The sequence below is a fragment of the Heterocephalus glaber genome, unplaced genomic scaffold, assembly GCF_053883595.1.
Source record: "Heterocephalus glaber isolate CG9 unplaced genomic scaffold, H.glaber_assembly_v1.0 deba00001707, whole genome shotgun sequence".
Taxonomy (NCBI): Eukaryota; Metazoa; Chordata; class Mammalia; order Rodentia; family Bathyergidae; genus Heterocephalus; species Heterocephalus glaber.
Window position 1 is genome coordinate 352,127 of NW_028258427.1, and position 278,910 is coordinate 631,036.

The 278,910-nt window shown below is 40.4% G+C and overlaps 3 protein-coding genes and 3 pseudogenes across 9 annotated transcripts; 3 read left to right on the forward strand and 3 right to left on the reverse strand.

Annotated features, from left to right (window-relative positions):
- Positions 1 to 1,068: 1,068 nt before the first annotated feature.
- On the reverse strand, positions 1,069 to 1,671 carry LOC101702922 (large ribosomal subunit protein uL6 pseudogene; annotated as a pseudogene).
- Positions 1,672 to 5,443: 3,772 nt separating this feature from the next.
- Siah1 (siah E3 ubiquitin protein ligase 1) lies at positions 5,444 to 43,593 on the forward strand. 5 transcript variants are annotated; one of them, XM_087199360.1, is made up of 2 exons: positions 5,444 to 5,466; positions 33,119 to 43,593. In XM_087199360.1, exon 2 carries the CDS (start codon positions 33,121 to 33,123, stop codon positions 33,967 to 33,969), a length of 849 nt encoding a protein of 282 aa, XP_087055486.1. In that variant the 5' UTR covers positions 5,444 to 5,466; positions 33,119 to 33,120; the 3' UTR covers positions 33,970 to 43,593. The 5 variants fall into 5 exon arrangements, with proteins under 5 accessions (XP_087055486.1, XP_004873957.1, XP_021107124.1 ...); XM_004873900.3 differs by lacking the exon at positions 5,444 to 5,466 and adding an exon at positions 8,618 to 8,757; XM_021251465.2 differs by lacking the exon at positions 5,444 to 5,466 and adding an exon at positions 9,260 to 9,448.
- A 2,717-nt stretch (positions 43,594 to 46,310) lies between these two features.
- Positions 46,311 to 158,366, reverse strand: Lonp2 (lon peptidase 2, peroxisomal). Of its 3 annotated transcripts, XM_004873897.4 has the most exons (15): positions 158,006 to 158,366; positions 151,129 to 151,363; positions 147,480 to 147,611; positions 145,905 to 146,027; positions 143,381 to 143,544; positions 142,270 to 142,364; positions 127,847 to 128,105; positions 117,839 to 117,980; positions 100,010 to 100,160; positions 98,067 to 98,193; positions 92,884 to 93,017; positions 59,111 to 59,253; positions 51,393 to 51,600; positions 50,816 to 51,006; positions 46,311 to 46,727 (listed from the first exon to the last, which is right to left on the reverse strand). In XM_004873897.4, exons 1-15 carry the CDS (start codon positions 158,236 to 158,238, stop codon positions 46,506 to 46,508), a joined length of 2,559 nt encoding a protein of 852 aa, XP_004873954.1. In that variant the 5' UTR covers positions 158,239 to 158,366; the 3' UTR covers positions 46,311 to 46,505. The 3 variants fall into 3 exon arrangements, with proteins under 3 accessions (XP_004873954.1, XP_087055484.1, XP_087055483.1); XM_087199358.1 differs by lacking the exon at positions 127,847 to 128,105 and having other exon boundaries at positions 158,006 to 158,349; XM_087199357.1 differs by lacking the exons at positions 127,847 to 128,105; positions 142,270 to 142,364; positions 143,381 to 143,544; ... (1 more) ...; positions 147,480 to 147,611; positions 151,129 to 151,363 and having other exon boundaries at positions 158,006 to 158,363.
- Positions 156,598 to 156,708, forward strand: LOC147821752 (U2 spliceosomal RNA; annotated as a pseudogene).
- Positions 158,367 to 158,508: 142 nt separating the features above from the next.
- LOC147821753 (ATP-binding cassette sub-family C member 11-like) lies at positions 158,509 to 218,588 on the forward strand. Its single transcript, XM_087199375.1, has 12 exons — positions 158,509 to 158,577; positions 191,898 to 192,131; positions 197,115 to 197,252; positions 199,600 to 199,707; positions 204,811 to 204,882; positions 207,035 to 207,159; positions 208,774 to 208,846; positions 210,638 to 210,841; positions 213,444 to 213,540; positions 215,002 to 215,091; positions 217,304 to 217,404; positions 218,385 to 218,588. Exons 1-12 carry the CDS (start codon positions 158,509 to 158,511, stop codon positions 218,586 to 218,588), a joined length of 1,515 nt encoding a protein of 504 aa, XP_087055501.1.
- Positions 218,589 to 219,198: 610 nt separating this feature from the next.
- On the reverse strand, positions 219,199 to 234,480 carry LOC147821754 (uncharacterized; annotated as a pseudogene).
- Between the last annotated feature and the right edge of the window lie 44,430 nt (positions 234,481 to 278,910).

Consider the following 278,910-nt stretch of genomic DNA (forward strand, 5'->3'; position numbering starts at 1 on the left):
CAGCTTTTGTTTCTGTCCACTCAAGCCATACCCTGTTGTAAATGTTTTACAGGCATTAACTCCTTTCATCTTCATGATCACTCTGGAAGAGGGGTTTGTTATTACAGATCAGGAAACTGAGGCCAAAAGATTAAACACTGCTTGCCTGGGGCCACTAATTTAGTTTTCAAGCCTAGGCAGAATGGCATCTGAGCCACACAAGATCAGACTTTGTCCTTGAAAATGTTTACTGTCTTTTTTATTTTTAATTATAAAAGTAACACAATGTACAGATGTCCATCTGCATCCTTGGTATCCAGGGGAGATTATTTCAGGGACCACCAGCAGGTATCAAAATCCGTAGATGCTCAATATAGACAGAGACATATTTGCATATAACCTATCTATATATCCTGTGTACTTTAATTAGATTTATTTATCTTTACAGTGTTGAGGATAAAAACCTAGGGCCTGGGGCATGCTAGGTAAGTGCTCTACCACTGGGCTACACCTCTAGCCCCTCATGTATCTATATATTTTTTGTTCATTTGTTTTGTTTTGTTTTTTCTGTTTTGAGACAGGGTCTTATTATGTAGTCCTGGCTGGCCTTGAATTCAGTATGTATCCCAGGCTGGCCTTAAATTCTCACTGATTCTCCTGCCTCAGCCTGCTTCCTCCCATACATTTAAGTCATTTTTAGACTACTTAAAATTCTTCTTTTCTTAAAATTCTTAATACAACCTAGGCATGGTGGCACATGCCTACGATCCCAGCACTTGGAAGGCTGAGGCAGGAGGATTTCTGTGAGTTCAAGGCCCCCCCAATTCCTAATACAATATAAATGCTATATTAGCAGTTACTGCTAATATAGAATAGTGCTTTGTTTTGGGTTTTTTTTTTTTCATTCTTCAAGCTGTTTATTTGCCAAATAGTTGGAAAGGATTAAGAACAAGTCTCAAATCAATAGAGATCTTTTATTGCCATCATTAAAATATCACAGATTTATCTTCCAATCTACAAGCTTGTTTGTGTAGCTGGATAATGGTTCATAGTAAAATGTCAATTCTCTTACTCTGCAAAATCTCTTGGATCTTATTCATCAGGCTACTGAACTGTTCCCTTTTCAGAAACATAGATGCCGTCCAAAAATTTTCTGAAATCTTTGTTTTTGACTGTGGTTGCTTGCTGAATCAAAGCAGCTGAATTTGAAACAAGCTCAATGTCATGTCGTTCAAGGAATAGTTCATCTTTCTGGGCTCGAGATACTGAGCAAGCAACACCTGCCCTCATATGAACCCGGCGGATGTATTTTTCACCCAAGAAATTCTGGATTTCAACAAGAGACCTATTCTCCTGAATAACGACGTTGATGGGGAAGTGAGCATACACAGACCTCATCTTGTAACGGAAGCCCAGTGTAACACCTTTGATCATGTTCTGTACGTGACTACAGATTGTGCGAACAGTAGCCAGTTCCTTTCTGTTTCCCCACCATTTGTCAACCTGGAGCCTCTTCTTTTTCTTTCCAAGGAGACTGAGTTCTACATTAATGTGGTTGAAGTCCCTCCGCAGGGTTCCTCTGGGGCCCTTCACAATAACTGTGCGTCCCTTCAGAGTGATGTCAACATTTTTTTGGAATGTCGACAGTCTGATTGCTGAGAATGGTCTTCATTCTCGAAAGAGATGCGGCAAAAAGAGCTTTTTTTTTTTTTTTTTTTTTTAAAGGCAGGGTCTCACTTTGTAGTTCAGGCTGAACTTGATTTTTTTTTTTTTTGGTACCAGGGATCAAACTTGGGACCTTGCACTTGTGAGGCAGGCACTGGAACCACTGAGCTAAATCCCTGGCCCTAACTTGATTTTTAAAAAGCTAAATTCTGACAGTTATCAAGAAAAGATCCAGATCCATGGACATGAGTATGTGTGTTGAGGGATGGGCAAGGATTGTATCGTGTGCACCAACAAACACTAACTGCATTCCAAGTGACTTCAGACTAATGTTTGGAAAGTAATTGTCAGTTCCACCACAAGAACCTAAAAGGAGCTGGGCGTGGTAGTCCAGGCTGGTAACCTAGCACTCTGGGGGCTGAGGCAGGAGAATCACAAATTCAAGCCCAGCCTAGGCTGCATAATTTAGCCAGACCCTGTCTCAAAATAAAAATAAATTTAAAATGAAAAGGGCTGGGGATGTAGCTTAGTGTGAAGGTCCTGGGTTCAATCTCCAGTTCTGCAAAAAACAAAACAAAACAAAACAAAAAAACCCTAAGTCATTTTCTAGCTTCTTACAAAATGTAGTGTCCAGTACATGACGTATTTCCTGAAGAAACATGATTATATTAAGGGGAAACTGCAGTTAGGACTCAATGCTTGTCTCAACTATTAGGGCCTTTGGGAACTTGGGTGCAGCTAGTTCCGATTTCCTTCATGGATGCTTACATTTACATCCAACTTCACCATGTTTGAGAGGATTTGTTTTGCCATTTGCCAACTCTAGACAACCAATGGCTGGCAACAGTTGTGTCTGATAAAGGAAACATTATTTCTGCTCTGCTGTAGGCATATGTGACATGCTGCAGGACCTGCTCCCTTTGCAAAGCCAATACACATCTATCTGGGTGGAGGTTCTCCTCTCAGTTTCAGGCCCAGAAGGTCTCTCTTGACTAACAGCAGAGCCGAGCTTCGAAGGGAATGCCAAAGTCTCCAGAGCCATCCACCTAAGCTGCACACTACGTGGTTGTCCATGGTCTTCCATGGAAGGAAATAGCAATACTTCCCAGGGCACAGACATCTATGATTGCCTGGAAACAAACATAGCCCATCGGTGATCAACTAGATGGGTTAATGTTGTGAAGTGCTCTGCTGAAAAATGAATGCACTGACATTGAGATGCTTGGAAATCATCAGTAGAGTCCCAGTGCTGACAGTGTTGCAGGGAGCTGTTTTTTAATCTGTGCAGAGGACAACTTGCTTTGACCACATAGAAAACAGCCAGTGTGCTCTGACCTGCAGTAACAGACTCACTGTCCTTCAAACTCAAGTTGAGTCTGTGAATTAGCAGAAGTTGGAGAGGCAGGCTTCCCAAAATGTTGGGGATTGCAGAGACCCACACAGAAAGCTACAGATTAGAGCAGCAGTGAGACAGGAATTTAACAAAGGCACAATTTGTGCTTTGGGAAATGAGGAAGAGAGGCGGGCTTGTTTTTGGGAAACATTTGGAAAGTTACATTGCAATGTACTGGAGGAATCATGTGGACTTTACAATTTTATTTATCTGGGATGTTCACATATAAACTTCGAATTCCTATATATATTTCTTCCTCCTCCTCCTCCTCTTCTTCTTCATCTTCTTTTGCTATGTAGTTTAGGTTGGCCTTGAACTCACTATATAGCCCAGGTTGGCCTCAAACTCTTGGCCATGCTCCTGCCTCAGCCTCCCTAGTGCAGGGATTTCTGGGATTGCTGGGTTTATAGGCATTTACCACCACACCCGCTTTTTTGTGTTGTGGGTTTACCCTTGTGACCTTCCTGCTCTAGCTTCCCAGAGAATTGGAATTACAGGTACATGCCACCACACCTGGCTAAATCCATGTTTCTTAACTGAGGTACTCTGGAGTACCTCAAACCTGGCTAGGTAGGTGCATCTAGCATTCTCAATTTATGGAGAAGTATGAACACAGCCATATAAGAGAATGTAGGGGAAGGAGGGAGAGAGAGAGAGAGAGAGAGAGAGAGTGTGTGTGTGTGTGTGTGTGTGTGTGTGTGTGTGTGTGTGCCTTTCTAGGAAACCATCATGTGAAAGACACTGTTATCTAATTTTTTTTTGAGGCAGGGTCTCTCCCTTTGTAGTTCAGGCTGGCCCTGAACTCACTATGTAGCCTAGGCTGGCCTCGAACTCACAGCGATCCTCCTGCCTCAGCCTCCAGAGTGCTGGGATTACAGGGCGTGTGCCACCATGCCTGGCTGTTATCTAATTTTGAAAGCATTGTTCAACTGGTAAAAATTATGGACTAATGCCAAATATTTTCTATTTATTCCATTTGCTTACTTTACCTCCTAATGAAATCGTACTAGGCAACATAGAAAGAAGAATTGTTTTTGAGGAAATGACACTGACTTAATGTCTAATCTATATTTTTTGTTTTGTTTTGTTTCTTTGTTTTTTGGAGATGTCTTGCCTTGTAGTTTAGGCTGGCCTTGAACTCACTAGTAGTCCAGGTTGGCCTTGAACTTGCAGCAATACTCCTCCCTCAGCCTCTTATCTGTATAAATATCAAGTTAATGTGAATCCACATAAAACCTCAAAATAAAGATAAATCGTCAGTGCCTGCTTCAGTCAAAGGAGGAAAGCCAGGTCATTTACTATCACAGGGCTTCTACTAGGGGTTAGTTATAGGACCAGCACTTTTTGTTCTAGGGGAGTAGATGGAATTGCCATTTGATATGATTTAAGGGCAGCAGAAAGTTTTCTTACCCTGAAATATTTTTCCCAAGTGACCTAAAAAGATTTGTTATCCATCCTGAAATCCCATCATCTTGGGTATTACTTACCATTTACAAAATCCTTTGCCAGGCATGGTGGTGCATGCCTGTTATCCCAGAACTCGGGAGGCTGGGGCAGGAGGATTGCCTCGAGTTTGAGGCCAGCCTGGGCTACATGGTGAGCTCATGTAGCGGAACTACTTGGCAAGACCTTGCCTCAAAAAAAAGCTTTTCAAGGGCTGAGGATTTAGCTCAGTGGTTCTGCCCCTGCTTCAAAAGCGAAAGGGCCTGAGTTTGATTCCCAGTACCAAGAAAACAACAAAAAAAGTCTTTTCTATTAAGGCTGGGGCTGTAGCTCTGGGGTAAGATTTCTCCCCTAACAAGGGGTGGGGGTGGATCCCCACCACTGAGCTGCAGCAGAGAAACCATTGATACGATGCTCACATCCCACCCATTCCTACCAGCCAGAACAAACTCAATTGCTTTCCCCCTGCTAAATTTCATTAAGATTTGATGAGATGAGACTAATCTGATGAAAGAAGCAGGAGAAATGATTTTGTTTTGTTTTGGTTTTGGTCCCAAGGATCAAACTTGGGTTCTTGCACTTTCAGGGCAGGCAGTGGAACCACTGAGCTAAATCCCCAGCCCTTTTGTTTTGTCTTTTTTGAGACAGGGTCTCGCTAGTTAGTACAGGCTGGCCTTGAACTCACTATGTAGCTCAGGCTGGCCTCAAATTCGAGGCAATCCTCCTGCCTCATGCTCCCCAAGTGCTGGGATTACAGGTGTGCATCACCATGCCCAGCAGGAAGAAGTAATTTTGACTTGTCTGGAGGAGAAAAGGCAAGAACCAAGCCAAGAAAAGCCAGCACAAGGATTCCAGAGGCAGAAGTTGCTTCTCCGTGGCTGATGTAAGCGCTCAACACTCAGAGTCCAGCTTCAGTGTCTCCACAGGGGAACACTGTCCTGGCCGCCTGCAGCTCCAAAGAGTCGGCTAGTTGCTTCACAAAGTAGGTGAGTATCCAGCTGCCTGTGAGCAGTGGGCCAGAGAGACAGCATCAGATGCTGTGCTGCTGAGTAAGAGACAGGGCTGGTTGGGGGCAGAATCTGGTTTTGGTAGAGCAGGGTGTTTAGGGTTTCATTTGCCACACTGGGCAGCTCCCTTCAGTCTCTGTTACTCTGAGCACAGGCCAAGAGGTTCTGGGGGAGCAGCATATGCTCTACCACTGAGCTACATCCTAGACTATCCTCCCCGACTCCCCTCACTAGGCACTGAACCCAGAGCCTTTGCACTGAGCTGTATCTCTAGGCTTTTTTTGTAAAATTTTTAATTTTGAGACAGAGTTTCACTAAGTCACTAAATTGCCTCAGAACTTGTGACTTTCCTGCCTAACCCTCCCTGGCGGCTAGGATTATAGCTTCACACCACCACACTTGCTTAAGCAAATTTCTTTTAAGAGACAGACTCTCACTGCGTTGGCCAGGCTGGCCCCAAACCCCTGGGCTCAAGTGATTCTCCTGCCTCAGCTTCCCAGGAAGCTGGGACTACAAGTGTGATTCTCCACTGCCCCTGGCTTGTCAACTCCCCCCCCCCCCCCCAGGTTGGGGATTGAATCCAGGACCTTGCAAGTGCTCTACCACTGTCACTGGCTCTTCGCCCACTGAGATCGAAGTTTCAGTTTTCAAAAAATATGTCCCAGGGGCTGGGGATTTAGCTCAGTGGTTCTGCCACCTGTCTTGCAAGCACAAGGTCCTGAGTTCGATCCCTGGTACCAAAAAAAAGTCCCATGATTCCACTGTGTAATACCCAATTTTGCCATAACTGAAATCAACAAACCTCAAAATGCCCCTCTTAGTTTTCCAGCAGTTATGCATTAGTTCACCCAGTGAGTACCTACTCTCCCTGTGATCCCTGAAAACCTGCCTGTGTGGAACCCACTGCCAGCCCTCCAAAGTGAAGAGAATGGAGATTGGCTTACTAAATTCTGGGTCTGATTCCAGCTGCTTTCTGCTGGTGCCCCAAGCACTTCATACCAAATCAATCCTTCCCAAACTGGAATTTATCTTGCCTCTTGCCAGGGTCCAGTCCATCCCCTCACTACAACTATCAGCTCAGGCTCAGAGCAGAAAATGAAGTTGCCTGGGTTTGAATCTCCCCTCTGCCTCTTAGCACCTGTATGACCTTAGGCAAGTCAGTAACCTCTCCTAGCACAAACAGGAATGCTTGTGAGGACAAAGAAGTATTGTGTACATCCGGGGTGCAGCGCCTGCTTTAGAACGTCGGCTAATGTCAGCTGCATTCTGTCATCACCCACCCCTTTTCTTTGGCCTCTTCTTGTGTTTACTCCTTAGTTTCTTGTCTGGGCAGAAGTGTCCTCCCTGGCCTGCTCCTCATCAGTGTGTCTGTCCTCGCTGCATCCCTGTTCACTCTTGGACACAGCTTAACGCAGACCCAGTCCTCAGCGAATCCTTTCTCAGCTTCCCCACCTGAGGACTGTCCATTGGGAAAGTAGGGTAACCTGGCCTCTAAAGCCCGCCCCCTCTGGGCCCTGCAGGATCCTTCAGCACTGCTGTCTGCCCCCTGCCCACCCCCCTTTAACTCACCCCTAAGAGACCTCCCACCGTGGGGTATTTTTCAGTTCCCATACAGCGCTTTCCTTTGAAATGCTTTTGCCCTTTATCAGTCCTCTACTTCCCACTTTCCTTAACTTGGTTAATTCCTCTAGTCCTCCAGGTCTTACCCAGACACCTGTCCTATTATACGACCAACTTAGTATATGCTCTTTTGGTACCCGGCAGTTTCCCCCCTTCTGCCGTTTTTTTCAGTTGTAATGATGTTTCTGAGATTGACCGACGTTTGTGTCCCCCCACAAGACTGTGTACACTAGACTACGAGTGCAAAAGGGTGGCAGCCACATTTGCTGAGTGAATAAAGGAATGAATAAGTTCTTTTCTTGGTAAGCCCGGTGACCAAGCACAATGTATATCAGAGCATCTCAGAATCTCTCTAAATACTTGTTATTGGAGCAATGGATGAGAACACTGTTAATAAGTGTCTGGGCCTGTATAACAGAAATCCATTCTTCAACTGACTTTTGGGCTTTGGGGACCAACACGTAAGTAGCCTGTGATGCTTGCGCCCAGGAACATGTTTTTTTACTTTCCCAACCTCAAGAAACACGGTTCGGATGTGCTAATGGCCCCAGAGGAAGATAGGAGCCACAACAAGCAAAATATTAAATCGAGAACAGAAGTAGAATCATCAACACAGGCACAGACTGCTAATGTGATGAGGGGGCTAAACTCAGCGGCTTGTAGTAGGACCTAGGGTAACTTGACTCTCTGGCTGCCCTGCAGCGCCTAGTGCAGAAACTTGGGTTCTCAGGAGAGGCCTCGCAATAAGCGAAGGAGATCTGCGGGCGGTGGAGAAGCTGGGAATGAAGGGGAGGAGAGTATGTGTTCCCAAAATCCCACATAAAAAAAGCACCATTTTTAATTTCCACACGTAGATCTCACACAGAAACGCAGCCAGGACTTGCGAATGTCTGACACTGGCGCGTGCTGCTCTCGGCCATCAAAGCCTTGCACGTGAGGCTGCACATTTGGGGAAGGCGCTCTCCAGGTGCCGAGGCCGCTTCTCTACTCCTCCGCAGCGCGAGGCCTATGGAAGAGACTTGCTTCGCGCAAGGCGTCTCGGCCCGGCAGGCGCGGCCGCTCCCGGCCGAGGGGAAGCCACGCAGCCGGTTTTCTTCGGGAATGCGTGGAGTTGGGAAGGGCTCCGCCCACAGGACAGGAGGGGTGGCCCACAGCAGCCCGAGGCTTCGCGTGGGCGCGGGACGACCCTCCGGGCGGGCAGGAAGACACCTGAGGGAAACAAAGCCCCACGGACAGGGAAAGAGCCACCGCGAGCCGGCAGCCAGGACTACCGGCGCCGCCTGGGACCGGCCCCGCTCCTCTGCGCCTGCGCGCCCTCGGAAGCCCCGCCCAGGAAAGGGCCCGCACGTTTGGAGCCCCGCCCCTTGAGCGCCAGCGCGCGGCCGCGCCTCCTCATGGCGGCCGCCGCAGTGTGTGGTATTTAGCGGGCGCGCGCGGCGGGCTCGAGGACGCGCGAAACGGCGGCGGCGGCGGCCAGGGGGGAGCCGGGCGGCCGTGGCGGGGCGCGCTCTCGAGCAGCGGCGGCGGCGGACCAGCGAGTCCGGCGGTCTCGGCACGGGCAGAGGTGGCGGCGCGGCCCGCGGTGGCGGGGCCTGGAGACGGAGCGCGTGTGAGCCGGACCGGGGTCCGAGGCGCGCTCTCCGCCCACAGGTAAGCGGGGCCCGGCCGGAGGGAGGAGCCGGCGGGCTTGGAGGAGGGCCGGGCCCGCCATGGCGGCGGCGGCGGCCCAGCCGGCCGGGACGCTCCGCGGGGCCGGGCGCCTTTGTCTCGCCGCGCTCGCCCCCCTCGCCCCCCCCGCTGGATCCCCGCGACTCCGTGGGGTCGTGGGCCGGGCCGGGCGGCGCCCGCGTGCCGCCTTTGTTGCGGGCCGGGTGCGTGGCCAACATGGCGGAGGTCAGCGCGCGGCCCGCCCGCCTCGGCCTCCGCGCCCGCCGCCCGGCCGCGCGTGCAGCCGCCTCCCTTGTTGATGTCGTTGAGCCGGGCGCGTGCACGCCGGCCGGCCGGGCGACTGCAGGCGGTGCTGCCCGCCGCTGCTGGCGCCAGTGCTCGCAGTGCGGGGCTCCCGCCCCGGGGCAACCGAGTGGGTTGGTGACCACCCGGCCACGCCGTGCAGCCTAGGCCTTGACATCGCATCCGTACCCCCCAAGGGGGACCGTGCCTGACGTTCAGGGGCAAAGCTCATCTGCCCGGGTCACCGGGGCCTTGGACGCGGACGCAGGGGGGTGATCGCACTCCCGAACCTTTCCCATTCTTGACGAGCAGCTGTCACGGATACAGGGCTAACTCTTGGGGGCGGGACCTCGGGACCACGGCCTCCTCCAACTCCAGTCCCTCCTCACGGGTGTGTGACCTTGAGGGAGAGCCCCAACCTCCGCGTGCTCATGTTGCTTATCTGCAAAATGGGTGTCCTGACAGTACTTAGCTCCAGCGTTGTTGAGAGAGCTGGTGCGATGGAAAGAGCCCAAGTGTTCAGAGCCCAGGCAGCTCCATAGTAAGTGCTCAATAAACGCTTAGTGCTATTGCCTGGTTAGTAGCTTGAGAGGTTGTCTTGGTTTGAAATGTTGGAAGTGCTTAGCTCCGAGTTTGTGAAATCACATTCTAAATCATAATTGCTTGGTTTTTCTGTCAGTTCTTTTTGTTGTTGAAAAGGAAAAGGAGATTTAGATGCTCAGTTGGGATGCCTTCTGAGATGCCAGCAGTTTGGAACTTGTGATGAGATTTGAGTGAGTAGATCTTATATGGTCTGGATTTAGAAAATCAAGTTGATTAAAATTGAAGTTTTCTTTTAGCAGTTGTAGGTTATGGATCAGTTTGCTTTCAAAGACTTTAGTTAACTAACTTAGAAAAGTGTCCTTAAATTGAGTGTTAGGTATCTGTGGTGTCACATCTCTTACAAGTTACTGGAGAGCAAAGTGTAATGTGACAAATATACTGGTTTGAATTATGGTGGAAAGGATTTTGGTTACCGCTGTTAGAACTTTGAGACTGGTTCGTTGGTGGTTTTTTGGGAGAGTCCAGCTTTGTAGACCAGGCTAACCTGGAACTCTCCTGCCACAGCCTCCCAAGAGTGCTGGGATTACACCCTTATGCCACCATAGCCAGCTCTGATTGGTAGCTTTTGAGACTTAAAGTAGATTACATAAATTCTGTACTTTTTCATTCTGGAAGTTAAATAATGATACAACTATCTGTTATTTGGAAAGGTTAGCTGCAATTTTTCCAGAATTTTTTTCCTTAACGTTTGCTTTGGCCAAAAATTTCATTTAGGTATACAGTATGTGCAACTTGAATGACAACTTTTGACATCTTTCCAGTGTAGTTTAGTAACAATCAGTAATATTGTCAGCTGAAATACAGTATAGCATATATATGGAACTGTTAACTATTTACATTTATTCCACAAAGTACACATTCAGAAACAAATGTAATTCAGTTTACATCTGTTCATTTACATCTTAATGTTTGTTCCCTCAGAGCTTCAGGAAATTCTTGGAAAATTACTGTAGAACTGTATTTGCTTAATATCTGTAATTAAAAGGAATATTATAATTAAGTTAAAATTAATAGAAGTTACAAAGGAAATATTTAGTTGTATCGATAATAGAATAGGGTTTTATTTTCAGTAAGATGTTTTGAAAGCTAATCTTACATAATAAGGGTAACAAAGTAAGCTTAGTAACTTTGTAAAGTTGTAGGTGACTACACTGTATTTAAAACTTTTAATTTTAGGTAAGTTTTATTTTTTTCTTTTTGAGATAGGGTCTCACTGTAGTTCAGGGTGGCCTTGAACTCATTATGTAGTCTACGGTGACCTCAAACTCAAGGCAGCCCTCCTGCCTCACTGTCCTAAGTGGTTGGGAGTATAGGTGTGGGCCACCATGCCTGGTTAATGTACATAATTTTTAAAGATGGGAGGTTTTATTTGCTTAAGGAGGTCTATTACAAATTTATTTTTGGTTATAAATTATGGAATTTTTTTCCTTTTTTTTTGGTACCGGGGATTGAACTCGGGTCCTTGTGCTTGCAAGGCAGGGGGCGGAACCACTGAGCTAAATCCCCAGCCCACATTATGGAATTTCTGTTTACACCTCATAAAATGGTCATGCTTGTAGACATTTTGGTACAAGCTTCTCAACAAAATCAGTATGAAAAGTTAGCCTCCCCCACAAAAAAATCCAGGGGGTGGAATTTTCTCTTTACAATAAATATACTTAGTGATGGTCTTTTTTTGTTTATTTTTGTTTTCTGAGACAGGGTCTCTATGTATAGTTCATCCTGGCCTTGAACTCACTGTGTAGCCCAGGCTGGCCAAACTCAAGGCAGTCCTCTTACCTCAGTCTTCCAGTGTTGGGATTACAGGGGTGTGCCATCACGCCCAGTTTAAATAGATGATTTCTAATGCATTTTAAATGATTTGTTTTTCATGGCTCTAGTTACCAGAGCATCTGTATGAGGGCAGGAAATGTGTGTTTTTAATTGCTACATCCTTTTTCTTTTTTTCTGAGACAAAGTCTCTGTGTATTTCAGGCTGACCTTGAAGTCATTGTAGCCCAGGCTGCCTCAGCTTCTGAAGTGCTGGAATTACAGGTGTGCACTACCACACTTGGCAATTGCTATCTCCATAGTGTTTAATACTCTATACGGGACATGCTTGTTTCCTGATCTGCTATCTACATGCCAGTGACAGTCAGATCTCTTTGTTTGTTGTGCTGTAGACCCCTACATTTTCTTATGCAGTGTTTTATTTTTTGAGACACGGTCTCGCTATGTAGCTCAGGCTGGCCTTGAACTAGCCCAGGCTGGCCTCAAACTCAGAAGTCGGCCTGCCTCAGCCTCTGGAGCTCTAGAGCTAGAGGTGTGCATCATCACACCCAGCTCACATCTGTTAACGAATGCACGTTGGTTATACAGATTGCCCGGTTGCGTTTTGGCAGATACCTACATGCACAGGACACACTTCATTATTTTCACTCTCACCTACATCCCCTTTGACCTCCATGCCTCCCTAAGTTTCTCATTTTGTGGGGGACTTTCACATATTTTGATCTTATCTATCCTGTCACTAGATTCCTACTGAGTTTTGAGAGTTCTTTGTATATTTTGGAAAACACTCCTTTATCAGATAAGTCTTTGGCAGATACTTTCCTTTTTCTGCTAATTATCTCAAAATTAGTATTGCTTCTCCCTGTCACATTTACCTTCAGTCCTCTTGTACCTTTAAGTGGTTTGCCTGTTTTTGGTCCCAATGCTTTCAATCAGTTGTGTTGTGTTGTGTTGTGTTGTGTTGTTTTCTTTTGCAGTACTGGGAATTGAATTTACCATCCTTCTGCCTGCCCCCTAAAGTTCTGGGATTAGAGGTGTGTACCACCACACCTGGCTTTCTTGCCCTATCTTTTCAAATTTCATTCTTTTGTTCCTTAAACACTGTACATCTCTGTGCATCACTTCTGGTTGTATTTAATCCCTGAAGTTTCTGTCTGCTACTTTGGGCAGATTACTTAATTACTAAGCTCCAGTTCCCATTAGCACATGTATATTGTATGTACAGTCTCTGTATGCGTATATAGTATATTCCTGCTCTACACCCCCAGCCCAGTGTCCTAATGTATCACCTTTCATGTTTATGACTTTAAGATCCCAGAGGAACGCTGCCTACTTTTGCAATGAAAAACCACATTACCTAACACATAGAAAATAATTTTAAAGCTCAGTTGTAACTAAGTTACATCTCTAAATATTACCACTTACATTCTATCTAGAAAAGAAAGAAAATGACAATTTGTGATAGTACTATGCAGGAGTCATAGCTGCTGAAGCAGAGGATGGGGCGGCAGAGAGACTGCTGTCTGAGGTATCCTTGAAGGGTGATAAAGGACGGCCCTCTGAGGGAGGAGGGGAGATCTCAGACTGAAAGAAAGGAGCTCTGAGGGGAGTGTTGCAGAGGGAATGGATCAGCAGGGTTCAGATCCTGCAGTGTGGAAGCTAGGAGTGTGAAATTTAAAGAGTACTGGGTAACTGTCAGAAGTATTTAATTAAAGGGCAATATAATTCACTGGGTTTTTAATTTTTAAAAATTATTTATTTATTTTTTTGAGACAGGGTCTTGCTATGTAGTGTAGACTGGCCTTGAACTCCCTGTGTAGCCCAGGCTGGCTCGAACTCTCAGTGATCCTCCTGCTTCAGCCTCCTGAGTGCTGGGATCACCAGGTGTGCGCCACCATGCCCAGCCAGTCCACTTTAAAGATTGCTCTAGCTGATAGGATACTTCGTTGCTTAGAAGGCTGTTTTTTTAGTGAGGTGATAGTTGATCATGACCTGGATTAAAGTGTGGCAGTGAAGATGAAGAGAAGTGAATGGATTTGAGCGGCCTGATATATGAATAACTTGGGTTAATTAGGTTAACGAATTTAATTCTGCCTCTTGTTATCCATAGCATGTACCCAGGTAAACATCCAGATCTCAGCTCTATTGACTTACAACCAACTTGAGTTACACCCAGCCCTCGGGAACTGATCAAGTTTGTAAGTCAAGGGTCCACTGTATTCTGAATTCAGAATTAGCAGGACTTTGGATGGATTAGACATGAGGGTGAGGGAAGGAAAGAATTAAGTTTTTGGCTGGAACAACTGTGGATCCTGTTGTAGCTTACCAAGATGAAGAAGACTGAATTCAAAGTTCTGTTATGTTGGATTTGAGATGTCTGAGGTATTTGAGATAATCCAGTGAGGTATAAAGAAAATGGGGGCCCAAGAAATCATAGAAGCCAGATGGAAGAAGAAAGAAAAATCTTTGGAGGACTAATCTGTATTTATAAAACATATTGTCAATGAGAAATAATTTCATAAAAAGTTGTAAGAATTTAATTCCAGTCTTGAATTTTACAAGAAGTATTACATTGTGTTTTTATATTTGTTATTCTCATTGACAAGCTTAGTGAAAGGAGGTGGTATCATGAAGTGCTGTGAATAAGTGTGTACCAGGTCCTCTGCAAAGATCAGCTTGGAAAGACTACTTGAATCATTGCTTTAACTAAATAATTTGTTAGGAACTTGCTTGTTTCCCTCCTATGTATTTGAACCTTTGCCCCTTTGCACTTGGCTAACGGTCTGATTTGGTACAGAATTTAAATGCTAATTTATTTATTTATTTAATTTTTTGGTACCAGGGATCAAACTTGGGTCCTTGTGCTTGCAAGGCAAGCGGCAGAACCACTGAGCTAAATCCGTGGCCCTTTTTTTGGTTTGAGACAGGGTCTCTCTGTAGTCCAGGCTTGTCTTGAACTCACTATGTAGCCCAGGCTAGCCTCAAACTTGAGGCAATCCTCCTTTCTCAGCCTCTAGAGAGCTGGGATTACAGGCATGTGCCACCATGCTGGGTTTAAGTGCTAAATTTATCACTTTTAAAACAAGTATAAACTACCGTATCTGTATGAAATAAGCTTTTTGTGAATAGGCTGATTTTTAATATTTTCTCTATTACTATCCATCAATTTGAAGCACTTTAAGAAAAATAGAAGAAAAAAGGCCAATTTCTGTGTTTCATTTGAGATAAGGAACTCAGTATGTAGTTTAGGCTGATCTTGAACTCACTATTTAGCACAGACTGCCCTCAAACTCTGGGCTATCCTCCTGCCTCAGCCTCCAGAGTGCTGGCATTACAGTTGTAATCCTTGGTTTACATTAAATTTTAAATTAATTTTTTAAATTATCAGAATAACTCCTTGAATCATTTGAGAAATAAAGAAATGTTCTCCCCTCTTCCTCATGATGACTCAAAATTTGATTTTTGAAAAGTAGCCATTGTAGACATTTGTTCTTTCTGGGGTTTTTTTGGTAGGATCGAACTCGGGTCCTTGCACTTGCAAGGCAGGCAGTGGAACCACTGAGCTAAATCCCTGGCCTGATTGTAGACATTTGTATAACCTGTGTTTTTAAAAGTCAGTCATAGATATTTTAAGGTTAATTTCTTTGATCTGACTTAGTCTGTATAGATATTTTCCCCATTAAATGATTGCCATCCATTAATCACTATGTTAGACTGTAGTTCCAAATGGAGACGTTTGTGCTTACAGTCTGGGTAACTTACAGAGCTTAACACTTCGTGTGTGTGTAGTTCAGTGGTCTTACCTGGGTGGCTTCTGTTTCTAAACTTGATCTTATTTCTTTCTCTCATCTAGCACTCTAAACCTTTAAACACATTCTGAAATTTGGATGCCTGTTCACTTTCTTTTCTATCTCACTGTGTGGGACATAGGTGTGTAGGTATATAAATATATCCGTGAGCATATCTGCTTATCTTTCTCTTTTACTATAGATGAGGTTGTAATATATAGATTCTGTGGCTTGCATTTTTTCTCTTCCCTCTCTCTTTCCTTCCCTGCCTTCCTCCTCTTCCTTCCCTTGAGATCAAATACAGTGCCTTACACATAGGCAGATGCTCTATTCCTGAGCTACAGCCCTGTCCCTTCCACCCATTTAAACTGTTGGTTCTTATACGTTAATAGCTATGGGCCCTCCTCATTACAAAACAAGGTATAGATAGCATTCTGTTGTATGAACCGTAATTTAACCATTCTCTTAGGCAGAGCTGTTTTCAGTCTGCCATTTTATGCAGAGTTGCTGTAAGGCACTTATTCATGTGTATGTCTTTGCCAACATATGTGAATTAGAAGAAAGATACTTGGAAGAAATACTGCTGGGTCAAAGGATGGGTATACTCTTTTGATGCGCACTGCCAAATCCTGTGACCAGGCGTTCACCATGGACACCCCCACAGGTATAGGAGAATCTCTTTCCACACATCTCTGAAAACAAATTTATGTATGTCATTTCTTTACCAAGGCATGCAATCTGTGATATTTCTCATATGAAGATTATGAACTTTTTCTGAAGAGTTTTATATATCGTTTAGAATTTGGATAGTTCTATAAATTTTTTTTTTTTTTTTTTTTTTTTTTTGGTACTGGGGATCGAACTCCCGACCTTGGGCTTTTGAGGCAGGCGGTGGAACCACTGAGCTAAATCCCTGGCCCTCTACAAAATTTTTCAAAAGAGAATCTCCCCTCTCCTGTTTCTTTCCAGAAGTCTTTTTCAGAGACAACTACTTTTACCTCTTTCGTTGATTATTTTTGCATTTACCTTCTTTGCCTCTAAATAACGTGCTACTGTTAATAAATCTAGATTTCAGTTCTAGGTTTTCTCTGTTGATTTCCTGTTGTGGATTTAACTTTCTGCACTTCAGTATGCTTGTCCCCATTCCTGTAGTCTCTTAATTTAGTAACATCACAATTTTGTTTGCATTTTTATGAGTAAAAGTTATTAATAATTCGAGCCATGTAGTAAAAGCAGTACCCTTTTATCCAAACTACTTAATATGTTTCTTATAGCTAACAGCTTGCTTTTTTTATCTTCTTCCTTCCTCCCTCATTCTCTTCCTGTCCCCTTATTCCTTATCCTCCCCTCCTTTCCCTCCCTTCATTTCCATTTCCTTTCTCTCCCTTCCCTCCATCCCCTCCATTTCCCTTTCCCGCTTTCTCTTCCTTCCTTTTCTATGTGCTTGCTGTTAATGCTATCCTGTATTCTTTGCCACCATCTAAATGTTAAGTGAAGTTGCTTGTAGGTCATAGGCTGTTTTCTAGCATGAAGTTATCATTTATCCTCAGTATTTTCTTTACCTTTCTCTTGAGTTTATTAGTCTTCTGTTTCTTGCAACCTCTATTCTCTTTCTTGGTCCATTCTCTTGTATTTGAAGAGCCAGTTCACTAGGAGCTTCATAAGACCATTTCTACAGGGGGTAATGTTTTGAAACTGTGCATCATTATTCTCTGTCCTTTTAGGTTACTTTGATTGGGTGTAGGCTTTTATTTTTTCCTATTTTTGTGCTATACACACACACACATTTTGGGGGCGGGGGTTAGAATTTTAGAATGACAATCATTTTCTTTGAGATTTTTTTTTTTTTGGTTCCGGGAATCGAACTCGGGACCTTGGCGCTTGCGAGGCAGCTGGCAGAACCACTGAGCTAAATTCTTGGCCCTTTGAGAATTTTAAAAAGTATTGCTATATTGTTTTATAAGTTTGAATATTGATGTTCAGAAGTTCAAAGCTTTTTGCTTTCTATTTACTTATCCAACAAATATTTATTGAGCTTGTACCAGGCATGAAGTGTTTGGAATACATCACTGAACCAGACAAAAACCCATTCTTTGCCTCTAAATAACATGTAGGGGAAATCTACAACAAGAAACATAAATAATAGTAAGTAAATTATAACCTGTGAGCAGGTAATAAAAGGGAAACAGTAGCGATGGCTGTGCAGTAGGGGAGAGGGAAGGGAAGAAGAGGAGGGTAGGATGTGCAGAAATTTAGGAGTGCATACTGAAGGGGTCACAAGGCAGGGCACAGATTGTATTTTAAATACAGGAACAAGGTAACGTGCACATATTTGAAGGAAGAGAGGGAATTAGGCCTGTTGATATCCAGGAGAAAAGTACCTTAAGGCCCACAGTGCAACCTAGCATTGTCCTGGAACAAGAAGGACAATAGTGTTGGGTGAGGAATGAAGTGGGAGAGGAAGTCAGAGCATTGGGAACACATGGCCATATTGTGTAGGCCCTTAGAGGCAGTTTGTAGAATTTGAGTTTTGCTCTGCTACTGTGTAGCCAGTGGAGGATATAGAGCAAAAGAGTGACATAATCTGATAAATTGGAATTTAATCTAATTGCTGCACTCAGAGCATATTAGGGAGTGTGGGCAGGAGACAAAAGGGAAATGGAGCTTGGTTAGGAGGACATGTCATAAGATGTCCTGGTGGGGTTTTTTTTTTGTGGTACCAGGGATTGAACTCGGGACATTAAGCTTGCAAGGCAGGCAGGGAACCACTGAATAAATCCCTGGCCCAGTCCTGGTGTTTTACATATGCGATAGGAAAGAGAAGGGTCTAGGATGAGTTGGGATCTTTGACCTGAATAAGGGAAGGATGGAGTTGCTGTCTATTGAAAAGGGGATGGCTAGGACAGAGTTCTTGGTAGGTGATAAAGAATTCGCCTTGGCCAAACCCATTAGGGATATCCAGGAAACAATTGAATGTACAAGTCTGAGGTTGAGGACAGAACTGCAGCAGTGTGTGTGTGTGTGTGTGTGTGTGTGAGACAGACAGGGACAGAGTATGTTTTAATCTGAGCTGGAGATACACATTTTAAGTTCTTGGTATATTGGGAGAATTTAAAACTGTAAGACTTCTGTGGCATCATTAGTATCACCAGTGTAGGTAAGAAAAGAGGACCATGGGCAACTCCCAGTTTCAAGAGTTTGGCTACAAAAGCAGGAAGGAGGAAGCTGAGGAGCACTGATGAGATAGGAAACCAGCAGTATGCAAAGTTAGTGAACAAAGTTTATCAGGCTGAGTCATTACCTTTGTGAGATGCTGTCATATAGTCAGAAACTTGCAGTTTGTCGGCGGGAGGTTGTGGAATCAGCTGTTAGCATGAAGGTTCTTTTGGAGTTAAGCACACCTAGATTGCCCTGTTTTGTGTAGACGACCCTTCACTGACATAGTGTAAGTGCTTCAGTGAAAACAGGTCACTTGGCTTTGCTTCACACACATTTACATATTTGGTCCATCTTAGCTCTTCTTTTTAGTCTGCCATAATTAGAGTATTTAAAAGGCCTGTGAGGGCGCCTCATAGGCCTAAGGTCCTGAGTTTGATCCCTACTACCAGAAAAAGCCCCCCAAAACATAATTAGAGTACTTAAGTACCAGCCTGGAACCAGTGTGACCATAAATTGTGAATAAGTGTGTTTAGTGTACTAACAGGTAGCTTTAGATGATTCAAAATGTGCTAATATTGTTTTAAAGATTAAAACAGATAAAACTTTGCATTTTAAAAAAATTTATTTTAAACATTAAATTATTATATAGGAATGTGAACTCCTTGAATAGAATCTTAAGTTTGAGGAAAATTATATGTTTATACTGTTATGAAATGATACACTAAGTTAAGTTATATACATAATTATTTATTTTTGAGAAAGGGTTTTGCTGTGTAGTCCAGGCTGACCTTGAATTTGCTATGTAGCTTAGGCTGGCGTTGGACTTGCAGTGATCCTCCTGCCTCAGCCTCCTGAGAGTTTGAATTACAGGCGTGTGCCACCATGCCTGGCTAGTTACATACTAATTTAACATTAAGTTGTTAATCCTTAGTTGAAATAACTAAAATGGTTTGGTTAGAGTTTCAGATGTAATACTTTTGTAGAGAGAGTTTCTCGCTTTCAGCTGAATATAATTTAATTTTAATAAAGCCCAACTTTTTTTTTTATCAAAACATTTATTGGTACATTTTAGACAGACATAATGATAACATTCATCATGGGGAATTTGTACCAGTACATGATAGATCTTGCTTCTTTTTTTCCCCACTCTTCCCCCTTCGACTTCTCTTCACAGAAACTTTGTTTCCGTTTTTTTCCTTTGATTTCTCTCTTCTTGTTACTCCCCCCCCCTTCCTTCTCATTTGAACATTTTCTTCCCATTAAGGCCAGTGAACTTTAAATGTCTTTTCTTTCCCATAAATTCCATTGCTTTTCTTCCATTTTACTAGCAAAGAACTGTCATTCATAAAATGTATTAACTTCTCTAATGTATGTGTATATGTACCTTTTACTCTGTTTCTTTAGTTTCTTCTGTCTCTGAAGCGTCATGCTGTTCAGTGCTTAAGTTTGTGTCACTAATGTACAGGTTAGTGCTGATTTTGATGTGCTGGAGAGTTTTTGTACCAACTGTATGGCTGTATTTTGTGTATGCTTGTGTGTATCTATCAGACCTGTCAGATGGAATGCAGAGTTGTGTGAGTCCTCTATTATATATAGTACTAGGTGCAGTGAGTGTACTTTATAAGTAAGATTTACCAAGGATAGCCTTATGCCAGGATGGAGAAGAAGAATAATCATATAGTGGGATGTTTGATAATTTTGCGTTTTGAGAGACTGAAACATAATCAGAGCAGTAAACATTTGTATCCAAGCTTGGATACAAATTTTATAGTTAGTATTTGGGTTCTGTTTATATTGCAGTCCAGTTGTATTGTGTTGTAATCATGACTGATGTACAGTAGTTTCAATAATTTAATTTCAAGTGTTGCCCCCAAATTTTAAAATTACTTTAAAAATTTTACTAATGTGTAGTATGAAATGAAAAGGTCAAAAAGCCTGTCTGGTCATCCACCTGCTTCTGTACTCTTATTCCTCTGCTCTTACCTTTTTGATACTTTGATTTAATGTCTAATGGTTTAACAATAACCTGAAATTGGTGTCAGATTCTACCACTTTGATTAAAAAAGGTTTAATTTGCCAAGTTCGATCCCTGGTACCAAAAAAAAAAAAAAAGGTTTAATTTGAATTTAGAGTTTTATTGGGGCAAATTTTTGTAGATGTTGAAAAGATGTGTGCGATGCTAAGTTAAATATTGTATACCAAGATAATAAAGAAAATGCATTCTGATTTTAGTGTTATTTTTAAAAAGATGAGATTTAGAGACAAAGCAGACAACTTGGCTCTGTTTTAAATTTTTCCTGGTCTTCAGTTACTTTTATTTGTAAAGTGAGGATAAAATTTATCTTATGAGGATTTTATTTGTTTGTTTTTGTTTTGTGAGACAGGGTCCTGTTATGTGGTTCAGGCTGGCCTTGAACTCACTATGTAGCCCTGGCTGGCCTCAAACCCACAGTGATCCTCCTGCCTCAGCCTTCTGAGTGCTGAGATTACAGGCATGCACCACTACACCTGCCCACTATTTGAGGATTAAATATGACAGTGGTGGCGAACCTATGGCATGAGTTCCGAAGTTCTCTGTTATCATTGAACGCTCTAAAAGGTTCACAGTCATTACCCTCTGAGCTTTTAACAGTTTTCAGAGCCAGTCCCAGATTGAGATCATCTTAAAGTGTAGGAACTGTTTTGTTAGTAGACTGAAATAACAGTTCTAAGTGCAACCCTCTAATCCCAGGACTTTGAGATACTGAGGCAGGTTGATCACAAGTTTAAGCCTACCCTGGGATCTTAGTGACATAGACACTGTGTCAAAAGAAAAAATAAAAAGGAAGTGGGGATGTAGTTCAGTGCAGAGGCCTTGAATTCAATCCCTAGTACTACAAACACACACAAACCCAGTTTTCTGTAAAAGCCTGCCATATACAGCCCACGTGTTCTTGCTCAGTGATTGACTGTGGTGTGTTGATTGCGGCTGTATGGCATTGCTTGTTAGTTGTATTGAATGTTTCCATGTACTTGATTTCATTTAATGTCCAAAAAATCTATTGGTGGTAGTTTTATTATTTCACAACTGAGAAACTTGAGATCCAAGATTATAATTTTGCCTAATATAAAGAGAATTAAGAAGAGCTAAAGTTGAATTCAGATTTGAGTTTCTGTTTTTTGGTTTCTGTTATTTTTTTACTGTACTGGGGATCGAGCTCAGGACCTCATGCTTGCCAGGCAGGCACTGTGCCACTGAGCTAAATCCCTGGCAGGTTTGAGTTTCTCATTCTAATCAAATCAATATATGCAGCTGCATTCTTGAAGTATGTTCCTAAAAATGAAATTACTACCCTAGGAGTTGGTTGGGTCTTCACAAACATAAAAGATACTTTGAAAACTTAATTTTTTTTTGAGACAGAATCTTGCTATATAGTTCAGGCTGGCCTTGAATTACTACGTAGTTCATGCTGGCTTCGAATTTGCAGCAGTCCTCCTGCCTCAGCCTGTAATCCTTGTGGTGGGATTACAAATGTGTGCCACCTTGCCTGGCTTGGAAACTTAATTGATACGTAAATATATCAAGTTTTTAAAATTATTTTTATGGTGACAAAATGATTTACTTTGATTCTTTTTTTTTCTTTGGTACCGGGGATTGAATTCAGGACCTTGTGCTTAGGAGGCAGGTGCGGTGCCACTCAGCTAAATCCCCAGCCCAAAATGATTTACTTTGTTTTTGGTACCAGGCATCGAACTCAGGTCCTTGTGCACTTTTAAAGTATTGTTTAGTATTTGTTGTTAAAGTGTTATTTTTTTAAATTTATTTTTTGCAGTACTTAGGATTAAACTCAGGGTCCTGCACATACTAGTTAAGTACTTCCTCTGAGCTACATCCTTAGCCCTAAAATGTTTTGTTTGTTTTAGTTTTTGGTTTTTTTGGGATAAGATCTCACTATGGAGTTCAAGCTGGCCTTGAACTCACTATGTAGCCCAGGCTGCCCTCAAACTCCAGGCAGCCCTCCTGGGACCTGCCTCAGCCTCCCAAGTATTGGGATTACAGGTGTGCGCCACCATGCCTGGTTTAAAATGTCATTTTTAAAGTAAATTTTAAATTAGTTGTGAATTCTTTTTAAGGTTCTATCTAGCAATGTATCCTACTTATAGAGGGTTACCAGCGCTGAGTGAGTTCTAGTTCCTTCTACTTCGAATCCTTCATGCTGTTGTACTTCATTTATGCATTCTTTCCTAAAATGTTTTTGTGCCTGGTCTGGGTTAGGTATTGTCCTAGGTGCAGGAGATGGTAGTGTGAGTGAAACAAAGTTTAGACTTGTGAAGCTTATGTTCATTCTAGTGCAGCAGTTCTCTAAGAGTGGTTGAGGGATTCTGGGAGTTCTCAAGACCCATTTGAGGGTGCAAACTTTTCACTGGGGGCAGTGAGTACAGTGCTTTTTCTCAAGGATACATGTTGGAATACAGATCAGATACAGAAGCAGTTAATGAGAATCTTAACTGTATTTTACTTAAGTCATACATTAAAGAGATTTGCAAAAATGTCAGACATCAACACTTGCTATTATAGGAAGCAGTTATTTCTCATAAACACTTCTGTGTTATATAAAATGTCATGGTACTAAAAAATTTTGTTTATTGGCTTAAATTTCTAATATCAGTACATCTGAATTACATAAGCAAAAGATCTGTGGGGCCTTCAGTACTTTTTAAAAGTTAATTAACAAAGGAAAATCAAGATAGTTTTAGTAATATAGATTCATGAATTTAGAAGTTAGTGAATTTCCCTTAGAATGTAATGCAAAACATAGATTAAATTATGAGAACAAAAGTATAAGAGACTGGAACAAGGACAGTCATATTTAGCATTATAGATGAAAAAGGAAGAACAATTCAAAGAAAAATCTGAGGTGAAATGCTTGATCCTTTAGGTTGAGGAGACTCATCTAGTGTTTGGCAAGTCTTTAAAGAAGACATATACAGGTTAATTCTTCCTGCTCCAAAATGCCTGAGTCCAGTAGTTTTTCTGATTTTGGAGTTTTCCTGGATTTTGGGATATTTGTATAGACTTTACTGGTTAAACATTCTTCTTCTTCTTCTTTTTTTTTTTTTTTTGCTACTGGGGATCGAACTCGTGACTCTTGGCCTGCAAGGCAGGCTGTGGAACCACTGAGCTAAATCCCTGGCCCGAGGTTAAACATTCTTAATCTAGAAATCAGAAATGTTCCAAAATCTAAATTTTTTTTGTTTTATTTTGTGTTTTTGAGAACAGGGTCTTACTATGTAGCCCAGGCTGGCCTTGAATTCATGCCAGTCCTCCTACCTCAGCTTTTTGAGTACTGGGATCATAGGCATGTGTCACCATGCCTGGCTCCGAAATCTGAAAATTTGAACATCATGTCAGTACTTAAGTTTTTAGATTTCGAAGCATTTCAGATTGAGGGGTGCTTAACATGTACCTGGATGATCTATTGAAAAATTCTTCCAGAGATAAAGAAAAGAGTTTTACAAGCAGTCTGCCAGCTGGGGGGGAAAAGATTACCTAAAAAGCAGAATGAAAATGGCAGTAGGCTTGTCAGCTGTATCACTAAATGGCAGAATCCTTATATTCAGTTTACATAGTTCTAAGGGAAAAGGTTGTGACTAGAACACTAACTTTGAGCAGATTATTCAAGAATTTAGAGACTCTGTGAAAGTTTGCTGAAGGTACTATGGTAGTACCAAAAATGACACAATCTTTATCCTGGCAGGTGGGAAAGGGAAAATTTTATTGTAGTGGTTTTGCCTTATCTGTGGTTTTAATTTCTGAAGTTTCAGTTACCTGTCGTCAGTCAGCTGTGGTCTGAAAATATTAAATGGAAAATTCTAGAAATCATATATTTTAAATTGTACATGATGAAAAATTTCTTGCCATACAGCTTGGGTCCGGAATCATCCTTGTCTCACATGTCCATCTTGTACATGTGCTACCTGCCCATTAGTAGCCATTTCAGTTATCAGGTGAATGTGACCAGATAGATTGTCCTGGTATTACAGTGCTTGTATTCCAGTACTCTTTGTGTAACTTAACAATGGCTCCAAAGTACAAGAATATAACTGATAGCAGTTCACATATCTAAGAAAGGCCATAAAGGGAAACTTGTTTTGGTAGTACTGGGGATTGAACGAACCCAGACTCTTTACACTGAACTACATCCCTGGCACTTTTTGAGAGAAGGTCTTGCAAAGTTGCCCAGGCTGGGTTTGAATTTGAGATTTTCCTGCTCCTGCCAGAGGCTGGGATTATAGGTGTGTACAGCCATGCCTGGTGAAAGTTCTTAATAAGGAAAGAAAAAAGTTGTATGCTGAGATAGTTAAGATATGGTACAATGCCTAACTTATATTTATGTATAGAAAGCAGAGTTATGTGTAGGATTGTGTAGTATCTGTTGTTGCAGGGATTCACTGGTTTGTGGAATGTAAGAATGTATCACCTATGGGTAAGGGGGGACTATTGGCATGTAAAAGGGCTTTAATTGTTTTGGGGGAATGTTAGTACTTTTTTGGGGGTACTGGAGATTGAACCCTGGACCTTGTGCTTTTGAGGCAGGCGGCAGAACCACTGAGCTAAATTCCTGGCCCAGTGCTTTCATTCTTGATGTTATTATAGATTCAATATGTACTAAAAATAAGGAGAGTAACTAGTAAATTAGAAGTAGAATCCAGAAACAGTGCTAACTGGTGGAACTCACTGCTGCCATGGCAATGTAGTTGTGCCACTTTGCATTTGTGCCAGCCTGGTATGAGAGTTTGAGGGTTCCACATGCTCACCAGCACTGGATACTGCCTGTTAAATTCAGCCATTTCGAGGTTTTAGAATTCTAGTACATACTAAGGTTTGAAGAACATATTAGATTGATGGGGTTCTCTTTTGACTTAAGAAAGGCAGTAGTAGGTGACTTTGGGGATCTAAGATGATTTTACATTTGATTCTGACTTCTCTGTTCTCACTATGGGGAAGTTACTCTTCTAACACAGTCCAGTCCTGAGCTTTGAAAATCCTCCCTCACCCTACCAAGAATTCTATCACATTGCTCTGTTTCTTGGGTAATTTTGGTCTTCCTTGTTTATAGGAGTCTATTAACATTCACTGTGTTGTAGTCTCTTGTTTGAAGAAATAGAGCAAGCAAAAAGCAATCTCTGAGCTTTCCAGTTATCACCTAGTCGCTTCTCCACTGCTTCGGCCTTCTTCAGCTTGACTTCTGACTCAGTTGAATCTTAAAGGTTGCTTTTGTGGTGTCATCTGTCACCCCATATTGCCTAGATTGGGACCATGACAGTACTTTTACTACTTCCCTGTTTCATATTTTGTTGTTGTTGTTATTTATGTAGTTATTTGTACCTAGCTGTGTATGGTACAGAAAAACTGTTTTCTCCAGTTCTTCTTCGGAGCACTTAGACTCAGCTGTGTGGAGGCTTTCCCACACTAGCCCCTCTCTAGCGAACACCAGATGGGTAGTCAGTTCTGTCTTTGTCTTTCAGGTTACTGCACTTTTGACCAACCATAAATTGAGGTTCACAGGACTCCCTCCAGTTTGTTAATTTGCTAGGATGGCTCACAGAATTCAGGGATATACTTTACCCACTCATTTAAAACTATATTAAATTATATAAAATATCTATTAAGTTATATAAAATTATATTACAAAGGGTACAGGTGAAGAGGCAAGATATGTGGAAGGGTGTGAAGCATTGCTGCCCTCCCCAGGTACAGCACCTTCCAGACACTTGTACATAGCCAGAAACCTGAAGCTCTGAACCCTGTCCTGGGTTTTATGGAGGCTTCATTACGTAAGTACGATTGATTAAATCATTGGCCTTTGGTGACTAGCCTTACTTTCAGCCACTTTCCCCTTTCTGGAAGTCAGGATGAGGGAGTAGGCTAAAAGTTCGAACTTTTGAGTGGGTCCCCAGGCAGTGAGCTCCCTACCAGCAGTCATCTCATTAGAATACAAAAGACTTAGCACTTCAGAGATTGCAGGACTTCAAGGGCTGTATGCCAGAAAAGGGGTGAAGACCAAAAAAATAGTGTTTATTATAAATCACAATAGCACACTTGCCAAGGCTTAGCATATTTACGTTCTAATTTGTAATTATAATCTCCACAGTTCAGTATTAGTTCTGTATTAAAATGGCATCTCCAGCTTTAATCCTTTTACCCCAATACTTGACTTTGATTAATCATTTGAATGGTTTGACTTCATCAGGCAGTTTTCTTGAGAGTTCCTGGGTACTCTGTGGTTGAGCCCTTGATGTGTAGGTAGGTCTCGTGTCTTTTCTGTAATTACAGGAACAATCAAAGTTTCCTGAAGCATATATTAAGTGTAATTCCGCCTGTTGTGTGTGTGTGTGTGTGTGTGTGCGCGTGCACACGCGCGCTCATGAACCCCTTGCCTTCTGAGGTCCTCCTTGCCTGCTTGGTTTTCTCTGCCCCCCTTGGTTCTTCTTACTTAAGCCTTGTTGCTCAGTGTGAGCCTCCCTGTGACCAGCAGCCTCAGCCTTCCCTGGGCTCGGTAAAGATGCAGGCAGATACCATGCAGCTTCAGACTTGAAGCGATAAGACTTCACTGGAAGATAGAAAGCACAATGATGTTTGAGAACTCTTGCTGTTCAGGGGTTTCAAACACTTCCTTTAATGAAGAATCTCTAAAGGTCAGGACTTGGCTTTTATTTTAGGAAGGCTCCTTTTCTGTGTGACTCCAAATACTACCCAGATCTCCAGTCCTGACTCTTGGATATCATCTGCATTTTTTATGGCTCCTTGGACTTCTCACAGATATTTCATTCCTATTTTGTATTTTATTTATTAATCATGACTTATTATCTAGCATAGTGCCTAATAAGTTTTGATTCAGTATGTCCTATTTTTTCGTAGGAGTGGAAGCTTCACATGTAATGATTTTTGAAAGCAAAAGTGTGTTTGCTTTTGGACATTTGAGTAAGGGTTTGCATTTTCCCTCCCTCTACTGTGTCACCCCTTTGTTCAGATTTTGACAGTTTTCTATCCAGCCCTTTGCCCAGGTTTCCCCCATCAGGTCATCAGTCTTACTAGACCCATTGTCCATAGCTACAAAGTTTTTAGTTTATCTTCAGGAAAAATGATTTTAGGGAAAATACACAGTTTTCAAAAATTCTTATTACTATGACTTTACTGTGTTTTGGGAAACTGAAAACACGTTTTATAGCAGTGTTTTGTGGTTTTTTTGGCTTAAGCAACATTGGTTTATTTCTGTTTCTGTTTCGGAGGCTGCAGTCCCACTGTCCGACTGCTAGCCCACTGAGTTCCTGTGAGGTCTCTTTCTGGCTTGCAGATAGCTAGCTGCCTGCCTTCGCACCGTGCTTCGCATGATGCGGACAGTGTTTGGTTTTTAACTTTTGCATGTAAGCTATTGAAATTTTATAGTTTTTTATTAGTACCTGTTTACTGTACATAATGATTACATATATTTTGGGGAAATGGCCCAACATACTAACACATCTTAATCCTTTTTGACTTCTTCTCCCCTCCTGCTGCCTCCCATCAACAAGCTGTTGAATTTTTGAGGAGACTTGCTTTAATTTTGTCAGTGTGAGAGAAGCTAGTAAATCTTAATGTAGAAGCAGTGTTTAACATTATAACCTAAATACTATCTACATAGTACCCACCACAATGTCAAATAAATGTAGAAAGCTCTTTTTTCAGCAAAAGGCATTCTAGGGAGGAAGAAGGACCTAAATGTTTTGAATGGAGCTTTATTTAACTCAGATTACTAATGCAAAGTGCAAATTTGTAATCTTATACTTGCAATTTTATTGACACCCTCCCCCAGTCAAATTCAGGGCTTTGCACATGTTAGGCACATGTTCTGCTACTGAGCATACCACCAGCCCTATAACTTTAATTTTGATATGTTACGTTATTTCTAAAGTTATTTGGGGGGAAATAAAGGAGGGGTAGCAATATTTACTTCCTTTTTTAGTAAATGAAGAATGCAACTTTTATCTTTTTCTAAGTTTGACTGTTTTCACACATCATGCTGATGAGTTTTTTCTTTTTGGAGATTGAACCCAGGGCCTTGCACATGCCATAAGCCCCAGCCCCAAGGTTATAAAGTGATTTTTCAGTTGTCTCTTTTAAAGGGAAGTATAGCTAAAAAATCATCAGTATCCTTTCACAGGTAACTAATTCATTGGTCTTTTTCCTTTTTCCCTTTTCCCTTTCCTGTCCTGCCCTGTGTATAGTCTTCCTGATTTGCCCTCCCCCAGGTCCTTTTTGAAACTTGCTTTGCAATAAATGGTGATTCTTTTTCCATGCCTGACTACATTTCCCATTTAAAACTTTTATTTTGTAAGTATTTATAAGGGGAAACAAATGTTGCCACACAGAATTGAGAATAAAAGTTAATTTCTATCTGTCTCCACTGTAAAGATGTTAATGTCACAAAGCAATAGTTGGATGCTCTGAAATGACTAAGACAACATTAAAGGCTGATTCTGAAATGTTGATTTAGGTAACAACTATTTAAACTTTATACCAAACTAGGCTTGAGGTATAGGGTAGGTAATAGAGTATTCTTGCTCAATTTTGAGTTTTTACTAATTCTGAATTTTGTAGATTTGTTTTAGTGAAATACGGTTTTTGTGAAATTTTCAGCTCTTTGTAAAGCCAATGTAAATAAATATTTTGCCCAGTTTAGGAGTTTAGATTTATTGTGCTAAAGTTAAATGGTGGTTGATCCCTGGCAGACATGTTGGGTCACCTTTATAAGCTTAAAGCATCTTTGAGAGTGTGTATTCAGAGCCCAGAAGTTCTAGGTCTCTAGTCGATGATATGGGGCAATAAACTCAGGATTTAGGTAAATACTTAAATTATCTTGGAATATATACCACCTGTGACATACATGAATTAAATCATTAATCTCAATCCAGACAAGCCAGCTGACCAGGTGATGGAGCCGGGCTCTTTTTCCAGAACTCTTCCATTTTTACTGTTTTGATTTGTTGAAGGATTAGTGCATGGATTTGTGGTTTTCAGACTGTGCTGTAAGACTTTATATACTCTTGGGGGCGTTGACAGTGAACTCTCTGTGGCTTGTGGATAATCAGCCATTTCCTGTACTTGTTTTATGCATTTGGGTTCTTGGTTACATTTGCAAGAGTTTCTCTGCCTGAAGTATTTGAAGCCTCCTGCTCTGTGTACCCAAGACCTATCTAGAATTTAAAAATACAAGTGATGATAATGTTACATTTGTGTGGCAGACTATTTTTAGTTGTATTTCTGTTTCCACAGATATTTTGTGTAGACTAATATTAAAATGAAGTTGAGGTGACCGAGCACATTATTAGGTGGGAAAGTGATGGTGCAATTTGGTCACGAAAGTGATTAATCTGCACCTGCCGGCTTCCCTTCCCTCACGGCCACTCCTTGCTGTGTTTGAAGCTGCCTTGACCATGATGTAATGACAGGTTAGCCTCTGAACGCTCCCACTGATGCAACGTAGAGCTGAGGCCCATAGGACTTTATGGGGCAAGGGTTATGCTTGTTTAAAAACAAAACAAGCCGCTCCGAAAGGAGGCCATTTAAGATGGCTTTCCCAGAGTGGGAAGAGAATACAGTCCCAGTTTGGAGGTTGAAATACGAGTTTTTGTGCCCTGAGTGTATTTACTATTCTCACTGCGTTCTGTTCGCAGAGGGAGGAGAGTTTAAAATATGCTGCCAATAGGGGAAGAAGTGGAGAAGTGAGAACCCAGGAGGTACTGCAGCTGTAGGATGAATTAGGCGGAATCCTTTTACTCCAAAAACGTGGGAATTCACACATTAACTGGACAGTGTAATCCATGTTGGGAGGAGCGCTTGACTGCCCACACATTTTCCATATACCCAGTGTAGCATTTAGATCGAAGTAAGAAACTGACCTACAGGGCCTTGGTTCCACCTAAACTTACACAAGTGCCAGGGCCCAGCGTTCGGCCATGGGTGGGTGGGGCTTTGGGCCCACACCTCTCAGGCTCCGCCCCGCCCTGCGCCCCGCCCTGCCAGTTGGGGGCCCCGCCCTGGGTGCGGCGGCGGGGAGCCGGGCTGGCCGAGTCTCAGCGGGCAGTGGCCACTCCCTTAGGGCTCTCGCGGGCTAGAGATCTCGCAGGGCTCCCAGCCACCCCCATTTGGCAGTTTGGCGGGAACCTGGCCAGTGAAGCTGGGGAAGACAAACTTTTTAGGCTGACTTAGGCTAGCTCAGCTATGCCTCCCATTTTTGGAAAAGCAGGCGAATTTGAGCTCAGGGAGGTGTGGTCACCGGCAGGGGACCGAGGCTGCCTTTTCTCAGCATCTGTAGCCCTGCGGTGAGTGAGGAGGGAATGGATGAAAGGACCCTGACCTCGGACACTGACACGGATTTGGACGTCTTAAGCACAGGAGGTGGCCAGGAGGGGCCTGTGTTGCAGATTGTCTTTGCTGCGGGGAACGCCATGCACAGCCTGACTTCACATGCCTGGGAAGCCTGCCCTGCCCTTTCCGTACTCCTGGAGGGGAGTCTTGTTCACGTGCTTACCTACGACTAGGAGGAGAAAGAGAAAAGGTACTGACATGGAAAGATTGGGCTCAGGAAACTGAGATTTGAAAGCAGTAAATCCCAGAGCCTGGTGTGGGGAATGGCTGCAGCCTGAGTGAGCACTTTCCAAGGCTGACAGTGCGGTTTCATTTGTGCTGCTGTACTTCTTTGTAAATCAGACTTCAGCGTAAGTTGTGACTTCCGCAGGGCTGTGCTTGGTTCTTCCTGCAGGCCCGCCTGAGGTTGGGATTCCTTTTCTGGTTCAGCACGGAGCTGGGTTCCACCTTTGGAGCTATAGAAGGTTTTAGCAGTTGATATCCTGGTGCTGCATTTGTTGTTCACACTTCCAGTAGAAATTACAATGTGCTCTTTACATGAAAGTAGTAAAGATAAAGATACAATACAAACAAGAACTATTGATAAATGTTAGGCCTATTTTGCTAGGTCAAGAAATTGGACCACAGTGTTATCCTCTATTTTATGTTAAATGTGAACTGAGCTTACTCCCCTTTGATAATGAATGCAATTTGGTTTAATAATTTGAAAGGCATTGGGGACTTAGACTGTTTTGTGCCCAGAAAAACCATTTTCCATTTACTGTGTTGCTCACTTAAGTGAGCAGCATAGGATAGGCCACAAAATAGGCACAGAGTTTACAAACAGGTTGACATGAATAAGCCCATTGTTTTACAGATGACATAAAATGGATGAATAATCCTATACCCAAAGAATTTACTTGGAGGGAAACCGGGATTACAGGAGAGCTCCTTCATAGTCCTTTTGTCAGGACCCCCTGGGTTGCACAGGGCCGAATTTCTAAGCTGTTGTTAAGCAGTGTTGTGATGGAATTTAGTTACATTTCTAGGGATGTGTGTGTGGCCATGGGGATCAAACCCACGGCCTCACACATGCTAAATAACTTAACATTTCTCTTTCCCTTTGAGCTTTAGAATATTCCTTTAGTCATAAAGGAATTAATTTTTTTGCACCCTCAGCCCCTCCCATTTACAGTTTCTATTGGTAACCACTTGAGTAATCTAGAACCCAGATTGTATTTACTTTTGTCTCTTTGTTTCTTAAACATTAAGTTCCTTCCAACAGAAAAATGATTCTAATAGAGAGGACACATTAAGCTTGAGGCTGTAATTTTTGAAAACAGGGCTTACTGTTGTTTCTGGAAGTGCCCTCTTAGGATATCAGCAGCCTTATTGATCTTTGTGACTTGCCATAGCCCAGCAAAGATAGATTCCTGGGGAAAAGTTGCTTGTTTTATTTCTATTTGATTCATCCTCACTAGTTACCTGGTAGATTGATTCTTCCAAAAATCATTTATCTGATAAGCGATGCTGTTCATCCTGTTGATGATTGTTTCTGCAGCACTAAGGAACCCCAGGGGTGCAGGGAATTCTTTACCTGTGGACTCTTCCGCCATCCCCAGTATGCATCTGTGTGCATCTGTGTGCATTGATGTGCATCTGTGGTGGTTTTATCCTTACTCTTTTGTACTTTCTGACTCCTGTCTCCTTGTGTATCATCTGATTTATATAATGGAATGGAAATAGAATAGAGTAAGGTAGTTTCTCTAAACACTAGATTAATCTAACAACTTTAAGGGTGGCTATTTATACCGTGTCTTCCCTAACTTTTGAGATGGGCATTGATCAGTAGGGAACAAAATAAATACCTTGCTGATAATATTTTGGGGGAAGATTAAAGATGGATAATGGAATGTGGTAGCAGGTCCTTTCCCTATGACTCCCTATACCCCATTCCCAAAATATATATCTAGAGAAGATACTCTTCACTAGCAGAACTACATAGGACCTATAACTCCCTGAAGCAGTCAGCAGCTGACTGAGAATTGCAAAGAAATAGAGTTAGAGACTCAGGGAGAACAGTGTCCAGTTGAAACAGATCTGATTGTATTTATGATACAGTGTCTTGTAACTTGTGGTTCAGTCTGTTTTAGCATTTATTGGTACGTAGTTTATCCAGAGATGCTTTATAGTACTTTTTTTTAAGGGGGCAAATTTTAAATATGATCTGGGACAGTTTGAAAAGCAGTCTTTATCCAATGTATAACACCTAATTACAAAATGCATTTTTAGTATAAATTACATTTTTGTCTGTGATATTTACAGTTGTAATTTCTTCTGCATCTTTAATTTAAAAAATTTTTTATTACAGAAATGAGCCGTCAGACTGCTACAGCATTACCTACTGGTACCTCCAAGTGTCCACCATCCCAGAGGGTGCCTGCCCTGACTGGCACAACTGCATCCAACAATGACTTGGCGAGTCTTTTTGAGTGTCCCGTCTGCTTTGACTATGTGTTACCACCCATTCTTCAGTGTCAGAGTGGCCATCTTGTCTGTAGCAACTGTCGTCCGAAGCTCACATGTTGTCCAACTTGCCGGGGCCCGTTGGGATCCATTCGCAACTTGGCTATGGAGAAAGTGGCCAATTCAGTACTTTTCCCTTGTAAATATGCCTCTTCTGGATGTGAAATAACTTTACCACACACAGAAAAAGCAGACCACGAGGAGCTGTGTGAGTTCAGGCCTTACTCCTGCCCATGCCCTGGTGCTTCCTGTAAGTGGCAAGGCTCTCTGGATGCTGTCATGCCTCACTTGATGCACCAGCATAAGTCCATTACCACCCTGCAAGGGGAGGACATCGTTTTCCTCGCGACAGACATTAACCTTCCTGGCGCTGTTGACTGGGTGATGATGCAGTCCTGTTTTGGCTTTCACTTCATGTTGGTCTTAGAGAAGCAGGAGAAGTACGATGGTCACCAGCAGTTCTTCGCAATTGTACAGCTGATAGGAACACGCAAGCAAGCTGAAAATTTTGCTTACCGACTAGAGCTAAATGGTCATAGGCGGCGATTGACTTGGGAAGCGACTCCCCGATCTATTCACGAGGGAATTGCTACAGCCATTATGAATAGTGACTGCCTAGTCTTTGACACCAGCATCGCACAGCTTTTTGCAGAAAATGGCAATTTAGGCATCAATGTAACTATTTCCATGTGTTGAAATGGCAGTCAAACATTTTTGGACCAGTGTTTAAAACTTGCATTTCACAGAGAACAAGGCACCCATCTGCCTGCCAATCTGAAACTCTTGGTAGGTGGAAGCTAGACACATGAAGGTAAATAAAAGAAAGGCTTTAAATACAGGAAACAGTTGCATGTAGTAACACTAATATATTTAAAAATAAGTCAACAGTAAACCACTGAAAAAGTATATATATATACACACCCAGGATGGGCATCTTTTGTATTAAAGGAAGCATTGTAAAATAATTCTGAATTTTGTGTTTGTTGTAGATTGATTGTATTGTTGACAAATAATTGATTTTTGTTTTGTTTTATTTTGTTTTGTTTTCTGCGCGTGTTTTTTTTTCTTTAACTGACAAGCCATCAGGTGGTCCTGGGCCACTGCTTCTCCCTTTATGAGTCAACACACAGTGCTGCTCTTTTTCTCCCCTCTTGTGTGTGAGTGTATTTGCTAATTTTTATTAATTCTAGGTTTTCATTAAATTACCTTTTTTTCTGTAATTCAGGTTTTTCCTCACTTTTTTGTACCTTTTAAAGTTAGTGTCTTTTGATATGCATAATTGTTTATGGTAAACTTTATATGTTCAGTACATTCTTTTCTCTTATTATCAGTTCATTAGAAAGTTTTTAAATTAAGCTGTTTTTTGAAGATATGGATCCCTGAAAGGAAACCTCAGAAAAACTATCAAAAGCTACTTAAGACAGCTTGACGATGTCTCTTTCTCATTCTCTCTCACGCTCTTCCATTCACATGATACCTTCAGGCTTACTCTTTGAAAGGTTAGGGAATAAATTCTGAGTTACTTAAATATTTAAAAACCAGGCTCTTTATTTTTCCTTTTTCAAATATCTTGGACAAATCACATGTTTAAAATTTGTTCTTGTGTTTATTGGTTTTACAAAAGAAAGCATCATCATACACAGTATTTGTAATTAAAAACAAAAATCATTTGTTTAAAAACAGTTTGCAAAAAAATGTTTTTGGTCTTTTATAATTCTCATTAAAAGATTATCTGGCAAATTAAAAAGTTGTGTCGGCTTTATATGTGAGTTTGATAAAATATAGCCCTTCACAGCATAGAGCACTGCGCTGTGACTAAAGCGCTGCAGAGGCGGGTGTGGCCTCTGAACTGTACCACCCCAGCCCTCCCTCTGATCTCACAAGGACACCCACAGAGTGCTGGTAACTTCCCCTGCTTAAAAATGCTAAGACGGAGTTATGATTGCATAGCCCCAGTGGTGAAGAGTCTTGTTCTGTTGCCAGACTTCCAGGTATCTAGGTGCCAATTTTGACTTTTAACTCCTTACCAGGTGTGTGACCCTGGGCCTGTTTCCTAACGTGTAGGAATGGGGTTAAATTGTGATAGTTACTCAGGGTTAAATGACTTGTAAATGAACCCAGAATAATGCTTTTCACATAATAGGCACCCCACAAAATGTTATGCTATTATACTACTATGCCTCTTGTGCCATGCCATTAATTGTTGTAAATTACCTTCAGGTGCAGGGCAAGATTTTAAATTGTCATCTGAATGGCCAAAGATAATTGTGTGTGGCTTTCATTGGTGCTGCAGGTATAGAAAGTCAGTGAAAAATTCTGGGCAGCTCTGGATAACAATGTTTACTTCTGTATTTATTTTTTATTTTTTGAGACAGGGTCTCACTGTGTAGCCCAGGCTGGCCTTGAACTCATGGACATCCTCCTGCCTCAGCCTCCTGAGTGCTGGGATTACAGGTGTGTGCCACCACACAGAAGGTGGTGCAGGAAAGATTGCTTAATCTCTTCTCTAATAGAAAGTATTTTGAAATTGGTTATAACATGTGCCTATGTAGTCATAAATACAGTTCAACCACAGATTCATATCCAGGTTTTGTTAGCATGTGTGTTTAGCAGAACAGTTTTTGTATCATCTAATAGGTATATTTGAGGAGGTATATTACTTGGTAGTACTGAGGATTGAACCTTGGACCTTTGTGCTGAGCTATATCCCTAGCCCTTCTTACATTATTTTAAAATTTAAGCCAGAGTCTTGCTATGTCACCCAGGCTGCGCTTGGATTTCTAGTCCTGCCTCAGCCTTCAAGAGTGGTAGGGTTACAGGTGAGTGCCACCAGGTTTGGCAGTTTTCTTACAAAAGTCAGTGTGTAGATTTTGAAATCACAAAATGGCACACACAAAAACCTGTAACCTTACCATCTGTGCAGATGACTTAACATTTTTTTCTCCTTTATGTACATATTCTTGTACATGTTCATTTTGCAAAATATTAGTGTCACATGATTATGTAACCCTCTCACCATACATCATCATCTGAGCATTTCATCTCTTTTATATTCTTGGGAAACCACCATTTCTTTTGACTTGTGAGGATTCACTATAGTTTTAGCTCTTTTCTTCCTTTTTTTCTTTTTTTTCTTTTTGGTGCGGGGGATCAAACTCGTGACCTTGCGCTTTCGAGGCAGGCACCAGAACCACTGAGCTAAATTCCGGCCCTATTTTCCACCTTTTGGATACTGATCTTATTAAGTTTCTTTTTTGTAGCTCTTTAACCTGTGAACATTTCTATATTTTTTCTGATTATATTCTTGGGATTCAGTAACAATTTTTACCCCTTTGGTATTGAGGATTAGACCCAGGGCCTTTCCAGTGAGCTATATATCCTTTTTCCTTTTTATTTTGACATAGGAACTCACTAAGGCACTAAATTGCCCAGGCTGGGCTTGAACTTTGAATTCTTTTGCCTCAGCTTCCCAGGTGCTGGGATTACAGGTGGGGGCCACTGCACCTGGTGGGATTATTTTTTAAAGTCATGAATTACTGCTTTTTAGTGGACCCATAGAGTGAAAATAGAGTTTGTTTCATTGTAACCTCAGATTTTGCTAATTTGAACAAAGTAAGGTAAATCCTGTGTATGTTTGACAATATTCATTAGCTTATCTTTCTTTGAAGTCTTTTTCATATTCTTGGCCTACAGGGATGACATCTATAGCCACATCTCTTGGTTCATTTGAGATTTGATTTATGAGGTCTAACCTTTATTTTTAAATTGCTTCCGTTATAATGGTTTCTATTAATGCTCCTATTCCTTGTTTTGGTGGTATCTTTCAGGAGGTTCTATGGGATAAGCATAGGTGATACTTGCCCCACATTTCTGTAAAGTAACATGAGTGACTATAAATTATTAGCTCACACAAACATCTCCCACCCTACAAGCTCAAGAGCGCTTTACATTCAGGACTATCTACAGTGATGCTAATGGTGGAGTTTTACTTCAGATTTCTGACTGAAGATTGCTAAGTAATCCAAAGTAAAACACTGGGTTAAACTAAACCTCCTTGGGTCATTCTGGCTGCTGCGTGAGAGTGGATGAAGTGGGCTTGGCACGTAGGCAGCTGAGAAGAGGATGTACACTTAGCAGCAGCTAGCACTGGAGCTGCTGGTCTAGATTACAGAAAAGGGCAGGCAGAGTGTTAGAGGACACACCGCTGTGGCTGCTCCAAACACAGAGGCTTCCTTGAGGACTTCCTGCTTCTGATCTAAAGCTAGGTGGATTATTTACCAAAAGAAATACACATTTATCCAAATATGACATCCAAACAAAAATCATCTCATACTTACAAGCACCTACTAAGATTTGGTGGCAAGCTTTGTGGACTGGACAGTAAGTGGCTGGGATAGCTACTAATGTGTACTTTCCCTCTTTGCCTGACCGTCCTCTATCACAGAGTCTGGGTATCTACTGTGTCAGGGACTGAAGAGGGCTCACTGCCAGAAAGGGCTTGACTACACCTGGCACTGTGTCCTCTGGGCTCACTGAACCCAATTTTTCCTATCCATGTGCAGCTTTAAGCAGTTGCTTTGACGAAGTAAATTTTATTATACATGTAATTTCCCTTAGGCTATTCTGAATATTAATTTAGATATTAATGCAAGCTGTTGAAAGAATCCTTGACTTTGTGAAGTCACACTTTGACAGACTTGGACTGTTAGGTAAAGATGAAAGTTTTAATCTGAAGGGTTTCATTTCCCATTGCCTAGAAGTGTTATGATGAGTTAAATTATTTAAATTAGGGTGGAGAATTTGGCTCACTGCCCGGTACCACAAAAAAAAATCATTTAAATTATTTTAATACTATTAAAGACTGGATGTCACTCTTAAGTTCATTAAGTATAAACTATAGTATGTTCAAATAAGTGAATTTTTATTGCTATTAAAGCTTTTTCTAAAATTAAAACCTTAAACATTTTAACAGCCACTGACTGCCTTCGGCTGTTGCATTTATTCAGATTCTTGTAACACTTTGTTTCTGTTTTGTTGCAGTTTTTTAAAAATAGTACTTTTCATTGTAGGATACATTAAGTGTTAGTAAAACAAAAGAAAAACTAGCACTGGTGTTGGACCATGAATCATCAAGTGGCATAGTGACTGTATTCCTGGTGTTTCTTTAAAACTGCTCAAGTTTCCGTGGAGGAGCTCTGGTGCCGATCGTTTTGACCAAAGTAATGTGAGCTAGAACATGTTACTTCATTAAAACGAAACAGAACTACTTTATGTTTACATCTGATAATCACAGTTAAGATAAACTTTGGATTTGGAAAGGGAATTGGCAAAATTATCTTTCTGGTTTTCTTCTAAGTCCCCGACTTACGAACGAGTTCTGTTGCAGAACTGTTGCTAAGTTGGATTCATTTGTAAGCTGACAGTGAGTCTTAACACAATACACCTGTGAAAGTTTGCAACTCGAATGTTTCTAAGTACTGGGAATTGAACAGAGACCCTTACACTGAGCTATATCCTCAGCCCCTGTTTTGTTTTTTTTCTTTGAGACAGGGTCTTACTAAGCTGGTAAGTTTCTTGGGCTTTTGTGATACTCCTGCCCCAGCCTCCCAGGTGTGTGCCTGACACTTTTTGTGGCTCAGAGTCAAGACCTTTAGTATACTGTACTTTCATACATGGGTTGATTGTGCTAAGGGCCTATGTGCTAAGGGTCACTGGCCGTAGAACACTGCCCATGTAGGAATCAGAGTCCTCTGTCTCTCACGCAGCCATCACTTGTCCTTGGAGATGGCACTGGAAAGGAAACTCAGTTGTGTCCCCACACCTAGGAAGGAAGAATGGGAAGAATGCACATTTAGGTGCTGGGGGTTCCTGGGGCCTCAGGAATGCCAAGCATACATCATCAACCACGTGGTGGATGCCACTGAGCTACATCTCCAGCCCAGAAGCCAAAACCTGATCAGTGTCAGGAAAATAGGAAGGATAGTATGTGACATTTCAGCATGTACACTGTAAACTCCCTGCCTTTTTAAAGTTACTTTTCTCGCTGAGACAAAATACTCAACACCTGAAGTTAAAGAAGAAAAGATTTATTTGGCTCACAATTTGTAGAAGTTTCAGTCCAGTCAGTGGCTCCAAGGCAGGTTGGCAAGGCAGAGGAGAAATAGTCCATGACAGGCAGAAGACAGCAAAAACAAGCAAGCAAAATAGAGAACCATCAAGCGGACAAGAGCAGCTTCTTCCTGCCCCTTTTATATTCTATCTAAGCTACCTGGCTTAGGGTGGGTGCCAAACCTATCAGTGGGCTAATTTAGTAATTACAAACCCTTAATCCCAGCAGCATTCACCCCAGATCCAGCCACCTCTGAAAAAGCCTCACTTATGACTGCATGAGGCTTTAGGGGAACATCTAGACACAAGCCATCACATTCTGCCCCTGCCTCCCCGAAGACTCATGCCTATTCTTTCATGCAAAATGCATTTCGTCCATTTTCAAGAGTTGCCAAAGTCCTAACAGTTTCAGCATTGCTGAAAAGTCCAAGTCCCAAGTCTTCTCTCAGATTTAATGCACAACTCTTAGCCTCGAGCCCTGGTACAAATGAAAATTAAACACTTCCAACATACAATAGCACAAGATAGACATTTCCATTCAAAAAAGTACAAAGAGGAAGATAGGAAGGAATGGGAACAAAGCAAGTCCAAAGTCCATCAGGGCAGACAATCCCATAGTTCCATGTCCAGCATCCAAGGCAATCTGGCAAAATTGCAAACTCCAAAGGGCTTGGGTGGCTCCACCCCTACGACACTGTGGGTGGTTGTAGCTCCCATGACTTCTCTGGGGTGGGCTCTGCTCCCGGCAGTTTTACTCAGACAATGTAAGTTGCTGGCTTCTCCAAGCATCTGGGGTCTCCAACGATCCTTGAGCTTCACACAGCTTCACACACTGCCCTTCTCAGGGCCACACTGCCCAGCCTCCAGGACTTCTTCTGAAATCTGGGTGGAAGCCTTCCTGACCCCACAACTCTTGCATTCTGCACGCACCTAAAACCAGCACCATGTGGATGATGATGCCAGGGTCTGCCACCAGCTAAAGCAGTAGCCAGGCTTCCCTCTATTGGCTGGGAGGTCGAGTGGCTAGATCGCTGAGCACTGAACCTAATTCTGAGGAACAAATTCCCTAGGCCACACAACTCTGGAACACGGTGCTCCAGGGTACTCTTCTCAAAGAAAGCAGTCTTTCACTTTTTTGATTTTGAGGCTGCAAAGTCTGGAGTCCTACTCCTTATGATGCCCTCAGGCCATCTTTCCCATTCTCCTGTTCCTTCTCAGTAATCAAGATCTCCTCTGCTTTATCTTTGCAGTCCATGGCTTTACTGGAGCTTCCTTTCTGGCCAAACTCATGTTTTAAATCATTCTGCCGTGCTCTTTGCTCTTGATTTTCAAAATAAATCTGGCTGGATGCCCTAACAGTAGCTATGCCATCGCCTCAACATTAGACTGTCTTGAAATGTCTTCTGCAAGATTAGTCTGCCACCATTAATCTCAGTCTCAGGCAAAGTCTCTGGACATGAGCAAAAGGCAGACAAACTTTCTGCCACGGGATAACACACCTGTTCTGGAGTCCAGTATCAATGCAGTCCTTCTTCCCAGCAGAAATCTCCCAATCCTGGTCTTTACTGGCAGCACTGGTAACAGCACTCCGCTATTCTGGGCGCTGACCAGAATCTCCCATCAAGTACAGCCTCAGCCATTCCAGGGCTGCTTTTTCAGCCAGCATTTCTGAACCTTTCCAAACTTGCCACAAGCCAGTCCCAAAGGCTCCTGAACCACATGGTGAGGTACAGTTACAGTTAAGACCCCATTTTTCTGGTACCAAATTCTGTATCGGTCGGTGTTTACTAGAGAAACAGATATAATACAAGATATACAAATATATAAGAATTGGGCCAGGGATGTAGCTCAGTGATGCAGTGCCTGCTTGGCAAGTATGAGGCCCTGAGTTTGGTTCCTGGATTTAAAAACAACAACAACCCAAAACAAGTATGTAAGAATTTACAGATTGGCTTACAATGGCTGCCTAGAGTTGGGAAGAGAGCGTGGAAGAGTGCAAAAGGTCTGCACACTGGAGATCCAAAGACTCCAGTCAAAGTCCTGGAGCTCCGTGTAGTGTCCTGTGTGAGTCCGTATCAGAAGGCCAAAGGGTCTCGCTGGAAGCCAGGAGAAGACATCGAAGGTGAAAGCAAAGACCAGAGCTACCCCTAATGACAGAGGGAATCCTTCCTTCCTTCAATTCCCTTCTAGGGTGGGCCTTCCACACCCAAAACTATGCTGAGCCCATTTAGTTGGGTGTTTCTTACCCAAGTTGCCACAATCACGATCACACTCCCACTCGGTTCAAAGAACATTTCAGGAATGTTTAATATTCACAATTACCTAGGGTCACAGTTTTTCCAACTGGTACTAAACATTTGAGGAACAATTACTTCAACAGGTGATGTTGGTCACGGAATTTACATGTAGGTAATCAAGTCCCTTAAGGATTTCTGTCTCTGATGAGAGGTTTGTTGTGATCATTAAGTGGGTAGAGCCAAGTAAAAAATCTATAGACCTCAATTAGACAAAACAGAAGCGATAACGAAAGCAATTCAAACTTTATGGAATTGTAATACTTGAAGAGGTTCTAAAGCCCATGCATAAGCAAGTGGAGTCCAGGTTAAATACACAAGTCCTAAGACCTTACCTCCAGGTGTATCGAAGGTACAGAGAGGAGAGAGACCACCTGAGGCTTTGTGTGAGCAACAAGGCTATATATTTCACCCGGGTGAGAGTGGGCGGAGCCTGCAAAGAGCCCTGAGCAAGAGGGGAGCAAAGGTTTTGAAGAGGGAGGTGGTTGCTGGGCGTTGGTCTGAGGAGTCAGTCACTGCCTTGAAGAGTTTGCGGGCAGAGATAGGGCAGATGTCTTGAAGACTCCCTGGAGCTGAGGGTGGTGTAGCTGTACTTGAACTTCCTGGAACTTAAGGTTTGGGACATGGTGCTCTGCAATGGCCTCATCTGCCAAGTGTGACACTAGGCCAGTGATGGTGGACCTTTTAGAGCTTTCAATGATATGAAACAGCCCGCTGTGGCACCGGACAAAGAATTAAAATTTCTGGTGTTAATTAGTATTTTCAATAGAAAAATCTAGCTGTGATACAAGGAGGTCTTAGGGTAACAGAATAGAGAAAGAATGCTAGAGAAATGTTACCATGATTTATCATTAGGGAAATGTGGATCAAAGTACTATGTCACATGTTTAGGAGGGCAATTATCAAAACACTGTTGGAGGCAAGGGTTGAAAAATCGGGACACTGCCGACAAGATGGAAAGGAGTGGTCACAAAGGGAGATGGAATCCCATTGTCTCGGTCATTTGTGCAGTTGTAACAAAACACTTGAGACCGGTGAGTTTATTTCTCCCAGACCTGGAGGGTCCAAGATCAAGGCTGTGCCTGAGGGCCTCGTCTCTGCTGAGATGGTGCCCTGTTGCTGCTGCCTCAATAGTAGAAGGAACAAAAGGGCGAAAAGGAGTGGCCGGGCCCCTGTAGAAGGGCACTAAGTCCACTCACAAGGGTGAGCCCTTAGGACTCATTTCCTAATGGCACTTACATTTTTTTTTCGCTTTAAAAATCTGTCTTAAAGGTCTGCTATCTAGAATATATAAAGAATTGAAAAAAATCAGACCCCCCAAATTCAAAGACCCAATTCAAAAATGGGCATCCGCAATGAACAGACATTTCTCAAATAAATATATGAAAAAATGTTCACCATCACTGGTCAGTCGAGAGATGCAGATGAAAACAACACTGAGATTCCACCTCACCCCAGAAAGAATGGCTGCTATCAAGAAATGCTGGCAGAGGTGTGGGGAGAAAGGAACCCTTCTCCGTTGTTGGTGGGAGTGCAGACTGTTGCAACCACTGTGGAAATCCGTATGGAGATACCTCAAAGAACTAGGACTAGAAGTCCCATTTGACCCAGCTACTCCCCTACTGGGTATCTTCCCCAAAGAATTAAAAGAATCCTACCACAGTGATACATGTGCACCTATGTTTATGGCAGCACAGTTTGTAATAGCTAAGGTTTGGAAACAGCCCAAGTGCCCATCCACTGGAAACTGGATAAAGAAGATGTGGGTTTTTAAAATAAAATGGAGTACTACTCAGCCATAAAGAACAAGGAGGAACTAGTCATTTATAGCTAAATGGATGCATATTGAGGCCATTCTCTTAAGTGAAATAAATAGAACACATGTGTAAATACCGAATAGTATCTCTAGTGTGAGAAACTGAAAGTGTAAATAAGGATGAAAATGATTAAAACGAATAACTGATAATTTGAAGTAGGAAAAGGTCCAAAGGTGGAGAGGTGGCGGGAGGGGAAGGGAAAAGGGAAGAAAGGAAAGGAACAATTATGTGAAAGAAAAAAAAAAGGAAACAAATCTATGTAAATAGGGAAGGGTGGTGGGGGTGAAGGGCGCACAGGTAATGGGGAAAAAAATAAGAACCAAGATACATCATGTACAGGTACAAACACCTAATGATAAATGTAAATGTACTGTATACCCAAAATGTATCAATTAATATAAAAAAAGTAATAAAGTGATGTTCAAAGAAGAAAAAAAAATCTGTCTTTATTTGTTGTACAGGTTATGGGATAAAAGGTGGTTTTTTTTGTTTTTTTGTAACAGAGATTGAACTCGGGACCTTCCGCTTGCGCAGCAGGCGGCGAAACCACTGAGCTAAATCCCCGGCCCTAAAATGTTTTGATACATGTGTATATTGTGTAATGTTCAAATCAAGCTAATTAGTATAGCGATCACCTCCCATGCTTTTTTGTACCTCTCTCTTCATAGTATTATGGTGACTGAGATCAGCACATCAATTTCAGGGACTTTCAGATCACAGTTATGTATCACTCAGCAATGTCATATTTGCATAAACATGAACTGAAAAAGAACTCGGAATAGGTATTTATATCCTCATGTTCATAGGAGCATATTCACAAAAGCAAACAGGAGAGGAATGAAGAAAATGTAGCATGGAATATTATTCAGCCATAAAGAGAAATGAAATTCTAATACATGTACAGGGATAAACTTTTGACAAGTTGCTGAATGAGCTAGACCAGACAGAAAAGGATGACTTTTTTGACTCCACTTATATGAAACATTTGGAATAGGCACATTCCTAAGGGTCAGAAAGTAGTACAGTGGTTACTGGGGCCTGGGGGTGGGAGGATGGGAAGTCATTCTTTTTGTGGATACAGAGGAAACAAATTTTGTGATGGCAAAAATAGGTGTGGACAGTGGCCACACTGTGAATGTTATTGATGCTCCTGGATGTGCACTTAGACATTTAAAAATGGTTAAAATGGTAAATTTATGTATATTTTGCCCAGTTAAAGAGGTGAAAAATCAAGAGCTCAGAATTCAAACATCCTGTTTCCCACCCACAAACCAAAAACAATGCTAGAGAGGGCCGGGGATTTAGCTCAGTGGTTACTGTGTCTGCCTCACAACTGCAAGGTCCCAAGTTCAATCCCCCGTACCAAAAAAAACAATGCTAGAGAAATGAAGGTCATACTGCTGAATGTCACACCCAGGGAGGGAAGATTACACAGTGATTTTCTCAGAATGGTCCTTGAAAAAGGGAAGACATGCTTAAAACAAGGGCACAGAGGATTCCCTAGTGCTGCTTTATAGACAAGCACAAAGAGAGAATACAGAGAACCCCAAATTTAAAAAAAATGTTTTTTGCAACCGGGTATGGTGGTGCATGCCTGCAATCCCAGCACTCGGGTGGCTGAGGCAGGAGGATCTCTGTGACTCAAGGCCAGCCTGGGCTACACTGTGACTCTAAAGCCAGCACAGGGAGAACCTGCCTCTAAAAACAATGAACAAAAATGTTCTCTGTGGCCATTCCGCTGAGTGGAACACGGCAGAGCAACTGGGTGGATTAGCCCCTCTGGTTGCTGAAGGCGAGTTAATAGTCCTCCTTTATGTCTTTCACTCCTAAGTAAGGGTGACTGAATAGAAATGGTAAATCCTAATAGTTGGGAAGAGATAACGAAATGTTTTGAATGTTCTGAGTTTTTTCTTTCCCACTGTCCCATAACTAGTTCTCTGGACTTTTCATGCAGAGCACATTCAAGGATTTTCCTAGCAGGCCCAAACCCAGTGTGCTGGGTAACTTGTAGACCTCCTTCTCACCCAAGAAACTCTCCAGTATCTTTCTGTTCTGCCGTTCTTTTGTTTGTAATACTGTACAGATTCTGACTCTGGAAGTCATTACTGGCTGGAATAATTAGTTGCTTAATGTTATTTTACATAGAATCTCAGCTTAATCTTCATGTAGGTGCAACTTGATTTCCCAAATTAAGAAAATGGAGTTATAGAAAGTTCACACAGCTAGTGAGCAGGAGAAGCTTTTGCAGCCATCCTAACACTTGGATGAATGACAGGAGGGGGAGGTGAGGGCAGAAACAGATGGGAAGGAAGCAGGAATCAGGCTTTCAGATCAGGGACCATCCCAGGACAGACATTGCCACTCTGTGAACAGGACTTCTGAGGTCTCGGGCACCCAGGGCCAGTCTGATGGCACCAGTCATGTTCGTGTTACTTTGCTGTGCACTGGGAGGTGCAGCCCTCACACAGAAGGTTCACTTAGACACTGTACTCTCCACAAGGATAGTGGCTTTATTTCCATATTTGACTACTTCCCCTTCTGACTGACTGGTTTCAGGTCCAATAAAGTCTACTGCAGTTTGCAAAGTAATGATCCCTATCAGGTGGTTCTTGAGGCTGACTTTGCATTGGAATTACCTGAGGGCTTCTTAAAGCAGGCTGCGCTGTGCCCCAACGTCTGAGCCAGGCCTGCAGCACCTGAGGATGTATATTCCTACAAGTTTTCACGTGTTCCAGATGCTTCTATTCCACAGACCACACTGAGAACTACCGTTCTTTAGCTTTCCCTGGACACTAATGATTTCACTGAAGACAAGAACTGTTTGTATCAATTTATTAAATGAGCATCTCAAATTTATGTAATAAACACCAGCCACTACTTGAGTAAGATTCATTACGGTTGTGATTATGTTCACAAATTAGGGACATTTTATTTGCAATGGTGTGAATAAAATCAATCTCACTAGTACTTTCAGTACTTCATACCTCAAAATTCCAACAGGTTAAGATTAAGCCTATAGCTTGCTGTTCACGAGACCAGGTCGGGTCTTAACAGAGAAGCCACCATCAAAAGCTGCATTAAGAACTTCATCTAGGCAGCTTGCTGTGACAAAATTTAAATCCTGTCGTACATTGCTTGGGATTTCTTCAAGGTTCTTTTCATTCCTCTGAGGAATAATGATCTGCTTCAGTCCTGCTCTGTGTGCTGCCAGCACTTTGTCTTTGATTCCACCCACCTGTAAGGACCGAGAATGGTTTTAGAGTTTATAATCACCCTGAGGCTGTGCAGAAACCCCAGCTCCTCTCCTGAAGTAAGAATTAAAAACATCTTCCATTCTGTTGCAGCACGAGCCAGGAAAGCCATTCAACTGAGGTTACTACACAGTAACCTAAAATTTTGTAAAGTGTCGTAACTTTTAATAGGAGAGGAGAAAATTCCAAGTTTTGATAGGCACAGAGATCTCTTCTGTCAACGACTTTTTATTATCTAGGTTAACCCATTCGATTCTTTTTTGGTACAGGGGATCGAACTTGGGACCTTTCGCTTGCAAGGCAGGCAGCGGAACCACTGTGCTAAATCCCCGGCCCTCCCATTCCATTCTTTAATCATAACAGTTTTGTCTTTAGGGTGAAAAAAGGCATTACATTATTTTGACCATAAATACTATTCCTAGATAGAAGAATTTAGAAAGTTTTCACCATAAAGAAACGATAAATGAGGAGATAAAGTAGGTTTAACTTGGTTTAAACATTATACAATGTATATATACATGTACTGAACATTACACTGTACCCCATTAATATAATTTGTGTATTTATGTATCAGTTAAAAAATTTAAAAATTAAAGTAAGAGTGGTTGCCAATAAAACAAACAAACAAAAACTGTTCTACAGAGCTTAGTTGTATGCCAGGAATGTATCTTCTCACTGCATTCCTTAGTGAAAATGCACCTCAGAATTATCTGGGCTCCTATGGTGGCTTCAATATATATCCACAGTGTCCTCTTCCCTAAGGTGGAGCCTCCCTCCCTCCCCCTGAAGGTGGGCCAGGCTTGTAAAGGGATTGTGAGAAATTACGTGGTGGGGGGATGTTATGAGGCTTTCAAGGCTATGTCAGAAAACACAAGAGCTTTCCTGGGTGGGTCCCTCTTGGATCACTCGCCCTGTGCTTGAGATCACCACCCACAGAGCCTGCAGAATGGCCCAGAAGAGGAAGTGGGCTTCCTGCCCTCAAGCAGCAGTGATTCACCAGTGGACTCGTGAGCAGCACCAGACCCAGCTCCTCCAGCCTCAGTCAGCTTCTGGATGACTGTGACCTGGCTGGGAGCTTGGGAGTAAAAGGAGAGATCCTGAGCCAGAAGGCAGGCAAGTTGCTCCTGAATGCTCAAGCTATAAAAACTTTGAGAATAATTATTACTATTTGGGGCAACAGAGAACAAATGCAGGTCTCAGTCACACCACCTAGAACATGTGATCCTGCGGCAGCCCCCAGCCACCTGCTCCAGTTGGGGTGGCTGGTGTCAGGCCTTCCACACAGCTGCTACCCACGCCACTGGCTTCCAGGAATCTTTCAGAACTTTCATTATGCCCCTGAGCACACCTCCAATGTGCCTTCTTCATGAAGGGTGTACAATACTAGCTCCTTTGGCATGCACGAAGTGTCTATTCTGTTTTCATACTTGCTTGATAGTAAGGCCTTGAATACAAGATTGCATCTAACATCACTTTCACTCAAGTTTTGAAGTTGCCACACCTCTAGGTCACATAAGAAAACTTTGGTGCTATGGCTTAGATCTGGATGTCCCCACAAAGCCTCATGCACTCATAACCTCATGCTCCTCATACACGGGGCTTTTTTTTGCGGGGGGGGTGTGCGTGTGTTGAATCACGGGTGTGTGATACTGGATTAGTCCACTGATTGGTTTAGCATAATTCAGGGTGCAGATGATGGACTTACTGAAGAGAGAAGCCCTAGTTTTGTGTACATGGCATCAACCAATAGGAAAGAAGGAAGGCAGGCTCACTGCTGGCTGCTTCCTGCCTCCCCTGCCATGGACTGTTTCTCTTCTGCCATGCCCCTGTGTCGTGCTGCCTGCCTTGGAGCCAGCCAACTATGGACTGAAACCTCTACAAACTGTGAGCCAAATAAACCTTCCTCCTTCAACTTGTGGGTGTCGAGTATTTTGTCCAGCAATGTTTAATACAACTCCTCTTAGATGCTGGACCGAGACTGTTTTTACTGTAAGTTTTTTCTGAGTACTTTAACCAATTCTAAAACCACACTTTTAATCCAAAGCTTTGTCTTATCTTTGTTCTTCAACTATTTTCTTCAGTCTTACCAGGTCTTTCTTTTAAAATACCATGGCTTGGGCCAGGGATTTAGCTCAGTGGTTTTGCCGCCTGCTGTGCAAGCGCAAGGACCCGAGTTTGATCCCCGGTACCAAAAATAAATAAATAAAATAAAATAAAATAAAATAAAATACCATGGCTTTCCTTCACTTGTTTTGTAGTAATTTAAAACTGAAGCCTGTCAGGTGTGGGGGCACATGCCTGTGATCCCAGCACTCTGGGAGGCTGTGGCAGGAGGATCACAATTTGAGTCCAGCCTGGACAACTGAAGTGACTTAGCCCTGCCTCAAAGTAAAAACTGAAAAAAGGCTGAGGATGTAGCTCAGTGTGAAGGACCTAGGCTCAGTCCCCAGTACTGCAAAACAAAAAAACTGCCACTTAGCTAGGGGAAGGGAGGGCTCTCTATGGGCTGTTATTTGTCCTTGGGAGAAGACCAAGTAGGAGAGCCACTTGCTCTGTTGAAGACTTTCAGAGTCTCCAGAGTTCTCACTTTCACATATTCCTGCAGTCCTGTCAACATCTTCTGGCTCAGAGCCAGTCCCCACGCCACATTTCTCCTGGGAAGAGTGCCTTTACCTTCAGCCATGATGTTGCTATCCTCCCAGAAACTAGTAACTGTCAGCTGATGACCCTGCTTGCTTTTGAGTACAGTGGCATCTTGGCTCACGAACTTAATTTGTCCCACGATTCTGGGGGAGATGGCCACGTCTGTTCATGTGGGGAAGACAGCGGAGGTTGTGTTTGTCACCTGATGCTGAGTTTGCAAACAGAAGCAAAATTTGCCAGAAGCTTCTGTATGCAAACTGAATTGTTTGCAAACAGAAGCATTTGTAAATTGAGGTTATTTCCATATTAGAATTTGTTCCCTTTTATTCCCTGCTGTGTGGGCCATCTTGGACCAGGGCCCTGAAGTAAAGTTTATGGCCAACAGAGCACCTGTCATTCCCTTCTGGTAGCACAGCTAACATGAACTCTTACTGTTACTTCAAATATAGTAGTTCCTAGGTAAGGTGAAGAAAAGAGATCAGTCAATTCTTTTTTAATATAGATCTATAAATATATCAGAATAAATAGAGTAGAATATTTGACTTTAAGGTTGAATTTTAAAAACTGGGAACTGAGGGCCAGGGATTTAGCTCAGTGGTTCCACCGCCTGCCTCACAAGTGCAAGGACCTGAGTTCAATCCCTGGTACCAAAAAAACAAAAAACAAAAACAAAACAAAACAAAAAACTGGAAATTGAGAGCATAAATTTAGTGATCATAATTAGTAATTCTATGATTTTTTCACCACTTCATACTATGAGGACTTTTGCAGAGCAAAGAACATCCCTTTTTCTTCTCATTTTGCTACAAATCCGCCAAACTTCTGTTGTAGACTGATACTGGGAACTAATCACTTAAAACCCAAAATACTACCAGTATCTCAAGTTCTATCATTTTGTCACTTTTTACAGGTAGTTTTGATATGGACTGGAGCCCTACGACCCCACATGTACAGAGCTTTTCCAAAATTTAACAATTAGATATGGTTAATCTTCAATTCAGTTTCCATTCTACACTAGCTGATTTTCTATAAATCTATCAACTATAGTATTCTAAGATTTCTATAGGAAGGAAGGAGTTCAAAGCAACTTCAAAAGATAAGAATTGGGGTTAATGCTTAAAAACAACTACTCTATTTTAGATACCTCCAATAAAGCAGACTGCAAACTTTCATGTGAACTCCTGGTACTTCTTGTGACTACTTAGTATTTTTCCCTTAGTGAGTCTTTTTAGATGAGAAACCAAGGAGAAAATTGTCAGGTTTTCTTTTATTTGGTCAGAAATTTAAAGAATAAGGTATAAAAATTTAATGTATGTTTAAAACCAAGGTTTTTCACAGAAAAAGGGCAAACCACTATTAGTTTAAACTTAAAAATATTAATTTAAATAAAAAATTAAAAAATCATATAAATAGGTTTTTCCATACTTACTGGGAGAACAAGACCTCTCAGTGTGATTTCTCCAGTCATGGCCACATCTGAACGCACAAGCCGCCCACTAAAAAGTGAGGCGAGACAGGTTACTATGGTAACGCCAGCAGATGGCCCATCTTTTGTGACAGCTCCAGCTGGGAAATGCAGATGGATGTCTGTGTTGTCAAGAAGATCAAAACTTCCAAAAGCTTTAAAAGAGAAAAAAGGATTTTAATGTAAAAAAATTAAGCCTGTTTTCTTTTCCCCCTAAAAAAGAAAACCAGAGACAAAAATGAAATGTTTTAGGTAAATGAATTCTTCAAAATATTAATGGACAGTACAATTAAGAGTAAGGGTGTGGAAGAATAGGTTTGTTCTAAGGCTCAAAAATATAAACTTTTAAAATTAGTTTCTAGTTCGGGCACTAAGCCAATAGTACTGAATGGTACAAGACTCCCCACAGGGGCTTGAGAGCAAACGTTTGCACTCTATTGAATATTCATCTTGATCTGTGCCACAGAATGATGAGCTGTCCCTGGATTGTAACCCCAGCCTCTGCCCTGCTCATGGCTCAGTCCCAGCTGCAGCTCCACACCGTTGGTCAGGTGGAATCTCTTAGCGTTGCTGCGGAGCCAGCTGATAGCAAGATGGGCTGACTCTTTCATGACATCCCCCAGCTGGCCAGTCAAGGTTAGCTGGCCATCGCCGTCCATCCGACTCGCCTCCACAAACATGATCTTCCCACCCAAGGGAGTCCACGCCAAACCGATGGCCACGCCTGGTTGACTCAAACGCTCAGAAACCTTGAAAGAAAGAAGCAAAGTCGGTGTGAGGTCAGTAGATGCTGCATTATTTTCCAACTGACTAAAGTAATCACACTATCCTGTGAGTGTGCTTTTTCCATAGAAGACTTAAGCTTTCCTCAAAGGACTCACTCCACAATTCTGAGTGACACTTCTCACTTTCTGCCTCTGCCAGAAGAAATACCTAAACTTCCTCTGACATTTATCAGAAGCAATTCTACCTGAAAACATGTAAACTGACTTTTCAGAGCCAGATCTAGTTACATGTGCCCTAATTTTCAAGAAACTTAGTAGTTTTATCTATTTATCTTTACTAGGCTGCATATTTATATATACCCTGGAACCTAAATTCACTGTAGATAATCATGAATTTGTCCCAGGAAGCAGAACCCTCTTCCTGTACATTTCAGAAGTGTTAGCTCCAGAGGTCAAGTGTGAAGGAATGTATTACCAACCCCTAGCTCTGGCGTCTCAAACACCCACTGCTTCTTTTCCATCACTGCTGCAGAGAAACTACAAGCCACTCCTGAGCAATGTCCTAGATTCTTCCCCTGTGACTGGAGTCCCCTGTGCCACCTGGCTGCCAGAAACATGCCACTCACCTGCAGCTATGAGCCCATGAGACTGACCTGGATAGCTTAAAGCAACCGAATCACAAAAACCCAAAATAACAAGAACAGCGAAGTTAACTCATGCTCCATACTCTGAGCCTCTGAATTTCCTATCCTATGAAAGTTATCTGTGTTTGAGGAACTGTGGTCAATATACCAAGGCAGAACTAATCCAAATGTGAGACTGTCTACTGACAGGCAACCGCCTCATAGGAAAGAGCAGTCTGCCCTGGATTTTTGCTCACAGGGCCAGGTTGCTGATGCTTGTTCCTTTTCCAGGTGGCTTAGACAGCAACGATTCTGATTTTAAAATTTACTCCAAAATCACGTGGCATCCACTGAAGATATTGGGAAACCAAAAGCACATCTTCAAGCTCCTTTAAATATTTAATTATGATTAACTTCATAGGATAGGTTAGAGCGCTAAGGCCCTTATAAACCCTTATCTCAGCTGAGTACCACAGATCACAGGCACTTGCCCTGTTCCAAATTTACTTGAGGAGAAAGACACAAAAGACCAAAGGAAAGGATCAATACTGTTTAAGGAAAACACAGAAACAACTGTTTATAAAACTGCCCACAATGTTTGTTTTGTTCTAATATAAAATTAATTTGCTATACCTGAATGACATCTAGCTCAGGTAGGAATCTGGCTTTCTAGGGCCAAGTGAACTCATCTTAAAGAATTATCTTCAATATACTAAATCAGGTTTAACACAAAAAGCCACTTGGTGCAGTTTTGTCAGCTGTAACAAGAGCAATGACTTTCTTACAGCTGAATCCTCAAAACTTGTTTGTTAAAACAATTCTAAAAGGGCATCCAAAGAGGCAGTAGCAAGATCCTTGATCACTATGCTGCCAGTCTTCTAAAACTCTGCATCTGCTGGGCAGTCTTGGGACTCTGCTGGAAGTGTCTGGAACACTGTTAACTGGAAGGGGCATGGGACAAATAAGTATACAGGGCAAAGCCAAAGCATATGATGTTAACCTGAAGATGAGACTAATGGCAAATATATGTGATCCAACAACAGACACAGGTGGGAGAACTGAAGTGTCTTAGTTACTTTTCTTGTTGTTGAGACAAAATACCAGACATCCAAAATTAAAGGAGGGAAGGTTTATTTGGTTCATAGTTTGTAGAGGTTTCAGTCCATAGTCAGCTGGCTGCAAAGCAGGACGGCATGGGAGAGGGGCATCGCAGAGGAGAAACAGTTCATGACACATCAGGGTAGGCAGCAGGCAGCAAGCAGCAAGCAACTGACAAGCAGTCCCCTATATTCTATCCAGGCTACCCTCCCTTAGCGCATATAGCACTCACACCCAGGTTGGGGCACGTTTAACCCTACTCAGAACTATGCCAAACCAGTAAGTGGACTAATTTAATAATCACACACCCTCGATCCCAGCATCACACATTCAATCCCAGCCTCACACACTCTAGATACAGCCATCTCTAAAAGGCTCTACCTATGACCACATGAGGCTTTAGGGGGGAAATCGAGATACAAGCCATCACATGAAGTTACTATCAAACCCAGAGTCTATAATCAAGGCTAAGAAGTACAAAACTTAGACCTGGAGTCACAATCTTTGAGGGCATGTGTTCTTGTAATAAAACTGAATGATCAGTACCCAGACCCCTTGTGTTTCTCCCTCAGAAAGGATAGAGTACAGAAACACAAGCTCTAGAGCACAAGGCAGCACATCCCCTTTATACAGGACAAGCGGAGGTTCTCCGCATTCCTTAAAGTGACTCAACATAATCCTTTCAAAACAGTGTCTATCCTCGAGTGCTTTCCTATCAGCATGTAGTCCCATTACTGGCTTGTGGAATCATTGGTTATGTGAGCCAAGACAGGCCAAAGCTTGAAGTTTACCATGTTTTCCCCACTAGATGTCAAAATGGAATGTGACTATCTCAAGGTCATTGTTACTCAATTTACCACTAGCACTAGTAATAAGGTAAATATGCACACTGAAGAAACACTTAAAATATTTAAAGAAAAATCTAATTAAGATTAGAATGGGCCATATAATGTATGATAGCATTCTTTTTTTTCATATTTTTAAAATACTTTATATGGTAAAAATACAGCAAAAATAGGTTTTTGTTCAAAGACAAAAATATATACTGCTTTGGTCATGGTTCTAAGGATGGTTTAAGCAGTCTCTGGCTCCTCCAATGTGCGCTGTAGTGTAGGCTGACTTCAACCATGGCTTCTCCAGCTTCAGTCATTTATCAAAGCTAAACTATGACAGCATTCTTAATCCTTCAGTGGCATCAATGTTTAGGGAAGATCTGAGAAGTGCAAAATCTTTGCCAATTTTGTACATCTCTTCCTTTCTGATTAGTGGGGTCTCTGTCTGGGGTGACAGGTAGGTGTGAGAGGAGAGGCTGAGCCTTGGGTTTTTTCTGAGGCAGGGTCTTGCTATGTAGAGCCCATGGCAATCCTGCCTCACCCTCCTGAGTGCTGGGATTCCAGGCATGGGACACCATGCCTGGCTAACATCTTTAATATTTCTGGGCAGGAAATATTTCCTGGCAGAGAAGGGCCAGGAGGCGTCAGAACAGAAGGGCTGGCAGGTGCTGGGGAATGGAGCCTTCTTCCCAGGGATAAGCACGGTGCCATGCTATATGTGAAGCCTGAGCTGTTGAGGTGCAGGTGATGTGTGCAGGACTGTTCTGAAATGATGTCTACATACCAAATGGTTTCTTTTGTAGCTCATACAGCACTTTTTATTCTCTTGCCAGGGCTGTTACCAAGATAGCTATCCATTTGACAATGTCTCTTTAAAGTCTTTGCAATGAGATCGTAAGCCTTGAGTTCAATGAATATTTGACTTCTATTTGTGGATGTGTTTTGGTAGTGCTGAGAAAAGGCAAAGGCAGATCCTATTTCCCTTGCAGAGACAGAGCTGGGATCTACATCATCAGATCTTGAAAAAGTGGCATCACACAGCCCAGTCCGGTCTGATCTCCCCCTGCTAAGACACAGATGCTTCCATAGCCTTTCAGCAGAGACTTTTCTGGGCACAACTGGTGGCCCCAAGGGCAGGCAGCTAGCCCAGACGGGGTGAGCAGTACCAGGCGGTCTTCCTTGGGGAGCATGCAGCAGGGCGGCTGCACTGGGACAGAAAAGCAACTTCCTGCTGTGATTCTTCGGGGCATTTAGTGCATGTTTATATTCTTGCCCATATGCTTCTTGGTCCATTTCTCCTTTCTTTTAGTTTTTCTCTTGTCTTTTTTTTCCCCCTGGTACGGGGGATCGAACTCAGGACCTTGCACTTGTGAGGCAGGCATGGCACCAATGAGTTAAATCCTTGGCCCTTCTTTTTGTTTTTCTCATTGCCCATTTTTAGCAGCTGATTTTATTGGCTTGAAAGCAACCATGATGATGGAATCTTCGAATTCATCTTTGAATGCATTTTATTCAGTATGCCTTTAAAAATCTGCAGGTCTGTTCTCTTCCTCTTATTACTTTTTAAGGGCAGTGACTTTTGGATAAGGACTGTTCATACATTATGGTCAGATGCCAACACTGAAGTTTTAACCCAAGGTGGGGACTCTATAAACATGAATGGAATCAGGCTTCACCAAATAGCCGAATCCTGTCCCCAGCCGGGCAGACAGTGCTTTGTCACTTTGGGGTACCTAATATAAAACACCATCCATCTGATTTGCTTGCTGGCCTCCTCTTTGTGTTCTCTCCAGCATGTAGAAGAGCTGAGCTCTGGTTGCCCACTGGAGAAAGCACAGGGCCCAGCAGGGAAGGGAAACGTGGTCCGTGCCTACCGTCAGCAGGCCCCTCCGCACACTGGCTCCGAGCTGTCCTGAGCTGAGTCAGCTAAGCCTTACCACGCCAGCTACTCCGCTCTTCCTTGTTGTTGTTGTTGTTTTTAAAGCATGCGGAGGCCTTTTACTCGATTATTTTTCGAAAGAATTTAACTGATCTTGTTTCTGTAGGAAACTTTATGGTATTTGAAAGGTGACCTATTGTACTGTTCCTAAATTTGAAATCTAGACTAAGTTCCTGAAACTATTTTCCAATCTGTCTGGAGAATTCCAAAGGGATGTGGCTCATTACTGACAAGTGTGCCTTCCCGCTGCTCTGCGCTGCCAGTTCACCAGGGCAGTAACAGTTTCTGGTACGAATATACTTTTGTAGCTACATCTTCAAGGGAAGTAAAGAACCATAGAGGGTGGCCTAACAATGATGAGTTATTAAATGTGGATACAAATTGGGATAATGAAAACAACTGGGTGTTTTGCGAATATATTGTGCCTGGCTATGGTGGTGCATACCTGTAATTCCAGCTACTTGGGAGGCTGAGGCATGATGACTGCAAGCTTGAGGCCAGCCTCAGAACTTATCAATTCCCTGTCTCAAAACAGAAAGGCCTGGGGGTTAGATCAGGATAGAGTGCTTGCCTAGCATGCACCAGGACCTGGGTTCAAGTCCCAGTAGCAACAAAAAGGAAAGGAAAGGAAGGGAAGGGAAGCAAAAACAGATACACTGTAAATGAAAACCTCATGTAGGGCGGATGCTCTTTTAAAAAAAAAAAAAATAGTGCCGGGCTGGGGGTTTAGCTCAGTGGTTCCGTCACCTGCGCCTGCCTCGAAAGCACAACATCCCAAGTTTGATCCTTGGCACCCCCCGCTCCCGCCCCCAAAAGAGTAAGAATTGTCTTGATCTGACAGGGTGTTACGGAAGAGTGGAAAGAATAATGCAGTTGGAGCCACCTCATTTGAGTTTGAATAATAATTCTACTGGTTGCAGTTTATGTGAATTTACGTAATTCACTTCATCTCTTTAAGATTGTTTCCTTGTGTGTAAAATGGAAGACTCCCAGGCACTGTGATGGCCCACCTGGACAAAAAGAAGGTTTCATAAATCTTAATTGTTTTTTCGGTACCAGAAATCGAACTCAGGACCTTGTGCTTATGAGGCTGGCAGCGGCACCACTGAGCTAAATCCCTGGCTCATAAATCTTAATTTTATAGATTTAGAAGTTAAGGCAGAGCATGGGTCAGTAATTTGGGCTGACGGTTATCAGAACATGACAGGTAAAAGAAGAAACCCCACCCAGGCTTCAAGGTAAAAAGATGAGCAAAATGTTCCAAACACTTAGGCACCAGACCTTTGACTCTACAATTCCATTTATAAAAGGCAAAATGGCTGTTAGTCTCCTTCAGTTTACATGTAGAAGTCACATGTAATAGCTGTGACTGCAGCACAGGAAATAAAAGTCTTCTCTCCTCCAATGACACCAAAGAGAGCTGTTAAGGAGTGTTTATAAAATTTCTTATTTCTGTTCTTCTGGCTCTTTCTTGGCCAAAGCTCCAGGAATGTCACTGATGCTTCCAAACCTAACGTCAGCAGAAATGGCTGGGAGAAAAGGGTTACGAAACAGAAACAGGCATCTCTCTTCACTTCTCTTTGTAGCTCTAGTTTAAATTCGCAAAGAACTGTTGGAATGCACGTTTTCTGGAATGCCTAGAGAAAAAGGCCATTGGACCCGCAGAAGTCAGGCCTCATACGTGTCCTAACTCAGAGAATCACTGATTCTCTCAGAACAAGAAGGTAGGTTTTTTTTCCCTTTTTAAATCAGTTTTGTTTAAGTACTTTCAACAGTTCAAAATTCAAATCCATAGTATTTTAAGAATCCAAACAACCAAAGTTATGCTTTTGATTCTATTGCTAAAGTTAAGCTGTACTGTCAAGAGTAAACAAGTTCTTTTTTATCTTTTTTTGTTTTTGTTTTGTTTTTTGAGACAGGGTCTCACTATATAGTTCAGGCTGGCCTTGAACTCATGGTGATCCTCCTGCCTCAGCCTCCTGAGGGCTGGGATTACAGGTGTCTGCCACGACACCTGGCTTTTTTACATTTTTTCAAAGAGTAAACAAATTCTGTTCTTGCAACTTGGAGCTCCATAGAAAGACTCATTAGCTTTAATGATTAGCTCAGAGTTTAGATAAAGTGGGTTTGGGAGCGACAGGATTTCTCCTCTCCATAGCTCAAAGAACCACTGGTAATGACTTTGAATATTAGAGGGAGATATTATCTTATCCATAGTTTATCGGATTCATTTTCTACCTTAAATTGACAAAAGAAGGCAACAGTACAGCTAAATTCAGTAGTATAATGCAAACCTATTCTAGTATCTGACCTATAAAAGCTCATGTGCACACACTATAAAATAGTTTCTGCTGCCCTCAACAGCTGTGTTCTAAAACCTATTTTCATCTGGGCCTCAGCTCAGCCCAGGGGTTCAGGCCTCTTGCTGTGAGATACAGTCAGAGGATACAGGAGGGGTGAACCTGAAAGGAGCTATGAATAGCGAAGTCATCGGCTCCTGAAGGGTGCCTTTTGGTGGGGGGGGCAGGTCCTAGGGATTGAACCCAGGGCCTTGGCACTGAGCTTCATCCTCAGACCTTTATTTCAGATGGTTTTTTTTTAGGCAGGATCTCACTAAATCACTAAATTGCCCAGGCTCGGCTGCAAGTTGTGAGCCTGCCTCAGCCTCCTGGCTAAAGACACTGCTCTTAAAATGGAGGCTGGGCAGTGGCACATGCCTGGAATCCCTGCTACTTGGGAGGCTGAGGTGGGAGGAACACAAGTCTGAGGCTAGCCTGGACAATTTAGTAAGACCCTGGCCCCACACTCCCCCCCCAATACAAGCAAACACCTCAAGGCGCTGGATGTCAGAGTAAAAAGAGAGTGGGTTTCCATAAGAAGACACAGCCTGGGTCCCTGAGCTCTGAAATACCACACAAAAAGCAAGTTTCCAATCTTAACAGAAAACAGCCCCTGGAAATACCCGTCTATGTCCCTCCACCTGTTAAGCAGCTTTCAGAAAAAAAAAATGAAGACCACCAATAGAGAAACAAGAGTATCACCTCCATTTCATATATCGGGGGTCCCAGGATGTCTTTCAGAGCATGGAAATCAATTAAAATTGGCATCTCAGGTGGCAGCGCCAAGTCAGTAGTGTCACTGATAGACTCGGGTTTGTCATCTTCTAAGATGTGTTCTCTGCAACCTAAGAGAGAAAAAATATTATTCAGATACTATACTTGATTTTAGCCAAAAGGCTTAGAAGCAATGAAAAATATTATCCGTAAGTTCTAAGAGGTTTGCAGGTAATTAATACCAGACAGCAGCAGAGGGGAGTACAACGGTTCAGCTCCTTTTGTGCATTTAGTGAAGCACAAAAATAAGTCTCTCAAGAGCCCCTTGAGGGTAGTGCTGGCGACTGCCTTGTACCTTTACTCTCACTTGTATACCTTCTATCTCCCCAGGAAAGCCTTTGCTCCAGGATGCCAGCAACCTTCCTGTCTTTTTATCCATTACACCCATCATTAGGAACAGGGTCTGCCATTGTTCAACTAATGGCCTACAGAGACCAGGTACTAAAGGGGAAAATGCAATAGATTACTTTGTATAACCTCTGTTGGATCACGGCAACTCAGCATTTACGACACTTTCAATACCCTCCCCTCAAGGACCCTGATCGAGTGACCCAAGTCGACACTGTGAGCTTGGAAATAACAGGCCCCATATAAGCAGTGCTCTTTTGAAAGTTTGTAACTCAACTCTAAGGTTATCATTTGCTATTAAATAAATATCTCTGGCAGTGCTGAGGGGAGAATGAGATGCCTACGACCGTGGGCCCATGGGCTACTTCCTTCCCCATCTGACAGCGCTGTCTGGCTGATGATGGTCCCGTTCGTATCCTTTTGGTCTGGGCCTAGACACACAGGGAGCAGGACCCAACCACCCTAACAGACCACCTTCTCTATCCGTCCAATTCTAGTTTGAGAGGAGAAAAATATTACATAACTTCTGGTCAGAAACCTAAAAAGAAGACCAGAGGTTTTAAAAAAGTAGAAACTATTTGGCTCTATTCTATCGCATGCTAGCCTTGCTTTTCTTTTAGTTTTGCAATCAGTCATCCTTCTTTTTGTACTATCTCATGAAGTATTTAAAAATCTTTATGACCTTCTTTACATACTCCCTTCTGAAAGTGATGACCATATGTAACTAATAAAAGACATGTAATTACACACTTACCATGCTACTATATCTACATAATTTTGGATTTGCTATGATTCTTCCAACCTTTGTCTCTTGTCCATTCTTTAATAGCCAAACATTTACCGATACATGTTAGACATACGTAATGATAACACTCATCATAGAGAATCTGTACTTGTACATGACACCTCCTGCCACTTTTTTCCCATTCCCCCCTCCCCTCCCTATGTACAGAAGCTTTGTTTCCAATTTTTCCTTCTATTTTCACTTCTTTTGGTCTCTTCTCCATCCCCCCTCCTTTGTTCCTCTTCCCACTTGAAAATTTTCTTCCCATTTCTCATACATTTTAGTCCTTATTTGCACTTTTAGCTTCTCACACCAGAGAAACAATGCAGTATTTAAACATATGTGTCCGATTTGTTTTACTTGAAAAGTAGGGTCACAAGGTGCATCCATTTAGCTAGAAATGTCTCAAGCTCATCTTTCTTTATGGCAGAGTAGTACTCCAACGTGTAAAAAAACTACATCTTTTTTATCCATTCATCAGTTGATGGGCATTTGGGCTGTTTCCAAGATTTAGCTATTATAAACTGTGCCGCTATAAAAATGGATATGCATATATTGATGTGGTAGGATGCTTTTAATTCTTTCAGGAAGATACCAAGAAGGGGAATAACTGGGTCGAATGGAACCTCTAGTTTTAGTTTTTTGAGGAATCTCCACATTGATGTCCACAGTGGTCACACCAGTCTACACTTCCACCAACAGTGAAGAAGGGTTCCTTTTTCCCCACAGCACCTCCAGCATTTGTTATTGCTTGATTTCTCTATAGCAGCCATTCTTTCTGGAGTGAGATGGAATCTCAGCATGGTTTTAATTTGTGTAAGTCTTTCTTTCTGGTACCAGGGATCGAACTCAGGACTTTGCACTTTCGAGGCAGGCGGTGGAGCCACTGAGCTAAATACCCAGCCCAGCATGGTTTTAATTTGCATTTCATGAATGACCAGTGATGTTGAACATTTTTTCATACATTTATTTGCTGCTTCTATTTCATCTGAGGAGTATCTTCATTTCACATGCCCATTTTTGGATTGGGTCTTTAAATTTGGGAGGATCTGATTTTTTTGAGTTCTTTATATATTCTAGATGGTAGTCCTTTGAGGAATAGCTGGCAAAAATTTTTATCCACATTGTGGGTTGTCTCTTCACTCTGTTAGTGGTTTCTCTTGCTGTGCAAAAGCTTGTTAATGAGATGACGTCCCAGTTGTTGATTTTTTTGTAGTATTTCCCATGCGGTCTGGGTTTTGTTCATGAAGTCTTTGCCTACTCCTATGTCCTTAAGCAATCTGCCTATTCTCTCTTCCAGCAGATTTAATGTTTCTGTTTTAATATTTACATCTTCGATCCATTTCAATTCTGGATTAGTGCATGGTGAAAGATATGGCTCTAGTTTCAATCTCTGGCATGCAGAAAAACGAGTTTTTCCAGCACCATTTATTAAAGAGGCTATCTTTCTTCCAGTGAAGGTGTCTGGCTCTTTTCTCAAAGATAAGATGGCTGAGTACACCTGGAGTTGTTTCTGCATTTTCTAATCTGTTCCATTGAACCTCAGGTATGTTGTTTTGGCAGTACCATGCAGTTTTTATCACAGTAGCTTTGTAGTATGATTTCAGGTCAGGAATTATGATGTCTCCTGTCTTGCCTGTTGCCCAGAATTGCCTTTGCTATTTTAGGTCTCTTCTGGTTCCAAATGAACTTTAGGATTGTTTTTTCTAATTCTGTGATATCCTGTTGGAATTTTGATTGAGATTGCATTAAATGTATAACAATTTTTTCTTGATACTGGGGATCAAACTCAGGACCTTGCATTTTCCAGGCAGGCATGGTGCCACTGAGCTACATCCCTGGCCCTGTATAACAATTTTGGAAGTATGGCCATTTTCACTATATTGGTTCTTCCTATCCAAGAACAAGGGCTATCTTTCCATTTTCTGATATCCTCTCTGATCTCCTTTTTCAGAGTACTGTAGTGTTCCATGTAGAGGTCTTTTACTCCCTTCATTAGATTGATTTCTAGGTATTTCATTTTTGGGGGATGCTATTGTGAAAGGTGTTGCTTCCTTAATTTATCTCCCAGTGAGTTTGTTATTCGTGTACAGAAAGGCTATTGTTTTTTGAGTGCTGATTTTGTATCCAGCTACTCTACCGAATTTGGTCATCAAATCTAGAAGTCTTTTGGTGGAGTTTTTGGGGTCCTCTATATAGAGTATCATGTCATCCACAAATAATGATAATTTAACTTCTTCCTTTCCCATCCTTATTCCTTTTACTTCTTTCTCTTGTCTAATTGCTCTGGTTAATGTTTCCAGAACTATATCAAATAAGATATAGTGACAGTGGACATGCTTGTCTTGTTTCTGATTTTAGAGTGAGAGCTTTCAGTTTTTATCCATTTAGTATGATGTTGGCTTTTGAATTATGGTAGATGGCTTTTATCAGACTGAGATAAAGACCATCTATACCAATTTTCTGTAGGGTTTTTATCATGAATGGGTGTTGGAATTTGTCAAACCTTTTTTTCTACATCTATTGAGAGGATCATATGGTTTTTGTCCTTGGCTCTGTTAATATAGTGTATTACATTTATTGATTTGTGTATGTTGAACAATCCATGTATCTATGGGATAAATCCAACTTGGTCATGGTGTATAATCTTCTTGATAATTTGCTGCACTTTGTTCGCCAGTATTTTATTGAGGAATTTTGCATCTATGTTCATTAGGGAGATTGGGCTGTAAATCTCTTTTTTAGTTGGATCCTTCTCTGGTTTTGGAATCAGGGTAATGCTTGCTTCCAGAAGTGAATTGGGGAGTACTGCTTCCCTTTCAATTTCATTAAAGGGGTTAAGAAGGAGTGGCATTAGGTCATCTCTAAATTTCTTGCAGAATTCAGCAGTGAATCCATCACGGCCTGGGCTTTTTCTTGTTGTTAGGTTTTTAATTACATCTTCAATTTATTGTCTGATATTGATTTAGAATTTTTATATCTTCTTGATTCAGCTTTGGTAGCTCATATGTATCTAGGAATCTGTCCATTTCATCTGTATTTTCCATGTTATTAGAATACAGATTCTCAAAGTAGGTAATGATCTTCTGGATTTCTGCAGGATCTGTTGTGATTTTACTCTTTATTCTTACTTGGATGGATTTCAGTCTCTTCCTTCCTTTTTTTGATAAGTTTGGCTAAGAGTTTGTCATTATTTACTCTTTCAGAGAATTGACTTGAATCATTAACACTTTTTATTTTCAGCCTCCATTGCATTAATTTCTCCTCTGATTTTTATAATTTCTTCCCTTGTGCAAGCTTTGGGCTTGACTTGCTATTCTTTTTCTAGAAGCTTGAGGTTCAACATTAGGTTGTTTATTTGATCCCACTGTTTCTGATTTTTTTTCTTTTTCTTGTTCAGGACCAGCAATTGAACTCAGGGCCTCACACTTGCCAGGCAGACACTGCCACTGAGCTACATCCCAGGCTGTTTTCCTGATATGGGTATTCATTGCTATAAATATCCCTTGTAGGACAGTTTTCATTGCATCTCATAAGTTCCAGTATTTTGTACTGGCATTATCATTTAATTGTAGAAACTCTGATTTCTTTTTTAATTTCACCAGTGACCCACTGGTTGTTCAGGAGGGTGTTATTTAATTTTCATGTGTTTATGAAGTTCTTGAGGTTTCTTTTGCCACTGATTTCCAATTTCATTGCACTATGGTCTCATAATATGCATGGGACAACTTCATTTCCTTTGCATCTACTTTAGCTTGTTTTATGAGCTAGTATATGGTCTATTTTGGAGAACGTCCAGTGTGTAGCATAGAAGAATGTGTATTCTGATGTTTTGGGGTAGAACACTGTGTAATATAATACTGAGTCCATTTGTTCAAAAGTTTGGTTCAGTTCTAATATTTCATTGTTGTTTTTTTGTCTAGTTGATCTATTTGACAGTGGGGTACTGAGGTCAACTGTATTAAGTGTTTAAATGATTTTTCATGTCCATTGATATTTGTTTTAGGGTTTTTTTGGTACTGGGGATCGAACTCGGGACCTTGCACTTGTGAGGCAGGCACCGGAACCACTGAGCTAAATCCTTGGCCCTGATATTTGTTTTATATACTTGGGTGCACTGGTATTTGGTGCATATATATTTATGATTGTTATCTCTTCCTCTTGGGTTTTTCCCTTTACAAGGATGTGGTGACCTTCTTTGTCTCTCTTAATCAGTCTTAGCTTGAAATCCACTTTGTCTACAAATAGAATAGCTACCCCTGCTTTTTTCTGGGTTCCCATTGCATGGGATATTGTTTTCCATCCTTTGACTCTCAGTCTATGAATTTCTTTTTGAATTAAATATTTCCTGTATGCAGCATATTGTTGGATCTTGCTTCTTGATGCATTTTGCCAGCCTGTTTCTTTTCATTGGTGAATTGAGACCACTAACACTGGTAGTTATAAGTGATATGTATTGTCATCGCTATCATGTTAGTTTCCTGTTGTTGGCTTCCTTCTTTCCTCTTTTAATTTCTTGCCTTAATGGTGGATTCATTCTGTTGGAGTTCATGGAGTTTTAATCCTTGTTGTCTCTTTCTAGAATGAATATACTTCAAAACACGTTGGAGTGGTGGTTTGGTGGTCATGAATTTCTTCAGGGGTTGTCATGGAAGTATCTTATTTCTCCATCAATTTTGAAACATAATTTTTCAGGGTACATCAATCTGGGTTGGAGGTTGTTTTCCTTTAAGGTTTAAAATACCTCCCTCCAAGCTCTCCTTCACTTGAGGGTTTGTGTTGAAAAGTCTTGTGTGATTCTGATGGCTTTCCTTTATAAGTGATTTGTTTTCTTTAACAGCTTTTAATATTCTGTTCTTGTGTTGAATTTCTGGAATCCTGACTATTATATGCCTTGGAGAAGATTTTTTGATCACGGCTAATTGGGAGTTCTATATGCCTCACTCATCTGTATGTCATATTCTTTTTCCTGCTTGGGAAGTTTCCTGCCATTAGTTCTGTGAACAGGTTTTTGTTTTTTTTTAATGTCATTTGTGCTATCTTCTGCTTTTTCATGGACTCTGATCAATCTTATGTTCTTCTTTGCATCGTCTAGCAGGTGATGGATTGATTTCTTGTGGTCCCTTGCTATTTTTAAGAAATCTTTCTTTTCATGATCGTTAATCACAATCCTGTCTTCTATATCTGGTATTTTTGTTCTCACACTGGCTCATTCTGCTGCGTATACTTTCAATGGAGTTTTTAATCTCCTGGATATCTATTTGAATCTGTTTCATGGTGCATTTCTTTCCTACACTGGGCATTCATGGTTTCCATCATGTTCATGAGCTCCTCTATTTTTTTTTTTCTATCTTTATCTGCTCTAGAGTCACTAAGCATGTCTTTCATTCTGGTCATCATCTCTGTAGTTATCTAAGAAATTATTTCTGCTTTGATTTTTTTTTCTAGAGCCTTGTTTATCTGCTTTTTTACTCCTGCTGTTTCCACTTCAGAGAGTCCAGGTTGGTGGCCTTTGTAGTGTTCCACCTCATTGCTCCCTGTGATCATCTCTTGTGAGTTGAAATTGTGTGTGGGGGGTGTTGCATTTTGTTTAAGTGTCCTCTCATTTTCTATTTATTTTTAAGTTTAATTTCTGGGTTTATGCTTGTAAATTGCTTATGGTGAGTAGCTTTATTGCCAGTATTCAGAACCCTTAGGGAATGACTATTTCTCAGAAGTGTCTTTGAGGGGTAGCTGGATTTTGGTTTTTTGGGGGTTTTTTGTGTTTTTGCTTTTTGCTTTTGAGTCTGTTGCAAGATCCTATCTCTTCAATGTACTGGGTATGAGAAGTCTCTGTCTACTTGGCCCATCCACCAGTTCTGAAGCCCTTTAGACAATCTCAGTCTTGGTATACCACGAGGAACATCTGATTAGCACAATTATGTCACCTTGGCTAAAGTAGTACAATCAGCAATAACAACAGCATCAAATATAACCTAGATAATGACAAACTGTGGTAACTATTTTTTTTGTTTTTGTTTTCTTTTTTTGGTACTAGGGATCGAACTCGGGTCCTTGTGCTTGCGAGGCAGGCGACAGAACCACTGAGCTAAATCCCCGGCCCAAAATAGAACTCCCATTTTTTTTTTTTTTGGTACCGGGGATTGAACTTGGGTCCTGTGCTTGCGAGGCAGGTGGAACCACTGAGCTAAATCCCCGGCTTGTGGTAACTATTAATTTGCTACCTTTAACTGTATGAACTACATTTGTGGTTATATACCAAAATCTAAAACTTGTATGCAATGAATAAACCCTTAGTATGACAATTTTACCCTTAGGGAAGAAGATTTAAAAGGGTTTTTTTGGGAGGGGGCAGAGAAATAGAAAGAGAGGAAGCAATCAGGAGCAACACTGAAGGACAAAGGAAGCTCATACAAACTTTAGAAAACTGGTGAAGAAGACAGGAGGGAAAGAGAAAAGGAAGAAATAAAAACAAGAACAGAACAGAAGAACAACAAAAAACTAGAAACTGTGTTCAAACATTCAAGAAAAAACAAAACAAGAACCAAAAAAGAGGAAAGAAAAAAGAAAAAAGAAAAAAAAAAAAGTCCAATTCAGAGTGTGTCTCTGCTGTCACTGGTAAACAACATGGGCAGACAGAGCCCAGAGCTGAACGGATTAATCCCAGCAAGCCAGTTGAAGCTTCATGGTGGAGTAGTGGATAATCCCAGCCAGCCTGCTCCTTTAGTTCCACTGAAGTTCAGGTCAGTTTCTGGGTATGAGGCTGAAATCAGATTCCTTGAGCCTACAACAGTCCATATGCCTCCTGCCAGCTTGAACTGTATTCCCTGACCTGACTTGACTTGAACTTGGCACACACACTGACACCCCAGGATCCACTAGATGGGAGTCAGCCCATAGCTATTCTGAGTTCTGAGCTCAGTTGGCCCCTCTCCAAGATGGCTACCAGCCAATCATCCTCTCCTAGGTGATGGCTGAACCTGGATAACTCAACAGCCACTGTAGTCCATTGTATTCATTGCTCTGTTTCACTGCTGCATTTTTCCATGGAGGCCTCTTGGGGTCACCAGTAGTCACTGTGCATCTGCAGGTTCAACCTGCTGTTCCCACACTGTAAGTCCAGACTCTGGGAGAGAGTGCTGCTTGCTATCTCCCTCCTCTTTGTTGAAGCCTCTCTCTTTGCTCTCTGCATGGACTTCAATTCTTGCTTCAGATCCTTCCTGAGTCCCAAGGACCCACTTCCCTGCTTCTCCTCCTCGTGCCACTATATTCCAGTGGCAGGACACTAAGCCTTGGAAAGGCTCTTTCGCTGTTGCTCACCACTCAGCCATCTTCCCAGAAGTTCTTGTCCATTCTTGTATCTCAGGAAGTTAAAAGAATTTGTTTTCACTAACTCCTTTCCTTCTTAAAGCAATTACTGAGTATGTTTAGCAGCAGCAAACCCTTGTTTTAGACTAATGCTACTGGAGACATCCTAGGGTATCAGAAATTAGCCTGGTGTACCCTGGAGGTTAATAGTTTCCTAGTCTGCTCTCCTGGGCTGTCCTGGATGCCTCTTCAAGACCCAATCAGACAAATGACAAAAACACAGCAATTCACTCTTTCTGCTGCTTAATGGCTATTTGACAGAATGAATTATGCTATGCAGTGCATTAAAGCTCTCACTACGATGTCTGCAGAACTGTTTGTGAGAATTAAGAAAGTTCTTTGTAGACTGAAAAGTACAATCACATACTGTATCAGAAGTGTTAAGTCTTGAGTCATATATGTCCTCATAATCACATTTGTAATGTTACTTGATATTTCAAGGTTTGACTCAACTATATTCTTGAAATCTTCCTGCATCATTTTAACTTCATTACTAGCACCTATTCATTTCACAAAACCTAGCAGTTATTGAGTTACTCCATGGCTTATAGAAATGGGAGATTTTCTGCTTGCTGCTGTTTGCAATGTATTATTCCAAGCAGTATCAAGAATCCAGGACGGGTGAAGACTCCCGTGATGTTTTGTTTTTTTCCTTCCAGTGATCAGTTTAGCTGCATGGAGATCTCAGAGCAGAAGAGGAGGCAGGTGTCACTGCTTAATTAAAATATTAATTTTAATGTGCACAGCAGGAATGCACTGCCCGTCTCAGGTTGCCACATACTTCTAGAACTGTGCACCAAGAGGCTGTGGGGCTTTGCAGGTTCCTCGAGATCTGATGACTGTTGCCAGCCTGTGTTTCACTATCACAGGAGGAAGCAAGGCAAGGCTGTGAAAGCCAATCCACAATTATGTAACCAATGCTTCAGGACAGCCAATCCCTTTCCAAGGGTAGTACTGAATTCAGGGCTTTGAGAGCCAAGGGAGCAGGGATAGGGAAAGGTACTTCTAATACAGCTAGACCTCATAATACAAAAGATGGCAATTTGGCTACAGCAGCTGTATTATAAAAAGATTCAATAAACTCAAACTAATTGGCACTTCAAAATATTCCATCACTAAAACGCAGGCCTAGAGAACTAAAGCTCTAGTCAAGAAAACAATGGCACCTAATAACTGACAAGATAGTGCTAGATTGTAAGATCAATCTCTGGGGCCTTGGATAATGCTACCATGGTACACTGAGGCCACTCAGGAAATGAGCGTAGGCCGCACTGAGCATTGAGTCCATGCACTCAGCTGTAGTTCCATGCCCTCCCTGTTGGGGTGACCAGAACCCAGAGAAGAGGGCAGCAGCGTCCTTGGGTTCAATGCTAGCCTTGCCTGTGACTGAACCATCCCAGCAGGATGGACTTTTTCAGGCAAAGGAAAAACAAAACCATGGATCTGCCCTGCAAATCCTTCTTCCTGGAATTGTGCATTCCTTTCTTTTAAGCTCTTCTCCTGAACAAAAATAATGTTTTTTAACAAAGGGCTAAAACGATCTGTAAAAACTATTACTTCACGAGATGCAGAGAAATCTCAGGTATGAAAGCAAGATAGCATCTTCTAGTTACCAAAATAGAGTAACTAATAAAGAAGTTTAAGAAATGACAAAGGTCAGTGTTAAAGCAAAGAAGCTGGGCATGGTGGTGCATGCTTGTAATGCTAGCACTAGAAGGCTGAGGTAGGAGTATCAGTGTGAGGTTTTTTGTTTTTTGGTTTTTGGTTTTTTTTGGCACCAGGGATTGAACTCAGGTCCTTGCTCTTGTGCAGCAGGTGGCGAAACCACTGAGCTAAATCCCTGGTCCCTCAGTGAGAGTTTAAAGCCAGCCTGAGCTACACTGTGAGTTGAAGGCTAGTCTGGATTACATAATGAGATCTTGTCTCAAAAAACTAAAAAAAATTAAGAAGAGAGCAGGGATGGTGGCACAAGGCTGTGATCCCCATCCTTTGAGAGACTGAAGCAGGAGGATCTCAAGTTTAAGCTTAGCCTGGGCAACTTAGTGACTGAGTGAGATCCTGTCTCAAAAGTAAAAAGGGCTAAAAAAAAAAAGTAAAAAGGGCTAGAGATGTAGTTCAGTGTGAAGGTCCTGGGTTCAATACCTACAACTGGAAAAATTTAAAAAAGGAAATGAGGAAATATAAATTGTTTCAGTCCTTCAGTACAGCAATTTGGCAATATACTGAGAGCACTTCTAATATCCATCATCTCAGATTCAGTGATTCTTTTTTGTAGCAGTCTATCCTTAAGGATGTAAACAAAAATACATGCATGGAGTTACTTATAGAAGCAGAGCATAATCAAAAACCACACTCACAACACTCAGCATTAGGAACACAGTTAAGTACACTGTGGCACACACATCCATCTGATACAACACTATGCAGTCAAACTGTTTTCCAGGTGTTCTGAGTAACATGAAAAAATTCTTTTTTTTTTGGTCCTGAACTTGGGACCTTGTGCTTATGAAGCAGGCGGTGGAACCACTGAGCTAAATCCCCAGCCCATGTGAAAAACTTCTTTTGGGCAGGTCCCAGCACCCGGAAGGAAGCTCCCCGCCTCCATCCCAGGCTCCTAGGGCAGAGAGGGTGAGCCGGTCCCAGCACCCGGAAGGAAGCTCCTCCACCGCCATCCCAGGCTCCTAGGGCAGTGAAGCTCAGCCGGTCCCAGCACCTGGAAGGAAGCTCCTCGCTTCCATTCCAGGCTCCTAGGGTAGAGAAGCTGAGCCGGTCCCAGCACCCCCCCACCCCGTGGAAATGAGAAGACACATAAACAAGCCTCAAAAACAGACTTCCAGATCACCTACAGCAACCTCAAAGGGAAACAAGATGGAACACTCTGATACTCAACCACCTGGACTCTCTGAACTGGCAACAAAAGAGGATCTGGGAAAAATGAAATCGGAAATAGTTACTCAGATAACAGCAAAGATTTTGCTCATGGTGCAAGATATGATTAATAAATCTAGAGAGGACACAGATACAAAAATAGAGGATCTGAGGAACATGATGGAATCCCAACATAGGAAACAAATGGAATCCATAAAACAGATACAAACAGATTTCCAAGAGATTCAAAACTCCATTGAAAGTCTGCATAGCAGAATGAACCAATGTGAGGATAGAATTTCACATATAGAAGATACGATTGCAATTAGTGAGGAGAAGAAAAATTGCTTTAAAATTGTAAGGGAACACGAGAAATCAATCCAGCAGCTGCTAGACGATGCAAAGAAGAATAACATGAGACTGATTGGAGTCAATGAAGAAAGAGGAGAGAGTGCAGATGACATAAAAAAACTTCTCAGAAGTGATGGCAGAAAACTTCCCAAGGAGGGGAAAAGAACTTGACATACAGATAAGTGAGGCATATAGGACTCCAGCTAGCCTTAATCAAAAAAAATCTACACATAGGCATATAATAGTTAGGATTCCAGAAATCCAACAGAAGAATAAAATTCTACAAGCAGTGAGAGAAAAGAAACAAATCACATACAAAGGAAAGCCCATCAGGATCACAGCAGACTTTTCAATGCAAACCCTCAAGGCAAGAAGAGCTTGGAGTGATGTATTTCAAGCCCTAAAGGAAAACAGCCTCCAACCCAGATTGATGTACCCTGCAAAACTATCTTTCAAAATGGATGGAGAAATAAGATACTTTGATGATAAACAGCACCTCACAGCAAGAATACCAAACCAACACTCCAAAAAATTTTAGACAATACCCTAGGAAAAGACAATGAGGATCACAACCCCAGGAAACCCAGCAGAACGAATCCACTGGGCATGACAAATTAAACGCAAAGGGAGAGAATCCAACAAAAAGAAAAAGTCATGACAAGGCTTTTAAAACTTTTGACTTCATCTCCCTAATGAGTGTATAATTCAATCTTTTTTTGGTACCAGGGATCGAACTCAGGCCCTCGCGCTTGCGAAGCAGGTGCCGGAACCACTGAGCTAAATCCCCGGCCCCATAATTCAATCTTATTATTGTACTGATTAGTATTTTTCTGATTCTAGAGTTGCACACCATTCCTTGTGCTATACTGGCTATTTATCATCTTCTCATGTCTACATTTTAATTGGGTTGTCTATTAATGAGCTCTAAGAATTCTTTATATATTCTGCTCATAGGTTATATGCATTGTAAATATGGTCTGTTTAAGGACTACTTTTCATTTTAATGATGTCATTTAAAGTTCTAAATTTTGATGGAATCTCATTTATCAAATTTTTTCTTTTATACATCATGTTTTTTGTATCCTAGGAAGTTCTTGCCTACCCTGAATTCATAAATATTTTCCCTTATAATTTCTTCTTAAAGCTTTATACTTTTAGGCTTTCTTATTTAGGTTCATAGATCCCTTCAAGTTATTTTCATGTATGAAAAAAAAGGGTTGAGGTTAATTTTTTATATACGGATACCAGGTGTTCTAGTGCCGTTTGCTGAAAACACTATCTCTTCCTCGGCTCTTGAATCGAGTTTATATTCTATAAAATGCTAATGTTAAATAATCTTTCAAAACTCAGTGGACCATATATGTGTGGTTCTTTTTCTAGATTCTCTGTTTTATTCAAATGATCTATATGTCTTTCCTTACACCAACACTGCCTTGATTACTGTAGCTTTAGAAGAAGTCTTAAAATTGGGTGCTAAACGTCTTCCAACACTGTTTTTGTTTTTGTTTTTGGCTTTTCTGGGTCCTTTGTACTCCTACATAACTTTTAAATTTCAATATCCAGTTCTTCATTTATAGCAAGTATACACAGACCTGAATTTTTATATATACCTTGTGTTTTCTAATCCTGCTAAATTCAAATACAAGTTCTAGGGGCTCCTAGAGATTTCTTAGTATTGTCTCTGTAGATGATCATTTTATCCACATATAAAGATTTTGCTTCTGCTGTGCCAATCCTATCCTAGTTGTCATTTTATTGCTAGACTATTTTGGTGGGGACTAGGTTTCAAAGTTTAATGGACAGATAAAGAGTAAGCATATCTGCCCTTGTTCCCGACCTTAAGGAGAAAGCATTGTATCTTCTCCATCCATACAAGGCGTTCTCACTGGAAGTATGGAGTACATGTCTTTAATTTGTTGAGAAGTTTCTGTTCTACTTCTAGTCTCCTGATAGCTTTTACCATGAACAGCTGAAGAATTTGGTCCAATACTTTTTCTCCAACTAGTGACAGGATCATATGGCTTTCTCCTTTCCTCTGTTAAAATGATGACTTTTGGGGGTGGATCTTCCCATGCTGAACCAACACTGCCATCCCTATAACAAAACCACTTTCTACATACTGCCAGATCTGACTTCTAATAGTTTGTTTTGTTAAACAAATTTCTATGTTCATACTCTTTTTCTTCTATTATCTTTATCCAATTTTAGGATTAGCACAATGTTGAGTTCCTAAAATGAGGGGAGAAGTGTTCCTTCTTTTTTCTGCTTTAATTGTTTGATATAATTTATCAGTTAAAATGTTTATGAGCCTGCTGTTGTCATATAGGTAGGTTTTCAAGCTAGGAATATACTTTCTTTAGTAGGTGCTATTCAAATGTTATATTTCCTCCAGAGTTAGTTTCATTAATTTGTTTTCTAAGTTACTTCTTAGAAGTTGTCAAATTCATTTCAAAAAATATTTTTGTAATATGCTTTCTATATTCTTTTAAATTCTGTAAAATCTGTGGTAATGTCTCCTAGATCTTAATACTGTAATTTTAAAAATGTATAACTGATATTGTGTAACAGGAAGAAAAGGTCTAAAAAAGAGCAGGGGAATTGGGAGGGGTAGGGGAAGGGAAAAAAGGGAAAAGAAAAAATATGAGAAGAGGAAAAAAATGGAAACAAGGTCTTTGCAAATAGGGAAGGGTGGAGGGGGTGAAGGGAGGGCAAGGGAAGGGGAAAAAAAATAAGAACCAAGAGACTCATGTAACGGTACAAGATCCCAATGATGAATGTAACTGTATTGTGTACCTAAAATGTACCAATAAAGTTAATGGGGAAAAAAATAAGAAAAATTAAAAAAAAGAACAACTTCTTTTGATACATGGTTAAACTGGGCAAAGAGAAGGGCATGAAATTTCACACAGCATAATTCACACACACGCACACGTGTCTGTGTGCATGTAAAGAGATATAGCCCAAAATGTTAACAGCAAGTATTCCCTGTGCCACAAAATCAATGTTACGTGACAGCCAATGTCCATTCCTGGCTCTGGCCTCCTAATTGGCCTTGAACAAAGTCACTTTACCTCTTTGTATCTGGCTTTCTAATCAGTAAGTCCAGAATAGTTACAGCACCCTCAGAGAGGTTCTGGGAGAACTTAGTAGCAAGGAGTACTGAGTTATAGTATTAGCTCCCCTTCAGAGTAATACTATACAGACTTCTAAGACTCACACACTCTTACTCTATAACCTTTCATCACAAGAAAACAAAGTGCTTTCTGTATCCTAAGATGACGGCACCCAGGAATAGACAGGGCTTTGATCACAACCACACAACTGCTAGAATTATGTACACTACAGTGGATCCTCAAGGTATGACTGGCCTGACATACGAACAACTTGGGTTACAACTAGAATTTTTGTCTTAACTTAAGAACAAAGTCTTAAGTTACGACCTGAATGCCTGCCGCTTGTGCTTCCAGATGGTCTCAGATACATATTTAACCCTTAAAGAGTTCTGGAAAGAACATTACAACGTCCTCTCCTGTGTGGGGTTAACTGAGAAATCCTGGGCCAGTGTCTCCCTAAGGTCACTGAGGTCTGACTTATATATATAGGGGAGAGACTTTGAAGGTTGTGAGCCTGAGCCTTCAATTGACCAACGTGAGTTACAAGTAGCCCTCATGAAGGAATTGAGTTCGTAAGTCAAGTTATCTACTGTAAATATATGTAAGAAAACACAAAAGCTTTCAAGACTCAGGACCTGCTCCTATGCTAGATATTACTTTATACTTAATATAAATGCTACCTATTAAATTCTCTCTACAAATGTTTTAGAAGCATATTTTTTTTTTTTTTTTGGTACCGGGGATTGAACTCAGGTCCTTGCGCTTGCGCAGCAGGCAGCGAAACCGCTGAGCTAAATCTCCGGCCCTAGAAGCATATTCTTAAAAGTAATGAAATACCACTTAATAAAGTGCTATCAAATAGAGGATGAAAATAAAGGACATGAACAAATAAAACATTAAATTAAATTAAGTTAGCTTAACTTCACCCCACTTCAAGTGTGTTTTTCACTTAAATAAAACTGGCCTGAAAGTGGGAGGGAGCAGACTGTGGTGGGTCTGATGTCCTGAGATACCTGGAGCTCGTCGTCCATCACAGCCAGTCTGCAGCTAACTCAGGAGCCAGCCCCAATGGCCGGGTGGACCTCGTGGGCAGGGCCAGTGGGCACCTGGGGCACTCGGGAGAAGGGCATGGACTATGGGGGGAGCTCACTGCTCCAGAGGTGAGCATGCTGAGCTGAAGTGGCCACACTGCCAACACCATGGAAGGAGTGACAGCTCTCAACTCCCCACCAGAAAGGACCAGCCTTTCCCTAAGCAGCTGCCACTGGGAGAATTATTTAAAATAATCAACATAACTGGTATTACAGATTTTCTCCAATACTTCTGTAACTGTAAGAGACTTGGAAATGAACAAGTATCTCACCTGTGTCTTACAGCTTGTCTTCTGCCTTTCAGTTCCATAAGTTGTATGCAACTCTTAGCAATGCACATTTCTTGCCCACAGCAATAAAAATGAATTTTGTCCAGTATAAGTACAATTGATTTCTCGTTCCTTAAGAAGGAGGTTTTGTATCTCTTACCAAACTAATTTCAGGACCACTGATTACCAACAAATGTGTCTGGTTTTCAGATTCTCCACTGAACCAGCTGTAAGGTCTTACTGTTTCTGTCATTAACTGAACTATTAATATCTTCACATCATTTTTATTTGTATATTAGTAATAATTTTATCATTAAAAATTATCCTTTAATACTGTACAAAAACTCTTGTTTCTAAATGGTGGTAGATTTTCTGAGTAGCCAACTCTTAACTACTAAAAACAACTGATATATTTAGAGTTTTAAAAATTTAGGGCCTAGGACAGATATAACAGGTTGCTTTAGATAAAAAAAATGGGCTCTCTTGTTCTTAGTACTCCTACCTTAGAAAAGATATCCCTAAGTGTCCTGCAGAACCACAATGGACCTCCACCCACTACTAACAGGCCTGGGAGCTGGATGGCCTGGGCTGAAGTCTAGCTCTTTCACTTAGAAAATGTGACTTTGGGAATGCTCCTCAGCCTCCTTTTTTGAAAGCTGCTTTTATTATAATATATGTAACATAATAGTTATTTTACCCATTTCCAAAAGTACAATTCAGTTTCATTACGTTCATTTATACCGGTGTTATAATCACCACCAGTATCCACACCCACAAGTTCTTCATCATCTCTAGCATATGCTCTGGACCCATCCAACAGTATCTGCCCCTTCCCTTTCCCCTGGTAACTGACCATTCTACTTTCTGCTTCCATGAGCTTGACTCCTTTAGATACATCATTTAAGTGGAATCATACACTATTCCGCTGTGTCTGGCTTATTTCACTTGGCATAATGTTGTCTAGGTCCCTCCATGGTGTGGCATATATCAAAATTTCATTTTTTATCACTGAATATCCCATTGTATGTATTTCCCACATTTTGTTTCTCTGTTCATCTGCTGATGGACACTTTAGTTGCATCTACCTTTTCACTACTGTGAATACTATTGCTATGAACGTGACTATACAAATATCTATTTGAGTCCTTGTTTTCAGTTCTCTCTCTCTTTTGGTACTGGAGATGATCGAACTCGGGACCTTGCACTTGCGAGGCAGGCGGCGGAACCACTGAAATCCCCGGCCCTTTCAGTTCTTTTTTTACAGTGCCTAGGAATGGAACGTGTGGATTACACTGCAGTTTTGTTTAACTTTTTGAAGAATCACTAAACTCTTTTCCACAGTGGAAAACACTGACACTCCCATTGGCAATGCATCAGAGTTCCACTTTCTCCATATCTTTGCCAATACGTATTTCTAAAATTATTATTGCCATCCTATTAGAAATGAAGTAATATTTCATTGTGGTTATGATACGCATTTTGCTAATGGGTAATGAAGGCAAGCATATTTTCATGTGCATATTGGCCATTTGCATATCTTCTTTAGAGAAATGTTTATTAAATATTTTGCCCATTTTGTAATTGGGTTGTTTCAAGTAAGATATACATTGTAAGATATATATGTACATATTTTTCTGGATATCAGTTCTTAATATATACGACTGGCAAATTTCATGTATAGGCTGTTTTTTTCACTTTCTCAGTAGTATCTTTTGATTTGAAAAAATGTTAAATTTTGAAGAAGTCCATTTTATCGCTTTTTTTTGGTGCCAGGGATGGAACTCAGGACCTTGTGCTGGCGAGGCAGGCATGGCGCCACTGAGCTAAATAAATCCCCAGCCCTATTTCATTTTTCTTTTGTTGCCTGTGTTTCTGGTCATATCTATGAACCTTACTGTCAAATACAATGTTTTGAAGATTTTCTACAAAGTTTTAAGAGTTTTGCAGTTTTAGCTCTTGAGTTTAGATCTTTGACTTATTTCTGGTTAAATTTTTATAGTGTGGGGTAAGAAGTTAGGTCAACTTCATTCTTTTGTATGTGGATGCTGTAGGAGCTGCCCACTGGCAACAAAAAAGATTAAAGCCCTTAGCACAGGAGCTGCAGTTAAAGAGATCCTGCCCTCAGTCCAGTCTGAGACAGCAACAGGCTGGCCTCTGATGCCAGGCCCATTTATTCTTTCAAGAGTCCAGACTCATCTTCTCTAAAAGATAAGCACAGATCTTGTCATCTCCTTGATCAAAGCTAACAACTTTCTGTGACCAGAGGAGAGTGCCTTTGTCAGAAGTGCAACAACTATCCAGGAAGCTCTGCAGAGTGCTAAATGATCCAGGAAAAGGCACCCTTTACATAATGGTAACTGCTGCATGAATTCTTTCCCTATATCCTTAAACCCTCCTGAAAACCCTGTGCAGGTTTCTCTCTTGGAAATTCACAGCTGCCTCTCTTGACAGTGGTTTTCTCTTATTGGTACTGGGGATTGAACTCAGGACCTTGTGCTTACAAGGCAGGTGCAGCACCACTGAGCTAAATCCCGGCCCTGACAGTGTATCTTGATCTAAATAAACTCTTGTCATTTCTAAACTCTTGGTCCATTGGGAAATTCCTCTACAGTCTGAGTCACCAGCACTCGGGATGCCATATCCCATGGTAGACATCAATCAAGCTTTCCCAGCACTGACTGTTGAAAAGACTCCTTTCCCCACTGAATGGAATTGGCACCCTTGTTAAAAATCACTTGACCATATATGTGAGCATTTATTTCTGGGTTCTCTATTCCATTGCTCTGTATTTCTGTTCTTATGCCAATTTCATGCAATTTTAACTACACAGCTTTTTAGTAAACTTTGAAATCAGGAAGTGTGAAGTTAGGTACACATTTAACATGTTTGTGCTGGCCTGAACTGGTGGTGGTACATACATGACTGGGCAGTGAGACACAAATTACAGCCCTGTTGTGAACATGTAAGGCAATTAAACATAGAACTACAATATAACCTAGTGCTGCTGCCTGCCTCACAAGTCCAAGGTCCCGAGTTCAATCCCTGGTACCAAAAAAAAAAGAGGCCTGAGGATGTACCCCAGTGGTAGAGCACCCTTGGGTTCAATTCTCAATATCACACTGCCAAAAGAATTCAAAGTAGGGATGCAAATAGGTATTTGTATATTTAATTCATGGCAGCATTATTCACATAAGCCAAAAGGTGGAAACACTTACCATTTGTTCTTTTCAAGACTACTTTAGCTATCTGGTGTTTCTTGAGATTTCACATGAATTTGAAGATTGTCCTTTTTATTTCTTTGAAAGATGATGATGAAATTCGAAAGGAATTGTACTGAATCTGTAGATACTTTGGATAGTCCTGGCATCTTAACAATGTTAAATTTTCCTATCCATAAACATGGATTATCTTTCCATTTACCTAATGTCTTCTTTAATTTATCATTAGCAATGTGTTATAGTTCAGTGTACAAATCTCTCACCTCCTTGGTTAATTTATTCCTAAGTATTTAATTCTTCTGGGTGCTATTGTAAATGTAAGTGCTTTCTTAATATGCTTTTCAGATTATTCATTTCCTTAACCTTTTAAAGCTTCTATTTCCTTATCTGAAATCATGAAAATAGTACCTATCCTTCAAAATTGTTATTATAGGGATAATGGATATAGGATAGATGGGTGATGAAAACACAGGATAGCTACTGAGTTTATACTCGGAAACAATCTCCTTAGGTTAGACTCTTGACTGTAATTTTTACTAGCTGTGAACTTTGGGCAAGTTATTCAGTCATCTTAGTCACTTTCCTTGTTGCTGAAACATAACACTTGACAGCCACAACTTAAAAAGAGAGGTTTATTTTGGCTCACAAATTTTAGAGGATTCAGTCCACAGCTGGGTGGCTTCGAGGCAAGAAGGGGATCATGGGTGGGTCTGGTGGAGAAAAGGTACTCACATCATGGTGGCCAGAAAGCAGTGAGAGAAGGGAGGAGCTGGGGAGGCAGACAGATCCTTCCAGGTCACACCTCTGCGACTCGCCTTTTCTGGCCATGCCCCACCTCCGAACAGGAAGCCAGCTATGAGCTCATCAGTGGAATAATCCACTGATAAGTATAGCACTCCTGTGATGCAATCACTTTCCAAACACATGAGAATTTGGGGGACATTTTGATCTAAACCATAACATTATCTGTGCCTTAGTTTTGTTATGTGCAAAATGAACCTAAAAACAATAGCTATCCCTCAGAAGACTAAATGAGTAAATACATGTAAAATGGTTAAGAGTATAGTCTGCCACAGAGTAGAAACTTTATGCAGTAGATGACAACTAGTCTTCCGGTCTAGATTATCACATTTTACTAATTTGGTTCGTTAGCTTAGTTTTTCTACCATCCATTTTATATACTACTTGAAATGAATCTAAATGGCTGCTCTAGTTAGTTATGTGTCACTTAATGGCTGAGATGTATTCTGAGAAATGTACTATTAGGTAAGTCACTGCTGTGCAAATGTCAGAGAAGGTACCTACAAAAACCTACGTGGTCTAAGTCATTCACTGTGGTGGCCTCTTGTTAAAGTCAAGAGACAAGGTACACATGAGATGTGTGAAGCTCCTGCTGGTGTAACACAGCATATTGGTTTTATCTGTTTAATTTTTATTAGCATGTGTTTGCAGTAATGATTACATTCACTGTAGGGCACTGGTACATGTATATAACACATCTCAATTCTTTTTTTCCCCTTCCCTCCACCCCCTTTTATTCTGCCGGCATCATAATTCATTTATTTTTAAAAGTCCCTTGACTCATAGAATGGATTATTTATTTTTGGGCAATACTAGGGATTGAACTCAGAGCCTCGCACATGCTAGGCAAGCACTCTACCACTGAGCTACAGCCCAGCCCTTTATATTTTTCAGTTGAGAACAGTCTTGTTAAGTTGCTCTCAGGCTGGCCTTGAACTTGTGAGCCTTCTGCCTCAGCCTCCTAAGTGGCTGGAATTACAGGCACGTGCCACCTTTTATGACAATACTCCTCCCTTTTTTTTAATCAGTATATGTTTGAGATACATAATAAATAGATTCATCATGGGGAAGTGGTTTATATAGCTGTATCAACAGATATGTATTACGTTGATCCTTTTTACTTCCCCTTCCTTCCCTCCTATCTCCTCCATCCCCAGATCCCCTTCCCATCTCCACACAGTCTTTTTTTTTTTTTTGGTACCAGGGATCGAACTCAGGGCCTTGCTCTTGCGAGGCAGGCAGCCCCACATAGTCTTATCTTGCTGTTTCCTATTGTGCTATACTTTTTATAACTGGATCACCACAAACACAATGAATAAGGAACTATGCTACAACATCACTAGGCAATGGAAACTGTCTAGCTACTATAAGGTTAGAGAACTATCATTATATATGAAGCCCATCACTGACCAAAATGTCATTTTGTGGTGTATGACTATGCGTCACTTTTAGACATCAACATTTGTGTGAATTTTTCATTATAAATCAAGCAAATTCCTAATTCCTAACAGTTCCACTCAAGAGCCATCATAATACAGTGGCAAATTACCTTTTTAATCCTAGTCCCTACTATTTTGGAATGGCTTCAGTCTAAGGAAGTAACCACCACAGCAGCTCAACTAACATATTTATGGAGCACAACCCTGAGTAAGAAATGAGGCCCTAGTTTAGTGATGGCGAACCTTTTAGAGCTTTCAGTGATAACAAACAGCCCACTGAAGCACGTGTGCCATACATTCACCACCACTGTGCCTAGTTGGTTTCATTTCCTCCCTTCCTCTCTTCCCTTTCTCCTTCCCTCCCCTTCTTTGAGACAGGGTCTTGCTCTGTAATTCAGGCTGGTCTTGAACTCACTAGGTAGCCCAGGCTGGCGTTGAACTCATGGCAGTTCTCCAGCCTCAGCCTCCTGAGTGCTGGGATTACAGGTGCAGGCCACCACACCCAGCTTTTCCTTTTTTTCTTTGTAAGATAGTATCTCCCTGTGTTGCCCAGGCTGGCCTCAAACTCTCAATCCTCCTGGTTTAGCTTCTAAAGAGCTGAGATTACAGACGCGTGCTACCCAATTTCTTTATAAAATTAAAGTCAGACCAGATGAACTCCATTCACCCACACCATTCACCATAGTGAAAAATTAAGTAATCACCATAGTGAAAAAAAATAGGTAATTCTGTTGCAATATAATGAATTCTAGGTAACTTAAATTTTAACAATATCTATGAACAAAAGACAAATCACTAAAACAAACACTAGCATTTTTACTCCATGAAAATTATGTAACAATACTATTTCTCAATGATTAAAATATTCTCTTGAAGTTGAATCCCACCACAATTCTCGAATTATACAGTTAGGAGCAAAGCAGAGCTGAGAAACTGGCATGCTGAACTCTACTGTGTCCGTGCAGGAGGTGTGCTACTGGGTCTGTAACAAGCTAGTTGGCAGAGTAGTCACACAGGGACCAGTGAAGAGGGAATACAGTTTGGATCTCAACTCCTTAGCACACACAGCTGTAAAGATTCAGACCACATTTAAGCATGGAGAGAAAGATCATATATCTATATCTATACACACATATATATATGTATATAGTCTACATATATACACATGTATGTGCAGACATAAAAACAAAACAACTAAGTTTTTTTTTTTTTAAACCAACTCTACTTTAAAAAGTGAGATTATCAGCTAAGCAGAATGGCACATGCTTATAATCTCAGCTATGTGGAACGCTAAGGCAAGGGGGACTGCAGCCAGCCTGGCCAATTTAGAGACCAGGTTCAGATGGAGAGATAAAGTAAAACAAAGAAATAGAATAATAAAAAAAAAAGAACTTAAAGCGGACCCTTTAAAGTCATGCAGTTTACTGTATGTCAGTTATATAGCAATAAAGCTGTTGATTCAAAAATAAATAAATGGGGCTGGGGATTTAGCTCAGTGGCACCGTGCCTGCCTAGCAAGCGCAAGGTCCTGAGTTCGATCCCTGGTACCAAAAAGAAAAACAAAAAGTAATAAATAAATGAAAGTGAGATTATAAGTAGCTTTCTTATTTCATAAGATAGAATTATGTGTCTCAGAACTAGACTGACATGAATACAAAGCATCTGAGAGCCTTCTCAGGGGAGGGAAGGAAGGGAAAACAAAATATCTAAAAAACCCCCAGAACAACCTGAATATTTCCAGTTGTATAAATCGTGCTGTCAGTTTCAGGTTAATTTTTTTCCGAAAACCCTCCTCCCAGCCAGAGGAAGTATGCTAAAGGCAACCAAGGCTCAAGTTACTGGCCAGTGCTGCCAAGGAGTTTCAGTCTGCATATTTTCAATCTTTTTTTTCTTTTCAACTTAGTAACTTTACAGACTTCAAAAAACCAGCATTTACCTCATAGTTAAAAATTATTTGTTTATATATCCATCTCCCCCAATAGACTACATGTCTTAAAAGTTCTCTTTAACCAATTTCTGGAATCCAGTTTAGAAGTTAGCATTAGTAAGTATTCAGTAACTGTGAGCCTACTCACTGACTGCATAAATAAATTCATGTTATACACGGTCCTCTCTTTAGACCAGACAAGGGAGCCTGCCCCCATTTCTCAGCAGGCTTGAGGAATTAGCAACTTTTATTTTCTGTATTCAGAAATATTCCAGAGAATTAATGGGGTCAGTATCTTAACTGCAGAGACTATGCTGTAATACTTTAAAAGCCCCAAGAGCACCTTAAGCATTCTTGTAACTTAGAAAGGCTGGTTTTGATAATGTGTAACAATGACATCCACCAGCCAGCACCTTCCTATATGCCTTTTAAATGGAACAATGATTTTATAATTATTTGGCAAATTTTGTTTTCATGTCTCAGATCAGAGTTCAGGTAACCAACCTCTGGCTCCCACTGTACTAAAGGAGGGTTTTCCTTCACTGCAGCCTTCTTCCAATCCATACACAGGCAAACAATTCTCTCTTAAACCAGCCAATACTGATAAGGGAACAATCAGTGATTCTCTGTAAATGTCAAACTTAGAAAAGGATATTTAGTGTATGTTCATGATACTGGCAAACAGCATATTTTCACCTCAACATTAGAATAGTATCTGACTTTAGATGTTTAGACACAACATCTTGCTTAACATTCTCACCAAATGCAAAGAAAGTCTCAATTTCTGGACCTAATTTTTAAAATAATCTTTTTTTATAAAGTGCAGTTAACTCTAACAGAAGGCCACGAAGACTCCCCTGAGAACTAAAACTGCCTCTGAAATCCACATTCCTCAATAGTAATCTTAGTTTCTTGATAATTATAAAATTTTATTTGTTCTGTACCACTAATACAATTAAAGGAAAAAGCATGAACAACTTTAAAGCAAAACTTTAAATACTGAAAATACAAAACTGAATTAAAACTTCTAAGCCTTGTCTGTGCAACTTAGGGCTTTAATACAAGAAGTAAGTTCAAATTTGATGGATTTTGAACAGTATAAATTTCAATACTGGCCTAAAAAATTCTTTTGATAATAAAATGTGATGACTACTAAACTGCTAGAAGCCTTTTAAATTAGTAAATTCTGTAGGATGAAGTGGAAATTTTCAAAGATGTGTTGCCTAATATGGAGGCTAATTTTAATTCAGTGCCCATAATAATGGTAAAAGTGTAACTGGTCATTCTGTGCACAAAGATCTCTTACCAACGACCCAGGCATTTCTTCAGAAACTGAAAACCTCACTTCTGAGGATTGTAACAATCCAAAATAAACAGCCAACAGCATCTGGTCTGTGGTTTTTGGGTTCACAGGCATGCACACAAATTACTTTCTTTTCCTAAATCCAACCAGAAAGATATGTGATTCAGGTCAGAATGTTCGAGGACTTCTATACGTAATTGGAAGCAAGTAATAGGAAACTTTCTAATTATTCTCACTTCACTGAAAAGAGCTAACAAAGTTTTTATGTCCCCAAACAATCAAGAGCATCAACAGAATCCACACTGAAAGTTGACAAAGACTGTTTCAACTTTTGTTAAAGAGTCTTATTAGGCTTTACTTCCCTGCAGGCTCAACCCACAGAGGGTAACAGGGCTACCACCTCTGAGTCACAGAAATTTCCATTCTCTACTAACAACCCAAACCATAGGTTTTCTTTACAATTCTAAATAAACTACTTCAACTCTGAGAAATGAAGGCTATAAAATATATAAAAATCTTTAAAATGGCAATAAATGCAATCAATCAATCAATCAATCAGTGGTAGCCACCCTTCAAGGTTTTAAGCAGCCCACCCACCTCCTGGTGTTCGCAGCTTCCTGGAGTCAGACCTCTCCTGTCTCAGCAGGGCCGGCCTATATGACATGGTAACAGTGATGGTTATAAAGGCCTGCAAATCCTACCTTGGGCTCCCCCAGCTTCTCTTTTCTCCCACATGTCACTCCCTCTGGGAGAAGCCAGCTGCCTGGGGAGAGGCCCACGTGGTGAGAAGCTCTGAGAACTGAGAACTCTGGCCAATAGCGTGGAGGGAATGGGGTCAGCTAACAACCATGTGAGTAAGCCTGGGAGATTCTTCCCCAGTTGGGCCAAGAGCTGGCTGACAAAGAGACTGTAACCTCCTGAGAGGTCCTGACTCAGATCTACTCAGTGAGGCTCCTTCTGGATCCCTGACACAGAAACAGTAAGGTGGTCAATGCCCCTTAGATGCTTCAGCCTGCTAAATGCTGGGTTATTTGTTACACAGCAATAGATAACCAACGTACAATTCAAAAGATAGAGACATTTTGCCACCAACTAGAAAAGTGCTCCAAGAAGACAAAGGAATTAAGCAAAAAGTTACACAAGGGAGAGAGGTCATTTCCTAAAAACATTATATCTAGTATTTTCTATTAGTATTAGACATGGACTCATGGCAGTAGACAAAAGAATGGAAATCTTCAGATTTGGAGACAACGAACAACAACAACAACAAAAAGCCTAAAAGATCAAAACCTCTTGATTTTCCTGCAGGGACAGCTTCCTGTTAGGGTCAGGAAGGAGCCACACCTCAAATAACTAGCAGACAGCATGCTTTGGGCAGGAGAAGTCAATAGCAGGAAGCCACAACGAAGGATTCTGAAAGCAGCCCGAGCAGGACTGGCTCTTCCTGGAGAACCAGATCCTGAGAAAGGCAGGGAAGGGGGTCACTGAGAGGCAGTGGGATGGCAACATCAGAAGGACAACACTGAGCAGACAGCTTCGGGGAACCTGCTGGCCTGAGCCTCCTCTAAGGCCTTCTGACAGCACACTAAGTACCCCAGCTAAAGTGGCAGGATACTTTCCCACACCCACCATATTCTGGTTAATAGTCAAGGGTGTGCTTGGGTGGGAGAACTAACATCAAATTAAAACCTTTTATTTTGATTATTTTGAACTGTGAGGTTGTTTAGCAAGGCTACACTAAAGGAGCAAGGACCTACTATCCACCTCCCACTACCTGAGGATGGCTTCACTGACCTACGTAAGGCAAACACAGCCAGGAAACAATACACATCAACACACAACTCAGGCCAAATGGCTCCAGACTGAACCACAGACACTGTCACAGAGTGAGAAAGATTTGTGTTTTCACCAGGCAAGGCTGTGTGGTCAGCAGAAGGCTTGGGGACTCCGTTACAAGACGACAGGCCTGTCTTCACCGATATCATGTCTCATACCACCCAGCCTCCAAACCCCTTTTCAGCTGCTAGCTCCTATTTCCCTAGGGACAGGGAAACAGCCAAGTGTATAAAAGTATGTCTGTTAATAAGTCAAACAGCCAAGGCATAGTGTTTATGGAAAATACTGTGAAGTGACTTCTGAATCAAATCAGGGTCAAACTAGAGATTTTATAATATGTATAATTATGTAAGTGGTGGTCTAAAGCTATGAAACAAAGGCTATATTTATTCACCTTTTCTAATAAATTTTTAAAAATACTGTAAAAGTCGTGTGTGTGTGTATTTTTTCCCCTTTCCTTTTTTTCTGGTGCTGGGCTAAGCATGTTCTCTATCACTCCTTGATCTATTTCTTCACTTGGGGATATGGAGAATTGAGTATTACTGTAATTTAGAATGGCCAGAATATGTGCTGTGTTTAGAATCATGAAATGAAATTCCCTTCAAAGTTCTTGACTAAGTACCAACTTGATTATATTCAGGGTGAGACTCCAAGAACCCCAAGATTAGAAAGTAACTGAGAGGCTAAAGACTTGATTGGCCTCTCAGTTGAGAACTCAGGAGGATGATGCCCTTAAGTAAGGGTCGTGCCCTAAGGACTAAGAACAATATTCTTGGAGCACCACATCTTAGGGGAAACAATATATCCAAAATAAAGAGGAAAAAATACATGAAAGAGGAGAGATGGAGAAAGAAAAAGAGAGGGAGAGTGGCAAGGGGAGAAGGGTGAGGGGCGAGGGGTGAGGGAAGGAAAGCAAGCTAGCTATATCCCAGGAATGCGGCTCTAAAGAAGGAACCAACCCTACAAAGCCTTGATAAAATCAAAGTGATCTGCTGGTCCCTAGCCAGCTATCAGAGCAAAATGTGACCCTTTTGGGGGATGTTGTAGCTCAGCGGTAGAAGGCTTGCCTAGCATGCATGAGGGCATGGGTTCAGTCCCCAGTACTACAAAATAAAATCAAAAACAAAACCCCACAAACTCTGTGAGCAGTTTCTGAATAGCTGTTTCTGTGCCTTCCCTAAACAGTACCGATAATTCGCATACTGATCTGTCTGTCTCAAGTACAGAACAGGGCCAAGGCAGAGACACACGGGAGTGTGCACTGCTGTGCTGCCTGGTATCAGCTCATCTGAGGCTGGAGTTCACCTTTCAGGGGTCTCCCTTATCCTGTGAAGTTAATTAGAACTAAAATTTTAACATAGGCTTTTCTTTTTTGGGGGGTACCGGGAATCAAACTTAGGATGTTGTGTTTGCCAGGCAGGTGCAAAGCCACTGAGCTAAATCCCCAGCCAACATAGGCTTTAAAAAGTGGGCTTTTAAGTACTCAATGGCTCCAACAGAAGCCACATGTGATTTTTGAATAAATTTTTTTTCTTGGTACCAGGAATTGAACTCAGGACCTTGCGCTTGCCAGGCAGACATGGTGCCACTAAGCTACGTCCCCAGCCCAATTTTGGAGTAAAGTTTAAAATTAGACTTTCATTAAGCCCACTAGAAAAGGAAGAAGCATCAGTAACCTGGCTCCCTATGCAGAAACTCAGGGTACAGACCACTGTTGCTGAGTGAGAAATTTACCTGTCAGTAGAAAAAAATCACCCTTGGATTAGTGCTTGACTCAGAGTTCCTCTCCCATGGATCATTCCCATAGCATAGGAAATCTGAAGTATTCATACAAGGACTTTAAAACTATGACTGGAGGCCTGGGGTATGCCTCAGTAGTAGAGTGCTTGTCTAGTATGTGTGAGGCCCTGAGTTTGACCCCAGCACCACAAAAACAAATAAAAATGGGCAACCTCCCCCGACCAAAGAAGTAACCCAGGAGTACCATGGATCAAGAAAACAAAGGAAAAGATGATTTTAAGGGGTGAGAAGAAGAGTCGAGCGTGCCAGCACACACCTGTAATCCCAGCACTTGGGAAGCTGAGCCAGGAGGATCGCCATGAGTTTGAGGCCAACCTGGCTACATAGTGAATTCAAGGACAGCCTCAACTATATAGGGAGACCCTGACTCAAAAGAGAATCAGAGATGAGAAAAAACGTTCAATGAAGAACCCACTGGAATATACATAATCCTTAAAGACTTTCCCATTCAATGACTGTTTGGACTTATGTAGGAGGTGAGCTGTTTGGACTTTTGGCCTGCTGCTAGGACTTACAACCCATCTTTTTTTTTTTTGTACAGTTCTATACATCTTGTTTATATGGTATCAATGTCTTTTTTGTACAGTACACCTTATGTACACAATATGATAAGTTTTGCTAACTGTGCTGTACAGTGCATTTCTTAGTTATTTTTCTTATGCTGAGACAAAATACCTGACCCCCAAAGTTAAAGGAGGAAAAGTTTATTTGGCTCAGAGTTTGTAGAGCTTTCAGTTCATAGTGGGCTGGCTCCAAGGAGGGGTGGCATGACAGAGGGGAAATAGTTCATGACAGGCAGAGGGCAGAAAGCAGCAAGCAACCTTCTTTCTGTCGCTCCTATTTTACCCAGGCTATCCACCCTTGGGTAGCACTCATACCCTTATTCCTAGCATCACACCATGAATCAATACCAGCATCACATCCTTGATCCCAGCATCACACACCCTCAATCTAGCCACCTCCGAAAAGCTCCACCTATGACCTCATGAGACTTTGGGGGCACATCTAGACACAAATCATAACGGTGTAGTACTGTAGTTTTATGTTCTGTTATATATTACAGTACTGCATGTTTGAGTTATGGAAAAAGGTAAAGTGATCAAGTTGGAGTTTCCTTTGACCATTTCTTTGTTCTGAACATTGTAATGTACATACTATATACAATACCTCATTGAGCAACCAATTCACTTACCAACCTAGTTGCATGAACAGAACTTGGTTGTTAAATGAGGAATCTTTCTGTCTCTAAATAAATCAAATGAACATTTGAAAAGTAGTCAGAAATACAATTTCTGAAATGAATTCTATAGGTTTATAGAAGATGGTGATAATATACTGGATGAGGCAACAACAATAAATAAGCTGAACTAGGAAGAAAAATTAATGAAAAAATAGAACAAAGGATAAAAGACAGCTAGGTCCTTTCTTAGCATCCCAGTGGAGGAGAAAAAAAATATTTGAAGAGATAATGGACAAAATATTTCTTAAAAACTGATGAAACAGTTTAGTCCACAAATTCAAAGTCAGCAAATCCAAGGTAAATAAACATAAATAAAAGCACACTTTACCACAAGACTGAAATGTCAGTTAATACAAACAGACCTGGCAAAGTGGTGGTACTGGAAAATGTTGTGAAGAGATTTAAGAATCAAATCAGGGTTGAACTAGACAAACTCTTTGCTAAGTATATCTTTTGAGGAAAAATCTTTGCAGATATTAATTGGACAAAGATGGTATATATGCGTACTTGAATAAGTGGAATATTTGTTTTGGCTAAAGGCAGGAAAAAGCAGAATAAAACTTTGGTCATGTATCCCTCAACCCAGAAAGGAAAAGAACAATTCATAATACATTAAAACATGTAGAAAATTATAAGCAGTATTATTTTTATAAAACAATTCCCATACTTTACAGTGATCGAAATCATAACTACCCCTCCTCTGACACCCAATTTCTATGAACCTCATCTGCCTTCTGAGCCCCTTGTGTTACCTGGTTTGTTAGCTATGGTTCTGATCCCACAAACACAAGGTCAACTGCTCACAAAACAGAACTTCTGGGCCCACTCCAGAAAGTGTGCTCAATACACTGAGAGTTCTGCTTGTTTTGAAGCTTGTGGCCTGAAATTACTTTTCTTCCTGGCAGTAACTCTTAAGTCCAGCATTATTTTTAACATTAAAAATAACTCCCACACTGCATTACTTGATATTTCTAAAACAATTCTTGTCTTTTGTACTCCTGATTTAAATAATTCACTTCTTAATGAGAAATTTTCAGCTACTGAGCTCCATTTGAACTTTCTGGCATGAAAATTTGACACAGACTCTTTTGTGGAGTTTTCTTTTGGTTTGGCTGATGCCATAAACATCGTGTCCAGATTCCTTATAATTATTTTATATTGAAGTCTGGAGGACAGTCATTCACAGTTACTCAAGGGTAGCTTATGAAAATAGATCCAACCTGGAAACCTATCTGCAAACAAAATCACACTCAAGGGACAAACACACTTATCCTTATTATTTATTCATCTGGATGACCTGAGTAATATCTTACCTACCCAAATCTGTTCAGCTACATTAACATTTAAGAGGCATCCTGCAATTTAAAAGAAACCATAAAAAACTAATAAATGTTACCATAAAAGCTGCATGTTTCTACACAGTTCACAAACTGTTTGAACATATTCTTGAATATTTGTTGGTTATTCTTAAACAACAAATATGATGATAAATTATTAGAAATATGCTAATAGATGTACATATAAACATTAAGCAATACATTATAACTATGGAAAATTTCCTTTGACATCAAATCCCTCTGAATGTATTACAAATTCTAAAATTTACCATGGACCTATTATATTACTGACAAGAAAAGAGTGGGGCTGGGAATTTAGCTCAGTGGTTCCGCCGTCTGCCCCACAAGTGCAAAGACCTGAGTTCAATCCCTAGTACCGAAAAAAAAAAGAACAAAAAGAGAAAGATTAGATGCCTGAGGCCACAGCACAGAGGAAGAGCGGTAATAAAAAGGGGAAATTCAGGAGCCTGTAGATGTAGGTCTTACACTTACTGCAGGGAAAAAGGAACAACACTTCCCTTCTCCACTGCCATCGGCTACCTCAGTGATTCTCATTCCTGAGAGGTACTCACTCAGCCAGGAAAGTTTTTAAAAATACAGATTTCTACAAACAGTAATCTGAACATGTGTTTATTTTTTATAATTCCTTTTTTTAAGGAATAAAAAAGTATACACCTTTCCGCCGCCTGCCTCGAAAGCGCAAGGTCCCAAGTTTGATCCCTGGTACAAAAAAAAAAAAGTATATACCTACAAGAAACAGAATGAGAAAGAAAACTTACCAAAAAGTAGGCAATAAGAGAAGCCGATGGAATTTTAGAAAGCAGAAAATGAACTGACAAAAACTAATGGAAACTTAGCAGGCTAGAGGAAGCAGAAACCTCAGTGCCTATGGGGCAGGAATAAGGATCAGCAACAGCAAGTTGATTCTGGCCTTGAACTTCCACAAAGGCTTGGGAATTTTTTTTAAGGCTTGGGAATTTATTATGGTATCCCTGAAAGTATGGGTGAGGAGTGGGACTTAGTGCTTTTTACGCTGCTATGACAAAGTAACAGCACAAGACTGGGTAATTTGGGCCGAGGATTTAGCTCAGTGGTTCCGCCACCTGCCTCGCAAGTGCAAGGACCCGAGTTCGATCCCTGGTACCAAAAAAAAAAAAAGACTGGGTAATTTATAATAAACATCTGGTTTGGCTCACAGTTGGGAAGTCCAAGATCAAAGGCTCACATCTGTGGACAGCCCATTGCGCTGGGCGATGGTGATGGCGATGGCAGAAAGGATCACATGGAAGGAGGGGAGGGGAGGGGAGAAAAGAGAAGGGGAGGAGAAGAAAGAGGAAGGGAAGGCAGCTGAATTCAGCCTTGTGCAAGGAGATTACCACCGTGATAATTAACCCACTTCCCCGAGATAATGGAATTACTCCACCTGACCACCTCTCAACACTGATGCATTGGGGATTAAGTTTTTAACACACGAGCTTGGGGGATACTTTCAAACCATAGCAGGGCCTACGACCAAAAGTTTTAAACTCTGTATAAGAAATAACTGGAGTTCAATATCCCCATCCCTACTCCACATACTGTAACGAGCACACAAGCCTTCTGCAATTCAGCAAATGATGGAGGTTTATTCTCTGGACAAAATGACCCAATGGGGTTACAGGCAAGGTGCGAGCAGGGGTAAAGCAGCATCCAGAAACACACGGATCATGGGAAAGTCTGCTTTTTGACTATAACGCTACTAGGTGCACTAAGCTGAGCAACAGAAGGAAAAACAAAGAAGATGTTCAAACTGCATCTGTTCCACTGAGCCTACCACAAAGTATAGTTCCTTCAATCACATTTATCTAACTGCTTCCTGGAAAGAGCTTTGGAAATGGTAGAACATCTAATAAATCTCTACTGTGAAAGAAATGTTTAGTTCTCTATTGCTCAAGGCACGTTTGTTAAAGCAGGTTTTGGCAAACTGCATAGCAGCAAAGTATGATGTACTGTGTGATGAATCCCTCACAGTTCTGGGGCAAGAAGTTAAAATATTTTTAGCTGGGTAGCAAATGCAATGTCCAGATTTGATTACTGCAGCACCAGAACTCTCCCTGTCACCAACTTCACAACTATTTAAGCAAAAAATAATTTATATTACAGTACATTTAACTGTGTACCTATAAAAGAAAATGTGCGAGAAAAACATATTACCTATGAAACTTCTCCCAAACACAAAGATTTGCTCGTGCAGTACTTTGACAGCTTGGATTTTTAAAAATATTATAACATTTTTGGTAATGTTTTCAATTATTAATTATTCAAGGACTTAACTGTTTGGGTCAGTAAGAAATACAGGAACATGTGAACACATATACAGAGTGTATGTACCACTGTTACAAATCTGGAGAAAGCAACTGTGTTCTCAAAGCATTAATACTGAACATCATTCTAGTTAAAAACTACTGTTTGTACAAACCCTCTTGATAAACTACATCAAGCCATACACATATTCACTAAGTGGACACATTTCCCACGGGAGTCACCCCACCACTGCTCTGAGGACCCGGCCCCAGCCTCCATACCCAGTTTCACTGTGTCATCCACACCCGGCCCCCTGGCCACGCACCTTCTCCCTCAGCCACATCAGAGCGGTCCAGCTTGGTGTCCTTGTGCTGTCCTTCTGCGACTTTCACAGCAACAGCTCGGCAAATGGCCCCAAATTTTCTATCCAGAGAACGAACCCCTGCCTCTCTGGTATATCTGTCATCAAAGAAGAATTTTATTTTTCGTTAAACATCATCTTTAAAAATAGAGGTAATGAGCTGGGGATTTAGCTCATTGTTTTTGCCATATGCTATGCAAGTGCAAAGACCTGAGTTCGATCACCGGTACCAAAAAAAATAATTAAATAAAAATAGAGGTAATGTGATTAACCTTTTTACTAAAGAAATAGTGTACACAGTTTCACTAATGTTTCTTGAGTACTAACTTCACTACACTTAAAACATCTCATTAAAGTATTGTTATTTCTTAAGTATTTAAATGTATTTCAGCTACAACTATTTCCCTTATAAAGATTACACTGAACTATTATCCAAATCTAAAAACGAATCCTTGGCTCTTCAATTTATATGAAGTAAATCTAGCAGCACATAAAATACTATTTATTCCTAGATGATGTTTAAGAATTTTCTTAAACAAAAATTTTCAATTTAAGAAAACTCTAAGCCAGGGGCTGGGAATGTAGCTCAGTGGCACTGTACCTGCCTCACAAGTGTGAGGTCCTGAGTTTGATTCCCGGTTACCCTTCCTCCCCCCAAAAAGAAAAGTCTAGGCCAGATGTGGTAGCAGATGCATGTAACTGCAACACTTGGAAAGCTGAAGCACGAGTTCAAGGTCAATCTGGGTTACATAGTGAATTCAAGGCCAGGCTGAACTAATTACACAGTAGACCCTGTCTTTAAAAAAGAAAAAAAAAAATCTAAATTTACTGTGCTTAAAACGTTGCTGAAACAATCAGAGAATTGAACTTTTTTCCAATTAAAGCATGAAAAAAGGATCTGAGACAGAAGCATACCTTTTACTAGGAACTGGGCAAATTTAGTGACTCAGTGTATTTTCATTGTGACTTTGTGAAAGATTCGACATTCGGTTTAACAGAATTGCCTAAAAATTGTACATGTTAGAGCAAAGACCATGAGCCATTCCATAATCTATTACAGAGTACAACCCTGTTTGGCCACCCAACTTTGGATGGACTGCAATGGGCAACATCAGGAAGATAATGCAGTTTTATCTGAAAAACTGTATTTGACTTGGTAGTCAGGCATATTCTTTAAGGAAGCAGATTTTAAAAGTCATGAAAAAGGATAGAAAAGAGCTGTTGACCAAATACTCTACAATAAAACTCATTCACTGGAGGAAAGAAAGACTCTTTAATAAATGGTGTTGGAAAGACTGGATTTCAACTTGCCAAAGATTAAAACTAGACCCCTATCTTTCACCATCCACTAAACTAAAATCGAAGTGGATTAAAGATCTATATTAAAACAGAAACACTGAACTTGCTGGAAGATAAGTTAAGTAAAACTGTCAAAGACGTTGGCATAGGAAAAGACTTTATGAACAAATCCTCTGTAGCATGGGAACTTGCACAAAGAATCAACAACTGGGGTCTCATCTTATTAAAAAGCTTTTGTTGGGCCGGAGATTTAGCTCAGTGGTTTCGCCGCCTGCTGTGCAAGCGCAAGGACCCGAGTTCGAGCCCCAGTACCAAAAAAAACAAAAACAAAAACAAAAACAAAAAGCTTTTGCACTCCAAGAGAAAGCACCAACAGAGTTAAGAGACAACCCACAATGTGGGAAAAAATTTTTTACCAGCTGTTCCTCAGACAAAGGTCTATTACCTAGAATATATAAAGAACTAAAAAAATCAGACCTCTCAAATATAAAGACCCAATGCAAAAATGGGCATCTGAAATGAATAGACATTTCTCAGACAAAGAAGTAAAAGCATCAAATAAACATATGAAAAAAAGTTCAACATCACTGGTCAGTCGAGAGATGCAGATGAAAACAACACTACGATTTCACCTCACCCCAGAAAGAATAGCTTCTATCAAGAAATCAACCAATAACAAATGCTGGTGGGGCTGTGGGGAGAAAGGAACCTTTCTCCACTGCTGGTGGGAGTGCAGACTGGTGCAACCACTGTGGAAATCAGTATGGAGATACCTCAAAGAACTAGGACTGGAAGTCCCAGTTGACCCAGCTATTCCCCTGCTGGGTACCTTCCCCAAAGAATTAAAAGAATCATACCACAGTGATATATGTGCACCTATGTTCACAGCAGCACAGTTTGTAATAGCTAAAACTTGCAAACAGCCCAAGTGCCCATCAACTGGAGACTGGATAAAGAAGATGTGTTGTTGTTTTTTTTTTATAAAATGGAGTACTACTCAGCCATAAAGAATGAGAAACTAGAGACATCTATAGCTAAATGGATGCATATTGAGGCCATACTCTTAAGTGAAATAAATAGGACACACATGTATAAATACCGAATAGTTTCTCTGGTGTGAAAAACTAAAAGTGTAAATAAGGATCAAAATGTATAATTGATACTGTGAAATAGGAAGAAAAGATCTAAAGGTGCAGGGGAAGTGGGAGGGGTAGGGGAAAGGAAAGAAGGGAAAAGAAAAAATATGAGAAAAGGAAAAAAATGGAAACAAAGTCTTTGTAAATAGGGAAGAGTGGAGGGGGTGAAGGGAGGGCAGGGGAAAGGGGGAAAAAAAATAAGAACCAAGATGCATCATGTAAAGGTACAAGTTCCCAATGATGAATGTAACTGTACACCCTAAAATGTACCAATAAACTCAATGGAAAAAAAAAATAAAATCTTTTAGTTCTCTTCCTAAAAAGCAAGCAAGCAAGCAAGCAAGCTAACTAGCTCACTGCCGGGGATTTAGCTCAGTGGCACTGTGCCTGCACAAGGTTCAATTCCCTCCAATTTTTTTTAATTAAAAAAAACCTCATTTTAATCAAAGGGATAGAGGATATAAAAAATGAGGTCCATATTTTACAACTGCACATAATTTTCAGTAAGAGAGAAAACAGGGAGGTAGAATGAAAATAAACAAACCAACAAATAAAAACAAAAACCCTGGTCAGCTCAGCAAATGGGTCTCGACAAAAGACGAATGCAGAGGGAGTGAAGAAGTGTGTGGAGGAATGCTATGAATGTGGAAGCAAGGGACTTGAAGTTCAGAATGAACTGAAGCTCGACAAAAATAAGAACAACAAAACACTTTGTGTTTAGAACAATAACAGGCTTAGGAACGAATACAGAATACATTATTAACAGCTGATCAAAAAAACAAAAAACGTAGATACATCAATCCCTTTTCAGTATCTTTAAATGAAAAGGGAAGACTCACCAGTGTCATGTAAGAACTGGTTGATTCAAGGCCAAGGACTTAGCTTAGTGGTAGAGCGCTTGCCAAACAAGTGCAAGGGCCTGGGTTCAATCCCCTGCACTGTAAAAAAGTTGGACAATATTTCTCACAATGACTTGAACATAAAACAGTACACACTAATGATTTTCAGGACATAAAACTAGTGTTTCTGACAATAAGATAAAAAAGTAATTTTATGCATGGTAGCTGAAACTAACAAAATATATATAGCTGTAAACTTCCACATGTGGGTTTTAAGAAATTTCAAATATTTAGCTTTAGGAAGAGATTATTTATGGGGTATAGATCTCATATTATTTCTTTTCAAGTTCAGAAGGAACATACAAGGGGGAAAGTACAGATTTGGATGTTCCTATAAGCCAGAAATAGAAAATTTTAAGAATGCGAACATAAAAAATAGTTTTATGACAATCAGTTTTTGCCAAGAGGTAGTTAGCAGTAAGTGACATAAGACTGGAAGTATTCAGATAGGTTGGTTACACTAAGACTAGAACATTCAGGGTTAACAGTGATGACAAACTTTCTAGAGGTCTCAATGATAACAAACAGATAGCTGCAGCATGCGAGCCATAAGTTTGCCACCACTGGTCTATGGCATACCCCAAAAGATGAAAATTTCAACTACTGATACTCTGTCCTAAGTCTGGAAACTCACTAAGTGTCTAAACTTTGTCTAGAGTAGCATATACTTGTATTGCTTTTTTAAAAAATTAGAATAAAACTGCTCAGAGAAATTTCCTATGTCCACAGCTTTTAAGATCTGATAAAAATGAAACAATTCTCCAGAGAACTGTGAAATGCTAACAGTGATTACTTTTCAGAATCACTGTGATTCAGATGCAGATAAGCTATGCATTTTTCTCCATCACTCCTACTTTACAGATGAGGAAGCTATCAAAAACGTTAAGTACCAGTTGAAAGTTACTTAAAGATGTAATAGGCATTATTTAGAACAATAATATTATTGTAAGACTTCAGCACATCACCTAATTCATTTCTTCTGGCATTATCCATGCAGTGTATCACTAAACAAATTAAGAAAAGGAACTCCCAGGTCAAATTTCGGCCTGGTATTTTATATATCAATTGAAGCAGACCTCCCAAAAGGGTGGCACAGATGAAAAGGCAACCTGACCAGGCTAAGAAAGGCAGATACATCCCATCTTAAAAAACATCAGTTACTAGAAAAGGGCTGCACAAGGAGTGCCTGGCAGCTTGGCATAACTTGCTGGATGATGCAACAGATCTGCAACACCGTGCCAGGAAAACTGGAAGAGGCTATGACAGAGATAAGTTCTCCACAGGGCACTGTTTCCACTCAAACACACCATCTATAAGTTAGAGTAAGCAACACTATTCAGATTATACAAGGCTTGCCACAGGCTTAAGCATTTGGTACAAACTCAGGAAAGCATCTTCTCTATTGTACTGGTGTTAATTCTGCAGATCAAAACTCTTGAGGATTTTTAGAAAGTTTCAAAAAGAAGAAACCTATTCAGATGTCTGAAAATAGCAACTACCTCTTAAGCAAATTCCAACAGCTCTTAAGATCCTAGGCATAAAAAGTGTATCTATAGTTTCCATGTGTTTGGTTCTTAATTTATCAAATTAATCCATTCTACTGCTGTAGTGGCAAAGTAGAAATTGTGGCTCAATGAAGGTCCTTTGCAATGAAGATATTCTGTGAAACTCTGCCTCATATAGAGCCCTGTGTAAGCCCACAGCTTTGGCAATGCTGGCTAGAAAGCAGCTGGGGAGAGAAAAATGGATGTTGCCAGTACACAGGCCTCTTCCTCACACTGAACAGTGATGAAGCCTCAGGATGCTGACCGACCTGGTGATGATGGTCAGAGTGGTATCCTGCGGGATCTGAATCTGCTGCGGAGTCAGCCCATGTTGCTGCAGTTGCTTTGGGATCAAGTGCCTATGGGCAATCTCTATCTTTTCCTCCTGTGAATACCCTGGAAAAAAAGGAGCTTTGGTCTGTAATTATTCATGCAACTCTCACAATGCTGCACTTTCTTAATGGATCAAATGCAGATATAATTTAAGTATTACTTCAACTAATATTATAATCAGAATAAAGAACTTTAAATCCATAATTGTAAAAATTTCAAATTCTTCACAAAACCTGTTGATTAAGTGATGTATCTTTCAAAGAGAAAAACAACTCAATCAAACCTTAGACACAATTAGCTCCTTATCTTGAAATGCTCTGAAATTTTAAATAGGAAAACAAAAGCATCCTCTTTCTTTAGTATTGCTACGACTAACTGAAACACACACATGTATAAACACACACACACAGGACTTCAACTAAATAAACAGTGGGTACTATAGGAAGGGCTTCAAAGGAGCTACTTCTAGATCCACAGTTGTAAATTTTAGCAAAAATACAAAAAACTAAGGTTTCACTATAAAATTTTTTACACCTATAAGTTGGAGAAAAATGTGTAAGATATTCAAGAAGAGACTATGTTCTTAGTTATTTAGAATCCTCAATGAATACACTTATTTTATCTTTAAATTTCGTAAGAAAAAACTTCACCTACTTTTGCCCTGTTTAACAAACAAACAAATTAAATGCAAACTGATACAGCATCTTTTGAATAGGGAGAGGAGGTTAAAACTCAGCAGAAAAGTCAGCAGCCAGGACAGCCAAATCTGTGGGAGCAAGGTGGCATCACATGTCACCTCTGCAGCAGCTGCCCTGATTATGTCACTCTGTGTTAGTGTACCTTATGGGTTTTCTGTCTTCCTTAACTTGAAGTTTCCAGGCAGTCTCATTATTTATTCATTTTAGTCTTATAAATACACTCAAGGAACTATGATTCTATTATAGTTTAAAATTAATTATAGGAATGTACAAGAAATTCAAGAAAAATTTAAGAAATTCAACCATCATTCACTGAACAGTAATATTTCAGAGTAATATGAAAAACACATTAGGATTACTTTTAGAATCTATTCTATTTTCATCTTAATAAGTAGTCATTGCTATTTAATTTCTTCTAGGGAAAAATGATTCTGAGCAATTAAAAATAAGGTGAAAAGACTAAAAGGACTTTATTTTGTACATTCCAGTGAAGGAAAACACAGGGTAAAAAAAATACGTTAAGGGCTGGGGATTTAGCTCAGTGGTTTCGCCGCCTGCTGCGCAAGCGCAAGAATCCGAGTTCGATCCCCAGTACCAAAAAAACAACAAAACAAAACAAAACAAAATGTTAACTATCTGACAGTCAACTAAAAAGAAGAACTTAAAAGCACTATATACTTTTAGACAAAAATGAGGCCTGATTTAATAAGGAGAAAGTTCAGTTACTCTTTAGGAATCACTTAACAAGGATAAATGATCACACACTTTTCTAGAGATAAAAACTCCAAAATCTGATAGAGATTTGGTTGGTTTTTAGACACTTATTTTGTAAAAATAAATTATTTTTTATCTATAAGTTTAGAAACTGATTCAAAGAAGAATGTCTTTATTTTCCACACAAGTGATCATTCTTTAATGCTTAATTAAACCTGATCACATTGTCAAAATTTATTCTTATGTCTTACAGGACTACACATACTCTCGCGGTATAAACAAACAAGTTTTGCTGTTCCAAAATTTAACTCTATATAAAAAGTGGCTAATACATCTTACTCAGAACTTTTGAAGATTACACAATGGCAAATTAGCTTCTTTACTCAAAACTCCAAGCATGAGCAGTTTCAAAGGGCATGCTCAGATGGGAAGATACCCCCCAAATAATGACTTTATTAATTGAATACCTGGAACTGGGATGACCTCCATTCTGTCGAACAAGGCAGGTGGAATAGTAGCAGTGGTGTTGGCAGTAGCTATAAAAAGGACTTGGGAAAGGTCAAAGGCCACATTCAGATAATGATCTGTGAAGTTGTGGTTTTGTTCAGGATCCAACACCTAGGAGAGAATAATAAACATTTAAACACATTTAGTAGTGGTGATAAAAGCTACACAAATTAAAATACACATGATGTATCAGCGAGGTTAATATTTCTGCTACAAATATTTTGTTAAACAGAGATAACACTAAAACTTGAACATCATTCTTTGCATTTCCCACATTCTAAGTACTTTCTTATAAATGTAAAATGTTCAGTGTGAAAATTTCTAAGAACATATAACAGCACAAACAAAAATTGCACTTTCAAGCTTTGTTCTAAGATCTACTTATTAATGGCCCATTACGGGCACATTACAGGGGACCAGTCCTGCAGAGCCAGTTTCCCTCTTTGTAGCATAACCGATATTAACTGCTATGGGAATACAAAGTACATGGGAGTTTTTTTGCTATGTAGTTCAGGCTGGCCTTAAACTATGTAGTCCAGGCTCGCCTTGAACTCCCAGAGATCCTCCTGCCTCAGCCCCCCCCCCCCCCCAATGCTGGGATTACGAGCATGCACCACCACACCCAGCTTTTGTACCAGAATATTTTAAATAGGGCTGACATACATACTCAAAAAGGAAATAACATGACTAAAATACATACTTATTACAATTCACTATAAAAACCAGGTTTTCCTTGCTTATAATTTCTATTAAAGTAACACTTATTTAAAAATTATATACCAATTAGTCTTAATTCTAGGCCCTTTATTTTTTGTTTTGTTTTGTGCTCTAAGATGAGGTCTCACCATGTAATTTAGGCTAGTCTTGAACTTCTGGTGATCCTCCTGCATCAGCCCTCCTGAATGCTGAGATTCAATTTCGTTAATCATTGTAGTAGAAACTCAGTGTTTGTCAGATCACATTTCTCAGATGGTCTAATTTCACATTCTCACAAGACTTAATCATGTTTAATGTTATAAAAAAGGTACATCCAAATGCTCATGGAAAACTATGTTCAGTACAGAACTGATTAACCTTATTATAGACACCTAAGTTAAGTAGAAATATTATAGGCAGTCAGACAGGGCTTGGCCCTTGAGGGATCAGTGCAGAAGATGAGAACACATTGCAATTGTGGCTAGAGGTACATCTGTTGAAGGCCAAACCTCAAGATGAAGACAGAATGACCAGGTCTACATGCCTTCCCAAGAGACAAGCAATAAATTGAAGATTATATTATAACAGGTATCACCTGGTCCAATAAAAGTCTAGATAGACATCAGTCACCCAGGTGGGTGACCAAGACCTCTTGATCCATCCCTTCCTAACAAGGTCCTTGTTCTTTCCATGTACCCTTGCTATGCGACCTGCTTTCCTATTGGATCAGTATTACCTATGCAGCTATACTTGTAATTGGTTGATCATAGTTATGACCCACATTATATCCATCTGGTGATTTTGCTCTATAAAACTTCCTCTGTAAGTAGGGTCTGTGGCAACCCACTTTCAGGTCCCTTCTTGTCTCTCAGGAACTCTCTCTCAAAATGTTTTTCTATTCTTAACCTCCATTGCTCCTCAGAATTCATTCTTCAATTTTGGGGAACACAAACTTGGTGTATCTGACATCTAGCAGGTTGGGAGTTATATTATTTCTCCTATATGATTTGGAGGTCCCTTCGAGATAACTGGAAGGAGGTAAGAGTCTGCTTTTGTTTCATGGATTCTGGATTGTGACTTGTTTAGGTAATCAGAAACTCATCCTTGTTTGTCAACTGCTAACGCCTTGAATTTTCATGCCTTCTTTTTTTGTTAAAAATGATGACAAACCAAAAAAACCAAAAAATAAAATGATGATAAATTTAAGTAGAGAACATGGGAAAATTATGATGTTTCTTTGATGGGACATTTTACTTTTGCAGGCAAGGTCTTGTATTCCTGTTTTATACATGCTGCATTTGGACTTTCTAGTAGAATTTACTGGTGTTCCTTGCTTGACCTGTTTGACTTGTTTTGACTGTTGTGGTTTGTTCTCTTATCTCAGACGGTGGTGCTAGGAAAAAGTAATGTTGGAGCGTCCCCTAATGGTCTTTGGTACTAACCAAAATGTGAATTTATGGAATGCTACAAAATGGGTCTTTTTATGAAACCTAGTTATGTTTAGGAAATATACATGTCTATTAATAAATCATGGGACACCAACTGTCAGTTAAAATGCAATAGGTTAGCAGGTCACCTCGGGGGACGCCTTGAAAAGATAGAAACCAAGTAGGGATTAAAAGGGATACCTATTTTCCTCTTGTTCTGCAAATGGCAAATTCAACGTCAAATTCTCTAACTCCTTTAGAATGTATTCTTAAGCACTAGAAATTGTTTGACCCTCACATAGTGAGAAAGAGCTGTTTAATATTTTTCTGCACTCAAGCATGGCCTGCCTACCCACTAGAGGCAAAGTGGAATGCAGAGGTAAGTACGGATTATGACACTATTTCACAACTAGAATTTTACTTTAAGAGAGTGGAAAAGTGGTCAGAATTAGCTTATGTTCAGACTTTCTTTGCATTAAGAGACAATCTTTAGTTGTGTTCAAAATGTAAATGTAAGCCACAGGAAAACGAGCTACCTCTGGCCCTAAAGACACAATCATCTATTACTGAGCTTGAGGTTTCCCCCTCTTGCCCTTCAGAACCTAAGGACAAGGTTTCCAAGGCAAATTTAATTAAACCCTCACCTACTACGACTGAACTTGAGGTTCTCCTCACGCCCTTCAGATCCTAAAGTCGAGGTTTTCAAGCTAACCTTAATCAAAACCTCCTCCACTATTATTGAGCCTGCAGTTCCCCTCACCTGTCCTCTGGACTCTAAGGGCGTGGTTTTCAAGCCAACCTTAATTGAAGCCTCTACTGGGGCACATCCATCCTTGGCTGATTTTGCTCAAGGTCTTCAAAGACAATATCCCTTACAGAAGGAGGTTGGAGAATTCAGCCCTACATGAGCCCCTGTGTCCTTTTCTCCCAGTGACCTCAAACAGATCCAACAAGATCTAGAACAGTTTTCAGATAATTTTGATAAGTACATTGAGGTCTTTAGGGGCCTTACTCAGACCTATGAACTGCACTGGAAAGATGTAATGTTACTCTTAAATCGAACATTGACTTCTAATGAGAGACAAGCAGAATTACAGGCTGCTAGTACATTTAGAGATAAATATCATATTGTTAAATTTAGAAGGCCAGAAGACAGGCAGCCAGGGGAACAGCAAGTTCTTACTGGAGGCCAAGTAGTCCCTATACAAGATCCCCAGTGGCCTACCAACCAGACAGGAGTCTGGAATAGGAAACATCTTCAGACATGTATTCTTGAAGGTCTAACTAGGATGAGAACTAAGCTCTCCAACTATTTTAAATTGTCAACTATTCATCAGGAGAAAGATAAGAACCCCTCTGCCTTCTTAGATTGTTTACAAGAGGCATTGATGAAACATACATCCCTGGTTCCTGATTATTCTTAAAGACAAGCTTATTACTCAGTTAGCCTCAGATATTAGGAAAAAGATGGCTTTTGCTTCAGATAGCTCACTTGATACTTTAGTGAGAACTGCCTCCTCAATATTTTATCATCGAGAAGAGAAAGAGGCCAAGTAGAAAAAACAAAGAGACCAAGAGAAAATGGTTTCCTTGGTTGTGGCCTTAAAAGGAATAGACTCTTAAGTCTGATTCTTGGGACTCCAAGAAGAGCTTGATGACTAAACTTACCCGCTACCACTGTAGAAAACCAGGCCATCTTAGGAGAGACTGTGATAAGGACCATCATAACAAGAGGCCCCCTGAGCCATGCCCTGAGTGCAAAAGTGACCACTAAAAGTAAGACTGCCCCTGGAGATGGAGGTCCCAGGGATCAGCCCCATCTTACCAGTTGATCCAGCAAGACTGAAGGGCTCCGGGGCAATCTTTGCCTTCTCCCTCTGGCCAGACTGTCATCTCCATGGAGAAGCCCCGGGTAATCTTAATTACAGAGGGGAAAAAAGTCCAGCCTGTTGCTGGACACTGTCACATGTCTCTTAGTCTTTCTTTTCAACACTGGCCTTCTTCCAGCCATCATACATCAATGAAAAGTCATTGGAGAGGAGGTAACTTGCTATTTCTCATAACCCTTAGGCTATAACTGGGATGGCTTTCTCTTCTCCCATTCCTTTTTGATTATGCCTGAAAGTCCAGTTCCCCTCCTGGGGAGATAAATCTTATCTTGTTTGAATACTATAATAGACATGCACCCAGGTCAGGTACACTACCTCCCCCTCGTGGAGACAGAAATAAATCCTGAAGTATGGGTAACTAAAGGTAAAATAGAAAGAGCAATAAGAGCTGTCCTGGTGCAAATACATCTGAAAGATCCGACTATTTTTCCTCACTGTAGGCAATACCCTCTAAGACCTGAAGTTAAAAAAGGATCACTGCCTATAATCGACAACTTAAGGATGCAAGGTTTACTCACACCCTGTAACAGCCCCTTCAACACTCCAATCTTGGGAGTTCAAGAACCCAGTGAAGAATGCAGGTTGGTACAAGACCTCAGATTAGTACCTAACTCATACACTCTCCTTTCTAAGATCCCAGAAGATGCTGGTTGGTTTTCAGTGTTAGATTTAAAAGATGTCTTCTGGGCAAGGGGTGGTGCCGCCCTCAGTGGTGCCGCCGCCTGCCTCGAAAGTGGAAGGTCCCAAGTTCGATCCCCGTACAAAAAAAACAAAACAGCAGTAAAAGATGTCTTCTTTTGTATTCCTTTACATTCAGATTTCCAGTTTCTTTTTGCCTTTGAAAATCCTCATGACCAGGCCACCCAGCTGACTTGGACTGTGGTTCCTCAAGGATTCAGAGACAGTCCTCTTCCTTTTGGGCAAGTGCTTTTCCTATGACTTGGCATGTTTTACATTTTCCCAAGTCAAAGTGCTGCAATGTACAGATGAAATACTGTTACATGCCCCCTCAGAAGAGCTCTCTAGCCAGGGCACCTATGCTCTGCTAAATTTTTTAGCAGGGTTTATAAAGTCTCTAGGTCTAAGGCACAACTTTGCAGCCTTGAGGTAAAATACTTGGTCCTTATCATATCTAAGGAAACCTGAGGACTGGGGGAAGAAAAAATTAAACCAATATTTTCCTTCCCACAGCCGAAGACCCTAAAACAGCTAAGGGGAATAATAGGCTAGGAATAATAAAAGCCTAGGAATAATAAGCTTTTGTAGCCTTTGGATAGCAGGGTATGGTGAAATCGCATGACCCTTTTATCAGCTTATAAAGGAAGCCCAAAAGACAGATATCCACATTTTAACCTGAGAACCTGATTCCCAAACTGCATTCCAGAAGCTTAAATAAGCACTTCTAAATGCTGGCACTGAGCCTATCGACAGGACACCGCTTCAATCTATATGTTGATGAAAGGTGGGGCATGGCTTTGGGAGTGCTTAGGCAGGATCAAGGACCTGCTCAACAGCCTACAGGTTATCTGAGTCATAAATTAGACGCTGTAGCAAAGGGATGGCCTGCATGCCTTAGTGCTATGGCTGCTATAGCTCTCCTGGAACCAGAGGCATCCAAGGTGACTTTAGACAAAGACCTCATTGTATATATACCTCACAATGTAGCAAGACTTCTTTTTTCCAAAGGGAGTCTATGGCTATCAGACAACTGACTTAAATATCAAGCTGTACTTCAAGAAGGACCAGACATTCAAATAAAGACATTCTCCTCCTTAAACCCTGCCACCTTTCTACCAGAAAAGGAGGAAATTGATGCTGAAAGACATGACTATGAACAGGTAATTCTCCACAAGTACAGAGCCAGACAAGACTTGTTAGACGTACTCCTTACTGACTCTGGTTTGACCCTCTTCTGAGATGTCAGTTTCTTCATGGAAAATGGGACCAAAAAAAGGGGCAGGGTACACAGTAGTGACTCTACATCAGACATTTGAAAGTTCCTCACTTAGCCCTGGGACTAGTGTCCAGCTAAAAAACTCATAGTTCTGACAAGGGCTTTACAACTCAGTGAAAGACAGAAAGCCAAAATTTATACTGACTCAAAGTAGGCTTTCCTGATGCTTGCATCTTTCTACTTTTTACCCTACTTATGTCTTTAATTCAAATATGTGTTTCCTGTAGACATCACAGAGCTAATTATTTTTATTAATCATTCCATCAACTTAACCTTTTGATTTAGTTTAATCAATTTATACCTAATTTTACTGTTATCTCATTCTTTTTTGATCTTTTACTGCTTTCTTTTGTATTTAAGTGAAAATTTCCCACTGTAACATTTTAATTTGTATCGTGATCCTTTTGGCATATATAATTTTAATAATTTAATCCCAATGAGATACAGAAATTTTACACCTATATACTCAAGTCTACATCATTTTGTGATATTACAGTTAAACATATTACATCTTCATATATCTCAAACTCAATGATACATTTTTATAACTACTACTTTATATCATTTTACATCTACTAAAGAAGTCAAAAGAAGAAAGGAATACTAGTATATATTTGTAGTTTGTGATATTAACCTTCTTATCTACATTTCTAGTTCTCTTCACTAGTTCCTGTGGATCTGAGTTATCACTGTGTCATTTCTTTACTTCCAGGACAGGATTGCTTCCATTTATCTCTTTTCAAAAATATCATTTTGGGGCCGGGGATTTAGCTGAGTGGTTCTGCCGCCTGCCTTGGAAGGGCAAGGTCCCGAGTTCGATCCCCGGTACCAAAAAAAAAAAACCACATTTTAAATGTATAAATTATATATAACTGCTTTTTAAATCAATTAAGAGAAAATGCACTTATACTGCATTTTATAACTATATAATTCTACTGCTGCTCTAATAGCCATATAGTTTGAATTGCTGTCTGAGATAACTTGCTTTCTACCTGAAGAATTTACTTTTATGGGTTTTTTTTGGTACCGGGGATCGAACTCGGGTCCTTGTGCTTGTGCAGCAGGCGGCGAAACCACTGAGCTAAATCCCTGGCCCCCTTTTATGTTTCTTATAAGGTGAATCTGTTAATAATGAATTCTTTCAATTTTTTATTCATCAGGGGATACCTTTTTTTTTGGAATTTTTTTTTTTTTTTGATACCAGGGATCGAGCTCGGGTCCTTGCGCTTGCGAGGCAGGCGGCAGAACCACTGAGCTAAATCCCCAGCCCGGGATATCTTTATTTTAATTTAATGTTTGGAATAGTTCTTCTGGATATAAGATTCTTTTGTTTTTGTTTTTGTTTTTGAGACAATGTCTCGCTGTGTAGCCCAGGCTGGCGTCAAACTCGTGGTGATCCTCCTACCTCAGCTTCCCGAGTGTTGAGATTGTTGAGACTACAGGCTTGCACCACTATGCTCAGCTGGATATAAGATTCTTGAATAATAATTTTTCTTTTTAACATTTAAAAAATTAAAATTATATCATATGTATTTATGGGATGCAAAGTGATGTTATGGCTTATGAATACAATGTTGAAAAATTAGGTCAAGTTAATTAACATAGCCACCGTCTTGGAATTTTTCTCTTTCAACACTATGATAACATCATCCCACTGCCTCTGGCCTGCATTGTTTCTGAGAAGCTATTGTCTTTGTCTTTTTGCAGTTTTGCTATGACCTCTCTGTGTATGTATGTTTATTTTATATAGAATGCATTGAGCTTCTTGGATGCTCAAATTTATGTTTTGTATCAAATATGGGAAATTTTCGGCCACTGTATCTTCAGAGACTTTGCTCCTTTCTCTCCTGTCCTGTTAGGCATATACTGGTATATTTAATGGTATTCCACGTTTCCCCAATTCTGTTCATTATTTCATTTGTTTTTCTCTGTTCTTTAGTTGCACAGTCTTTAACAATCTGACTTCAAGTCCACCAATTCCTTCTTCTGCCAGTTCAAATCTACTTATCCCTTCCAGTGAATACTTCATTTCAGAAATGATACTTTCATGTTAATTATCTTGATTACGGCTATGGCTTCATGATTTTATATATATCTCAAAATTCATCAAATCGTTCATTTTAAATATGTTCACATTCTTATGTTAATTATACCTCAATAAGACTGCAAAATATAAAAATAAAAGCCAAGCACGATGCTGCATACTTGTAGTTCCAACTACTTTGTAGGCTGAGATGGGTGGATGACTTGAGCCCATGGTTTCAAGACCTGTCCGGGCAACAGTGAGATCTCATCTCAAAAAACCAAAACAAACAAATAAAAATAAAAATAAAAAATAAAAGTAAATGAATAAAATGTATTTCAAGAAATTTTCTTAATAATTTTATGTTACTGGACTGGGGATTTAGCTTAGTGGTGCTGCTGCCTGCCTCAAAAGCAAAAGGTCCTGAGTTCAATCCCCAGTACAAAAAAAAAAAAATTTTATGTTACTTTGGTTTAATGAGGGGACTGTCTCACATCCCTCTTTGAATACCTATCTGTATTTGGTAATTAAACTGTCCAAAGATAAGAGCATATTCTGTAGAGCATCCAAACTTTACAATTTAGTTTTGTAAAATAAAATTAGCAATATTGTATTAGTTTTGCTGTTGCTGGGATATAGTGGCTGACACCTACAATTTAAAGGAAGAGATGTTTAATCTGGCTTATAGTTTCAGAGGATTCAGTTAGCTGACTCCAAGGCAGGAACATCATGACAGAAGGGCATGGCAGAGTAAAGATCCTTAGTTCATAGTAGGTGGAAAGCAGATCAGGGAAAACAGCACAGAAGAGAAAAGGGTGTGGGACCAGATATAGTGTTCAAGGTCATGCCTCCATGGCTCACCTAGAGACACCCAGAACTATGCTTTACTAATCCTTTGGGAGGCTCCAAAACCAATCAGGTTTATACAATCAAGCTTACCCATCATATTCTACTTCATATCAATTTGCCACCCAAACATATCTCCTTAAACCACACTTAATTTCCAAATAAACATAATAACAAATTAATAAATCTTCCTAACACATAATAACTATCCTACATTCAACTGAACATAATTATCCCTCTCCCAAAGTCTCAAAGTTCCATCATTTTTCAAAAGCTCAAGTCCAAGTATCTTCTGAGACTCAAGGCAAACTCTTGAACTTCTGTAAAAATGAAAAGTTACATAACTGCATGGTACAATGGAACAGGGTAAGCATTTCCAATCTGAAAGGGAGGAATAGGGGGATAGAAAAAAGTAGGACCAAAACAAAATCAAAACCCAGTAAGAAAAACATGAAGTCCTACAGCTCCATGTCTGACATCCAGATCAGTTCCAAAGGGCATGGGTAGTCCCATCCCTCTGGCCTAATTGATTGTAACCTATATGGCATCTCTCTTAATCTGGCTGTGTTCATGATCTACACTTTCCTCAGCAGATATTCCATGTTTGTAGCTTGTTCAACTTCCTGGGGGTCTCAACAGTGCCCTTGGTTTCATCCCCATTGCTTCACATACCGGCCTCTTAGTGTTTTCTTACCCATTCACCTAGGCCATGGTGGTGAAGTTATGGCACCTGTATTGCAGTGGGCTGTTTGTATCATTGAAAGCTCTAAAACGTTTGCCATCACTGACCTAGGTGCTCCTTCAAAATCTGGATGGAAGCCTCCCTGACCCCACAACTCTTGCATTTTGCATGTGGTAAAATCAGCATCACACAAACACTGCCAAGGTCTGCTGTCAGTGTAACCAACATCTGGGCCTCTTGGATCATGGCTGCAGTGATCTCTGAGTGCCCAGAAGGCTAAGCACAGTGAAATGAATCTTGTGGAGTCAATTCCCTAGGTGGCCCTTCTTTGTATTTTTTTTTTTTTTTTGGTACTGGGAATTGAACTCGGGCCCTTGCGCTTGCCAGGCAGGTGGCAGAACCACTGAGCTAAATCCCTGGCCCTAGGTGGCCCTTCTTGAGCTGGGGTCCCAGGGACTCTCTTCTCAAATAAAAGACTGATACTTTTGCACAGCCTGTGATGGGTGGGGCTTCGCTGATCTCTGAGATACCTGAGATATCTTTCTTCTTGGCCCTATACAAAGTACTAAATTCTTCTTAATAATACTAATCTCTTTAGCAACCACATCTCCTTTGGCCCCAACTTTATATATGCTTCCTTTTAAGCCAAAATTTTCTGCTCTTCGACCTAGAATAGCAAAAGCAATTCTAGGTAATAAAGGCAAGGTAGGGGGTATCACAATCCCCAGCCTGAAACTATACTACAAAGCTACTGTGATAAAAACAGCATGGTACTGGCAAAGAAACAGACCTGAGGAGCAGTGGAACAAACCAGAAGATGTAGAAACAACTCCAGACACACTCAGCCTCCTCATCTTCAACAAAGGAGCCAGACATCCTCACTGGAGGAAAGATAGCTTCTTTAATAAATGGTGCTGGAAAAACTGGGTTTCAACTTGCCAAAGATTAAAACTACACCTATATCTCTCACTATACACTAAACCAAAATCAAAATGGATCAAAGATCTAAATATTAAAACAGAAACACTAAACCGGCTGGAAGAAAGGTTAGGTAGAACTCTTGAAGACATTGGTGTAGGAAAAGATTTCATGAACAATCAACAAGTAGGATCTCATCTTATTAAAAAGCTTCTGCACAGCAGGAGAAACCACCAACAGTGTGAAGAGACAACCCACAATGTGGGAAAAAATTTTTACCAGCTGTTTCTCACACAAAGGTCTACTATCTAGAATATATGAAGAACGTGAAAAAATCAGACCTCCCAAATTTAAAGATCCAATCCAAAAATGGGCATCTGACATGAACAGACATTTCTCAAACAAAGAAGTAGAAATAGAAAATAAACATATGAAAAAATGGTCAACATTTTCAAACTGGTCATTTGAGAGATGCAAATGAAAACAATGCTGAGATTCCATTTCACCCCAGAAAGAAAGGCTGCTATCATGAAACCAACCAATAACAAATGCTGGTGGGGCTGTGGGGAAAAAGGAACCCTTCTCCATTGTTGGTGGGAGTTTAGACTGGTGCAACCACTGTGGAAATCAGTATGGAGATACCTCAAAGAACTAGGGCTAGAGGTCCCATTTGACCCAGCTATTCCTCTGCTGGGTATCTTCCCAAAAGAATCAAAACAACCACACCACAGCAATTATATGTGCACCCATGTTCATAGAGGCAGTTTGTAATAGCTAAAACTTGGAAACAGCCTAGTTTCCTATCAATTGGAGACCGGATAAAGAAAATGTGTTTTTGTTTGTTTTATAAAATGGAGTTCTAATCACCCATAAAGAATGAGAAATTAGAGACATTTATAACTAAATGGATGCACATTGAGGCGATACTCTTAAGTGAAATAAATAGGACACACATGTATAAATACCTAATAGTTTCTCTGGTGTGAGAAACTGAAAATGTAAATAAGAATCAAAAAAGATATAATAGATAACATGAAATAGGAAGAATAGGGGCAAAGGGGAAGGGGAAGTGGGAGGGGTAGGGAAAAGGAAAGAAGGGAATGAAATTAATATGAGAAAATGCAAAAATGGAAACAAAGTCTTTGTAAATAGGGAAGGGTGGAGGGGTTGAAGGGAGGGCAGGGAATGGGGAAAAAATAAGAACCAAGATATATTATATAAAGGTACAAACTTCCAATGATGAATCTCATTATACTGTATACCTAAAATGTACCAATAAAATGAAAAACATTTTTTCTAGTCTTCTTTTTGCTTCTTATTCTCACTATAAATCTTGCAAAAGCAGCCAGCAATACCCATGCCACAGCCTGAATGGGCTGTGCTAAAATTTCCTCTGCCAAATCATGAGTCCACTGCTCCTAATTGGCAAACTGTAGGAAATATTTTTGTCATAGTGTAACACCCATGGCCTCTACTCAAACTGCCAATGGAACCTCTGTTCCCAACTGAAACTACCTAAGCCTGGCCTTGATTGTCTACATTCCTATCTCCATTCTGGTCTTCTGAGCTCTGATCAGAATCATCCATTAGGCTCTGCTTACAGTGTTCTAAGGCATATAACCCACATCTCCAAACCTTTCCAACCTCCTCTTATAAACCAGTTCCACCCAAAGGCTTCAAAATCACATGGTCAGGTATAGTCACAGTAATGACCTCACTTTCTTACATACGGAACACAATCCTCAACATCCACAACATGAAGAAGATTAATTTGGTGCATGGTTATAGGGAATTCAGATCATGTTCGGCTGGCTCCAAGGCAGATACATCATGGTGTAAGGATGTGTAGTAGGAGAAAGATGCTTAGTTCACAGTAGCCAGAAAGCAGAGCGAAAGAATAGTGCCAGAGAGAAAGGGGAAAGGGACTAGATATAGTACTCAAGGTTGTACCTTTATGACCCACTCAGATGTGTGTTTACTAATTCCCTCAGTGGCTCCCAAGTTTCACTGAAGCTTAACCACCACAAATATAAAAGCAGATCCTTTACAATTGTGTAAGTATTGTCTACATGCAAAAACTAAGGATATATATAGTCTGATAAGTAGCAATTTTGCCCAAATGGACAGAAGATTTTAAAAAGAGATTGCTCTTAAAAATGTGAAATTTATAGTCCAAACCCAATTTGTAATAGTTTCTCAATTTACTATTCAAATTACTATTTCTCAATTTATTTTATAATTTACTATCTACACTTCCCTCAGGTGTTTTTCTTTTTTATTTCCTTTTCATATTTTACTACTGAATACACTGGTAGGTCTTTACAGAGACAGAAAGATGCCAAGTGCTAGGCTCTGGGGTATGTGTCCAATGATTTCCTAATACAGCATCCTTGAGGACTGCCGAAGAGGGAAAAGAAAGCTTTGGAGATTAGCTAGTCACAGATTCACAACAAGAATCTCCCCATTTGACTCCAAGATTAAATTTCGATCTAAACAACATTAAATTCCAGTAATAAGAGTGTTAAATAAGATAGAGATAAAAAGAGTAATTTTGATAGGAAATATAGATGGCTGTACATAGGCAGGTGGCAACTTGTATATATTAAAAATCTTAGGTCAAACCGCCATAATTTGAAAACCTTCTATACAGCACATGACAAGAAGGTAAGTAGGTAGTAAAAGAAGACCAAAAATGGGGGAGCACTGTAAGAAGAAAAACAAAAGCTAAAAAAAGTATTAATAAATTTGTCTGATCTGCAATCGGTTGTCACCCTTGAGAAGTAATGATTAGGAGGCCCAATTTTTCTAGTTTAATTTAGTTTGATTATTCAAATACTATTTTCCCCCTAACTGGAGACAGTGAGGAGGAAAAGAGAAAAAGGAATATGGATCTTTATCTACACTTCTCTTATAACATCATCATTTAAGGCATTTTTATCCCAATCCATTTTTAGAACTTACATTGTACCAGGGATCGAACTCAGGACCTCACGCTTGCCAGGCAGGCACTCTGCTGAAGAACTTATATTGTAAATACAGATGGCTTTTTACTTACAGTGGGGTTATATCCTGATAAGCCCAACAGAAGTTGAAAATACTATTAGTGGAAAATGCCCAATCTATCAAACATTAGAGTTAAGTGCAGTGATGGAGAAACTTTTAGAGCTTTCAATGATAAAAAAAACCCAGCCAGCTGTGGCACGCATGCCATAAGTTTACCACCACTAGTTTAGCAACACCATACACTCCAATATTGGTTGTTTACCTCTCTAATCAGGTGGCTTACTGGGAGGTATGGCTGCTGGCAATGCTCAACATCTCAACAGAATACCAGGTTGGATATCAATAGCCTGGACAAAGATCCAAATTTAAAGCATGCTTTTTCACTGAATACATATCACTTCCACAACATTATAAAGTCAAAAGTCATAAGTTGAAGACTATATAGCATGTTGTGAAATAAAAAATTAAGATAATATGCTGGATCTCAAGGTTTTTTCATCAATGTAAAGGTAGAGGACAAAATGATTTCTTGGCATTCTTTGATAACAGCTTACATTAGAAGATCATATATGAGTTACATCTAAGTAGTAAATATACTATATTATCCAATTTCTAATGGCATCTAATTCTAAGAATTTCAGTTTTAAAGAAAAATGTTTACTATCTCTAGAATATTGACTTGTCCTTTTGGAGGGAATATAGAACTATAGGTACCACTGCCCATATAGAAAACTGTTAAAGTACCTACACATTTTATTTGTCTATTGACACAAAAATATTTCAGAAATGCACTTATATTTAATAACATCTGAATATGCATCAATTAGTAATATGATAAATTCTAATGGATAATTCTGTAACTTTGAGCCTATTAATTATTTAACACTAACTTCCCTATTTCTAACATTTTAATGCTACTCAATAACAAACTTGCCTGAATTCTACTGTCTATTGCCATTTGTTTTATCAAGCAGTTGGACCTGTTTGTATGTTTGTCCAATAAATTTACCTATAATGCTATCTAAATTTTGAATATACCTTCGTTAGAAATATATTCTATTTTAGTATATGTGCTGCCGAAGCGAGCACATGAAATATATTCTATTTTACAAAGACACTGTTTTATATAAACAATAATTCCATGGAAGCACAAGGAAATAACCTATCCTCTATGAATAAACAAAAAGAAGAATCTACAAGCAGAACAAATTTATTCTTTAATTTATTCAGAGTAACTTCTCTAGTTTATATCTACTATTACGTTCTTCATATCTAGTGTTTAGGCCCTTAACAGTGTCAGTCATCTATACAATAAAACAATCTATACAAGTACATTTTTTAGGAGTGATATCTAGAAGTCATTTTTTTTAAAAGACAAGATGTTCAATATGTAAAGATAAAAGCCATACTCTTGGAACTTCCAAACTCTGAATAATATTCTACTTTACATTAATTACCAGAAGAGTGAATACCAAGATCAGACAAGAAAATATCACCACACTAGCTGTTTCTTACCAACGATCAATTTTACAAATATCATCCAATCACTACAAAGCATTAGGTTAAGACCTAAAACATAATGTGTAACAATGTGTACTTAATTAGTCTCCACACTTCTACAGCAAGAAAATAAAGAAAAAACCAAAAACTCATGAAGTAAATTTTCCCTCAATTTTACAAATCAATTTGAATTAGTAACTATGCTTTGAACAAGGTTAAAATGGCTGGGGCAAAGGTGCTTAAATAAAAAGGACTGGTTGATATGAACTTATAAAGCAATTATGTCCCACATTCCTTCACTACTGGAGGTTACTTTTATTGTGTTTTGTTTGAATTTTGTTCTTGTTTTGTTTTTCTGAGACAAGGTCTATGCAGCCCAGGATGGTCTTGAACTCACTAAGTTGCCCAGGGTGGTCTCGAACTCATGATCCTCCTGCCTTAGCCGCCCAAGTGCTGTGATTACAAGCAGGCACTACCCTACCATGCCTGGCTTGCAGTTTACTCTATTGAGAACATAAAGTGGTGTTCTCTACACAGCACATGCCAGGCCTTGCTGGGAAAAGCTTGTATTGTACTGAAACAAAGTGGAGGCAAACTGAGTACAGGGACACTTCTATCCCCACCTTCATCTCCTACTCAGTCCCCAGAATGGAGGCTGGCAGGCCTGCACTCTCAAGAAACATTGAAGAGTCTTCCCGCAGCCTAAGAACAAACACCTGAAGTTATCAACACAGGAGGTTCCTATGTTGGCTGTGCAATTCAGCCAACAAGCACCACTCCAGTATTCATGGCTTCAAATCAGCTTTTCTGTTCTTAGTAAACATGAATACATAAAAGCTTCAAGAAATCTAGTGGAACAAAGCACTGTCCTCAGGGGACATTTTTCAAGTAAAGCACGGAGGATGAAGGCATGTCTGGTGCAGAGACAGAGAATACAAGGGAGTTTATCCAGTTTGAGAGCTCCAGAGAACATAAAGAAGGGTCAGGAAGGGAGACTGGCACAAGGTTGGATCAGAATAACAGGGAGTATGAGGATATGGAAGAAGACAGATGAATGGAGGAAGCATTATTGAAAAAAAAGAAATCTAGTAGAAGGATAACACAAAAGACCCAGACCAAAAGAAATATACAAGAAACAAATAAAAACAGCTTACAGTAAAAGGAGCAAAATTTTTAAAAAACACACAAAAACAACAAAAAAATACATTATCTTTCAGAGATAAGAGGGCATATTACAACTATGTATCAAGGGCAGGATATTATAAAGGAACATGCAGAAGAAGAGAAGTTAAAAAAGAGCTTGTAGTCTTAGCACTGAGGCAGGAGGACTGCCTCCAGTTCAAGGCCAGCCTAGGCTACAGTCTGAACTATATAGCAAGACTCTGTCTCAAAAAAAAAAAAAAAAAAAAACCACATAGATAGATAGACAGATGATAGATAAATAGATAGATAGAGCGAACCAGTAAGCTAAGGAAATCATCACAAAGTAAAGCAAAAAAGCAGAAGACCTAAATAATAGAAAAGAAAAGACAATTAAAGATCTAATATCCAAGGAATAGACATTCCAAAAAACGGATGTGAAATCATCAACAAAAGTATTCAAGAAAATTTTCAAGAACTAAATAAGAATTAATTCAAAGTATCTTTAAAGCATCAACAAAAATGGATAAAAAGACACCCTTGAAAAAGCAGATTAGTATGAAATTTCAGAACACAGAGATAAAGGGAAGATCCTAATTTTTCAGAGAGTAAAGCTGGATAGGAATAGAATGACTTCAATCTCATCAACAGCAACATCAGTCACCAGAAAGCTAGGGAGGAAAAGTAAAATTCTGTAGGGAATTATTTCCAACTAGAATCTTATATCCAGTCAAACCACCAATCAAATATGAGGGACATAAAAACATGTTTGGATATGCAAAGTCTAAAAACATCAACCATCCATGCAAGCTTTCTCAGGAAACTATAGGATTGACAATAGAAAAGAGAGGGACTAAACCAAGAAAGGGAGAGACTTGGAATAGGAGAGACAGGAAATTCAACATGACGACAAATGAAGGAAGAACCTAGGAAGACAGCCATGTATTAGATGAAAGAAACAGATCAGATTGGAAGCTTAAAGATAAAACCCAACAGGACACAAAAAACCGTAGTCTTGAAAAGAATGAGACAATTAGTGAAAGTAAACAGAAGAAAGGGGACAATTAAATTTTCAAGAGCATGTGTAGAAAAACAAAAAGAGCAAAAGGAAAGGAAAAATGATCATAGTTTATCACACTGCTCAGCTGTGAAAAGCACTTACATGATCATGTAAATACTCAACAGTGACTTAAAATTTGCAATGAATGAATTGGGGTTTAAAAATGATGTAAGGGAGATGGAAGAAAAGGCAAAGCCCACAACTCCCATAGAGCGTGTTCTATAGATAACGCCAAAAATTTAAAAAAATCAAAAGTAGCAATGTAGACAAGCTATTCAGAAAATGAAGCTGATCAATGAAAAGTTTAAGTGCAGAAGAGAAAATGGGAGCCCAGGAAGTAGAAAATTTGCTTGCTGCTTTCTGTAATAATCTTATAAAATTACCGATCTCTGAACATTAAGCAATATAAAATTTTGTTAAACTATTAATAAAAATGAAAAAAGAAAAGAAACAAAGGGATTTATCAGAAAAAAGAAAATCTTCAGGACATTTTTTGTTTAAATGGCAAACTGCTTCAGACTTCATTCTGTGTTATATCAAACTGTTTTATACCAATGGACACATCACTTGAATACGCATTACTCCAATATGATCCACTCTCACTCCCACTCTGCAGGTGCAACTCTGAACAGGGGCTTCTCTAAATCTTACCTCAAGCAGAGCTGCTGCAGGATCACCTTGTAGGCTTTTCCCCAGTTTGTCAACCTCATCCAATAGGAACACTGGGTTGTTGACTCCAACAGTCTTCAAGCCATTGATTATGCGCCCAGGCATGCTGCCAACGTAGGTCCGCCTATGGAAAGCAGGCAGCAAATTCACAATGCAATGTCAGAAGGTGAGAGCAATACCATTCACAAACCAAACTACAGGACTGGAAAGAAGTCATTTAGCTAGTGCTGTAACACAGCAAAAAGGTTCCATGTATTTAAAAGGCACTGTGATACATCAGAAAGTTAACAGATTCATTTCTACTCAAGTAGGACGGTGGCTACACACTGCCTAGGATATTGGAAGAATTGTATTTCCTTTGTGCCATTTAGTAAAATGGAAAAACACCACAGCTATGGTTGTTACTCAAGATTCCAAAATGTCCAAAACGTCCTATGAGTTTAATTACCAAACTTCTCATGTTTTTCAGAGCACCCTTGCCCTAACACAACTGTTTTACATACTAAAATATCACCCCAAGAGCTGGCTAAAACATCTTCACAAAAAGGCTTAAAATTGATACAAATGGGACTTAGAGAATGTACAGCAAGAAAAGAAAATTTCTAAACTCAACTTTCAAAGGCAATAATTAAGCAGTAAGAGGGTCTGAGATCAACAGTATTTTTCTAAATTCTGACCTCCTGAATAAAATATATCCATCTCATATGCACAAAGGGGCATAATCACAATCAGCCAGACATTTTGTTGACCATTAAAAATGTCAGAAGCTGTGTTATACTTGAACAAGAATCATCTATGTAATTATGGCAGGTGAAGAGTGTGGCATGAACAAGTATGCTTAGCAAACCAAAAAAAGTGCTTTCTCTTTCTCTCTCTCTCTCTCTTATAAAGCTAACAAAACTTTAAGCAGCATTTCACTTCTTTTTAATTACCACCTTCCTGCCTATGTCAGGTAAAAAAAACATGCTTTTTCTGAAAAGGCATAAAATGCTGACTCCCTAGAAGAAAGCCAAAAACGGTGTAAGTAGAACAGCAGCCGCTATCTCATGATCCTCATAAAGCCAATTCACAGAGCGAGCCTGAATTTTGCCACATGACTGGTATAAAGTAGGACAGAACAGATAAGAGTGACCTTTGCAAAGGCAGGACAGCCTGAAAAATACCGTGGGAATGCCTTTCATCTGGAGAAGGTGACTGAGGCACTGGGACCAGATACAGTAAACACTGTCCTGGGACAATAAGGAATCAGCACATTTCAGATTTCAGAATGGGATACAGAAAGGATAAAATGTGAAATTAATGAACTCTTTGAATTATTTCTCTAGAGTAATTACAGATTTTTAATTACTCTGCTTTTTAGAGTGGTAGAAAAGGGGAAATTAAAAAGAACTCAAAGTCTTTATGGGTCTCTTGCTGCATTAATTCTCTTTTTTGTGTGTGGAGGGGTACTGAGGATTAAACCCAGGGCCTTTGCACTGAGCTACATCGCCAGGTTTTTAAATTTTTCAACAGTCTTACTAAGTCACTAAGTTCCCAGGTTGAGCTCCAACTTGTGAATCTCCTGCTTCAGCCTCCAGAGCATTGGGATTAGAGGCTTTACACCACCATACCCGGCTTTCCTTTCCTTTTTTGATAAGAGTTCATAAATAAGCACTGACAGTTTTAGACCCATGGTCATGGATAAAAAGTAATATTCAGGGCACCCTTTCTAGAGAAGGGAATTGCAAACAAGCAATTCCTCCTAAACTTCCCACCAGAACCTACAGAATAAGGTCCAACACCTTTGTCTAGAATTCAGGGTTCTTCAGTCTCACTCCTACCAGACTTCCCAACTTGCTGCCATTACCCTCTTGCTTCATCCACAGTCAAGACCCTGTGATACCCTGCAGAGTTTTTACCCTTGTTCATACAGTGCTCTCCTGCCTGCTGCAGTATGGACTCCATGGGAGGGTCCTTCAAGGCTCTGTGGGTAAAGACTTGGCTCCCAGGGTGATGGCATCAGGAGGTGGTGGGTGGACCCTGGGAGAACACATTCAAGAGGGAGTAATTGCTCTGGGACTCTTGAGTGCTTTCTTGTCCAGCTCTCTCTGGCTTCCTATTTGCAATGCTGTTACTTGCTCCTGCACACACTCTTAGCACTGCCATGTACCTACCAGGTGACATGACTGAAGGGAACCTATGCCACAACCTGTGCAGTGCTCTTTGGACTTTCAGCCTCCAAAACTGTGAGCTAAACAAATCTCTCTTCTTAATGAGTAGCTCAGCACAGACATTTCATTATAATGCCGAGAAATGACTAATGCACTGCTCCTACTCTTCTACCTACGTGATTCCCAGCAATTCTAAGAAACTTTCCACAGCCTTTTCTCACAGAATGACCTTTCCAATAACACAGTGCATACAGCCTGTCCTGCCCTCAGTTCATGTGATAGCCTACTTTTCATTCACAGGTACTGTGGCCTCCCCCAAACAGTGTGAGCACTTTGATGTTAATCTGGCCTCACTGAAGAAGTGAATGCTGGGTAGAGAGCTGGAACCAGCATTCTCCACCAGACGGATCATGCAGGGCCCCAAGCACCCCACAGCTACGGTGATTCAAGATTCAAAATGCTACTGGCACAGACTAGTTGACCCAGCCTCAGAGATAATGGTGCCAACCTCAAGAGTTATATAAAGACTGTGAGAGAACACACAGGCCACACACAGCATGGTGTTGGGCACACGGTAGTTTGCAAACAATGTTAACTGTTATTAGTAACAGTTACAAGTCTGATTTTTTCTGGAAAAAAATACAAAAGCAGAAATCAGAACATCCGAATTTGAGATTGCCTCATGAAAGCAATTCCTCTGTATGTCTTTTTATGTCATCAAGCAAACACAGGTCCTGAGCGTTGCTCAATCAGGGGACACCTCCCAAGAGTGCACCACTGGTTGAGAGGTCAAACCATGAAGAGAACCCCTAGCATGGATGTGTGCAAGCTACTGAGATGTCTGTCACATGACTGCCCCTCAGAGTAGAAAGTCCCCACAGGGAGCAACATGTGGGCGTACAACCTTTTATCCACAAGCAGCTGCTGCAGTGACCTGATGCTTCTTGCAAAGTATGTTTCTTTCTAAGATTGGAGGAAGTAAAATTACTGACCTTGTATTAGCTGATTTGATACTATTAATTTAATGGAAATATTTAATATTTGTTCTGATTATTAAAAAAGAAAAGCTAATTTTTTAGAAATTACTCTAGAGACGTGGCATCCAACGTCTTTTATCTGCTGAATTTGAACTTTCCTATTTTGCATTGCCTTGCTAAAGTTATGGCAGCATCAGCTCCCACACCGAAGACCTAGAACTTGCTGTAAATAAACTGTGGATCATGCAATCAGCAGGAGGAAAGGGTGTAACACACTAAATAAAAATGTTCTCTTTTAGTGTCACCAAACATCTGCAATCGCTTAACAAATTAACATGCCAAAACCTTCTCAGAAGCTACATAGGAAAGAAACGAGGGCAGTATTTTTTTTGTTTTAAATTACAGTCTTCTTGGGCCGGGGATTTAGCTCAGTGGTTCTGGAGCCTGCCGCGCAAGTGCGAAGTCCTGAGTTCGATCCCTGGTACAAAAAAAAAAAAATTACAGTCTTAAGGGAAAAATATCTTTTCTATATTCTACTTTCCTTACAATATAGCAGCTGGAAAGGAATATAATAAAGTTTGAGCAGGCTATGTCACCTTTAACAACTTCTCATTCAGACTAAATACATGATTGGCTAGAATTTTTTCCTAAAATTGAAGTAAATATGTTCATTTAAAAATATATGAGTGGGGCCGGGGATTTAGCTCAGTGGCACCACGCCTGCCTTGCAAGCGCAGGGTCCTGAGTTTGATCCCCAGTACAAAATATATATATATATATATATATATATATATTATATATACACACACACACATATATAATATACATACACATATATACGTATGAGGACTGGGCGTGGTGGTGCTCTGGGAGACTGAGGTAGGAGCGTGCCAGGTTCAAGCTGAGCTAGGCAACTTAGCAACTTAGTGAGACTGGGTCCCAAAATAAAAAGAGCTGAGAATAGAGCTCAGTGCAAAGGCCCTGGGTTCAATTCCAAGTATCACAATAGATAAATAAATAAATATTTAACATGGGCCGGGGATTTAGCTCAGTGATTCCGTCACTGCCTTGCAAGTACAAGGTCCCAAGTTCGATCCCATTACCAAAAAAACAAACAAACAAAAAACATTACATGCTATCTAATATGTACTATTTTTACATTTTTATGTAGCAATTAAAAATAAAATTTCAAATATAATATATTCCAAATAGATTTAAATATATAAATATAAAAAGCAAAATTATGAAAGGAATGATATATATGAATTCATATTTTTGTCATTGTTGCATCCATTGAACAGACTAATCAAAACTGTACAACTAGTGTATAAGATACACAAAACCAAAATTATATAGTTCCAATTTTTAAGTCATAAGATTAGGACTTTTTTTTCCCTAAGAATAGTCTGGTTTATGCTTCCAAAAAACAAACCTACAGGAAATCACATCATCTATTTATAGCCCTGTGGTAATCAACTGTCTTACTATTGTGTTCCAGACATGGGTATCTCCAAATCTAAAATAATTGAAAGACTGGTCAAACTGTTATTACTGAGGAATGAATAATAACAGGAATAAGATGTCTTAAATCAGTTTTCCTTGCTTATCTAATTAAAAGACTCATACAGACTATAAAGCAAAGCACAAAAACAATATTTACAAACAATTTATAATATAAAAATGTTTATGCCTTATGTCAAATGAGCTTAAAAAAAGGCAAGAGAGGGGGTGGTTCCATCACCTGCCTCACAAGCACAAGGACCCGAGTTCCATCCCCGGCACCAAAAAAAAAAAAAAAGGCAAGAGGTGCTCAGCGAAAAGTCTGGCAGGAAAGAAACCAAAGCTTAACATGTTTGTATGACTGAAAAATGTGAAGGTTTTGTTCTTTTCCTTTTGATTTTAAGTTTGGAATTTTCTACAGAAAATGAGAGGTGTTTATCTCAAACTGGAAAAAGTAATAAGCTTAAAAGAGATCCTAATGATTTCAAGCAAAAAACAGTCTTTAAGGAACTGGGATTTTAACATACAATGTTTGAAAAAACTATTCTTCTAGTCATCTTATCTTCACAGACTAGTTTGTACAGATGGACTCATCTAAAGGATTATATGACTACCAAAATACAGTTAGGTTTTAATCTTACAGAAATTCATTGAACAGAAAGCACCTATTATGTTTAGCACTGTGCTAAGTAAACATCATGAGGTGATAGAAAGGAATGTAAGACATACAATAAATCCTCTGCCTGACAGAGCTTGAGGTGGTTTTTGTTTGTTTTGAAGGTTTGAGGATTGAACCCAGGGCCTTGCACACACTAGGCAAGTGCTCTACCACTGTACTACATCCTCAGCCCTTTTAAATTTTATTTTCAAACAGGATTTCCCTCAATTGCCCAAGCTGGTTTCAAACTTATGATCCTCCTGCCTCAGCCTTCCAAGTTGCTAGGATTACAGGCATATGCCACTGGGCCCAGCTTGAACAGGTAAGAGTGTCCCTTACTGGAAATGCTTAGGACCAGAAGTATTTTAGATTTTGCTGTTTTTCAGATTTGGGAATACTTGCATATACATAATGAGGTATCTAAATGTGAAATTCATTTATGCTTCACATACACTTTATGCACATAGCTTGAAAGTAAATTTACACAGCATTTTAGTGCACCTGAGTGTTGACTGAGACTCATCACATCAGGTCAGGCACACAATTTTCCACTTGTGCATCATGTGAGTGCTCAAAAGTTTCAGACTTTGGGGCACTTAAGATTTCCAGATTAGAGATGCTCAACCTGTATTTATATTTTACGCTCACAGATGTTTCTTAAAATGCCAGAGACCTATATCATTTGAAAATTAAAGGAGCACAACAGACAATATGTAATCAATCATTTTAGAGAAGAGAAAGGTCACAATTGACTGTACTTATCAAAGGAAGCTTGTATTGGGCCCTTAAAACTAATTTTAGAGAGGCAGAGGAGAATCATATATGAATGCAAGTATGTCTGGCATACTACACTAAAAAAATACTAAAGGCTTGCTGCTTCAGTTATTTTTCCCCTACAGAAACTAATAATGAAACAGCTAACTTATTTATAACTTCACCATTTCAGGTTGCACATGAAAATTTATCAATGCGGAAATCATAAGATTTGCTTTTTATCTTGCTTGAAAACTGAGCAAAAGATTCCCTGCAATGACATAATTTTATTATCTGAATAAATAACTGGTAAAGTTCTTCCAAAGAGTTAACATTATCAGTGATTTGAAATATATCATAGCAGTATTATTTTTTAACAAAGAACAACTAAAGAAAAATAATTATATTTATAAGGAAAAGTTTTAGATAACTTAGAAGACTGAACATTAAGGTGAATATTAAGGTAAAATAAGTAATATATTCCTTTAAGATTTGCTTTTCCCATAACTCTTGTTGTTTAAGGTGATGGTTACCTGATTCTTTAACCAGTAACTTCATTCTAGATAACATTTTAACCTAACAAAGTTACAAATGCCTGGGTGAATTTACAATGTATATGTGCCTATCTTGTGTCTGTGACTTGTAAATGGGAACTGGAATTGTATTTACATGTCAGAGACCACTAGGGATGAGATAATGACTAACAAAGGTATGAAAAGAAGACTAACAAAGAATTGCACGGACACTGACCAGACTAGTTTCTGGCAGTCTTGCCTGCTTGCAAGTAAACTTTTATTATTTTACCCGAATTCTATGTCTCCGTGTATTTCTTTCCACGATTTTCTGGAACAATATACATGATCTTTCAAAACTCGCACCCTAAAGGAAGTTGTTTTATATGGACTTTCTATAAACTGATTTAAATACAAAAATCTAAGCTGTAAGAATTGATAGACTGGACCAGGTATTTCATGGCTTATAAAATGGACAGAAATATTTGAATGGAGAGAAACCCAAGTGCAAAGTGTTGAAAAGACTGAAAAGTGCATGAATTAATATGGGGCGAAGCACTATTCTGCTCTTCCTTTAAGCCACTCAAAATAGTATAAAGAAAAGAAAACGAATGGCCAATGTTTAGTCAGATCATCGCTATTTCCTTTCCTGTTTAAGATATAACTGTAAAACAAACTTCCTTTTACTTCTTTATTTCCTCCTGCATCTAATTCTGAAAAACACGTTTTTGTTTTTAAAATCAATTCTCAACTCATCGGTACCTCCCTTAACATAAACAGGTCCTTCCTGCAAGTGACTGGAAGTCCACGCATGGGAAAATAGGGAATATGAGAGGCAAACCCAAGAGAAAAAGCAAGGAAGATCACATAAAGCAGCTCTGTTTTTCCTTCACTATTTTAAGACTGCAGAACAGTGGTGCCTACTCAGAGGCTGAGGAAAAACAAAACTTTTCATGAACTCTAATTGTGAGCATGTGACCAGTACTCAAATGTCAAGACCTGGGTGTCTCCCAAATGCCTCAACTGTCACGTGGCCCTTGGTGTTCCCAGACACTCCCCAGGGCTATGCTCTGATCCCCTGTTCCTTCTCCTTGCCCCTGCACCTTTAGTTCATAACTCCAACGTGAACACACTCTTTCTTCCCTCATCCTCTCTGTTCCTTAACAGTCACACTCCACTCTCCATGTGCTGCCAAACAGGTTTCCAAACAAAAATTTTCTCCACGTTTTAATAACTGGGAGGGAAGGTGGATAATAGTCCCCTATAGCACAAGGATGGGTTGTAGTATTCAATGACATCTGGAACAGACATGGCTATGCAACAGTTATTAGCAAAGTATGTCTAAATTCACGTTTAATAGGATGACTCATAAACAAATCCAGACACCTTTATTTGGCAACAATCACAGCTTTGATGTATAAAACACATTTCTAAAAAAGTGTATATTTGCAAATATTGTAGGAAATGGTGATTGTAACAATCTCCTTTTACAAAAGACTGATAAAGTATATCCTTATTTTCTTTAGATTTAATTCTCTTAAATCACACATGAAAGCATACTCACTTGAAAAAAGTGAAATGATTATGATACCATATATTCTCCAGCACTGGGCAATAGATGAAATGAAATATTTTTCACAATTATTCCACATAAATAATGCTGAGAATAGAATATTTCAGAACCCAATTTAAATATCATATTAAAATCTGTAAAGCCATATTGAAACTTACAAATCTAGACCTGTCCTCTTGAGAATTTAAAATCACAGTAACAGTAAGGCTAATTTTTAGTGAATGCTCACTGTGTGCCAGGTATGGAGCAAACACTTTCCAAGGTCCATAAAATAATATCACTGTGAAAAAAAATAAGGATAAATTTCCTACATGTCATGTGCTTATGATATTAATTCCTCATATACTTATCCCACAGACTCACTCTGTAAATTCCAACAACACTTAAATCTTACACTATATTGTACCTAGTGTAAGGTATAAACAGTCATTTGAATGGGGTACACCTCCCCAACACTTGTAGCTAAATCAGCCCATTTCAGCCCTATGTCCAGCTTCTTTCTCCAAGGCTGGTTCAAGAGGGATGATGGCAATTCATTGTGCAAGCAAACTACAGCCTCTAGTGGCACAGGCGAGATAAGACAATCCAAACAACAAAAACAGCTTTTGAAATTGCCAGAAAAAACTGACTCGATTCTCTGACCTGATCTGCACCCTCATTGCTTATTTATTAAAATCTTGGAATGATTCTTCGATTCATGAGAATTCTAAGGGAGCAAATAAAAGGAAATAAAAATAATCGCTTCTCATAGAAAAGCTTACAAAACAGGTTCCTGTTCCCATCTGAGGTAAGAGATTCCTATAAACAGTGTACCTGGAAATTAAGATGTTAAAAAATGTTATATTCTTTTACAAGTGGTTCATAATGTCTATAGTTTTTAATGTTCTACTTTTATTTATTTATTTTTGATGTACAGGGGGTTGAACCCAGGGTTTTCACATTGAGTTACTTCCCTATCCTTTTAAAAACTTTTTATTTTGAGACAGGGTCTCATTAAGTCATTAAATTGCCCAGACTAGGATCAAACTTGTGATCCTCCCGCCTCAGCCTCCTAAGAGTGCTAGGATACAGAGGTGTACTACCATACAAAAAACTTTGGTTTTTGCAGTGATATAGATTAATCCCAAACCTGGCGCATACTAGGTAAGAGCTCTACCACTGAGTTACACTCCTCCCTTACCTTTTAAACACAAACATTAGACCTATGTTTTATCACAACTTGCAACTGTTATGAAACCCTGGTTTAAGTCCTGAAACAGGTTCAGGCTTTCCCAAGGCCTCTTCCAATCAGGTCAACAGAGAGAACAAAACAATGAATGTAACAAATTGTTTAAAATATTTTTTATAGAAAGCGAGTCCAAAATTCAAGGTGAAACCCTAATAATTACACTAACCTTTCTTTATTACCTATACTCATCATACAAACCAGTTTTCATAAAAGAAAACTTAAATTGTCAGCAGGACAAATTTATTATCAAAGATTTCTTACCTCTTCCTATCTGGCCTAGTTATTGCAGTTAGGTTTTTAAACTCTCTGGATCATTATTTCAGGAATGCTACTGGGCCAAAATGAATGTAAACACATAATGTCCAATCATAAAGTAATTTACAATTACATTCAAATGAGATTCCAGAAAAACGAGGCCCAGACCAGCTCCCTGCTCTCACACAAATACCCTGCTTAATTCTGGTCTACCATTGCATTCAGAGGCTCTAGGCTAGTTACGAAGTTTTATTAATATCCTTTCACTCAAGACATCACAAAGAGTTCTTTAAGAAAAACAAATACAGTAACCCTCAGCTTTTGAGGGCCCAAGCAAAGAAAAGGGAAGCAAAATCGGGGCTTGGGCTGGCAGAAGTGTGTTACCTGTGTCCTCGAACGTCTGACTGGTCGCACACGCCCCCAAGCGCAATCCTGTGGAACTCTCGCCCTAGAGTCTTGGCCACTGATCTCCCCACGCTTGTTTTTCCAACTCCAGGAGGGCCAACAAAGCAGAGAATTGGGCCTTTCAGATTGTTTTTCAGCTGTCTGACAGCCAAGTATTCTAGAACTCTTTTCTTCAGTTGTTCCATGGCATAATGGTCACTATCCAGGAGAACCCGGGCTGCCCGAATGTCCAAGCGGTCTGTCAAATGACCCGACAGAAATTATTTGAGTGTGTAGACTTTTTTTTTTCAGTACTGGGGATTAAACTCAGGGACTTGTGTGTGCCAGCCAAATGCTCTATACTGAACTACACCCTTAGGCCTTTCTAATTTTATTTTGAGGCAGGGTCTAAGTCTGCTCAGGATAGCTTCAAACTTGTGATCCTACTGCATCTGCTTCCTGTAGCTGGGATTACAGGTGTGTGCCACAGTGCTCAGTGAGCATGTGGAATTTTTAAGTGAAAGGGCTCTTTTCAAGCTTGGCAGGAGCCAAAGTATTTTTTAGGGGAAAAAAAAAAAAGATGTGTTAAGAACACATTTGGACCCTTCAAAGTGAGTCTTGAAGGAGACTTACACTTGATTTGGTTTTTCTGCCTAAGGCTTAGTGTCTCCAGAGACAGGAAGCCCTACACAAAGCTTACATTTTTCATCTGGAATAACTTTACAGATATACATTACTTCTTAGAGACATAATTTCTATATATTCTATTTGTGCTAGCATTTATTCCCTTTAAAACAGTGGAGTTTTTTTTCTATTACAATAATAATATATGGTCATCCCAGAAAACCTGATGACACCAATAAAAAAGAAAACAGTAACCCATGATCTCATGCCCCAAGAGATCATCAGTACCTTCATTTTGGTATGTTATTCCAGGCCGTGTGAGTATGCACTTACACACATATTTCTCAAAGTGGAATTCTGTGGGTACTTCTAGAAAATATTTTTTCATTTAATGTATTTGGCAACTTTCATTGTCCCATATATTTTTCAGTAACATTATAGCTACTTAATTTGTATTATTTAATTAACCATATTCATTTCACTAATTCCCTATGCCGAGCATTTAAACTGCTTACAAATTTTTGGTTTATAATGAACACCTGACACTGAATCCTTGTAACTAAATCTCTGCATAAATCTACAGTTATTTCCTTCACCTAATCCTCTATAAAGGAAAGTGCTAGGTTAAAAAAAAAAAAGACATTGTAAAGAATCACTTAACTGCCATCCAGAAAAGCTATATCCACCTAAGTATCATGGGAAGTTTGAGTCAGGCTTTGTTCCAGAGCAAACTTTCATCAGGCTTACTGATGTGCTTTAGAACATCAGATAGCATAAATTAAACACCAGGGCATGGGAGCCAAAGTGAATTCACCCTCCGGGGCGGGGGTGGCAGGGCATGTTACACAGCTATATGATTATGCGGACACGGGGAGGAGGGCCTGGGAGAAAGAAGCTCACAGACACAAGCTCATTCACAAGTCAGTGATTTGGAGTCTGCTACATATTCTCTTCCTAATGGAAAAAAAAAATGACCTTGAAAGGTAGTATGGTTCCCAAGATAGTCTGTAAACACCTAAGCTGATATATAAGAAAATAAATACTGCACATAAACTTATGGTATTATGCACATATAAAATAGATATTATATATAAAATATATATTATATATAAATAAAACTGTTATACCACTTAGAGTGCTATTGATTTTAGTCAGAATCCTGGATGGATGATTTCCAAAAGGAAGGATGAAATTTCTTTCCCCTTTCCTGGCTTAATGAACATACGAATAAGTGAAAGAAAGTTTTCCAATTGTTCCACGATACTAACCTTGACACTCAAACCTACCACAGTAAACGAAAAGGAAATTTCAGAACAACCCCATGAATGGCATTTTCATGTTTTTATAACCATCTCCTCAAGAGTTATAAAGATCTACTTCTATATAATAATGTGTTAGAGCACTCCACTCAATTCCTTTTATACCACAATTTACCCATCCCCATCTTCAGTTCTTTGTTGAAACATGGAAGAATGAGAAGTATTCTCATAACTGGTATATGGGTACTGAATACTTTTGATAGTGACACAGACCGCATCTCAGAGTCCTGAGAAATGATTCTCAACCAGAAGGCAGTATTTTGTTCTGACAGGTAAATGTGAAAGAATGTAAGAAATAAATTTGTCACCACAGTTTATAGGAGCTTAACTGTTAACAGTTAAAAAAGAAAAAAGAAGAAAGAAAAGAAAAAGAAAAAAACCCCAAAAACCAAAATAAAATAAACAAGAAAAAAAAATTAACTGGAAACAACCCAAATGAGGTGAATGGATATGCATATTATGGTATTTTCAAACAGAATACAAGTCCAGCAAAAAGGAGGAATTACTGATCGATGCAGCAGCAGGGATGAAATCAAAATAATTATGCATAATCAAAGCTAGAAAAAAAGGGTACATACCACTGAGTCCATTTATATAACATTTCAGAAAATATGAATTAATCTATAATGGTTATTTGAGGACTGAAAGGCAAGGAGGAAAGGAAGGAAAGGAGGGAGAGAAGGAGGAAGACAAAGGAACACGAGGAACATTTCGAGGTGATGACATTTTCATTTTCACTACCTTAATATGGTGATGTTTCCATAGATCAAAACTCATCAAAACATACACCTTACATGTGTACAGTTTACCATATGTCAATTACACTCAATAAAAGTGGAAAACAAAAAAAATCCACCAGTATTATTTTAAAATAATTCCATCTATAGTTCAGTAATATAAGTGTATCTAATCTAGTGAAAATTTATCAATTTCTGGCAGATACGAAAACAGAGAAATTTAAAATGTAGGAGATGGATCAGAAAAAGGAAAGAAAAGGCCCAAATCCATGCAATTAGAGGGTGAAATGACAACAGACCCAGCAGAAATCCAGAGGATCATCAATACCTACTTCCAGAACCTATAAGCCAATAAGATGGAAAACACGGAAGAAATGGACAGATTCCTAGATACATATGAATTACCAAACTTGAACGAAGAAGACCTAAAAATTCTGAACAACCCAATATCAACCAATGAAATGGAAAATGTAATTAAAAACATCAACTAAGAAAAGCCCAGGCCCTGATGGCTTCACTGCTGAATTCTACAAGACATTTAGAGAGGAACTGCTGCCACTACTCTTTAAACTCTTCAATGAAATTGAAAGGGAAGCAATACTCCCAAATTCATTTCTGGAAGCAAGCATCACCTTCATCCCCAAAGCAGAGAAAGACCCAACCGAAAAGGAGAACTACAGGCCCATCTCACTAATGAACACAGATGCAAAAATCCTTAATGAGATACTGGCAAACAGAATGCAGAAGATCATCAAGAACATCATACACCCTGATCAAGTGGGATTCATCCCAGGGATGCAGGGATGGTTCAATATACTAAAATCAATCAATGTGATACACGCTATCAATAGAGCCAAGGACAAAAACCATATGATTATCTCCATAGACGCAGAAAAAGCATTTGACAAAATCCAACATGCATTTATGATAAAAACCCTACAAAAAATTGGAACAGATGGTCTCTACCTCAAACTGATAAAAGCCATCCATGAAAAACCAACAGCCAATATCATACTAAATGGTCAAAACCTGAAATCCTTCACACGAAAATCAGGAACAAGACAAGGAAGTCCACTATCACCACTCTTGTTCAATATAGTTCTGGAAACATTAGCCACGGCAATTAGACAAGAGAAAGAAATAAAAGGAATAAAGATAAGTAATGAAGAAGTCAAATTGTCATTATTTGCAGATGACATTATGCTCTACATAAAAGAGCCCAAGAACTCCACACCAAAAGTCTAGACTTAATACCCAAATTCAGTCAAGTAGCTGGTTACAAGGTCAACACACAAAAATCAATAGCTTTCTTCTATACCAATGACAGACTCACTGAGAGAAATAGGGCAAATAATTCCTTTCACAATAGCATCCAAAAAACTGAAATACCTAGGAATCAACCTAACGAAAGAAATCAAAGACCTCTTCTCTGAAAACTATGGGACTCTGAAAAGAGAGATTGAAGATGATATCAGAAATTGGACAGACATCCCCTGCTCCTGGGTAGGAAGGATTAATGTAGTGAAAATGGCCATACTTCCAAAACTGATATATAGATTTAATGCAATTGCAATTGAGATCCCAGCAGCATACTTCATGGGCCTTGAGAAAACAATCCAAAAATTCATTTGGAACAAGAAGAGACTCAGAATAGCAAAAGCAAATCTAGGTAACAGAGACATGGCAGGGGGTATCACAATCCCCAACCTGCAACTCTACTACAAAGCTACTGTGATCAAAACAGCATGGTACTGGCAAAGAAACAGACCTGAGGACCAGTGGAACAGATTAGAAGATGCAGAAACAACGCCAGATACACTCAGCCATCTCATCTTCGATAAAGGAGCCAAACGCCCTCACTGGAGGAAAGATAGCCTCTTTAATAAATGGTGCTGGAAATACTGGGCTTCAACTTGCCAAAGATTAAAACTAGACCTATATCTCTCACCATGCACTAAACTAAAATGAAAATGGATTAAAGACCTAAATATTAAAACAGAAACTCTGAACCAGTTGGAACAGAGGTTAGGTAGAACTCTTGAAGACATTGGTGTAGGAAAAGATTTTATGAACAAAACCTCAGTTGCCTGTGAACTAGCACAAACAATCAACAAGTGGGATCTCTTCTTATTAAAAGGCTTCTGCACAGCAAGAGAAACCACCAGCAGTGTGAAGAGACAACCCACAATGTGGGAAAAATCTTCACCTGCTGTTCCTCAGACAAAGGTGTACTATCTCGAATCTAGAAAGAACTTAAAAAGATCAGACCTCCCAAATTTAAAGACCCAATCCAAAAATGGGCATCTGAAATGAACAGACATTTCTCAGACAAAGAAGTAGAAACAGCAAATAAATACATGAAAAAATGTTCAACATCACTGGTCATTCGAGAGATGTAATGAAACAACGCTGAGATTCCACCTCACTCCAGAAAGAGTGGCTGCTATCATGAAATCATCCAATAACAAATGCTGGCGGGGCTGTGGGGAAAGAGGAACCCTGCTCCACGGCTGGTGGGAGTGTAGACTGGTGCAACCACTGTGGAAATCAGTATGGAGATACCTCAAAGAACTAGGACTGGAAGTCCCATTTGACCCTGCTATTCCACTGCTGGGTATCTTCCTCAAAGAATTAAAAGAATCATACCACAGTGATATATGTGCACCCATGTTCATAGCAGCACAGTTTGTGATAGCTAAAACTTGGAAACAGCCCAAATGCCCATCAAGCGGAGACTGGATAAAGAAAATGTGGTTTTTTTTAATAAAATGGAGTACTACTCAGCCATAAAAAATGAGAAATTAGAGACATTTATAGCTAAGTGGATGCACATTGAGGTGATACTCAAGTGAAATAAATAGGACACACATGTATAAAACCTAATAGTTTCTCTGGCGTGAGAAACTGAAAGTATAAAGAAGGACTAAAATGTATAATAGGTAATGTGAAATAGGAAGAAAAAGGGCAAAGGGGAAGGAAGTGGGAGGGCTAGGGGAAAGGATAGAAGGGAATGGGATTAATATGTGAAAACAGAAAAACAGGAACAAAATCTTTGTAAATAGGGAGGACTGGAGGGGTTGAAGGGAGGGCTAGGCAAGGGTGAAAAATAAGAACCAAGAGAGATTATGTAAAGGTGCAAATTTCCAATGATGAATGTCATTATATTGTATACCTAAAATGTACCAATGATTAGAATGAATAATCGATAGTGCAAAATAGGAAGAAAAGGTCCAAAAGGGTAGGGGTAGTGGGAGGGGCAGGGGAAAGGAAAGAAGGGAAAGGAAAAATGCTGAGAAATGGAAAAAATGGGAATAAAGTCTTTGTAAATAGGGAAGAGTGGAGGGGGTGAAGGGAGGGCTAGGAATGGGGAAAAAATAAGAACCAAGATGCATCATGTAAAGGTACAATTCCCAATGAGAAATGTAATTGTGTTGTGTACCTAACATGTACCAATAAAAGAATTAAATAAAGCTATATTCCCACTCAAAAAAAAAAAAGAAAAAATAAAATAAAATGTAGGAGATGGGACAAGTACAAATTTAGAAATAATTCATGAAGGAAAAATAGCATAGCTTAAGTTGTACTTGCTTTACCAAACAGGAACGTAAGAATTCTAACAGGAATAAAATCTAATGGTTGTCAGAGCAAAAGGAAGATGAGGCAGATTTTATCTTACTACCCAGCTATATCTATTAACAAATGTGTTAAATGATCCTGTCCTGAAAACTGAAAGAGGACTATTTTTATTTTCTTGGTTCCGGGGATTGAACTCAGTTCCTTGCGCTTTCAAGGCAGGTAGCAGAACCACTGAGCTAAATCCCCGGCCCAGGAGGACTATTTTTAACTTGAACTTTAACCCCAGCATAATGCCCACAAACATGGATCATTCTGGGCTCTTTTTGAGACAAAAAATAAATTAAATGTTCTTTCTTTTTTTTTTTTCCTTTCTTCATTTCTTTCCTTCCTTTTCTCCCTTTCTTTTCTGTGCTAGGGACTGAACCCAGGGACTTGAACACACTAGGCAAATATTTTTTAAAATTAAAATTCAACATACTGAAATCTGGTATGTGACTCATATGTGGCATGAATATACTTTATGGCTAACATTTTTTAAATACTTCACTTTTTTTTTTTTGTACCGGGATCGAACTACTTGGGTCCTTGCACTTGTGAGACAGGCGGCATAACCACTGAGCTAAATCCCCGGCCCTACTTCACATTTTTTTAATGTATAAATTTTATTAGCCAGGACAATACAGCCGTGTGTGTGTGTGTGTGTGTGTGTGTGTGTGTGTGTGTGTGTGTGTGTGTGTGTGTGTTGCAACACTGAGGATTGAACCCAGGGCCTTTGCATTGAGCTACATCCTAGCCCCCTTCTTAAAAATATTTCATTTTGAGGGCTGGGGATTTAGCTCAGTGGTTCCTTCGCCTGCCTCACAGGCGCAAGGTCCTGAGTTTGATCCCTGGTACCAAAAAATAAATAAATAAAATTTTTTTTCATTTTGAGACAGTGTCTCACTAGGTTGCCTAGGTGAGTCTTGAACTTTCAATCCTCCTATGTTAGCTTCCCTTGGTGCTGGGATTCCAGGCCAGCACCACTGAGAGCCAACCAACCATACAGCTACTCTTATTAAATCAACAGTAGTTTAGGCAATCAATCCACTATTGAACTTAATTAAATCTCATATGCAAATTAACCAGTAACAGAAACAAATGCAAATAAAATGGTTCTGAAACTCACAAAAGTAAAACAACATATATCTTATCCCAAGGGAAAATATATATATTTATATATACAGCAAGACCAAAAAAATTGGTATCATACAGTTTCTCTCTACAAGAGAAAAAATTTCTACTGAAGATAAAAAGAATTTAAACTCTTTGTAGGCAAAAAGAAAAGCTTCAAAATGATAAAGCTGTTCTATTGTTACTCTGCCTTTATAGGTAATTATTTATTTTAGAGAACACAAAAACATTGTTTATTGTATGGATTTGGCACTTACAGTCAAATACCTCGAGGTGTTATTATGTTCCTGAGAAATAGTCAATAAATGTAAAAATTGTCTGACTACTGGTATTGACAATTCCATATTTCATCAATTACAGAAGAGTTCTACTTTTTCCAAAATCAAGCAATAGGCACTTTCACATAGCACCTTGTTTCCTCCTTATTCCTAAGACTTAGAGATGCAAGTTCAGTTTCTAAACAATACAATCAAAATTCTAGGGTATGAACAGTAGATTTCAGAGCAAGGAAAGTTATCAGTGATAAAGACAGACATTATATACTACCAAAGGGGTTGCTTGCTACCTTTGCTACCTTGTGTGCGCCATGCTGTTTCTCCTCTGTGATGTTTGCCACCCCAGCCTCGGAGCCAGCCGATTATGGACTGAAACCTCTATAAACCATAAGCGCAATAAACCCCTTCCCCTCTAACTTCGGGTGTCCAGTATTTCATCTCAGCAACAAAAGACAAATAACTAACACACAAATTTGGTACCAGAGAAGTGAGGTCGTTGCTGTGACATTACCTGGCCAGGTGGCTCAAAAGCCTTTGGAACTGGCTCGTGGGAAGCGGAAGAATTAGGAAAGATTGGGCAGTGTTGGCTACAGAAGGAGCACTAGAACACATCAGGCTGTTCTGTATGGAGATTCTGGTCAGAGCACACAAGACCAGAAGGCTGGTAACGACCAGGCTCGGGAAATTTCTGCTGGGAAGAAGGACTGCATTGGCTGCTGGACTCCAAATGATGTGTTATAACATGGCAGAAAGTTTGTCTGCATTATGTTTGTGTCCAGGGACTGCGTGAGACTGAGATTAGGGGCAGTGGACTAATTAATCTTGCAGAAGACATTTTAAGGCAGTCGAAATTGAGGCTGTAGCATGGCTACTCTTGGGGGCTTTTAGCCAGACCTATGTTGAGAATCAAGAGCAAAGAGCACAGCAGAATGATTTAAAATGTTTTGAGTTTGGCCAGAAAGGAAGCTCCAGTAAAGCTGTGGACTGCAAAGATGGAGCAGAGGAGATCTTAACTGCCAAGAAGGAACAAGAGAATAGAAAAGATGGCCTGGGGGCATCACAAGAAACAGCAGGATTCCACCTTTTGCAGCCTCAAAAATTGCAAAAGTGAAGGACTTTGCTTTGAGAAGGAAACCTCAGCACCAGGTTCCAGAATGGCAGCAGGCACACCATGTTCCAGAATGGCAATGGCCTAGGGAAGCTGCTCCAAAATGGCAATCTAGGGAAGTTGTACAAAAATGGTGGCAGCCTAGAGAATTTGTTCCTTGAGATTGGGTTCAGAGTGCTCAGTGATCCAGATGCTCAACCCCTACAGCCAAGAGAGAAGGAAGCCTGGTTACAGCTCCAGCTGGCAGCGGACCGTGGTATCACCCACATGGTGCTGGCTTTAGGTGCCTGCACAATGCAAGAGTTGGGTCAGGAAGGCTTCCACCCAGATTTCAGAAGAGGGCCTGGGAGGCCAGGCAGTGTGTGAAAATGTGAGTGGGAAGCTGAAGGTGCAGTGGAAAGCCCAGAAGTTTGGAGAAGCCAGGAGTGTGGATCCTCTGAGGAAAACTGCAAAGGCAGAGCAGAGGTGGCCCCAGAGAGAAGCTATGGTTGCTAAAACCACTAGAAATGCCATAGGGGTGAAGTCATCCAAGCCCTTTGGAGTTCACAACTTGCCACAGATTCCCTTGGATGTTGGAAGTGGAGCTGTGGAATGTAATGTTTGGCTTGCTGGATTTTGGACTTGCTTTAGTCCCATTCCTTTGTATTCCTCTATTTGTACCTTTTGGAAAGGTAATGTTTACCTTGTGCCATTGAATGTTGGAAATGTTTCACTTTCTTTCCATTTGTACAGGGGCTTGCAACTAAGAGTTTGCCTTAAATTTCACAGGAAACTTTGGACTTGGACTTTTAAGCAATGCTGAAACTGTTAGGACTTTGGGAACTCTTTAGAGATGGGCTAAATGCCTTTTGTGTAAAGAAATGTACACTGAGTCTTTGGGGGACTAGGGGTTGAATGTTATGGTTTGGGCCTAGATGTCCCCTAAAAGCCTCCTGTGGTCATAGGCTTGATCTAGAGTGTGTGAAGGTGGAATTGATTCACGATGCAATGCTAAACTCAAGGGCACTAGGATTAAGGGTGTGAGAGCTACCCACCCTAAGTAGCCTGAATAAGATAAAAGGGGCAGAAACAAGTTGATAACCCCCTTGGTGCCTTTGCTACCTTGTGTGAGCCATTTTGTTTCTCCTCTGTGATTCATGTTTGCCATCCCAGTCTTGGAGCCAGCCAATTATGGACTGAAATCTCTCTGAACTGTATGTGAAATAAACTCCTTCCCTCCTAGAAAAAAAAAAAAAAATTCTAGAGTGTGACATCAGCAAGATGGCGGAATAAAAGGTTCTAGCCCTTATCCTGCCAAAGAAATACAAATTTTGACAACCATCCAGTACTTCTGAAAGTATTAGCCAACAGATCTAAGAGGAAAATCTAAGGAGAAATACAAAAATTTTTTGAGACAAAAATGGAAACAAAATAAGAAAACTTACAGGATATAAAGCAGGAGGAGTTCTAAGAGAGAATTTTATAGCACTAAGTGTATACTTGAAGAAAAAAAAAATCTCAAGTAAACAACCTAACTTTATACTTCAAGGAACTACAAAAAGAACAAATGAAGAAGCCAAAGGTTAGAAAACAGAAGGAAATAATAGAGATCATTATGGTAATAAATGAAAATAGAAAAACAATAATACAGAAACAAAACATCAAAAAAAAAAAAAGGTGATTTCTTTTTTTGGTACCAGGGATCAAACTCAGGACCTTGCACTTTTGAGGCAGGCATGGTGTCACTGAGGTAAATCCCTGGCCCAAGAAACAGTTGATTTTTGACAAACTTTAGCTAAACTAAGAAAAAAAAGAAGAAGAAAAATAAACCTATGAATGAAAGCAGACATTAAAACTAAGTACCACAGAAATACAAAGGGTCTGAAGAGACTTCTAGAAACAATGGGGATCAGCAAATTGAGCAACCTTGACCAAATCCTACAAACATGCAACCTATACCAAGACTGAATTAAGAAGAAACAGGAAAGCTGAACAAATCAATAAAGAATATGAAGGTTCAATCAGTAATCAAAATCTTCCAAAGAAAAGGCTAGGACTAATGGCTTCAGTGGTGAACTGTGCCAAATATTTAAAGAATACTTAACACCAATCCTTCCTAAATGATTCCAAGAAATTAAAGATAAGGGAACACTCCAAATTCATTTCACAAGGCCAGCATTACCTCCAACACCAAAGCTAGATAAGAACACTAAAAGGAAAGAAAATTATACGACAATATCCCTGATGAACATTGATGCAAACATTATCAACCAAATACAGTACTAGCAAACTCAGTCAACAGCACACTAAGTGAAGTAGGCACCCTGATTGCATGGAAATTATCACTGAGGGTGCAAAGACAGTTCAACATGTATAAATCAGTAAGTGTGGTACACTACATTAACAGTATGAAGTATAAAAATCATTATCATCTCAACAGGTACAGAAAAGGTATCTGACAAAATTCAACATCCTTTCATGACTAAACAATCCAACAGAAAGTACAGAGGAATACATTTCAACATAATAAATGGCATATATGACAAGCCAACGGCTAACATGACACTCTATGGGGAAAACCTGAAAGCTTTCAATCGAAGATCCGGAGCACAACAACGATGCCCACTCTCACCACTGCTACTCAAGCCAGTACTGAAAGTCCTGGCCAGAACAATTAGGCAAGAAAAGCAAATTAAAACCATCTAAATTAAAAATGAAGCCATTAAATGGTTTCTGTGGATAACATGGTGATTATTTAAAGAAAACTCTATAGACTCCACTAAAAAATTGTTAGAACTAATAAAAGAATTCAGTAAGGTTACAGGACAAGAAAGTCAACATACACATCTACGAGAAACAAAAGATGACATGAAACTACAAGGGAAGCTATTAAAGAAGAGGAAGGGGGAGTAACAAAGAGATGAATGAAGTGTTACACGCATGCATGAAGATGCCAAAATGAATCTGACTAGTCTGCATAACCAATATGCACTAATTAAAAAATACAAAAAGTCAAACAAAACAAATTTTTGTTTCTACACACTAATAAACTATAAAAAAATTAAGGAAGAAATTGCATTTACCATAGCATCAAAAAGAATAAAGTATTTATGTATAAATTTAAACAAGCGTGTGAAAAACTGGTACAGTGTGTAATGAGAACTCTAAAACATGATGAGAGAAATTAGACACCAGTAAGTGGAAAGATAATTCCATGTTTATAGACTGGAAGATTACTGTTAAAATGTCCATCCCAAAACAATCTTCAAATTCAGTGCAACCCCTATCAAAATGCCAACTGCATTTAAAAAAAAAGAGAAAGAAAAATCCTAAAATTCATATGGAATGACAAAAGACCCCAAAGGACAAAGCCCTCTTCAGCAAGGAAAATGAAGCTGGAGGCATCCCACTACTTGACATCAACTTCCATTTACAAGTTTACATATTACAACCTATCGTAATCAAGAAGTATGGCACTGGTATAAAAGCAGCACACAGATCAATGGAAGACAAGAGACAGGCTGGAGATAAACTTACCTATACTGTATGTGGTCAACTCATTTTCAATGAGAGCACCGAGGATGCACAATAGGGAAAGGAGAGCCTTTTCAAATAAGTCTGTTAGGAAAACTAGAGAGTACATGCATGAGAGTGAACCTGGACCTTAATCTTACACCACGTATACAAATCAACTAAAATGGATTAAAGACTTAAACATAAGACCTAAAATCATACAACTCCTAGAGAAAAACATGTGAAAAACTCCTTGATACTGATCTTGGCAATGATATTTTCAGATATAACATGAAAACAAGATAAGCCAGACTTGGTGATGTTCACCTCTAATGCCAGCACTCTGGGAGGCTGAGGCAGGAGGATCACAAGTTTCAAGTTTGACCCCAGCCTGGGCAACTCAGTAACCCTGCATCAAAGGGGACTTGGAGGATGTAGGTCAGTGCAAAGGCCGTGAGTTCAATCCCTAGAAATGCGGCGGGGGGGGGGGGGGGGGGAGCAAGACAAGAAGAGCTAAAATAAACAAGTGAGGATACATCAAACTAAAAAATTTCTACACAAAGAAAGTAAACAACCAACAAATGGAAAAGGCAACCCACAGAATGGGAGAAAATATTTGTAGACCATGTATCTGATAAGAGGCTAATATCCAAAATATACAATGAATGCACAGAAATCAATAGCATAAAAAAAAAATAGCCAGAGTGAAAAATGAGAAATGGACCTGAATAAACATTTCTCCAAAGAACACATAAAATGGCTAACAGGCATATGAAAAGGTGCTCAACATCACTAATCATCAGGAAAATGAGGGGTTGAGGACGTGGTTCAGTGGTACGGGACTTGCCTAACACACACACGGCCCTGGGTTGAAGAATCCGCAGCACCAAAACCAACGAATGAACAAAAACCACAGTGAGATATTACCTCATGTCTGTTACGATGGTGATTAAAAACACAAATTGTGACAGGTGAGAATATGGAGAAAAAAAACCCTGCATACATGCTTGCTGCAAGTGTAAACTGGTACAGCCTTTATGAAAACAGTATAGAGATTCCTCAAAAATTGGGGCCGGGGATTTAGCTCAGTGGTTCCAACGCTGCCTGCCCCACAAGTGCAAGAAGTTCAATCCCCAGTACCAAAAAACAACAACAACAACAAAAAATTAAACATAGAACTACCACATGACCCAGCAATTCCACATCTAGATATATATCCAAAGAATTAAAATCAGGATTCCAAATGATAACTGTACCCCCCATTCACTGTAATGTTATTCACAACAGACAAGATTAAAAAACTACCTAAATGTCCATTGGCAGATGAATGGATAAAGAAAATGTGGAAGATATATAGAACGGAATATTACAAAGCCTTAAAAAGTAAGGAAATCTGGTCACTTTCAACACCCTGGTTGGACATAGAGGGCATTATGCTAAGTGAAATTCAAGAGACACAGAAAGACAAATGCCATTTTGATTTCACTTATACAGTATGTGAAATTTTAAATAAACTCATAAAAGCAGAGAACAGAATGGTGATTGCCAGGGATGAGGGGAGACAGAAATGAGGGGGTAATGATTAAAAGGTACCAAGTTTCATTTATACAATATGAGTATGTCCTGGGCACCTACTATACAGCATTGTGCCTTAGCTAATGATGTTGTAAGAGGGTAGATTATGTGTTCTTACCACCACACACACACACCAATGATAACAACACAACAAGAGGGAGGCAACTTTGGATGGTAACAGGTATATTTATGGTTTTGAAGGCGATGCTATCATGGGTGCATTCTTTTTTTTTTTTTTTTTTTTTTGTGGTACCGGGGATCGAACTTGGGTCCTTGTGCTTGCAAGGCAGGTGATGGAACCACTGAGCTAAACCCCTGGCTCATGGGTGTATTCTTATTACTAAAACTCACAGAGATGTAATCATTAAATAGGTACAAGAGCCTTTTGTATTCCAATTACTGTGTACTTCAATAAAGTGGCTTTAAAAATTACAATTAAGTTAACTGAATGATAGGATAGTCAATGGGGAACATCTGAAAGGAGAATGTGCATGAGCTTTCTGCGTGACAACTGGACTGAAAACAAGGTGGTATTTTGTTGGCTCACCAGTTGTGCTTTTGTTCCAAGGAAGTTCCACCATAAGTTCCAAATAATTTCTAGTCAGAGCATATTCTGGCATTGACTGAGGCATTTTTTTGAGTCTGTGGGGAAAAATACATAGCAAACATGCTCAGGAACAGAATAATTCCATGAAAACAAAACACCCAACCATGTCGTCCTTTCTTGGTTAGATATATCATGCATATTTAGTTAAATCTGGGACCAGGGATTTAGCTCAGTGGTTCCGCTGCCTGCCTTGCAAGCGCAAGCTCCCGAGTTCGATCTCCAGTGCCAAAAAAAAAAAAAAAATTAGATAAAATCTGAAAAAAATTAAATATCTACTTAATAAAAATTTTATTCTGTATATTTGCAATATAAAGGACAAACAGTGTCCCATTTGATTCAAAGGTTATCCAGAAAATGGAATCAGCCATATATTCCATTTTGTGATCAAGGTTTCCCTGTATTTTGTTTTGCACAAAGAAAAATTGGTAAGTTTCTTCCCTCTAGAGTTTATAATCTAATGAAAAAAGTGACATGTGACAAAGACAATGATAAATGACCAAACCTTACATCTAAACAAAGTCTGGTCCGTTCTTTAGACAATGAAAAGCCAGTAACAGTAGTTATAACACTTGTTAGCAGACTGTAAGTGGAAGAGGTATATTACTTCTGAGTATTTGAGAAAAAAATTAGAGGAAATAGTGTTAATTCAGGAGTATTAAGAATATTTTAAGAATTAGATTCTGTTGAGGAACAAAAAAGGAAAAAACATTCCACCGATCAAAGGTATAAGCCAAGAATTATGAAAGCCATGACCAAGAGAAGTTGGCAATGGAAATATAAGCTGAGTAGGATGGTTTCTAAGTGGAGTAAGCATAAGAAAAAGATCAGGGAATATAAAACAAATGACTCAGATTTCAGTTTGTGATCCAAAATAGCAGAATCAAGGGTTTTGTTTTGGTACCAGGGAATGAACTTGGGACCTTGCGCTTGTGAGGCAGGCAGCAGCAACCACTGAGCTAAATCCCAGGCCCAGAATCAAGTTTTTAATAGCAACAATTTTTAACATTAATAAGTTAAATGAAAACACTAAGGAACCCCTACTGTGATTTACCGTTTTATCTCTTTGACACAGACTTTATGGGCCTGCTCTGGCATACTGGATGTTCTTATTTTTTTCTCCAGCATGACAATGTCATCATTATCTTCATCGTCATCTTCATCCTCAAAAGTACTTGGGATGTGTGTAATCCTCCTAATAGGGCGTATGGCTATAACCTAAGCAGAAAGTAAACTGTGAGTCAAAATAAATCAGAAATGAAGTACACAGCTACAGGTAAGGTTATGATCAGTGATGAACAAACACTTTTATGACTCTTTAGAGGAACTAAAGTCCAGACTAATCAAAAGGCAGGTACACATGTAGGCAGCAGGCCAATATAAACTGGACATGACCCTTTGGCACATGCATGAGAAAAAAATTCAAAGTACTGCCTACTAGAAATAGAGTATCTAGACACTACCTTTCATTGAGCCAATACTGAGCTACTATAATCCTCATATCCATCATTATTTACCGTCTGATATATGAATAAATCCCATTTTTCCTTCTCACTAGAAAACCTCTCTCTTGCATCTCCAGTCTTTCCATCTCGGGCTCTATTATCATGGACTTCAACACAGAGGGATCTTTCTCCTCTGAAAATGCCCTATCTCACTGATGGGTCCTTCTCATCAGTGAACACTGCTTACTGTCCTTCTGATCCTGTCTGCTTCTGCACAAGTGGCTACAGCCACCACTTCCCCAGCCTCACTAGGCCCAGTGCTGCATAAGCCTTTGGCTTCTGTCCCATCAGGCTAAAGTCATTCTTCCCAATCTAACAGCCCCTTCAGTGCCAAGTTAAACGGCCTTCACCTACATTCTCTTTCTCCATAATCTCTCCATTGTATTTTAAAAGTACTACATGTACTCTGAAATTTTCAACTAATTAATATTATGAATTAATGCCAACCACTACTGGAGCAAAGTGACATACCGGTATTTAATTTATAACCCTCCAGAATTAATTTTTTAAGCTGTGAAACTATCTAATATATTCAAATATAAAAGGTTAAAACATACAGCAAAAGATAAAAGTAATTTTATAAAAAGACTTTATAAAAAGTATCTACTTTTATTCTTACACGCCATTAGCATATAATAAAATATTTCAAATGACAAAAGACCAAAAATAAATTTTTATAAGTGAAATTATTAAAAGCACATCAATTTCATTAAGACAAAAGCACTTTTGTCTTACGTATTTCCCCTCAACTGCTAAAATAGCACTTTTCAACTTGTATTCAAGAATAATAAAGACACACGTTTTAGGCTAACTCTAAACAGATTCTTCTGACTCCTATACCTTCAACTAACCATATCTTTTTTGATCATTTTTTGAAGTACTTTTGAATTTCGTTTTCCAGATACAGTAATCTTTTTCTGAGATTAAGCTACAATTTCTGTGACTTCCAATGGAGAATGTAGATGGGTCTGATTTTCTGCACAAAATGAGTAAAATCAGACATGATATCATGCCAGAACTAATTCAAACTTCTGATGCTTGTTACAGACGGTGTGGCGTCCTGTCACACTGAGTTCTCCTTAGTGATCACTCCTCCCAATCGTGGGTCCATTTCACTGCCCCTGCTCTAGTGCGGGGGGAGGGTGGTTCATGCCCACTCTTCTTTCTCTGTATGCAGTGTATTCTCTTTGATGCAGGAGCACTTCTGTGCTGCTGACCATCAAATACCTAAGATTATTCTAACCTTTCACATAAGTCAGAGTTCTGAATCTCCAAATGCATTCAGAGAACTGCCATTTTCACATTTTATCCACGTCAAATACAATCCTGATTTTAACTTTGCCCAGACAATAAACTTACCAGCTCAGGGTAGATTACAAATAAACTCTATTATTTATAATAAATGCAATTAAGGCATGATAATGGAGAAGGGAAGATTATTTAATAAGCAATGCTGAGTCAAATAAAAATTTGGAGAAAGATACAACTCCTGTCTTCACCTCATTCACAGGGCAAAATAACATGGGTTACAGAGTTCTGTATTTTTTTTTAAAAAATCAACTAAAGGGAAACTAAAAAGCTAAGTAGATACAATATTTGTCAAACCACTAGAGGATAGAAGGCTGTAAGATTAAAAGACAGGAAAAGACTCAAAGTTTGACTACAGGAAAATTTACACTTTTATAAGTTAAAAATAAGTCAAATTATTATACAACACAGTCTTTTTTAGGAAACAATTTGGTATTATGTTAACACTACATGCAGTTTAAAAAGTTATAAGCAAAGACATTACAGTTATTTGCCAATTTATAAAACATGGAAAACATCAAAAACCAAACATGTTTGACAGAAAGGGAAATGATTCAGTAAATTATTCCTTTGGATGATTACTAAAACAAAAACAAAACAGAGAAAATGCTTACATGCTTAAAAAAACAAAAGTTCAGGCATGGAAAGGATGAATTTTACCAGACACAATGAACTTCGTCTTTAGTCTGTTTTTTTTTTTCCAGAAAAAATGTGACTCTCATACTATATAACACTCCCAAAAAATGGAATGAAAGAACTATATACCCGTTTATCATCATCTTGCTTGGGTTTCCTGGTTTTTTGAAGCAATTTCAGACCTTCAATTTGTCTGACAAGCAGTGGAATGGTCATCTTGAACCGCTCCTCCAAACTCACTGCATCTAAAATCTGAGAAATGGGAGACAGTTAATATCATCTCTTTCTCAGAAACACATGCTCCAAAAACAGGCAATCAACAGCCATGACTTAAATTGTTGAGTAAAAAAATTCTATCAGCATTCACAGCTACAGTATGGCAAATAAACCAAACTAACTCATTGGCAAAGTTTTTTGAAATGAATATATGAAAACTAACAAAGATGTGAACAAAAGGGTCTAGATTTTTTCATTTAAAAGTGAAGCTATGTATTTCATGATTAAGAACCAAACACAGTTGATTTCAACTCTTTCTGGGGATTATTTTCTTAAAGCATAGAATGTATCTACATTTGAGGTCTCAACAAATTCTAGATCCAAAATGTAACATTTTTACCTACATGAGGGAATAGCAGTACTCCTAATGGCCCTCCTTACTGAGGGAATGGAGTGCCTGCCCTCTCTGCTCCCCAGGACTGCACACTGGCCAATGCCACTGCAGTCACTCTCCAGCCCCTGCACTCTCAATCCTACTGACACCCGAACTATTTACAGCAATTGTACCTGCTATTATCATTGCCATGTTTAAGTATAAAATGAGCCGATAAAATAAGAGTTGTTTCATGAAAACTAAGTATTTTAGGAAGATTCAATGAATCTTACAGATTGCTTAAAAATACTGTAAAAATAAATGTGCAAGAAAACCTAGAGTCTTAAGAGTATCCAATCTAGGATACTATATTTAGGTGTTTCAAGTTGTCTTTAAAACTTATTTCTCCTGTGTCAGTCAGGCTCCTGAGTGGTGGGATAACAAGTGGGATAACACGTGCCACCATGCCTGGCTTTGAAACTTATTTCATCTTAAAGAAATAAAATCTGAAAAATCACAGATGATCCAGCCCAGGAGTGATTTATATAAGAAACACCGTGGAGAATTCTAATACAGTAGGGTCATATACAAAGGAAAGGCCATGATTTCACATGTTTAGAAAATGGTGAGATGGTACTGTATGTTCACATATTTACATTCAAATTTACTTTTTAATAGAGTCTCAGCGTTACTTTTTTCCATAAATTGACCAACTACGAGTAGCGACTGAAAAGAAATAGGCTGCTTATATGAACAAAAGTATAAAATCACTTTAAAAAGTCAATTTAAGGGCCGGTGATTTAGCTCAGTGGTTCTGCTGCCACCTGCCCCACAAGCGCAAGGACCCGAGTTCGATCCCTGGTACCAAAAAAAGGTCAATTTTTTTTTTTTGGTACCGGGGATCGAACTCGGGTCCTTGCGCTTACGCGGCAGGCTGCAAAACAACTGAGCTAAATCTCTGGCCCCCCCCTAAAAAGTCAATTTAAATGTAAAACCATTTTAATTACTTCTGAGTCTCCAGGAGTTCTTTCCTGAAGTTCCAAATTTAACTACTCACTGTCTGGATCTAAATAAAGTGCCAAAGCAACTCAGCATTCAAGAAGGGAGCACTATACCTGGAGCTTCTCTTTATTGCTGGTTCGGATAATTGAAGTCAGGATGTCTGGCAACGCTTCCCTTGGGAGACTGTCTAAAAGGCGCCTCAATTTGGCAACTGCAGGCACAGACATATCCAACATTTCAACCAACTGAAGAAGAAAAAAGAGCTTTTAATGAAATCTGGCATTATTTGTGAATTTTTAAAAAGTCAGACTTCCACACAGGTTGAATGTTTGTATCTCAGGCTCTGCTTTTGAAAGATCACTGGAACTAGTATCGTACAGGCATCCCACAGGCCTCAGGGGAAAGGGGTACATCCGACGTACCAATCAGAACAAAAAGCAAAAACGGCTCAAAAGCACTGCATACTAATGTTTATGAAAGACTGTAAATTTGTGTTGATTTTTATATTAAACTTTATTTTGGAAAAAAATCAAGTTTATAACAAAGTTGAAGAATAGTATAATAAAGAGTATATGCAACTCCCATATATCCTTTCAGAGTCACCAATTCTTAACATTTCAAAAAGTAACATTTTCTGTCTCTCTCTGTACACACTCACACTATTATGGTGGTTGTTGCATCTGCAAGTAAATTATAGACATCATGACCCTTGTTCTTAAGAAGAGGACATTCACTTATATAATTGCAATCTAATAGTCTCTGGAAATTTAACAGTTGATGCTATTATGATAGCCAAGTAGGAGTTAAAATTCTACACTTGGATTAACTAAATTTAAGCATTGACTGAATAATTTTTAGAAATAAGCAAGCAACAATACTTCCAGAGTCTAAAGTCTAACCTAGAGTTAAGACAGACTAAACTCAGGACAAGCTTTCAGTAACTGTGGTCATCATTTGGGCTACTAAGATTTTCCTCCTCTTCTACGCATATGGTATGACTGTGCTTTCTCACCTCCCTTGAACACAAGTGTGGCTGTGAGTTTTAAGCTGACTCCTGAAATATAAAGGAACAGGAAAAGTTCTTGCTGGGCAAGAGCACCAGAGGCAACCGAGGGGTCCACAACTTCTCTTTCTGCCTCAGTAACAAGAGAAGCATTGTCTGAGATGAATCTCCATGCACCTGGTTCCTGAACTGACTCTAATCGGCAGATCATCACACCCACTAGCTTCAGGTGGGAACCCTAAGCAAATTTACACGTTATATGACTGAGATTTAAAAAAATTTTTATTAGTCCATGTATGTTTACAGCACATAACGATTACATTCACTGTGGAGAGTTGGTACATGTACATAACGTATCTCAATTCTTTTTTCACTCCCTTCCCTCTGCTCCCCTCCCTCTATCTCTTGGACTTTTCCCCTTTTGCAAAAGACCTATCTCCCTGTTTCCTACTATCTATCTTTCACTTTGCTCTTTAATGTATTTATATTTTGGATTTCTCATACATGATGTGATATTTAAGAAGATGTGATATTTAAGCTTGTGTATCTGACTTATTTTGTGACTGAGATTTTAGTTAACATAGCAAAACTTATTTCATACTAATTCATAAAGGATGCACCAAATCTTTTTCATTTGGTCAACTCTAATAAGATTTTGAATGCCAGTGATAATCAAACCACTCTAAAAGCAATGTAATTTAAGGACCTACTGTTACCTACCTAGAATCAAGGAATTAAAAGTATAATTATGAGGAGGCTGCTTGGGGGAGAAGATAATAAAATATGAAGAGCCTTGCTCCTGAGAATTCATCCTAAGAAAATAAAAGAGTTAAAATTCACTCCCTAGTACTGCGTAGAAACTATTTGGCAGATTCACTATATTGCTCAGTACAGGCCAGTTAAAGCAAAGATGAATTCAAATTTGGTAGGGGAAACAGATCTATAAGATAAATTTCAGTATCACGTGATAAGCATTATATTAAGAATATGTATAAAGAAGTGAGAAAGAAACATTAACAGCCTACAGGAGCTAAAAAAAGCGTACATCAAATGTGAAAATTCAAAACTCCCAGCAGAGAACAGAAGGCAAAATCACAGAGGCAGGAAGTAACAAGATGTGAGACTCTCAGTGTGGTCAGAATGGCTGACAGAATTTACGGCAAGGAAGAGAGGCCTCAGACAGGCTGCAAAGGGCCTCAACCTTTTCCTGACCAATCTGAGCTTTATCCTAAGGCCGTTGAAGTTTTTTTACTCAAGGGAAAAGCATACCCAAAACTGTTTTTTTTTCCAGAACGGCTCAGTGAGCAGGATGGGTTAAAAATGGAAGAAAGAGAAGGACCAGTTAGGAGGCTCTTGAAGAAGTCTACTGATAAGGGGTGTAGAAGTAAAGATCCAAGGGGATGAGGGAGAAGCACTAACTGTAAATAATCTTTTTTTTTTTTTTTTTTTTTTTACTGTAAACAATTTTAAGGTCTGAACAAAAAGGAATAATAAAATCATGACATACCAAATCAATGAAATTTAACAAGTACTTAACATGAAAATGAGACATGGATACAAAAATGAAACATAAAACTGACAGAAGAAAGGCAAAAATTAAATTAGATATACAATGGTAGTAAAATGTACGGTGATCTATTTCTCTTTAATGTCATTACAAAATCTTCACATGTTTAAAGTTTCTGTAGATTCAAATAGGAGAGAAGTAAATGCAAAGCAAAAAAAAAAAAAAAAAAAGCTACAAATCTGTGTCAAACAGAAGTACAAAGACTCAGGGAGGCTTACCTAGGAAAAGAAAAAGAAATTCATTCCTACATAGTAAGTGACTCATTCCAGTTCTCAAACTAAAGCTTCTTTCTTCAGAGTACATTCATTCTTTCAGCCCCCACAGAAGTCATAGCTCCAAATTTTCTACCTTCTTATGACTGTTTCCCACACCAGGAGCAGGTCACCACAAAGGACACACCAGGGACCCATACCACAGGATGTGAACGTGTGTCCCACATGCTTCTCAGTGCTCACCAGAGTTTGACATCAGAGATCCAGTTATATCACTGGATTCTATTAATAGAAAAGTAGATTACAATGTATAATACAATTTTATAATATATTTCATTAAGGTTTGAAACAAAATGAGGTGGGAAAAGGAGATTTCTGTTCTATCTACAGTTTACAAAAAAAATCTTAAACCTAGAATTAAGGAATCCAGTATTTAACATATGTGTAAAGTGTACAACCCTCCCAGGAATCTAGTTAGCCAAGCTTTGAACTATACTTGAAATCAGTCCACCATGGCTTAATCTTTCATAGTTATTGACAGACACTCTGTAACCTGGACTTCTGAGGCAATGTAACTTCTATGTTGGGTGCCTAGATACTTTAGTGACAGATAGCTTCTGTGTTGTATTTTAATGTTAACATTAAATATTCAGATTCCATAAATTTTGAAAAACACTTTAGAAAGGGTTAGTTAATACATGCTAGAATGACTTAGTTACAACCAAACACAAAAGCCAAGTAAAATATTATTATAAAATATTATTAAATTATTTAAATCTATGCTGCCCTAAAATTTCACCACCTATGAGAGTTATCATAAAACAGCAAGAAGAAACAAAAGAAAAATGGGTTTTAGGGCTGGGGATTTAGCTCAGTGGTTTCGCCGCCTGCTGCACAAGTGTAAGGACCCGAGTTCGATCCCTGGTACCAAAAAGAAAAGAAAAGAAAAATGGGTTTTAAGGAAAAAATAAGTCACTCACTTGTACTGCATATTTGTAAAACTGTTCTGACAGCTCGCCTAGCTCCTCCCTAGTTTTGCAGATGTTGGGAAATTCCTCAAGCCGGTCCAACTGCTCCACTTCAGCAATAGGATATGGCTTCTCTTTTAAGACCTGGACAATCTGGAACCGGCACAGGCCTGTGATCAGCAAAGTATAGTGGGGCTTGGGCCAGTTACTCCCCACAACCTGGACCGCCAGTGCTGCCGTCCCAATCCTGAAAAACACAAAACACAGCTCTCACAAATGCTTGATGGCAGAGCAGACGCTCACTTCAAAAGTGGTTTCTCTGAGAAATTCATTTAGAAAATAAAGAACATTGAAAGTATAAATGAAGTATTTCTTTATTTAATTTAGCATTCAGTCTGTAGTATGTTAAGTCACCACCATCAACTGTGGCACAATCTTACTGTAACTGGCACCTGTTTTAAAAATTAGGAAGTCCCATACATCTGAATTATTTAAGCAAAAAATGTAATAGTGACAAATATTAATCTAACTTTGCCAACCAGAAATAAGGCAATCTTGTATCAGAGTAAATACTAACATTTCAAATGGACAAACAGTATAACCAAATAAGAAATCTCTGTTCCAATGCCAGTTTTGCTGTTATCATCAAACCAATTCTTATATAATCCAAAAAAACACCTAAATATCCACCTTATCACAAACTGCCATAGAAATCTGGAAATATTTATGCTTAATCCTGGATTTCTAAATGTGGGAGTTAAATATTTTAGACCACACACTGCCATGGACTGAGGACAGCTAAAGAACTACATCTCAAGAAGGCATAGTTCCAAGAGGCAATCTAATAATAGCTGAAAAGTTTTATGTTTTGATCAACTCACATATAAATTTAATTTGCAAAAGGAAGTCTCATCCAAACTAAGCCAAAGTTATAGAAAACATAAAGATGAACATTCGGAAGATGCTTCCATATGCCAAATTAGACATCCTTCCCCTCAGACATAGGAAAGGTGGTAACTGAAGAAAAGAAACTGAACATGTCTAGAGCTCCAGGGAATGGTAATACTAGAATACTGTACCTGTCTACCTCAAACACAGTGAATCACATCCACTCACTGCATGTGCATTTTTACTTCTATGTATTGAGTTTTGATGACTTCCTTATAAATTATGCATTCTGTGGATTATATGTAACCTTTGGTTTCCTTATGCCAGTCAGCTTACTCTGAGCTACGTCCATCCTTCCTTACCACCCTTTCAGTCATATCATGCATAAAGGGGATAAAAACTGATACAAATAATAACTTCAGTCAAATAATTAGGAAGTTAATTGGAAGAGGAAAAAAATCACATGCTTTAAAAACTTGAAATGATTTGGCATTTACTTACCATTTTGATTTATATGTGTTGTGGCTACTATTCTGCAGTCACTAACCAATAGTAAGCTACATCTCCCATTTCCTGAAAATCAATTCAAATTGCTTGAGAAAATTAGTAATACCTGAAGTGATTAGAAACCAACTTAGACTATAAATCATTGCAGATGATATTCACCAATGTGTGCTCCTTGCTGACAGAGCCCACAGCTTGTTACAACACAGAGACATCTACAGACAAGAAACCGGATCCTCAGCCTGGGGGTTTACAAGGTAAAAATCAAGGAGAAACCAGAGGAAGGATGAACCAAACCCACATTTCCAGATTAGAGATAAATTTAATTATCTGGCCTATGTCACTGATAAAAGGTGATACTAAAACTGAGCTTTCTTACAAAGCTAATACATCACTTCTGTTAACAGTGGAAGGAAGATATTTCAAACTGGAACAAGATGAAGCAGGATATACAGCAGGCCTTTCTTCCTAATGAGATGAAGGTTTTAAATGTCTTAATTGGCTCTTTCCTGAAATCGCAGAGTTGACTAGAATATATCCTTTTAAAGAAAAACATGACCTATGAAACTGTAGATGGTTAGAGACAGATTATATCGGTGAAGACATTTTAGGTGAAGAGCACTGTGAAAAAAAAGACCATATTTAAAGCTATTTTAGATAAGTCATACTGTCTTTTGAGCTCCAAGTTTTATACTGAAAAATAGATAAGCAAATAAAATATTTAATTTCCATGATACACAAGTCTTTATATCATTAGTCATCTAAGTATTCTTGCTCTTTTACTACAGGCACTGTTAGGTATGACCAAAAACAACACTCTGAATTTGCAACAGATCCAGATTTACACATCCAACTGAAATGAATGGCATTCCCCTCAAGGTGGTCACTCTAACAAATCTACACTCCAGGTACTCTGATATTCTTACAGTTCAAAGAATTTTTGAAAGTCTTAACAGGGATATACTTTCAGAGTTTATAACATATTACAGTATTTTAATACACACAAGGTCTTAAACTCTCCATTTAGTGAATAATACCACGAGCAAATAGGTTTAGAATGCTTCAGAGCTACAAAAGGCTGTCCTAAGTATTATTTCATTTTATACAGCCTTTTGCCCCTATTAGGAACGTAGCACTATCTCCTTAATTACAAATAAGTAACTGAGATTCAAGAATAGGAAAAACAAACTAGTTGCCCATGGCTACAAGGATATTTAATATGCATAGGGTTCCTAAATTAGGTTTAAATGATAAATTTTACTCTTTTCTCACCATGATGGACAACATGAATCTGTACCATAAAGTATAAAAATATATAACTTATTAACACAGCTTCTAAATAGCTGAAACACTGGAAAGCACAGCCATTACTTAACATATAAAGTTTACAACTTAATGAAGAGAAGCACTTCTATCAAAGCCCTGGAAACAAAGAAAAGTTATACATTTCTGGGAAAAAGCTGTCAATGTTTCTTCTTAGTTTTGTAGTGGTGCCATGCTACTTATCTTCTTGAACTGATGATTTTTGAAACTGCGCATCTGCTGTACATGCTAAAGTACTTCTGTTTTGTCAGGGAGATGCTAAAGAAGCCAATTTGGAGTCTCACGGATGAATAAGAAAGCAAACAAACAAGGATCGAGGGATTAGCACTGTCAGGAAATGAAGCCTTGGACCCTAAAGAATGCCATGTTAAAAGAATGGATGACCATCCTGATAGGATACTTTGCAGGGAATGCTAAATTACTGTCCATCTTTCACTAAGAAAATAGTCATTCGGGAGAAAATACAGTTCAGCTGAGAAAGAAATGTGGAGCAAGGTGTCCTGAGGTGGCACAGGAGCAAGCAAAGTTCTACACTGAGGAGGCAAGGCAAAGCTCTTCTTTTTAAAAAGGCTGCGGTCAGGCAACATCCTGCACACTGACACACAGACACGATTGTGCTGCTCACAACAGTGAAGGCAGTGCGACAAAGACGTCAACGTCTGCACAAAAAGGAACACGGGGGAACAGACTACTTCTGCAGCTCCTGGCAGACTGAGCCCAGTCACCTGCATCATCTTGTGTGCAGAGAACATGAGACAAGAGCAGAGCCTGGTACCACCCCTCTGGGGCACCTCTGCCCTCTGGAAAAGCAGGGAACCAGGGAGAAACAGGTGAGTGCACAGAAACAGACTAGTGCTTTGGATAATTCAGTATTTGTACTATTAAAGTTTTTTTAAGTAAAATGTTTTAAAAGCCACAATAAGGAAAAAAAGACTTCAGGATCTATTACCAAGGAATATGGTGCAATCTTTCTTCTACAGACTCAAGTAGCAAACAGTACTTCTAAATCGGGTCTGGTGGGTTCTCACAGTGTCAAAATTCTATGAAGAAATTTCACTGTATATTTTCTAATTGAAATGATTAAATTTTAACATTACTAGTCATGTTTCAAACAAAAGCAGCATACAAAAGGGTCAAATTACATATCTGAGTATGGTATCTCAGAGTCTGTTCCACGATTTTGGAAAAGATGGACACATTTGTGTTTGTTCAGGGAAGATGGCCTTGGTAGTGTCTGTCACCTGATGCAGAGTTTGCAAATAAAAACAAAATTTTGGCCCGGGATTTAGCTCAGTGGTTTCACCGCCTGCTGTGCAATCACAAGGACCCGAGTTCAATCCCCCCTACCAAAAAAAAAATTTTTTGTCAAATGCTTTTGTTTGTGAAGCAAACTGTTTGTAAACAAAATTGTTTTTGAATCAAGGTACCACTGTATTAGTGTTTACTTCCAGGCAGGAGAATTTAGTTATTGTTGTTATGGAGAAATTTACATAAAAAATTTTAAAACCCTCCAAAACCTTGCAAGAATAATACCAACAGATAGCTACTCAAACCACAAATCTACCAACCTACTCTACTTTTTTTAAAATTAATTTTATTGGTACATTTTAGGTATACAATTCGTTTACATTTATCACTGGGTGTTTGTACCTGTACATGATGTATCTTGGTTATTTTTTTCCCCATTACCTGTGTGCCCTTCACCCCCTCCACCCTTCCTTATTTACATAGATTTCATTTCCATTTTTTTTCTTTTCTCATAGTTTTTTCTATTCTACTTTTTAAACCCAGAGCATCCACTGATGTACAGAGCATCAGTACATACATAAAATAAAACAAGAAACAAAAAAATATCCCCTCTACTCATGAGCATTCTTGCCTCAATAGCAACTAATTGCCTGGGATAGAAGGAAAAAAATTATGGAAGAAATAAGCAGATGATTAAAGAGTCAGGTCAATTATAGGGGAACCAGAATCCAATATAATTTGCCAAAGAGTAATGAAACTTGAAAATTGTCCAGTTCCACTCAGGCAGTAACCAAAGCAGATGAGAGCTAAATATTGTTCACTTGATAAAAGTGAAGCCTTTACAATCTGAACTAATATTAAGCTGTTGTAGAGGGTTTTTTTGTTTTTGTCTTTTAAGCAGCTATCAGTCTCTTTGAGAAACTGAAGAAAAGGTATGGCTTTTCATCCAAACACAGTCCCAAGATTTTTAGTGAAAACAAGTGTGTGGGGCCGAGGATTTAGCTCAGTGGTTTCACCACCTGCTGCCCAAGCGCAAGGACCCAAGTTCAATCCCTGGTACCAAAAAAAAGAAATGTGTGTGTGTGTGTGTGTGTGTGTGTGTGTGTCAAGATAGGGATTTAATAAGGCATTTTTTAAGCTTCCAGAAATCTACTCAGTCAGGAACCCTTTGAAAAAAAAGGAGAGGGCTAGAATGTAGCTAAGTGGTAGAATGCTCACCTAGCTTGTGTGAGCCCCTGGGTTCCATCCCCAGGACCAGACAAAAAGAAAAAAGAGAATAAAGGATAAATGCAGGGGAAGGAGGATCTTCAAACTCAAGTACAGTTAAAGATAGGAGATAGAAACTTAGAGGTGAATTTGAAAATAATATTTATTGAAAGCATACTATATGCCAGCATTGTCCGATAAAAGTGTGGCCCAGTGGGGCTGGAGATTTAGCTCAGTGGTTCTGGCACCCACCTCACAAGCACAACGTCCCAAGTTCAATCCCCGGTACCAAAAAAAAAAATGTGGCCCACAATTGCTTCTTGGCCTTTTGGCTAAGATCAAGTGTAAAATGTGGACCACATATGTGATTTTAGTAGCCATGTTATAAATAAGTGAAAATTTTTTTTAAACTGCATATCCTTTTATTAGTACATTTTAGGTATACAATATAATGATATATTCATCATTGGAAATTTGCACCTTTACATAGTCTCTCTTGGTTCTTTTTTTCCCCTTCCCCTGCCCTCCCTTCAACCCCTCCATCCCTCCCTATTTACAAAGACTTTGTTTCCTTTTTTTCATTTTCTCATATTTCATAAATAGGTGAAATGTTAACATGTTATTTATCCCCAAATGGTCAAAATATTACCATTCCCACATGGTGTCTGTATACTGGACTTTATTAATCAACAAAATATTTTTCATGCTAAGAGTTTTCAAAATTTGGAGCGTATTGTACATTTACAGCACCTTCAGAGTGACCAACTGCCCTAGTTTACCTGGGACTGAGGGGCTTTTTGGCACACAGGAATTTTAGTGCTAAAACTCAAGATGGTCTTAACAAACCACAATAATGGGTCACTCACTCTAGAGTCTCAATTTAGACTAGCCACATTTCAATGGCTCTACAACCACTTCAAATGACAGTATAGCTATTCACCAAGCATGGTGCAAATACACTTAATTTAATCTCCACGATGCACCTAAGATATAGACGTTGTTAGTCTGCAAATTACAGATGAAGAACTAGACATAGGTTAGGTCTCACCGAATGTCACAGAGCTAGGACCATGACGCAGGACAATCTAGTGGTAAGCTTGGGGCCTAAATGTTTTAAGGTATGACAGAAGGAGCAAAGGTTAGACGTTAGGAAAAGTTCCAGAAAGGGAGACAAAGGAAAATAAGAACAGGGAAGGCCTTTTAAGGAAAAAAAGAAAAAGTAATGTGGGAGGAGGAAAAGTGTAGAAGAGCACCCAAAAATTAAGACGAAGTGGTGCAGGTTAGGAATGGCGCAGGAAAGGAAAGAAACAAAAAACAAAAAACCCCTGCAGAATACAGTGTCTCAGTTCCACGATAAACGTGACAGGATGAAGGAGGAAATGAGGACGAAAAAGAAGAAAGACGAAAGGGGGGTGGGGACAAGGTGGGAAGGGGAAAGGGGAGGAAAGAAGAGAGAGCAACGCAGGGAGAGAGGCTCGGTAAGTAAAGATCACTGGCCTAGAAAACTGAAGGGGGCGGGGACAGGGACCCCCTTAAGAAAAGCAGCTGGTAATTAACAGCACAGTTCTCACCGGTGTCAGGCACTACTTCCTGAACGATCTCATGGATCTCATGGATGTTATCCCCATTTCCCGTGAAAACACCGAGCGTCGGCGCTCGGAGCGGCCGCGCTCGGAGCAGCCTGTCCGCGGCGGGGTCCGGGAGCAGGCGCCTGGCCTACCTGTGCAGTGGCGGCAGGTCCTGCGCGTCGCTGGCCGGGTCGGGCGTGTTGGGGATGATGCCCAGGATGGTGCTCTGCAGGGACGTGCCTTTGAGCAGACGGCTCCGCACCAGCTGCAGGTTGCGCGCTGTGTCCACGCTGGTGCGCATGGTGGAGCCGGGCAGCAGCACACCCTCGTGGGTCAGCAGCAGAGGGAGGCGGCTGGGGATCTGGATGGAGCTCATCGACGACATGGCGACGGCCACTAGTGGCAGCTCTCAGAGCGACCCGGTCAGCTCTGAAAGTCGAGTCCACCGCAGAAACCGCTGGACCCAACCCCGCGGGCCTACTGCCGCTTCCGGCCCCGCCCCCAGACCCAAATACTGCAGCTTCCGGCTCCGCGCTACGGCACGCCCTCAGATTCAAATACTGGTGCTCCGGCTCTTTTCTAGGACCCGCCCACATTCGTACTTACCGGCGTTTCCTGCCGCCCCCTCCCGGAGTCTCCATTGAGCATGCGCAGTATGGATGGGGCCCAGAAACCGGCTATTACCTTCGCCTCTTTTTACCCTCGCTCCACGTGTGTTGGGAAGGTTAACTGTGTGTGCTATTTAAACTCGTTCGAATGGCTAAATGGCTGTTTTAAGCCTTCTATTGGAATGGATTTTAGATTTACAAAAAGGTTGCAAAATTATAGCAAGGAGATTTTCCACACCTTTCACCCAGTGCCCTTTGTACCATCTTACATAAATAACCACGGTTCATTATGAAAACAGAAAGTTGGCATTACTGTTGTCTAATCTAAACACATGACCCAAACTTGGACAGTTCTGTCCTTAGTGAGATCTGGTCCAGGATCCAATTTTGGTCTGCTCTTGACTTTGTCATATCTGTAGATCTTCTGTTATCTGTGACAGTGCTTCAATTTTTGCTTGGTTTGGGGGAGGTCTTTTTAAAATGCTTTGTTTAAAAGGTATCAGTTGTAGAAGATTTCTCAAATTGGATTTAGCCGATGTTTCCCACAACTACGTCAATGGTGTGCATTTTGGGCGCCTTTATGTGGCAGCTCTTAATGATGGCTCATCTTGATTACTTGGCGAAGGTGGGATCTTTCAAGGTTCCTCACTATAAGCTACTAGTTTTCTTTCTGTACCTAATAAGTATCTATTAAAGTATTTATTAAGGAGATAATTCAGCATTTATTTGTTGGAATTCTATGAGAAAACACTTCCTATCTTTGCCATGTATTTACTTATTCCATTTATATTAAGTAGACTCGTGGATATCTATGTTTATGGTTGCACTTCAATAATATTATGTTTTTCTTTGCTTGAATTGTTTCATTTTTGGCCACTGGGAGCTGCTTTATGTTGAGATTTGATTTGGATTTGGTTGTAGATTGCAGGGTGAGGGATGCTCTCAGAATCTAGGAGGGAATTGAAAGCTACTCAAATTAATAGGCATTTGTCAGGGACTGCCCCATGCTGGCCCCTGAGTTAACTGCAGAAGGGTAGCGAGAGTGACATGGTGCTCATTCCCACCCTCATGTATCTCGTGGGGACGGTGACAGATCCACAGACAGCTGAGTCTGGTGCAGAGTAGACAAAACAGTTTCTGTGTTAACCACAGATTAGAGAAAGGAGAGGTAGGTTTACTGTGTGCTTTGGAAGAGACACAAATGCAGAATTTGCAAATTCTTGCCTAAAGCTCTCTCTGACATGATCCCACTTTTTGTTCATTCATTCACTAAACAATATCTTTTTGGTTAATATTTATTTTAGTAGTCATTCACTGAAAATACTCACACCTACTATGTGCTGGACAGTATTGTAGGTGTTGGGGGGATATATCAGGGAAGACAGATAAGGTTCCTGCCTTCATGGAGCTGACTCTTTATCAGAAGAAGCAAACGAAAAGAACTAAACAAATTAAAAAAATTTTGGATGGTGATAAGTCCTTTTGGTGCTCAGAGATGGCCTGTCCAAAGAGGTGACATTTGAACAGGGCCCTGCATCATGAAGAAGCAGCAATGCAAAGACCAAGGGTGGGGGCTCAGGGACTTTTCTAGGCTGAGCAACAATTGCAAAGACCCTGTGGCTAGAATGAATTTAGAGTATTTGAGGAGCCTTCTTCTAGAATGTTATGAGCATGAGACCTTATAAAGTGAGTAGAAGCAGATTATAGAGGGGTCTATAGCCACTGGTAAGGAGTTCAATTCCTTAAGCCTCATGGAAGGACCTGGAGATTTCAAGTTGAGGAATAGCACTGTTTGGCTCCTGTGCTCAAAAGATCATTTTGGTTGCTGTGTGGAGGCTGGAGGGTAAGGATTTGAGATCAAAAAGTAGGGAGGTCAGTTAGGAGGTGTTGCAGTTGTTGGGGAAGAGGAGATGATGACTCTGACTGGAAATGTCAAGCTATATTTGAATGTAGTTTCAGCAGAATATGCTGATCCATTAGACATGAAGAGTTGTCAAGGATAGGGCCCAGGTTAAGGCCTGAGCCACAAGGGCCTGGAGAGAATTGAACTGGTAGCTGATGATCCTGGGTATAATCTGTAGGCTGTGGATAATTTCTCTGGATGTGTACTGTGTACCTTATCCTGTGATAGACTCTGGGAATGATATGGAGATAAAGTGTGCAGGGCCCAGATCCATAAAGGACTTAGCTTCCCATCAAGCTCTCTCTAAGGGGGAGGGGAGAGAGGTTGCATCCTTTGAGTGTTTTAACAGTGAGCTCCTGAAACCATCTTACAAACTTTGTAGTGTATTTTAAAAACATTTATATTTACTGTTTTTAATATACATACACACATACCTCAATAACAACAATGTAGGTTCTGGACACGTACTAATTGCTAGATTTAATTTTTAGAATACATATCCATGCTGCATTATTAAGGCATGGTATTGTATGGTAATGGGCCCCAGCTTAAGTTGCTTGCTTGATGAACACCTTCTTCAATCTTATCTATTTCTATAATGAGATGTGTCAGCACACTTGGGAGAACAGAAAGAATTTACATATGAAATCTTCGGTGATTTAGTGTGTGGCTTTCCTGCCCTCTTCTTTGATAGGCGCAAGTATTCAATAAGCACCCACTATGTGCTGGGCATAGTCCAGATTCAAGGTTATGTCAGTGAACAACCCAGACAAGGGCCCTGGTTTCAAAAAGCTTATATTCTAGAGAGGTAGACAAAAAAAATTCCAAGAAATAAATGGCATTTTTAGAAAGTGGTAAGTAAAGGAAATACATAGAAAAATATGTAGATGATAGTGTTGTAGGGCCAGGCTAGTTGGGATTATAGAGATGCACCACACTCTGAATTAAATAGAGTCCTTTCTTACCATAGCTGGAGTTCTAGAGCAGCTCTTGCCAGAAAAACTCTGGACAAAAGGAAAGGCGGTTTGCAGGGTCCTTTTCAGGGCTCTTCTATTTGAGGAAGGCTCAGGGAGAGGAGGAGCACAAGCAGAATTTCACAGGAGCAGAACTTTGCTAAATTAGTGGGAGTTGGGGGAAGTTTCACACAGCTTAATTAAAACAAAGTATCACACAGGTGTGGAGTCTTCTGTTTACAAGGTAGTGAAGATAACATAGTTGCAAACTCACATAGGATGTGGTAGGTCTGTCATGCATTAACTGAGGGGACTGGCAAGGGGAAAGGGAAAGGCGACCACCTAGAATTACTAGACTTTACACAAGTGGAGTCAGGTTGGCTATTACATTCCCAATCCCTCTAAGTATGATGTCAAAGCATTGGCTCATCTCGAGGCTCCTGAGTGGGTAGGGAATTAGAGTAGGTTTTTATATATAACAGTTTAACAGAGGCTATAGGCTGTTTCATAAAGTTAATTATCTAAGAACACAGGGCCCAGTCAGGAGCCTGAGGAAAAGCAGGATGAGGACGACAGTGTATGGTTCCTTCCCTGGCAGAGTGAGTCTCTCTTTTTGGGAGGCCTTGACGAGTGGCAGGGCACAAAGGTGGGTAAGGGTAGCGTTGTGCCTATGGTGGCATAGACAGAAGTCTGGACCTGTTGAAGAGACTGAAGGTACTTTAACAGGCACTGGTTAGAAAATTATTTTATTTTTAAAATTTTTTTTGGTACCGGGGATTGAACTCAGGTCATTGCGCTTGCCAGGCAAGCAGTGGAACCACTGAGCTAAATCCCCAGCCCTAGAAAATTTTTTTAGCATCTCACCTTTTGCGGGAGCAAGAAAAGGGGGCCTTTTTAACATAATCTCATAGGGAGTAAAGCCTGTCTTATAAGGGGTGCATCTCATTTGAATGATAGCCAGGGCAGCAGGTTGGCTCACCCTTTACCAGTTTTTAAAATCAATTTGGTCAAATTGATTTAGGGTCTGATTTATTTGTTTTATTTGTCCTGAGCTTTGAGGTCAGCAGGCACAGTGGAGTTTTATTTATACCCAGTGCTCTATTGATTAACTGAGTTATAGAGGCTATAAAGGCAGGGCCATTGTCAGATCTGATGGACACTGGTAACCCAAACCTGGGGATCAATTCCTGGAGTAGCTTTTTTTTTTTTTTTTTTTTTTGTACTGGGGATCGAACTCAGGTCCTTGTGCTTGCGCAGCAGGCAGCAAAACCACTGAGCTAAATCCCCGGCCCCGGAGCAGCTTTTTTTTTTTGTTACCACAGTGGCAGTTTCCTGCCAAGCAGCATAGACCTCCACTCAACCTGAGAAGGTATCTCTGAATATCAGAAGGTATCCATAGCTGCCAGCCTGCAGCTTGATCTCTGTGAAGTTTACTTTCCAGTGTTCCCCAGACTAATTTTTCTGAATTGAATTCTGAGGGGTGTAGATGGGCCCTGGTGAGGATTTACTCGCACACAGTCTGTGCACCTAAGAGAGGCCTGGCAGGCCAGTTTTTGTAATTTTGGGAAACAGTATCTCAGAAGCTCAGAAACAGTATCTAGAAGCTCAGCCATCTTGGAACCCCCTAGGTATGGGACTGAATGTAGCTGTTGAATGAGTTGTCCCTCTAGTGTCTGGGGGAGGTAGATACCACCTCTGGAAACTTCCACCACCCTTGGGGGTCCTTTTTGTTGCTTGCAACTGGCTTTTTTTTGTCTTTTTCTTTGTTATAAGTGGGACTGGCTGGGAGCAGAGGAGGAGGTGGGCCTACAGGTGGGCAGAATTACTAAAGGTTTAATTGGTCTTAGGGCCTCCTCTGTGGTGGCCTGGTCTTTTTTTATTGTTGTTTTGTTTTTGGAGTATTGTGTCTTTGATGTCTCCAAATATCCATGACAGCCACCTCCTTGGGAAACCATACTACCTCCATGAGAGACAAGATCTCTTTGTTTTTGATGGTTTTTCCTGTGACCGTTAAAAGTCCCCTCTCTGTATATATTGGCATGAACATGTAGCGTAGCAAAAGCATATCTACTGTCAGTATATACATTTACCCTTTTATCTTTTCCACACTTTAGGGCCTGGGCTAGTGATCAGTTTCCACCTTTTGTGCCAAAGTCCCTTTGGGCAAAGTCTAGACCCAAATAACTTGGTCAACTGTAGTCACTGCAGCTCCTGCTTTCCGCACCCTGCTTATCATTATACTGTTTTTATCTGTGAAGAGAGTGGCATCAACCTCTGCCAGGGGGGCATCCCTCAGATCTGGGCATGCCCCCTTGGGTTTGGTCTAGCACCTCCTCGAAGTCATGAATCGGAATGTCAGGATCATCGTCTGGCATTAGCGTGGCTGGGTTGAAAATCTGATTTGAAGAAAAGATCATGTGGGGCTGGTTGAGCAAGAGGCTTTGATATTGAGCTAAATGAGCACTGGACATCCATCTGTTAGTAGCCCCTCTGAGCAGTCTCTACTGATTGGGGCGGCGGTAAGGACCAAGTCTTGCCCCAGGGTCAGTTTAGCAGCCTCTTTGACTAGCAAAGGGTGGCAGCTATTGCCCAAAGTCATGAAGGCCATCGGGAGGCCACAGGATCTAATCTTTTAGAGAGGGAGGCTACTGGGTGCTTCCAGGGCCCTAAGGACTGTGTTAGGACTCCTTTGGTGATTTTTCTCACCTCCTTGATGAATAGATGAAAGGGCTTGGTGACATTGGCCAATGCCAGAGCTGGGGCTGATACGAGTGCTTGTTTTAGGTCCCCGAACACCTTTTTTTCTTTTGTTTTTCATTTTAGTGGTTGGTCTCCTCCCGTGGCAGAATGGAGGGGCTGCACTATCTTGCAAACCTGGGTAGATGACAGTATCCAGCTGCGCCTGGGATTTTTTGTACCTGTTTTTTGGTAGTTGGCATGGGTATCTGGAGAATGGCCCATATCCTGGCCTGAGACAGAGTTTTTTTTCCCTCTGAGATTTCATACCCCAGGTATGACACTCGGGAAGCACAGATCTGTGCCTTTTTGGCCGAGAAGCAATAGCCCAACTCATAACTGGAGAAGATCCAGTGTTTCCTGCAGACATTCTGAAAGACTGGCAGCAGCTAGCAACAAGTCATCCACGTGTGGAAGTAAAGTGAGGTTGGGATGGTGACATCAAAAACTTACCAAGTCTTTTTGGAAGGCTTCACCGAACAGAGTGGGTGCATCTTGAATCCTTGAGGCAGACGGGTCCAGGTGAGTTGGCAGGAATCGTTGGAAGTGGGGTCAGTCTATTCAAAGGCAAATATGGGCTGGCTAGCTGGGGCAAGAGGCAGACTGAAAAAGGCATCTTTTAAATCTAGCACAGTATACAGTTGGTGCTCAGGAGACAGCAATCTCAGGAGGGGATATGGGTTAGGGTGCAGAGTTATCCTTTGGCGGTGAACTTTTCTCAAGTCCTGGGTTTGCCTGTAATCTGACATTCCCGGTTTTTGTACCGGCAGGAGTGGAGTGTTCCATGGAGACTGACAGGGAGTCAATATTTCAAAGTCCAGCAACCTCTTGATGTGAGGGGCTATCTCCTTTCTGGCTTTCTGAGAGATGGGATATTGTAGAACTCTCACAGGCGTGGCGGTCGACAAGAGTTCAACTACCAATGGAGCATGAAGGGCAGTCAAACCCAGTGGATTAGTCAGCTCGGAGCCTGTCCAATAAATAAGCCCTTGGAGCTTGTTTCTTCTGGGCTCTCTTTCCCAAGAGGAGATACTCCTCAGATAGAGCAGTGGTTAAGAACAGAGTGACATCTGAGGCTCGGCCGGTTGGAGTGAAGGAGATAGTGGCCCTTGGCTTATGAAGGAGGTCTCGTCCCAGCAAGGGGAATGGGCAGTCCAGTACCACCAGAAAAGAGTGAGTAACTTGTTTTGATCCCAAGCTTATTGTTTGTTTGCTTATGAGAGGGCAGTTCTGGACTGCTCCCGAGGCCCCCTGGATGGGAATAGTTTGTAACAAAAGCTTGTACAGGGGGATTTTTAACATTGACCTTTCAGTGCCAGTGTCCACCAGGAAGCGAACCAGTTGGGCCTCTATTTCAGCATTCACGTGGGCTCCCAGGGGCCCAAGAGAGAAGGAGCCCTGGCCCCCTCAGTCTGAATCCTCTCTTTCCCCAGATGTGGAGAGGGACAGTACCTTGGCAGAGGGTCTATGGGGGCATTTATTATTCCAGTGTCCTTTCTCCTTGGGGTAGACACACACTGATTTCTGGCTAATGGCAGGCGTCCTCCCGGTTTTTAGGCATCTACCCTTTGGGCTTCCCGGAGTTGGGTCCCCTCTGATGGCTGCGGCCAAGATCTTTATTTTATTTTATTTTTTTTGGTACCGGGGATTGAATTCAGGTCCTTAGCTTGCAAGGCAGGCGGTGGAACCACTGAGCTAAATCCCTGGCTCTAGATCTTTATTGATCTTGAAGAGCCAGGGCCAAAATATTGGCTGTCTTTTAGCCAAGCTACCTTTTAGTTTTGGTCTCTAAACTTTAGCTATTGGACACCCGGAAGAGAAGATCACTATTATAATTTTGTTGGACATTAAACACTTTTGAAATATAAAGTATAATTAGAGGACTGTTATTTTCATCAACCATGGTTGTCTTTGTAGTTGAATCCCTGTAGAATAATGTTAAAAGACAAGTTATACATTATATAGAAAAGCTTAAGATCAAGAGCCACACATAGTATTTTAGTATGACAATCATGATGACATTATCCTTGTAATGCATTTAATATCCATCTTAGCATGCAGTAGCTTTTAGTCAGACACCTCTATTTGATTGCAAGACATTAAATATCACATAGAAAAACCCTTATTTGTCATCTTTTAATAGGAGGTCATCTAAAGGGGATACAGCCTATAAATGTACCTTAAAAGTTTATAACATTTAGCCCTTAATTTTAGCATGTGACATCATTTGGCCTGCTCAGAGCCTGAGCATCCCAAGTGTGGTGACACATAACATACCCATTACATAAGTTTTAAGAAATACTATTATTTGATTGATTATCTCATGTTGGCTTGATATGTACATCTTACCATAAGTAGCTGGAGCACAAGAGAAAGGCGAATACCTGGATCATAAGGAGGTTATTACCATAACAAAATGTTGGAAGACCTGCACAGTCAGAAGACATGAATACATTTTGTACACCAGAAAAGCAGCAGTCATAATTATTATAATTATATGAAACCTGATGTCCTATAATGTAGCTTGGTACCAAAAGCATCCTTTAAAAACACCTTGTTTTTTCCACCAAAAATTTTGTTTTGGAAGATGACCAGTATAAACATATCACAATAACATATTAACCCTTTGATGATAACCAATACAAACATTTTATAATAACATATTTAAGCAATGTTTACTGGGGGCATGTCTTCCGATAAGGCTATGAAAATTACTGGGGCTCCCATTAGTGAACAAAGACCAGAAATAACTGTTTTTTTTTCTTTTTTTAACCTGTAAAAACCAGATTGTAACAATTAACAAATTATCTGTAACCAATAAAAAATATATATATTGAGTTATTGAATATAGACAGCATTTGCATTACAAACAAAATTAACCTTTGACGTCATTTTGATCAGTTAGCAACCTGGGAAAAAAGGAAGGTATGTCTTTAATAACAATTTATCTATAAGACAGACAAACATAAGAGAATTTATAAAACTAGAATGCAAAAAAAAAAAATCTAGAATGCACTCAGGTATTTGGCCAATTTGAATTATAACATCCCTTTTAATTAAGACTAGTCAAAACTTTTGAAGGTCAATTAACAGAAATCTCTTGTAATTAGAATCAAAAGGAATAAAAGTGCTTTATGCCTCTAAATGCAAACCTTTTATAAAAACTTGGAACCAGGAAGCAAACATATATTTCCTTGATAATTACTTTTGTATATCATTTCTACATATGTAGGCCTTCTGGTGTTGTGTGTGTGTGTGTGTGTGTGTGTGTGTGTGTATAATCGTTTTAACAAGACAAACATACAAAATCTTTTTGTATCAAAATTATGTCTCTTTTACTTTGTAGCCTTTTAAATATTTATTTTTCATCTTATTTATTATAAACCTTTTATAATTTGTTTTAGCTTTTAAAATTTTAAAGTGTTGCCCACTGTCACAGCAACCAGGCCTGCCCCAATTGACAGTCACTGGGGACCAGGGCCACATGATCCACTGAGCCCACTTTCCGCTCTTTGAGGGCCTGGTGGATGGCACTGTTGCATCCAGGCCCAGGTGGCCAGCAGCAGCAGCCCAGGCCTTGGACCTCCAAGCCTCCTGAGTTGGTGGCAAAAGAGCCACCCTCACTGGAAAGCCAGTGGCCACCAAGTTTTATGGGGTTTTTTGGTAACCTCTGGGAAAAGTCCCTTCCAAGGTCCCCTGGGAAGGGGACAAGTAGAGGGATAGAAGAGATGGAGAGACAGAGAAATTGCGACTGCAGGTCCCTTTTTCCCTTGGTGGCTGGGACCCCTCTCTTCCTCCAGTGCAGCACAGAGGGCACAGGCAACCCAATTCCTGGGAACCTGGCTTGTATGGGCCGGAGCCTTTCAGCCCCATGAGGTCAGGACACAGGGAGGAGGGGCGGCCATTCCCCATCCCTCCCTCGGCCCTGAATTTTGCTTAAAACTGGCAGCTGGGCCCATGGGGCTTGGAGGCTGCAGTGAGCCAGGAGAGCCTCAGCTGCAGGGTGGAGGAGGAAGAGGAGAGAGGGGCTAGTATGGGGAAGAAAGGGATTTTTTTTTTCAATTGTACATTTTTTAAATTACAATATCAAAATTTAGAGGATATTGCCATAGATTTTACAGAATTTAAAAAGATATAGAAAGCATATTACAAAAATCTTTTTTGAAATAAATTCGACAACTTCTAAGAAGTACCTTGGAGGACAAATTAATGAAACTGACTCTGGAGGAAATATAAAATTTGAATAGCACCTATTAAAGAAAGTCTATTCCTAGCTTGAAAACCTATATGACAACAACAGGCTCGTATACATTTTAACTGATGAATTATATCAAACATTTAAAGCAGAAAAAAGAAGGAACACTTCTCCCCTTAATTTAGGAAATCAACATTGTGCTAGTACTAAAACTGGATAAAGATAACAGAAGAAAAAAGTATGAACATAGATAAAAATTTGTTTAACAAAAACTATTAGAAGTCAGATCTGGCAGTATGTAGAAAATGGTTTTATTATAGGGATGGCAGTGTTGGTTCAGCATTGGAAGATCCACCCCCATAAGTCATCATTTTAACAGAGGAAAGGAAAAAGCCGTATGATCCTGTCAGTAGTTACAGAAAAAGTATCGAACTAAATTCTACAGCTGTTCATGGTAAAAGCTATCAGGAGACTAAAGTAGAACAGAACCTTCTCAACAGATAAGCCATGTACTCCATACTTCCAGCAAAAATGCCTTATATAAATGGAGAAGATACAATGCTTTCTCCTTAAGGTGGGGAACAAGGGCAGATATGCCTACTCTTCATCCATCCATTAAATTTTGAAACATAGGCTCAAACCAAAATAGTCTGGCAATAAAAAGAAACAATTAGCATAGGATTGCCAAGGTAGAAGTAAAATCTTTATATGTAGATGAAATGATCATCTACAGAGAAAATACTAAGAAATCTCTAGGAGCCCCTAGAACTTGTATTTGAATTTAGCAGGATTAGAAAACACAAAGTATACATAAAAATTCAGGTCTTGCCAGGGATTTAGCTCAGTGGTTCCACCACCTGCCTCGCAAGCTGAGGACCTGGGTTCAATCCCCAGTACCAAAAAAAAAAAAAAAAAAAAAAAAATTCGGGTCTATGTGTACTTGCTATAAATGAAGAATTGGATATTGAAATTTAAAAGTTATGTAGGAGTACAAAGGACCTAGAAAGGTAAAAAGAAAAAAAGAAACAGTGTTGGAAGACATTTATATTACCTAATTTTAAGAATTTTAAGACTTCCTCTAAAGCTACAGTAATCAAGGCAGTGTTGGCATAAGGAAAGACATATAGATCAATGGAATAAAATAGAAAATCTAGAAATAGAACCACACATATATGGTCCACTGAGTTTTGAAAGATTATCTAACATTAACATTATATAGAACATAAACTCAACTCAAGAGCAGAGGAAAAGATAGTGTTTTCAGCAAATGGTACTAGAACACCTGGTATCCATATGTAAAAAATTAACCTCAACCCTTTATTTCCATACATAAAAATAACTTGAAAGGATCTATGAACCTAAATATGAAAGACTAACACTATAAAACTTTAAGAAGAAATTATAAGGGAAAATGTTCATGAATTTAGGGTAGGCAAGAATTTCCTAGGATACAAAAAACATGATGTATGAAAGAAAAAAATTGATAAATGAGATTCCATCAAAATTTAGAACTTTAAATGACATTGTTAAGAAAAATCCTTAAATAGACCATATTTATAATGCATATAATCTATGACCAGAATATATAAAGAACTCTTACAGCTCATTAATAGACAACTCAATTAAAAAGTAGACAGAAGATGATAAATAGCCAGTATAGCACAAGGAAAGGTGTGCAATACTAGAAACAGAAAAATACTAATCAGTACAATAACAAGATTGTATTATACACTCATTAGGGAGATCAAAAGTTTTAAAAGAACAAATGTCAGGTTAGGTGTGAACCAGTTAGAACTTTCTAATACTGCTAATGTGAATGTAAAATGATAAAACTATTTTGGAAAACAATATAGAAATTTCTTGTATTGCTGTTAAGAACCAACAGTTCTGTTCTTCAGTTTTTACTTGAGGAATGAAAACACATGTCCACAATAGATTTGTACATACAAATTGACTGTCCCTTATCTGAAATTCTTGGTTCCAGAAGTGTTTCAGATTGTGGTTTGAAATCCACTGATCTGCGAAGAGGATAGCTACTCCTCCATTTTTTAGTTTCCTGTCACATGGAGTATTGTTTTCCACCCTTTAACTTTCAGTCTATCAGTTTCCTTTTGAATGAAGTGTGTTTCTTGTATGCAGCATATTGTTGGATCTTGCTTCTTGATCAATTCTGCCAGTCTATTTCTTTTGATTGGTGAATTGAGACCATTAACATTGATGGTTATAACTGATACATATTGACATCATTGTTATGACTTTTTCTTTTTGTTGGATTCTCTCCCTGTGCATTTAATTTCTTGTTATGCCCAATGGATTCATTTTGCTGGGCTTCTGGGGTTGTGATCCTCATCGTCCTTTCCTAGGATATTGTCTAAAATTTTTTGGAGTGCTGGTTTGGTATTCATGAAGTTACTAAGGTCCTCTTTGTCATGAAAGTATCTTATTTCTCCATCCATTTTGAAAGATAGTTTTGCAGGGTACATCAATCTGGGTTGGAGGCTGTTTTCCTTTACAGCTTGGAATACATCACTCCAAGCTCTTCTTGCCTTGAGGGTTTGTGTTGAGAAGTCTGCTGTGATTCTGATGGGCTTTCCTTTGTATGTGATTTGTTTCTTTTGTCTAACTGCTTGTAGAATTTTGTTGTTCTATTGGGTTTCTGGAATCTTAACTATTATATGCATATGTGTAGGTTTTTTTTTTTTATCAAGGCTAGTTGGAGTCCTATATGCTTCACTTATCTCTATGTCAAGTTCTTTTCCCCTGCTTGGGAAGTTTTCTGCCATCCCTTCTGTGAAGTTTTTTTTTTATGTCATCTGCACTCTCTCCTGTTTCTTCATTAATGCTAATCAGTCTTATGTTATTCCTCTTTGCATCATCTAGCAGCTGCTGGTTTGATTTCTCATGGTCCCTTACAATTTTAAAGCAATTTTTCTTTTCCTGGTCACTAATTGCAATCTTATCTTCTATATCTGAAATTCTGTCCTCACATTGGCTCATTCTGGTGCATAGACTTTCGATGGAGTTTTTAATCTCCTGGAAATCTGTTTGCATCTGTTTTATGGATTCCATTTCTTTCCTATGTTGGGATTCCATCATGTTCCTCAGCTCCTTTATTTTTTTTTATCTGTGTCCTCTGTAGATTTATTAATCACATCTTGCACTATGGGCACAATCTCTGCTGTTATGTGAGAAATTATTTCTGATTTCTTATTTTCCAGATCCTCTTTTATTGCCAGTTCAGGGAGTCCAGGTGGTTGAGTATCAGTGTTCCATCTCATTTCCCTTTGGGGTTGCTTTAGGTGATCTGGAAGTCTGGTTTTGAGACTTGTTTACATGCCTTCTCATTTTGATGGGGGTGCTGGGAGTGGCTCACCTCCTCTTCACTGGGGGCAGTGATACAGTGGCCTGGAAGTCTCCTCCTGGGCACTGGGAGTGGCTCACCCCCTCTTTGCTGGAAAGGGATTTTTTGAGCCAAAATCCAGATGGGCCCAGAGGGCCCAGAGGGCCAGGGAGGGAACAAAATGCCAATTAGAAGAACAATGACAATAACCTGGGAGGAAAACAACAGGGCCCTGATGAAATCATGTAGGGCTGGAATGAGGCAAAAGAAGGGGTATAGAAAGGGCACTCAGAGGGAGAATAAGAGAGATGCGAGAGTAGAGTGGGAATTCCCAGCCTGAGGGAGTCAGCAGAGATCTTTGGAAAGAAGAGGGGACCTGTCACAGATGGGCAGCTGGCGGGAAAGCAGTCAGGGGAGTCCCGGTGGCAAGAGATCAGCTGCAGTTCAGAGAAAGAAGACACAACCGAGTGTTCAGGGACGATGGGGGCATCCGGACATAGAGAAAAATCCCCTAGTGTTTATGCGGTGCACCCTTGAACAATGCGGAGACAGACAAAGGGAGAGGGTGTTCCTCTGTGGGAGGAACCACTCAGTCAATCGACTGGCTGCAGGCCTCTCAGCCACTTTAAGGACTGTACACACTTTAAGGTGTATTTATTTTGTTGCAAGAGCACCCACTTGGCCTTTCTTAGACATGTCCATGGAATCACAATACAGCCTCATTCAGATCCTATAACTCCGAGGGGAGAGAATTTCCCCTCTTTGTCATGGGACATGGTGGGAAAAGTCTATAGTTTACACTGTCTGTTATCATTCATTCTTTCATTCAGCAATCATTCAGAGGCTAAAAACATTCCAAACCCATCCCTTCTGGGGGTGGGGGTCCCCAGATTGGCTGACTTGTGACCAGACCAGAGAGCTACCTCAGTCAGTGTCTTGACCTTAGGAGGGGCCCAGGGAATGCATTTGTCAAGGACTATTGTTTCCCACCAGAACAGAAGGTTCCTTACCTTCAGACCAGACCAGATGGACTCTGGAAAATTTGGAGGATGACTCAGGCATCTCTGCAGTCCCCTTAGTGTTGGCAGTGATAATACTGGGGCCTGGAACATCTCAGGGGGTGCTTCCCCTATAGTTTGCCACTGCAGATGAGAGGGCCCACAGTGAGGCCAGTCTACCCATTGTGGCCATCTTGCTGGGGCCTCCAGTGTTGTAGGGCCAGGCGAGTTGGGATTATAGAGATGTGCCACACTCTGAATTAAATAGAGTCCTTTCTTACCATAGCTGGAGTTATAGAGCAGCTCTTGCCAGAAAATCTCTGGACAAAGGAAAGGCAGTTTGCAGGGTGCTTTTAAGGGCTCTTCTATTTGGGGAAGGCTCAGGGAGAGGGGGAGCACAAGTGGAATTTCACATGAGCAGAACTTTGCTAAATTAGTGAGGGTCAGGGGAAGTTTCACGCAGTTTAATTAAAACAAAATATCACACAGGTGTGGAGTCTTCAGTTTACAAGGGAGCAAAGATAACATAGTTGCAAACTCACACAGGATGCAGGGGTCTGTGATGCATTAACTGAGAGGACTCACAAGGGGGAAGGGGAAGGCGACCACCTGGAATTACTTGACTTTACACAAATGGTGTCAGGTTGGCTATCACAATAGGTTAGGGATTGGGGGCCAGCATTGTTGCCAGGTTCTGGGGCTCTGTAGACTCTTTCCAGGCCCCTGGGGTCCTGAACAAAGAATTAGACAAGATTCACGAAAAAGGTAGTGAGGTTTTATATTTATCAAAGGTAGGAAAAGAAGTGTACTCTGCAGAGTGAGAGTGGGCTACTGAGAAAGTTTACAGCAGCCACAAGGTTAATGGCAGAGGTTTTTTGTATCCCTCATTCTTTAGGCTGACATAACATCTCTTCAATCCTAAAAAAAGCTGATCAATTTAGCACCAGGGGGACTGAAGATACTGTAGCACTTTCTGACTGGTTTCAGGAGTAGGGCTTGGAAGCTGTGTTCCCTGCAGGAGTCCAGGATCTCCCTGATTGACAGGTCACACCCACTTGCTCAGCCTCCACGTTCTAATCTCCTGCTGAAGCACTAGACAAGGAAGCACTAGACAAGGAAGGTTATTTTGAGGAGGTGGTATTTGAGTGGAGACCTGAATAACAAGAAAGGACCAGCTCTGCAAGGTGCTGCATGGAGGTGGGGGAGTGGGGATTTTCTAAGAAGCGATTGGGTGAAGGTCAAGGTGGGAAGCAGCTTCCAAGTTTCTAAAATAGGAGAAGGCCAAGGGCTGGGATGCAGGGATTTGGCATTGTCGTAGTTTCTTTCTTTTTGCAGAGACACAATTCCTGACACACACAACTTAAAGGAGAAAAGGTTTATTTTGGTTCACAATCTGTAGAGGCATGGCAGAGGAGAACTGCTCATGACATGGCAGTGAGAAGCAGAGAGAGAAATCAGGGAGGGGGAAAGAAACAGACCTTTCCAGGCCACGCCCCCAGTCACCACCTCCTCCAACCAGGCTTCATTTCCCAGCATCACATTTAACTATCACACACCCATGATCCAGTCACCTCCTAAAAGGTCCACCCATGAGCGCCCAAGGTTGGGGAGGGGTTAGGCATCTAGATATAAGCCGTAATAGCCATGAACAATATGGGCAGTTACTGGTCTCCAACAGCTATTGGAAATTATAGGAGGAAATAGATCTAAAGCAGAGGACGTTAAACAGAACTAGAGGTCCAGAAGAAGCAAGGTCTAATCGCTTGTAACTTCTTTAAGGCCTGACTTTCAGGCCCTTCGACCTCCTTGACCTGAGCACTTTCCTAACACTGTGATGTACCTTTTGGTATGCTATAGACCCTGCTTCATAAGGAGAAGAACAATGAGGGAAGCAATTGGTTTTCCCAGAAAGCTCTTACCTTGGGTTACCTTGCTCCCCTCCTGTTCATAGACTGTTTCACCACTATGCAAATAGCCCTTTTCTGTACCAAGTTTGTACTTCATGACCATTGCCCACAGGGATGAAGAGAACACAGGGCTGGAGCCATCTGTTTCCTCTGTTTCACTCCTACTCCTGTTCCAATCGCCACTCTGACCTCAGTCTTGGTCTTGCCACTAATTAGAGTGAGTAAAATTTAGCTCCAACTTCTTCCTGAGAGGAAGCTGAGAAACCAGGGAACTTTCTGGTCACTGCCAGTGGAAGCTTTGTGGGAATTCTCCTGGCCAGTTGTGTTGAGCTGGAAAGAGGCCATGCTCCCAGTACACTGGGATGAGCAAGGAAACATGTCCATTACACATGTTTACATTCTTATTTTTTATTTGATTTAGTTTTCCCTGTTGTTGGTTTCCTGGACAAAGCCATACAGGAAAGAGACCTGTGAAATGTGTTGCATCTCTTTGCAGAAATACATGAATAAACCAGGTTGGCAAATCATATTCTTATAGCTAGAAAGTGAGAAAAGCTAACTACTTGGTTTCTAAGAACTGGTCTTCCCTGTTACCCCCACTTGTCAGTTAGCAGAGGGAAAATAATTTGTTTAGGCTTACCATTTTAAGCTCTCCTTTCATCCAATAATTTAAATAGTTCCATTAAGTAATGCTTGGTAAAGGCTTGGTCTTAGAGTTGTCATTTGTAGAGGAAGAGTCTGGGTCCTGGGCACACAATCTTCTGCTCCTAGGCTTTTCCTGCTGGTGCCTGACCGTCTTACTATCATTGAGGATGACTGGGCCCAGTTCCCAAGTGACACTTTGCAGCTCCCTCACTGCTTGTGTTCTCTGTGCTACTGGGCCTTACTCATCCTATTTCTTCAGCCACTGCCTTCCTTCCAAAAATCCTTTCATGATTCCCAGTTGTTTGCAGCCTGGTGATCCACTAGGACCACCCACACCTTCAGCTGCTTTTTATTCCCACCTGTACTGCAGGGGACCCCAGAAAGTTGCAGTTGTCAGTTTTGGTAAGCACAAGCACAGAGAACACTTATGAGTGAACAAGAAAGAAGATGTCCTGAGGGGAAAAGGATTTTTAAAAAATCAATTCTGCTGGGTTTGGTGGCACACGCCTATAATCCCAGCACTTGGGAGGCTGAGGCAGGAGGATTGCTGTGAGTTCAAGGCCAGTCTGAAGTACATAGTGAGACACCCCCCCCCAAAAAAGTAGGTCCTCTTGAAATGGGTGTAGTGGGGGGTTACCGGAACCTGTTCATACTGGCTCATGGGAACCAACTGGCAACGTTTCAGGAATTTTTGAGAGCCTTTTAAGCATAAACATTACTAAAGTTTTAACTACATGAACTTAAGAGTTAAATAAATTATTTCAAAAACAAGCCAATTTTATTTTACTAACTTTTACTATGATTTGTACTATTGAAGCTCCAGACCTCTCTGTATGTGTGTGGTGTTGATGTTGAACAATGACATACAGTGCTTCTCTTCCAAACTGCACATGCAGAGGAGTTGGTAGGAATCTTGAAATTATCCATAGTGGAGTATTTACACCACAGAAATTGGCAAGGGCTATAGATCAGGGTTTGATTTATTTTTTGTTGATTGTGTAAGTTTAAGAAAGAAATGTGGGCAATGTTAAAAGTGCAGATTAAATTTACAACTATGTATTGTCTGTGGGCATTACATTTTGAGTAGTGGGGAAGGAAAAGGCATATTTTTTCAATATTTGAAATCTATTAAGCAGAGTTACTCAGATCAGTGACACATGATCAAAAATCCAACCTACTTGTTATCTTTGGTATTTCACTTTCCTCTTAGTCATTAACATGAAGCAAAAGTCAAGCAGTGCTCAAGCCAGGAACTACACTCATTCACCCATTGCAACACAGGTCAGGTACGAACATTTACTGGCCACCACAGATGCAGCACTTCGCCAAGGTGCATGACTTGCAGTTTGACTTACAGTGATTCCACCCCCTCACCTTTCTGTGTGTGGGACTAAAGTGTCCAGCAGTGTGCCACGATCCTACCCCAGGTCCTCGTTCCACTGAATCATGCTAATTTTACTTTCATGTGCCTATATAGTAGGTTGCTCATTGCAGCCAGAAAACTGAGAAGATCTTCAACAAGCAGCGTACAGCACCCCTCTTACCTAAAACACCTCCCTCTCTTTTCCATCATCCTGGAAGGGCCCACCTTCTATATTACCTAGTAAGGAAACCTCATGGCCTAGTTAGTGCCTGATTAGGAAGTCTACCTAGTATGGCCTATAGGAGAATTCCGGAAATGGACTCTACTAGATTTGATTGTGATTTGTAAAAGGAAGGGGACTAGGAAGGGGTGGGATAAAAGAATTTAGAGAATCTTCTCCCAAAACAGTGGGTGAATGTATAATCTATTCACTTGAAGCACAATCCAACATTTGAATGTTAGAAGCTGAATCCAAACACCCGGACCAGTCACATAATTTGTGAGGCCTGGTGCAGAGTGCAAATATGAGGCTCCTTGTTCAAACTTTTAAGGATTTCAGGATGGCAGTAGTGGAGCATTAAGCCAACCTTTTGGGCCATCTGTGTACAGGCCCTTCTGCAGCACAATTTGTGCCCTTATGACAGTGGCCCTACTCTACATGTTCCTCATACTTCTATCTCTTGAGAAACGTTCTTAGTCATCACACCCTCTCCTGCCCCAGGCACATGGATATCTCTAGATGAGTCAGGGAGTGAGCCAATACTCAGAAGGGCAAAAATGAAAATTAAAGGTATATCCAGATTTCCCCTGGAGTCTCTGAAAACCAAGAATCAGACAACAAAATGATCTCCTTTCATTTATTTCTCTATCCACTCATTTTTGTTTGTTTGTTTGTTTTGGGGACAGGGTTTCGCTATATAGTTCAGGCTGGCCTTGAACTCGTGGCAATCCTCCTGCCTCAGCTGGGATGATTACAGGTGTGCACCACCACCTCCACCACTCCTTATTTACTGGGCACTTCCTATTTTCCTGGGATGACCTAAGTCCCAAAGATTCAACTGTGAGCAAAGCAGATCCATCCCTGCCTTGGTGAGACTCCCAGTTTGGTGCAGGCAATTAAATCTGAACAAATAGTCAAACAAATGTACAGTTACAGATTGAGATAAGGCAAGAGGCATGGATTTATGAGCAGACTTTTGATGGATCAAAGGAGACTGACCTTGCCCAAGGATACAGGATCAGGAGCCAGGTGGGGAGAGTGAGTAGAGAAAGTTTCTCTCCGTGGTCTGTGGCTGAGCCTGAGTGGATGGCAAAAAGGAGGGACCAAGTTCCAAGCAGAGGGATGGGCAGGCATGGTCCTGAAACCTTCCCTGAGGGCCATGCTCCCTCTCAAGATCCATGCTCAAGCGGGGCTCTCAGCTGCTTCTGCCCATTGCCTTTTCAGATTCTCTGGTTCTGGGACACAAAGAATTGCGAGGACAACTGGAAATGACCAGGTGGAGGACATCCTGGGTTCCAAGCTCTTCTGATCTTGTGAATCTCAGCACTGACATGGTCTCAGGACTTAGCTATGTAAGTAGATTTTCCTGACATTAAAACACCAGGAAACTGAATTGAAAGATATTCTCAATGATCATAAATAGGTCAAGAAATTTTGCCTCATACTTATTGATGTTTGCTTTTTGCAAGGGGACCTCAGGCTTCCACAAATAGATGAATGATAATCCTCAGTCATGACACCTTCATGGTTTATGCATACCTCTATCCATCTGCCAGTCTAATGTCTATATCTAACAATCATGTATTGCGTGCTTATCTATGTATTTACTTAAAATAATATGTTAAGCATCTGTAACTCATCACCAACACACCACCTTGGGCCTTGACAGTTATATCCATCTTCTCTGTATGTCATTTCCCAGATCTCTCTACCTGACATAACCACTATCCTGAGAGGCTTCACTTAAATCCTTTCATGTACTTTTTTTCTTCAGTACTGGGAATTGAATCCAGAGCCCTCACACTGAGCTACATCCCAGCCCGATTTATTTATTTGTTAATTTATTTTTATTTTGAGTCAGGTTCTTGGTAAATTGCTAAGTTGCCCAGGCTGGGCTTGAACTTTCCATCCTGCCTCAGGCTTCCAAGTGCTGGGGTTACAGGGCTGGAAAGCCTTTCTGTAGAAAGCTAGATGTAAAACAGCCATCAGTCCTTGGGCAGCCACTCAACATTCCCTCAGGGCAGTATTTAGGAGCTCTGACACTGACACTCTTTTGGTTTTTCTTTTTCAAGAACACTTGCACTCTCAAAGATGGCCCTCATATCCTGCAGGAGAGGAGGCCTCAGGCTCCAGGGAGAGCAGAGGTCCGCCCTGGGGGGAAGTACGAAGCTGCCTAGAGAACCGTGATTCCCTTCCATCCCAAACCAAGGTGAGTCCCCAGGAGGAAGGGGCAGCCTCCACTAGGATGATAAGCCTTAACCCTCAGAACCAGAGCAGCCTGAGGTGCATCAGGGAGGCCTGGCCATGCTCTTCATCCATTCCTTCCACAAGGGTTACTGAGCACCTCTGTGTGCCTGGGGCTGTACTAGCTCACAAGGGGAAAAGCAAGGAAGTGAGGGAGGCAGACACGGTCTCCAGCATCACAAGCAAGTGAGCTCATCAATAAACACCAACTCCAACCTGCATGAGGAAAGTGCTATGAAGTTTGGGGGTGTGAGGGAAAACAGAACAGTGATAGCTTGATGGGGCTTGAGGAACTCAGAGACCTGGAGGCTGAACGTACTCCTTCAAGACAGGAGTTGGGGAAGAAGTGTGCAGGTGGGGCAGCTGTTCAAGGCCTGCCCAGAGGGGAAGAAACAGTGTGAGGCCTCCAGGAATGAAGGCCAGGGTGGCCAGTGTCATGTAGGATGGTGGTGGTGACATGAGGTGAGGCTGCAGAGGCAGGCAGATGCCAGAGGCCTGTGTGGGTTTCCACAGGTCTCTCTAGGGTGGGCTTCATCTGGAGAATGAAGGGAAGCCCTGGGGAGGCTAAAAGCTTTCTAACATGAACCTTAACATAAGAATCGAGAGCTGGGCATGATGGTGTGCCCCTGTAATCCCAGCACTCAGGAGGCTGAGGTAGGAAGATCGCTTCAAGTTCAGGGCCAGCCTGGGCAACACAGTAAGTTCAGGGCCAGCGTGAACTACATAGCAAGACCTTGTCTCAAAAAAAAAAGAAAAAAAGAAAATTTCAATTTATCCTTCTCCATTAAATGAATCTAACCATCCCCCAATTGCTTTCGGGGCCTCTGTAGAATCACCTCCCCTAAGCATGTCACCATTTATTGGCAGGACTTTAACACTCTTCTAGTCTTGCTCTGCATCACCAAGTGTCCCTGTTGTCGTTCTGATTCCCTCTTCTTTCCAACACGTTTTCTAAGAAGAGTTCAACAAAATACATTTGTTTCCCCATTTGTAAAATCCAAGCTTCTACCAATACAGCTGCACTGTTAACACAATGAACTGATCTCCATCAAGCGCTCAGGTGGTCAGTTCTTAGGCGGGTTCTTAATTCACCCAGACCAACTCATCATAGAGTTGTTTTTGTTTTGTTTTGTTTTTCCTGTTGGGCCTTTGGAATATTGGCACTGTTATGTCTTGTGAGGGTAGATTTTTATCTGGGTTTTGCTAAAAAGCCTACGTCAATAAAAGAATTAGAAATATAAGTTCAAAAGGAGAAACAAAATCATTTTATTGTAAAGGGAAGAGAAACAGGGAAGCAAAATCACTTTATTGGGAAAAAGAGAGAAAATAAGGAGTTATATAGTTATATTGTTGAAGTTATATTGTCTCTTTTATTCCATGGCAAGAAAGGGACTCTCTTCCTTGAGGGTTGTTATAACTTGATTGGCTATTCTGGGCTCTGAGACCCCTGATTTGGCCATTGCCCCTTCCATTGCCCACATGTCCATTCTTGGATAAGCACTTCTGTGGTCCCTTTGTGCTCTCCAGGTGCTTATCTTGTGAGATTCACAGCAGAGTTACATTCAAGGCTGAGTTAATAAAAAGGATACATGTGCTTTTTAGTGTATTAATATGGTGAGAGAACAATAAAACATATGTATTTATACATATATATATATAGGTGAGTGAGTGTGTCTAGGTATTAGGCATATTTTATATACTAAGTGAGTTTTTATAATGTAGGCCCCTCCCCACTTTTGTGTGTGTGTGCTTTCTTGGAGGTAGAGGGAGAAAGGAATTGAGACCTTGGTATCCAGGTCAGCCTTATCAGCTCTCTGTTTTTCTTAGCCTTTCTCCCTAGCAGGGGTTAACATTTTATTTGCCAGAAACCACATTGAGACCCTTTAACTTTCCCTCCAGCACTAAAGGTCATAGATTCTTGCTCTATCTTTATTTTTTAAAAATTATTTTTAATTTAGCCAGGTAGAGGAGCTGAGCAGAGGCTCAGGGGAGCTCTCCCCTCCCCCCCTTCCCCTTCTGCCTAGGGAAGGGGAAGAGCCAGTTTGGGAGCTCAGTTTCTCCCCTCCTCCAACCTGGTCTCCAAGCTTCTTGGAGGTAGGGATCCTCATAGGGCCACAGACTGTGGGAATAAGGAACCAGAGTGCAAGGTCAGGATCCTAAAGTACCCTCAGGGTTCCCCTACTTTTCAGGGGAGAGTTAAAGGATTTCCCCACCTGAGAGTAAGTACCTGGGATTAGCTCAGAGTCCTGCTCCACCTGGGGGTCAAGAGGTCCTGGACACCTGGTGATCCTGGCACACCTGAGGTCCAGTCCTCACTGCCTTCTTCCTGCTCCCTCACGTCTGTCTGGAGTGCTAAGCTCTAGTGGGTGGTGAGCTACAGAGGAGAGGTCAGAGTGAGGAAACAAGGCCACAGCGCCCTGACCCACGCATCCACAACTCTCTGTGTTCATCTCCCCATTGTTCTGCCCCAATTTTTTTTTCCAAAATTTATTTTTATTAGTATATTTGTAGAACGTAATGATTGCATTCATTGTGGGAAGCAGGTACATGGACAAACACATCTTCATTCTTATTTCCCCAAATATTCTTTTGAGTATAATTTTGTTCATACTGAAACATATAACCTTAAAAGCAATTTTGAAAAGAAAAATCACAGTCCCAGCACATTAATCCAATAATTTTCAGCTGTATTTCTGAGTTATCCTCAAAGACATGACTATCATTTTTGTTACTTCTTATTTCATTTTAGTGTTTTTGTTAAAGATACACAGAAAAAGCTCATGCCTGTAATCCCAGCACTGGGGAAACTGAGGCAGGAGGATTGCCTCAAGTTTGAGGCCAGCCTGGGCTACATAATGAGTTCAAGACCAGCTTGAACTACACAGTGAGACCCTGTTTTGTTTTGTTTTTAAAAGGATACATTGAAAATTTAAACGAATGAGGATCTCTTTTTCCTTTTCCAATTCCAATCCCTTCTTCAAAGGCAATCACTGTTAACAATTTGATATAAATGTAGATGTTCTGTGTGCTTTCCCTATTTTTCCTTTTTTACATAATTTTAAAATGTGAGCTTTAAAATCTGCTAATGGCTTTTTTTTTTTCTTAAGACAGCTGAAACTCTTTTTATGTCTTGTATATAGATCTTTCTTTCTTTCTTTCTTTTTTTGGTAAGGGGATTGAACTTGGGACCTTGCACTTGCAAGGCAGGCAGCAGAACTATTGAGCTAAATCCCTGGCCCTCTATGTCTTATATATAGATTAACCCTATTTTAAAAGAACAAACTTGTACATTATGTTCTATAGCCTGGACATAGCATAGTTTCTTTCATCTTAAATAATTCCTCTGTTAATGGTTAATTTTTCCTCCTACCCTTTTACTTAGAAATAATAGTCATGAAAAAATACTTCTGTATACATCTGGATGACCAGATTGTGGTTTTTATATAGGTATCATGTGTGCGTTTGCAATCTTTCATCTCTGTGATTCTCTGCTAGGTTTCCAGCCCCTTCACCCTCTGGACAATGCTGGCCTCTTCTCCTATCTCACACTGTCATGGGTCACCCCACTCATGATCCAGGGTTTCTGAAACCGCTTAGAAAAGAACTGCATCCCTCTGCTGTCAGTCCACGATGCCTCAGCCAAAAATGTCAAAAGGTGAAGTCACACTGGGCAGCTGCTGGGTGGGTTGAAGGTCATCTTTTGGTGGGACAGTGACCAGAGATGAGTCAATACAGGCTCAGGCATCTTGGCTCTTCCTTTGTCTCATGCCAGATGGGGGATTCTAAGATGGGTTTATGAAATGTATGTAGATTTTATACATATGGCGGGAGATCTTTTTTGTGAAGCAAGAATTCACATCTATTTTTTCAGTATTAGGATGAAGTCCAGGACTTTTGCACTGAGTTACATTCCCAGCCATTGACTGCTTGACTGATTGATTGATTGATTGATTGAGGGTCTTATTGCATTGCTGAACTGTACAGACTAGGCTCAAATTCTTGATTCTCCTGCTTCACCTTTCCAGAGTTCTGGGATTATAGGGATGCATGTCCATGCCTGGCTAAAAATTCACATATTTTATAAGATTTGTCAAAGGGCTCAATTTCTAGCTAAGAAAGCTAGAAATTGCTGCTTCCGGTCCCTTTTGATGGTTTCTTCTGGGTCATGTATCCCACAGTGCCACTGGGTATTACATTTTGGGTAAGTGGTCCTCCAACTACCACTAACTAGTCATGTGATTACATTTCCTGCATTACAAGGTAATGGGAGGGTGATGTCGAGGATGGAATAATTGACTTTAGATATCTGGGAGATTATTTCTGCTTTGAATTTTTCTAGAGCCTCATTCATCTGTTTTGTTACTTCCTGTGCTATCAGTTCAGGGTGTCCAGGTGGTTGGTTATTGCACTTTTCCACCTCATTTTCCCTGGGGTTTACCCTTGGGGTGGAAGTCTGAGTTTGTGCCTTGCTTAAATGTCTTCTCATTTTTGTTTTTGGTACTGTCCTTGGTTTAACTCCTGGGTTGATACTTTGAAATTGTTTATTGTAAGTATCTTTGTTGCTTGTACTTAGAACCCTTATGGAATGATTGCTTCTCAGAGGTGACTTCCAGATATAGCTGGTCTTTAAGTTTTGGGTCTCTAATGACTCTGAGGATATCTCATTTTCCTTATACTAGGAAGGTTCATTGACTAGATCAATACCAACACCTTAGCCCAAGTGATACAATCAGCAACACCATTGCATCAAGTACATCTTAGAAAATGACATTTTGTGGTAGTTATTAATCTATCACCTTTAGCTGTGTGACTTAAATCAAGATCGAGGACCAACCCAACATATGTTTATAGTGAATAAAATCTTCAAGATAACAACTTTACCCTTTGGGATGGGGAGTTAGAAGGGGTTGGGGAGGGAGGGACAGATGGGAAGGAGGATAGGGGAAGGTTAGCAGTGTGGCCAGAGGACACAGGTGAGGAGGAGAAAGAGAATAATAGGAAAATAAAGAAGAACTCTGACTGAGGACCAAAACAGGGACAAAAAGGGAAGATGAACAATGTGGGAGAGCAAGAGAGTGAGTGTAAGAGAGAGAGAGAGAAAGGAAAGAGAAAAGAAAGAAGAAAAAAGAAAAAAGGCAGAGAAAAACAAATATTTGCAAAGAATAGGAAAAAAAAATAAAGATAAGAGGAGCAGAAGAAAAGAAAAGAGAAAAAAACCCAAACCAATAATACTAATTTTGGAAATAAAAAATAAAGATAAAAATGAAGGGCCTCTTTCAGGGTTTGTCTCTGCTGTCACAATAGACAACGTGGGTAGCAGTGTGCAGATATAAGTCAATGAGTCTCAGCAAGCTAGTCGCAGACCCATGAGATTCAGGGAGATTTCGGGCTGCAAGTCCCAAGTTGAGCTCCCTGTCCTCCCATAGGGTTGAACTCTGCAGGGTTGTATTGCAGGTTTCAGCTGCCCTCCCCCTGAAGATAGACCCGGTCCTGATGGGAGGCGAAGATGACTCCAACTTACCCAGTACAGTGGTCTGGTGGTCCGGTGTCCTCTGCGTCTTTGTAGTGTGGAACCAAGTGGCTGTACAGGGAAGAGGCCAGAGGAGAGGGGGTGTCCAGTGGATTGCTGCTGGGGCGCAGGCTGATTCGGCGTGTTCCGCACGACTTGCAACCTTGGTATGGCATCCGCAGACCGGCCTGTCTGCAGCGGGCTGATTTGGCGTGTTCCAGGGGACACGCGACCTTGGTATGGCATCTGCAGAGCTGCCTGACTGCAGCAGGCTGATTCGGCGTGCTCCACTCGACTCGTGACCTTGATACGGTGTCCCGAATAATTGACTTTAAATGTCCTGTATTCTTTTAAATGAAGTAACCTCCCCATGAGAAGAAAATGAAAGTTTCCAGTTATGTTCTAGGAAGTTATAGTCAGATCACCTTCCCTGGAAAGATCCTTTAATGGTTAGGGGACTTTGTGAAATGTTGTATATTATAGTCAGGTCTTGGGGATTAACAAAGCAAATTGTGTATTTGAGGAAAAGAGAAAACCTACTGTACAGAAACTGGTTAAATTGAGACCTGTGCTTTTCAGACTTATTCAGAAAAAGAAAAAGAAGAAAAGGGTCCAGGGAAAAGCTTTTGGAATAATACCGGAAATTGGTCAGAGTCTCACCTCTTGCCATGATGTTGGGCACAAAGCACTTTCTGGCTCCTGTGTCTTTAGGTATAAAATAGTGGACTATAAAAATTCTCTCATTACTGAAAAAAATCAGACCCCCCAAATTCAAAGACCCAATTCAAAAATGGGCATCTAAAATGAACAGACATTTCTCAGACAAAGAAATAAAAGCAGCAAATAAACATGAAAAAATGTTCAACATCACTGGTCATTCGAGAGATGCAGATGAAAACAACACTGAGATTCCACCTCACCCCAGAAAGAATGGGTGCTATCAAGAAATCAACCAATAACAAATGCTTTCGGGATGGTGGGGAGAAAGGAACCCTTATCCATTGTTGGTGGGAGTGCAGACTGGTGCAACCGCTGTGGAAATCAGTATGGAGATACCTCAAAGAACTAGGACTAGAGATCCCATTTGACCCAGCTATTCCCCTGTTGGGGATCTTCCCCAAAGAACTGAAAGAATCATACCACAGCGGTATATGTGCACCCGTGTTTATAGTGGCACAGTTTGTAATAGCTAAACCTTGGAAACAGCCCATCAACTGGAAACTGGATAAAGAAGATGTGGTTTTTTAATAAAATGGAGTACTACTCAGCCATAAAGAATGAGAAACCAGAGACATTTATAGCTAAATGGGTGCATATTGAGGCCATACTCTTAAGTGAAATAAATAGGACACACGTGTAAATACCAAATAGTTTCTCTAGTGTGAGAAACTGAAAGTGTAAATAAGGATTAAAATTATTAAAATGAATAATCGATAATTTAAAATAAGAAGAAAAGTTCCAAAGGGGTAGGAGTAGTGGGAGGGGCAGGGGAAAGGAAAGAAGGGAAAGGAAAAATTATGAGAAAGGAAAAAAATGGAAACAAAGTCTACGTAAATAGGGAAAGGTGGAGGGGGTGAAGGGCACACAGGTAATGGGGAAAAAATAAGAACCAAGATACATCATGCTCGGGTACAAGCACCCAATGATAAATGTAAATGTATTGTATTCCTAAAATCTACCAATAAAAGAATTTAAGCCAAAAAAAAAAATTCTCTCGTGGACCCTCACAGGACTCTTAAAAGTCAAAAGAGGTGGTAAACTCAGTTTAAAGTGCTGGGAAAATGTATCTTTGGCAGTTGGCGGAGTGGCTGCTTCTTCCCCAACCATTGTAAGTCACTGCTGTTCACTTACAGTTCACCAATTCTGCCTTTTTCATCCTGTTGCACACAATGTCTGTCCACCAGCACTTTTGTAATCACTCCATTTTGGGATGTTCGTTTGAAAAAAATACGCATGCACACCTCTAGGGAAGGACAGGATCTCTATGTTCACTATTTAACAGGCAGAGTCTGGTGCACCTCCTTTATGCCTTCAGAAGATCTGCTCTGTTTTTAGGAGGATTTGCTAACTAAAATCCAACCGTTAGCATTGCCCCAGCCATCTTTGGGTCATCATCTCCACCACCATCATCACTCTGCATTTTTCTAGTGTTCAACAATTAATTACAGAGCATTTCCCAGGCACTATGTCCTTTGACCGTCACAGCAGAGTTATGAAGTAACTAGGGCAGATGTTATTTTCCTGATGAAGAAGCTGAGACTTAAGACAAGTGAAATGATGCTCTCTGAGTCCTAGAATTAATGAATGGAGGAGGTCAAGTTTGGAATGAACATTTTTGCCACTGAGTCTGGTGATTGTGGCCAGAAATTGATAGAGTTGTGGGAGAGCTGTGGCAGACGAGGGACAACTTGGCTCTGCGTAGTCAAAGCGGAGCCAACTCTGGAGCTTGGCCCTTTGTGTGTGTGGAGATAGGACTGGGAGGAGAGGGGCTCTGTGGCTTGGCTCCAGGACTCTTATCCATAAGCAAGACAACTATCTAATACACACGTGGGTCATCAGGCTTTTTTGCTTTGCTTGAGCTTGGACTCAGACTCTCTCAAGTTATCTGATTTGTCCACTGGTGGAGTCAGGAGGGGAATGATTGTTTTATAATTCATGGAGGAAGAGAGAGCCTGGACTTTTGAATGCAGTGAAGAGTCGGGAAGAGAGACACTTGTGGTGTTTGTTCCAGTCTGGCTGTGAGGTGAGCACGGGTTCCACAGCTGGAAGAAGCACACGGGCTAGAACCGTCCACCCTGGGACCTGGCAAGAGTCTGGGCAGGACCAGGAGCAGAAGCAGATGGAGCTGAGTGTGCACAGGCAGTGCTGCTGCTGGGCCCTGGTGACAGTGGCGGCCCTGGCCCCGGCGAGGCCATTCTGTCTACCTTGCTCTGTATGAAGGAAAAGCTTCGGGGACCACCTGGAGGCCCTCAGCACGGCCCTTCTTATTGTGGACAGCAGCTGCTGGTCAGATGTATGGGAGCAAGGCCAGGGTGGAGAAGATTGGATGCCCCATGGTGCCTGCAGCTCACAGCTGCATTGTGTGAACACTCAGGCCTCCTGGGGCCGGATGAGCTCCACAAGGACTATGGTCCAGTCCCCTGCCTGCCTCAGGTATAACTCAAAACGAAAAAGTGTAAGAAAGTCAACACATTTTAAATTTTTTTGGGGGGGTACGGGGGATTGAACTTGGGTCCTTGTGCCTGCAAGGCAGGTGGCAAAACCACTGAGCTAAATCCCCAGGCCACATTTTTAATTTTTTACAGTAACTTCTTTGATGCTTTTAAAAAAATCTGTATTAGACTTTTCTCCAAGAAAATGAAGTTCCTGGTGTTCCTGTCCTGCTAATGTAACATAAACATCCAAGAGATTGTTAGCTCAGAATGTCCAAATAAGGGCACTCGTTCATTTGGGTGATCCCACACCAGAACACCTGTGAGGGATTTTGAAATAATTGCAGGCACTTTTTGGAAATCTTAAATTGTGGGTTTTATGAATCTTGACATATATAAAAAGGAAAAGTGATGCTAAGGTTCTGGGCTATTTCCTGACTAACTTATTCAGGGAAATGAAATAGTTAATAAGGGAAAGTCATTTTTTAATAGAAAAAAATCAAAGCTATTTATGGTGGTGTAGTAGGACTGTAATCCCAGCTATCTGGGAGGCTGAGGCAGGAGGGTCACAAGTTTAAGGCCAGCCTGGGCAACTTAGTGAGAACCTGTCTCTAAATAAATATATAAATGGGTAAGGATGTAGCTCCATAGTAGAATACTTGCCTAGAATGTGCAAGGTTCTTGATCCTCTTTTCCTTTTATTATTAGTATATGTCTGTGATACATAATAAATGCATTCATCATCTTAATCCTGTTCACTTCCCCTTCCCCTTCTCTCTCTCCCATCTCTCCCACCCTTGGGTTCCCTTCCTATCTCCACAATCTATCTTCCTATTTCCTGTCATCTACCTTTTAATTTTCTCTTTGAATTATTTATACTTTGGGTTTCTCAGGTATGAGAAGCTGTGTGATATTTAACCTTTCATGTCTGATTTATTTCACTTAACATTATGATCTTGAGGTACATCCATTTTCCTACAAATGACTTAAATTTGTCCTTTTTTATGGTTGAATAGTACTTCATTGTATATATGTACCACATTTTCTTTATCCAGTCATCGACAGAAATGTAAGGTGCTTTCAAGATTTAGCTATAATGACTTATACTGCTATAAATCTCCAGTAGAGCAAAAATAGAAAAAAGAAAAAGAAGGTTCAAATACTTAATACAGAAGGAATGATAGAAATAGGAAAAGCACCCTTTGCCAGTCCTAGGTAGAAGCAGTACTAGGTGTGGTCATCAGTAATGGGGATCTGACATGAGCAAGCCAGGGTGACACATCCTAACTCACTGATCTGCCTCAGCATTTTGACAGTGGATGCCAGGCATTGTGTGACTTCCTTTTGTTGTGGTCTTAGGGAGGTGAACCTAGGGCCTTGTGCTACCGCGGAGCTCCATCGAGTGACTTCTGATGTGAGACAGCAGCAGTATTTTCATCACCTACCAAGTGCTTTTTGCCAAATGACTTGAATTCTGAATTTCAGTAAGCTTCTAGGTCTAACTACCACTTTAATAGAAAATATAGGAGATAGACGATTATGTTAGATAACACCACAGAGATGCAATTAGTTCCATTCAAAATGGGAGAGATACTCTAGTGTGAGAAACTGAAAATGTAAATAAGGACTAAAAAGTATGATAGATAATATGAAATAGGAAGAAAAGGGGCAAAGGAATAGGGGAAGTGGGAGGGGTAGGGGAAAGGAAAGAAAGGAATGGAACTAATATGAAAAAATGAAAAAATGAGAACAAAACCTGTGTAATAGGGAGGGATGGAGGGGTTGAAGGGAGGGCAGGGGAAGGGGGAAAAATAAGAACCAAGAGAGATTATGTAAAGGTGCAAATTTCCAATGATGAATGTCATTATATTGTATAGCTAAAGTGTACCAATAGAATTAATTTTAAAATATGTTTTTAAAATGGGAGAGATTCTATAGGATAAATAACTCCTTTAACAAGTGAATAGCATAGAAGTGGGGAGGAGGTCAAGTTGTTACAGACTGAAATGAGACTCCAGCAGCCTATCAGGAAACAGCCTTCATGTCCAGCCGCTGATGAATGGATAAAGAAAATGTGGTGCACGTGCACAACGAGATGCAATTCAGCCAGAAAAAGGATGAAATGCTGTCATTTGCAACGACACAGATGGAGCTGGAGATCACCATTCCATGAACTCTGCCAGGCACAAAAAGACAGGCACTGCCTGACCCCACTCATGTGTGGGACCTGAAATAGTTGGTCTCATGGAAGTTGAGAGTAGAACAGTGGTCATGGGAGACTGGGAAGAGAGGGATAGGAGAGGCTGATCAATGGGTGTTAGGTCATGCAGGAAGAATCGTGATGTGCTATTTCATAGTAAGGTGGCTATAGGCAACAATAATGTACTTCATAGTTCAAAAAGCTAAAAGGAAGGACTTTGAATGTTCTCACAACAAAGAAATGATAAATATTTGAGGAGATAGATACATGTACCTTGATCTGAACATTACACATGTATATATGCATTGAAATATCACATGGTACCTCAAAAATGTATACAATTTTAATGTATCTATTAACAAAAGTAAGAAATAATGTAAAAAAAACACCCCAGGCCTATCAGATTTGTCCTTTAAATGCAAGATGTGGACCTTATTGGATCTTGATTCGGACAAACTAACTATAAAAACTTTTTTGAAATAATTAGAGTACTTTGAATATAGACAGGGCATGAAATGCTATTAAGGAATGAATTATTGTTACTGTGGTTGTATGATTTTTAAAAGTCTTATCTGGAAGAAATGCATATTGAAGCATTTATATATGGAGTGATAGGTTTGAGATTTGCTTAAAAAAATTCCAGGAAAAAAAAGGCAGAGAGGAGTAGAGATAAAAAAAAAAAGGGCCAAATGTTGCCAACTCTTGATCAGGGAGGACAAGCACCTGAAACCACAGCCCTATATTGTTCTATACTTTTGTTATATTTGGAAATTCCTACAGTAAAGATCTTGGTTAGTGAGACCTAGGACCATTGGTGACCTGTGCAGAGATCTCACTAGGCTCACTTTTCCTCTTTTCAAGGCTTCGCCGCCTTTGGGATGAAGAAGTCTCAAGCTGTGGTTATGAAAAGGCTTCTTTGCTTTGAGCGATGCTGTGGTTCCAAAGGACCAGATAATTTTCAATGTATTTATGGGCTGGTGCTTCTGTGTTATGAGTATACTAGGACCAGAAAGTGCAGACATGATGAGGTTTGGGGACTCGGGGCTTTAGAGACTAGAAATGGAGCAAAGGGCATATTTACATCCACACCTGGAATTGGGGATGATATCTCTCAGCTGCTGTGCAGAAAATGAAGACTTTTGTGGGGAGGAGAGCATAATAGTTAGCAGTTTAAACTCTGTCCCCACCTGTTCAGTTCAAATTTTAGTTCCACCATTTAATTACTGGGTGACTTTGGATGATTTAATTATTCTTTCTGTGTTTTGATTTCCTCTCTGAACCCCATAACACCCTCAGAGAGCACAGTATGAACTGCCCATAGGGTAACATTAAATGAGTCTATAACACTTAGAACGTGGCCTGGCTGGATACATGTCTGCTGCTTTGAGAAATGGCTCAGCAGCTTGGGAATGGAGGCAGCAGGAACTCACGGTCTCTGCATATCATGGTTGGGATGAATGGGCTCTATTTCCTGTACCCCTCCACTCCTGATTTCAAAGGAAGAGTCTGCCTGGTCAGCTGGGATCACATCTTCATGGGCTGGCCAGTGGATGGTGGGCACTTTGATGGACAGTCCAGTCCAGTCTGGACAGTAGTAGATGACAGTGTTCCCAGAAGAAAAAGGAGGCACTGTGACCACCTAAGGGGAGAGTGGATGCAGATCAGGAAGAAACAGCCACTGATGACTCCAGAGACAGCTGATTTGTGGGGTGGTTAGTGTGCTGAGTAGTCTCCTCTTGATCTACTCTCCAGCATTTCCCACCCTATCTTGTCTCCAGTGTGGAACCTGTATGGGTCACATTAATGGGTCCCCTTGCCCCTGGGCATTTGGTCCAGTTTGACCACTGGTGGCAGGACTGGGATTCAGATCTGTGTCCCCTGAACTCCTAAGTCTCCTCCAACTAGACTTTGATTTTCTTGAGGGTAGGGCAGTGCTTCAGTCTGTTTTCATCCTTAGGAAATCCCTGACATTAATCTTGACCTCCCAGTTCTTCTTTTAGGCAAGAAACATCAAACATGTCCCTGAAAGAACTGGGGGGTCCAAATGATCCAAGTTCCTGTTTCCTTGTAGATGCTGGTTATACCAAAGATCCTGGAATATTCTGAAGAGCAGTCAGGGAATATCGTCCATGGTGTGGGCCTCTGCTTTGCCCTTTTCCTCACTGAGTGTCTGAAGTGTCTGAGTTTTTGCTCCTGCTGGATCATCAACCAGCGCACAGCCATCAAGTTTCATGCAGCCATTTCCTCTTTTGCCTTTGAGCAGCTCCTGCAGTTTAAATCTCTGACACACATCACCTCAGGAGAGGTGAGCGATGGGAGTGGCATATCCCAGGCCCAAGTTCCCCTCCTGCTGACATCACCGCAAGGAAGGGAAAAAAGGAAGGGCAAAGGAAGGGAAAAAAGGGAGTTAGGAAAGGAAGAAGAGAGAAAATAACTCCTAGCCTTAGCATTTATAACATTCATAACTGCCTGAGGGTGTTGAAAGCCTCCAGCTATCAGCCAGGAGTTGTGCTTGCATTTAGAGTCCTTGGAAAGGGGCATCTACTCATGCAACAGTCACCTATTGGGGCCACAGTCTGTTCTGGGCCCTTGGGAGATAGCTGTGGACCGAGGAGACAATCCTAAGTAGAAGCACATGGGGAAGTGTATCCCCTGAGCAGGTTGGTGGTGAGGGAATGGGAAGACTTGGAGCTTAAGGAATTCTTCTAGGGAAGAGGTCATAGGTAACCCTCTCTGTCTTAATTTTCTAATGTGCAAAAGAAGAATACTTACACCTGCCTGGTTGCTCTTATTGACTCTTCAGCCTTTGCTCTTACTCTTCTTTCAACTTACCACAGATAGACACTGCTAGAGGCTGGAAGGAGATACTCTGACTTAGGTCCCGTTGTCATGAGGACTATTGGAAATTCTGAATATTTTATTTCAGTTGCCTTATTATTTTCCTTTTTCTCATCAAGCACATTGAAGAGTGTGGATTACTTTTATATTGAAACAGATATTTACAGTTTTGGAAAAGATAGCATTACTTTGGTCCCTCATACTGAAGCCAAACCATTTTGCAGCTGGCATCAGCCCCTTTCCAGCCTCCTCTCCTCCCAAATCCTCTCCTCTAGTCCTGGGTTGGCATCTTCCCTGCCATTCAGGCTGGGCTGACCTCCAGTCCCCAAATACAGCACACAGACCTCTCTACTGGTGACTTTGCTCACATCACCCCACCCCTTGGTTTTTTAAAATCCCCTCCATCCTTCAAGGCCCAGCTCGGATGCCTCGTCCTTCTCGATGGTGTCTCCAAACCCCACCCTAGCCCCTCTCCTCACTAATTTTTACCATTCTTTTTGCACAAATCTGGCTCCCCCACTAATAGGAGCTCCCTTCAAAGATACAAACTTATTTCTGACTCACCACTTTATCCTGCAAAAACCCAGCACCTGAATCAGACAGGACAGATGTCCATAAAACATGCTAAATTAACCACTGCCATTGAGGAGAACCTTTCTATAAATTCACATGCTTACAAGAATGAGGAGGGCCAGGGATTTAGCTCAGTGGCTTTGCTGCCTGCTGCACAAGCGCAAGGACCTGAGTTTGATCCCCGCACCAAAGAAAAAAAAAAAAAAAAGAATGAGGAATTTCTTGTAACCATTAACACTATTATTGTTCATCACTATTGTGTTAGTTCCGTGATGTTAGTTGACTTGACCAGCTTTCCTGACACTATGGAATAAATCTGATAGGATTGTTGTTTCAGGATTAAATGAGTTAGTTCATATGAAGTATATAGAAAGGGGATAGTGATTGGTGAGTTCAACTGTACAATCATTAGTTACTCTTCAACATTGAGCTTGGAATCTGCTCTGCCCTTCTGTACTTGGCTGACAGTTAAAGCATCCCTGTTTGGTTTGGGAAGGATGTTACAACAGTTGCTAAGTTACTCCAAACTAGGTATTATCCCAAGGGCTACTTATATTAGCTCAGTTAATCCTCTGACATCCCTCTTACATGTTGAAGTCTGTTATTGCTCCCCTCTTCACAGAGGAAGAAATGGAGGCTATGACACAGTGGGTAACTTCTACAGGGTCACAAGACTGGAATGCAGCAGGCCTGGATTTGACACCTTGGCCTGGCCTCTGCTCTGGTCTCTAGCCACTGTATGTACCTGCCTCTCTCACGACACCTGGGCTGAGGCTTGCTGTGGTTCTCTTCTGCACGCAATGTGCAAGTCCCAATTTCCCCACACATCTTCACAGAAGCCTACAGCGAAATGCCCCATTTGAAAGTGGAGATGGAACTAATTACTCAAGGGAGGATTTCTAGAGTTGTTTCCAAGCACTTTAAACTAATTTAAGAAGCTCACTTAAATGCATTCTCTGTGGAAACAACAACAGAATTGTACAGAGCGTGACCTAGACCACATCACTTCCCCTATGCCCAGAGTTAATACAATCATCAATTTGGTACATGTTCTTCTAGACCCTTTAAAATAAATTTAGGTAAATTTGCAAGTTATCCATAGAAAAGATATTGCACTGGGTGTGAATATTTTTACATAAATGGTACTATATTTTACATAGTATTCTGCAATTTAGTTTTACTGCTAGAAAATGCACAATATAAATTTTGGAGTGAGTTTTTACATCAATGGTACTACAATTACTTCTATTGTTTTTAGCTTTTTGACCTTTCCTCATTATTTTTAGCTTTCCATGTTAGCACACCTATATCTTCCTCATCCCATTTCTGCGATGCCTAATCATAATACACTACTTTCAGTGTGCCAGAATAAATCAGTTTATACCCCTTCTCCCACTTGATTCTCAGATGGACGTGATGAAGTAGGTGGTACTATTATCCCACATTACTGATGGGGTGCATTGGCCCAGAAAGGCAGAGTAATTTGTCTATGTCATTTTTCATCACTATGATAAAATACTCAGAAAAACAACTTAAAGGAGGAAGCATGTATCTTGGCTCATGGTTTCAGAGATTTCAGTCCATGGTTGGTTGGTATGTTGGCTTTGGGCCTGAGGCCAGGCAGAAAATTATAGCATCAGGAGCATTGGCAGAGGTGGCTGCTCACTTCATGACAGCCAGGAAGTAAAGCGAGAGTAAGAAAGGGGCGAGGGACATAATAATCCTTCAGGTGACATGCCCCAGTGCCCTGTCTCCTCCAGTGAGGCCCCACCTACTGAAGTTTCCATCACTTTCCCACCATGGGGGACCCATCATGGTTTTATTCACGGATGAAATCAGAGCCCTCGTGATCCAGTCACCTTCCAAAGGCCCACCTCACCTCTGAATACCACTACAGTGGGGATCATGCCTCCAACACATTGTTTCTGGAGGACATTTTCGGTTTAAAGCATAACAGCTTCTCTGCCTCTCAACCTTCTTGCAGGAAAAGGGCATGCCAAGACCTTCTGCTACCCATCCTGGGTCCCTGGAGAGGTGATACCTGTGTCCATTGCTGTCTTAAAGGCCATTAGCTTCTTTACCAGTGATGCGAGCTCCCTTTTTGAAGGCATATACTATGCCCCCATGTTACTGCTCACATGTTCATCTCTGGCTGCCTGTGGCACTGCTGCCTGCCTCATCCTTGGACCCACTGCACTCATCACTGTGGCTTGCTACCTCTTGATTATCCCATTTGAGGTGACCTCTTTTGTTGCCACCCATTTGATGTTGGGTATTTCCCAGAACTCCCAGGGCTCTGGAATCTGGGCCACCACTGAGTGAGAATGTTGATTGGTATTGACTATTTACTCCACTGTGGTCAGGATTCAGCTTCAATTCCAGCCTCCCTTGGCCCAGAGGCCATAGTGTTTGTACTAAGAGGTGAATAAGATGTGTGGGGCCCACCCCAGAGGTTTCTGCAGGGGTTGATGTGCCTCAGGACTTTCCTAGACAGATAAGATTCTTGCTCTTTCTCTTCTACCTGGGAATAATGCGGAGAGTACTCCTGATGTTTGGCTGAGCACAGGCTAATGGGGGAAGGGAAAGAAATTTGCTGCCAAAGATGCAGGCGAATAAATTTGGGCAGAAGTGACTCTTGGATGATGTATGCCCTGAATTACTGAAGCTGATTCCTCTTCTAGGTATCTTCCCCAAAGAGTTAAAGATATCATGTTACAGTGATACATGCTTACCCATGTTGATAGCACAATCCATAATAGCTAAATCTTGGAAGTCACCCATATGTCCATCAACAGATGAATGGATAAAGAAAACTACCATGGAGAAGGATAAACTTGAGTCATTTGTAGGAAAATGGATGCACCTTCAGATCATAATGTTAAATGAAATAAATCAGAAACACAAACTTAGATATCACCTGACTTTTCTTATAAGAGAAATCTAGGATATAAATAAATTGAAGAGCAAAATAAAAGATAGATAATAGGAAACAGGGAGATAGATATTTGGCAAATGGGAAAGGGACCAAGCAATGGAGGGATGGAAAAGGATATAAAAAGAATCAAAATATGTTATGTATGTGTGCCAACTCCACGTAGTGAATGAAATTATTATGTACTGCAGACATAGATTCATAAAAATAAAAATTAAGGAAATGAATAACTGAGGCTGAGTGTTTCCCCCTCAGCACAGAGGAGACTGTCCCTGTGAGAGGACCTGGGGTTTCAGAGGCAGAAGAGAATACCTTGAGTTTCCTTTCAGTTGTGGCAGCCCGGCTCTGGGGCCGGGAGAAGCCCTCAGATGCCCACAGCATTGTGGCCTGGAGATGCTGCTGCTAGAAAACCTCCTGCAGGGCCAGCAGTAAGGCACAGTGCAGTCATTCAGGATGGGACTAAGCCTGGGTATATTCAGTCCACACCTGAATCTACCGTTGAAAGTACAGTTGCTCTCTGTGTCTCCAGGTTCTCCATCTGAGGATTCAATGAATCATGGATTGAAAATGTTTGAAAAAAAATTGCACCTGTACTGAACATATGCAGGCTTTTATCCTTGTCTTTACTTCCTAAACGATATGGCATAATGACTGTGCAGCAGCTGCATGGCATTAGGTATTATAAGTAATCTAAGGATGATTTAAAATATTCAGGAAGACATGCACAGGTTATAGCAAAGATTAAGTCATTTTATATTAGGGGTTTGAGCATTTGTGGTTTTGAGTATCCTAGCAAGGGGTGGAGGTATCCTGGTCTTAAGCACGAAGGATCTTGAGGGACAACTGTGGTCCCAGGTACCCTACTGATGCCAGGCTGGACTCTCCTGTCCTTGTCACGAGAAACTCCATGCACCAAAACACTTACTGCATCCTATTCTGACCCAGGTGCTCCTGACCAGAAAGACTCTGAAGATTCAGAGTTGCACATCCCAGGTCAGCGACCAGCGCATCTGGGTGACCAGCGAGGTTCTCACTTGCATTAAGCTGATTAAAATGTACACATGGGAGAAGCCATTTGCAAAAGTAATTAAAAGTATGCAAAGACTAGCTTTCTGCTCAGTCTGGTGATGCCAAGAAGCACCGAGACTTACCCCTTTGGGGATGATTTCTTCTGTGCTTTGGGATTGTGCGGCTTGTGCTGACTTCTGGTGTATTTCTCATTCATCTCCCAGACCTAAGAAGAAGGGAAAGGAAACTGCTGGAGCAGAGTGGGTTTGTCCTGAACCTGAACATGGCTACTTTCTTCATTGCCCAAACAGTGGCCCTCGCACTCATGCTTTTTGCCCACATGTTCTTAGAACTGAACCTCACAGCATCATTAGTGTTTCCAAGTTTTGTTTTCTTCTCCTTGATGACAGGAAATTTCCTCATGTGTCTTTTCTCATTCAAGGCCCCTCCAAGGTCTGGAGGCTTTGCAAAGGGACACTGTACGTGGATTTTGGTTTTCCGGATTATTCGAGTACTCACGCTTTCTTCCACCCGCAGCGTCTGACAGAGTGCAGCTGCCTGGGAAGGGCCGGCAGAATCCCCGGAGTGCAGGGGGCAGCAAGTGTAGATCAGACCCGGGCAGTTGTCGCAGTGCTTTGAGGTTGAGAATTCCTGATGGAGGCGCTTGTGTGTTCCCCAAATGAGGACCCTGAAAGGCATCTTATTGTTTTTATTTTAATTTTCTTTTGTTAGTATGCATTTGCTGTGCATAACGGTCACATTCATTGTTGAAGACTTGTACAGACATATATACACCACCCATCTTGATTCTTTTTTGTCCCCTTTTCCTCACTATAACCCTTCTTGGGCTCCACATTTGTAAAAACTGTTTCCGTTTTTTCCTTCTTTTATTCCGTCAAATCCCCTTTCCCTTCCTTCCCTCCCTTCACCTCCATCTCTTGTTCCCCTTCCCATTTTATTTATTTATTTATTGGGCACTGGGGATTGAACTCGGGTCCTTGTGCTTGCGCAGCAGGCGGTGAAACCACTGAGCTAAATCCCCGGCGCCCCTTTCCCATTTTAACATGTTCTTCCTACTTCCTAATATCTATCCTATTTATACTTTGGATTTCGCACACAAGAGAAACAATATGATATTTATGGTTGTGTGTCTGATTTATTTCACTTAAGATTATGGTCTTGTGGGCTGGGGATTTAGCTCAGTGGTTTCGCCGTCTGCTGCGCAGGCGCAAGGACCCGAGTTCGATCCCTGGTACCAAAAAAAAAAAAATATTAAAGAAAGATTATGGTGCATCCATTTACCAAAATATGCCTCAAGTTTATCCTTCTTTATGGCCAAGTATTACTCTACTGTATATAAATACCATATTTTATTATCCATTCATCCGTTGATGGGCATATGGGCTGTTTCCAAGATTTAGGTATTATAAATTATGCTGCTATACACATGGATATGCATATATTACTATGGTATGATGACTTCAAAAATCATAATTATTAATGGATATTAATTGTGCCAATTAATGGGTTTCACTGTGACCCCGAAATAGTTCGAAGGAAAAGTTTGGCCTCTTCTGTCTTCCCCTGTGTTCTGAGCCTGGGAATCATCAGCAGCAGCTTTCTTTCAGGGTCAGAACCCTGATTCTTTGAAGGAAGTAAGACAGGCTGCTGCTCTTGGAGAGGTGGGGAGCCAGCTACAGGGCGGGTGCTGCACCTGAAGCAAGAGGGGAGCCTTGGGGAGTCCATAGCTGTGGTGTGTGCTCCAGACAGCTGTCACCTCTACTTGGCTCAGGCACGTGCCAGTGAGTCACCCTGAGAAGTATGAGTGCCAAGGAGGCTAGAAGGGAAACTTTCAGGGGGACCTCAGGGTTGCACTGTACTCACACCATGCAGAATCAGACCAAGGCATTCATGCTCCATTGGGATTTGTCTCTGGGTTTAGCTGATCCTTCAGGTTCCTCTGGGAGGTCACCCGCTGGGAACCTGAGAGCCCATGATGGTTTACTTCGGTCTTAGTGAGGGATGGATTAGGCACGAAGGCTCAGGAGATTTGGGAGGTGAGACAGGAACAAATATCCAAGGCAAAAAAGAAGAAATAGGACCTTGAGGGAAATGATAGTACAAAGCTCCATGGACAGTAGGTAGAGCTCTGTCATGCAGATTTTCTGAGCTTCCCAAACCTTATTCCTGCACCAACTTTATAATTTCCAACTGTCACTGGGGATACTGAACAACCTGCTGGAAGTTGCAGAATTATCCAGTGGCTAAGCTGCAAGAGAACCAAGCTTTCCAACACTCAGGCTGGAGACAAGTTCTCCTTCCCTGACTTATACCAGCTTCAACTTGGCCATAGGAAGATGCTGCTTGTTGGAAGCTGCAAGATGGATTGTAAGTCTCACAGCCTTGTCCCCCTCTTATCCAGGCTTTTACTACTGTGGCTGCCCTGAACCCCCTTCGGGTGTCTGTGTTCTTTGTTCCTTTTGCAATCACAGGCCTCAGGAATTCCAAATCTGCAGTAGAGAGGTTCAAGGTAAGTGGCCGTAAGACTGGCTGCATGGTTGTCTTAGCTACTTTCCTGGCTGCTGAGACATGATGCTCAACACCCACAACCTAAGGAGGAGAAATTTATTTGTACTCATGGTTTCAGAAGTCTCAGCTCTTGCATGGTCAGCTGCCTCCAAAGCAGAAACAACATGGTGGAAGGGCCTGTGTGGAGGAAAGCTGTTCATGTCACAGGGGCCAGAAGCAGAGAGAGAAGGAGGAGCCTGGGAGGGAGGTACACCTTTCCAGGTCACCTCCCCAGTGACCACCTCCCAAACAGTGGATCTAGCATATTCGGTATAGTGTCCTATGATCCAGTCAGCTACCATCCAAAAGTCCCACCTCTGAGCTCATGAAACTTTGGGGGAGTAGTCTGTCCAAACCACCACAATGGCCTTCAGCCCTGTGCTGTTCCTCCTGGACGTGCCTGGCAAGGCAGAGGCCACCTGGGTAGAGAGGTATTAGCTATCTCGATGACCTTCATACCCACTGGTGTGGAGGCTGGGAAGAAAGATGAATCACACAGGGTCCCAGTCCCCAAGGAGATCTTAAGATATGGTATCCAAACCAGGCCTCAAACAGGTGATCTGCATGCTTGTCTAGGTCACATAAAATTACCCTGATAGTTTTCCTTAAAAATATGTTGCTTGCTTTTAAAAACTAGATTTCTGGCCAGAAGCAGCTGGTGCTGAGAGGCTAGCTCTGATGAGACAGGGTATTTGGATGCAGTGTGCTGCAGGCTCCTCTACCATGCATTGCTGTGCCCCCAACATCAGGCTGAATTTGCTTACCATTTTTCATCTTATAAATGGGCCACTTGTTTACAAAGCCGGTCTTGCCCCAACAGATATTTGGATTTGAAAACCCTAATGAAAATCAATATTTAAAAAGACATTTTGTAAGCACCCAACTTTTAAATACACACAGTCCCTTACCTGTATCATTCATTCATTTAGATTCAGTAGCACCTACCACATGCCAGTGAGAATACTACATGCCACATCAATGTTCAAAGGGAATTATCCAGATCACATGCAGAGCTAGGAAGCCAATAAGAGAGCATGAAGTTCCTGAGCATGTATCACATAGGCTGCTCTGGGATGGTCCCCTGCCAAGCATTTTTTAGTGTGTCTTACTAGGGATTGTGGTACTAGGGATTGAATCCAAGAAGTACTGAGCTGCATCCCCAGCCCTTTTTATTGTGAGACAAAGTTGCACAAACTTGTCTAGGCAGACCTCAAATTTGTGATTCCCCTGCCTCAGTCTCCCAAGTAGCTGAGATTACAGGTATGTGCTACTGTATTTGGCCCAGGTGACTTTTGATCCAGATCGTGCTGACTAGACAGAGGGAATAGTGAGTATAAAGGTCATGTGGCTGAATGAATTTGGTTTGTGTGGGTATCAGAAAGATCATCCTATATTGTAAGCAGCCCCAGGAACTTCTCTATCTTCCCAGCAACTGCATTAGGACCCCTGCCACTGCTGTCCTCCCCATGGGTGCCTTGGGTTGTCCCTGTGTCCTCCCATCTGTGCCTGTTTTTGCCTATGGGGTGGGCAGACATGAAGAAGCTATAATCCAGACTCAGAACAGTAAGGACTATCCCTAATGCTCATAAGTATCCTTCTAGATCTTTGTAAGCTGACCTCCAGGTAGATATGTGAGATCATAACTCAGTTCCAACGGGGTCATAGTTCCTGTCCACCTTTTATAGTTATAAATAAAATTTTATTAGAAAGTGTGCACATTGCTCCCATGAGTTAGTGACTCTTATCACTTGCGACAAGTTAGTCCTTAGTCATCACTTCTTAGTAAGTCATCACTTCTTAATAATAACATTGGCTATTAGTTTTCAATACACAAATTTTGAGGAAGCACCAAAATTCCAACCATAACACTATCTAAAAAACTGAATAAGTAAATCCACAAGAATACGTGGGGTATGGAATAAGAATTTTTATTACAGTGCTGGTTGGCATAGTAGAAAATTGAAGAGGACTGAATGTACCTCAGTTGAGAAAGGGTAAATTATAGCACAACAAAACTGTGGGCTATGAGGTAGTTATTTGTGGGGGGGCCTTGCCCGCCCCCCCGCTAGAACTCTTGAGTGCCTTTTACGGGCATGTCTAAGCCTGCTGCAAGTCTACCCGGCAACAAGGAAGTAGCCCCAGTACCCTCCCCTTGCTCCCTCCCTCTAGCCCTACGGTACATATGCTGTAGCAGCTTCCGCAATAAACGAGACTTGATCAGAAACCTGTCTTGTCTCCATCTCTCATGTCCCCTGTCCTTTGTCATTCTCACTCCCCATCTAGGGTCTCCGTTGACTTATCCGCGGGCCGGGACAGTTATTAAGAAACGGAAGTAGATTCAATGCACTGCCCATTATTAGGGGTTGAATTGTACCATCCCCAAAGGTATATTGAAGTCCAACCCCCAGGACCTCAAAATGTGTCTTTATTTAGAAATTAAGTCTTAGTCATCAGACAGAGCTGGGCTGTGCTAATAGTGTGGCCCAGTGCCCCGATTTGGAAACATGATCTAGACTTGCCATTTGCCAACACCGACCTTCTCCTCATTGGTGGGGATCCTTCAGACCTTTATTGCCTATTAGAAGTTCCCCAAAACATCTCAGGCGGCAGGCCAGGGAAATGGGGTACATGTTCCCATTGGGCTAAAGAACTGAATCCTCTTCCCTCCCTTTATTTTTGTCTTTCCAGAAATTTTTCCTCCAGGCGAGCCCTGCTTCCTATGTCCAGGCATTGCAGGACCCCAGCAATGCACTGATTTGGGAAGAGGCCTCCTTGTTGTGGCAGCAAATCTGCCCTGGGATTGTGAATAAGGCTCTGGAGGTGGAAAGGAGTGGACACACTTCTGAGGGGGTGGCCAGGGCTCGGCCACATTTAGGTGCCTCCAGGCCAGAGGACAAAGGGGAGAGGCTGGGCCCAGGGTTGCATAAGATCAACCTAAAGGTGTCAAAGTCAACCTTGTGCAGGTTGTGTGGCAGTGCTGCCAGACATCCAGGCCTGAGGTGAGCAGCTTGACCAATCACCCATCTGTTTCCTTGCATAAAAACTGCCCTCCCTAGGATCTCCCTTTACAAGACAAATTTTGAGGGTTCAAGGTGTAGCTTAGCGGTAGAGAGCATGCTTAGCTTGCATGAAGCGCTGAGTTCAATCCTCCCTGGCTTCCCATCCCTAGCATCCCGACCCAAAATACACATTTTTTTTTCATGCAGGGCAAATACTGGAAGTCTTTCATACTTTAGTGTGAATTAATCAGCTTAATTTGGATGAGAATAGTCAAGACTCAGAGTAATATGAAAGTACTCTGTGCTGGTCTGTGGAGGGAACAAGGACACAGAGAGCAGAGGGGAGCGAGAGAATAAACTAACATTTGTTAAGTTCTTAGTGGGTGTCAGGTGCTACCTCACACGCTGTAATTTGGTTTATTACGTGAACTCACTGTCTCCGGCTCCTTCTCTGCACCTTTTACACGGGTGAGCTTCCCACTTTCTCCTCTTCTCCCCTCTGGTCTTCTCTACCGTCTACTAACATAGACATTAATATCAATCATAGCAGATGTAAAATAGATGTAGATGTCGATATACCTAGTCATAAATATAATATCTGAAATTGCTATTAGCGTCTGATAGGAATAGGTTTGAGTATCTACTATCTGTCTATTTACACCTTCTCCCTGGGTGATCATCTCCAGTTCCATGCTTTAAATTCTACCCCTGCTTTTTTTTTTTTTCTTTTTTTTTGGTACCAGGGATCGAACTCAGGTCCTTGCACGGCAGGCAGTGGAACCACGGAGCTAAATCCCCGGCCCCTCTACCACTGCTATCGTCTCCAGCCTTAGAGTCTCCTCTCAGCTTCACACTCAGCTGCAAATGCAGTCACCTTTAGGTGTTCACCAAGCATTTCAAAGGAGACCGGGGCATGCTTCCGACCAGGCCCCACCCCGTCCTCCTCCTGGGTGGGCTCATGCCCAGTTCCAGCAGTGGCCGAGGACCTGGGAGTCCAGTGGACCTTCCTCCCTCTCCTCCCACCCATCTGACCCAGCAGCAAGTCCTGCCAGTTCCTCTCCAGCCCCTCTCCGGAGCCCATTCACTTCTCCCCATAGCCCCTCCTCTGCCCCATCCCCGGCCACTGTCCTGCCACCTCCAGGACCTCCTCCTTTATCTCTGCTTTCACTGCTGTCCTCTTGTGGTCCACTGCCATGCACTAGACAAACTTTCTAAAACACAAACCAATTCAAGTCACTCTCCTGCTCTAACTCAGTGACTTCCCACTTCCTTTAGGGAAAGTCCATGGTTATAACCCGAGCTGCCTTTGAACTCTTCTCCCATTCACTTCCTCCATTAGGCTTTTCACAGCTTTTTGGCAGCCAATCCTGCCCTGGCCTCAGGACCTTTGTGCCTCCCATTCCCATACCCTGGAATATTCTTGCTTCAAATTTTCCTGTGCCTGGCTCTTTTTGGTCATTCAGGTCTAAGCCATAACAACACCTGCTTTAAAGAAACCTTCACTGGCCAACTAAACTTGCTTTAGCCCCCAATTATCTGTCACAGTAGCTGATTTCATTTTACGTAGCACGTCACTTACTACCCTCTGGTTTCACTGATCGGTCTGTCTCTCCCCTCACCTACCAGCAGGTAAGTTGGTGAGAGTTCCTTTGTGCATTACTTGGTAACAGGAGAAACTCCAATGGCTATTTGATGGATGAATGAACGAATGAATACACGTGTGTGAATTCTGAGGCTGGCTTCTCTGTCCCCATTTTACAGGTGCAGAAACTGAGGCTCAGGGAGCTTAAGTGACTCCCCTACCCTTCCAATCACAGACTAGAATAGATGCCAACCTGGAGCTCAGGCTTCTTGCCACCTTATGCGTGAGCTCATCTCTCTCCCTCTCTCTCTCTTTCTCTCTCAATTCCTGCCCTCTATGCTGCTCTCCCTGAGCTTTTTGAGTCTGAGAGCCTGGGGACACTGTGTATGTGGTTATTTTGTTTCCTGTTAGTGATTTTGTGTTCAGGCAGTTGGCAGGGTTGTGTTGTCCCAACCCGACACTTATCTGTCTTTTGGCTTTGCAGGGAACGGTGTTAGGGATCTGTGGCCCCACAGGGAGCAGCAAGAGCAGCCTGCTGCCAGCCATCCTGGGAGAGGTGAGTGACTGGGACTGCGTGCATTTCCTCGCACCGGAGTGCCCTTGCTCCTGACCGGGTGCCCCCAGGAGGCTCGGGGCTTTGCTCCTCACCCACTGATCGAATGAGCTTGCTGTGCCCTGAGCTGCAGTAGAGGTGAGCTATGGGCCCCCTCCTCGATGGCACTTTCTTCTGCCTGAGGCAGCACTCGTCAGGGGGTGAGCTGCCTCTTAAGTCAGCTGGAGACCCATCCTCCCCTGTTCTCTGGGATGATCCAGTTTATTATTAACACAGTAATCTCCCATGAGGCAGAAAACACCCCACTGAAGCACGGGATGTATAGCCCTTATGGGCAGCACTGGGAGCTAATTTTGGGAGGAGAAAGAGGGAGAGGAAGAGGGTGAGTGGGATGGGACAGGGACTTGTGCCCAGCAGTGGACTCTGCGTGCCTGCTGGGTGCCCTTTCTTGAGATGGGAACCCACAATTCCCGTACCCATGGACAGTTTTGAGGTTGTCAGGGGCCATGCAGCCATTTGGTCCAACATAGCTCTTCTCTGCCTTCTGAAAACACCCAAACCCATTCCCCAGGTCCTAGCAAAAGTTAAATGCCCACCACACCTGGAGGGCACTTCCAGCCACCAGCTTTGCCCCAGGCAGTCCCAATGTCACACTTCCATCTCTTTCTCCTCCCCTTTCTTTGCCCTTCACCCCCTTCCCACACAGTCTGGAGAACTAACTGTTCTGCTTCTTGTATCCAGCTCTTTCCTCCATTCCTTCTTTCATATGTCCATAGCCAAACTCTGTTCCTTGGAATGAAGCAACAGCAGCGCTGACACCTCAGCTTGGTAGCTTGTTTCTCTGTGTTCCACAAGAGACAGCCCAGTCCTGTCCCAAGAGCTCTCCATATTTTTCCTTCAACCTTGATAATCCCACAAGGAAGGAGCCTCATTATGGACCATTTACAGACAAGGTTCAGAGAGGTTGATGGTCAAGGTGGTGCAGCAGGGAAGGTGAGCCTTGGTGTGATGCCTGATCTACCTGAGGCTGGAGCCTCACTATGTCACGGCACTGTCGCCCCAAGCCTCCATTCCAGGCCATGTCTCTCCATGGCCCACCAGGTTGCCAGTGGTCCTACAAGTGAAGCAGTCACTTTCCTTCCAAGAAAGCAAAACAGAGATGTAATTTTAAAGTTTTGCTCTTACTAATTAAAACCTGGTTCCACATTTTTTTAAAAAAAGCACAAAACCGACAGAGAAAGGACTAAGGTTGATGAGGGCTGGTAGAATGGAGGTTTGACCTTCCTCCCCTTTTTTTAAACATCACACAGAAAAGCACAAAGAACACAGAAGGTACCCATGTACCCACTACTTACACTGCACTTGATACTACCACTGGCAGTTTGTAGAACCATTTTAAATTACTGAGATTAAGATACTTTCTCTACTGTCTCGGTTACATTCATATCTCTGGGACAAAATACCTGACACAACTTAAGGAAGAGAGGTTTATTTTGACTCACAGCTTCAGTGGGTTCAGTCCATGGTAAGCTGGCTCCAAAGCAGAACGGCTTAGCAGAGAAGAGCTGCTCACATCATGGTGGCTTTCACAGAGAGAGGGGAGGAGCCAGGGAAAAGAATAGATCCTTCTAAGTCACACCCCCAGTGACCTGTCCCTTCTTACCAGGCCTTACCTTTCAATGTTAGACTTTTGGGTGAACTTTTTAGATCTAAACCATAATGTCTACTAAATACTTTATCATAGTGTCCAAAATAAGGACATTTTCCTATCTAGCCACAATAACATTGTGACAACAATGATCCCATAATACACAGGTGTGGTCAGAGATGTTCTGGAACTTCCTGTCTGCCCTGTGAAGACCAGGGAGGCACTACTTGCCAGGGAATGTGTGGTGGGGATAAGGAAAAAAGTATGGGTATTTCCACGTGGACCCTCCATTCAGTCAAAGCAGAACTGGCCCAGTGTAGCCCTCATGGCCTGCACACATTCTCATGGCTGTTCCCTTGGACTCACTGTTGGGCTTGGTATGGCCACAGTGAAAGTCTCTTTTATACAGGGAAGTCCCTAGGGCCCCAGAGGATGCTGTGCTGCTGAGGCAGGCAGGGCCTATCTCCTGGCCATCCTAGTGCTGAGGCTGGATCCTTTCTCTTGCAGATGCACCTGCTTGAAGGCTCAGTGGGAGTGTGTGGAAGCCTGGCCTATGTCCCCCAGCAGGCCTGGATCATTGGGGGAAGCATTAGGGAGAACATCCTCATGGGAGGCCAGTATGATAAAGCACGGTAAGCTTCTGCAAAGGGCAGGGAGTGTGGTGGGTTCTGTGGCTGATTGGGTGCAGACCTCCCCTGCTAATGGTGATTAGATAGCATCTAGGATATGTGTGCTCATTACATGCCCCACCAGATTCCCTTTACTGTGGAAGAAATATTAGCACACTCATTTTCTAAGTGAGTCAGCTGAGACCCCAAAAGATTAAATAGTTGACTCCAAGTCACAGGATTTGAAATGTAGCATTTAACTGTAGGCTATGTGGGGTCTATACAGACAATACACCCTCTCCTGCCAGAAACATCACCTTAAAACTGCATTTGTATTAAATCCTGGCCTCGGTATCAAAAGGGCAGCAAATGAGGGTGAGATGAGGTTGTGTGATGGAGAGGAAACAAGTTTGAGGTCAGGGCCCAAGGACCTCCTGGCTTCTGTCAGTGTCCCTGGCTCGCCTCTGTGGCTCCCCCATTCCTGTATCTGGGGTTTACTTGGGTGACAAGCATTGGGAGGACCCAGGCCTGGGTGCTGGTGCTGTGTTTCCTGCCTACTCTGACACGAGAAACAACACCAATACTGTGGGACAGAGATGTGCAGGTGTCTAATCTGGCCATCGCCATCTGGTTGTCCTGTGGGCACTTTAGTGTCCTGTCCAGTACCGACTCATGAGCACCCTGCTTGCCCAGGCCCTAGTTCTCCTCCCAAATTGCCCAATTTCATTTAATGGCCTCACCCGGACTTTGCACCCCAGCAAGCCTGATGCCTCTTCCCTCTGACGCCTTTTGCCTCTGACTGGCCGTCAGCCCTGGATGAGTCTGTTGTATCTCTTCTATTTCTCTCTTCTCCATCTCCCTTGACAGTGCCAGACTGTGGTTTCTTGTTTGAATGACTCCTACTGCCCCTGCCCCAGGGGTCTCTGACCCAGCTCCCTGCTCTGTTCACCCTGTCTACTGTCCCTAGGGAAGTCACCCTGGAACATGGTTTTCATCCTGCCATTGCTCTGCTTTAAGACGGATGCACCTCCTAGAGCAATTTTGAAATATCTGCTAAAAGTATAAATGCACCAAGCCTTCTGACTCAGCGGATGTACTGCTGGGTATTTAATATGTAGATATTTTTACCCAAGGACACAGTGATCCACATGGAAGAATGTGCACGATGCATTGTTCCTAGGAGCAAACCCCTTGAAACAACCCAAGTGCCTATCGTTGGAATGCTGAGTAAATAACTCATGGTATAGCCCATAGCAGAATACGAAGACATGGTGAGAACACGCAAAGGTACACATGCCACACACATACACATCTGCATAAATGACTTCTGAGTAAATAAATAACACACTATAATTGTGGCTGCTTCCGAGGAAAGCAACTGGAAGTCAAGTACAGGAGGGAGACTTGCTTTTCACTGCATCTTTCTGTTCTGTTCAGATATTTGCTTAGCACTTGTATGAACTTGAAAGAAATCAAAGAAAGACAGAAATAAAAAGCCTCCAGTATTTTGGTATTAAACACAAGATCCAGTCCAAATTTCTTAGTGTGGAATTCAAGACCTTTGTCTTTGAAGCTAGGGAAGTCCTCGGATGGCCCATGGCATGGTCACCTGTGCTTTACAGCGTCCCTTCTTGGCAGGTACCTCCAGGTGCTCTGCTGCTGCTCCCTGAATTGTGACCTGGAGATGCTGCCCTTTGGAGACATGACAGAGGTAAGCAGAGGTGCAAGTCCTCAGCTCTGGTGGGATGTCGGTGATCTGTGCTCCGGTGTCTCTCTGACCAGTAGAGGAGAAGCTCCAGCTCTTCCTTCCAGGAGCAGCTGCCACTGCTTCAAGGCCAAGAACAGTTTCCCTCTCCCCAGGAGGTTGGGGCTGATCCTGCCCTCGGAGTTGGAGATGAAGCTCCCCTAGCTCACATTGATAGGAAACTCATCTTTGGTTCCTCCTTCTGCAAAGGGTGAGACCCTTTGAAAATGAGGAACCTCTGCTGCCCTGTCTCCCACTCTGGACCCCTCTGACCAGCGCTTCCTCTGTCAGTGGCAACGCCACCCATGGCTCCACAGAGGTGTCTCGTTTCTGGCTGATAATTCAGTATTTAGAGCTACTGACCCTCGCCCCAAGATGGAAGCCTATTGTTATCGGCATTGTACGATCTGATAACAGCTTAATGTACTGAGCACTTACTACCCTCAAGTGCAGTGTCTCCCCACCCAGGTCCTAGGCAATTGTCACACTAACCCTAGAAGGGCAGTCCTCTCAGTGTCATTTTAAAGAGGAGACTAAACCCTTGAGGCCAGAGAGCCAATTCCCTTATTTAAGGTTGTTCCTTCAATTGGAAGAGCAAGGTACCATCTGTGAAATGGCATAAATAAGACTACTGACCTCGTGGGATTCCTTGAAGGTTTGATGAATTAATACTGCTTTGAATAGTGGTGAGCATAGAGTCGGTGTTAACTATTCTAAGAACACAGTGGGCATTTAATAAAGAGTTGTTCATTTAGTGAGTTAATGGTAACTGGGTCTTGGCAAGGTCAAACAGCTTGGCCAAGGTCGTATGATGGTGAACTGAATGCAGGGCACTGACAAGAGATGAGCCTTCTGCCTTTGAACTCCGCTTCTTCTCTACAGTGACCTCAGAACACGGGGACAAGGACTGAGACTGTGGCTCCCAGGTGCTTGGAGCTTGACTGAGGGATGGGCCAGCTGGCAGCTGCCCACAGTGCTAATTTCCCCAGGGATCCACACGTGTGCCTAGCAACCCAGGTTTTCACCTCACTCCTAACACCGCAGTAGCCATGAGAAGTGGCCCTTCCCGTGACACAACAGTGAAGCCCTCCTCCTCTTTCAGCTCTGTCTATGGAGTGGTTGCCCATAGAGCAAGTAGTCTCAGGGGACACCCCGACCAAGGCCAAGGGCTGCAAGCTGACAGGTGCAGTTAACAGAGATTTGAATCCTGAATGAGAAGTGAGATGGTGTTGTTGCTTAGGAATGAGTGATGTATTATCGAAATTGTTAGTAGTTTACCATGCTTTGTGGGAAGTTGGTAGGTATAGAAAAATGTATGTAATTAAGTGTTGTCTTTTTTAAAAAAAATCCCATATTGGAGATTGAACCCAGGGCTTCACACGAAACTACATTGCCTCCTTTTTTCATTTTTCATTTTTAAATTTTGAAATAGGCTCTCTTGAAGTCGCTAAGTGGCCCTGGCTGGGCTCAGACTTGTGACCTACAATCTCAGTCTCCCAGAGTGGTGTAATTACAGGCATATGGCAGCACTCTCCACTAAGGGTTGTTGATTTTTAATTAATTAAAAATCAGTTTTCTCATCCCTTACTAAGCAAAGTTTGAAAAATATTTTATCAGTGCCAGGGATGCCAAGTCATCAGGAATCCCGAGTTGTGTGCACACCTTGGTCTCTATTGGGCGAGGCCCATCTGCCACACCTGCCCGCCTGGCAGTGGTTCTTGCCCTCCAGACACGGTATCTTTTGCTGCCTGTCTACAGATTGGGGAGTGGGGTCTCAACCTTTCTGAGGGGCAGAAGCAGAGGATCAGCCTGGCCCGTGCCATCTACTCCAACCATCAGCTCTACCTGCTGGACGACCCCTTGTCGACTGTGGAGGCCCACGTAGGAAAGCATGTCTTTGAGGAATGCATTAAGAAGATGCTCAGGGGCAAGACTGTCATCCTGGTGGCCCACCAGCTGCAGGTGACCATTGCTCTAGGGCTCTGGCCATGACTGCAGATAGTGTACATCCTCAGACGCTGCTGTTTAAGTATGATTCCAAGACAGCCTCATAGCAGTTGTCCCTTCATCTGAGACAAGCGGTGGTGAACTTATGGCATTAACACATGCTGCAGCAGGCAGGTTTGCCATCAATATCTTAGGCTATTCTCCTGTAAATGTGATGTCCTAGTCCACTTGGTGTTGCCATAAACAAAAGCCTGAAGCTGGTAATAAAGAAAAGAGGTGCAGCAGCATCAGGTTGGCTTATTGGGAGGGCCTGGTGCTGTGTCCTATCAGACAAGGGATATATGCAGAAGGGGGGTTGTGTGTGAGAGAGAGACAGGGAGGTCGACCCGCTGTATAACAACTCACTTACATGGTAACCAGTCCAGGCCCCCAAGCTCTAACTTACTCCTGAAGGAAACTAATCTGGTCTGGAAACAACTAACCCAGTCTGTGAAGAAAGACATTACCCCATTCATGAAGGGGATGCCCAGGATCAATCACGAGATGCCACCTCTTAAGGTTCCCTTGCCTCTCCATACCAGAATATTGGAGACCTACTTTGCAGCATATGAACCTTAGGGGAAAAAAACCATGGCATGCGGAAAATGTTGTAAAGAACATGAATTTTCTGCGCTGTCCTCAAGGAGAATACTGGTAAAAGATTTTTGTAGCTGGTACAGATTGAGACCAAATTTTAAGGTCTCCATATATTCAAAATGTACTGCTTTTCAGGTGACAAGGAAAGAAAATGATCCTTCAGGTGAAAAAGAAAAAGAATTCCCCAAGTCTCACTTTCTTAGGTTAGAACTGCAGCCACCTCAGAGTGTTTTCTGAGACAATGATAGTCAACGATGCAGTGGCTGTTTCTGGCACTGCCTCTTACTGGTCATTTTCCCTGGAGATTGTCATGCATGTTATTGGCCTGAAAGACATTTTCTTTCCCTCATTTTCTTCTGTTTCTATTTCCCTTGTCCCTCATTTTTGCGTTGATTTCATCTTTTGGCATAAAATATTAATGACCTCAAAAGGTTTAGAGAATAATTAATGAAGACTCATATCTCCCACGATAAAATATTGATTCCTTTCTATGATTGTTTTTCATTTCCTCCCTCCTAGCCTCACTGAGTTGTTCATCATTCTCACACAGGGGTCTGCAAACTTTTACAACATGCACATACATCTCTAGACTTCATAAAGTTTCTTGTGTATATTTTGAAACTTTATATAATTGACCTTTTATTTTCTGTGGTCTTTGGTAATTTGCCTTTTTCACTCAGTATTTTCTTTTTGAGATCTTCAATATTGCTACACGTAACTTTAATTCTCACTAATTTAACATTACAATATCTGAATATACTAGAATTTATTTCTCCATGAACACTGAAACTGTTCCTGTTTTTAGTTTTTACAGAAATACATCCATGTACATCCTTCTACATCTGTCCTTATACAAATGTTTGAAAACTTTTTAAGGGCTGTTTAAGGAGTCAAATTGTTTGCTCCTAATTCTTCAAGAATCTTCTGTGCTAGCCAATATTTCATTGCTGTGGCAAAATATGTAACATAAACAGCTTAATGGAGGAAAGATTGAGTTTGGCTCACAGTTTCAGAGGGTTCAGTTCATGATCAACTGGCTCTGTTGCTGTGGGTATAGAGTGAGGCACAACATCATGGCAGAAAGGTGTGGTAGAACAGAGCTTCTCACTTCATCATCATCATAGCCAGGAAGTGTGAAGAAACAAGACAGTGAGGAAGAGGCTGGGGACCACACATAGTCCTCAAGGAGTAACCCACTGTGGAATGATCCACTGATGAAGTTAGAGCCTTCAGCATCCAATCACTTTCCAAAACTCATCAGCAACCAAGCTTTCAACACCATGAACCTTTTGGGGAATATACTGGATCCTAACCAAAACATCTTCCATGTTACCAGATAAAGTGAAATTATTCTTTAAAGTAGTTGAACCAATCTACAACCCCCCAAACTTCATATGTGTGTGTATATGTATGATATACATATACACACATATATGTATAAATATAAATATATATATATATATATATATATATATATATATATATATATATATCTGTGTGTGTGTGTGTGTGTGTGGAAAACCCAGGACCTTCCACATGCTAGGCAAGTGCTCAGCCACTGGTCTATATTCCCAGCACCCACTTTTCAACATTTATGAGAGTTCTTTTTACCAATGATGATCACCAGTAATTATGGTCATCCAACTTGAATTTTTGCCACTCTGGTGGTATAAAATGTTATTATTATAATTTAAATTTACATTTTCCTGATGAATAATGGAGTTGAAAACCATTGCATATGCTTATTAAAGACTTCATTTGCTTGATTGCCCAGTACTTAGAGTTTTGTGACCAGATTATTTTGCTGGAAGAGGGGACACTCTGTGAACATGGAACACACAGAGAGTTAAGGCAGAAGAAGGGGAGGTATGCCCAACTCATCCAGAAGATTCAGGAGGAAGCCATACAGGTGATCCCCAGGACACCCACCCTCATCCCATGGGTGGGACGCCTGTGCTCATGGCATGTGCTCTTTTCCCAGGGAGGGTTGCAAGGTTCGACCAGAACCACAGAGAAGCCACAGGCTGGAGGTCAAGCTCAGGCCACTGCTGAGGAAGAGCCCCTCAACCACAATGCTGGTAATGGAGTGGGAAAGCAATGAGGATGTCCACAGACCTGCAAGTCCCCTGGAGGTTCTTGGATTTCCTCTTGGATTTCAGATACTGTTCAGCACCCTAAAAGTCCACACACAGTTGCAGATCTGACTAGGTGAGGGTGTGAGGACCATGGCAGTCAGGAGGCCTGAAGGATCCAGAAAGTGAAAGTTGTATGTGGGGGAGCTGAGAGTGGAGCAGAGGCAGGATGGGGGTAGCTTTGGCCCCGAGAGACGCAGATGGAAGACATTTGCCAGGTGTGGGCATTCATTCATCACACAGGATAGAGAGCAAATGCTGAGAGCAAAGAGGTTAAAATCAGAAATGAATCATGAGTGACAGCCAGAAGCCTTGCAATTTCCTGCATCAGGGCAGTAGAAAGGCAAGATTTCCACTGTTCTTGTGAGGTGGTTCTGAGTTTGAATCCAAGCTCTGCTGCTTGCACCACCAAGCAACTTCACCTCTCTGAACCCTTATCAGCAAAAGTGGAGATGATCGTACTCACGTTGAGGGTTGAGTGGAGACCAGATGAGGTTGATGTGGGCAAGTCCCCAGCACAGTGCTTGGCATGTTGCAGGCTCCTGTCTCCTAGCCTTTCGTGCAAAGATCAGAAACAGATTTGGGCTAACAGCAACAAAAAATAATTTCTTAGCAGGAAAGGGTGTAGACCAAAGAATAAAAGGAAATGTAGGCAAACTAAGATTTGGCAACTTTGGGGTCTAAATAGCAGAAACAAGTCCAAAGGATTTTTAAAGAAAACTCACTGCAGAATTTTCCATCCTACTATAATTTTCCTCAGAGCTCAAATTCTAAGAAGACAGCCTCTCTCCTAGGAAATACTAGACTGTTGTTATCAGATGGGAGAAGCCAGGCAGAAATAACAGACACTACCACCGTGCTGATGGTTGTCATTGTCACCATCAGAAGTGCCCACTGGCATCTCCACATGCTCCACTGTGGGCCACACTTAACCCAAGGGTCTGTCTGCCTGGGCTGGTGTCACAGTTGTTTTTTGAGGAGTTGTCTTAAAAATGTATTGCTGAACATAATCTTAGCAGCCATCTAGGCCTGTGAGTTTTCAGATGCGCAAACCAAGAAATCCAGTGATTTGTCTGAGGCCGCACAGCATTGCAGTGACAATTCTGGAACCCAAGCTTTCTGGTCGCAAGTCACTGCTCACTTTATTCTCTCCCTTTGCCTCTCTCAGCCCATAAAGCACTTGGAAACCCTGGGCCCTCCAGGATTTATCCAATGGGTAGGGAGGGATCCCTTCTGAGCTCTGGAGCTCAGGTCAAAGGTTCCTTTCAGCAGGGTCAGGCCTCGGTGCATCCCCACTCCACCACTCACTATCTGGCAGGAGAGGATGCTGGAGAGAGAGGAAGCCAGGCAGCCACTCTCTTGACCTTCAGAGGGGAATGAGTTTGGGGGGCATTCTGTTCTCTTCAGGGCTGGAGCATCAACTCACAAAGAAGGAGGAGATGGAAGAAGGTTCCCTGAGCTGGAGAGTGTACTACCGCTACATCCAGGATGTCGGAGGTATGGTCTTTCGGCGTTCACTTGGCCTGGGCCCCTGAGCCTGTGCCAGGCTGGGACACATTGGGAGCATAGTGGACTCTTGCTATTCATGGTCTTAACTCACACAAATCCAACCATGTTCATTCACAGCAATTCTGCCACCTTTGTCAGTGCTGGAAGGAACAGTCTCACATGCAGTTGTTACTCCCCTGTTCTCATTGCAGTGGTTTCCAGACTGTGTGCCCTGACCCACTAGTGGGTTGTGAGATCAACTGAGTGGGTCACAAGCAGCCCTGAAAGAAATGAAATAGAACGGGATAGAAAAGATCAGCAAGCATCAAAGATCAGCAAGCATTGTGCATAATAATGTTGGTGGAACTTCTATCTTGTGTATATTATGTATGATTTAAAGGGTATTTCTTAAGGCAGGAAGATGGCAGTTAGAAGTTTGAAAGCTACTATTTTGTTAAATGATGTGCATCACCAGGGACATGTAATGTTGTAAACACAAACCCAAGTATATGACACTGTGCTTTTTGAGTAATTTAAGAGATTTTTGAGAATACTCTTGGCCACATGCAGACTTTTCCTCTTCATTGACTTTGGAAGCTTGCCTTTGTGTAAGGCCTGTCTCCTTTGCACCTGTCTTCCTCTGGGGGAGAAAGGTCATGATTCCCACCCTGCCACCATGGGTCTCCCTGCAGGCTGGAAGGCGTGGCCTTCCCCAAGCAGGCACAGCAAATGCTGGTGAAATGCACGGCTGGATTGAGCGGGCCATTGCTCTGTATTTAGAAAGCATCTGCTATGTGCTAGGACACACTCTGGAGGAGGATAAGGTCACCTAAGGACCAAGCCTGGGATCTATCAGGAGAACACAGACAGAGAATAGAGATGTTGTGGCCACCAGACAGCCAGAAATCCCTGTGGCCAGGCATAGCCTCAGGTCTCATCAAAGAAGAGATTGCCTTTGAGAAAGGGTAGAATTTGGGAAAAGATACACGGGTGTGGGGTGCGGATGGGTCAGGTGGGGGAACACTGGCCGGAAGGAATGTGCCCCAGCTTTCTCCATCCTTGACAGTTTGGAACCCAGCCACACAACTCACCAGCTCTGTGGCTCTGAAAGGCTCGTCGCCTCCTTAGCTTCAGGTTTCTCATTTTTCTAGTCTGTTTGTGCTGCTATAACGAAATGCCCAAGACTGAGTAACTTAGAAAGAAACAGAAATGCATTTCTCCTAATTCTAGAGGGTGGGAAGTCCAAGATCAAGGAACCTCTAGGTGTCTGGTGAGAGCATGATGTCTGCTCCTGAGACAAAGCCTTGAGTGCTGCATCCTCTGTTCTCCAGAGGACATGAGTGTGGGTCCTCATGTGGCAGAGGGACACAAAAAGGATGGGGCCATTCTCTGAAGCAGGTTTTTTCCCCAGTACTTGGGACTGAACCCAGGGAGTACTGAGCTACATCCTCAGTCATTTTTTATTTTGAGATGAGGTCTCACTCCATTGCCAATACTGGGCTCAAACTTGGGATACTTCTGCCTCAGCGCCTTGAGTTGCTGGGCTTAGAGACCTGCACCACCATGCCTGGCTGCGAAGGGCACGATTCCCATTCACAGTCTAGAACCTTCATGACCTAATTACCTCCCAGAGGCTCTAGAGTCTAATACCAGCACCTTGGTGATTTGATTCCAGCATGGGAATTTGGATGGACACATACCTTCAAAAGTAATTTACTCATGTAAATGAAGACAGGAATCCCTAACTCATAAATAATGCATGTGTTTAGTACTGTACTTGCCACATAGAACAACTAGTGCATAGTACAGACCACAGAAAAAGTAGCTGCTATTGTTATTTCAAAAAGCAAACCCTGAGAGGAGGAACTATCTTTTCTAGAACACTGCTTCTGCACCAGACAGTAAGCTGGGCACCTACATGTGTTATCTCCTGCCATCTTCGGTGAGGCCTAAGAGTATGACCATCACCATTTTATAGCCAAGAAAGCGGAATGACATGTGATACCTTATCTAGGGTCACACAGCTTGGAAGTAAGACTTTGAGCTAGAGTTTGAACTCAGAGCCCTCTAACTTTGAAACCCAGCTCTTCCCAGTCCTCCAAGGTAGCTACAATGGGTGGGGTCAGGGAAAGCCAAGGCTCCAGGGCCTGGGATGGCTGAGCAGCTGTGTCACAGTTGCCCTCACCTTGTGGTGGCCCTGGGGATTCTCTGTCTCCCTCAGGCTGCCTGACTGTCATGGTGTTCCTGCTCATGGTGGCGATTATCTTGCTCTGGACCTTCAACTTCTGCTGGCTGAGCTACTGGTTGGATCAGGGATCAGGGGTGAGTGCCATCATGAGGTGGGCTGTGCTTCTGTGAGCTCCTATGAGGTGGGCAGCTTCTTACTTCCCATGAGGACTAGAGCAGAGCTGGGACCCACAGGACACACCCAGAGCTGAGCGGCAGAGATGTGTTCTGGAGTGAACCATCTGGGAGCCGAGATGCTGAGTTCCACTTGGTGCTGTCTTCTGGCTTTGTAGAATGGGTGCTCACCATGGGATGAACCCAGGAGCTTCCTATCCCTGAACAGAATCCAAATGTATCTCCTTAGTGAGCTTTCTGTCTGCATGCCTGTGTGGGCCTTGCTGTTCCCTTTTTACCTGTGAGGACACTGTGCCTAGAGAGGATAAAGTACCTACCCTCACCCTGAAGGAACTTGGTGTTCTGAGTCAAAGCCAGGCTTTCCTCTCTTGGTGAACTCTTCAGTCATGATCCAGGAGAGTTTGGACAAGAAATGAAAGCCATGCTAAGCATTTAGAACTTCCAAAGATTTAATATAGGCAGTGAGAGTCTGGAGGGGTTGGAGGAAGAAGGGAAGTGACCACTGGTGATTGGTAGGCAGAACAGAAGCATATGATTCTAGGGAGACAGTGGCAAGCCAGTGACAAAATGCCACATCCCACAGTTGTCCCCAGGGGAGTGGCTTCCCCTCTCCCACCTTTCTTTGTCCTGCGAGTGCTGAGTCCTTGGCTGAGTCTAACCTTACATGTACTCGCTGGGGATCTGGGAGATGTGTCTCTTTGCATCCCAGTGGAAAACATGGAAGGATGGTTGTTGTGGTCCTGGATAGATACAGACTCAGCCTGAGGCAGGGCAGTGGGGAGCAGAGGAAGAGAGGGCAGCCAAACTCAAGCGGGGAGGTTTAAATACACAGCCTCACCTTCTACCAGCCATTGAGTCTCATATGGACCCAGGTAGAAGGACGTCTTCCCACTGAGTATCACCCTGGACTTGATGGTCTGGCATCCTGTTCTTTCTTGAAGACCAATTGCAGCCGAGAGAGCAACAGGACCATAGCAGACCCAGGTGATATACTGGACAATCCACAGCTGCCCTTTTACCAACTGGTGTATGGCCTTAGCACCCTGGTCCTCATCTGTACAGCGATCTGCTCATCAGGGGCATTCACCAAGGCCACTCGGAGGGCATCCACAGCCTTGCACAACAAGCTCCTCAGTAAGGTATAGCCTGGGACTGCACTGGCCACAGATTGCACCTGAGCCTGCCAAACTCTGTGTGTGTGCATGCGTGCGTGCGTGTGTGTGTGTGTGTGTGTGTGGTACTGGAGGTTGAAACCAGGGCCTTCTCACTAATCTTCATCCTTGGCCCTCTGCTTTTTACTTTGAGACTTAAGTTACTAAGTTTCCTGGACTGAACTTAAACTTCCCATCTTCCTGCCTTAGTCCCTCAGAATGTTAGGATTATAGGCCTGTGTCATCAGGCCCAACTATTGACCTTGCCTAACTTTAAAGAAAATTAGCAGACTTTATTTCTGGCCAGTTTTTGTTTATGAACTGAATGGAGAGCAAGAGAATTCTCACACATGCTCCCCCACCTTCAACCCCAGTTTCTCCGGTTCTTAATGTCTTGCAGTCGTGTGGAATAGTTGTTAAAACTAATGAGCCAGGATTGAGGCATTTTATTAATAGCTGAAGCTCACAGTTTATTTCCATTAAGGTGCATTCTTTGTATTGCACTTTATGAAATGGTTTGAAAAATGTATCATGACATGTGTCCACCTTCTGGTATCACAGAGGAGAGCTTCATGGTCCTAACAGTCCTCTGTGTCCCACCCCATTACCCCCTTCCTACTCCAAACTCCTGGGAACCACCAATCTGGCCCTGTTTCCTGTCTCCATGGCTCTGCCTTTGCTGGAAGTCATAGCTGACATAGGTGCCCTGGGTCATGGGGGGAGTGGGTCATTGGAGTTCTCCTGCTGCTGGAATATGTGTTTACAAGCTCAGTGTCCTTGATAGAGGTCAACAGACACATGACACTGGCATCTGTTGGCTAAGCACTGTCACTTCCAGGGTCTCTTATAGTTGTCCTAAATTTCCATTGAAGGGAGTATGTATTGGGGTATGCTTGACTAGTTATTGGGGGATGCCCGATAGCCTGACTGAGGGTACAGCAGAGGATGGAAGAATAATAGATAAAGAATAAAGAACAAATGATTGTTTATTAGTGGGGGCCTGGATTTGATATTCGCTCTTCCTGGCTAAGACCACAAGCTGTGGATTAGTCAGTGTTTATTGACTATGCAACATAGCAAGGGGCATAAAGACAGATGTAGGGAATAGCAGGACTTAAGGCACTAATTAACCAGGCTGTAAAAGGGAGGGGCAATGTATTCTTGCAAAGGACAGGTCATAGTTAACAAGCCACTTGCATTATCTTTAGCTAGCGTTTGATCTGGGAGAATGGCTGTACAGAGTCATGATTCCCCAGTTGTAGTGTTTTCTTGCCATTAGAGATTCACAGTATCATCAATCATTGAGATCTCAACTGTGACCATTGGCATAGGGAATTTTGTCTCTGTATGGCAGCTGAAGGCTCATTTGGCAAGTCACACGTAGGCCTTGGATTGACTCACAATTTTAATCAATAGCTGAGTTATAAGCCAATTCAATAATATTTAAAGCCTGCTCAGTGCAGTTTCAAGCTGGTCTCCTGCAGATACAACCATCCTAGTTTTACATATGAGAAAACGAAAATGCTGTGTGTGTGATGGTTACAGTGTGTATTATGTGTTAGACATATTGTATTTACAAACAATGGGGTACTACCCTGCCATAAAGATAAACCTGAGTCATTTGTAGGAAAATGGATGCACCTTGAGACTGTAATATAAAGTCTAACTTATTTAAAATTAAAAATAAATAGCAAAATAAAAGATAGATAATAGGAAATAGGGAAATCTTTATCAAATGAGAAGATCAATAGATGGAGGGAGGAAAAAGAGGGGAAGGGGATGAAAAAATGAATTAAGATGTGTTAGGTACATGTGCCTACTCCACACGAAGAGCATAGACATGGCGTACTGCAAACACGTACTACTACTGAAAAAAAAGAGTACTCTATGATATTTTAGCATCTCTTCAAAAATGCCATTTCCCCCCTCACTTCTCAAATATTACTTGTGCCAGAGTCTGTGGTAGGCGATAGACTCACGGTGGAGCATGGGCAATGCAGGTAGGATTGGACCTCGTGGACTCATCATCTCACAGAGGAGAAGGAGCAGAAAATGGGCCACTGTGATACCCTGTGTAGTTTACCGTTAATGGGGCATACAGGGCCTTAGGAACAGCTTGGGGTGGCGGAAGTTGGCAGGGGGAGTCCATGAAGGCCTCTTAGAGGAGGAGACCACTCCTTGAAGGATGGATTGGACTCAGCCAGGTCAAGATTAGGAAGCTGGACATGAGGAGAAGCAGAGGATTTCTGGGGAGGTGAATGAGATGTGGAGTCGAGGCTCTGACAGGGTGCTCTGGGGGTGAGGAGGGAGCCCAGCGTTCCTCACAGACTGAATGCAAATTGAGTTGCTGTTCATGTTTGAACCCTGGGAGGGCAAAGCCCTCCCCATCTCTTAGACAAGGCCAACGGGACCAGAAAGCAGGAGAGGAAATGGCACCTGAGGCCCAAAGTTCTCCACTCAGCCTGTGGTGGCAAGCGCTGGTGAGATCGATAGCCTCTAAGCACCCTGCAGCCACACACTCCAAGATTCTAGGACTGTCTCGTGTCCGGGCTCACCAGTGACATTTGGTATCTTTACTTTTTAAACTTTTTTATCAGTACATAACTGCCACATTCATATTGATCACATTCTTTGTAGGGAATTTATAGCTGCACATGATAATATCTTAGCTCTTTTTTCTCCATTCCCATCCTCCGCTTTCAAACCTTCTTCCCTACTGCATTCTTTTTTTTTTTTTTTTTTTGTCATTTTCATTATATGTTTTATTTAACATTATTTAGAGCAAAGAGAAAACATCTTTAAAGATTGTATGCGGCGGTGCGCGCTCCCGAGCAGGAGCGCGGATCCGAGGGAGCCGGTCCGCCTCCAGAAGGCGAGCCTGGGGCCTTCGGCTGTGTCCTCACCACAGCCTTCAAAGACAGGAGCGTCCCGGTGCGGCTGCACGTCTCGCGAATCATGCTAAGACTTCACTGGACCTTACAGGGTTTTGAAATTTCCAGCTGCACATGTGGCTCAAACAGGGACAGGCAGACCAAAAAAACTCAAGGAAGGAAAGCTGGGGGAGATGACGCCCTCACAGGTGCCTTGAGAGAAATTCCTTCTGTTCTTTTAAAATCCCTTTTCCCTTCCTTCTTTTTCCCCTTCCCCCTCACTTGTTCCTCTTCCTATCTGAACATATTCTGCCTACTTCCCAATATCTCTCCTCCATTATGTTCCTATTTACCCTTGGGTTTCTCACACAGGAGGAACAATGCGATATTTAAACTTGCATGTCCAATTTATTTCACTTATGAATATGGTCTTGAAGTGCATCCATTTTCCTACAAAGACTCAAGTTTATTCTTCTTTGTGGCAGAGTAGTACTTCATTGTATATAAATACCACATTTTATTTATCCATTCATCTGTTGATAGGCATATGGGCTGTTGCCAATATATAGCTATTATAAATTGTGCTGCCATAACATAGGTATGCATATATCACTGTTATAGGATTCTTTTAACTCTTTTGGGAAGATACCTGGAAGAGAAACAGCTTGGTCAAATCTCTAGTTTTAGTTTTTTGAGGAATTTTCATACTGATTTCCATAGTGGTTATATGAGTTTATACTCCCACCAGCAATAGAGAAATGTTCCTTTTCTCCCCACAGCCTCACTAGCGTTTGTTATTGGTTGATTTCTTGATGATAGCTATTCTTTCTGGCGTGAGATTGAATCTCACTGTTATTTTAATTTGCATTTCTCGAATAATCAGTGATGTTAAGTATTTTTTCATATACAGTATTTATTTGATACTTGTATTTCTTCATCTGAGAAATGTCTGTTCATTTCAGATACCAATTTGGGGAGTTCTGATTTTTTGAGTTCTTTATATATTCTAGATAATGTTAGTCCTTTGTCTGAGAAGTAGCTGGGAAAATTTTTCCTATTTTGTGGGTTGTCTCTTTGCTCTGTTGGTGGTATCTTTTGCTATGAAAAACCTTTTTAATTTGCTGTGATCCCAGTTCTTGGTAATATTTCCTGTGTGATCTGAGTTTTGTTCATATATTCTGCCTAGACCCATGTCTTCTAGAGTTTTGCCTATTTTATCTTCTCAGCAGATTAAATGTTTCTGTTTTTAGATCTTTGATTCATTTTGATTTTAATTTAGTGTATGGAGAGATATGGGTCTCAGTTCAATTATCAGCATGTGGCTAGTCACTTTTCCCAGAACCATTTATTAAAGAGGCAAACTTTCTTCAAGTGAAGGTATTTGGCCCCTTTGTTGAAGATAAGGTAGCTGAGTGTGCTTAAAGTTGTTTCTGCATCTCCTATTCTGTTCCGTTGATCCTTGGATCTGGCTTTTGTTTGTTTGGATTTTGCCAGTATCATGCTGTATTTATCATGATAGTTTTGTAGTATAATTTCAAGCTGGGGCTTGTGATGCCCTCTGCCTTGCCTTTGTTGCCCAGACTTGCTTTTGCTATTCTAGATCTCTTCTGATTCCATATGAATTTTAGGATTGCTTTCTCTAATTCTGTGAGGTATATGATTGGTATTTTGATCAAGATTGCATTAAATCTGTATAACAGCTTTGGAAGTATGGCCATTTTCACTATATCAGTACTGTCTATCCAAGGACAAGGGATATCCTTCCATTTTCTGATATCCACTTCTCATATCCTTTTTCAGTAGTTTTTTAATATTCTTGTTTAAAAATTAATTTTTTGGCATATTTTAGGTATACAATATAATGACAGTCATCATTGGAAATTTGTATCTTTACATAATATATCTTGGTTTTTATTTTTTCCCCATTCCCCTGCTCTCTCTTCAAACCCTACACCCTTTACTATTTACAAAGACTTGGTTTCCATTTTTCTCTTTTCTCATATTAATTCCATTCCCTTCTTTCCTTTCCCTAATCCCTCCCCCTTACCCTCCCTCTTTGGACCATTTCTTCTATTTCACGTTATCTATTATGACTTTTGATCCTTATTTACACTTTCAGTTTTTCACATCAGAGAAACTATTCAGTATTTACACATCTGTCCTATTTATTTCACTTAAGAGTATCACCTCAATGTGAATCCATTTAGCTATAAATGTCTCTAATTTCTCATTCTTTATGGCTGAGCAGTACTCCACTTTATAAAAAAACTACATTTTCTGCAGTCTCCAGTTGATGGGCAAATGGGCTGTTTCCAAGTTTTAGCTATTACAAACTGTGCTGCTATGAACATGGGAGCACATATATCGCTGTGGTATGATTCTTTTAATTCTTTGGGGAAGATCCCCAGCAGGGGAATAGCAGGGCCAAATGGGACTTCCAGTCCTAGTTCTTTGAGGTCTCTCCATACTGATTTCCACAGTGGTTGCACCAGTCTACACTCCCACCAGCAGTGGAGCAGTGTTCCTCTTTCCCCACAGCCTCGCCAGCATTTGTTATTGGTTGATTTCTTGATAGCAGCCATTCTTTCTGGGGTGAGATGGAATTTCAGCATCATTTTCATTTGCATCATTCTAATGACCAGTGATGTTGAACATTTTTTCATATGTTTACTTGCTATTTCTACTTCTTTGTCTGAGAAATGTCTGTTCATTTCAGATACCCATTTTCAGATTGGGTCTTTAAATTTGGGAGGTCTGATTTTTAAACATTTTTTATAGATTCTAGATAGTAGACCATTGTCTGAGGAACAACAGATGAAAATTTTTTCCCACATTTTGAGTTGTCTCTTCACTCTGTTGGTGGTTTCTCTTGCTGTGCAGAAGCTTTATAGTAGGAAAAGATCCCACTTGTTGATTGTGCTAGTTCCTGGGCAACTGAGATTTTGTTCATAAAATCTTTTCTTACATCAGTGTCTTCAAGAGTTCTACCTAACCTCTGTTCCAGCCGGTTCAGGGTTTCTGTTTTAATATTTAGATCTTTGATCCATTTAGATTTTAGTTTAGTGCATGGTGAGAAATATAGGTCTAGTTTTCGTCTTTGGCAAGTTGAAACCGAATTTTTCCAGCACCATTTATTAAAGGCTATCTTTCCTCCAGTGAGGGTGTTTGGCTCCTTTGTCAAAGATGAGGTGACTGGAGTTGTTTCTGCATCTTCTAATCTGTTCCACTGGTCCTCAGGTCTGTTTCTTTGCCAGTACCATTCTGTTTGTTTTTTTTTTAATCACAGTAGCTTTGTAGTATAGTTTCAAGTTGAGGATTGTAATATCCCCTGTCATGTCTCTGTTACCTACAGTTGCTTATGCTATTCTGGGTCTCTTGTTTTTCCAAATGGATTTTTGGATTGTTTTCTCAAGGTCCGTGAAGTACGCTGCTGGAATTTCAATTGGGATTGCATTGAATCTATATAGCAGTTTTGGAAGTATGGCCCATTTTCACTATGTTCATCCTTCCTACCCAGGACCAAGGGATGTCTGTCCATTTTCTGATATCATCTTCATTCTCTCTTGTCAGAGTGCTAATAGTTTTCAGAGAAGAGGTCTTTGATTTCTTTTGTAAGGTTGATTCCTAGGTATTTCAGTTTTTTGGATGCTATTGTGAAAGGAATAGTTTGCCCTGTTTCTCTCTCAGTGAGTCTGTTGTTCATGTAGAGGAAAGCTGTTGATTATTGTGGTTGACTTTGTATCCAACTACTTTACTGAATTTGGTTATTAAGTCTAGAAGACTTTTGGTGGAGTTCTTGGGGTCTTCTATATAGAGTATCACGTCATCTGCAAATAATGACAATTTGACTTCTTCGTTACCTATCTTTATTCTTTTTATTTCTTTTTCTTGCCATGGCTAATGTTTGCAAAACTATATTGAACAGGAGTGGTGATAGTGGACATCCTTGTCTTGTTCCTGATTTTAGTGTGAAGGATTTCAGTTTTTAACCATTTAGTATGATATTGGCTGTTGGTTTTTCATAATGGCTTTTATCAGATAGAGGTAGAGACTGTCTATTCCAATTTTTTGTAGGGTTATCGTGAATGCATGTTGCCTTTTGTCAAATGCTTTTTCTACATCTATTGAGATGATCATATGGTTTTTGTCCTTGGCTCTATTGATGTAGTATATTACATTTATTGATTTGCATATGTTGATCCATCCCTGCATCCCTGGGATGAATCCCACTTGATCAGGGTGTATGATCTTCTTGGTGATCTTCTGCATTCTATTTGCCAGTATCTTGTTAAGGATTTTTGCATCTATGTTCATTAGTGAGATTGGCCTATAGTTTTCTTTTTAGGTTGGGTCTTTCTCTGTTTTGGGGATCAAGGTGATGCCTGCTCCCAGAAATGAATTTGGGAGTATTGCTTCCCTTTCAATTTCATTGAAGAGTTTAAACAGTAGTGGCAGATTTCCTTCTAAATGTCTTCTAGAATTCAGCAGTGAAGCCATCAGGACCTAGGCTTTTCTTGGTTGGTAAGTATTTAATTACATTTTCACTTCCATTGATTTGATATTGGGTTGTTTAGAATTTTTAGGTCTTCTTTCAAGTTTGGTAATTCATATGTATCTAGGAATCTGTCCATTTCTTCTGTGTTTTTCATCTTATCGCTGTATAGGTTCTGGAAGTAGGTATTGTTGATCCTCTGGATTATCTGCTGAGTCCATTGTAATTTCATCCTTTTCATTCCTAATTGCATGGATTTGGGCCTTTTCTTTCCTTTTCCTGATAAGCTTGGCTAACGGTTTGTCAATTTTTTTTTTTTTTTTTGTACTGGGGATTGAACTCGGGACCTTGTGCTTGCAAGGCAGGCAGTGGAATCACTGAGCTAAATCCTTAGCCCTGTCAATTCTGTTTATTCTTTTGAAAAACCAACTCTTGACTTCATTGATTTTTTGTATCATTCTCTTAGTCTCCACTGCATTGATTACTGCTCTGATCTTTATAATTTCCTCCCTTGTATGAGCTTTGGGTTTGTCCTCCTCTTCTTTTTCTAGAAGCTTGAGGTTCAACATCTGCTTGTTTAATTGGGCTTGCTCTGTTTTCCTAGTGTGACTATTCACTGCTATGAATTTCCCCCTTAAGACTGCTTTCATTGTGTCCCATAGATTTTTTTTGTATTACATTCTTTTATTGGTACATTGTAGGTATACAACACAATTACATTTCTCACTGGGAATTGTACCTTTACATAATGCATCTTGGTTCTTATGTTTTCCCCATTCCTAGCCCTCCCTTCACACCCTCCACCCTTCCCTATTTACAAAGACTTTATTTCCATTTTTTCCATTTCTCATCATTTTTCCTTTCCCTTCTTTCCTTTCCCCTGCCCCTCCCACTACCACTACCCCTTTGGACATTTTCTTCCTATTTTACATTATCGATGATTCATTCTAATCATTGGTACATTTTAGGTATACAATATAATGACATTCATCATTGGAAATTTGCACCTTTACATAATCTCTCTTGGTTCTTATTTTTCACCCTTGCCCAGCCCTCCCTTCAACCCCTCTAGTCCTCCCTATTTACAAAGATTTTGTTCCTATTTTTCCATTTTCTCATATTAATCCCATTCCCTTCTATCCTTTCCCCTAGCCCTCCCACTTCTTCCCCTTTGCCCCCTTTCTTCCTATTTCACATGACCTATTATACATTTAGTCCTTATTTACACTTTCAGTTTCTCACACCAGAGAAACTATTTGGTATTTACACATGTGTGTCCTATTTATTTCACTTAAGAGTATCACCTCAATGTGCATCCACTTAGCTATAAATGTCTCTAATTTCTCATTTTTTATAGCTGAGTAGTACTCCATTTTATAAAAAAACCCCACATTTTCTTGATCCAGTCTCCAGTTGATGGGCATTTGGGCTGTTTCCAAGTTTTAGCTATTACAAACTGTGCTGCTATGAACGTGGGTGCACATATATCACTGTGGTATGATTCTTTTAATTCTTTGGGGAAAATACCCAGCAGGGGAATAGCTGGGCCAAATGGGACTTCTAGTCCTAGTTCTTTGAGGTATCTCCATACTGATTTCCACAGTGGTTGCACCAGTTTGCACTCCCACCAACAATGGAGAAGGGTTCCTTTCTCCCCACAATCCCGCCAGCATTTGTTATTGGTTGACTTCTTGATAGCAGCCATTCTTTCTGGGGTGAGGTGGAATCTCAGCATTGTTTTCATTTGCATCTCACGAATGACCAGCGATGTTGAACATTTTTTCATGTTTATTTGCTATTTCTACTTCTTTGTTTGAGAAATGTCTGTTCATTTCAGATGCCCATTTTCAGATTGGGTCTTTAAATTTGGGAGGTCTGATCTTTTAAAGGTTTTTATAGATTCTAGATAGTAGACTTTTGTTTGAGGAACAGCACATGAAAAATTGTTCCCACATTGTGGGTTGTCTCTTCACTCTGCTGGTGGTTTCTCTTGCTGTGCAGAAGCTTTTTAATGAGAAGAGATCCCACTTGTTGATTGTTTGTGCTAGTTCATGGGCAACTGAAGGTTTGTTCATAAAACCTTTTCCCATGCCAATGTCTGCAAGAGTTCTTCCTAAACTCTCTCCCAGCTGGATTAGGGTTTCTGTTTTAATGTTTAGATCTTTAATCCATTTGGATTTTAGTTTAGTGCATGGTGAGAGATATAGGTCTAGTTTTAATCTTTGGCAAGTTGAAGCCCAGTTTTTCCAGCACCATTTATTAAAGAGGCTATCTTTCCACCTGTGAGGGTGTTAGTCTCCTTTGTCAAAGGTGAGGTGTCTGCGTGTGTCTGGAGTTGTTTCTGCATCTTCTAATCTGTTCCACTGGTCCTCAGGTCTGTTTCTTTGCCAGTACCATGCTGTTTTTATCACAGTGGCTTTGTAGTATAGTTTCAAGTTGGGGTTTGTAATACCCCCTACCATTTCTCTGTTACCTAGAATTGCTTTTGCTATTCTGGGTCTTTTCTTGTTCCAAATGAATTTTTGGATTGTTTTCTCAAGGTCCGTAAAGTATGCTGCTGGAATTTCAATTGGGATTGCATTGAATCTATATAGCAGTTTTGGAAGTATGGCCATTTTCACTGTGTTGATTCTTCCTGGCCCTGAGCAAGGGATGTCTTTCTATTTTCTGATATTGTCTTCAATCTCTCTTTTCAGAGTGCTATAGTTTTCAGACAAGAGGTCTTTGATTTCTTTTGTTAGGTTGATTCCTAGATATTTCAGTTTTTTGGATGCTATTGTGAAAGAAATTGTTTGTCCCATTTCTCTCTTAGTGAGTCCGTTGTTCATGTAGAGGAAAGCTATTGATTTTTGTGTGTTGACCTTGTATCCAGCTACTTTACTGAATCTGGTTATTAAGTCTGGAAGACTTTTGCTGGAGTTCTAGGGGTCTTCTATATAGAGTATCATGTCATCTGCAAATAATGACAATTTGACTTCTTCATTTCCTATCTTTATTCCTTTTATTTCTTTCTCTTGTCCAATTGTCATGGCTAATGTTTCTAAAACTATATCGAACAGAAGTAGTGATAGTGGACATCCTTGTCTTGTTCCTGATTTTAGGGTGCTGCTATTTGTAGATTATTTGCTTTACTATTAGAGGTATTCTGTTTAACTTTTACATTTATAAGAAAGCATAAAAATCAGTAATTGGAAATGAGATAGATATTTTACAGTTGGAAACAAGGTAGAGAATAGATGCAAGGGGGAGAAAGGAGATGGGAAGGAGTATTAAAACTGTTCAGATGTGTTGTGTACACATGCCAATTTCTGAAAAATGGAAATATACATTACAAAACTGTATTAATAAAAAATTTAACTTCTTAAAATTATTTTGCCTTTGGAATGTTAATCTTGTCATCAGCATGACTTGATGATGAATGAATGCCATAAAAACTGGTAAAGCACACCTCTGTGTTTCTGTGTTGAGTCCTTCTAGAGAAAATAATTGATATGTGAGCCATTGATCTCAGTGAGAAATGACTATCATGAGACAAATTGGTGTCATCCAAGGGGACTGGGCATTGGTGGAACAAAAAAAAGTGTAAAAGAGAAGCTTCTGGATACTTGAATTGTCTTGAAACAGATGTGATATTTGGTGCTGTCATCATCCAAGAACTCCAGTGCTCAGCCTTTGAACATAGACCTTTATTAGGGATTTCTTATGGGGCTTCAAGCCTTCTCCCTTGGGCTGTGGTTCCTTTATTGGTTTTTGTTCTTAAACTACTAGCTTCATTTGAGTAATCACTGGTTTTGCCCTTAGGCACTCATTATAGGAGTATTCAACCTCTGATTATACAATGAAATCTAAAATTTCCTTTATACCATGAGAAAAGTATAAAAAGCAACTCCACTGAACATAGGAGAGAATCTAATGAGATTGGTGTTATGTGCAACACAACCTCAATAAAGTTGGTTACAGATGTTCCTTGAGGTACAAAGTGGAAATATTTGATCAACTCAAAAATTTGAAATAAAATATATTGAATATGAATTTAAAATTCCAAATGTAATAAACGTTACAGCTATGCCCCGATACATTAACATACTTATCATGCTTATATTGACCTGTAGTCATGAAAAATTATCTAACATAAAGCCCAATTCATAATAAAATATGAAAAATCATATTTAGAGTACACTGATGGGTATTTGTTTACACTTGACATTTGGTTGCTGACAGTGCAGGGCTCACTGCTGTAGCCCAAAAGAAAAATTGAGTATTGCTGCTATAAACAGGAATATGTGTGTATCACTGAAATATGATGTCCTTAACTCTTTGGGGAAGATAACTACAAGAGGAAGCAATGGCTTGAAGAATTATCATTGTTAGTTGTTTGAATACTTTGTACACTGACTTCTGTAGTAGTTGAACTACTTTACATCCCCACCAACAATGCTGAAAGGTCCCCCTTTCCCCAGAAGCCTCATGGATAATTTTTTGAGGTAATGGTGATGTGCTCTTTCTGGAATAAGATGCTATTCCAATCTGAATTTCTCTATTGGGAAAAAATGCAGAACATTTTTTCAGGTATTGACCATTTGTATGTATTCTGAGAAGTGTATTTTCATTTCACTTACCTGGTTTTTCCAGATATTAGTCCTATGAAGAGTCCTGTGGAGAAATTTTTTTTCTCTATTGTGTAGGTTATTTCTTTACTGTATTGTGTTTATGTATCTGGGCAGTTTTAAAATTTTATGTAATTCACTTTGTTTCTGGTGTAACCTCACTTTGTTTTCTACCCAAAACACCAGCAACAGCGTTGAGAAAACTAATGTTGCTATGTCTCTATATTCAAAACATGGAATGCCTGTTTATTCATGTTTCCTTATGTTTTACTGTATGATGCAGGCACATATATGACTGCTGTACAAATATTACCATGAAAAGAATATTTTCTAAGCAACAAAATCATGATTTGCAATAATGATTTTTTTATCCTATTTTAGGTGTACGTTCTTTACCTAATTAGACTGGTTTCTTTCCTAAACTTAAAAATGGAGCTATAAAGACAACTGTTTCATAGTTGGGTAAGGCATCTAGCTAAGCTGCCCCCCACCCCAGTTTTAAAGACACGATATCCTGTCTCAGCCTGTCCTGATGCAAGGACTAAAAGAATAACAAGTTCACTTAGACCTTTATATATTAAGAAAAGCATAGTGATGTGTGATTGTTAGTATTAAAGTAATTCTGATATTGAGGAGGAATCCCAGGAGTACTAAGGCACTGGGCTACCATTGCAGACCTTTCACATACATTTGGAGACAGCCTCATTGCATTGAATAGGATGGCTTCAATTTTATTCTCTCACCTTGGCCTCTTGAGTTGTTGTGATTACAAACATACATCGCTAGGACCAGCAAGACATTTTTCAAGGTAAAATAATTGAAAAGTAAAGGTGCTCAGGGCAAAATCTCTTATATTTTCAATATTCAATCACTAACTAGGATAACAATGCACACTATGTATCTCTCTGGTGATGGGAAGAAGCAGAAGTGTGCTAGGGAAATTAGCCACATGCTGTAATGTGCATAAACTGACACTGTAATCTGCCATGTGTTATATCCCATAAATTATATTGGATACTTTAGATTTAAAACAGATGTAATTTTGAGTATTATACAACTGGTAATTTATGTATCTAAGTATAATTAAAGCTAGGGCAAGCTACACTCCATTGTGTCCTTAATGCATTGCTCACTTATGTGTTCATAATACTGTAAGTTTGTAACAATGTAACCCCATCAGAAATCAAGCAGCTTTTGTATTCAAGAACACTGTATGAAACATTTTACAAAATATTTCAGAGTTAAAATGACTATAAAAAACAGGTCCAAGGAGACCAACTGAGACCCACGCACATACCTTGGTCCGGTGTATGTGTTTTAAAGCAACTGTCACATACTTCACACATCAGATAGTGGTACTTATGAACAATGAGAAATGGGATTGTATAAATGTATCTCAGAAATTGGTAAAATGGAACACAAATTATAAATTAGTAAATTTCACATGAATTAGGTTTTTCTTCACACCATTAGTTCAGCTTATTAGGTATAAACAATACTGATTACAAAAGATAGAATGGCACCACAGCAGCAGGGAATAGAATAAAGGCATTTGTGTTGTTACATTCAATAGCAACTATTCTCCCTGAAACAACTCCACGACTAACAAAAACTTTTTGAAAGTCTTGTTACTGATAAGTCATACCATCATTTATATACTTTCTGGAGAGATTATTATAATTCGCTATCTTTTCAAAGAAAAGTTATGGTCCTGCTGGTTTGCAGCAATCAGAAATTCATAGTAGTATGGCTTACTTTTGGTACATGCTTTGGAAAATTACCAGCAAATTAAGTCATCACAATATAAACATGAGAAGTAAAATTTTGATGTAAGAAAACAAAATTTTATGTAAAATTAGCTCCACAATGAAAGAAAAATAGGCAACAATATGTAATGATCAGCATATCAGTATATGAAAACATAACATCTGCTAATTTACAAGTTGTGTGAAAATAATTCAGTTTTGTTGAAACATGTTCACAAGTTTCCTAATATATCTTAATATAAAATATAGCATCCAATGTGCCAGGGATTTAGCTCAGTGGTTCCACCACCTGCCTCGCAAGTTCAAGGTCCTGAGTTTGATTCCTGGTGCCAAAAAAAAAAACAAAAACAGAGGGACAGGAAAAAAATACATAGCATCAAGTTCAAAAACATCTTTTATTACACAGTATATACCAAAAAATTAAAACAAATGCAGTGGCAAATCCCAACAATTAACAAAATTAACTTTTTATTGGCCTGTATGTCCCGATTTTAAAGACACAACAAAAACTACATGAATATTAACTGTACTTGGAAGTAAAAGTACATTTCATCATGGCTAATTAAAAGATATTGTGTATTAAGCTCAGAGACACACAAAAACACATAATTATGTGAACTCAATATTTTTATATTAAAAATTAGATACATAATCCAGATATTTTTAAGAGATTTACTGAAAAACACACTATGTACTTTAGGATATGTTCATCCGGAATTGTATTTTCTAGACATTTTATGAAATATTAACATCAAACGTTTTGTATTAATCATTTCTACAGATTTCCACTACATGAGAAATTTCCACAAGATTCTCAAAACAGGCTTACATACAGTTTCTTTCCAATGAGACTTCACTAATGCATATATGTATTGAAAGCTTTTCCACATTGTTAATGTAAATGGAGTTTCTCCTCAGTGTGAGTTCTTTTATGTATTTTACATCCACTCTGCCAGCTGAAACCTTTTCCAAATTGCTTACATACATAGGGTTTCTCCCTGCTATGACTTCATGTGTTTTATGACTGTGTACTGAAAGCTTTTCCACATTGCTTACATACATAGGGTTTCTCCCCAGTGTGAGTTCTTTTGTGTATCTGAGAAACACCATGTGTGCTGAAAGCTTTCCCACATTGCTTACATGCATAGGGTTTCTCCCCAGTGTGAATTCTTTCATGTCCTTTACAATAACGCTGGGTACTGAAAGCTTTTTCACATTGCTTACATACATAGGGTTTATCCCCAGAGTGAGTTTTTTCATGTATTTGAGAACCACGGTGACTCCTAAAAGCTTTCCCACATTGTTTACATACATAGGGTTTATCCCCAGTGTGAGTTTTTTCATGTAGTTGGCAATATCTATGTGTGCGGAAAGTTTTCCCACATTGCTTACATACATACGGTTTCTCCCCAGTGTGAATTCTTTCATGAATTTTACATTCACTGTGCCTGCTGAAAGTTTTTCTACATTGCTTACATACATAGGGTTTCTCTCCAGTGTGACTTCTTTTATGTCTTTGTAAAGCACTACATGTGTGGAAAGCTTTCCCACATTGCTTACATCCATAGGGTGTCTCACCAGTGTGAATTCTTTCATGTATTTGGCAATAACTCTGTGCACCGAAAGCTTTCCCACATTGCTTACATACATAGGGTTTCTCCCTGGTGTGAGTTCTTTCATGTGTTTGAAAACCACGGTGACTCCTAAAAGCTTTCCCACATCGTTTACATACATAGGGTTTATCCCCAGTGTGAGTTTTTTCATGTATTTGGCAATATCCACGTGTGTGGAAAGTTTTCCCACATTGCTTACATACGTACGGTTTCTCCCCAGTGTGAATTCTTTCATGAATTTTACATTCACTGTGCCTGCTGAAAGTTTTTCCACATTGCTTACATACATATGGTTTCTCTCCAGTGTGACTTCTTTCATGTCTTTGTAAAGCACATGTGTGGAAAGCTTTCATACATTGCTTACATCCATAGGGTGTCTCACCAGTGTGAATTCTTTCATGTATTTTGCGATGACTCTGTGTCCTGAAAGCTTTCCCACATTGCTTACATACATAGGGTTTCTCCCCAGTGTGAGTTCTTTCATGTATCTGACAATACGTATGTGTCCGGAAAGCTTTCCCACATTGCTTACAGACATAGGGTTTGTTCCCTGTGTGAATTCTTTCATGTATTTTACATGTACTGTGTCTGATGAAAGCTTTTCCACATTGCTTACATGCATAGTGTTTCTCACCAGTGTGAGTACTTTCATGTCTTTTACAGTAACTGTGTGTACTAAAAGCTTTCCCACATTCCTTGCATACATAGGGTTTCTCCCCAGTGTGAGTTCTTTCATGTATTTCACAATATCCATGTGTGCTGAAAGCTTTCCCACACTGCTTACACACATAGGGTTTCTCCCCTGTGTGAGTTATTTCATGTATTTTACATGCACTGTGTCTAGTGAAAGCCTTCCCACGTTGCTTACATACATAGCATTTCCCCCCACTGTGATTTCTTTCATGGATCTGAACATCATTGGGTGTGCTGGAGGCTTTCAATGTTTTCTTACACAGAGAGGTCTTCTCTCTAAGGTGAGTTCCTTCACTAAGATCAGGATAGGATTTCCCACATTGACCACCTTCATAGGGTTTCTCTCCAGCCTTTGTCCTTGCATGCTTCTGACAGGACTGGAAATCACTGCAGGTTCTTCCATGCTCATTACACTTACACAGCTTGTCTTCATATCCCAAATACTCACATGGCTTCAGTGCAGTGTGAGCTATGATGGGTACAGCTAGGGACAAATGCCCAATCAGGGGCTTTCTACGAGTAAGGCTCTCAGCTGGCTTTAAACCAGTTCTTTTCATGTCCATGTTAGCATCTGGAGTCCAAAGGAATATTTCCTTATATTGATTCCAGGCTTTATTACTGTAAAAGAAGTAAAACAGCCACAATAAAATGGGTCTCCATATTAATGATTTACCAGAACAAGTTCTGTTTTCATGCCTGCTGAGAAATTTTGACAATGAATTAACTAAATGTCCTGGAGGACACCTTCAATAATTTTTAAATTGACATATTTCTCGATACAGAAGTTTTAGTTTCATTTCGGGCAATTGTTATGTATGTATATCTCATATTCATCATTTTTTATACCTTTCCCCCATCACTCTTCCTCTTCTATCTTTAGAAAGTATCTTCTATCTTCTATCTTTTGTCTTTCCCATCTACAAAAAGTCAGCTGTTCCTTTTTCTATCACCTGACCTTTATTTTACCACCTATTTTATATTTTTGGTTTATCATGTAAGAGAAAATGTTACATTTCACATTCTGTGCCTAGCTTTTTCTGCTTAACATTACAGGACGAAGATTCACCATTTCTTTTGCCAAATGATATGATATCATTCATCTGTACTGCTGATTATATAGTACTTTTTGTTTTTTCTTTTCAGTGCTGGAAATTAAACATGGGTCTTGGCACTGAATTGCACCTCCAGCTTTTTTATTTCTTATTTTGAGAGAGATTCGCATTGATTAACTTGCCATCCTGCTGAATCTGTTTCCTAGAGTGTGGGGTTAATAAGAATGCACCATCATACTGAGCCTATCAAGTTTCTTTATCCATGCATCTGATGTCTAGGCTGATTCCAGGGCTTAGCTGTTATAAACTGACCTGCTTTGAGTACAGGTATGCAACTATCAGTATAATATAATGACTTTAACTCTTGGGAATATACCCAGGAGAGGTATTCCTGATCAAATGGAACTTTTATTTTTACTTTTTGAGACATCTGTTTACTGATTATTATAGTAGCTGTAATTAACATTCCCATCAGCAATGTTGGAGGGTGGCTTCTAAGAATTTTAGAACATCAATGGACTCAATTCTTTGCAGGATGACTTGAAAGCACCCAATATTATAACACCAGGATTAACTTGTACTGTGAATACTGCTTCAAGGTTAGCCAACTTTTTAAATAACCAAATGTCTCATATTCACATGTATACATAGATATCTTGAAGATAGGTTCATGTCAAAGCTCAAAATTCATTCTTTTCATATACAACTATACACAACACCTAAATGCGATTTCATACATTTTCATTATATCGATCATGAGAGAGTATCTTTTTTATACATATATGTTTGATGGTGTCACTTGTTGCATGATATCAGTACTAGTTCAGTTTCCTGTATTGGAATATTTCTGTATTCAATTGTCAGATTATACATACTCAAGCTGTCTACATCTTTGGAAAATATGTGAGATTAAATTTGAACATGGTCTCTTCTCCTTGTTTGCCATATTCCTACTCACACACTGACTCTTGAGGAACATTTCTTTTTCTTGTGAATGCAAATTACCTTAGATTTTCTTCAACTTTCTGGTTTGCCAGGTTCTTCCTAAATTGTAGACAAAGAAATATAAGAAGTCACTATTATTACATCACACTATTACATAAAAAATTAATAGATTTCAGTCAGATTCATGATATAATGAAACCAGGCCACAGATATTCTTCAAAATGTTTTCACATTCCATTTAACAAAACAGCACTGATGAGTAAACAAACAATGTTCTCTGATTGTATAAATGAGAAAGAGAAGTCATCCTTACCTACAGCAGCCATGCTTCTAAAGGTTTCCCCCATCACATCTCTGTAGAGCTTCTTTTGGGATGGATTCAGCAAAGCCCACTCCTCCATGGTGAAGTTCACAGCCACATCCTCAAAGGTCACTCCTTCCTAAATAATTATACATATATTTCTTGAAGGAAGGTTGCAACTCTGAGTCTGGGATACCTCAACTTCTCTTGTAAGAAGCTGAATTGAGAGCCAGGTGTGATGGTACATGTCTGTAATCCCAACACTCAGGAGGCTGAAGGGAGGAGAATTCCCATGAGTTCAAGACTAGTGTGGGCTAAAGTGAGTTCAAGGCCAGCCTGAACTACATAGTAAGAACCTATCTCAAAAAAAAAAAAAAGCCGAATCATTCAAATATTAACTCTATGTCTTGGTATGTGTATGCACATTTCTTTCAGACATGAATTCTGATGCTAGACTGCCATTCACTCCTAAAGCAACAGCAGAACAGGAGCTCTGCTGGTCACTGTAAGGGTATCAGTGCGCTGTCTCTTAAGCAGAGCCCATAGAGGGAACCTTACAGGATCAACATCCACCAAACACTGGGGCAGATGAATATCTAGCAAATGGTTTTGATAGACCATAGGTAATATCTCTTTTCAAATCTTATTTATGGGACTGAGTCCTTCTTTCTTTGATTGTACTTAATCAGAATTTTGAAACCTGAATTTGTTTCATAGAAAAAAAATAACTGAACATCAAATATGGTTTATGAATGCTAATGAAAATGTTAATGGAAAAAGTTTTATTGGAACAATGAAAATAGGGAAAGGTTAGCATATTATCTTATAGCTCAGTGTCACCAAATGCTCACCTTCCATTCAGATATAAGAAATTCTAGGGGGATATGGGAGAGTAATGAGGGGAAGAAGATGAATAGAATATATTATATGTATTGAAAACTAATATATCACAAAGTAATTAAGCAATAAAGACAAACTAGTAAATGTATATAAAGACAAACAAACTAGTATAGATGTATATAAAGACAAACTAGTAAGCATGACCTGGGGAAATGGTCAGACCTTGTACTGTGTTTTTGGCTTTGAAAGTAGCAAGTGACCAGAATCTCCCATGGCAACAGGCTTTAAAAGACCCCTACGAAGACACTGTCTCAACTGTGGTGTTAGCACCAGCCAGCTCTCTGTACATCTGCTAACTTGTAGTTTTCTAAGACTGAGTAAACTTCCTGTTTTTAGAAAGTGGAGGTCTGGTTTGTAATTTTCCTTGTACTTAATTGGGTAAAAATCTTTTCCACAAACCACCATCTATTTTGTGAACTTTGTTAGTCATCCTTTATTTGGTAAATTATGAACTGGTGTAAATTTGTACAGTTCATGTATCTTGACTGTGGCAAAGTTGTACACATTTCTATATTCTGGATGAGAAATTTTTCTTTCTATAATAAATTGTTTCTTACCTTGGCATTTAAAAAAAAGAGGTTCAACACTAGATATAATAGACACAAGATAAAACCACAAAAATATAATAAAATATATTAGATGGATAAGTGTATATATATAAGTTAAACTATTCTACATGTTGGCAAAAAACAATAAAACCACATATCTATAAAATGTTATATGAAGATTTCATATAAAAATTTTGTACAAATTTTGAATTTTTTTATGCATGCCAGCATTTTTTCTTATTCTGACAAATTCTAATTCACTATCACTTGAAGAAAAAGTCAACAGTAACATTTTTAATCATATCAAAATTTTTTTTTAAAACCGGCTTGAAATAACCCAAGTACAGGGACAGTGGAATAAGGGAGTCAAGTGCCTGAAATATAAATTTCCCTGCAATCTTATTGGCAAAAAATTTTAGGAAAAGAAAGCACATATAATCTTTTCAGCATAATAATGATGATCTATTAACCTCAATTATTAACTTACTCAAAATTCCAAAGAACTGAAACCAAATAGCACTTTGCATGATGAGATACTTAAAGACGAAAAAGATTTCAGAAAAATCCATCCTGTGGCCACCTCATGGCTACCTAGATGAAATCAGAGAGATGCACTGGAAAGAACCATAAGGTGGTTTGTTCACCTGCATCCTGATTCTATGGATCTTTAGGTATATTTATGGTAAATGGAAAAAAATTCTAAATTTTTCTTTGTTCATCAGGTGTAATCAATTCTCCACTCCATTTTTAACTACAAAAATCATAATCTCATGGATAAATCATAAAAATCATTTTCAAGTCCTTGAAGTAATGTATTTTACACAAGCAACTTGCTGCAAAAGAAAGAAAAAGGGAAGCTGAGTAGGGAAGAAGCCTGCTTCATTGCAGTTCACAAAAGCACTCAGAAGGTTGAATACATTCCTAAGGTTATACACAACACACTGTACCATGCAGCCCAGGGCAGCTCAATCACAGGAGGTGAGACAGGGAAATAAGAGAAATCAGGAAATTTAAATATAGGACCTCTTTACATCCTACTTAGCCATCTTCACAGGGTGAAATTTCACATCCTCAGCCTCAATTCTGAGCAAAGACAAACATCCAGTCAGTCGAGGTTGACTTTTGTCTTTTCCCAATTTTTCTTTTGAACACAAATGCTTATTTTCTAAGCACTAAGCAATTTTCTAACAAAAAGTGGTGGCCCTCAAATCAATACACCAGCCAGTGACCAAAACTTTGACAAATTCAGAGCACTGCAGTAGTACACTGCTTCAAGGGTACATGGGTGTCCAAAGCAGGTGATGTTGTTTTTCATTATGAAGTTACCACGGGATGAAACACTGAGTCCCATTAGCAGCAATGAATATCCTGCCTCAAAGTGGCTTATGATAAAAAGGGATGATAGTATTAGATTCTCTCCTCCATTAAAAAATTATACACACAGCTAATCTCAAATTTAGAGACACTTACTTAGGGGAAGAAGGTTCCAAGGATCTCTTTCAGAATGGCCCCCACATATTCACAGTGGAAAACAATCACATTCTTGACATAAAAACAAATCATTGATGATATTTAATTTAATCAAGTACTTTGCATGTGGTATATAGTTGTGCTTGGTGATCCACACCTGTGATCACATTGCTCTGGGAGGCAGAGGCAAGAGGGTAGGAGTTTCAAGCTCAGCCTGGGCTACATAGTGAAACCTAGTGTCAAAATTCAAAATAATCATCACTACATATGTAAAAGGGCTGGATGTTCCTCAGAGTGAAGGTCCTGGTCCAAATCCCTACTACCATGAAAGAACACCTTGCAATCATTTCTATTTCGATGTACCACTCTCCCCATTACATTTAGATAATGTTACCCAACCTATTTTTAAGCTAGCAACAGACAAAATTTCCAATTATGCATTAAAAATGATTACATAAGTTCCCAGATGCTATAAGACGTGCAGCCTCTCCAGTTTCCAGATACCGGGAGACGTGTGGCCTTTCCCATTCCCATACCCTGAGAGATGTGCGCCCTCCCCTCGTCTGCCATAAGGGTGTCCCTAGGATCCAGATCCATGTGGCAGTGGTATCTGGGGCCAGAGAGCCAATGCTACCAGCTCCGGAAGATGGCGCAGTGGTGAGCGGCAGAGAGAGGGCCTCTCCCAGGCTTCTTGTTGTTGAAAATTGAAGCCCATGGGCGAGCAAAGACAAAGTAGAATACAGCAACTGGTGAGTTGCTGGGACCAACACCTCCTACTGTACCTGGACCTGCTATGGGGGAAGGGCGTTTCAAACCTACAGCAGAACCTTGTAGAGTTCTAACCTGCAGGAGGCCAGGGAGCTCAATTCAGGTCTCGCAGCCAGAAACCAACCTGAATCTCACTGGGCTACAGGTGGTTCACTGAGATTAATCAGCTCAGCTCTGCACACTGCTGCCCACATTGTATACGAGCAATAGCAGAGTCACAACTCAAAGGGGACCTTTTTATCCCCCCCTCTCCTTTTTCTTTTTTCTTACTTCTCTTTTCTTCTCCATTTCTTTTCTTTCTTGCTTTTATTGTCCTATTCTGTGATTTTCTTGATTGTTCTTATTAAGAGTGTGACTTTGAATAGTTTCGTTTTTCTTGTTGCTATTTGTTCTGTTCATTTCTGCTCCTTCCCTCTTTTTCTCCTTCACCAGTTTCCCAAAGTTTGTGTGATCCACCTGTGTGCTCTAGCCCTACTTCTAACCTCTCCTTTAATCTCTATACCCCCCCCTTCTAAGTCTTCTTCCCAAAGAGTAAACCCATACATTGAAGGGTTTACTAACTGTAAACATATTTCTGGTTGGTTCTTGATTTTGATATATAACCAAAAGTATAATTTATGCAGTTAAAGATGTCAGAATAAGAGCTACAACAATTTGTCATTTTCTAAGCTGTTTGATACTATTTTTGTTGCTAATTGTATTACTTTGGCCAAGGTAATGTGATTGCTTTAGTTAGTTGTCTTTACTGGTATACAAAGACTGAGATTGCTTAAAGGCCATTACAGACTCAAAATCCAAAGGCCAACTGTACCAATAAGTAGCCATTGCAAGGGCTCTAAATACTAGCAAAAAAGGTACTTTCAATAAGCAATTTATAAGTAGCGAATTAGGTGAGCTGCAGTGACCAGGGCAGCTGCAGGCAGACAGCCAGGGCCCTGCCTCAACCCCAGTGGCTTGGACACACAGGCCCAAGCCAAAGGGCCACCCAGAAAAGAGCTGCACAGATGTACATGCAAAAGCCAGTGGCTCACACTGATACCATCAGTAAGTACATGGGGACCATAGCCAGAAACCCGCCCAGACACCAGGGACTGGGGTGCACTGCCTCCAGCCAAAGGCCCTCTCAGACAACACCTACACAGGGGGGCTGGCCCTAACCATAGGCAGGCCTAAATACCATCCCAAGTATAAACAGGCCCCAACCAGAAACCCAACCAGACAACAAGTCAGCTCAGGGATCCAGAAGGCAGCCATTGTGAACCCAGGAATTGGTGTGCTGGTGAGCAGCAGAGAAAAGGCCACTCGGTGGCTTGCTGCGAATTGAAGACCACTGGGTAAGCAAAAAGTTGCCTCAACAAAGGCACAGCAGGCTGCATCAGTTGAAATAAGAAAACACGTAAACAAAGTCTGGAAACCAGACTTCCAGACCACCAAGGCAACCCCCAAGGGAAACAAGATGGAGCAATCTGATACTCAACCTGGACTCCCTGAACTGGCAACAAAAGAGGATCTGGAAAAAATAAAACCACAAATAATTTCTCAGATAACAACACAGATTGTACCCATAGTATAAGACATGATTAATAAATCTAGAGCAGACACGGATTAAAAAAAATAGAGGAGCTGAGGAACATGATGGAATCCCAACACAGGAAACAAATGGAATCCATACAACAGATGCAAACAGATTTCTGGAGATTCAAAACTCCATTGAAAGTTTTTGCAGCAGAATGAGGCAGTGTGAGGATAGAATTCCAGATACAGAAGATAGGATTGCAATTAGTGACCAGGAAAAGAAAAATTTCTCAATAACAGTAAGGGACCATGAGAAATCAAACTCCCTTGAAATTACAGGCAGCAGAATTAGCCAAGGTGAGGACAGACTATCAGACATAGAAGACAGGATTGCAGTTAGTGACTAGGAAAGGAAAGATTTCTTAAAAATACCAAGGGACCATGAGAAATCAATCCAGCAACTGCTAGATGATGCAAAGAAGAATAACATAAGACTGATCAGAGACAATGAAACAACAGGAGATAGTGCAAGCAACATTAAAAAAAACCAACTGTTCACTGATAGATTTCCCTCCAATTTAGGGTGGCTGCTGTATATAATAGCTACCTTCTTTCCAACACGCCCCTACTCCCACTGAAAGAGTAACCTGATGCTTGCTCTCCTCCTGGCAACTAGTGACATCACAGACTCCTCCAGTCTCTAGCCACTACCTCACTCAACCCGACTTCAGCTCCTACAAGCCCCTATAAAGGCACTTGCTGTCCTGGCCATATTGCTTTTGTCTCTCCTTTGTTTAGAGACAGCCCGGCAGATCTGTTCCCCTAATAAAGGCTTGTTGTGGCCTGGTCTGGTCTTGGTTTTCGGCCTTTTACATGACATTTACAGAAGAAATGGCAGAAAACTTCCCAAACGGGGGAAAGAATTTGACATACAGATAAATGAAGCATACAAGACTCGAACTGGGATAAAAGAAAAATTCTTCACTTAGGCACATAATAGTCAAGATTCCAGAAACTCAACAGGAGAATAAAATTCTACAAGCAGTTAGAGAAAAGAAACAAATCACAAAGGAAAGCCCATCAGAATCACAGGAGACTTCTCAACACAAACCCGCAAGGCAAGAAAAGTCTGGAGTGAAGTATTTCAAGCCCTAAAAAGAAAACAACCTCCAACCCAGATTGATGTACCCTGCAAAACCATCTTTCAAAATCAATGCAGAAATAAGATATTTTCATGACAAAGAACACCCGAGGAACTTCATAAATACCAAAGCAACACTTAAAAAAATTTTAAACAATATCCTAGGAAAAGACACAGTTCCACAAAGCCCAACAGAATTAATCTACAAGGCAAGACAAGAAATTAAATGCAAAGAGGTGTGGGGGGTGTCCCACAATAGGAAAAGATAATGACAAGTATATATCAATGTATATCAGTTAATGGTCTCAATTCACTAATTAAAAGAAAAAGACTGGCAGAATAGATCAAGAAACAAGATCCAACAATATGCTGCATAGAAGAAACATTCTTTTTTAAAAATTAATTTTATTGGTACACAATATAATGACATTCATCACTGGAAATTTGCACCTTTACATAATCTCTCTTGGTTCTTATTTTTTCCCCATTCCCCTGCCCTCTCTTCAACCCCTCCATACCTCCCTATTTACAAAGACTTTGAAAGAAACATTCTTAATTCAAAAAGAAACTCATTGACTGAAAGTTAAAGGGTGGAAAACAATACTCCATGTGACAGGAAACAGGAAGGAAAAAAAAAACAGGAGTAGTTATTCTATTTGCAGACAAAATGAATTTTAAACCAAGGCTAATTAAGAGAGACAAAGACTGTCACTACTTCCTTGTAAAGGGGACAATCCAAGAGGAAGAGATGACAATCATGAATATAAATGCACCAAATGCTAGTGCACACAACTATATAAAAAATATTATCAGACATGAAAAATCAAATAAAAACTAATGCAATAGTAGTGAGGGACCTCAATACCCCACAGTCACAAATAGACAGATCAACTAGACAAAAAAATCAACAATGAAACACAACCAAACTCTTGAACAAATGGTCTTAACAGATGCTTACAGAGTGTTCCACCACACAAAACCAGAATATACATTCTTTTTAGCCGCACACAGGTCCTTCTACAAAATAGACCACATACTTGCTCATAGAACATTTTTAAGTAAATTCAAAGGAAATAAAGTTATCCCCTGTAAACTTTCAGATCATAGCACAATGAAATTGGAGATAAATAGCAAAAGAAACTATAAGAACTTCATAAATACATGAAAATCGAACAACATTCTCCTGAACAACTGATGGGCCACAGTAGAAATTAAAGAAGAAATTGTACATCTTCTACAATTAAATAACAATGCCGATGCAACATATCAGAATTTATGGGACACAAAGAAAAGTCTTATGAGGTAAATTCATAGCAGTGAATACCCTTGTTAGGAAAACAAGCAAGCTCAAATAAACAACCTGATGCGGAACCTCAAGCTTAAAAAAAAGAAGAAAAGCAGGACAAGCTCAAAGCTTGAACAAGGAGGAAATTATAAAGATTAGAGGGGAGCAGAAATCAATGCAGTGGAGACTAAGAGAAAGATACAAAAAAATCAACAAACCAAAGAGTTTGTTCTTCAAAAGAATAAACAAAATTGACAAACCCTTAGCAACCTTATTTACAAAAGAAAGAAAAGGCCCAAATCCATGCAAATAGGAATGAAAACTGAAATTGCAACAGACCAAACAGAAATCCAGAGGATCATCAATACCTACTTTGAGACCCTGTACACCAATAAGATGGAAAACAGAAGAAATGGACAGATTCCTAGACATGTATGAATTACCAAAGTTGAAAGAAGAAGACCTAAAAATTCTTAACAACACAATATAAATCAACAAAATTGAAAATGTAACTAAAACCTTACCAACAAAGAAAAGCCTGGGTCCTGATGGCTTCACTGCTGAATTCTACACAGAGAAGACGTATTGTCACTGAACACATTAAACACACCAATGAAATTGAAAGGGAAGCAATACTCATTAATTCATTCCTGGAAGCAAGCCATCACCTTGATGCCAAAAGCAGAGAAAGGCCCAAATGAAAAAGAGAACTACAGGCCAATCCGCCTAATGAACATAAACACAAAGATCCTCAATAAGATACTGGCACACAGAATGCATAAGATCAGCAAGAAGATCATACACCCTGACCAAGTGAGATTCATCTCAGGGATGCAGGGATGGTTCGATATATGCAAATCAATAAATGTAATACACTATACTAACAGGGCCAAGGATAAAAACCATATGATCATCTCAATAGATACAGAAAAACCATTTGACATAAGCCAATACCCATTCATGATAAAAACCCTATAAAAAATTGAAATAGATGGACTTTATCTCAACCTGATAAAAGCCACCTATGAAAAACCAATAGCCAACATCACACTAAATGGTCAAAAACTGAAATCCTTCACATTAAAATCGGGAAGAAGACAAGGATGTCCACTATCAACACTCTGGTTCAATACAGTTCTGAAAACATTAGCCACAGCCATTACACAAGAAAGACGTAAAAGGAATAAAGATACAAAATGAAGAAGTTAAATTGTCATTATTTGCAGATGACATGATACTCTATATAGAAGACTCCAAGAACTCCACCAAAAGTCTTCTAGACTTAATAACCAAATTCAGTAGAGTAGCTGGATATAAGATCAACACACAAAAATTAATAGCCTTCCTGTACACAAACAACAAACTCACTGAAAGAGGAACTGGAGAAACAATTCTTTTCAAAGTAGCATCCAAGACACCGAAATACCTAGGAATCAACCTAACAAAAGAAATCAAGACCTCTTCTCTGAAAACATACAGCACTCTGAAAAGAGAGACTGAAGATGATATCAGAAAATGGAAAGACATCCCCTGTTCCTGGGTAGGAAGGATCAACATAGTGAAAATGGCCATACTTCCAAAACTGCTATATAGATTCAAAGCAATCCCAATTGAAATCCCAGCAGCACACTTCACGGACCTTGAAAAAACAATCCAAAAATTCATTTGGAACTAGAAGAGACCCAGAATAGCAAAAGCAATTCTAGGTAACAGAGACATGGCAGGGGTATTACAACACCCAACTTGAAACTATACTACAAAGCCACTGTGATTAAAACAGCATGGTAGTGGCAAAGAAACAGACTTGAGGACCAGTGGAACAGATTAGAAGCTGCAGAAACAATTCCAGACTCACTCAGCCACCTCATCTTTGACAAAGGAGCCAAACACCCTCACTGGAGGAAAGATAGCCTCTTTAGTGGTGCTGAAAAATTGGGTTTCAATTTGCCAAAGATTAAAACTAGACCTGTATCTCTCATCATGCACTAAACTAAAATCAAAAATATCTAAATATTAAAACAGAAACACTAAACAGGCTGGAAGAGAGGTTAGGTAGAACTTGAAGACACTGGCATAGGAAAAAAAATTCATGAACAAAACCTCAGTTGCACATGAACTAGCACAAAGAATCAACAGTGGGGATCTCTTCTTATTTAAAAGCTTCTGCACAGCAAGAGAAAACAACAAGAGTGAAGAGACAGCCCACAATCTGGGAAAAAAAATTTTCACCTGCTGTTCCTCAGACAAAGCTCTACTATCTAGAATATATAAAGAACGTAAAAAAATCAGACCTCAGAAATTTGAAGACCCAATCCAAAAATGGGCATCTGAAATAAACAGACATTTCTCAGACAAAGAAGTAGAAATAGCAAATAAACACATGAAAAAATGTTCAACATCACTGGTCATTCGAGAGATGCAAATGAAAACAATGCTGAGATTTCACCTCACTCCAGAAAGGAGGGCTGCTATCAAGAAATCAACCAATAACAAATGCTGGCAGGGGTGTGGGGGGGTGGTGACCATTCTCCGTGTAAAGTGATGGAAATCAGTATGGAGAAACCTCAAAAACAACTAGGATTAGAAGTCCCGGGGCCGGGGATTTAGCTCAGTGGTTTCGCACAAGGACCCGAGTTCGATCCCCGGTACCAAAAAAAAAAAAAAAAGAAGTCCCATTTGACTCAGCTATTCCCCTGCTGGGCATCTTCCCAAAAGAATTAAAAGAATCATGCCACAGTGATGTATGTGCATCCATGTCCATAGGGGCACGGTTTGTAATAGTTAAAACTTGGAAACGGCCCAAATCCCCATCAACTGGAGACTTGATAAAGAAATGTGATTTTTTAAAATAAAACAGTGTACTATTTAGCCATAAAGAATGAGAATCTAGAGACATTTATAGCTAAATGGATGCACACTGAGGCGATAATCTTAAATGAAATAAATAGGACACACGTGTGTAAATACCTAATTGTTTCTCTGATGTGAGAAACTAAAAATGTAAATAAGGATCACAAGGTATAATGGACAATGTGAAATAGGAAGAAAAGGTCTAAAGGGGAAGTGGAAGGGGTAGGGGAAATGAAAGGGAATGAAATAAATATGAGAAAAGCCAAAAACAGAAACAAAGTCTTTGTAAATAGGGAGGGGTAGGGTGGTTGAAGGGAGGGCAGGGAATGAGAAAATAAGAACCAAGATATATCATGTAAAGGTACAAATTCCCAATGATGAATGTCATTATATTGTATACCTAAAATGTACCAATAAACTTAATGAATAAAATATTTTAAAAATTACAGGCTTCTGTTGCCTTTAGACAGCAGCAGATAGTGAGATTGTGTGACCCCTCTATCAGCTTATAGAGAATTCCAAAAGAGATACCAATATTTTAACCTGGGAACCTGATTCCCAGACCACATTCCAGAAGCTGAAACAAGCACTTCTAAGTCCCTGCCTACAGGACATGGTTTTAGTGTGTATGTTAATAATATGTGACACATAGCTTTGGGAGTGTTTATACAATATTGGAGAGTTGCTCAACAGCCTATAGGATATTTAAGTCATAAATTACATACTATAGATTCAAAATAATTTATTTTAAAAGGAAAGCCCTAAACAATATAGTTAAAGCACTTTCATTCTCTCGCACTCTCTTTCAAAGGCAAAAAAGCAGCAATTCAGGTTGATTATTGGTTTAATCTTCTGCTTTGACTAAAAGACTATTCCATACTAGATAGACATTTGAGTGTGTTACAAAGATAATGTCATTGTGATTGTCATGCTAAAATACTATGTGTGGCTCTTGATCTTAAGTTTCTACATATAATGTATAACTGCTGTCTGTTAACATTCTACAGGGATTCAACTACTAAGACAACCATGGTTGGTAAGAAATAACAGTCCTCTAACTATAGTTTATATTTCAAAAGTGCTTAATGTCCAAACAAAATTATAACAGTGACCTTCTCTTCTGGCTGTTCCACAACTAAACTTTGGAGACAAAAACTGAAAAGGTAACTGGGCTAAGAGGACACCCAATATTTTGGTCCCGACCCCTCAAGGTCAACAAAAATCCAGGACATGAGGGAACCTTTTCTACAGGATCCTACATCTTTGGTTAAGTCACCCAACCTCCTGAGCAGGGAGATTGCTAGACAACAGAGGACAAATGTACCATGTGCAAAAGGAAGGTCACGAAGAGGGAAGTCTCCCACACTTTCACTGGAAGCACCATGGTCAAGTAAGGCCATGACCCATCCTGATGGCTGACACTGACAGGAGCTGAGAGGCTCTATGCATGGTTCCAAAATAATGCCTAAGGAGACTTAACTGACTCTGATAGATAACAAGAGGCTCATATTGATTGACACAGGTCTCATTTTAACTTGGTTTTAAACACCCAGCAGAAACGAATAACCAAAAGAGGTATAAAATAATTCCATAGAAATAAAGCTAAATATAAAAAGGTGCTCCAATTGCTGATCCCTTCTGGCAGTTTCCAGCTACACCAGTAGCTGACCACCGTTAAGGATCATTTGGAAAAACTATGCTAAATTCTCTAAGAGCTCAACTAGAGTTTTAAATTTCTTAGCTAAGACTTATGACAAAATATCAGACTTACTGATAACCTCCATCAATAAAGCAATCCAAGAGCTAACAGATTACAATCACTATTTCAGTTTCTAAGTGTGACTTTCCCCAACCTGCCTTTCCATTCTAGTGCTCATGCTTAGATTATTCTCTCTCTTTCTCCACCGCCCCCCCCCTTCTCTCCCCCTCCCTTACCAGGGATCAAACTCAGAACCTTGTGCTTGCAAGGCAGGCACACTGCCACTGAACTAAATCCCTGGCCCAAATTTCTTTCAAATTTTGTTTATTCTTGCTAGAGGCTGCCATACGCTAAGTGGTCATACAAATGGAACCAAAGACAAATGTACTACACCTCTTTTACCAGGATCTATCAGATCAACCTTGTAAAAAGTTCATAACTGCTAAACTACAATATGACTTCTATGTCGGATTCTGAAGTCCCTTGGACCTTCTCCTTATCCTCTTTGTGGAAGGCTCTTACTAGTGTTGTGCCCAGATTGTGAAGTCCCAGAGACCACCAGGAGGCCGTTTCCGATGTAAGCACACAAGGGTCGTTTATTCAAGCTTAAGCAGGGACTCTCAACTGTCACCGACACAGCGGATCAAGATTGAGAGCCCTGAGTCCCTAACTAGCAGGGTTTTTATTGAGAATACAACAAGCTTTGGTTATTAGTAGCCAGGTGATTGGTTAATACTCAATACATATGAAGTGTAGGGTTTTGGTTGGCTAGGCTTTGGGGGTCGAAGGGGATTACGTATTGGTTTTTGTGAGGGAGAAAAGGGGCAAAGATTAACGGCCAGTTGTTACATACTGATCGTTAGCAGACCCACTAATGGCCGCATCTATCTTGTGTGGACAGTCAGCTCATTAACTGCTTATCCTACAGATAGTGTGCCTGGAACGCTCTCTCCCCGGGTACACAGGTGGTTGGATAATAAACTCAGGAATTTCAAGTGGTGAATTCCTAGTTTAAGCACAAATTTGAGAGAACAAAGGAGACAGCTCCAAAATGGAGTCATTTTGGTCCCACACTAGTTCCTCCTGGTAGAAATGCTTTTGGCTATATTCATAACAGTTCTGCTCACCTTATTATTTGGCCCATGTATTCTTAACTGGTTTTTAAAATTTTGTCTCCTTCAGACTTAAAGCAATATGGCTACCCAAGATGACAATGTCTGGTGCCTATCAAGGGCCCTTAGATAGACCTTCTATAGAGTAACTCTGACAGCTGATCACAACTACGATCATCTACAGCTGGAAGTAGCCAGAATGGTCTTCATCCCTTGTCCCCTCATGGTAGTCAGGGGTACTTCTTCAGAGAGGGGAAATACTGTAGATAGGTAAGTTAATTAGATATCTTGCAGGCAGTTAGACAGGGCCCCCCTCAAGGTGCCAGCCCTCAAGGCCCCAGTCCTCAAGGTCCCAGCTCTCCAGGAGCCAACACAGCAAGGAGCCAACATGGAGAACAACTGAGGCACATTCACCAGTTAGCATTATAAAAAGAAGAGGCACTACCTCCCCTAGAGATAGCAGTGAATGATATTCTAAATGGGAAATTCCTTGTAGGTGACTTGTATTCCCACTTGATCCCCATTTAATCAGTATTACCTGGGTGACTGTACTTGTAATCTTACTGGTTGGTCATGGTTTTGTCCCACCTCATGCCCACCTTGTAAATTTCCATTGGGTCTTATAGTTTTGTCCCACTTTGTACCTGCCTCACCTCAAGGCTTTGCTGTATAAAATACCTTTGAAAAGTGGGATGGGTGGGCAACCCACTTTCCGGCCCCCCTTCTGTCTCTCTGAGACAGAAGCTTTCTTTCTCTCAATAAATTTTTCCTACTGTTAACCTCCGTTGTTCCTAGAATTCATTCTTCAATTTTAGAGAATGCAAACTCGAGTTTCAGATACCTAGCAGGTTTGGGAGTTACATCCATTCCCCCTATATCAACATGATACTCTACAGAGAAGACCCAAAGAATTTCAGTAAAAAAAAAACAAAAACAAAAAACCTCTTAAAATTAATAACCAACTTGAGAAATGTAGCAGGATACATCAACAAAAATCAATAGCACTTGTGTACACTAGTAATGAACTCAAAGAGAAGGAAATAATGGATACAATACTATTCACAATAGCATCGAGAAAAATTAAATACCTAGGAATTAACCCAACCAACAAAGTGAAAGATGTCTACAAAGAAAACTTCAACACTCTGAAAAATACCAGAAAATGAAAAGATGTTCCCTGCTCCTGCACAGGCAGAATCAATACTGTCAAAATGGCCGTACTCCCAAAACTGTTATACAGATTTAATCCACTCCTAATCAAAATACCAATAGCATAATTCCCAATCTAAAGAAAACAATTCTTAAATTCATATGTATCAGAAGAGACACAGAATGGCAAGAACAGTCTTGGGCAAAAAAGCAAAGCATGAGACATCACAATACCTGAATTCCAGCTATACTACAAGTAGATGGATGACTAGAACACCCTGACATTCCTACTTTTTCCATGCATGCCTGTTCTTTTTTTGCAGTAAAAATTACACATAAACTGTTAATGATTCCTCCAGATGAATCCTTGCTATATGCTTTTAGTATTAGATCACTACTAAGTATCTGTACTTGTAACTAAAAGGTTGATTTCACCTTGACCTGAGGTAATCTGCAACATTTTACTGTATAAAAAAATGCCTAGCACCTTAGTTGCAATCTATTTTCATGCTCCCTTCTGTACACAGAAGCTTTTCTCTTTCATAAACTTTCTTACTTTCCTTCTACATTCTGTTTCATTCTTTGGTGACATGTGATATGAAACTGGTACATTTTAGAGTTTGGAATGCACTTTACAGTAACATTTACAAATTAGTGTTCATAAAACTAAAAGGTAGAAATAACTGAAATGTCTACAAATTGTTGATCAAAAATTTAAGCTTTTCATAATATTATTCATTCATAACAAGAAATAATTTTCTGATAAATGCTGCTAATATAAATCTGCCTTGGAAACATCATGCAAAAAGACAGACATGGAGACAGTGTTGAATTATCCATTTATATTAAATGGCCAGAATATGAACATGTATAGAGTATACAGTAGATTAGCCACTCCTATGGCTTAGGAAAAAGGAGAAATAAGGAGGCAGGGTTTCTTTAGGAGCTAAATAAAATATTCTAAATGGATTAGCCTATTGACTGTGTATTTTTAAGTAAATGAATCAAATAATAAGTTATATTTTCATAAAGCTGGCATAAAAGGCAATTCCTACTTAATAATAAATGCACAAAGAGTTTGGAGAACTACTTGATGTGCAACTAATAATAATGAATGGAGAAAGGCAGGCGAGTTTTAAGAGAAAGGCAAATGAAAAAGGGAGTATGAGAGCAATCAATGTAAGCAAGAAGGAATAAAAGTAGGGAAAAGGAGTCTGTCTCTAAGGATACCCTTCACAGATATTCCTAGTATGTATGAATTATGGTCTGACTACAGCATCATTTAGCATGTAATCACCAAACATTTTAGAAAAAGCTCCACGGGAACCAGTCACAACCTTAGGAAGCACAAATACCCAAAACTATGAGGTACCTACTACTTTCCCTCCCACTATAGCTTCTCACAGTCAACAGTCCTTCTACAGCTGCTCTATACAAAGAGCCCACTAGAAGGCAGGTCTGCAGCCCAGGATGCACCAAGAGGAAGTGCATTGCCATTCCTTTGCTTTTCAATGTGGGCCTCAGCTTAAAGCCACTGGCCTTATGCTCCTATTGCTAAGCCCATGTTAGTCACCTACTTCATACTGATATTAATAACTTAAATGAGACAAAGACACTCAATCCAAATCTTTCATAATAAGCAAGAGCCCCCGCTTTCCTTCTGAGTTTACATATGGGGCAGAAAAAAATATACTAAGACATTGTATATAGATTTAAAACTTGCAAATAATTATTACTTATTAGAAAACAGAACCAGGGGTTGTAGCACATTGGTAGAGAGCTTGCCTAGCATGCATGAGGCCCTGGATTCATCACTCATACTGGAATAAAAAGGCAAATAAAGATGTCAGAAAACTTATTTTCATGTAACAAAATGTACAGATCAACTAAGCAAATGTAAATTGTCTGCTTTTTCCTATCCCTTGGTGGTTTCCTCACCACTGAGCTAGTGTCACAAGATGTCCTATGCCTTCCACTTTGTTTTACCTTTTTGAAACTTATCTCGACTTCCCCCACATCCCTACTGACCCATTTACTCATTTCTTTACTAAACCCTGAGCATCTTAGAAGTTCTTGTCCTTTTCAAAAGTTGTAACTGCCACAAGGTTGAATCTTCCTAAGGTTCAATCACTTCCATCACTCTAAATTATCTTTTTTTTTTTTGTACTGGGGCTCAAACTCGGGACCTTGCACTTGCGAGGCAGGTGGCAGCACCACTGAGCTAAATCCCCGGCCCTTAAATTATCTATTTGAAGCTGTTTTACAGGATATATTGTGACATTTTAGGTGAGTGACTTAACTATGGGTATTCTTCATGGCGTGTCAAAACACGGAAAATGGAACACACAGAGAATGTTACATTATTGGGCCATAGCCTAGCGATTGATTCATGAGCTTTTGAGACTCTTGAAATCTCTCAAGTGAAAATTTCGTACTTTGTATACTAATAATATGGTTAGTGGCTGGGTCGCCCAGGTAGCTTCTGTGAAGCATATGGTCTGAAATGCAGAGACAAAGGAATGTGAAAAAGATGTAATTTTAAAAAGTAATTTTGTTTGTAATTATCCAGTGTATTCAAATATTTTGTCTTCCCACTGGATCTGTGGGAAGGGAAAAGAGTTGACACTGAGTTAATCATCAAAGGCAAACTGCTAATTAATTATACACGAATACTAAACTTTTCCTCAAAAAAAAAAACCCAACTCTAAATGATGAAGTCATCAAAACTTTAGGGTCAGCTGACATATAGATTCCCCAGAATTTTGTCCACTCTATTCATGCCCCACATATTGACAAATGTACCTTTTCTACTGGGCTGTTCCTGGGTTCTTTTCTCATTAGATGATATCAATGAGGTAAGTATTTTTCTGAGTCCTGTGATTCATCCCAGAAAATTAGAATAGAAGGATAGATTGGGACTTGATTTTGTAGACAAGCCGGGCAAGAGTGAAGTAGATTGGAGCACAAACTTGATACGTATAAAAGATTTCTAATGAAATAGCATCAGTATACCTGTGGACTTAGACATTAACTTGAGATACTGTCAAAATTTAATGGAAATGTTACAGATACAATTGGTGTCTCCCGCGGTGAAGAACTTGTTGTAGGTATAGAAAAGAATTTCCTGTAAGAAGTATGGGTAAAATCACTTCAATTCCAAATATGAGAAAGGGAAAAAAATGGAAACAGGATCTTTGCAAGTGGGAAGGGGTGGAGGGGGTGAAGGGAAGGCAGGGGAAGGGGGAAATAAAGTGAGAACCAAGATACTCATGTAATGGTACAAGATCCCAATGATGTATGTAAATGTATTTTATACCTAAAATGTACCAATAAACTTAATGGTGGAAAAAAAAATCACTTCAATTCCTCCATCCTTGTAACACTTTCCACTTTCCACACTACACCCCACACCAGTCCCAAATCTGGCAACTCACCCCTGTTTAGGATAAGCACACAACCATTCAACAACTTTTCATGGTCTCCTCAATCCCTGTTTAATAAACTCTATACATTATAGTCAGTTATCGTGCCATGAAGTCACGATTAAAATAAATTCATTGCTGGTAAATTCTTCACAGTATTTAAGCAAGCTGATGGAGGACTCCTTTATTATGTATCAATTACACTTGTAGGACCAGACTCAAAAGAGTTAATAAAGATTATCTACAAAGTTATGTAGATGTTCACAATACTATCATATCCAAAACCAGTAAAATATCCCTGAAAATAGACAGTTTAATATAATACAAATTCCATCTGGATATTAAAAAATCATTTGGGCCTCATACTGCTACATGAGCAACTCCTTAGAGGCACATTCTTGGCTCTTGACTTTTTGTCCCACTTCTTTTATTTCCCAGAGCTCCCTTAGCCAGTCCATGAGGACATGACTTTTTAGAAACACCACTCACTCTTGATGAGTGCACCAGGATTCTATCTCTCTGAGCAACAGAAGTCAGGGACACAGACAATTAATAAGAATATATGATAAACTAAGAAATTTAAACCTCCTAGTTGGAGTAGACAGCCCAGTACAGGGATCCGGGTACTCTAGCTAAAAACACATGAGCACCTTTAATCCCATCTTCAGCTCAGTGAAATGGGACAGTATTTAAATTTATTGCTTCACCAAGAATGGGTATGTCAATTACAAGTGGAGTTCATGAGGTCATTATGAGAATAAAATAATCTAATATGCAGAAAGTGTCCTCCACAGAGGAACTACACACTAAGTGGAAGGCAACAGTGTATGTAATACAGGCCCAAAACTTTTAAGTCTTTAAAAGAGGAATGAGTATAGTCTTAATAAGACACATACTGTGAACTAGGTATAGAACATATAGAAGGGCCACAGAGGTAAAGTGGGTCCCATCCTTTCCCATGGCACATTTGCAGGTCTCCAAGTCAGTAGTCTAATGAGAACAGAGCTACATGTAACAGTGATCAGGAAGGAGGAAAATAAGGCAAGGTATTTCTTTTTGAATATGGAGCACTGGTTTAGAGCTCAATGGAATGGGCTTGTTAGTATCCACATATTGGAAACCAGTGGAGGGACTTGGCCCTGCTAAATCCCACATTTATTTTGGACAATAATGAGGAAAGGGAAGATAAATTGATTTGGGAAAGATAATGAACTGGGCTGAAGTTGTGATGTTTACTGCGGGCATCACACAGCCCTGATACTAATTTCCTTTGATGCCATCTTGAACTGTGTCTTCAATACTCTTGTTCCTTTCCATTATTTTTCCACAAATATGGAAAGCATTTTCTATTTTGTCATTGAACTTTTACCATTTGTTATGCAATATCTCAAAATTAATCAAACTTGAATTTTCCTCTTGGATGCTCTATTTCTCATTTGCTTCATAATATTTACGGTCGCAGTATTTTTCTAAACTCTAAACAGAAAAGTTAGGTTAAATTTTAGCTCCTGGAACTTCTCAGTGTGAATTATAAATCAACATAGGTATACTTAAAAATATTAAGCCATGTACAATCCATAACACAGCACAACATACAGTACATCACTATATAAATGATCTGTGGTCTGAATAGCTGAGTTCTGCCAAATTTCATCTGTTAAATCCTATTCCCCAGTGACAGCATGAGGTGGTGGAGACACTGGGGATTAATCAGGTCATGAGGTCAGAACTCTCAGTAACAATATGGATGCAATTATAAGGGACAAAAATCCCTCCTGCCTTGTGGGAACACAACTAGAAGGCACCAAGTATACCCATATCTTACTGACATTTAAGCTGTGTGTCTTGACCTTGAATTTACAAGCCTTCTCAACTGTGAAAACCTATTGTTTGTAATAAGTGAACAACGTGTTGATTTTTTTTTTAAGGGTAGCTGTAATGCACAAAAGAGTGGCTATAAACATTCACTTAGTGACTGGTGTTTCAGTACAAATGGTAGCAGCCAGACAGTGAGAAGCAACATGTCCATTTGTTCTTTCAACCCAAATAATGTAAATACCCATGAGAAGATGGGTATTTCTCTCCCTCACTAAATCATAGTTACTGGCATGAATAATCAACTAAAGTGCATGCAATGGATTGGTGCTTCACTCAGTGTTGAAACATTTAGAAGAAGCTTGTAACAAAAATAAATCTTTACAGGTACTTCAGAAGTAAAAAACCTAGGGACCAAGAGATAGGGTCAAAGAGACACACAGACATCTCTATATGATACTGTCAAAATCTCTGTAAGAAAATCTTCAGTAAATAGCAAAAGGCATGTAATAGCTCTAAAGATGAAAATTATTTAAACACCAATATGTGTAGAAAATTTTCTAAACTGACTGTCATGGAGGGGATGCCCTGATGCCATGATAATGTCAATTATTTCCCAAATTATATCCTACAAGCAATTCTTTTACATTTCTAATGAACAAAGTATAAATTTTATGAATATATTCTAATACTTTTCAGAAATTAAAGTAGGGCAAAATTATACTATGTGCAGGAAAGAATTGAATTAGACAAATTATGTAGTCTTGTTATTTTTGGGGGGGGGGTACCAGGGATCGAACTCAGGTCCTTGCGCTTGCAAGGCAGGCGGCGAAACCACTGAGCTAAATCCCTGGCCCAGTCATAGTCATTTTAATTTTCTTTAACTAGATAATTTTTATTTCATTTAATTGGAACATAATAGATAAGTAAAATTGCATGTATTCAAATACTACAATTAAATGTCTCAATATATGTCTATAAGGGAAATGATTCCCATGAACTCTCTAGTGTATATCTTTCCCATAACACAACTACCTTTTGAATATGTGGTGAAAACACACTGTGGTCAATTTCAAACCTATATGTGATACCATAACATTCAGCAGAGTCACCAGGATGTCTCTGGATCCTATTTGTACTATATAAGAGAAACATCAGGGCTGGGGATTTAGCTCAGTGGCACCACGCCTGCCTTGCAAGCACAAGGTCCTCAGTTCAATCCCTGGTACCAAAAAAATAAAAAATAAAAAAAAGAGAGAAACATCAAAACTTTTCACTAACATCTCCCTACTTTCAAACCCCCGCTCATGTCACCTATCATTAAAATTTCCATTTTTATCAGACTGAGTATAATAGATGCTAATCATGAATGTGATATCATGCTTTTAATTTTGAAAATTTTTCTGGATAGAATATATCTCTTAATGATCTCCACGTTAGTTCAAGTTATCATGAATGGCAGGTATCCATTTTTGAGACTATATACTATTTCACTGTATAAAACCACACTATTCTTATGCATTCAAACACTGTTATGGAGTAAAAGGTCTTCGAAATGCCATGTTCTGATGGCTTTGTTACAAGGTGACTGGATGTTTTGAAGTGAAGAACAACATGCATATTCTCTTAAGATTAACTTATTGGTGTTTTATAAGGTCACTAAGAGTATGCTGTAGCATGATAATTCCATCTCTCTGTCTCTCCCCTCACTTCTTACCGGATGAAATGAAAGTGAGCAGTGTTCCTTACCCTGCACCTCTTTAATGATGTTTCTACCTTCCCCTGGACTGCAAGCAATGAGACGGGTTGAGACTGAAACCTCAGAAACTGATCTAAACTCAATCTGTATTTCTTTTACAGTCTGGCAGCTGTTTTTTTTTTACAGTAATTAAAAGCACATTAACAGAACCATTACAGTGGTTGTTTTCACACCATGCCTAAGGAGAATATTTCTTCAATGCACATGGGAATACAGATATCTATCCTAGATTCTGATTTCATTTTAATAGCTTCAATTCATCTCAAGTAATTTTCTTTTCTTTCTAAATATTTTACATAATGAGATTGAACTCAGATTCTTGCATATGCTAGGCAAGCGCTCTGCTACTCATTATTTCACTTGCCCCCAATTCATTTTTTGAGTGTAAACTTATTAATATTAAAAGAGAATAGTCTCTGTATATTCAGACATTGCTAATGAAAAGTTCATGTATGTTCTATTTCTTTTTCTAAACATAAGTGTTCAGACTCAGTCAACTATAAAGAAAAAAAGCTTTACTTTGGCTCAGAGAATCGTAAGTGCCAGTTAGATCAATCTCACTAGGGCTCCCCTCAACTGTCTCACACTGGTGTCTCCCCTCATAGTTCAAAAGGGAATATTCACAGTGCTGACTCACTGCGCTGATGCTGACCTAAATTTAACTCTGCTTCCCTTTCTGTCTTCACACAGTCTTGGAAAACACTGGCTTCTTCATACAATCACCTGCAGAAAACTCATTTCAGATGTTACAACAGGTTATTTTGTACATTTTTTCCTTCTAATTAAAAAAGAAAGACAAAATAAGTCAATGTCACATCTTATGACTGTTTCTTCATCTTGAAAATGGAACAAAAATTTCAGTCTTCCTCAGAATGAAACAATTTATGCATTTGTAGTTATTAATACCATGCTTGTCACTAGCCACGAGGCAAATGTTTTGCTATGTCACAGTAAAATCCCACTAAGTTGTCTATAGTGAGAAAGACATACAGTAACAACGGTTGTGAAAATGTGAAGAAAACTCACAAGTGCCTATTGAGAATGCAAGATGAGCAGTCATGTTGGACCACACTCTGACAGTTTCTGCATTTATGTAACTGATAGGTATTTTCTCAGTCCTTTTCTTGCTGTTTCTAAATGAAATATTTTGCACACAGTAAATAATGAAGAAGGAGGTTTATTCCGGCTCGCCTTTCTGGGCCAAGGTGGGAAATTCACATCTAGCACTGGTCTTCTAGCCGAGAGACCTGTCACATGGCATCACACGGAGAGAGTATAAGACTGAAGGTATGTGTCCCTGTCTCTCCCCCCCTCCCTTTCTCCCTCTCTCTCTGTCTCCCTTTCTCATTTATAGTATTGAATGATAAGGACACCAAAAAGAAAACTTACATATATCTCATTGTGGCCTCTCTTCAAAATGTCAACAGACACAGAGACAGTGTTAAATTATCTACTTATAAAAAATGCTTAGAAAATCAAAGTTTATACAGTACACAGTACATTAGCAGTCCGCAAGGCTGGGGAAAAGAGAAATAAGAAGGCAGTGTTTCTTTAGGAGCTAAAGAAAATACTTTAAGTGGACTAGGGTGTTGGCTATATTTTTAAGTGAACGAATTAAATGGTAAGTAAATTACATTTTAGCAAAACTGGTAGAAAAGACAATGCCTAGTTGATGATAAATGCTCAAAGAATTTGAAAAGTTATTCTCAGTTCAATTAATAATAATGAAGGAGAAATGGCACAAAAGAGGGAGAGATTTGAGAGACAAATAAAAATGAACCAATATGAAAGCAATAAAGTAAAGCAAGAAGGAATAAAGAGTAGGAAAGAATGTGGAAAGGGCAGGGACAGAGAAAGGAAGGAAAAAGGAAAGAGAAAAGGAAATCAGAAGGAAAGAAAAAATAGTCAGGGAGGGAGACTGGGAAGTAGAGAGGACAGATGCATGGAAGAAAAGGAAGAAACATAAGGCCAATGAGCTCCTATTTAATAAACATCCCTAGCTTCAAATTTTCTGGTGAGAGTTAGATCGAAAAGGCTTTCTTCTTGCTCTTCTGATCCTTTTCCCGAAGGATGAAAGTGAGAAGACTGTTGACCTTGTAGATCAAACTCTACAAAGAGTCTCTTTTGAGATATTTTAGAATGCGGGCTGGAAATAACTGACAAAGGAAGAGCCACAGTGCTTGCTTGCCAAGATAAATTACTCCCATGGAAAAGGGAAGCTGCTGTCCTTCAGGTGAGGAGATCCTGAATAGGGCAGATAAAAAGAAGACATAGGAGGAGACAATGAGAACTAAACAGATCATGAGACCACATGCCCACATGCACAATGTGTAGGATTTCTTCTCTGTGCAGGCCCCCTTTGTGAGGGAAAATGTGGCAGAGAAAATCTTGGATTACTTTAGACCCACACAAGGCAATGTAGAAAACTACACTGTCACCTCATTGCCATGTATGAGCAGAGCACAGGACAAAGCTATGATATAAATACTCTCTTGGGACTAATATGGATAATGTAACACGGTGTCAGGGAAATAGACCATGAGCAAGGATAATATAACATAAAAGTCAAAGAATATCTGATGAGCCCAGTTCACATAAGTGGTAGAGAAGTGGAGAAACAGCAGGCTGTCAACCACTTATGATGACAGTACATACAATTTTAGAGATGGGAAAAGGTGACAAAAAGAGGTACATGAATATGGGTAGTCTGCCTTCACTCCAGCAGTACTCTGATGAGCAGATTCCCAGCAGTGTGAACACTTCCTTCACAGAATAGTAGGAGAGGCACTGGCTGCGGCTGCCACAAGAAAAGTAAGAAGCCAAAGAGAATAAACTGAGACAAGTTTGAACATATCTCAAAATACATACATGTACCTGCTGAGATCCAAAACAGAATGCAGACAGACACACAGACACACAGACACACACACAGACACACAGACACACACACAAAGCTAGTTTGTGGAAAAGATCAAATTGCAACTTAATAACTCTATGCTATTGAACTTGTTCCACATCATACTTTTTTCTCATAAATTCAATTAAAATGGCCATAACATTCACTGTAGTGAAAGTTATAAATGAGACCTATATATTAAATACTTAAGCCAGAGTTTAGCAACCAACTGGGATTTATGAACACTGAGTGCAGGAAATTGCATGCATTTGGAGCACTGCACACAGGCATGCGTGAACAGGTATAATACTTCTCATAGTGAGCATGTCCTAGGAAATAAATATTTGAATTGGGTGTTTCATAAAATGTATTCTCCAAGAATATTTGTCTTTTAATTGATTATCTAATTGGTTTTGATTTATTTTCAACCTTTCTTATCAGCATTCAATACAGACATCTTATTTTCTATTACATAAAAAACAAAGGGAGTTATAATGTTACATGGATGTAACATGCTTTGACACCCAATTTCTTAAGAGCCTGAAGCAAGGGGACAATTAAAAGTCAAGATGGACAATTTAGCAGGAGTTTGTATTAGTATAAAACAAGCATAGAATTCCAAATATCTTATAAAATGTCCCTGAAATTCAAGTAATGAACAGTACTTTCACTCAGACAGAAATAGATCTACCTCAATTAAAATACATATGTAGATGGTTTTAGTGGAAAATTTTAACATACATCAGAAGGCAATTAAAATTGCTAATTGTAATGCACTTAGAAATATTCAGAGAATAGATACTAAGACAGAACAGATACTAAGTTTAAATAGATTTAAACTATTTGGAAAATAAGTAATAAATATTTTCCCCCCAAATAGACAAAATTTACAAACAATTCTGTTAGGACATAAGAAATCTTCCTTCAAAGTATAAATATTATGTAGATTATAAAAAGAAGCATTAAAAGGAAGCATTACAATTCTTTCCCCCCACCCCACCCCCCACTGGAGAGATGGAATACTGGACCTCAGTCACACTGAGCATGTGCTTTAACATTGAAAAAATTCTTGCTCCCCTCATGGGTTGGTGCAAAACACATTTTTTTTCCCATTTTTTTACACAGGGTCTTCTTTTATAGTTCAGGCTCGCCTTGAATTCACTACATAGCCCAGGATGGCCTCAAACTTGTACTGATCCTCCTGTATCTGAGTCCCGTCCCATACGCTAGGATTTCAGGTGTGCACCACCACAGATGCCTAATACATTATTAAATAGTTTCAATAGTAAATCATGATATGAATTAAAAAATAAATAGAGTTGGATAATAATTCAAGGATTAAAAAAACACTTTCAGTTAAATAAACTTTTAAGATATATATTTAGCAAGACATTACATCAAAAAATCCAATGAACAATGAATACAACAGGAGTGAATATGTTAGAAAAGATAAACAAGACAGAGTTAACTAGGAAGAGGTAAAAGGAAAACAAAGTAAAAATGACAAAATATTATAAAGATGGCTAGATTAATTTTTTTTTTTTCTTTTGATACCGGGGATCCAACTCTGGTCCTTGCACTTTCAGGGCAGGCAGCAGAACCACTGAGCTAAATCCCCAGCCCCTGATTAATTTCTGAGGAAGGGTCTCATACGTGATGCACACTGGCCATCAACATTTGATCCTTTTGTATCAGCTGCCTGAATGCTAGGATTATAGATGCATACTACTGCACCTGGATAATCAAGCATATTTTAAGAGAAATAAAAATTAGAATGATCATTTAATGAATTTTAGTGAATAAATTCTCAGAAAAATAAATAATTACAATTATGCCAATAGAAGCCGATGAAATAACTTGGCAAGCAACTCAAGTGGCAATAAAAAAACCTTCCTTTATAAATGTATCTCCCACTGGGTTTTCAAGTGATTCATTGAAACTCTCCAGACACTGATCAAGATGCCATCTGTATGTACCAATTCCTCAGCATGAATATATTTATTATGTGTAACAAACATATACTGTACAGATATAAGCATTATAATAAAAAATGATATACTCAGCTGGGCATGATTTGAAATACAGTATTTAGGGTAAGAAATCTCTGCAGGTTATGTCACCAGGGTAATGCAATCTAAATCCAGACAACATATTTACCAGAAAAGTCAATTATACACCCATTTCACATATGCATGCATATTTTAAAAGCTAGAATAAAACATTGCCTAGCAAAATACAATTGTATACTAGAAATTAGTTCTTCTAGTATGTGTGGCTGCATGGTTCCCTAGGCTGCATGATGTCCTACTTTCAATCTAAGTACCACACACAATCAAAGTCACAAAAAAGTGACTACATAATGAAGTCATGTTTGTTCATCTTATCAAAGGATGGTTCAGCATCATAAAGCTATGGTGAAATTCATCACAAAAATAAACAACAAAAAAAGAACTGATATTATTTGAATCTTGATATATTTTTCTAAAAGTCAATTTTTATTATTTCTTAAAGGCTTTAATGAAAAACACCACCATAAAAATATCCACCATAATGTGAGTACTAACTTGAACCACATATGCCATAAAACCAGCATATATTACAATGAATGGAGACACAGTACATGAATTATTTCAAAATCAGAAATAAGTCAGGGGTATTCAGCCTTCACTGTTCTCGTGTGAAAGAAAAATTCAAGTGGTTATTTTATTTTATTTTTTTGGTACGGGGGATCAAACTCAGGACCTTGCAAGTGTGGTATTAAAAGGCAAGGCAGAGAAAAAGTGACATGAGGATTAAAATGAAAGATAAAATCTCTATGCATGACTAAGAGAATCAAGATATGAAATTTGGGAAAATGATAGGGAGATATATATTGCAAAAGACAAGGTTAACTGGAAAAAAATGAGTGTTTCTCATAGCTTTAATATGTACTAAAACTATGTTGATGTAATAAAGCTACCCAATACCCAATCAGAATAGAAATTATAAACAAATAGCTCTCAAACATTTTGATCTCCAGTATTCCTTAATATAAAGTCTACCTAAGACAGTGTTTTCAGTATTTAAACAATGTCTACAATCAGGCCAAGTTCTATAGCCCTTAATTCAGAGATGACACCCTTCTCCCTTTCCACTCATACCCCTATCACATATGTGTCCAAGCAAACGCCCCAATTCAAGGCATTTCTCAGAGTGGGTTTAACAGGCAGCCCCTTCTAGAAGTTATCCTTTGAAGGTATTCCTCTGCCCCTGCTAATACTTTAACAACTTCCATTTTTCTCAGCATGCTAAACTCTATGACAGGCCTCACTGAGTCAAACTGTGAGTAGAAGTCTCACCTAATAATTAAGATTATAATTTTTTGCTTCGCTCTGTATGGAACCCAGGAGTTCGCTGGGTGCTTGGCAGTTGCTCCACCACTGAGGCACATCACCACCCTATGAATTCTCAAGACTTATCAACACCTATTATCAGTTTGGACATACTGGAAATTTAGGAGATCGTTATTAATATAAAAAACAGAAGTCTGGGGGCGGGGATTTAGCTCAGTGGTTCCACTGCCTGCCTTGCAAGCGCAGGGAGCCGAGTTCGATCCCTGGTACCAACCCCCCCCCCCCCCCAAACCCAGAAGTCTGAGGAGAAGTTGTGGGTAGAAGAACCTGCATCACAGCCATTTACAAACTTCAGATCCTCCAGATCGGCTGCCGGCAGGAATGAGACGGAGGACCTAGCTCACCACAGGTGCACCCAGCACCAACACATATCTGAGTCAGTGTCTTCTCAAGGCCCTTTCTCTTCCCAGACTGGTGGAGATGAGGCTGCAGCAGGAGATTTCCAAAGATGGCATCCTAGGCTGACGGTGTCACAGTGATTCATGGTCAGTCCAGGAGGACTAGGGTCTGGAGCTAAGCAGGGAGGCTCTAGCCACTATAGCTGCTTCTAACCACTTCTAACCAGACCTCAGCCTGATTCCACCCCTTCTCCGAGCTCCCTTCCCACAACGTCACCATTGCATAGACTGAGTGCCTCCCAGTGTCTTTCCTATGTCGCCCACAGCCAGTAGAAATCACAAAAGGTGATCTAGTGAGCTGAGGGGCTCTCAGCAACATGCTCAGGACACAAACTCCGCCGCCATGACACCGGAAGAGCCCGCTTACTCTGGCCTCTCTGATTGGACAGTTCATACAGCCCGCTGTTTTATCGTGATTGGCTCCTGCTCCATCGCCCTCCCTCTGAGCAAAGAGTGACGAGAAAAACAAACCGCTAGCTGCAGGAGTAGAGCCCAAAGGAAAGACTGTAACAGACTTTGGGACCAGCCTCTTCCACGCGTTAATCTCACCTTGCCTGAGGGATACCTGCATTTAAGGGCTTTACTCCTGGCTTTTCAGAGCCGCCCCTAAAGGACTCAGTGGACTCTTCCCGGAAAATGGGTTACACGTGTTCAGAAGGTCCCCGGGTCAATGTCCTAGGGAAGAATCAATCCTCTAATATCAGAAAGCATCCCGAGTCCAGGACAGGCCGGGACACAGTGAATAAAAGAAGGCAAGCTGTTTGAGAGGTCAATATTTGGGAATGAGGCAGAAGACTTCATTGTTAAGATTTTTCCACTATCTCTCTCAGCCAAGGAAATGAATATATGTCCCCGAAAAGTAACACAATTACCGTGCAATTGACGAAATTAGTTACATAATAGAAATGTTCTGCAAAAGAGTAAAAATGAAAAACAGCAAGCATTTCAACTCTCCCAGACAAGCTACCTAATCGTCCATTAAAATTAAAAATTAAAAAACCCTGAATTCTGAAAGTAAGCATATTGCCAAGAATGAGGGCAAGAATGGTTGCTGAAATGGAGCACCACCACTCATGGACCCATCCATTTCCTGGTGATGAGCCAGGGACAGTTAAAGACTTCAGACTGAGCTCCCCATGCCCTGAAGTGCCCTCTGCACAAACTGAAACTGCCTCTTTCAGCACTTTAATATTCCTAGAAGGAATATATTACCTGGAGTCATGTGAGACTCTTCACAACTTGTTTGGCCTGACAGATGTTTAGGATATGAGTAAAGCACACTTCTAGGTGAGTGGTGGAGTCAGGTGAGTGTGACCTAATGGACCAAATCTGGTCCTTGGATCTTTCCTCGAAGGCTCCTTCCCTGTTGGGAGCAATGCTACATAATTCTAGGGAAAAATCATTTGAGTAGGCCTAGTTCGCTTGCCTACAGCCCAGCTACAGAGTAACTCCAGTTTGGCCTCGGGTCACAACTGAGACTTCAGTGATCCGGTGATGCTGTGATTCTACAGGACAAGAAATATCCTGGGAGAACAAACATCTGCTCAGTTCCTCATTGTTCTTGGACTGTTAACATCTTGTTTACCCGAGATGTACTGAACTCTCTGCAAGCCTTTTGTTACACCTTGTTTATCCCAATGTGAACTATTGAACTTTCTGCAAGTCATTTGTTACATTTGTTTCTCCCGATGTACTGAATTCTCTGCAAGTCATTTGTTACTAGGTACTGAATAAAAGGTGTGGTAAGCTGGGGGCTTTTGTCTTTGCCGCCCAGAGCAGCACTGATCAGCAAAGCTCAGCTTCTTCTCAGTCTCATTTGTCTACCTTTCCTGTAATTCACCGTGTGCTGCCGTGGCTCGCAGGAGACCAGGACTCACTGCAGAGGTTCTGGTAATGCCCCCTTCCCCTGTTCCCTACATTTCCCTACTCTCTGGCCCCTGACTCATAAAGTAGTTAGCATTTTTTCTTCACATCTATTTGGTATGATATTTCTGCATTGGAAACAGTCAAACCCAGACTGCAATCTCTGAAACAAGGAGACAAACTACACTGTTTCTTCTTAAATTCTGTATGTCAGGTATTTTGTTAGTGTAACTAACTAAATAAGCAAAAACCACATACAGTTCAGTTAGGTGTGTCCTAAATAAACTTCCAAATGCATTGATTCATTCTTCAAAAAATTGTATAAATGTTTTTCTCTGTGACCTCTCTGCACAGATTTATTCTCTTTATGTGTACATATTTCAGTCTGACTCCAGCAACTCTTCACATATCAAAACCACTTGAAGTGGGCATGGTGGTGTACACCTGTAATCCCAGCTCTTGGGAGGCTGAGGCAGGAGGATTGCCACAAGTTTGAAGCCAGTCTGGGCTACATAATGAGTTCAGGGCCAGCCTGAACTACAAAGGGAGACCTTGCCTCAAAAAACCAAAAGAGCAGGGTATTTGGCTCAGTGGTTCTGCCACCTGCCTCGCAAGGGGAAGGTCCCGAGTTCGATCCTCAGTAAACCCACACACGCCAAAAAAACAATACTTGTTTCCTCTACAATTCATTCTGCTCCAGCCAGGCAAAAGTAGGTCAATGCAAATAAGCATCTGGCCATGAATTAATGTTTAAAACAAACGTACCGCTGCAGATACTTGGACTCATGTTGCACAGTATTTTGCAAGCTGATAGAGGCCTCCTTTATTACCTACCAATTTCACTTGTAGGTGCTGACTTAGAAGAACCAATGAAGGATATTTACAGTGAAGTGAAGATATGCATAACATCTGGGAACATTCTGGGACATCACTGAATATGCTGACATTTCCATCTGCAGGTATCCAAAAATTTACATGCTGTCTTTTCTGTCTGGAAATTAATTCTCAATGTTAGTACTTTACATGAATCACAAGTGCACATGCATCAGGTCTCAGTTAAACATGGCCATTTTAGAAGATTTCTTTCACCCCTTGGCACGATCTTTCAACATTACTGAGGGGCAATGGACACTTGGCTTATCTCATCACATTTTATTCCAAGGTGCCATGCTCAATAGAAGAGAATTTCTCAACCTGAGCCATGAGAAGCTGAGGACAGAGAAGAGCATTGTTCTTAGTCATTAGTGCTTCTCAGCATGTATAATATTTCCACGCCAAATGAGAATGAAACTCATGGTGGTGAAAATAAGAGAAAATAAAAATAGACAAAATGCTGTGAGAATGTGAAAGAAGGCAATGTTAAATTCACTAGCTCAATGAAAAAGGTGGCATCTCACCTGGGGTGCTTTGAATGACACAAAAGAGTATCCTAGGCAATGTTAAATTAGCATTGATGGCAGAGAAACTAGTTTGAAGCAAAGGCATGTGGGTATGCTGAGCATGAAGAGAGGACATTCTTATATAGTCTGAGAGTAGACCACAAAGGAGAAGGGAGCCTCTGAGAAATGTCTCCCTCTTGTGCCTATAGAAGCCTAGTGAAATGTTCCAGCACCATTCCAGTTGAAGGCAGACTCTAGAAGGAATAAGGGGCCCTTTTACTTCAATTGCCCTAAGTTTCGGATAGGTTATACTATTGGGCTAATGGATTTTTGGGGAAAAACATAATACACTTCAAATATATTTACTCACATCAGAAAAATCTGTAAAAGGCCTGAGATAGCTGCAAACTGTTGGTCAATTTAAAAATGAGCACCTCTATGTATGCATCCTTTGTTGATAATTCAGGTACAGAGGCCAGACCACATAAGCTCCGTGAGTTCAGATTCAGGTTTCAGGCAGAATCATGGAGACTCCTAACACACCTACTTTTTGTTCATGTAATACAAAATGTAATGACTTCATATTGGTGGAGAATCTATAAACAGTCTTCAAAACCAAGCTACTGTTGGTTCCCTGGGCCGGTCTCTCTCTCTCTCTCTCTCTCTGAAAAGAGACCTGTAACATTAGGTGAAAAAAGAACTTTCCCCTGTCTCAATGGTGACACATCTTAACTTTTCCCACCAACACAGGAGTTTGGTTCTTTGGACACTTAAAATTAAAAAAGAAGGACCTAATATCATCTCATATCTCAGAGTACCATCTGGTCAACTTCATATAAACAACAGTAAGAAAAACTGAGGCTTATTAAAAGGAAATGTGCAGGCACTGATGCCTTCATAAAGCAGTCTCCACCTCCCCCTAGACAGACTTCTGACTGGGCAGATCCTTGTGGTCTTTTCTTGTCTTTCCACCACAATCTCCTTAACTGTGGGCATCAGTATGAATATGGAGACAGCTTTGTGCATTTGGGCAGTGACATTTTTACTGTACATCAGTTTTGACATTGTGAAATATTCTGGATATGAACACATCAATGCAGATGTATACAAGCCAAGTACCATGTCTTTGCTCTGTCCAGTGAAACCATTTTCTTCCTGCATTGTCCATTCTTACTGCCTTTGATACAGTGCTCAAGCATTCATTCTACAATACTTACTGTGCTAGGACCTTAGAGGGCTTTCATGGGTGATAGAGATGAGCCAGATCCTTTGCTTACGTTTTAATATTTTGTTCCAAAGGCAAATGAACATAAACGAAGGCACCTCATAATGCAAGGCCATAATTAAGGTGGGGGTAGATTGTGGACATAAGAAAGTCAAATGGCAAATGATTTCATTTGGGAAATAAATAGAGCCAGAGAGAAAGACCAAGCCACAGAGGAGAGATTCAAGAGCCATGGGACCTCAGCCTGAGAAAGACCAACCAGGGGCAGAAGAGTAGAATTACAAACAAATCCTTCAATAAAGACAGTACTGACAGACATGTTAAGGGTCATAGAGTTGACTACAGTCTTTCTCTCTAAAAGTATGCTCTATATAACTTTATACTTCCTAAAATATTCATTTATAAAGTGTTATTATGTCTACTGAAGTCTTAATAAAGATGCCACAGTAGACAAAACTTACATTGCATTCTATTCATTTCCCATGACAGTGCACTTGAGAGTATTTAAAGCTCTGCAGAGCCACTCACTAGACAAGACCTTTTGACAGTGAGAGAAACACTCTACTCAGTCTACCTTGGGTCTTTCATTCAGCCATTTTATCATTGTTATGAATAATAATTTTGTGTTGTGTAATGAGGACATTTATTTTAATAAACAAAAGTGAAACATAGCAAAAGGTTGGATCTTATCCAGCCCATCAACAATAAAGTACAGAAATTCAAGGATAAGTGTAGACATCCATGTACCAGGGACTTCCTCCTGACTCAAATCATGGATTTCAAATCAGTAACTCGGGCCGAGGATTTAGCTAAGTGGTTCCGCTGCCTGCCTCCCAAGTGCAAGGTTCCAATTTCGATCTCCAGTACAAAAAAGAAAGAAAGAAAGAAAGAAAGAAAAAGAAATGTGATTCAAATCAGTAACTCATTCTGATTCAAAATGCACTCTAAATTTCATATTTTGGGAACTGAGTATCTAATGAACAGAATTGAAATAAGGGACCCCTAATAGGTGATGAGCGCATTTTCTATCCTGAATGGAATGATGTTCACATGAAAGTCGGGGACATATGACTAGAGTGGGCTTCTAATAACTATAGTACTCACTTGTTCTTTCTATCACATACATGGTTACTTGGCATTCAAGAACGTATAATACAAACTGGGCATGGAGGCACATACCTGTAATCCCAGCACTCAAAAGGCTGAGGTAGTAGGATCACCAAGAGTTTAATTCCAGCTTTGGGGGTTTTTGTTCAAAGCCAGCCAAAATTACATAGTGAGACCTTGTCACAAAACAAAACAAAACGTATAATGCAGCACAAAAGTTCTCACTAGATTTTATGCCATATTCTTACAATTTCCAGCCCCAAAATATATTTCACCTCCTTATTTATTACCCTATGTGTGACATTCTGACATAGGAGTGGATATTAGAGTGCAGCACTGCTCTTCTTGATTGGAATAAGAAAGCAGTCATTCCCATTCAAGATGTCTAAGAAAGCAACCGTGTTGGGAGTGGGAATGTGACAGCAGACTGAGGGTTAGTGCACAGAAACCCTTTAGGGAGGGATCATATGTTAAAGAATTAAATCTCCCAGATGGTTCAGACAGCCTACTGCAGTCCAAATACCCTATCTGGAGACACACATGCATTTCAGCCTATCCCAGCTATGAGAACTTGTGATATTATTAAATTTATGTAGTTTTGCGTGCTTCATCAGCAAAAGCAAGGCCAATCAGGTTGCACTTCAAAAGGTCCTTATGATGATTCAGGAATCTGATGTGCAGAGAAGGTCCTGTATGTTGGAAGCACTCACTTTCTGTTGATTACAGGGTATTCAATGCAGTCTTGAAACTTTGACATTGTTGCTAGAGGAATAATTCTGGTCTTTGGCACAAATATTTGAAACCAGGCCATAAACATGTGGAAGGGCCACAGAACTGAACAAGTCCCATAAAATATCATGGATTATCTTGATTTTTGACAGAGGAGGAGATCAGTGAGGACAGATCTGCACTAAAGGGTCAAGCACTTGGTATAAATGGAAAATGATAAGCCCTGGTATATTATTTTCAATAATATAAAAGCCATTAATAGAGTGGGTTTGATAGCAGTCAGGCATAAGAGGTAAATGAAGAGACATGGCCATATTGAAGCCTATGTCCACTTTTGGGAAAGAAATGGGAAGAGGGAAAATGAATTGCATTTGGAAACATACTGCACTGGGCTATGTGAGGTTGAAACTTTCCATCACACTGTGCAGATTCTAATTCTATCCATTTCCTCTGGTGACCTCCTGAACTGTCTCTTAAATGTTCTTTTTCTATCCTGTATGGGGCTGTATTTCCTCGAGGAATGGGAGGGACTCATATCATGCAAAATCATTTCATGAAAATGGAAAGATTGTTTACTGTGTCATTTACCTTTTAAAATTTGCTTTGTTGAGTCTCTTATTTAAAGGTTGTCAACTTTGTGTTTTCTTCATAAATAACTTGTGACTGTTTCAGTTCATGAGATCAATAGTTGCATTATTTTTCTAAAATCTAAATGCAACACTTTGCTTAATTTTCTACCTTCCAAAAACTTCTGAGTTTGAATTATATATCAATGTATAAATAGTTGTGGGAAACAATAAGCCATATGGAATCCACAACATCGCTCAACACATAGTATAATCTCATATAATGTTTCCTGAAGTATAAATGTCTGAGTTCCCACAAAATTCACATATTGAAACATACTTTCTAATGTGATAATATGAGGAGGTTAGAGCTTTGCAAGATATTGAAATCATGCAGTCAGAAGTCTCAATAATAACAAATGTATGCACTTGTAAAATTGACCAAAATCACCTTGTCCATCCCTCCTGCCGTATGAGAACTCACCTGGAAGTCACCATCTTTAAAATATGTCTCAGTACAGATGTAAGTTGCAAATGCATTGATCACGGACTTCCTAGTCTTCACAACTGTTCTCATGCTTGCAGTTCTCCTTCCTGTGTCTGGGGTCTGGGAACACAGATGTCCACGACCGTATGTGACTGTATATCACATTTGCCCACTTGTAAAACTAATATGCTGCATGTGGAAACATTATAATTCTCCTCTGTGTGATGAGAAAAAAGCCACAGTATTGAATATTGTTCACTGCAACATGAAAAACTTGAAAGGCACTCTAAAGAACCTGGGAAAAGGGAAAGTAATATTCTGACAATTATTTTTAAAAGCCATAAAATATTTTTCAAAAGATTGTACCTGCACCGATCCTCTGACAAGTAGAAACCTTCCCAGGTATAATGGCGCATGATACCCTGGCAGATCTGCCACCTTTGCCTTCCCTGCACTGTATCATGAGAAGCTGACCACATTACTTAGAATGCCACAACCTCTGGATTCTGGTTGTTTTACCTGATGAAATGTACCAGCAGCATTGCTAAAGACAAGAGGGGAGAAAAGATAGGATACTTATTCTCAGTCAAGCACCCTGGTTTTCTCAATGTATGGCCATCTCTGTGTCCTCTGTTGGTTACTTTGCAAAGCTCAGGGTCTCACAGTCCTGAGAACTCCTGGCTGTTGCCTCATCAGATCTACTGAAGCTTTCCCCAGATGCGTGTTACTGGCCTTGTCATTAGTCACGTGACACATGGGTTTCTAGAATATTATAGGTAATTCTGTGAATACACTTTAATCCATCTCTAAGTACATTTTTGAGTGCATTGCCCAGTTCCTATATGGAACTTGTAGAAGTCTGAAGAGTGCTTATAATTTAAAGTAGAAGCTATAATGTGTGTAAAGATGGAGATGTGAGCAAAAGTGGAGAATTGGGGATTATATCAGCTGGGTTCACATGAAACAATCATAATAAATACAATTTACAGAAAAAGGCCAGGCAGGGTCTTAGAACTCTCAGGATGATAGAAGAACATATCATGGGCTGAGTGGATCAAAGAAGATTTCTTTCTCCCTCTTTTGGGGCCTCAGAAGACATAAATGTTGGCTAATTTGCTTTCTGGAGACTATCTTCCTGACTTCAAATGAATTCTTTCCCACTCTGTCTTCATAGGGTGGAGAGAGAAAACTCTAACTCTCTCTTCACTTCCAAGGAGATTCTAATCCTGAAAGAGTACCCACCTTTGTGATCTTGCAGAACAAGTTTACATCCTAAAGGATCCAGTTCCAAATATTGTTGTGGTGTGGGTTAAAGCTTCAAAACATTATCTGAGGATGTCCATTCATTTCAAGAGAGGCTTATAATTATATTTTGAACACAAATAAGAATATTTATTAATGCAAAAATCTGAACATAAGGTAATTTTGACCATTTTCTTTCTTTCTTACAGCATGATTCTAGATGTGAAATAGCATCATAATCAATACTTCCCTCTATTCCATTTTGGCTCAAGGGGGTAGGCAGGCCACACATGGGTGTAGAAAATATTAAACTGCTCTTTCTCAGTACATGAGGGTTGAACTTTCTCTAGTGCTTAAGAATAATTTCCAAAGGAGTAAAAGGTTTTGACATTGAGTATCACATCTGAAACAAGAGGGAAAAATTGGGATTCCTTTTATTTTATTAAATTGCCCAGGCTGGGCTCTGTTATAAAGAATCCACTTGTCAACAAAAAACAGGCTCTTTGTTGTGAGAAAAAGAAAAGTTTATTCCGGTTAACAGGAACTAGAAATCAAGAGATTTTAGCAGCTAGCTGGGAAGAGCCAAGTTTATCACATCTGTCTGTGGATGGGCTGATGATGGGAGATAGTGACAGCGAGCCGGGAGAGATTTCATCCCTGAGAGAATGGGCTAACACCAGGAGAGAGAGCAATATCGGTGATTAACTGGGAAAGGAATTAGGCTTATATAGGTATTGAAGGGGCTCAGGAAAACGGGGTGGAATATTTATGATTTCGATGCCCAAGGACGGTCTGTTCAGGGGTGTATACAATTACTGGACTTTTCAGTGCCAGGAGGTTGCAAATCACATTTTTTACTCCATTTGCCTTACTTACTGGGAAGTTGCTGGTATTCACTAAAAGCAACCTGTTTATTTTTCCTGTTGATTTAGAACAGGCCTGACAGGCTCAAACTTGTAAACTGGAAATCCTTTTGCCTCAGATGCCCAGAGATTACAGGAGTGCACCACCATGTATAGCTTTCACACATTGTATTAAGAAAAAAAAGAGGCCAGGGATTTAGCTCAGTGGTTCCACCACCTGCCTCACAAGCACAAGGACCCAAGTTTGATACCGGTACCAAAAAATAAATAAATAAAAATTTTAAAAAAGAAAGCATGAAAACCAAGGAATATAACTATTAAATACAGATATATTCTACAGTTATTCAGCAGCAATATTCTACAAAACAGTCAAGAGTGAATAAAAGCCACCTGCTTTACTCAGAGTCACAGGAAAAATCCACATTCAGACATTTAAACATGTTTCCAATGTAGAGGGTGAGATTGACTACTGAAATAATGTGCCACAGTGAATAAGATCCTGGGATGAGGCAGGGCCAGATAAAAATATTAACTTTTGCCGCTGGACATAGCCTGCGATTCCCTTTTCCCAGTTTGGAAATGAAACTTCTTCCACCCTAATATTTACTAGAGGAGCATGCTTACCTGGAGTCACTTTACTGTTCTCACTGAAAGTGTCAAATTCATCCCTCCTTTCTCCCAAACTATGTAAAGGAGTCTCTCTCTGAGCCTAACCTTTGCAGATTTTTATATATACAAATTATATATTGACTCCATCAAATGTAAGTATGCCCGAATCAAAATTGTGTGCAGAAAATCCCAAGGAAATAGGATTACAACCTCAGAAAGGAGAGAAGCACCCAATGGCTGTGGCTTCTGCCTTCCACATGGCTTCTGCATATGAGTCTCTAGCCTTCCACCACTCTGCAGCTTTTTGCTGTTCACATTCATTCTATTGGTGTTTTCTCCAGCTGGAGGCCTCCTACAAGGAAGACTGCTGGCCAGGAAACACCAGGGGAAACTCATTGCTCTTTCTTTGCAGACTCAAGATTGGCCTCATCTTGAAAGTGTGATTCATCTACATCACAATAACATTTATAAATTAGGACAAGAATTAAATCCAAATCTTTGAACATAACTTTGTGAGACTCCTTGATTCACATTATGTTAACTGATAAAGTAGAAAAGGGAAATGCTAAGACATTTTATTTGGATTTAAAAATGGACAAGTAAAAACACTGGTGAAAATAAAAAGTCTACAAATACTTATATGTAATCAAACTGGTTTGGGAAAAAACTTATTAAACATGAACTCTCTCCCCTGTTCCCTCAGCCCCAGTACTTCTCTCAAGGTCCCAGGTCGGTGCTTGTCTCCCGATTCTATCTGTCTGGGGATGTTTGTGTTCTCTTTGCCATTTGAAACTGTCTCTCTACATCACCTCCACTACCACTGACCCAGCCAGTACTTTCTAGGCCAAATCCTAAATATCCTAAAAATGTATTTTTCAGCAGGTTTATTTCTTCAGAAGTTCAATCACACCCCATGTGAAACCAAAGTATTGCCTTGGGGCAAAGATAGAAAGTTTTCAATATTCTGTGATTTAGACATGAGAGTGGAAGGGCGGTTGTTCTTGGGCAATGTACATGTTGTTCATCATTTGGCAATTTGGTCGGTCATATGTCTCTTCCAGACTGAAGGACCCTAGTTAGCAAGACAGACTCCATATTGCTGTTTGACCCACCTGCCTGCCATTTAGATGAACTCAGAAGGAGGAAGCTTAAAAACCTCCTCCCCTTAGAAAGTCTCTTTAGAAATAACAATTAATCAACTATTGTTTTACAAATATTCTAACAGCAGGACGTTCTGCTTCTGTATCTTTTGCTTGCTTTACTACTTCTATCCCATAGGGGGCCTAGAAACTGTTGGCCTCAAAGTAGTATAAAATATGTTCATCTTCCCCCAGTTGGGGCTCAAGTCTGATGCTCGGCTCGGTCCTGCCCAGTAATAAACTCCTGTGTGGATTTAATATCAGTCTCTGGTTCGTTCTCTCTCACTGGGTGTAACACAGACAACTTCTGTCTTTTTTTTTTTTTTTCTGTTGTGACAAGCCTGATGGGAGTTGTGTACCTCTCATTTATAATAAAAAAATAGAGTAGTGCTCCTTTATCTGAGGGGGATATGATTCTATGTCACCAATGTATGCTTCCAACAGAGGATAGTAATAAATGACACATACACTCACACACATACATATATATAGCATATATACCTATGAAAAATTTAATATAAATTATGCACAAGTAGAGATTTCACAATACAGAATTGGTTACAAATAGTGTAATTGGTGCCATGTAAATCTGCTGTCTTTTCCTGAATGTTGCCCCTGTTACTGTATTCATCTTTCTTGTCATGATGTGACATCACACAATAGCTATGTAATGAGATAAATTGGGATAAATAATGGATCGTAGTGGCATGAGATTTAATCACGCCACTGAAGCTGGCATATGATTTGAACCTTGCCAATTTTGATTTCTGGAATTTTTAATATTATTAGACCTTGCTAAATTGGCAGAAATAACATATGGATAAAGAGGGGCTATGATCATCTTAGCTGCTGCCACACCCCAACTACTTGGACATACAGGGGCAAAGCTTGCACCCCAAAACTCAGGCAGCCCTGCACCAAAATTTTTGGTAGGTGAATCTGATGCTTCAGTTTTCATGCATTGAACTCATATGCTTGTGTGCATCATGTGCTTGTGTTGCATACTTGTGACTCTCCATTTCTGGGTCACAATGTGGCTTCACAGCCATCATTTGAGATTCTGTTTCTTGGAATTATAGTCTGTGGATTTACTTTACAAACATGGGAACGATCCTGAAATCCTTATACACTTGCATATTTAGTTCAATGGGTTTTTGTTGTTGTTGTTGTTGTTGTTACCAGGGATCGATCTCAGGACCTTGTCCTTGCTGGGCAGGCAGGGGAACCACTGAGCTAAATCTCCAGCCCCTACACTTGCATATTTAGGATGCTGCTGTTTATAGATGATTGAGTTTACTATTAGAGGTATTCTGTTTAACTTTTATAAGAAAAAATAAAAGATCAGAAATTGGAAAATAAGATAAATATTTTACAAATGGAAACAGGATGAAGAAATGGATGGAAAAGGGAGAAATGGGGATGAAAGGAGAAGTAAAAAAGTGTTCAGATGTGCTGCATACATCCGCCACTTTCTGACAACAAATGTAAACATTATACACTGTAAACATGTATTAATAAACATTTTAACTTATTAAAATTATTTTGTTTTGGGATTGTTAATAATGTCATCATCATGACTTGATGGAGGCATGCCATAAAACCTGGTAAACCACACTTCTGGGTGTCTGTGTATGTCCCTCTAGAGAAAATAATTGATATGTGGGCTATTGATCTCAGTGAGAAACAAATGCATTGAGAAAAATTGGTGTCATCCAAGGGGACTGGGCATTGGTGGAACAAAAAAAGTGGAAAAGAAGCTTCTGGACACTTGAATTTTCTTAAACAGGTATAATATTCGATGCTGTCATCATTCAAGAACATCAGACTCCAGTGTTCAGCCTTTGGACACAGACATTTGTTAGTAGTTTCTTATGGGGCTTCAAAGCCTTCCCCCTCAGGCTGTGGTTGCATTATTGGTTCTTCTTGTTCTTAAGCTGCTAGCTTCATTTCAGTCAGGCAGTGCTTCCCCAAGGTTTAAGTGCTTAGCCACCCCTTGTAGGAGTATTCAACCTCTATGTTTCCTTATACAAGGAAATCTAAAAGTTCCTTTATAACATGAGAAAAGTTGAAAAAAACCCTTTTATATACAGGTATATACATATGTTCCACTGCAGTACACTAACACAGCATTGAACCCAGGAGAGAATGTAATGAAGTTGGTGTTATGTGCATCACAACCTCAACAAAGTTGAATTGATTACAGATATTTCTTGAGATACAAAGTGGACATATTTGATCAGCTGAAAAATTTGAAATAAAATATATTGAATAGAGATACTGAATCTACTGGACATTATAGTTATGCCCTTGGCACATTAGCATGCTTATATTTGCCTGTTCTCAGGAAAAATAATCTAACACAGAGCCCACCTCATAATAAAATACCACATATAATTTCTTAAATACCGTACACTGAAGAGTACTTCTTTACCCCTGATATTTGGTTGCTGACAGAGCAGGGTTCACTGCTGCTGCCCAACAGAAAAAGTGAGTATTGCTGCTGTAAACAGGAACATGCATGTACCACTGAAATATAATGTCTTTAACTCTTTCTGGACGATATCCACAAGAGAAAGCACTACATTGAATGGAGTTACTATTTTTCATTTTTTGAATACCTTGTGCACTGACTTCTGTAGTGGTTGAACT

Bases quoted from the DNA above. Each gene is read 5' to 3' on its own strand.
- Siah1 (XM_087199359.1), top strand. From the start codon at position 30,868: ATGCCTGGGAAGCCTGCCCTGCCCTTTCCGTACTCCTGGAGGGGAGTC. The intron at 30,959-33,118 runs GTACTGACATGG...TTTTTATTACAG, and splicing joins TAGGAGGAGAAAGAGAAAAG to AAATGAGCCGTCAGACTGCT.
- Lonp2 (XM_004873897.4), bottom strand. From the start codon at position 158,238: ATGTCGTCGATGAGCTCCATCCAGATCCCCAGCCGCCTCCCTCTGCTG. The intron at 128,106-142,269 runs GTGAGCCAACAA...GTCATTTGACAG, and splicing joins TTGGAACAAAAGCACAACTG to ACCGCTTGGACATTCGGGCA. The intron at 100,161-117,838 runs GTAAGATTTAGA...ATTCTCTCCTAG, and splicing joins CTGCAGCAGCTCTGCTTGAG to GTGTTGGATCCTGAACAAAA.
- LOC147821753 (XM_087199375.1), top strand. From the start codon at position 158,509: ATGGATGGGGCCCAGAAACCGGCTATTACCTTCGCCTCTTTTTACCCT. The intron at 208,847-210,637 runs GTAAGCAGAGGT...GCCTGTCTACAG, and splicing joins CCTTTGGAGACATGACAGAG to ATTGGGGAGTGGGGTCTCAA. The intron at 217,405-218,384 runs GTGAGTGCCATC...TCTTTCTTGAAG, and splicing joins GGTTGGATCAGGGATCAGGG to ACCAATTGCAGCCGAGAGAG.